Source organism: Meleagris gallopavo, chromosome 4, assembly GCF_905368555.1.
Source record: "Meleagris gallopavo chromosome 4, MGAL_WU_HG_1.1, whole genome shotgun sequence".
NCBI classification, from domain to species: Eukaryota; Metazoa; Chordata; class Aves; order Galliformes; family Phasianidae; genus Meleagris; species Meleagris gallopavo.
In genome coordinates, this window is record NC_139407.1 from 59,266,789 (window position 1) to 59,492,739 (window position 225,951).

General features: G+C 38.9%; 3 protein-coding genes and 1 long non-coding RNA gene across 13 annotated transcripts; 3 read left to right on the forward strand and 1 right to left on the reverse strand.

Moving 5' to 3' along the window:
• Nucleotides 1-1,654: 1,654 nt before the first annotated feature.
• Nucleotides 1,655-177,066, reverse strand: PPP2R2C (protein phosphatase 2 regulatory subunit Bgamma). 8 transcript variants are annotated; one of them, XM_085223508.1, is made up of 11 exons: nt 174,324-177,066; nt 174,056-174,136; nt 106,538-106,629; nt 53,053-53,150; nt 52,304-52,469; nt 47,936-48,048; nt 46,229-46,406; nt 28,951-29,115; nt 15,854-16,023; nt 11,857-11,948; nt 1,655-4,471 (listed from the first exon to the last, which is right to left on the reverse strand). In XM_085223508.1, exons 3-11 carry the CDS (start codon nt 106,602-106,604, stop codon nt 4,180-4,182), a joined length of 1,341 nt encoding a protein of 446 aa, XP_085079634.1. In that variant the 5' UTR covers nt 106,605-106,629; nt 174,056-174,136; nt 174,324-177,066; the 3' UTR covers nt 1,655-4,179. The 8 variants fall into 8 exon arrangements, with proteins under 8 accessions (XP_085079634.1, XP_085079636.1, XP_010708699.2 ...); XM_085223510.1 differs by lacking the exon at nt 106,538-106,629 and adding an exon at nt 82,507-82,660 and having other exon boundaries at nt 174,324-174,517; XM_010710397.4 differs by lacking the exons at nt 106,538-106,629; nt 174,056-174,136; nt 174,324-177,066 and adding exons at nt 82,507-82,660; nt 84,779-84,992; nt 85,849-85,953.
• LOC146544530 (uncharacterized) lies at nt 4,468-9,572 on the forward strand. Its single transcript, XR_014883226.1, has 2 exons — nt 4,468-7,154; nt 8,153-9,572. It is a non-coding gene; the product is annotated as an uncharacterized LOC146544530 (long non-coding RNA).
• A 121-nt stretch (nt 177,067-177,187) lies between the features above and the next one.
• Nucleotides 177,188-203,310, forward strand: MAN2B2 (mannosidase alpha class 2B member 2). Of its 2 annotated transcripts, none has more exons than XM_085223503.1 (19): nt 177,188-177,433; nt 180,585-180,731; nt 184,247-184,352; nt 186,617-186,789; nt 187,679-187,794; nt 188,854-189,031; nt 189,628-189,826; nt 193,280-193,470; nt 194,278-194,461; nt 195,358-195,491; nt 197,627-197,883; nt 199,025-199,216; nt 199,486-199,738; nt 199,844-199,954; nt 200,044-200,236; nt 200,884-201,036; nt 201,406-201,518; nt 202,065-202,182; nt 203,078-203,310. In XM_085223503.1, the coding sequence occupies exons 1-19, from the start codon at nt 177,203-177,205 to the stop codon at nt 203,170-203,172; spliced, it is 3,144 nt and encodes a 1,047-aa protein (XP_085079629.1). In that variant the 5' UTR covers nt 177,188-177,202; the 3' UTR covers nt 203,173-203,310. The 2 variants fall into 2 exon arrangements, with proteins under 2 accessions (XP_085079629.1, XP_085079630.1); XM_085223504.1 differs by lacking the exon at nt 177,188-177,433 and adding an exon at nt 178,088-178,153.
• A 4,155-nt stretch (nt 203,311-207,465) lies between these two features.
• Nucleotides 207,466-222,731, forward strand: LOC104910825 (uncharacterized). Of its 2 annotated transcripts, none has more exons than XR_793454.4 (5): nt 207,466-208,074; nt 209,945-210,277; nt 211,630-211,749; nt 212,311-213,280; nt 214,382-214,423. XR_793454.4 is itself a non-coding variant. In XM_010710394.4 (5 exons), exons 1-5 carry the CDS (start codon nt 208,023-208,025, stop codon nt 214,433-214,435), a joined length of 666 nt encoding a protein of 221 aa, XP_010708696.1. In that variant the 5' UTR covers nt 207,473-208,022; the 3' UTR covers nt 214,436-222,731. The 2 variants fall into 2 exon arrangements, 1 of the variants encoding a protein (XP_010708696.1); XM_010710394.4 differs by having other exon boundaries at nt 207,473-208,074; nt 213,174-213,280; nt 214,382-222,731.
• The last annotated feature ends 3,220 nt before the right edge of the window (nt 222,732-225,951 follow it).

Below are 225,951 nucleotides of genomic sequence, written 5' to 3' on the forward strand. Positions count from 1 at the left end.
GAAAATCACTACTATTAAAAGCTTTCACTCTCAAAGCAACACTTTCCAGGATGCGTGTCACACTGCCATGCACTTTGACCATCCATGCTGTTTCATGGCTTCATAAAACCAAAGAACCATACCCTGTTCCAAGCTTCTTAAAAAATTAGGCCCAATTCTTTATCTCTTTATCCCCTCCAGTAATCCTGTTGCCTTTTGAGGTTCTACCACATGGGAAAGATAAATGAATTCATGCTCTAATTTTAGATTTAATGCAACTTACTGACAAGGCAGCAAATGGAAAAGGATTACTGTTGGGAGTGGGAGCAAATTGATGGCAATAATGTTACTGAAAACAATCCTTATACTTGCTCTCTTGCCAATGATTGCTTATGACAACCTCAGAAGAGTTCAAAGGACACAACTCTACCTGAAAGCAGGGTGACCTGCTGGCTGCAAATGGGGAAACCAAGCAGCTCATATCAGCATTCCTCCCATCCCCATTCCACAAAGGGTTAAATTGCTGCATGCTGCTACTAAATAGGCTTTTGTGAATATTTCACGAGCAGACGAGTTGGCCATCTGGATCCTGCTTGTGCTAGGCATTTGGGGATAAAAAGGGAAACAGGAAAGGTAAATAGTGAATTGCTTGATGTATTGGTTTTCAGCTGAGATTCCTCTCTTCAGTACCAAGTCATGTTTGCCCACCTAAATGAGGGGGATTGACTGGGTCTTCCCAAGATTGGAAGGGGGGAGGGTGGAATTAGCATGTAAGCTCTGGGAGAGCTGTGCAAGCATTACCCTGCATCATCTAGCAGCAGAGGCAAATGCATCCTGGTCTGCATCCAGCAGAGGAGCTGACTCAGCCTCTTGGGGTGTAACACGTGTGCGCTGAGGTCCCAAGGCATCCCAAGCCACTGGCTCTGTATGGAACATGCGGACAGGGTTGGCTGGTTGAGATTCAAAAGAAAAGCCCAAGGTCAGGGGTCAAGCCTTGTGGTGGCATGGGATACTTGGGCAGCAGTTGGGACTGGGAAGTGAAACCATAAGTAAGTCGTTAGTTTGTGTGCCAAACCAGCTTGTTTGGGTTAGGTTGGTTGCTGGGGTTTTATTGCCTCTAGGGCAGAGGCTAGAAGGAAAGGTGGTGAAGAGGAGGAAGGCTGCTCCTCTGCTGACAGTCCTCTCTGGCTGCTGCTTCCTAGGAGGACACCCGGGATACCTGTGTACCACAGCAGCCCGTCCTCATGGTCAGTGGGAAGGGGACATGCCCAACCTGGCCACTGGACATCCACGTGGCTGCCACTTCTCCCGGTGATTACGTGCGTTCCCTCACATTGTGCATCTCTTATTCCACCTGTAGGAGACTGGGATGCACATCTCTTAAGGGCATAACATACCATAACTTGGGCTACAGTCCAAGGTGGGAAGTGAAAGTGCATCTCCAGCTGCACTGTCTGTGCATGCACTGCTCATCATGCTGAGCCAGTAAGTCACTCCCTACGTTTGCTCCCCACTTGCCCCAACACACTTCAGTCACCTGCTTTGATCCTTGTGACTTTCCCTGCTTTGTAAAAGGAGCCTAACAAGTCTCTCACACCTAGCTTAAAAATAAGCTGTGCCTTGAAGTCATCTACTTGTGCCTTTTTTTGGTTGTATTTTATTGAAAAAGCTGGTATTAACATATTTATATTTTTATTCAACAACAGTTAGCTAATTTGTGCAACACAAAGAATGCAGCCATGAACAACAGCTTTCAAAACAATCAGATTTACCAACTTTACCATCATTTACTCTACACCACTGAAAGCTCAAACTAAAAAGAGAAAGAAAGTTGGAAACGTTCACAATGACGATGTTAACTTTCCATACATTCAAGAAGACCAGGAAACAACTGTAGTAGCAAAGTCAAAGATGTGAATGAATACTGGTCTTGGAGAGATTTCTATTTACTTCCTCTGTAATCACTTTTGTGTTATTTTGGTCGGGTGTTTCATTAGTTTTATAAAGCTCCAAAGATATACTTATTTCTTTAATTTTAACATGATCTTTTTGGTACCCAGAGCTATAACAGAGTAAGGTACTTCAAATTAAAAAGGAAAGAAAAAAGAAAGAAAAAGAGTTGTATTAAGAGCTGCTTTATAGTAAGTTATCTATAGTCTCTTACTTGAGCATGGTGAAGCTAAATATATGTTTTACAGAACTTCTACCTGTAAATGCCAATATGAGCTCAGAGCAATTTTTTTTGAGCTGCAAAGGTTAATGAGGAGGCCAGAAGTCAAAGAAATTGAATGACGCCCTTGAAGCAGCAGTTTGGCATTAGCAACTTTTCTATACAACTTACCACATCCTTAAACCTCTTTACAAGGAAAAAAAGCGGTTTTGTTAAATCTCGTTAGAATAAATATGTACACATACTGTCCATGCCTGCTAGAGCATACAGTATTTTATAAACAGACATTTCTCATTCCCTTTAAATTAACCTACGCGTTTCATACCGGATGTGTTCAGTACGGCTGGAAACGGATGCGCGTGCGTTTGTGCTTCTACACACAAAATATACAGCACTGATGTAGAAAACTTCAGACAGGTTTGGCGTGTTGTGTTAAGACGTCTTATAAAAGAGCCACAGACTTGGCTTTTTCAGGTGTTTAAAGCAGCTTTTCACCCATCTTTTCCTCCAAAACAAAATAGGAAAGCATGCAGGTCCCTTTATCAGTCTGTTCTCCACTTACCAAAGACATCAGTGCATAATGGCTTAAAGAAGTGGGTTTTTGTTTGTTTGTTTTTCTGAGGAGTTTTAATATGGGCACATTAATGCCATCGTCTCAGTTGTGCTCTCCTGTTTGTGATTCGCGAAGAAATCCTTTGGGATATCAGTTTTTCTTCCAGAGCTGTTAGGGAGGCAGACAGAACTTTCTTGTGCATGAAGAGGACTTCCTAGCACTACACTGTTCCCACAGACTTCCAAAATGGAGCACGTAATTCCACGTACTTTCACTTGCCACTTACATCCTATTCGTTTGAAAGCAAAGACAGATCTGTAAGAGCTATGGATCTCACAGTGATGTGTTTATGTGGAAGAAGGTTTGGTTTGGACTTTGTGTTTTCCTCTTTCTCCAGGAATACCCACATCACCCAGCAGTGGGCTCACTGTCACCTCACAGTTCACTGAGCAAAGCCACCTCTCACAGTACTATTCTTCTTATAGCTACAGCTATCATGGCATTGTCTGTATTCCCCATATGCCAGGACAAGAATAACCATTCTGCACTGAGCAACAGTGGGATTTCCTGGGGTGTCCAGCAGAGCTGTGACTTTGCTTCCACTGAAGTCAGGATTTGCCTCCAAGGACAGCACTGTTAGCCAAGGCTTCCAGAACTCCCCACCCCCAGGCGACAGTGTAGGCTTATGGATTAACTCTGCTAGGCTGTGTTTGAGCAGCCAGTCCCCGTGCAGTGGTAATGCCAAGTTAGGGGGAAAGCTGCTAAATATTAAACAGAGCAAAGAGATTGAGGGAGAATTAACTTCCTAAAACAAGTTGGCTGAGTAACTCCAGCAGCCTGCTGCTTATTCACTCAGGAAGTCAAAGCACAATGTTAGTAACATGAATAAATAATGCAAGAGTGTAAAGAAGGGAATGGGACGGGTGACACAGGGCAGCTTCTCACCAGTAGGGATTTGGGAGGCCCTTCCAATGTGCCACGTGGTCCAAAGGGATGCGGCTACTCATTCGTTCGCGCACAAACAGGCTCAGCTTAGTTGAAAGACAGAAAAATGTTACTGAAAAAAAAATAATAATCAAAAGATTAAAGCAGAAGCTCTAACAGTGTGGTAACTGTGGGCCGCAGAAGCAGGCAGTGCACCAGAACGACGCGGTCCTGTGAACCACTGAGACCCTCAAAGCACTGACAGGAGCTGAGGAGGTCCCAGACCTCCTCAGAACACTGCCCAGCTGTGTAAGTGCCCCTGTTGGATTAAAGGAACCGACACAGACCACGGGGCTGGATTTGCAGTCGTGCCTTTTACTCGTACAGTTGCAGTGATGAGAATAGTTGGTTTGCCACCAGTAATGATACAGGCTGAGGGATGAAAGGATGCAACCTACAAATCCCACCACAGAAGCCCTAATTTTTGTGAAGATCACATCCTTTTACAACTCTCAACAGGCTGGTTTGTAGATACAGAGGGATATTGATAAACCTAGTGCATTTCTGAGTTCACTTTATCCTGAAATATGTAGAGATTGTTTGTCGCTGCTATAGCAATGATGTTCTCGGTCGGGTGCCACGCTGTGTGCAAGATCTTCTTAGTAAAGTCCAAACTGTCGACACTGATGTCATCTTTCCTCCGTTTGCCACCAACGCAGACTCTCCGGGGCTTGAGAATAGCGCGGGGTTTGCTGCTCTCCCGGGATGCCTCCAAGGTAACATCCCGCTTGGTGTTACGGTCAAACATTCGAAAGAAGTTGTTATATGCACCTGTCATGATGACACTGGGGGAGAAAGAGAGGGTGGAGGGGAAAAAACAAAGATATAATTACAGAGCAGCTTGTGGGAGGTCTGCTAACACGAATTCCTCAGGACAGCTAAGCAGTGGCGTTTGGATGTCTTCTGGTTTTAGCAGGGAAAGAATAGAATCATGGATTTTTCCCCCCAAAGTGAAGTTTTCTCCCTACCGACGTCTCCTCCTTCCCTCTGAAAGTATTCAGTGAAATGTACGGTTTCCCCAGCAGTGGCACCCTGGCCATTCACACAAACTGTCACAAGTCAGGACCCCAACACCATAAGAGTGACTTCACAAGACAACGATGTGACGTGTCAGTGTGCTCTGTGCCACAGCCAGACCTTTTCTGACAGCTGAGATTACCATGGATCCAGAGACAATCTTCTAAAAAGAAACAGAGTTTACAAAGTACATTTCTTTTCAAAACAAAACCTTTTTCTTTCTAAAGCTATAGGCCTGTTGGCAAGTCTAGATGCTTCTAAAATTAATATATATATAATACTTCTTCAAACTGAAGATATAGATAGAGTTCCTTTGTCTCTTGTATAGAAAGTTTGAAGGAAAATTCAAGCCAGGATGTATCTCTGCATCTTGGAGAAAGAGACAAGAACCTTACTTCACTCCGCATAAATTCCCCATTAATCAGCCTGAAATAATGGTTTCTTCGTCCCCCACTCCCCAAGGGGAGGTATTTTGTCAGCAGCTTTAAGGAATTCAGGATTTCATCCTTGGCCCTCAGGTTACTGGATTCTTACACTCACAGACTTTAAAACCTTGCTTGAGAGCTCGTCTCCTGCAAAGCTTTTCACTATTCACATCTGGGGCCACACTCTGCTCACCTTTTCTGTCTCAGCCCCAAACACAGTGACTTTCAGCACTTCCATTCCAGAAGGGGAACCCGCCCCAAACCACCAGGTAGGTCTCCATGGGAGGAGCTGCACACTGAGTTCGAAGACAGATGTGGGCAGTCAGTCGATATCTGCCTGTTCAGTACAGCCAATCCAAGCATATTTCACGCACTCTGCATTTAACAAACTAATCTCCACCACGGGTGACAGCCGCATTGCTTTCACATTTTGCTATCTCCTGCCTGGGGGGATCTGCTCAGCCAGCCAGGAGAGCTGCACACCCAGCGGTGGCACAATGCAAAGTGTGAGCTGTGCTCTCTGCCCTGCACACCGGCTCATCAGATTTGGTGCCCCTGCATTCAGGAGCTGGCTGTCCTACACTGCACGCACAGCCCGCAGCCAGCATCACCTTCATCTCATCTGGAGCCTTTAGGAGCTACTGCAATACAAATGAGTCATGCAGCTCCATCCTGCTCCGTTGTCTGCTGATGGCATGCAGCCTGCATCCTGCTGACAGGCTGCTTCTGCCCTGTGCCGGACACCAGAGGCATTTGTCCATGGGCAGCAGCAGCTGCAGCAGGGCTGTCTGCAGACACACCCCATACCTGCCCCACCTGGCACTGTGCTGCTTATTGAGCTGCACCTGAGCAACCTCACGGGCTAAACAAACAAACAAAAAAAAACAGGCAGCCTGACAGCTTGATAAAACGTATCCCAGAAGCTGCAGAAAGCCCATTGATCAAGATTAGTGCCCACTTCAGAAACTGAATAAACAGCAGTAAATCTAATGTTTCACTCCTTCCAAATCACCGCACCTCGTCACTGGGGCTCCTGCTACAATGGTTATTCACAACATCAAAAAGCGGAGGTGATTTCCTATCCCAGCACTACCGTGCACTGTGATGCTGACAGCCCAGCCCAGCACCGGGGGGCTCTGAGTTGGGGCTGCAGGGCCCTAAGTGCCTGCAGAGATGCGCTGGGGGATTGGTGCTCCTGGGCATGCAGCCCCTGCACCAGATGCAGCCGGAACCCATCAGGGGAGCGGTGCTCACGCAGGCAATGGACCAATGCACCAACAGCACAGACAAGTGCTTGTCAAAAATCTTTTTTTAGGTTTTGCTTGCAGTATAGCTGCTTTTACAGTCCATTTGCGTTTTAATTTCTTCAGCTCATATATTTTTTAAAGTCTGTTTCCTCTGGTTGGATTCATCACAGGAATTTTTTTTAACATATGTAGATGACTGCTTTTCATTCTGGCCCTGTTTTTCTGTATTTTAATGGCTCAGTAAAAAATAGCATTATGGAAATGAGAAAGTGTCCATTCTTGTTCAAGGTCACAAACCCAGATGGATTATAACCTTACCTGCTGCTTAAAATAACAATAAAAGAGAGTAAGAACTCAATGCAACCCTGCAATTTGTTCTTGTTCAGGAAAATGTAATGTACAATGACGGAACGTATGCCATAAGGAGATTTATATATGTATATCTGTATATATGGAAATAGCAGCTGAATATAGGTAGTGCCTGCCCTGAATCTCTCACTGCTTGCTTTGCTTAGCAGTGTTACCACGAGCACCTTTCCCACTGAGGCTGGTCCAAGAAACAACAGCTCCCCACCCAGAAGTTCCCCACCCCAACCCACAGAAGCCTGAGGCAGCACCCAAATGAGCTCTGGCTGAGAACCTCTGAACCTCTGATCTCACTCAGAAGTACAGTCAGAGGGACCACCTCAGCTGTGCAGAGACATTTAGGCCTCACAACACAGCAGTGGATCCTAAGGAGCATGCAGGAGCAAAGCTGCTTTTAAAAAAAGCATGAATTAGTAAGTAAATATATATGTATATGTGTTCTTTTTAAAAGGCTCTAACCCCATGGGGACTGAGCCTTCCTCTCTGCCCACTACTCCAAGTAGGCTCCAAGAATCACAGAATCATTAAAGTTAGAAAAGACCACTGAGATCATCCATTCCAACCATCAACCCATCACCCCATGCCTGCTAACCATGTCCCTCAGTGCCACATCTCCACGGTTCTTGAACACCTCCAGGCATGGTGACCCCATCTCCCTGGGCAGCTGTGCCAGTGCCTCACCACTCTTCCTGAGAAGAAATGTTTCCTAATATCCAACCTGAACCTCCCCTGGTGCAACCTGATGCCATTCCCTCTCACCTTGGTAGAAGAGTTTCTCACAACTCTTCAAGTGCTTTACGCAGCAACACAAGACTTCAGTAATTCCCCCAGCCCACACTGACACTGCAGCACTTTTCCTCATTAATGATACAATCAGAGGTGCCTCACTGCTAAATTTACATCTCTGAGTGCAAAGTGTTTAACCATTATTTACATTTACAAGCAGAACAAATGTATTCTTATAGGGGGAAGGAAAAATCCATTGCAGACCAACATCATCAACATATTCCCTGTTCCGCCAACCCAGGTGTGTCCAACTGGCCCTCAGCATTTATACTGAACTGCAGTGAGGTTTTTTTCCACACTGTTATTCAGGCATTGAGCTTTCCTCAGTCAGTCAGAACTGGCGTACTTTTGTCTTTCTCAAATCTCTGTTACTCCCCTACTTTAATCAGATTTCTTTACTGCAAGCCAAGCCCTTTACTGTCATCCATATAGCAGCCCTTCCCAGCACACAGAGTTTTAATCACAACAACTTGATTCAGCTGCCTTGACCCTGAAGCTCTGGGATTATCAGCTAGAATTAGGGCTTGCTTAAAAACCCAATCATACGCTGTTCTGTTTAGGTTTTAAAACCTGCTTTGGGCCAATTCTGGCTCAGATCATTCTTCAATTTTTTCTTCACGTATAGATCTCGATTGTCCAGAGAAGTCCAGCTCATGTCAGAGCATCCCCCCTTCACTGCCAGTCAAGAGCTCACAGGATGAGGAAAGGCAAGGTCTGGACAGGCTTCAATGGCCAGCACATGGCAGGCTGAGACGTTGGAAAAATGAAACCAACCCTGCCTGCCTGCCCCTTAAGGCTCTGAGGGGGGGACTTACCATTGGACCAGAGCAGCACCCACCACAGCTGCCTCCACATGCTGTCCTGAGTCTCTGCAGAGCTGCCCCTCCAGGCACCCAACATGGAAGGGCCCATTTCCTTCACCTGAAACCATCTCCCCATTTATGCTGAGCCCTCACACCTGCAAGATACCATCTAATCTACCCTGCTATCTTCTGGGACTAACACGCAAGGCCCTACATCTTCTTGTGACAATCCTGGGAATCGCGGAACAGCTTAGGTTGGAAGGGACCTTAAAGACCAGCTGTTCAAACCCTGCTTGCGGGGTTAAGACTGGAAATAAGAAGAGGAACTCCCAGCCCTCCCAAGCTCACACGAGTCATGCTGAGCCCCGATGTCCCCCAGCACTCTGGAACAGAGCGCAGTGCCAATAGGAACAGGCGGTGAGCGGCCCGTGCCCCAGGACCTGCCAATTCCACCTGACAGAGCGAAGGCTGATGGCTGTACCTCAGGATGACTGACACTTCAGTAGGGAGGGGCTGACTGCACAGCTGTGTGTGGCTTCATTCATCTGCTTACAGCACAGCACTAACGGTGATGGCATTCAGAAGCCTCCCTGGAAGGGTTCCCATATGCCGTTCATTGCAGTCTTAAAAACAGAACAGTGACTCAGGTGTTCATTTGCTACCATGTTGAATACACTAAATTATTTTTTCTTTTACTTACTTCTTCAGTGTATCACAAACAAACAAGAAAAGATCTATAAGTACTAATTTTTGAGGTATAACTGAACAAAAGAATGGGTAAGTAGCAAGGTCCTGGGGGTTGTTACTGAAAGCCTTGACTTTGGAGTTGAATGGAAGAATCGAATGCAAGTGGCATACAAAGCAGAGCTCACATAGTCCCCATAGTCACGTAATGATGTATATACAATAAAGATGGCATGATTTTAGTGTAATATACTCAACCACAGATAATATGTGCTCATCTGGCTGAATTACCGTAAGACCTCTGCCTGACTCTCTCCCTGACCACTGTTTCTGCCCAAGTGCCTGCTGATTAATGTGCCCTTCAGCAAATGAGATAGGCTCTGTCTGATCAGATTAGTTCCTGTTCATTGGAGAAACTGAGCATCAATCACGTTCTAATCAGAGCTCGCGAACATTGATTTTTTTTGTAAGCAGCTTCACCATCAGGTTCTATCACTGCCTACGCTAACTCCTTAATAATGACAAAATTAATAAAACGTATTTTATCCCAAGTAACAAGCATGCTTTCATTTTTAAATGAACAAGCTTTTCACTTTAACTTGTCACTGTAAACTCTGCAAAGGATAGAAGTAACATGTTTAGAACTGCAATTATTACTGCTATGAATATGATTTAATGCCATAAACATTATATTACAGCATCTCTTAGGAATACCACTGTTAGTATGCATTGCTTACCTTTAGCAGAAGGGCTTTGTTGAAAAACATACACCAAAAGGATCAAAGTAAGTGACTTAACTATTCAAATGAACTGCTCTCTAATAGCTGCTGGTACTCAAATATAATGTAAATTATGATCCACCAAAGCCAAAATAATCTTGTAGTGTGTACCAAAATGATAAAATGTTTGTTGTGCACAGAAGCAAGAAGCTCAGAAGATTGAATTCATCTTTTGAGGTGAATTTCATCACCTCAAAAGATGAACATCAGCACTGGTATATTTGACTCTTAAAAAGAAACAACTAAACTAGAGTGGACCCTTATCTTTTGTCAAACGTTGCCAGCGACTCTACAGAATGCTTCCTTACACTCGAGAGCAGCATATTGTGCTTAGTGACAGATCTGGTAATTGTGCAAGGCTAACAACCCCCTGATGTTTGGGCAGTACAACAAATTAAGCCCTCACAGTGCAAGGCTCCCACTTAATAATTACTTACTGCGCTGATCTTTCTGATCTGTCAGGTAGGAGCTAAAATATTACACTCATTTTACATCCTGCTATTAAATAAAACTTGTGTTATTAGCAGGCAGCCATTCAGATAGTGGTCTCGCTTCATCAGCGTGGATGGCAGCACTTCATGTGATGAAGGGAGAAGGACTCTGGGCCATGTGGCTGCCCATCCTGCACAACATACTGGGAGCTCCCACTGAGGATAGGCAAAATGGTCTGAAAGGACCTGAAATGGCCTGAATGTTTGTTCAGGTTTCAGAATATCTGAATTATTTGATTTGTCCCTGTTCATTGCAGGGCAGCTGGACTAGATGACATTTAAAGGTCCCTTCTAACTCAACTGATTCTGTGTTTCTATTCTATGATTCTGTGGTTCTTCAGTATCAGATTTAGACAGCAATCGGCACCACTGAAAGGCTTTTACTTTGGTATTCCCAGTAGAACCAAACTACAAAGCAGGACCAAGCAGTACTCAGAATCTCTGGAGTCAACCCATCCACTCATGCATGACGTTGGGAGGTCAGAGAGAAGCTCCAAAACCTGGCTCCTCCCCTCATATTTTTGTGGGTTGTTCCCACTTTCTGACCACACTGAAAACAATTGCTGGTATCCAAGGTGCAATGATAATCTAGGAAGCATGTTGCCCAGGGTGGTCCATCTACATCTTTTTAAATGGTCTGCAGTTTGTATCACGGTGTATACTCAACACTGAGTAAATCCTTGTGAGCAAATACTACTGAGGCATGCATTCTTGCTCCCTGTGACATGAGATGGACTGCCTTCCCCAGAGGTGAGGCTAAGTGAGTTGAAGGCAAGCTCCAAGCTCTCTGAGCATGCTAAACTGACCAGCAGCACTTGCTTTTTGGCTCCCAGCTGTGCTGAGCCAAGGAGTCACTGTGTGCCATGTAAACCTGGCTCATGCCCAGTCTCTCATGCATTCTACAATCTGCTAATCCCTTCCATGGTGTATGAATGTCCCCATGAGTTGTTTCCAATTGATAAAATGGAATTTCGTGCTTTCCTTCAGCTAAAATCCTCACCTTACTTTATACTCCTGGATTCACTCATTTTTATCATCCCAGTCCTCTAGGCTGCTTAGTTCTTATAATGCAATATCCCCACTGCCCAAAGTACCACCACTATCTGCAAGCAATTGGGTACTGCTGAATTTCACCCTCCCTCTCTTTCCTTCTCATTTGTGTCAGTATCTCTTGTGAAAAGATTTAACCAGATGCTGTGATCAAGATGCAAACAGCAAACAGGAACCACTCCTTGCATTCATAAAACCAGGGAGCACATAAGGTGTAGGCTGCAGAAGAATCAGTGTGAAGGTGGCAGCAGTTCGCAGAGAATCAGTGCGTCTGCCTCTGCTTTTTCTCTCTTCCCATCTCCAATAAATGAACTAGATTTTGGAAAGAGCTCATGTAAATGCAGGATCACACATAGCTACACCAATAACCATGTACCTTTTATCAGCCTGAGAGCAAGCATGCAGAGATAGAAATTTATATGGAAAATAACCATACATAATACCTTACTTTTTGAGTGGTCCATCTTACGGAGTGTGCTCTTTTTCTAAATCAAGACAATGGTGGACATAAGGATGGATTACCTGTCTGATCCATTCCATGCACATTCAAACTTGTCAAAGATGCAGTCATTTTCATAGAGGGAACACAACTTGCTCCTAAGGTAATCGTGAACCTGTTTTGTAGAAAACAGCAGCTGTTATGCATGAAACAACACAGCCAACTCCAAAGCCAGTCCCCCACTCCCTGCTTTATCTCCCAAGTCACTTGCAAATTATGCTTCGCAGATTGGTAACTCTGCAGAAGATACTGTGTTTAAAGAAGCTATCCATGCCTTCCCACAACCCAATTAACCAGGTGCTGCAGAATTATTGCTGCAGGAAGGCACGAAGCATACCTTCCTCAGCAGGCTGCAAACCACCCCTCCACAACGCACTTGTTTCTTGCTTGGATGATTTTCTCAATGCCAGCCTAATTCCCAAAGATGTTTCACCACCTGATGCCCTAGATGTGCTAATTAACGTGCACAAAATCTAATTTAAATTGTAACAAATATGTCACATTCCAAGATAAGTGGATTATCGCTTCTTGTGGTAGAAAGAACCTGGCTCCATTAAAAGAACCTGTCGCATGTGGTAATACATATATTTGGGTAAGGTGTTTCAGAAGCAAAATACAGCACAAGGCTGCAGTTCCACAGACTGCAAATTAGAACACTAATTTAGCCCAAGGACATTTACTATTTGGCTGAGACTTAAAAACAACACTGTACATTCTCACATAAATACTTGAAAAGTGGGATTAACCAGGAGAAGACCTCTCCTCTGGGTTGAATAAGAATTCTCATAAAGAGACAGACCTCATGCAAACTGTTTCAGCCCTTTGCTGAATGTGATTAGTTTTCCTTCTGGATGATTGGTTTCCTTTTGCATGGAAATAATGAGCTAGAGAACCCCTGCCTAGGTAAATTTATGGATGCGCTCTCATTCCTGGTGTTTTCTTCTAGCAGTTGCAGAAGAACAGTAAAACAAAGCTGTGTGGAGGGCCTCTAGGGACACACAGCAACCCAACAGCACTGCTGAGCTCTGGCACAGGAGCACTGGCTTCGTGGGTCCATACAAAATGCTCTGTTCATGGCCATCTGAATAAGGCGCTGCTGACTGTGATTCTTCCTGCACACCCCCAGCACCCTCCTCTGCCCTGAAGAGCATTTACCTCATAGGTCAGAATATTTGGAACTGATACAGCTTATTGCACCCTTTGTAATTAAATCGTTTCATTTTCTCTTTACTTAGAGCCTTTTTGTGCTACCACTATCATTTAAAGAACTGGAGTTCTTTCCATTATCACATTTGTGAGCTCCCAGTATGTGGAAGAAACACAAAGGTTAGGGCAGGTAAAGAAAGCAGATCATATTTGCCTGCTGACTGCCATTTCTAGGCCTCCCTAGTTCCCACTTCCAGCAGCCATCTGTCATGACCACTGTAATGCACACACCCTTTGCAATGCGTGTCCGACTCCGCAGCTCAGAGCTGTGCCTTTCATCAGCTCTGCCAAGAAGCATTTTGCATATTCTCCCTCGGTTATCTTGCTGATTTCCTCAAGGTCTCAGCCCCTTTTTCTTGGCTGACTCCCAGCTGGCCTGGGACAGCAGCTTGCTCTTCCTGCTGGCCCTTTGGTCACCACATTTGACCACATTCAGACCCTCAGAGACTAGGAAAATATAACAGAAAACATTTAACTTTCACCTTGCTTTCATGCTCATCTGCCACAACAGACTGGGGGTAAAATCAGATTTGCTTCGTCTGTACAAATTGTTCTTACCACATCCCAATCCCGATCAAATTCATTACTAACCCCAGGCATTCTCCCCTCCTTCACTGTGCTGTTTTAGGTCAGACCTTCATGGAATTATCAAGTCATTTTCTGCTACGGAATTACACAGCGATACGACTACGTGGGGAGCTATTTCACTGGGACCGACTATTCACAATCAAGAATTGTGCTTAAGTGACACATTAGTCCAAATCCCTATACAATAAACCCTGCCAAAAGCGGATCAAGCTATTATCAGCTCCAAACATATTCACCTGCTGGTATGGTTCTGCTGGAATCATTCACCTGGGCAGCAGGGAAAGAGCGGCCTTTCAGGCAGGGATGCCTTGCAATGTTCAAGCACTGGCAACTCTATTGTATTGCTCTCTGTGCTGTCCAGGGCACCATACTCTGCCAATTATTTTTTTTCCTTCTACGTGAAGCATAAACAGAAGAAAATCATGTTTGAATCACTGTCAGCAGATAAAGTGTTTCTGCAACAGCTGCTTGATGCAATAGCAGTTTTTTGGCCACAGCACTGAGAACAACTGCAGCTGAAAAAAGATCAGAGGTTGCTGAGAGCGGTTGGACTGTGTGAATCCTACACAGCCCTGTGCTATGGGTTTCCTAAGGCCTCTGAGCTGTGGATTCTCCTCATTTGGTTACAGCACTTGACAATGCATCTGCATGCTCCTTACAAAGCACTGAAAAAGAAAGGCAATCTCTGGATTAAAGTAATGCAGCCAGAACACAGTTCTGTTTTCAGATGTTTGTTGTTCTCTGTTCTAATTGCAATACCTAGTGCTGAGAAATTTACATTATACCCTATTTCCACATCTCAGCATGGAGAAATGTAACTTTTTAATTGGCCCCACTGTTGGGTGTCAGACTGATTTAAAGGTGGCCTGCTTGCTTCATAACTAGCAACAGCAGGAAATAAAAGCAGATGTCAAAGCAGATGAACAGGTTGGCTTGACCAGCTATTCCTCTCCGGGGAGAAGGTTGCCTACTCCATTAGCATGAATATAAAATAATATATTATCGAAGTTCCTAAAATCTGAGATACAATTCTTTTCTACAAAACAATGTCTCACTCTTACCCTCCCCACTCGATTTTTACAGCATATCAACTTTTCAAACACATTTAGCATTGCAAATACTGCCATTTTCAGAGCAAAACCAATTCTGTCATTTTAAAGATACACAGGCTCAGAATTCCTAATGCTAACAGGAGATACAGCACAGGGTATCCTCTGAAATGCAATGGGTGTACTGGAGAACATTGCCCACTTTGTCTACTGAACACTTTCTAATAAACACCTCCAATGTTACTGATGGTTGTTTTGACAAGACTCACCACCAAATTCTCCTTATATATTATTTTAAATATAATCTTCATAGTGGTTACTGTGAACTGCTGTGCCCCACTTGCCACTGGACATGAAGTTCCACAGTACTGCAGGGCCATCTCTATGCATAAACCAGATGAACGACATTTTCCTTTCTTTTCACACTCTTCTGTAGGTAGCTTAACAGCTTTTTCTCACCGCATGTTTGTTACAGGCATTTTCTGTGCCCCAGACACATTTTCCCTTTTGAAGGCAGAGTCACGAGCTCAGACCTCCACTGCCAACTAGAACAGATGTCAGAGCACAAACGCAGCACTGGCTGCAGCCACTGGCATTTTGTCTGGATAATATCACAACGAATTCAGGCAACCAGATGTGTCTGTCTGGCATTCACAAAGTGCTGTGTCAGTGGTAATGTTAGGATTTAACAACAATCTCTTTTAGAACTAGGCACAAGGGAGAAATGTATAGTGAAGTTTTGAAAAAAAAGTTCTGAAATGATAAAGGTGTAAACTCTCAGCAGTCCCAGAGGGAGCAGAACGCTAATCAATTCACAACATCCTTTCCTCACTTTCTTTCAAATGTTAATAGTAGAATACATCAACTGAAAATGGATGCCAAAGTGAAGAGATGATTTCCCTTGTTGGAAGCATTGTTTCTCTTTCAAGAGCCCATTCCACACTGTTATCCTGATTCCCTAGGAGTTGCACATCTTTCTTTACTACTGCTGAAATTGTCCTTTTGCAACTGCAAGGATTCCAGTATCAGGACTCTGATCACACTGGTTAACAACTCTTAACTTGCAGCTCCTCAAACCAAGCAGGAAAAGCTTAAGAAAACCTCCAGTTTTTTTAATAGAGAGATGTTTTTCTATCATTGCATTTCAGTGAGAAGGAGGTCAGTAGGAGACACCTACCTGGTACGTTTCTACAGGCTTTGTTTCCATGTTCAGATCCCAAACCTTGACAGTGAGGTAATCTCTTGTTAGCATGTATCTACCGCTGTGACTGAATTTGACATCTGACACTGAAGAGATAATTTCTGAAAAAAATGATCTATTACTGGGGTCTTCTGGTTCTTCATAAACTGTTTAAAGAAAAAGAAGCAAGGGAGAGATCAGAATTCTATAGAAGAAACACTCTGTTACACAATCTGTGCTGTGTATTTCTTGCGAAACAAGGTAATCCAATACACAGATGTACACAAATTAGAATTAATTCTATGCCCGGCACCTTTATCCTTTCTCTTTCATCTTTCTATGAAGATTATCTTATCTTCACATAAAAATACAAACAGTAAGCTTCAAATTTACAGTAATTAACCTTATCACTATGGTCCCAAAGCATCTCTTTGAAAAACTACATAAAATACAGCGTGTAGTTGACTACAGCTACAGAACAGCAAGGCTGTTCACCCACAAGCATCCATCCTGGGGTTCCCACATCCTGTTTTCTTAAACATAACAAAAAATGCAGTTGTTCCTGTCGCACAGGAGGTGTACACGGGCCTTGGCACCCCTGTCTGGTTGTCTACAATAATGATATTGATGACTCATGTTGAATTGCCGTAATTGAAACAACTTTTTTCTGTGAACCTCACCTCATTTGTTACAAGCCCATTATACTAACCAAGATCTCTTCATCCTTCTTCAAAAATTCCTGACTAATTCTAGCCCTGCCAGAGCTCGGAACTGAGGAGACCAGGTGTCAGGTCCTATAGCTGGACACAGACGGTTGCAGAGAGCATAAAGGCATAACTGAACTCCTACAGGAGCCCTGAACCATTCTGTGGCTTTTCTACAGAACTCTGTAGTCCTGTGATTCCAATGACCTCACGTGGTGAAGTTCAGTAGGAAGTCAGAATTTCAGTCTTTCAGTTATCAGTAAAATCCTAGAATTATGAAGGTTGGAAAAGATCTCTAAGATCATCCAACCCTCCAACCGTTCATCTATCACCAATATTTCTTGCTAACCATGAAACCATGTCCTTCACTAAAACATCTACACGTGTCTTTAACACGTCCAGAGCCAGAACCATACTGTGAATCAGTACGGTTTTGGCACCTATGTCTAGAATATTCTTTGAAAACTGTCTATTTGGTGAGCCTGACTTCCAAGTTACAAAAGCAGGTGAAGAAAAGCCATTTCATAGAATCATAGCATCCTTAAGATTGGAAAAGATCTCCAAGTTCATCAAATCCAACCATCAACCCAGCACCACCATGCCCTCTCTAAGATGAGATGTGCCGAAAGTAGAACAGCTTTCAGCTGTCAGTCAAGACAGACTTTTTTGTGCAGTCCACTGGAACGTTTTTTTTCTCAGTTCATTTATCTATGGCTATGATTCAGCCTGTTGAAAGCAACAGGGTTACACTTTCCATCAGGTGAAATAATCAGTGGAAAGCTAAGGGTGAGTGTGTGGGCGAAGGATGAGGGGGTAATGCAAAAAAAATGATGGGCAATTTTCTTTGGGGTGTGCAGCAGAATGCAGCCAGGCATGCACATGGGAATAAGGTCTATATTTGTACATGTACAACACTTTTAAATGGCTCTGAACTATTTCAAAAGAGAGGGAAAAACTTTTCAGACAGACTGTAAACGAGCAACTTTAAATAGCTCTTTAAAAATTTGCCTAGACATTCTGCAAAGTAGGTATTTTGTAATTATCCTGTCAGATTTTCAATAGAATTCTGACGAGCACAAAGCAATTATCATTTCTCTTACCTCTTGCCTTTAATCTGTCCAAACTATGTACTTGGCTGGCAAGAATTTCATCCTCCTAATTATGATGTGAAGTTGCTATTAAAACCAGAAAAGAAAAAGAAAACCTAACTGAACTACACCTTCATTTACAGCTTAGATGTGTTTTCTCAGTTCTATGTGTCTCATCCAACTGTCAGTGATTAGAAGAGAAGTAATATTTGTACCTGGATGCTCTGTGTTTTGTTAATTAATGAGATTAAGCCATTTCATCCCTTATCTGCACTGTTTATTGCTTTTCTAGCCTCACCACAGTAAGTATTAGAATGACTTAGATTAATTAAGCTGCACCAACTACTGCAGGCATGAAAGCCCAATATCACTGCAGAAAGAAAAGCAGCAATTCTATGAGCAGAATTGTTAAAGGAAATCAGGAGCAACTCTCAGAGTTACAGAGGAAGTGCAGCAACTATGGCATGCCTAACAACTGAACAGGGCACTGAGCGGCCTCGGGAAATAAAGGTGAGATAGAGCACCTATAGCTCAGCTATCTGTGGTTTAGCATCAATGCAAGGGAACATGCACACTGCAAAAAGGCACACTGTCAGTTCAGAATGGCTAATAAAGCCAGACAATTGGAGACAGAACAGCAGTGAAGGCCATGTACCTGGTACGTTAATTCAGGAAAGCAATACAGATCTTGTTGGACTATAATTTGGAATCTGAACTTTACTGAGATTTGATTGCAAAGTCTACTACACTCCTCAATTGATTTCTTGATTAATTTCTAGGGCAGACACCATTCCTGCAATGTGCAGTCCCTTTCTGCCAGGCTTCCTGCTCCCAAGTTGAAAATCAGGGTAACTTTGCACAGAAGTAATTCCACACTTTGGGCAGAAGGATGGGCTGGGAGAGGAACACTTGCCAGAGTACTGTTTTCCTGAATCCCGAAGAAAGCCCGAGGCATAAAAATATGTTCTTTCTCAAAAGGAAATGCCATCTGCTGAAAAGCTCTCATCTCATTTAAAAAATGATGATTGTTAGTATGCCTTGGGTTTCTATGACCTAATGTAGACTACTGGTGGCTGTGAAAGGCACTGCCAAAGTGTGCACTAGCTGTGCAGAAATATATGCAGATATCTACAGTTTTATCACAGGAGAGTGATCAATCACACAGCATCACTGCACACATCACTGAAGAACAGCAAGTAGACTGTAACTAAGTGATATTTTAGGAGTCAATCAGCTATGAAACCCTAGCAATAGACAAAATATAACTTTAGCCTCAGAAATTATAAAACCTCGTGTGCTCAGAAAAGCTTTTTCTCTTTCTTTTGTTGGTCCCATTTCCAAAGGTTCACATTTTTGATGCAGTCACCAATAGCACTGAAATTATTGTTTTGTTTGCAGGCCTGAGCTTTAATCACCACAGGGTCTAAATTCTGGCACATGTTATATGGTAACTGTTGAGTCACAGCCTGAACCGCTGATTGAGCACCTGGGGAAAGGACCTGGTCAGCCTTGGGAGAACAACTGAAGCTGTGTGACCAGAAGGGCTGCAGCCTGGCTGACCTCTCTTAGACCTCATTTAAGGGCTGACTGCCACTGGGGAAGGATCTCTGGTTGGAGATCCCTCCCTTGTGGGATCTTTCTTATGAGCCTAGATCTTCAGAGACAGGTAAGTACCTTTACATTTCCTTTGAAATACCATCCTATCCGGGCTAGTCCTTTGCTGTTATACTCCTGTATCACCTTTCCACTACATGATTGTAACATATGAATTTTAAAAAACAATAATGCTAAAGATGGCTTATATGGTAGGTGCAGCATCACAGTCCAAAATAGCACACACAATCCTGTATTCCTCCCCAGACCATCACAAGGAATACAGGTGATCCTTTATGTTATATTAATTATATTAAAGCCTAATGCCTCAGCAAAATTTTCAGAACTCCTCTCACATCCCTGTTCTTCTTGCCTTCACTACTACCCAGATGAAACAGAAACATGAGCTATTCACAGCACTGCTGCAAGAGAGATGGTTCCCAAATTCAAATGTAAATAATGTCTTTCAAAGCACAAAGAAGAAAAGATCAATTTAAAGGGAAAGCAATAACAGTATCTGAGATAATATGGGGCAAGGGATTAGAAGAGCTATCTATTTGATATAATGAAAGTTTATCTGGAGGTACTTTTTATTTTCTATAGGAATTTATAAATGTATAAGGGGCTGATGGCATAAAAGAAAAGCCAACTATATTCAGTTAAGCAAACCTTTCATTGCTTTTGAAGGGGAGAAATGTTGAGTAAAAGCTTTGGCAAAATGTTGTTATCATGGCCTGAGCACTTGATGATAACTGCAGGAGTTTACTGTGAAGTATCAGTAAACAAAACAAAGAGAGAAAGAGAGCTGGTGAGGGGAAGACTCTGATAATACTGTGTACTCCTCGAGGCACGAAAACAGGAATCTTGAAGATGTCTGCTATTACCAAAAACCAAAAGCAGAACTGTAGATAAAAATGACTTTTTGCTATTACAGAGCCAGATTTAAAAAGAAAAAAAAAAAAAGAATCGTGTCTAAGTGTATTTCAGAACACATGATTAGCTGAAAAGAAAACAAAAACACCTAAAGATGGTGCCTTAGCAGCTTCACAGAGTTGGTAAGAAATTTCACAGGACAAAAATTGTAACAGCCTTACAAAATAACTCTGTAACATAGAACAAAGGTTCTCCTGCAGCTATGTTCTATTCAAAGGCAAAAACATTTCAGAACTTCTACCTAGAGAATACTGTTAAAAGTTTGTATTCTGCCCTGAGAATATCTATTTGTACAAAAAAGGATGAAAAAGTGAAACTGGACCACTGACTACTCACTGCTTCTCCTGTTCAAAAAAAAAAAGAAAAAAAAAAAAAAACAACCTGCCATAGATACTGAAATAAGTGTCTGTATTTTTCACACGCACAGTCAATGCCAAATCCTTTGAGTGCCATTTCTTAGGCTGAAGTACCTGGAAATCCTGCAACACAAGCTCCCAGCTCCCTGCCTCCTTTCAAAGACAGTTAACAGATGTACAACATTCTCCAGCTCCTGCTCAAGGGCCAGAGCTACAAACTGGTGAAGACAGTTTGGGACTCCAGAAAAAAAGGCAGGCAACTGATGAGGAAGGAGGGGATTGCAGAGACCAGAGCCGGGAAAGATGCTGGAATAACAAAGGGAATCATTTGCTTTGTCCTGCCATGAAAGCAGACTGCAGCTAGGCTGCATTAACTTGCAGACAACCCCCAGGTTACACACAAACACACACAATAGTTGTTTTTCAACTGGATGCACGTGTTCTGGCGGTGAGTCAGGTATTCTCTCAGTGGGCTTCAAGTCACACCAGCACAGAAAACAGATGCAGTCCCAGGCTGAACAATTTCTCATCTAAATTAAGTCTCTCTTTCAGTCAGATCCCAAATGGAAATGGCTGCAACATTTAATAGAAATGTGCTGAAAATGGTAATGAAAATGGAGAAATCTTGCCCTTCTGAACAGTGCGGCCATGGCAGCTTACCAGAGGGTCAAGAGCCAAGATGCTCTCTTGAGAGTTGATAAACAAAAACTTTAAACTTTTTTTTTTTTCTGGAATACACGGTTATATTAATGAGAACTTTCTTATAAAATATGATTCTAAGCTAAAATCTTACTAATGACTGACGCACACTAATAAATTTAGATGGCAAATTAGCACAGATTCCCAGGAAAGCTGTGATGCTCAAAAACTAAGCTAAAGATCAAAGTTACATAAAAATATGAACACTTTTGTAAACTATTTTCAACCACAGAAAACTTGAAACCATTATTATTTTTTTGTGTGTGTGTGCCATTTAGATTCAGTTTGCTCACAGCTTGAGTTACACTTAGTTCTGGTCTTTTCTCTAAACTGGGAAAGGACCAAAGACACAAAGACAGGCGACAGCAATCACCAAAAGCATCAAATGAGCACAGAACAGCTAAATAGAATGGGAATCCTCAGTCTAGACTGCTCTGAGAGGTCTGTAATTTTGAGTGGCACAGGATGGATGGATAGGGAAGGACAGGTACCCTTGTACATGTCTGTTCCAATCAACAAGCAGGGGTCAGCAAGGGGAACTAGGAAAGGGTAAGTACAGAACAGGTGGGAGCAGACAGTTCTCCACACTACGCCTCATTAAGTTCAGAAGATTTCTGACAGATATTGGGAATGGTAAAAAATCATACGCAGGTTCAAAAATAAATGCACAACTTCAAGGAAAAAAAAACGTATGAGCTCTGTGAAATGCTTGTAAATTCACTCTTGCTAGTGTCCCTGAACCTCAAGTTTTCAACAGGAAATTACAAAGGGTAAAAATTATATATTTGTTCAATTCTTACATTTTCTGTTATGTTTCAGAGCTGGCAAGACCTCTGGTTTACCCACAGATAGTCATTAATATACAGTTTTAAATCCACTTTAGGATTTCATACTAAAATGTTTCTGAATTAATTACGAGCAAACTAAAATCAGCTGCAATGCTCCCTGCTTTCATGGTATCTTCATGCCTTTTTAGTTTCACTGCATATGATGATAGTTTGATTTACCATTATTATTTGTCTTTCACCACCTCTGAATGTCTTATTGTCTGCTGTTAAGACAACCCACCTGTAAATCCATCTCCTGCAGAAACTGTCTTTCAAGATCAGGGTATATTGCTAGCATGAAAACCCTGTCTTTGTGTTCCACAAGGATTAATACAGATGTGCATGTGTGGGAATTGTTTAGTCCAACTTCACATACAGGCTACTATACATTTATCAGGTAAGACATGACATATAAATAGCCAATCGTAAGTACTTGACATTTGATATTATTACAGGTTGGTGCCTTAGTTTCAGCTGGAATAAAATTGTTCTCTTCAGAGTGTTCGGTATGATGCTAAGTTTTGGTTCTAGGACAACCACAATGTTAATAACACACTGATTTTATAGTTGCTGCTAAGCAATATTGTACAGAGCCAAAGCCAGTTGCAGTAATGGGCTGAAATTGCTGGGAGGGAATAGAATTAGGACAGCTGACTTAAACTAGCCAAAGGGATATTCCATACCATATGACACCAATGCAGAAGGAGTTTTGAAGGGGGTGGGAATTCAGCTCTTCCTCTTCCCCTGCTCTGGGGGCTAGCTGGGCATCTGGCATCTGTCAGGGTGGTGAGCGATTCCTTGTGTATTGTTATATACATATATATAACAAGAATATACATACAAAGAGAAGGATTATGACATACATGTCATAATTATTATCCTTTTCTTTTTCTCCATCTTAGTAAATAGTTTTATCTCAACCCACGCATTCCACTTTGTGGGTTCTTTTTTCCAGTTCTCTCCCCATTCCACTGGGAAGGGGGTAGTTAGCAAACAACCAGGTGGTGCAGAGCCACCTGCCAGGTTAATCCACAATAGTCAGTCGTTCTGTATTACTCATCCTCTTTCATTCTGGAGAAAAAAAAAAAAAAAAAAAAAAAAAAAAAAAAAAGCTTCTTTTTTAATTCGATTTTCTTTTTATAAAATTCAGAGGGCAGCTCTTCATGCCCTTTTCACTTACACATCATTTTCCTTCTCTGAGCAAGGGTAAGTTTCAGATGCCACCCCCACACCTCAAGACTGAAATTCCACCTACCGCAGAGCATTCCTTTATCCAGTGACCTGTTATTAAAACTGGGCTCCTCATCAATACCTCTAGAGAATCTGACTTTTAGAAGTGGAGCCTCAAATCAATATTTAAGAATCTGTTTTACCATCTGTGGCGAGTTGCTGCAGCTTGTCACAAACCACAAGGGATGGTGCATTAGTGCTGAAAGGCAAAGCCAGATCAATAGCTAAGGATCAGTGGGTGGGAGCTTCACTATGGAGCTGCTTACATTAATGTAACTTTGCCAGTGAGTTTGTTAATAAAGAGAAATGGTGCTAAAAGAGCAAGGAAGTGAAAAAAACACGAGGCTAATCTGGAGGAACAATCATCTTTAAAGCTCAGTCTCACAAAGACTTACTTGCTTTGTTTAATGCTGTGTGTTGTGAGCAATGCCGTGGAAGGTAATGGAACATGAAACTACTCCTGTACAGCCAAATTCCTGCATAAGTCTTTCCAATCTTGATATACAAGGTGAGCAGTAAATGATTTTTTTCCCCAGTGAAACGGATCTTGAAAAAATAATGCTGATTTCAAGAGAGATTGAAAAGCAGTATTTGTTGCTATTAAAAAATTAAGCAAACAAGACAGGAATTTTAATAGCCTGAATAATTAAAAAAATCTTACAGCAATTATTTGCTTTATCTGTGTGTAGTTGGGGGAGAGGGGTTAATGAAACACCTCTTCAATCATAAATCATTCACCATTGCTTCAGGCTTTTCTTTCTTCCTACTGTTTGATAGCTAGAAGTACATAAATCAGTCTTTTTCTTACTCTGATTTAATTTTAACATATCTTGCATAACTGCAGGAAATACTATACAGACATAATTGTATTTTTGTAGAAGCATTTCCTCATCTTCAATGCCATATTTTGAATGTCTTTATTATACCTCCATACAAACTGAGCAGAATGGAAGCTCTGGAGCCCATGCTAAAGGAAATTTCTACCACATTTCAACGAGATTCCTGCACAAGGAAAGATCCAATCCAGCATGTATTTACTATGTGTAAAATTAGAATAACACATCCTCAGTAGCAGCCATAATTACAAAATTATCAAGACATAGGCACAGTTTTTCATTTGGTATATAAAAGTGGCAATGAATATGCCTTTGTAGTGTACACTTAAAAAATAAATCCAGAAGTAGGAGAATGGGAACAAACTTTTATTAAAGCGTGGGATTAAATCATTACGGAAGCTCAGATAAGTTCCCTTCCTGTCATTCAAAACCTTGCAGATTTTGCCCAAATGGACATTACTTTGACAGCGGCTTCTCAATGGACAAAGGGAGAATGCTGGCTGTCTCTCTCTCAGATGGTAATTTGACATGAAACCAGATGCAGAAATAAAAAGCGTATTTCCAATGTAAAGCTCACATAAAAGAAGAACAAGTTGTCTCTTTTCCAGTCATACAATAAGCATCATTCATTTGAAAAGGTCAATATTAATTAGCAAATCCAGCAGGGATACTCTGTCACAGGCTTTTTTGTGCTTCTGGATGTTCTCTGTTGCAAATGAAAGATAATCCATATTCAGTTAGAAGTCTGAAAGCTGTCTTGTCTCTATAATTGCAATTCCCTAAAAGGTTAGTAAATATCACTCATTTAACTTTTTAAATTCAACACATTCAAATATATTCTTCCTGATTTTTGCTTTGGCTGCTTTCACGGTCCAGAATTCTGAAGTTTAAAATCAAGACAATCTCTAAAAAAAACATCAGATAACCAAACTCAGTTAACTGCCAGACTGATATCCTAGTGGAAGGGCTGCCACTTTCATGTCCAAATTTCAACTAAAAATGTGGTCGAGGGCTCTCATGGAAAGCAAAGGACACCATCACATATTCTGGTCCCAAACCAAACCTGGAGTTCACTGTGCATTGCTCTGAAGACCGCCTTATACCTTTAAGACATCAATTAACTATGTTATGGTTTTACAGCTGTAATGCTTTGCATTTTTCAGGAGGAGTCCAGAGAAGATGATTGCTAGGACTGCCTGTCATCTGTAAACGATCCTCTACTTCAAATAAGGGGGAGGATGATCCCAAAGTTTCTATTCTAAACACCACCATGGAAATAGAGGCAATAAGTCTGAAACTGAACCTCCTTTTTCTCTGAAATATTTTTTTCTAAATTTTGCACGTGGGTAATGAATAATTGGAAACAATTTTTTAGTCTACAAAGACATTAAGAAATGAGCACTAAAAAAATGCTTAAAGCAACATATGACATTTAAGCAGATTACATCTTCTGAAGTATGCAATAACTCTAAGATATTAAGGCTATTACACTGAATATCAATAAGAGTTATACTCCAGTGACTTAAATTTCCATGCTGCATAAATATACAGTTTCCATTTTCCTCTTAATTCTGAGCTTAGTAATTTTGACAAACTGTTGAAAAAGCCCTTCATTTCTTTCCAGATTCACATGCTCAAGCTGTTTTTTCTCACTGTCTGCTTCACTGCATGATGTGCTGAAACAGCAATATGTACCTATCTAGTCTACAAGCTGTTTGGAAGAATGTATCTCCCAGCACATTTATAAGGAATTCTGAACACAGTGAGACAAAACAAATTAGCAACTATTCATTAATCAAACAGTTGTGCCTTAAATTGCTGCAAGAACTCTTCATTCAGGAGAATCATAATGCATCAGTAGCCTCTAACTTGTCTTATTTGTTAACTGAATATTTTGTATGGCAATTTCTGGAATCAGGGACAAGTTCCTCTGTTCCTTGGATGCTTCTAGCTGGCTGCTCTAACAATGAGGTTATTTCAGCTCTTAGCTCCCCTAGTTTTCCAGCTCTCACAGATTCCCTGCATACTGCCTTTATACGTTGCACTGCCTGAATTACACCTAAAAAAAAACACCATTATCCCATATTATTTAGATGAATATTTTAATATTGATATAATTATTAATCTTATTCCATAATGTTTAAATCAAATCCCCATTTCTTGCTGCTGGAGTCTGACTTTCATAATCATTTTAAATCTTTACCTTTAACCCCATAGATTGCAAAAAACATGTTTTTCCTCTGATGCTCTAAATAAGAAGGGTCATGAGTCTTTTTTTCTCCTCCTCTCCAGAAAATGTTGATGGAATTATCTCCATCAACTATCTGCCAAGGCTGACAATAAAATGAAGCAGTATTATGTATGTATCTCTCCTACAGTTGCAGATTGGGCTCTCCTGGATATCCATTTGTAATGGCCACATATGTTTTGCCTCTGATTGCTCACCCAGCATTGTATGATCTATTAAAGAGGTGTTATAAGAAGCAGTTTCAGGTAATCTATTAGAAAAACAACATATTTTATCATACCTTATCGGTATCTCAATGACCATTTAAAACTCAGCTACTGACCTGATATTCTTTCAATGCCTTATGGATGGATTTGGTAGTTTGAGACAGTTTTTTGTGGGACAGAGTCCCCAGTACTACTCATCATACAGATTGGCAGCTTGCTAATAAATCTCAGCCCAGGCACCAAAGATAAGCAGATACTGAAGTCTCTTCCATGTCAGAGCCATGAAAGATTAATATGGAAAACCATGTAGCTTTGCTGTCACTAATGCTGAATAGAGAGATTTCACCACTGAATTTAGCAAAACAGAAATCTTCAACAACAATATAATTTATTAACATCCTGTGCCAGGATATTAACTTTGACATTTATTTATACAGTATAACACAGTAATTACTCATAGCATGCTCTAGACTTGTGGAAATGGAGGAGCCCTTCCTCCAAAAGCTGCAAGAGACACTAGCCTAACCACAGAGATTTGTATAACAAAAGGTCTTGGAAAAGAATAAAACCAGAAGTTCACAACATATCCTCAGCATCCTGGTATTTTTTTTAAGTTTTATATTGGATCTTTTATCCCTAAAGATACATATGTTCACCACAATCTCGGAACAGCATCTGAAGTAGAGATTGTCATGAAATAAGACTGACTGAAGAAAGTAAGTTGCATGGGAGAACATGAGAGTTTACAGTAACTCTAGTCATAGCTATTTTGTTTGGAAAGTCATGCCAGTCATGAGTATGAAAGGCATGAAGACAAGTTGAGCTAGGAGAGTAAGATGTCAATCATGCACGTGTACCATGTACAAAACAACAGTAAAGAGGAATCAGATGCAACAAGAATGTACTAGGGAGGTGATCATGCAAGCATTTGATTTCCCACATTGTTTGATTCCAAAGATACGTCCTTTCCGGTTGCTACAGTCTTTATATCATCATTTTTGCATGCTTCTGAGATCTGTATTGAAATCACTCCCATCAATAGGTCTCCTCCTTTTAATGCTTTGAAAGTTCTACTATTACCTTCTCAATTTTGTACTGTACATCCTCTACACACTTGGCTTCTCAATGAGCTTGACTTCAGCTCAGTGCAGCAATGCTACATTAAATGGCTATTTTCTAACTCACAGATCTGGAAAATAGGGTTTAATCAATGACCATTAGACCTTGCACTCCCTTCTGGCATAAAATGCCTTCTTTCAATTGAGGGTTACTGTATTCTTGTTTTAATAAGTTATGATTGGCACATGGCACTGAATTACAGGGGCAAGAAGGACATATTAGTAGGGAGAAATGAAAGTATTATGGGACAGAATAACTCACAACAATGCAACAAGTCAGGCTGTGCTTGCATTTTACTTCATTGTAATGATTCCTCCTACGTCTACGAGGGCATAGAGCTAGCGAAAGTACTTAGGAACTTGTCCTGCAAGTTTCTTTTCTTCAGTTGGAAATCACAACCTAAGAGGTTCTGAGCACATGCAGTACCCCTTGCAACCAAAAGGTCTTCCCCTAGGCTCTTTACTATATTTATTTCAGTTAAAAAAAATAACTGTGCTAAGTCTATGCAGTGCTTAAGTCTCAATTAAATCTTCAAGTATTTTCTTTTCCCTGTCCTACTAATAAGGCCCATCTATCTCAAAAAAAAAAAAGTCAGTTCAGATACAAACTGACTGATACAAAACCACTTACATGACCCCTGCACTAAGAAAATTTCTCCCAGATTTCCTTCCCAATGGTTGAACATTGCCAAAGACAGTGAAGACCTGATTCTGTGAGATATAAGTGTTCTAGAAGTCCAGTCCTGAAGGTGCCTAATACAAAACCACCACAGCTCATTAGGTACTCAGCTCCTCATTGGAAACCACCGCATGACACAATGTCTGCTGTTTTTCAGTCTTAGAAGATAAGGAATAAAAAGATTGATTGCATAAGGAAAAGCACCTGGGCTTGCCAGGGTAGTGGGGGCATAGCCTATATTCTGTCTTACCAGCAAGACATTACAAGCACACATTTTCCTTCATCCCTTTGTTTGAGAACAGACAGCCTCACGCTCTACTTGTTCTTAGGTAGGCTTCAAACACAAATGGTCGTGAATTAGAGGCTCCATCTCAAAGTCTTACAGGCTATATAAAATCACATTAAGACATGACATCTTCTATGAGAACACAATATGGTGTTTTTGGTGGGTTTTGTTTCTAGGGGTTTTTATTTAACTTGCCTGATTTCTGAAGAAGCATCACAGAATCACAAACTTGTTGAGGATGGAAGGGATCGACACAAAGTACATCTGGAGTACACACAAGGAAGGACTTACGCTTGGAATGTTTGTCACAGAGGGCTGATGCTCGCATGTCACAGAGTCTCAGGGAGCCTTTGCTGCTGCTGTAGACAAAGAGATTGCAGTGATGGGGATGAAACTCAGAGGCTGTAATTACTTCCGTCAGGTCCTCCATATTGGCTGGCTTTATATCTACAATGTCTGAATGGAAGTTTCATTAAGGAAAATTGAGTTGTTTGCAGGTTGTCTATGACTCTTACAGCCTTCTTGAAGGAAGTATAGTGACCTAAACAGCATCCATAAATTTAATACTCTTAGATAAAGATGTTCTAGATGGGGCATGCATTTGTTTTCTCATCTAGACAGAACTCAAAAACCACTACTGGATAACAGTTTTACAGCAGATGTCATGAGTAATCAACATTTGCCCATGCTGTGCACATACAGAAATCAAAGAAATAGTATTTCAGATTTGGAATTCCCACCTTCATTAAACTAAGAGAGAGTAGGTAGCTGAATTTCCTTCATTTGACATTGACATACTGCTGTACCCCAGATAACACTAATGGATAGAGAACAATGTACAACTCAGATCTGCTCACTCCAGGAAAGGTTTGCTGGCTTTTATAAACATCATCTGAATCTAAACAGTATGTGTGCCTTAAGTTAAAAGCCTCAAACAACAAACACGTATTTTTGCAAAGGAAAATGTGTACAAAACCAGAACTTAACCAAATAATTTTGTGTACGTACCTAATATTATCACTTACTTTCTAAAAAAGAAAAAAGGTTTTGCAAAACAAAATTGAGCACAGTGTTGACTTGACTGCCCAGACTCTAATACTTGCAAAAGTATTAGAAATTTTATTCTTCTTTTCACGTAGAAGATGCTCACTACTGAAATCAATATTAATTTCTGTAATCAAGAACAATACGTCTGGATCATTTAAGTAGACATAATCTGGAACAAAAAAAAACAACAAAAATGTAAGTTTCCCAAGCACAGATCTGTCAGTTGGAAGACCAGATACTATCCACATCAAATGTAACTCACTCGAGGCCTTCCCAATATGTATCCACCCATACATGCTACCTACTTTGGTGAGTAACCTAGCAAGCATTTATTTCGAGGAGAAGGCCAGCCTGTGAAAGATTGCTGATAAAGAATGAAAGAGTCTCATGAGAAAGCTGTAAGAAAGCAGTATATATAAAATAAAAGAAGAGTGCATATGTAAAGCAGTGTATTTAAATAAGATTGTGCATTTTCACATGGCCGTTAGCAATCCACTGTAGATAAGCCATCCAAATGGTAACAAATCCTTGGAAGATGAAGAAGAGTAACATTACCCTATTTTACTGATGAGGCTCAGAGAGACAGAAAATGATTTGCATAAGATCACATGGGAAATGCATGACAGAACAAACTCAAATCTATTGAGCCCCACTTCAGTGCTCTACCCACAAATCATCTCAGTGCCTCGATTCCCCAAACATAAAATTTGAATCAGCTGACATTCAAAATTTAAACAACTCAGAGGATAAGATAAATGAGAAAATGTGTTTTACCAATGGCAAGAGAAATCACGTCTCAGTGATACTAGACTGGTTTCAGTTCCCTCTGTTCACATTTCCAAATGGAAGATTTTTAATTGATTTCTGCGGGAGTAAGGTTCAGTCCATCACCAACTTTATATTCTATACTTTCATCTTTCCAGAAATGCAGATTTAGAGACACTACAGTAGAATTAAACATAACAATACAAAAGATTCAGAGATAATTATTTTGAGGACTTTGCATAAACAAATACCGCACACTGATTATTTTACACCACATGATTTTAAAAGCAAAGCATCAGCAACATTATGAATACGTCGTGACATTCAGTAACAACTGGGAAATGAATTAATATTTCACTTCAACTGCATTCCCTCTTGCACTTTCACATCCATCTCCAATAATCCACCATGATTAATATTAGTGTAATGAATATTAAGATGTAGCTACATTGATTTACCTAATCTTATAAATTATCACTAAATCGTCTTGAAAATTAATAGGAAAAAAAATAATCTTTATTCAGTTAGTTGTATTTTGTGTATCTGTCTCAAGAAATACATTTAAATGAAAGCAATTGCGTTCAGTGATTGAATTGCTTTCAGGAGTTCAGAGAAATTATAGTAACTCAATACAAGAATTTCACCTCTCAGCACAGAGATGAATAATTGCTGAGTGATGAGAAAGATATAAAAAATAAATAGGGTATGCGAATAGTCATGGTAAGTATCATTTTTCTGGATGCCATAGACAATGTTGACGAATTTCCCTTCACTGTATAAAATGAATAACCCTATGCTGAATAATGAAATTAAGTATTCCATTTGCCTGCCAGAAAAGCATAAAATACTTGAAACAGACTGAATTTCCAGATGTGATCTAAATCTCCACTGAGGAAAAAACTCCTTGCCTACTGAGGATCATGGAGAAAACGCACCATAGGAAACTCATTGTTTCATGAGATTTAGAAAAAAAACAACTAATACTTGTGTTAAAGGGAATAATCAAAGGAATAGAGAGCTGTGGAAGATACTTACACCAAGCAATAGATGGAAAAACAGCTTTTGCTTTGACAGCTATAAAACCCAATGTATCAAATGAAGAGCATGTCACACAAAAGAATATTTTCCTCCTCTTGTGATTTTTGCCGTCTATTTGAACACAATCAAATACAGCTTGACATGTGATGTGTGGGAACTGTATTTAAACTACTATGACACGGGCAAGCATCTCCCACGAGACACTGCATTTCTATTTTTCCATCTTCCCTTTTTTTCCCCTTCTTAAACACAATGTCTCTCAGCAGGAAAATATCTAAAAACTTGGGCCAGACAATGTTCCTCAGAAATCTGTCATTTGGTGAACTAGAAGAGCTCAATGAAAAGGATATTTGGCAGAAATTGATTAAATGAAAATTTCATTGCTGAAGAGAAAAGTATTCTAATGTCACAAAGCTGTAGAGCCACTCCTAAGCTAATGGCTTCCCTTGCAATTTTATCTCATGGAAAGATGTCTGGACCCGGTCATAGTCCTTCTCCCACAGTTCACCCACATGTCAAGTACCAAAGTCACATCTGAGACCTAGTCTACCACATCATGTGGTGCATTTCCAAGGTGTGCAAAAAACCCACAAAGATCAACGCTTTCAAAGAGAATGAATGACTTAACAGCCTACAATTGGCAGTGCACAGGGATATAACTGTCAGCCTTAAAAAAAAAAAAAAAAAAAAAAAACCACCCTAGTGCTACTGGGCCTGAACAGGGTAGGAATTTCCCTCAGAAAATGAGAAAGGTCTTCACACTGCTTTCATTCCCATACATGCTTGCCAAGGAGGAATTTCCAGCCCTGGTAGATTGTACTAAGAGAAGACTTATCTGGTGCCTTGGCAGCTATAGGGAATGCATTGGCAGAACTTTCAGTCCTTAACATTAGAACAAGTCTCTGTTCCTCCTATACCACCTATTTGCCACCTCCTTAGGTGGTGTCTAGGCAACCAGGTGTTGCCACTATTGCTTAGCTGTGCAAAACGGAATGAAGCTATGAGGAGGTCAACAAATTTTTCAGATGCTCTCATAGCAAAGTGGAAATTAAAGGTCACAGAATGCTGAGAGATTGTGTTCTTACGCTTAGGTTAGTAGAGTTACAAGTCCAGGAGTTAATTTTGGTAAAGACAACAAAGATACACTCGGGCAATGTAATCTTGAGCTTTGGCTAAGAGCATCTGGGTTGCCTTTACCAACACTGCTCAGCAGCCGAGGTATTAAACTGCAAAAGAAGCAGGACAGGACCTGAAGTAGGAAAGAGCATAGGGAAAAGCAAAATCAATGTGCAACACCACGCAGCTGGAGAGCTGCAATCTGAGTGCAGAATTCAGTTACACTGTATGATTAGCTGTATTCCATTTGTGCTGCTGTTGTGCAGCTGATAATAAAACGAGGACAACAGGACAGAGATGATTTGTTCCACTGCCTCTGGGCCACTAGTCAAGCAGAAAAATATGAGATGCCTCTGTGAGAAGCCGGTCCATAAAGTTTCTTTTAGTGCAGGTTACAGTGATGACCCCCACCTTGATCCAAAATGTCCATTGATCAGACTTCTCCATTTGATCAGCCTGGGTATACATGAGCATGTGTGCTTAATGTTCATGCCAAAACATGTATTATGAGACACTGGAAAATACATAGGGTTCCTGCTGAGCAAAAAAGGTTCCAGAATGAGTTTCCCTGTATGATAATGGATACATAGCTCTTTCCTCAAAACAGATTAAATTCCCTTTGAAGTGAACAGTATGCATAAAGAAACAGCTGCTTCGTCTTCTAGAAACCAACAAGGAATACTATCAGAAACCAAATCTTGTAGATAACAAACTTATAACTCAGAAGATACAGCACATAAAGGACTTATTCCTAACTGCATTCATTTGGATTCATTTTTGTATCTTCTGCATGTTCGCTGAAGGAAGGTAAGGTATGGTATACCCACATTCAGGCTGCAGAAAAGAATTTAACTACATCTCAACTGCAATGCAGAAGAGAGGCTTTATTTAGAAGTCAGAATTTTCCTTAGTAACTTCATAGGGAAAAAAAAAAAAAATCCTCTTTCTATTTCAATATATGCTCTTTTGTCACTTTATTTTTACCCCTGAGTGGGATTTGTTTTCTTTTTAAATTTGTAAGCACTTTCAAAATAAAATTCAGCATAGCACATCCTTCCAAACCTGGCTATTCCTTGTGTTTTCCACAGAGGTCTGTTCCAGCTCCTAATTTTGTCTGCATCTCACACCTACATTCTAGCCTAGACCTAGAAATATTCACTGACTAGGAGCTGAAATCAATAGCAATTCATGGAAGCTGCCAGGGCTTCAGTTTAGGGTAATTGATTGCTGTGGTCCTGTTGAGGCTCTACACTTTTAATATAAGCATTTCTCCAAGTGATTTCTTCTGTTAGTAATTTAGCGCACACCATTTTCATTATAAGGAGGGAAGTGTGATGCTTACAAATCAAGCTCTACCAGTTTTACACTTCCTACATGGTGGTTATATCATTCCTATACCATGTGTCAACTGAGGGAATTCATTCCAAATACCCACGGTTTTCTTGCAGGCTGCATCAGCAGAGCAGGGAAAGGATCAGGCCTCAGTATGCGTGATGTGAATTTACCATGAAAGACAGAAGAGAGCCCTAACTTTTTAATAGCTATCTTCTCACTCATTCCTTAAAGATATAGTGTATGTTTACACTGTTGAAGGACAATTCTGCAGTAGGCATGTCACAACACTAAGGATGCTACTGGATAGATTCCAGCTTTTTAATCTCTATCTTGCAGACCCTTTGTCCAAGAGTCATGGATTTCTGGAATGGATTATCAATAGGTTAATGATTTTGGCCTGTTTGTCAAATTTCTGTCTCTTACCTTAGGCAGAGAGATGACCCAGTATTTATTCTCTAAGTACTCCTAATAGCCAATGTCAATGCTTTTTATCATGCAACATTCTCCCACTACTCCACTAAAAGCATGTGCTATATGGGTTTTATTAAAAGCCCAGGGAGTTGCAATTATGTTGTCTGTGCCATTTTACTCTTCTGAACCACGAAAAAAGAAACTACTGCATAAGTGTGTGCTCCTTCAAGCTGTCTTGTATCTAATATCTGCTAATGCAAGGTATTGATCCATTCATGAAAATGACTTAATCGTACAAGGTCAGCCCAATTCCATTTTTAAATTCCACAGTCCTTACAACAATGACTCTTCAAGATATCAAACTGGAGCTGGGAAATCTGGCAGCCACCTCACTGATTTGCTGATGTTGATTGGCAACAAAATGTTTCCATTGAAGGCATTTAGCTGGTGCCATTATGATAGAACAAAGGCTTCTGACAGCTTTTTTTTTTTTTTTCCTCCTGTATTTTTCCTCATATTAGGATTATGAGATAGATAGAGAAATAGTAAAATTGCTACAAGTCTTTCAGCTCAACCTGGAAAACCAAGCCATGGGCAGTTATGTTAGGTGCCAGGCAAACAGAAAGTAAAAAGACTGGTCATTATTTAAAGAGCAAGTATAAAGTGCATACAAAGAATAGATGAGGTAATGGTAACAGAGATCTCTGAACTCCTGAGTTCTCTTAACTTATAATGGTGCTCCATGGGCAATGGCATCACACATGCTCAGCATAGAACTCTTGGTGCAAGAATTTCCTCACAGTCTAATAGCTAAGGCTTCGGTCAGATTTTTGTCCAGTTTTGTTCTCTATTTATGTTCCTAACATCATAAAACCTAGGAAGAGAGGAGAGGTGGATATTCAGAGCCTTATTACATTTGTCTTTTGGAGGTGCAACGGTGCAAATCAGATGCAAATTTTCTCATAGATAGGCCTGCTTGTGCATGTTGCAACCACTAATTTTCTTAAAGAATAATGAAGTTAGAAGTAGCTACCGGAAAATGTTGATGTAATCAAAAACTGAATCTTCAGCTTGTTTTTCAGAACAAAATGCCTGCATTTTCATCTGGAGACACAGTCACATGTCTGTTTTATCTGTAACCATATGCATATCCAAATTTTCAAAAGCAACAAAATCATTATCTGCAGATGCATGCAGTTGAGAGCAAAATTAAGTGGATGAGTCAACACAAGACCTGCGCTTAAAAGCACATCTGGAGTTTCCAGTGCATAGTACTCTATCACTGAAAGGTTTCAAAGTAGTATTTAGTTGATATATGTGCACGTTAATTAATTATGATTTGTCTGAAACTACTGTGAGATGCTTAACATTGCATTTGAAACATAGCAGATATCAGCAACACCTCAAGTATGTATAAAATATGAATGGAAAAGACCTATTAAAGTCACCTAGCTCAGCTTCTGTTAGGCAGCAGTCTTTTCTACGGTATGGCAAATGGCCCCATGTGTTACAGACCAGCAAGGGCTCCAAGAACGGGTTCAACTTCAATATAATAAAGCAAGGAAAAATTATAAATTGTGGCAAAATCATCTCATAATTGACAAATGTATTTTCCTGAAATGAATGAGATGTTTAAAAGAGAACTGAGAAGGAGCCTCTTGATTTGCTGAGTCCAGTCTCACGTAGTACGGAGAAGTACAGCATATGTAACTTCCTTAACTGCATCTTAGAATAGCCAGGGATTTATGGGAAAGTAGAAATAACACTTTTTAAGAAGTCTATGCAATAACAGATTATACTATCAGTAAATTTATTTCTTGATACTTATTAAAATCTCATGCATTTTAGGAAGATCTGTCTTTTAAGACGCAGATGCAGAGTTTCTAGCTGGAGGGTACAGACTCTTTAGAGGATTTCAGCGGAGTTTCTTCTTTCCCTATATGCAATTTATTCTTTCACATACCTTACAGAAATATTTTACAGAAATCCCCAGTGCAGCAGTATTTGTGCCGTATAGTAAAAGTATTCCATATTTTTACTGAAGTTATATTTGAATTCAAAGACTCATTGTTTGCACAGTTCAGCTACCTAAAAATAGGTCTTTTAGAGCATAGTGTTCTCTTCTTCCTTCATATGTATTACAGAAGCAGTAAAATAAAACTATCTTTAAAATATCTAAATGTTTCTGAAAAACAATTACTTTAAAAATACTGACAAAGGCTTCAGTTCAGATTTTATGCCAATGTTTATGCCTGCAAGCACTTTGCACTGCAAAGAAATCCTTGAAAATAAGGAACAGATTCTCATGAGAATCTTGAGTAGAAGTTTTTAAGATCATCTCTATTAATTCATATAACACACCTTCTAGCAGGACTATTACCTAGCTGATTAATCTGTTGAAAGATTTACAAAAATGCCCATCAGCTTCCCCTCTAGGCATTGCGGAGAATCACGGATTCCTGAAGTTTTAAACAGCAATATTATTTTTTGAGGGAGTTTGATATTCACAGCCGTATGGTTGTTTGTTTAATCTCTTCAGGAGACTGATTCCAGATAAGTCACATAACTCTATTCAGTATGAAAACTGTCATAACAGTTGTATTTTTAACTCTGGTCTTCTCATCTTGTTTAAGTTAATATGGCTTTTATATACAAGAGCATTTTCACTCCAAAAGTGAACTCCCTAAATGGAAAGTATTGTAATTTCATATATAGTGGCAACAGTATAGAGAAGTCTTTCTCAGTGAGTATTAAGAGAGCAGACGAGAAACTGAAATGTCTACACTAACAAGATGTGCACTGCTACTTCAGAGCAAAAAAAACCTTCCAGGGTTGCAGGACTCAGAAGTGCTTTCAATACCAAGATGACTGCATGGGCATTTTCATTACATCTCAATTCTTCTATGGAAGGCCTTTGAGCTAAAAGATTTTAGCTGATGAACACTGCAGTAACATTTTCTTCTTTTTTATGTTAACAGTCCACAAAAGATTGTGCTTTGCAAGGTTAATTTCAAGTCCAAACTCACAAGGGAGTAAGAATAATTAGGCCCACTTAAAAGAATTCTCCCCTCTGGCAGAGTCAATTGAATTATTTATACATTATCTTTTCATATAATCGTACCTAGGACTGTGTAAATGGTTTTTTTGTCTAACTTTCAATAAATTTGTAATACTTGTGTTTCAAGTTGGATACACCGCCTGCACCTGTGACAATAGAAATGGCTCACTTTTAAAATGCTTCAATGAGAAATTAATCCAGAGGGAAACAGAAACATGCAGTTTAAAAGCTTTCACAATGATATCATACTGATTAAAACTCATCAGCTGAAGAAATAAAATCAGTAGGACAATAAACTTTGGGTTGAATCCTGTTACCTATTTCCGCAGGAATAACTTCATTGACTACAGCTTGCGCTAAAATGTGAGTGCTCCTTACCTGAGAATCAGTTCTATGATGCAACCCTTTAGCTGCAATTCCTCCCTACATTCCTGCAATATTCCTTGCAACAGTTCCCACGTCCCTCTTTGCTAAGGGATCTCAGATTGCAGATAAAGCCTAAAAATTTCTAATGAGATGCTAAAGTGAAAATGGAAACCTGTCTGATGCTGTTCAGATTAATTTCAGCTCTACTGAGCACTCTTTCTCTCTTTGACAGAAATAAACTTGAGAAAGTTTGAGATCATGACACCTGAAATGACATTCCTGGTACAAAATAGTTATTTGTTTGCCACAGTCAGAAGAACAACTGAGCCAAGTAGACTGGAAAGCAACTCACTCTGCAGAGATCTATGAAAAAATATTTTTGTATCTGCTTTTTCTTACCTAGATCACTCTACAAACACATCAATACAGGGAAATCCCACCACTGCTCCTTAATGTTCTATTAAAGGGTTCTGACACGAGTTTTGTGGGTTCTGGATTTCACTATATTCTTCATTGTCCGCTGCAACTCCAGATAATTTTCTTTTTTGTTTTTGCAATTCAATGATTTTAATGCCTCTGGCTGTTTTTCCTTATCTCTGCAGCAACTACATAATGGGCATGCATCTCTATTTAGGGACAACCGCATTAGAGAAGATGGAGAGCTAGATAAAAGAGTAATCCATTGAAAGGTTAACGGAATCACATACTTACTCATTCAAATTGTGTATGGACAGGAGTGATAAGTAAGGAAATTAGGTATACTGATTAACAAACTAATATTTTTATTAAACAATAAATCTGCAGTGCAGTAATTATCCCAAGGCTATAGCTATGCTCAAACAACTTTAAATTAACTTCTTTAAAAACAACTCCAGAAAAAAAAAAAAAAAAGACGACAACTTGTCTTTGCCAAGAATGCAAAGGCCTCAGCTATAATTGGTTTTTCACAGCCAGGCTGAACTCCTTCCATTTATTTATTTTTAGAACACAGTTAGATAGGGAATATTTTCATAGTTATATTCCATGCCCTGAAGACACTGATATCTGATCCTCCAGCCATGGACTGCTTGCTTTTGCTGCAATGCACGTTTGAGCATTCTGGATGGATGGCCTCAGACAGCAATTTGATGCTAAAACACTATTTAAGTAGCTCTGATATCTCTCTTTTTGCTATCAGATATGTTCTTTCATCCAATTCTATTTGACTGGCGGACAATCACATTCTTGAGATATGAATCAACTTAAGGTGATGAGAACAGTTAAAAATTGATGGTTTCTGACAAGGAGTGAAAGGACAAAACAACACAAAAGTTTCAAAGACTGCTTTTGCAAACTTACTTATGGTTTCCATAGCTCTCTGACTCTGGAATTAGTCTTCTAAAAGACACAGTGACTTCTCCCTTTTTCTTGAAAACAAAACTCCTTAAGGTTCTTCGAGTCACTACTCATGCAGTCTCGCTTGTCAGAATTATTGTCTATTACTTGAATCACATCAGTAAGCTATAGATTAAGAACAGAGGATAATATACAAACACAAGACTACCTCAGCTCTTAAAAACCATACTCAGGATATTTGTGGTATATGATGATCACATCAGAAATAACACCATGCCCACATGTTGGGCATAATTTTACCTCAACAGAAGTAGAACCAATTCAGTGTCTATAACTTTCTGAATAATCGTGTTGCAGAAACTGTAGCTATGTCAAAGGCTGTAAGACCCTAGAGGTGACCCTAGAAATGCAGTTTCCTCTTGGCACTTTGCACTAGGGACACAGAAACAGATGAGTCTGGCCAGAGTTCATGAAAGGCTCTGCTGTTACCAGAATTTTATACAGTTCAGAAAAGATGGGAACTTACAACTACATACACTTTTTTATTAATTTTATTCCACAACTGACACTGAAAAACATTCCTTATATGTCTTAAACAAAAGAATCCCTACTGCATTTTTCCTAATCAGCAGTAAAAACATATGTCAAGGACTTCCCCAACTACTACAGTTTTAAGATCCTCATTTTTGTGGTCACATGGGATATTCTGCTTACAACTGAAAATTCTTTATTTTATCCCATATTTAACTATAATGCTTACAAAGAACAAGTGCTGGATGCATTATTTAATTACATACCCATGGAGCCAGTGTGGTCCCCAGTCTAGCAGTCAAAAAATTCTTTCCTCCTTTTATATTCTTCTTAATAATTATTTATCTAGTATTACATATCCAATTAGTGTAGACCTCTACAGAATCTTAAACATATTAAAGAAAAATCAGGCTTTATTTGATGAGTGATATCTAGTAACACTGTTCAACAGCTCCATTAAAATAATGATTGAGTTTTACTCTAAATTAGAGCTGCCTTTGTCCAATTTAATGTATATCAGATATTCTTTTTATGGTATATACATAACTACAATATTGGAATTCCATCTAGCTTTGCTTGTACACATCAGTGTTGTTTGTATGTAGTTCATATTTTAGCTTAAATAAAGTGCCATTTAATCTAAAAGAGAGTTATAGATGGAAGTAATGGAAAGTGGGATCTCACCACACAAGATTCAGATTCTGGGCTGAAATTCCAACAAACCTATTTAACTCTATAATCTTTGTTTAATTGAGTATAAAGTGGGGCTGAGACTGACTAGCTTCACATTTTTAGTATAATTATTTAAAAATAAATTCATTCCAATGTCTTTCATTGTGTTAAAGTACAACAAGCACTTCAGTTATACAGAAAAGATTCACATCATGACCATTTAAAATCTAATTACTAGTAGATGAGAAGTGACAACATAACAAAGAACCTAACAGTTAAGTTGATATTGGTGTGAACTTTGCATATTAAAAAGTTTAATATATTAGAATTTTTTTTCTTTTGTTTTCAGCCTTTTTCTTTTCCATGCTGCCCTTTCTTATGACTTAGCAGGATAGGGCACCTAAGCCTTTATTCAGCTTTTACAAGTCTTTCTCAGTTAGAGCACAATTCAGCATTCACCAAAACATACAGAAAACCTCCAGCTCACAGTATTCAGATGTGAGTTAGGTGCCAAGATCTTTGACTACTGCCAACAGTTTTTGCTAGAAAGCCAGTATTACCCTGCCGGAAAAAAATAATTTAAAAAAAAAAAAAAAAAAAAAAAGGAGACCAGAGAGTACATTACATCTATCCAGAATCTAAGCCTGCTGAAAATAGCTTTCTTCCCCTCAGTTATTCAAGTAGGAGTATTTTAATTAGGAGAGCAGAGCAACTGATCCTCATTAGCTACACTGTAAAGCAACCATTTCTCAATAGTTACACTCTAAAAGAGGTTGCCAAACCATACAAATAGGGTACATCCTGCAATCTCTTCTGCAATCCCCTACTTCTGATTTAAAGACTGATTTCAGCTCTGCAGATGTCTTCATTTGTCTTTAATGGAGAGAGACCAAGACAAAGCCTGTGGGAGAAGGAGAGACTCTGGGAAATATACAACACGAGAACACTATGAGGAAAGCTACTCAAATTTTGCTAGCAACAACTCAACTCAATTAGAAAAGGGCTCCTTGATGCAGTGTATACCTTCTAAACACACAATGCAGATTGGCAGAACTTTTCTTGACAGAACAGGAAGCACTAATAATATACAGAGCTATCAAAAGGAGAGAAATAACGTCTTCCAAGTATCCAAACAGAGAGTGTATGCTTGAGGAAAACAGAGCTGAGGGTGTGGTAGCAGCAGGTTTTAATGCAGTTAAGGCTTTTTTTCCAAGAGCAAGAAAAGCACATCGTGAATAGTTTGTGCACAGTCATCGTGTCAGAGGAATTTTTATAGAAACGACCACATCCCACTGAAGGGCATAAACCTGTCAGCTTCCAGCTCCAAGAATGCCAAGAGAAAACTGCATGTTTGCTCTCAGCTTAACATTCAAATGCATAGCACTGAGACAGGGAACAGGAATTCTGCAAGGCGGCAGGCTGCCCCCAGGGCATGCTGTGATATGCCCTGTGCAATTCAGACGCACATCAGGCTGTACGAACTTGGTCTCCATCTACATAATCTGTTATTTTGGTGATATTATTTCTTTGCTTTTTTGTTGTTGTTTATTTCTTAAATAAAGTAATTTCCCTAAGATTCAGTGCCTAACGATCTGACTATCCATGATATGCTTCAAATACTGGAATACATTAGACTATAAGAAGGCCCTATGGTGATTTGCTAATTAGCTTAACTCTTATGGGACAGAGAAGTAGGAATTTTTTATTAAATCAGGATAACACTGGACTATATTGATCTGACTGAGAAACGAGTATTTTAGTCAAGATGAGTCTCTAGATGAGTACATGCTGGAAACAGTGATGTTGTTTCCATAGCAATGCCATGACTGCCTCTGGAGTGAAATAGTGCGCTACCAGGAAATGAAGGGAGTTCAAGTGCTATGAGCTACATACTTCTGAGGGTGATCCAAATACATTCTCATAAAGAATATTTAGTGCAGCTAGATAGTCCAAAGATTGCTGCTGATGTGAAGTAAGCCTTATCAGTATGCTTCCAGCACTCCAGTTTTCTCATTCAGTACACCAAAGATGACTTATCTAAAGGCTTAAGCTATGGACAACACTGCTAAGCCATTTCAGATGAACATTAACAAATATAGCAACCTTTACCTCCCTTCTTTTCCAGTGAAGAGTATCATCTATAATTAAGAACACTGACTCTCGTTCTCCATAACATAATCACACACATTAAACCTTTCAGCGAAGAAAAGCCTCGTATGTGTAATTATTTACTAGCTGACCCTCTCGCTTCCTTTCCTCTCACCTCCTCCTCCCTTTCCTCATCCTGCTCAAACAATACTGAGCAAACATGCTTGCAAGTGGGAAGTCATGTACAAAAGTTTTGCATATTTCTGAGGAAAATTTACAGTCATAGCATAAAACTCACTTCTCTGCTTTTTACCCCAGTTACTGTTTATGCTAATATCAAAGCAAACCACAGTCACTAACTGTATTTTGCTTGCCTAAGGCTTTACCTAAAATACATATTTTGATCAAATTTTGCAAAGCTGAATTATTTTCCAAGGGAGTCAGAAAGAGAACTAACTTAAGATCTGCACTGCTTTGTCTTTTTGTTTTGAAATACACAGAGATTTCTCAGTGATTTGTAGAAGTGCTAAAATAATGGTTATAACCCAAACAAAGCCATTATAACTGTTCTTGACTAAAATTTTACAAGACAAAGTATTTTACTTGAAAAAATTTTAGCATATCACTGTTAATCTGACAGTTTTTCTCCAGCCTTTCCCCAGTAATTTGTAAAGATGTTCAAACATGAGCTGAATGTCCAGAAGCTCTATCACTGTATTTGCTGTGCCACTGTCACAACAGCCTCTTGGGTAAATAGATTGCAGTTCATTATACACAGCACTGCTGTCTCTGACGGAAAGTAGAAAGACAACTATGTACCACTGCCAGATCCCTTATTAACAAATGCAACTTACAGCTAAATATTTTCTATTTATTGTTTTAAATGTTTCAAGGAATCAAGCCCCCAGTACAAAACAGCAAGATATTTCACTTCCATTTTACATCTAGTAAGAGAGTGTGAAGCAAGCATTTTTAAAACTCAGTCTCCTCTTGTCTGTTCTCTTAACTCTTCTGCAGAACAAGGCACCAAACCAAGCAACATTCGGGTTGGATATTAGAAAAAAATTATTCTCTGAAAGAGTGGTAAAGCATTGCAATGAGCTACCCAGGGAGCTCTGCTGGAGTCACCATACCTGGAAGTGTTCAAGAAAAGCGTAGGAGTGGCACGTGGGGACACGGGTTAGTGGGCATTGGTGGCAACAGGTTCCCAAGTGAACTAGATAATCTTAGAGGTTTCAGTTAGAGATTCATTTTTGTTACTGGACAGATTTCAAAATCTACTGGAAAATATGCTGCTGCAATTTTACAAGAACTTAAAGAGTCCTATATAGAGGGGAAAAAAAAAAAGAAAAAAAAAAGATACCTGCCACTGTGTCCAGTATAACAAAAACAGGCTGCTATCTAAGATTAACCACCTTTTTACTACTGTTTTACCAATGTTCTCTCTTATCACTACCTAAACTCTCTCATGACCATCTGACAGGTATTCATTCATTCATATGTAAAAGAAGTAGCAAGATCTGTATCTGAATCCAGGATAAAATACAGTTATTACAAAGTTATCCACACACTCTAGAAAACAAACTTTTCAGTAAATACTCCACAACAGGAAGGTGTGCGTAGTACACACAGCTGTGACTGAATGCAACAGATGAGTACACACAAGTAGAGACAGTAACATTCTGAATAGTGTTCAGTCTCAAGTACCTTTGATGTCCATATTGTATAATCAAGACATATAGTAGCATTTATGATCTTGAGATTGTTTCTCAGCTCTTCACAGGTACACTGCTAGTTTGAAATATTTTTGTGGACAAGCACTTTAGAAGACTACATATATACGTTTCCATACAAAGGGTAAATGAATTAAAATACTGTTAATCAGGCTATGAAATTTAAAGTTTGCATAAGGAATTTCTTTAAACTGCATCAATTTCCTCATCCACCTCATACACAAAATAGCAGACAAATTTATCTGTCTACCAACTCCTTACTCTTTTGTGAAGATTAGTTGTTCAACGTGAACAAGAGAAAGGAAAATATATGCATACATACTAAAAATTACCTTACATCACCTCATTCACAATACTTCTGTTCTGAATGTATCAGTATTCTCATAGTAATGTTTTATTTTCAAGTATTTACACACATTTGGGATTTGAAAATTCATTTGGATCTGATATTTCAGTCACTAAGCTCTTATCATGAGAAACGAGTCATTAAAATCTCAGGTCATCCTCATGAACTATAACCAATATCTGTTTTGTTTGGTTTTTGAAGTTCTCAGAAAAAATTATCCTCACAATCCATATTTCATAAAACATCTTTTAGCACAACAATAGGGACTGCCAAAAGCAAAGACTTACGTAAATATTCAGGAGTGTGGTTTGGTTATCACATACAGACGTAGTATGTGATACATAGACTGCTGTTCTCATTCTGACTCACTGCTCTGCTTTAGAAGAGGAAGAAAACACACATCAGGCACCTACAAAAGTGCCCAGGAGAGACATAAGAGTGGAGGGTGAAGCTATAGTGAGGAGGAGAATGTGAGAAGTCATACTAAAACTCCATACAGATGTGCTGGCAAAAGAATTTCTCACTCTGTCCTCTCATATGAAACTACAGAAGTACAGTTGCTTGAATATCAAAGGCAAACACTGCTGCATTCTAAAGGATCACCTAAAGATTGATCCTAAAAACAATCTTGTTAAAGAAGGCACCATTGATCTCACTTAACGTAGACAGGTGAAAGGCAGAAAAAGAATATCTCAATTTGTTTCCAAACTCAAATTACCTAAGGATAAATGCACCTGTCATTCGATACTACAAATGCAGTCCCATTTGTTTTTTTGTTTTTAAGGACATCAAGAATTGCTTCACTTAATAAATTTTTTCCTCTGACTTTAATAAAGCACAGGCCAAGCTCAAGAGATTAAGTAGCCTACAGATCAGGAAACATGAAAGACCAGTAGGAAAAGGAAAAAGATGGCAAAAAGGAATTTGTCCACAGCAGAACAACAATTTCTCTTCAATATCTAATAGTCCTTCATACAATTCCATGGAGAAATATTCTTCTAATTCCTCTTGAAATAAAACAAAACAACAACAACAACAAAGGGAATACAATATTCTGAGCTGGCTCCATAATCTATTTCTTGTCTTTCTCTTCCCTTATGTTCTGCAATGCACAGAGAATCATTTTTCTTGACTTCATTTTCTCTGGCTCCTCCTGCACTGTGCAATGCAGTGCAGGGGCAGCCTCCCTGACTACAACAGTCCCACAGCGTGGCTTTAAGGATGATGCTAGCATTTGATACAGAAATGACTGCATTAACTCCAAACACAACTCACATGAAGCAGGCAAGCCTAATCCCCAAACTATGCACATCTCAGACATAAGTATTTTGTGCAGCAGGGTGGCTGAGAACAGGAGACAGAGGAAGAACAGGCCTTTCAGGAAAAAAAAAAAAAAAGGAAAAAAAAGGTGCTCAGCATGAAATGTCTTAAGGAAATTACAGTATAAAACATGCTAGTCAGGTGGATAGTTATCCTTCAGTCATCATCAGTTTTCTGTTTATGTATCATTGTCCAACTCCAGGACTGCTATTTTTCACAAAATTCCCTAAATTTTGCAACCTGTTAGCTGTCCTTTATGATATTTGAGTGTTTTCTGTTACAAATACTGCCAGGATTCTGGTAAGGGTAAGACTTATTTATAAACCTGCAGAAAAAATATTTTAAGATGTCTCTCCTAAACTCCACTAATGCTATCAACACTGACCAAGGAACCACAATAAAGGATACTGAAGCTTCTATCTGTGATTGCTAAGTGCCAGAGATTAATCCTGAGATCATCTGCTGACATGTACGTCTCACAGTCACTGTTGACAGATATTGAGTTGACATGATAGGTGTGACCATTAGCAAAGATTCTCCGGGGAGTGACTTCTACCATCAAATCCATAGGTTTCAATACAGGCACCTGCCAAAAAACAAACCACAGATCAGAAACAGAGGAAGATCTTTACTCAGTTTTTTTGCTAGCATGATGGAGAGCAAGTATTCAAAGAATGTGACATTATAAAACTTCTCAGTAGTGTATGCAAGTTGAATTTCTCTATGGATGAATAGTTGGGCAAGACCATCCCTGACAACAGGGAAGCCATGGAGAGCTAGGAAGAAGAGTGGAAAGCTTGGGCCACTGGAAGAGAGGCACTGACAGCTGCCACACTGCAGGCCAGTCCCATGTCTCACATATGCAGAAGGTTCCTGCTTCAGCAGTCAAACAATGAATTCCTAGTATTTTGTTTTTCCTATATTCTGTTTGCTGTAAATCACTCACATTATTTCTTTTGCTATTTTACCTCAAAAAGAAGTCAAGCAGCGAAAACGTTATAATCTCTGCAGAACATAATAAATACAGTTTTAGAAAACAAACCCAACTGATCATTGCACTCTTGTTATTTCCCTGTGTGTCACTTCGATGTCACGCTCTGAAATCTAGACAATGCCCTTTTGGTAAAGCATTAAACACAGAAATGCTGTGATCCTCAATTGGGAATATACCATGTAGTTGAACATGCATCAGAAACAATCTATCAAACACACAAGATCATTTAAAGAGAAACACAGAAAAGTTAAAGCTTTGAGTTTAAGTTGCTGCTACAGCAACAAAGCAATGATTCTCTCAATCTTTGAATTCTCAGATTATAAGCAAACCTAAATGACTTTGTTTGCTTAATGATACAGAACAGGTACTCCACTCTGCATGAATTCCATTCATGTAGATCTTTAGACTTCGGTGGGTATTTTTGTCCTCGATAGACAATATTGGCTTGGTATGCAGGTAGGAGTTGATTGTTTCTTCTTAAGATTAGTGAAAATAATAGCACTTGTACAACACAGCCTAGGATAGAACTTTTAGTTCTAATCTTTAGTCATCTTCTTTGGAATAACACCTGAAGTGATTCAGCCATTAAAGTGTGAGAGCAAAAATATATTACAATATGAGATTGATGACTGAACCCATCAGCAATGGAAAGCCTCTCACTCACGGACTTCTGCGTATCTCCAGAAAGAAGACAATTCTTTTATACTACTATAATAACGATGAGACTGAAATTTGCTGTACTGTCTAACTCCGTTACTCTGAATGAGGTGCGTGTACTGTTTAACATTAATTATAAGAAGGCTTCTTCCAGCACATTAAATTCCACAACCCTGTGTGAAAGAATGTGAAGTCACGCTGAGATAATTTTATCAGGAAGAATAGAATTGATGATAAACTCCAAACATTTCTGTGATGGTCACTATGTCATAAGGGATTTGTGACTTAAAAATAGATTATAGATTCAAAACTGTAAAGCCAGCCAAAACTTCAAGAATAATTGCACATATACTTAACACTAGGTATATATTTAGTTTATTATTTATTTAGAAATCTTTCACTGACTTGGTGCCCAGGACTATCTTCTTCACACGGAAGCAACAAGGACAAAGACAGCATCTTACCTGTAGTGATGTTACTGTAGAAAGATCTTTAAGCTTTCCTTCTTCATCCTTTAAGTTGTACCCCTCTGGCCTCTTATCTCTTTCAGTAATTTTCCATAACTTGATTGTTTTATCTTTAAAAGAAGAGACAAACAGCTTTCTGTCAGCATAGGAATTCTGAACACAGTTAATCAACTAAAGAAGTTTCTGCACCTTAGCTTAGCCATGTTCCATGCTGAAACAGTCTAGGTCTCTAAATCTGGCACATTCAATCAATGCTGCCAACTGGAAAAAATACTCATAAAGCACATCCCATACCCTGAAGTGAGTCAGAGGGCCCTGACAGCTGACAGATCCTGCAAAACACACGCTGCTCTCATATCCAACTCAGCAGTTTGCAGGCAGAACGTACCAAAACCACATAGTGCTTCCTGCTGAAGGTCAAACTTGCAAAGTCAAATCGTCAAGGAAATAATCTTGATACTAAAGTGTATTAGCTAGGTTACTTCTGAACCACACAAGAAGAGAGACCAGTTATACCTGCTTGTCTTGCTGTGGAAATGGGCAAAGGTGTATTAGTATAACATCATGAGCTCTAGCAAAAAAATGAAAGTGTGAAGTATGAAACATTTTGCTCTGCTAACAATGGATATCAATAAAAAAAAAACATTAGAAAACAGAGAGAAACATGCTTTAAGGATTAGAGAGAGAGAAGTGGCGAGAAAAATATGAGTTAAACCTAAATTCTCCCTTTTCATGATGGATAAGATGATCATCAAGAATATCACGATAGAATTAGGATGTTTCTTGTTTAGCAACGAGTTTTTTAAACATTTTAGATGGAATTTCTCCTTTTTGTAGCTGCACATTAAAGCTGCAGATTTCCCTGATACTATCTACTGCCACTCCAACCTTGCAAATTTAGGCAGAAGAATAAATGTCAGCTCTTCTCCTTTTACATATGCGTATACCTTGTCCTGATCTTCTAATAGTTGTTTTACACATCTATTCATGGAGCAGCCAGACTTTCCAAAACTTCTGCACGTCAGATGCTAACCTCCATTCCTGCATGTTTTCTCATTTAGTCCTTTCCTCTTCCTTCACCTTCTCTTCCCAAAATTCCAAATACTTCTTTCAAATGCTAGTGCATATTATTTTAAAAGTAATATATCTGAATAGAGAAATCATTCCTCATTTCTATAGCAATTTTACCTTTGATCTTTTTTTATTTTAAAAATCAATCAGTTGCTCCACTGCTCAGAGAGTTTTTATTATTATGCATCTGTGTTGGGTTTTTGTGGCAACATTTTGGTACCGGAGGGCTGCAGGGGTGAGCAGGGCACAGTAGCTGCCCCATGTTGGATCAGAGCCAGCTCCAGATGGCTCCAAAAGGGACCTGATGCTGAGCAGAGCTGAGCCACGAGTGACACTGGCTGTGCCTCTGTGAGAGCAGATCTAAGAAAGGGAACAACTGCTGTTCAACAGCAGCTGGAAGAGGAGTGAGGAATGTGAGAGAAACAGCCCTGTGGGCACCAAAGTGCAGGAGGAGGGCAGGAGTTGCTCCAAGTGCAGAGCAGAAGTTTCCTGCACCCAGGAAAGGCCCACAGAGAGGCAGGCTGTCCTCCTGCAGCCCACGGGCACCATGTGGAGATCTCCACATGTAGACACGGAGCAGGCCTGAAGGAGGTGCAGCACATGGAGAGCCCCAGCAGGAGTAGGGCCTGCGACGGAGCTGCAACCCATGGAGAGGAGCCTGCCGTGAGGCAGGAATTCTGGGAGAGCTGCTGCCCATGGGGACCCATTCTGAAGCAGTTACTAACAGCCCTGTGGTACTGAGCTGTATTGAAGCAGTGCTTGAACAGCTGCAGCCTGTGGGAATCCCACGCAGGGTCAGTTCAGTAAGGCTGGTGTCCTGTGTGAGGGACTCCATGTGGAGCAGGGGGAGAGAGTGACCATGGAAGAGGAGCAGAGATGAAGCATTATGAACTGATGGCAGCCCCTATTCCCTGTTACCCTGTACTTCATGGCAGGGGGAGGTGGATGGAAGGAAATTGGTTTTAGTTTCTCACTGCTCTAGTCTGTTAGTAATAGGAAATAAACTACATTAAGCTCCCTATGCTTAGTCTGTTTTGTCCACGCTGGTACTTGGCGAGTGATCTCCCTGTCCCTGCTTCATCCCTTGAGCCTTTTTTCCATCACGTTTCCTCCCTCTCTTCTTCTGAGGAAGGAGAGTGAGAGAGTGGTGTAGTGGAATTCAGCTGCCCAGCAGGGTGAAACCAAAACACTTCCTACAGATATTGATCAATCTACAGAATAAGTGGTTATTTCCATTTGCAGCTGAACAGATGCAAAAGAAGTTCAGTACATTTCATTTTTATCACTCATGTTAATTACTAAAAGTACATATGCGGTATATCACGTACTTGGGACTTTTATGATATCTAAATGTGCTTTTCTGCTCATCTAATATTATTAAACACAGTAATTTTAGGAAGAAGTGTTTTCCACTGCTGAACTTGACTGCTATTGATAAACTTACTACTTCCCTGAGAGAAAACTTTCAGTGGTTAAGGATGTTGTGTGTTGGTTTTCTTCTCCCTCGTCTGCCTTCCGGACTTTAAAACCTCCCTAGAAATTCTAAATATGCTTATGTTTCGCAAAATATTGAAATATCTTTGTGAGGTTCAGTATTCCTTCATTCTCAAGGGTGTTGTGAAATTTAAATTAATTAACGTCTGATAAGAAATCTTAAATTCTCAGATGAAAGGATGTGTATGGGTCAAATTCTGTTTTATACAATGTAAATCAAATAGGAAGTCCCAATATATTTTGGTACAAAAGATACCAATGAATCTTAATAATTTAATACTATACCACAAAATTAGTTCAGTTTACAACGCAAACCAGGAATTTGCTAACTGCAAGCACTGCAAATCCACAGTGGGATTTGAAAGCCTTGGTGACTTCCTTCTGCCTCCATTAATTAAGACAACATAAGCAGAGCTTAGCTGATAACTTACTGGTAATGAGTGAACTGCAAAAGAACTCTCTAATAGCAAGGTGACTCATGAAGGAGTCCTTAGAAGGACGGAAAACAGATTTGGGAAAGTGCAGACCTGTCAAGTCTCATATAATGAATGTGAGCTTTAGATGGACTTCCCCCTCGTGCTTTCCCTAACACACGGATGCTTCTTCCAGCAAATTCAATAGGCATTGCCTACCTGTAACTGGGCAAAGAAGATGCTCTGCAGAAGTTTTTTTAGGATGCTCTTTTATAGTTCCCATTTTTTTTACCAAAACCGTGCTTTAGGTCCTAAACTAGCAGAGGGCTCAGAAACAGGTAAATATAAGCCTGTACTCAGTGTTTCTACAGCAGGACCAGTGTAAGCATGGATACCAGACAATGCCTTCACCGTCTACAAACTGGGAAAAACAGTATTCTCCACTTCTAATAGGCATGGAATTGATATGAACTGTGTATTCTCACAGAAAGTCTGTGTGGCAGCAAGGAGTTCAACACGGGCCTTCTGTATCCTAAACCCATAACTATTTTATGACTATGGCACAAGATGAATTTTCAGACTTCAGCCTTACTGTGCCAGGATACTACGAATTCTCCTTAACACAGAAAACATTCTGCAATCCCAAGCCAATATCCACAGGCTATGCCCATGGCATCACTTCTTCTCTCCTCACATAAAGAGGTCACCCAGGATTCTCCACAATTAGGAAGGATGGAGAATAGAGGGCAAAACATTTTGCTGGATCTTAAGCTGGCAAACGGTGACCAAATATTTACTAAATGATAGATGTATAAATTAGGACCCATTCAGTTTCTTCCAACTATATCATCCTGCATCTCCCCTCTTAGAAATGATTCTGCATTTTTTTCAGCAATAGGCCTTAAGCATGTGGAAAGATGAGTCAGTACCAATTTCTTATTATTATTCCTATTGTAGAACTTAAATAGAGCATTCTGATGATAATGAATGAAGAGAAAAAGAAATTCATTTATCTCACCTACTTTCATTTACACATCTGCAAAGAATAAAAGTTATGACAAATACAGCAGACAAAATTCTAAATTCCCAGTGAAACAACTGCTGGATAAGGTGATGTCTTTTTCACAAAGTTAATTTCAGGATAGCATGGCACACAAAGAACAAAAATGGATAGTGCTCTAAACATCAAAAGGAAAAACCTTGTGATTGAGCACAAAATGCAAAAGTAACAGCTATCAGAATCAGTATGGCAGTCTGAGTAAACTCTGACACATGAAATCACTAAAACAGTAAATCAAAATGAATGCAGAATTTGAATATATAAGTCAGTGCCAAAATGCAAAAGAGCAAAAGGTGGTTATGTCCAATATATTCTCTTCTATCTTACCATTTGTTGATAAAAGTGAGTGAGCTGCATTTTGCTGTGGTAACCACTTGATCTTGTTTATTTTTTCTTCTATTTCCAAGCTCTTCAAATAATCAAATTCAGGTTCATGGCTCTGGAAAGTGCTGTAAACATTGTACTCCCCCTGACTGTAAGGCTCATTTTTACTCTGTGAAGAATAAGAACAACAAAAATGCATGTTGTATTATGGCAGTATGTTTTCTCCTCTAGGGGAAGGTGTACTAGCAGCCTTATAAATATAAAAATGTTGAACATATAATTAAATTTCTCATTTAAAACATGATATCAATGGATCTGTTTCTACAGGAGTGAAATTTCCCATAAGTATTGAAGTAGCATTTTATAAAGGACAGAATTTTCAAAGAAATGTCAATTGTTCAGTAAAGCTTTGCACCGAAGATGCTGTGCATGGACTAAATCTAAAACTGGAGCAGAAAAGATAACATAGCACAAACATTGTTTGAAATTGAATAGCTCCATCAAAGAGGCAAAAGCTATTAAAACAAAAGTAAAACAAAGACCACCACTTCTCTTCTTAGCTTGGAATTTTGGAGCTCTGAAGTATTCTTCGGAGGAACAAGACTAAACTTCTGATGAAAAGAGATTTACCCTCCTTCCACATTCTTTTTTACTCAATCTTGAGATAATAAGCAAGTGTTTTTGTTAGATCTAATTGAAGTACTAACAACCAAAACGGCTTTTAGCAAGCTATTAAGGACTAATTCACATACCTCAGGTTCCCTTTGGAATATAACAACCCGACCCCCCTTGTCACCAGTAGCCAGCAGTTCTCCAGTGTGGTTGAACTCAACTGTAGAAATAATATCAGCTAAAGGGAAAAGAGAGAGAAAAAGGAAAATTTTAGTTTGCTGCTACAACACAAAGCCATTAGGATTATCAAGCACTCCACAAAAAATGAGGGATTTGAAGGGAAATGAATTCAACAGCAAGGCACTAATGCAAACAGGCTGCATGCCATTAGAATCCAATGTTGCTACACAATGAAACAAGTGCAAACGTAAGGAGGCAAACTTGTGTTTCCAGCACATCTGCAGCCTGGAGATCTCTAGAAGGGTTAAGATTCAGGAAGAGCAAGCCCAGACTCCTATAAAGCTTTTTCACTACTGGAGATAGCAGTGTTGGCCCCCTGCTATTTCCTCAGCAGGGACCAACGTGAAAGCTTATTCCTGCTGCATGTATTATTTATTCTTCATCCTTTATTAGGGTTCCAATAAAACCCTAAGCACTAGTTTACTACTACTTTGAGCCAACAGTAAAAAGGCAAAGTACATGTGCCACAGAGAACTGCTCACTGTGCCATGCTGGCAAGAGCCTATTCAAATCAGAGTTTTCAGTAAATCATTTCAGCACCATAAAAATGTGTCGTCAGAAGATAAAAAGATTGCAGACTTTCTCTAATTTTCAACAATTCTCTTTCCCTAAGCAATTGCATCAGCTTATACAAGAAACCTCATCAAAACCTGAGGCCAATCTTGAGCACAAAATACTGAACATCAGAATGAGAAGGGAGAAATTGATAGGAGCAAAAGAACCGGCACTTCTGCTTGTATGACAGCAAATGCGAGAATCATAATCCACAGTTAATCCTACACTATTAGCATAATTTAAATTAAAATGCCTAGTGCAATAGTAAATTAAGAAGCCATCACATATACAACCACAGACAAACGCAGGGTATTACTCAGAGACTACACATATGAATTCTCTATAATGATCAGTCCACACTCAGCAGAAACACGGGCCGCATTTTCTGAAGCATCCATAGTCAGTAGCTCCTCTTCAGGCATTAAAAGCTGTGGTTTTTAAATGTGTTCATCATCCATCAGTTTATATCGAGAACAATGGGGCTACAGGGGGTTAAGCTCTTTTGAAAGCCTAGCCCCAAATGAGTTCACTAAAATTTAAAGGAATTAAAATAACAAGTGGATGCTCCATTTATTGGATACATTTTGTGAACTGAAAACATCTGCTCCTATTATTCCTCTAATAAACTAGTAGTTGAGTGTTAAAAAGCTCCTATTGCCAGTAGCTCTCATCAGCAACACAGTTTCCCAAAACCCAGATTCTTACTGGAAGATTATAAGCACCACCTGAAGAATGAAAACCATACTCATCTAAGAGATGATGAAGCATCTCTTTTGATCTTTTTAAGAAATCTCCATCATTCAATTCTGCTAAAAAAACGTTCATCTTTTTTTTTCACTACACATTGACATGTAAAGAAGGGAGGGAGGATCGTAAAGTATGCATGCAATTATTTCTTTTCTCTGAATAAAATGTATGGATACATAGCCTTTGAGAGAAATGGCATACAATAACTTGCAACATTTTGATCATGAACCCTAAGCTTCTCATATTTGATGGTCTTTGATTCTCTATGAAGATCTCTGCAGACTGTATTTCACAGGCGATTATCCCAGCTGCTCTCATCTTACTAGAGTATGGGAAGAATAGAGAGGCTATGGCTGGTGATGCTCTGAGGCTCAGGAGGGGCCCCAGATACAAGAAATACTTAACATAAAAAAATTAGATCAGCTTTCTTGGCATGTAAAATTCATTCATAGTTCTTACTAAGAAGACATCTTGGTTACTTTGTTCTTATCCTGCAAAACTCATACCAATGGTAGGTGTGAGCTCAGGCTCATAAAACAATATCTGCATGGTTTTAGTCATTTAAAGTTGTATCTAACCCCAACCAAACAGGCAGAACTGCAGATGACTCATACTGACAGTGCTTTTAGACTTATCTCTAGCGTGTATTGGGCAAAAAGGCAAAAGAAGAGGGGAGAAGTGTATTAAGAAAATGTGTGTATTGGTGTGTATACTCAGGCATAACTGATTTTCCCAACAGGTCACCAAAAAATCAGATGCAAAAGTAATGAACGGTTTTACATTAGTATATGTGAATACACTTTCTGTTGCTTGAAATACTTCCACAGTGGCACGAAATTGTCTGTAAACGATCACAAGATACTACAGAAGGTCACAAAGCATCACATACACTTCAGCCAATGCCCAGTGAAGTCAACAGGAGTATGTGCATAGTCATCAACAGCAACCAAAGCAGGGTAATAATAAAACCTCTGTATTTATTAAAATATTGTGTGCTGTTAAGTGATTATCGTTTAAATAAAAGCAGCTAACACATAAGTATCTCTGGGCAGTCGATGTGATATAATTCAGTGCATAATTCCCTCCCTCATAAGCTGTTTCTCCCAGAGGCATCTCTCCTTTCAACAAGAGAAGTGAATTCTGAACTGGAAACTGCCCATCGTTTTTAAATTAACTTGTTCTTAAAAGAACCAATATTCTGACCTTACATGGTATGCAGCTTGTTGGTAAAAAATTAGCCCTGAATTGAAAAATCACTTTTATTGATCCTGTAAATAACAGCTGAAAACAACAGCCAAAATATCTTATCCAACATACCAGTTCAGCAGGCAAGCATTAGTCATGCTGCTTTCATAAAGATTAGCCGAGATGGCTCTTTCTAAGACAGATGAGGCAGGAACAGAATCAATCCACAAAGCTTTTCATATCCCTCTGCAGGACGTTCCCCTACAGCTTTGTCAGTGCTATAGCAACATCAGCCACTACGGTCTCCCTACAGACTCTTACATTGGAGAATGACTCCCTGAGCATGCAGAGAAGCAAAATCCCAGCGAACTACCCTCTCTGGGATATATAAATGCTCCACAATGCAAGAGCTGTTGAATTTGTATGTACAGTAAGCCCTTGGTAAGGGATGATTGAGATGAAAGGCTCTATCCTGCTTTACACCTTCCATGTCCTAGCATTATCATACTTGGCACTAACTTTGATTATATGAAAGAGATAATTTACCTGTTAACAATAATTACAAGTAAGCTCAATAGCCAATGTTGACAATTAAATTGCAAATTTCCACTGTAATGCCATTTTAATCTTCCTGATCTGCGTGTAAATTCCCCACTTTGTCTACACAGATATGCACATAGATTTGTATTTAAAGACATGATGCACAACATTTTCACAAAACTAAAAAACACAAGTTTACTATTCAATATACAGATGCTGGCTGAGAAAAACACACAGAAAAACTTCAAAGGATAAGAGAACACTCCAGGGAGGTACACACCTGCTTCTCTTCTACATCCTGCCACAGCAAATTGTTCCAGAAGACACTACACATTATAGACCTCATTCCTCAGGCTGATTTTACAGATTGACAGAAACACAAACCTAGACCCTAAACCAACAGGAAGTTTTTCCTGATCCAGTCTGAAAAATTTCATCCCCTGACTCCTAGTCATCTCTCATTATACCTCATTATCTAATTCCTCTGCAGCTTCAGTTTACCCTCTTTAAAGGCCTTTAATTGTGATGTCATACTGAGCAGCTGCTGCTTAGTTATCTATATTCATCTTTTCTAATAGATCTAAGTATATCAGTGTACAACTATGCATATCAAGACATCTCTAGCTGTTTATAACTTCTCTTCCCTCAGTTTTGTTAGCACCATTCCCAAACAGATGCAGACAAATGAACTCTCACTAGTGCCCACTCAGACTCAGCGTGGGGTGGGACGAAACAAAGGTAGGCACATGCAGCCCCAGTTACTTTGCTCTGTGCTTCACACCATCACATACTTTCCTCTGTTTAGCTCCTCGACTCCCTCAGCTTTTTTTTTACAGGTTTTTAATAGTTTCTTCCTTGGATTTCAGTAAAAGGTAACCAGACCAGGTAAAATACCTTTACAGTAATTACAAAACTTATATCTGTGTAATAAATTTTCCTATCACTTAGGGAGACTCTACCAAAATTGTTCACTATGCAAAGCGAGAGAAATCCTGACACACTTTACTCATTTTTATACAGTCTTTTGGTCAGAAACCTCAAGCAACTCTAAGAAAAGTTCAACTACACTTTTCTGTATGTTACTTTTACTAATAATTTCTACTTTTCTGAGGCCCTTCATTTGAAGGCACTGGTATATTTTATAAACATCACTTTGGCTTCAGAAGATCAGGCAAGCAATGAAATTTTCAGAAGTATTTCATCCAACAGAGAAATGCATATTTTTGGAGCAAGTTTTGAGGGAAAACATCATGATGCAGCTGTACAGGGAAATGATCAGAGAATGTAATATACAGCTGAACAGCACTATAATCCTGATAGAGACTTAAAAGATTTGCAATGAGCCAGAACACTGTTATTAACGTCAGTATTTTTCTCATAAAAGGTTGTGAAATCCCACTGAAGAGAACAGGTCAGAACGCTTCCTCAATACTTCATCCACCACAACCAGCATCACAACACTGGTCTGAGCTGACTAAAGCAGCATCTAGGTTTTTGTTGTGTTTTCCCAGTGGCTAGAAGGCAATCGTGTAGTCTACACTGTTTCAACCAAGTTCTGACCTGGCCTAACCTTGGCTTGTGAAATCCAATAAGATCACAGCACAATCTGGCATGGCTGCAAGCAATGTTCGGTCAAACTGATACTAAAGTCCCCAAGGAACGCAATCTGGAAGAAACAACAAAGAAGCTTGCAACAAAGAGATATAAAACAAGAGGACAAATGGTAGATAAAAGATGAGCAATATTACAGTAACTCGTATGAAGGGAGGCCATTAGATTGAGCTATGTTGTTGGAATTTAATTTACACTTGGTAAAAAAAAAAAAAGAAAAAGAAAAAAGGTAAATAAAAAATTGAGTGAAAGAGCCCATTCCCCTTTTATCAAGCTGAACTTCCACAGATTTCCTCCAGCAGCTAGAGAACAACGTATGCAAACCCCAAAGGTACAAGGGTCGGATGGATCCTTCTTTTCTGAAGCAGCTGGCAGAAATATCTCTAGCAGAAGTTGTATACATCGCACAACAGGCTCTGTAGCATGCATTCACTCTCGTTCACAGCAGTGCTGTGCAATTACACAGCATCAGAAACCACCCCTCAAAATGCAAGGAAGCCGAAAGAAAAATCTCACACATCGCACTGCCCACACCGTGACTAACTAAAAGCTGATACACCAGAAAACCAACTCCACTCTACTGGAAGACATTTTGTTCACAATCTTATCACCTTTCCATGCCATCAAAGCAGCGTAAGACAAACAGTATTCAGCTGAGTGGCCACTTGGGAAGAACAGTTGAGAGAAAAAGAGAGCATGAACATGCACAAAACAGAAAGTATGTGTGGACTGTGAAATAGTAGCAAAAAAAAGTTGATGTGGGAGAGCATGTGCAAAAGCCTGAGCCTGAAAGAACACAATGAAATGCCACAACAGAAGGTAAGAAAGCAGTCTGAAACAAAGGATTTATCTGCCACTTTGCCCCTGACATTGTCACCCTGCTAAATCACACTCTAGCTTTTCTTGTTCATTTTGGCTTTAAACCCAGATGATGATTATGCTACAAAATGGTGTTTGTTCCATGCTATGCAAAACACAACAGGCATTCTGGACAAGGCAAACTCAGAACATAAGTACTAATAGTGTAAGTGCCTCAGGGATCAGTGAAACAAGGTGATCAATCAATAGCAGAACAAAGTCCAGAGAAGTGTGTGTGTCCCTGCACTTTGTGTCATTGCTTTCCTAACTGTTGCCTTTCTTGGCTTCACTGTCAGCAAGAACAAATATATTGAGGGTAGTATCCATCAGCCCATTTAATCCTGTCAAAAAAGATCAAGGAAGTTTTTTGAGCCAAGTATCACCTTCCTTCCTGAGTATAACAATATCCTCCTGATGTGAAACCCTAAACTACAGGGTTGAATGCTGACTACCCCATGAAAGGCAGCTTTAAAAACAAATCTTTCACTCTGGGTGAGTGGCAAAAAATAATGAGTAAAAAATCTCCTAGCTTCAAATCCTCAGCAGCACTGGGTAAATCTTTCCCTTTTTCCTACCTTCTGAACTTTAGAAATGCTACAAATAGACACATTAGTGTGCTCACCTGCTTTGGCTGACCATGATACCACCAGGATGCAGCTGAGTTTCATTAAGTTTCACAAGTCTATGCATCGCTAAATACTCAGGGATCACGAAAAGTACTTTCCCATTCAGAATATTTGAATGCAGTGCTCACTCAAAGAACAAATTTATTTGAGAAATTCCAGAACCCAAATCCAAAATCTGCATTTCAAGGTTACCCAAAGAGCTGGCTGAAGCCATTGCGAGACCTCTCTCAATTATTTTTCAACCATCTTGGGAATCTCGAAAGGTCTCAGCCAACTGTAATCTGGTAAACATGGAACGAATTTTCCAGTAAGAAAGAATACCTTCATGGTTATAGGTCTGCTAGTCTCACTTCAGTGCCTGGTAAAATTATGGATTAATTATTAATTAAATCATAACTATTAATAATTAAGATTATTGTATGAGTTAATGAAAAACACTCTAAAGACAACGCAGTCATTGGTCATAGACATCATGAGTTCATAAGCAGCAAGTCTTGTTTAGCTAAATAAGTTTTCTTTTATGACAAGGTTACCCACCAAGTTGAACAAGGGAAGTCAGCTGATGTGATCTACTTTGATTTCAGTACAGCTTTTGGTACTATTTCTCAGAGTATCCTTTTGGACAAAATGTCCAGCAGACAGCTAGACAAATACATAATGTGATGGGAGGTCAAAGAGTTACAGCAAATGGGGTTACATCAGGCTGCCAGCCAGTCACTAATGGGGCTCCCTATGGTACCATTTTGGGGCCAGTTCTTTTCAATGCTTTTAGAAAAGATCTGGATGTAGGATTTAAATGCATACTAAGCAAGTTCATGAACGATACAAAATTGGGAGGAGCTGTTCACTCCTTCAAGGGTGGAGAGGCTTTGCAGAGAGATCTTGACAAATTAGCTCCTCACATGGAGCAGACGGGCAGCTTGAGCTCTGCTCTGTCTGTCAGAGGAGGGGCAGCTGGGGGTTAGGGAAAGGGTCTGCACCACAGGGCGGTGAGCATGGAATGGGCTGCCCAGGGCTGTGGGCACAGCCCTGAGCTTCCAGAGCTCAAGGAGCATTTGGACACCGCTCTCAAATGTAAGGTTTTGGGTGGTGCTGTATTGAGCTGGGAGTTGGACTCGATCCCTTCTATGATTCTGTGAGTACCTACCGCCGCTGTGATTTACAGTTTGTAGCCTTGAATTTTGATATAGTTGGGCTTTCCTCCAATATTTGTATAGACGTTTATTTTGAGAGCTTAAACAATTCTCATCAGTTTTTTAATCTCACACTAGTTTCTAGTGTTATTTCTCCAATCAGAAAACCAGGAAATGACACCCAACTACATGAGCACAGTCAGAGAGAAAAAAATATTGTTTTGCCTACAGCACAAATATGCAACACAGATTATAAAGGTTCTTTGCTCTGTGGTAAAAAAGACTTCACACTGAATACATGTCACAGATTCAGATTTTAATAAAGCGACCCTCACTTTTATTACTGATTTAAAGTCTCAGAGATCTTATTTCAGAGGTTCTGGCACTCATCTCTCTCCTGCAGAGTACAAGGCATCTGGGATGGGAGACTTGACCTTATGCCCACTGAAGTAAATGGAAGTTTTTCACTACTTCAGTGATAAATAAGGTCAAGGAACATTTGTCAGATGCAGTGTAGCTGAAAATTAGGACACAGTTCTTAAAATTCTGGCTACAGTTTACACGCACTTTAGTTTCTTTCTGCACAAGGTGACCTGCTTAGATCAGCAAGACTGCAAAGCTTCAGGCGTTAGTTCCACAGAACCCCTAATCAATGTTACTGTTTTTCCTAATGAAGTCAGTAAGTGCACTACTTGTGCCTTCATAACCTGAAACACTCAATGGACTGATAAAATGTTTGCCATAAATCCTTTTAATACCTATTTAGGGGCACCTGTATGGTGGCACAGCATCAGCTGCAGCACACAAGCCGCCCTGCAGTGCTGGGAGAGCACAGCTTTATGTGTGTGCATGCAGGTAACAAAGGGCCTGACACCTGAATAAACCACTGAAAATCAACCTGGCTGTTTGCTGAAAGATATCCACAGAAAGCTTCCAAAATGCTCATCCCCAATGAGCTTCTCCACAGCCTATGGAGTGTAACACATACTAGAAATTTATTCTCCTGAGATTTCTGAAAAATAAATCTCTAGATGTTTCTTTCTTGCTGTGTTTGCTGTTAAGTGAGGCAGGCCTGACTGTGGCAGTTAAGGATTCAGCAACAGGCTTAAAACCCTCAATTTCATAAACATTAGCGCAATTAGAAAATGTGCCAGTCTGCTCCTCTTAGCAACCAATAGTGAAGGGCAGAAAAGAAAAAACTGCCATGGGCATCACATTATGTGTAGGCAATTTCCAGGTTTGAACTGGTCATCACGAAATGAGGGCTGCCTGAGCTGGGAGCTCCTGCTCGGATCCATGTTATTGCACAGCGAGGAGCTGCACAGCCTGGCTGCCAGCAAAAGACAGATTAGAAACGGTGCTGCCAAGTGCTAAAAATGCTAGGCAACCGGGTTTTACTGAGAGCACCAAAAGACTTTGAACTTAACTCCTTATTTGAGAGCAAGCAAATGCCAAGAATGGAAATTGTACAAATTATTAAAATACATTAATTTTAGTTGCACTGTCAGAAATGATTATACTTGTGCATAATAAAGGCAATGGTCGACAACGAGCAAACATCAAGTTTTGTTAAAAGAATATTATAAAACAAAGACAAAATAACATATTTACATTTTAAAGGAAAATCATTAATTTAAAATGTATCCAAGGGTAATGAAAAGTCATCCAAAATTTAAAATATAATGCTGAATAATCTGATTCAATATGAATGCTATTTCCAACATAATACTTATGAACTTCAATAGAATTTCCCTGCCAGCTGGTTCTGAACTTTTTTTTTCTTTTTTAAGTGAGCAATTAAATTCCAGAAGCAAAGCTCTCAGTAATTCCATCACAGCAGTTCTTATGTTCAAAGTGCTTTACAGGCATTAAACCCCCCAGCAGCCTAGGGAAGTCAGTAAGGAAATGTTAGCATTCCCATTTTACACAAAGGAAAAAAAAAAGAAAATGATCCTCGAGAGTTATTATCCAAGATCAGAGAAGTAGTTTTGATTCTACACATACTAAGGGACAGATAAGCCAGGCTAACCCTCAGCAAAACATTTCTATTTAGCAAAGCACTTAATCATTTGTCTAGATACTTAAATGTTCCCAAAATCAGTTCTAATGAGTATGCATGTGGTTAAATGGAGGAGACCTAACAATGCATCACAATAACATGCACCAAGGAAGAAAAAGCCGTGGTGAGCAAGCTTTCAAGTGAAGCTGAGGGTAAATAATCTTAAAGATCACCGAGGGTTGGAGCTAGGAGCTGGACTAGAGCCAGAGTCTTTAAGTGCAGAGCAATGACAGAGAAAGTAGGGGACACAAAGCCATATCTGCACTACAATATGCAGGACAGCTCTAGTACCTTCTCAGGCTTTGTAATGCTCTTATTAATACAGTTAAATTGTTAAGAGTGGACCTTGACAGGTTTGTAGTACACTGCTCTCCCCCAGACAAACTTCAGCATGGTTCAGGAGTTACCATGAGCCAGGGACACTTCTCAGCAGGTCCTGACATTTCAGAAACTGGAATCATAGGCATGGGCCACTTTAAGCCAGCAGGCTGCAGTGCTCAGTAATGCCTAGTTTATTTGAGCAGATGTGATTAGTGAATGTCACTCATAGGAATCAGTATTGCACATAGTGTGCAATAAACTACAGCGTGAGCAACGTGCAGCTCAAACTTAAAAATCACTGGACATCTTCTCTGTGATTCCCTGCAGTGGACCAGCAAGTGAAGGTCACAGTAGGGCTCGTTGGCTGTCAGGGGAACTTGATGCCAAGCTGTGTAGATATTCATCTAACATTAACATCTGTTTGCTTGGCAGCCTCCAAAGGCAGTTCAGCTGACAACTCTGAATTTGCCTCTGGGTCTGTCACAAGATCATATAACTGTGGGACTTCTGGGAGTGCCTAATGCTCCTTTGATGAAGATCATGCACATCATAATATATTAGAGCCTTTCTAAGCATCCTTTAAAATCAGCATTTGTGACCTCTCAGAATTATCCAGGTACTGTGGTTGGCTTAAGTGGCGTTTAAACCAAAGCCAAACTTGAAGATCAAACTATCAGTTCCTTCAACAAGTTTATGTAATGATCCTAATAACAGAAAAATCACTTTTTTTTTACGTTAACATGGGTTGTTGCCACTGATAACATCAAAGACTGCTCCCTGACCGGCTTCAAAATGAATAGAACAACCATTAAACCATATATATCAGACCATAGTGGAAAGAATTAATGTTAACTATTTGGTAGTGGCTTTCACTATGGTCTAAAAGCTCATCCCATAATACTGTCCATGAAAGACTAACATCCTTGTGTATATAGGAGACCAACACAATAAATGTGATGAAAGATGGGATTATTCATGTTTAAAATGAAGGCATGCTAAACCACTCTAGCATATCAGGAACTAGAGGCACTCCTAGTCCTAAAAGACTGAGTTCTAGAGAGTCAGAGTGTGCAAACAAGAATAAATTTGCTAACAAGTTTAAGTGCATCTTATTTCTAGTAATTATTGTAATTACTCTTTAAAAAATATCACTTAAAGAACAGAAGATATTAAGAGTCAATGTACATCTCCTCAATCTGTGTCTGATAAAGAAACTTCAAACACTGTTAACAGCCTCAGGAAACAAACATCCCCATTTTGCAGTATTCCCAAAGGATACCAATTACATAACAGGACTGGATCAGCATATATTACAAATGCTATGGACAGCACCTAAAAAAGCAAATGTACTGTTTGCTTGTCAAGCAATTCCAGATTCTTTTTCTATTTTGAGGAATTGTGACAACACTCAAGTAACTTCGTACATTTCCTAAAACAGTCCTTAAAACTTCTTCCAGTCTAATGACACAATACTGCAAGTGGGAACTCAGCCTGCTTCCACTGCCTTCACAGATGGGAACCTCTGAGCTCCAAACCAACTGTGTTTTAAGATTAAGCACTACCATTCTTTCTGCATCAAATAGTTAAATGCAAAATACACCTTCTGCTAGCATACCGCTAAAACTCAAAAGTTAAGTAAAAAAACAGCCTGAAAAGCCAACTTTAGCAGGTCAGACGTGTCTCCCAAACAGAGACAAAGCAGTTTTCCTAGAAGCCTCCCCAGGTCAGGGGGCTTCAAAGCATACCGTGACAGCTCGCCAATCTGCAGGCACCTTCCCCAGGGCCACACAACCTGGGGCTGTATCATTGGAGAGCTGCTAATGTGCAGCCCACCCAGATAACATTTAGACTTCTAAGCCCTCAATAGATGTGCAGGGCTCCCCCCACCCCCATACCCTTGAAGATGTGCCTTGCAATCATCACTGGTTGTTAAAATAGGCTGCAGTAATTACTGCTGTGCTCTCAAAGCCAAGCGAGTTCTGCGGCACGAGGCCAACCGAAGGCTCAGCTCTATTTTAATCCCACTATAATTATAAACGATAGATGTGCAGTTGAGATGCTGCTTTTGAATTTTTGTTTGCATGAGGGTGTATTTATGCCCTGCAGAAGAGCACTGCAGAGAAATATTTGAGCTTGCACTACCTGAACTGGCATCAGTGCCGATATAACGTCAGCTCAGTTCTGAGCCTGCGACAGCACTGTTGGCAAGACACACTGCTGCATTCCAAGCTAAATACAGAACATACCTTTTCACCATCCTCCATTAAGCAATGTTGACATATCTATTAAATGCAGAATGAAGAGAAAAGGTGTTGACAGGTTTCTCTGAGGCAAAACACGCTTATTAGGTGTTCAAAGGACTGTGATAAGGAGAAAGTTGTCACCCAAGCTGGAACCAGAGAACACAGGTTGGAAAATTAGCCAAAGGTGGCTGGGTAGAGAGGGCCACCACGTCCCACAGGCTGGTGTGGACTTGCCACTGCCATCATGCCCCGTGCTGCAGTGAAGAGGGTAGACAGAGACCCAGACATGTTACTTGACCTTGGGCTCATTACAATGCTATTTTTAGTTCACTTTTTTATCCCTAAATGATGCAATATTTATCAGAAAAAAAAAATCTTTTACCTTAGAAAGCAACTTTGGTTGGAATAACACAAGCAGCTTCTGATTCTACTTCAGTAGCCTCCTATGCACTTGCATATTTAGTAGCCAATTCATTTGAGATAGAGTTCTGTTTCTATGTGTTTTCCACTAACTGGAGGGTCTAGTGCAAAGCAATATCACACTAATGATATTCACAATGAAACCAGTAAGAAGTTTGGTAATTATTTACATTACATTCTCCAGATCATAGCTAATGCATGTTATTTTCTTTCCAAGTATGAAGGACTATAAGGAGTACAAGACATGAAGAAATGGAAGTAAATCATTATTACATTTCAAAGAGAGAGAACAATTCCTCTGGATTCTATTAGTTGGAGAGAACAAAATCATTCTCCTAAATCTTGAAGCAGAGCCTCATATTCCATGTCAACTCAACAAATTTGTCTATTAACTGTTCACACATGGTCTTGATTGTTTTTATCTACAAGTAAGATGTGAACCTTTCACAACAGAGAAGTATCTTTCAAACTTACAACCAATGCATAATGACAAGACTTGAATGCTCTGAATTAATATTCAGACAAGGTGTTAACCATACGCTGGGGAGGAATGCAAATTTCATCAATAAAACACAATGCAAACCACAGAGTACATGAAATATCCCGAGTTGGAAAGGATCCATAGGGATCACTGAGTCCAACTCCAGGCTGTAAACAGGACCCAAAGATTAGACCAATACAATGCAATAAAAATAAAATTTAAATAATATTAAATAAGAAGAGGAACCTTCCACAAGGAAGCATATTCTCATATCAGAAAGGGGACTTTATTTAAGACTTTATTACGTAAAATGGATGCCAAAAGAAAGTAGTTAGGACCTTCAAATTCTTTGCAGCAGGACAACGGGAAATACAGGGACACTACTTTGTACTAATTAAACCTACCAAAGATGTAAAAGTTTGGAGAGAAAATCTGGTCCTCAACAAGAGACCTCGGGATGACCCATCAGCTGCACTCACACAGGGAAGCAAAAGCAAGCAGAAAATCGTCCTTTCCTAATGATTTCACACAGACCTAAGAGCTTTCAACCTAAAAAAATTCTGGAAAATCACCTGCCACAAAAATCCATCCATCAAGAAGTCACTAACTCTTTTCTTCAGAAAAAACAGACAAATGAAAATGATTATCATAAAGACCCTATTGTGAATGAATGCATTTATTTGTTGCACCTGAAGTTTTTCCTGCTAGTGCAAGTTGAAGAGCCCTTCAAAAGATATCAGACTACCTGTCCATTTGTAGCTAAGAGCACACCAATAGCTTCAAAAATTCAGCATCAACCATACAGGCCTACTGTCATCAGTATTTTATGATTTACTAGCCAGAAATAATAAAGTAATAAAGGAAAGAGACCAGAAAACTATACATAGCTAAGAGAAACCGCCTTGTACTAATTAGAAACAACGTGCAGTCTGATGACACTTTACAGACTTCAATTACCATACTCTGCAGGAAGGAGCTTTCAAACATCTGTATGATGATTATTTTCCATTGGGATGTCATTTACAGTGCAAAGTATTGAAAATAGGGCCAAAAAATCAATTATAATCTGTCTAAATGAGCATATTCTTGATCTAAGGGATTTGAACTTCTGTGTGGAAATTGGCTTAAAAAGAGACAGAAACTGATTTGATTCTATGTGTGACAATAGCAACAAAAAAAAGGCAGAAAAACTTCTCATATCTGATTTGCACAAAATTTAACCTAGGTAGCATTAAAATCATGTTGTTGTTTTTTTTTATATAAGAACAGAAGAGTTATATTAGAAGCCAGGCCTAATGAGCAGTGACTAACCACAAGCCTTCCTTATTGAAGTTTTAATGTTAGTATCCAGAATTACTTTTCATTGACCAGTATTAATTGAATGAGTAAAGATATGCACATACTAGGCAGGATACAAAATCAGATATCTTATTGTTTCTAAATTGTTCTAGACAAGTATTTTCACATTTACACAGAAAAAAAAATACTAATATGCAAAAGTAACAGGGGAGGAAAAAAAATCATGCAATAGGCAATGAGAATTCATTTCAATTGGTCAGTATTTAACATATTAGCACAGAGGACTAGGGATTTTGCCCTGTAAACAAGGGAAACCGATATAATGTGGAAAATCAAATTACTAGAGAAAATACAAATGTTAAAAAAAAAAAAAATTACCATTTTTTAATTTAAAAAAAAAAGAAGGCATTTATGAATGTCTAGAAGGTTTTCTTTTCTTATCTACTGATTTTCAGACTACAGGCTTGTTATACAGGGTATGCTTGGGAGGTACGCAAGAGCAATGCCGAGTTTTTTAAGAGCAAATGGGAAGAACAGTAATGGTCAACCATGGAAATCAGCTAGAAAACATGCCAGGCATTGGATCAGGATCCTTAATCACGGTAGCAAATATGACAGCATCAGCCAGACTGCACACAGCCAGTATGACCATGTGTATTTTGCAAAGCCAGTAAGATACAAGTTTTCCTCTTGGAAGCAAAACTTACTTGCCTTTCTAAGGACAGAATAAAGAACTACCAACATGCTATCGTGCTTTTAACTTTATTTTAAAATGCAAGCGAATCTGGACTGCAGAATCTTGCTTGCTGAGTCAAGTGAAAAGCACACTATTTCTATGTACTAGAGACTGCCTCCCGGTAATTAAGGAGGCACCAACCTAAATGTTGGCTTTGACCTTTACCGCCATAAGCAAGCTGAAAATCCAGCTGAGAGATCATGCTTTCTGTGCACTTTCCCCCTCTTCCTTCTCCCCTCTCGCCTTTCTAGTGATGATTAGAGAGAAACTGACACTTCCCCTCTGACATTCTGCCATGTGGTCAGACAGGACCAGGACCTATTAAATTCCCATTCAAACTTCACAGCCCATTTCTCCTGTAGGGTACCAACAGAGAAGACTGAGAGGACATCCCAGAAAAATTATTTTATGAAGCTACTACTCAGTTTCGAAGCAGGCTACTATCCAGATGGCCAATTTTGAAATGACAGTGTGGTTTTTATGGTTAGGAAATGGAAAGTAGTCCAGAACAAAGGACTCCACCATCTTTGCTTAATCAGAGGTGGAGAATTCTTTCATAATCCCTGGCCTCTTCATTGCTATGAATCATCACAGCTGTCACTGCTGTTCTGGAAAAGGGAACTGAACAATGTATGTACTACCATGTACTCTATAAAAGTCTGAATTTCACATAAAATTCAACATAACGGGGCTAATGCAGGCTGTCTGCAGCTGAATTTCAGCAGCACAGCAGCTCGCATGCTATTTTGAGCAGTAGCAACCTCTGAAATAAGTAGAACCAGCAAGTGGCCACATTCCCTATTGTTGGAAATAACAAAGCTGGAACACCTCTAACAGGCTACCTAGGGATTACCTCAGCTAAATATAGCTTTGTTATCAGGAAAGAAAAGGATTTTTTTCAGCCTGACAGCACCATAAAAAACTTTCGTTCGTGCTGAATGACACATGAGCAGATCGGTGTTTATAATTTTCTGCTGGTTAAAGACTCATTCTTGTTCCCATTGAAGTAAATGAGGCAAACTGCCATTGATTTCAGTCAGATTACCAGCAGACCTTACAGATGCTAACCATCAGCACTTACTAATATGGAATTATCAGCATAAAACATATTGACTACTTGATCTAAATACTTCATTCTCATTCATCAAAACATTCAGTACAAACGAACAAAGACAGAAAACTAAGCCCAGACCAAAGGTCATGCTGAACTTACAAATTGCAGCGACTGCCGATACCCATTACTGCCAGAGCATAAAGTGTATTGCACCCAATCCAACCAGGAGACATAAACTAGGCAGAAAGCACACAACAAGTGTTGCCCAGCACTTCCAATTCTGCATCAGCCAGCAACATCCTCCATCCTTCCGCAAATAAAACATGAAAAATTCATAAAAATCAACTCACACAACTGGCTGTGTAATTGCAGAATGCCTTTTAAAAATAATAACCAGTGTGAACTTGTGACTATAAACAACACAACACTAGCAAAAAGCTCTTAAACTCCATTAGCATTCTTTTTAACTCAAAAGAAATAATTAATGTACTATAAAGAAGGAAAAGAGTGGCAAAAATTCTGAATTTAATTATATGAATGGTATTCTATATACATTTAATTGCAAAGCAGTAACACAACCACTTTCATTACTCTTTATAGCTTCAGATAGCCATTAGCACAATCCCCAAGGTTCCTTGTGAATAATTAGATTAGGAAAGGGGGACTCTGATGAAACACAATAGGATGTGGTACTTATGAAACAGCACAACCTGAATCCAGATGCTGACATGACAACATCATGAAGAGCTAATTTGCACATCCAAATTAATACCGTCATGATGATAATATAAAAGAAAGATATGCATATAAAGTGAGCTACAGGAAATAATGTCAAAAGGAATTGAGGTACTTGGATTACAAAAATACATCTTTTTGACATTTTCACCCAGTTGCAAAGGCGTGAATAGTCTAAGTGTCACACTCATGAATACAGCTTTATTTAAGCTGACTTATTAAGATTTACTCCACTACTTGGCATCACATGGGCAAGCTGTTTATTAAATAGTTAAATCCATCAAACATGTGCAGCATTCACATAAACAGGTGAATAAATTTCATTACAGTTCATTACACATCTGTTTCCCTTTGATGCACTTAATGTTGTCATATTGTTTGGTGCTTATTATACACGTAACATCAAAAAAATCAGCTGTGATATATATATATATTTGAAGAATATCTACTTGGGACATAAAAGATACAAATTAATAAGATTTTAGAAGTATTTTGAACTGAGACAGATATTCCTGCAGCTTTCATGACTGGCCTATCTGCGTATCTACATATCTGAATAGTTAAGAAATCTCCTCAAATCCATTCAACAGAAACCAATGGTATCTTGATAGAAAGGGAAATTGTCTTCGTCCGCTTCTGTGGTTCTCTTTCATGTGAAGTTTAAAACACAAACAAATGCATACAAGGCAGTATCTACCATTTGCTACTCAAAAATATCAACATTGTCTCTTTGCTCTCCACGTTTTGCAGCATGAAACATAAATTTATCCTGTTTTCAGGATCCTATGCATTTGAGAATACACCCTGTCAAAGAATAGCACATTCATCTAAAGGATTCTCAACTTTAAAATGATTTGAATTCATGTCAAGCTGATGGGATCCCTTTAGAATAATGAAACATTACACACAAACTCTGAAGAAATGGTAATACTGCTACAAGGGGTACAGCAAAATCAGAAGGATAAGAGTGAACCAGCAAGAGCCTTAATACTGGAGGCAAAACATTAAAGAGGACAAAACCACAACTTGTGCAAATGAATTCATCTGCAATTTTCTTATGGCACAAGAGTCTTCATTACATGAAAAAAAAATCATATTTAAAGCTAATGATAACAACGTTCTACACAGTAAGTACTTAACCCAGGAAGAATCAGCAGCACATCACCGACAGAAGGAGGTCAGGAGATGCACGTGAGATGCATGCTTTTATGCACTTATCCACCACTGCACTAATTATCACCAGAGTTTTATGAACTGAGACAGTTTCAGAATAGCAAACTTCTTAACTGTGTGTTTCGGAAGTCAAGATGAAATATGCTATTTTTGTACACAGCATTACACATACTACTTCAGCAACATGATTTACATGGGTGATTATTCATTCTAAAAAACATTTCCTTTTAAAAGAAGATTATAACTTCTTCCCTGCTGCATTCTAGCATTCTTGGTTTAGTGAGATGGCTCCAACACTGTTTAAATCGCTAGGAGTTCCTTCCGGGGACTTCAAGGGAAACAAATCATGACCACAGTTTATGAGTAGAATGCGTTAGCAAAACCAAAAATCAAATAACCAGCAAGACACATAGGCAGCATGCAGTGAGGAAACATACGTGAGGAATAAACAGAAGCATTTATGGCAATATGAAAGCATTTTCATGAGCTTTCGCTACTGCAATCCTCTTGCTTCCTGTACTTATCTGCCTTTTTTGTCACCTCTTGCTGTGCTCTGTCTAAGTAGTGAAATTCTGGTGGCATGTTCATTTTAATCACCTATAAGGCATCATGCGCTCTTGTGGCACTGATATGAATAAGTAACACAAGGCCTTTTATTTTGATAAGACACAGCTAACTCTCTTAGTAGTATGGTATGCTGTACTGATCCAAGCAGAAGACAGCTTCAATCAGCGTAGTCCATTATACCAAAAGCCAAAAATTTAAATATATATATTGTATACGTATTTTTTTTAACATAAAGCTCCTATGTATCACTGTGCAGCTAATAGTCTTCCCAGCATGAGCACACAAATCTACAGAACGCTACGCCTAAGCCCCAAGCTGTCGTGCTAGATGTTTTTCTCTGCATAGTGTGCCTGCTCCGCAATCTGTTCTCTGTAGCAGCATCAAGACCTGCTTCTGGACTTGGTGCAAATGGATGATATTCTTCCCTCCTTCGTTCCCTCATCTGCTTTCCTGTAATTCTTCATTATGTGCTCAAAGACTGGCAGTTCTACTCCAAAACATGCTACTCCTGAAACGATGATTTGATGGTTTTCTCGATACTGTTCTGATGTTCCATCAGCCTATGTCTGTGTAACATTCCGCATGCCAAAGAGCTGACTTAAATACACATATAATTTCAGATGTTTTATTGCCAACTTTCCTCTGGAATGGCTCTTATATGAAATGTAAAACTAAAACTCATCAGAAGTCAGAAAATCATAGAACCCTTCAGTGACAGAGGCTGCCCACAGAGGTGGTGGATGCCTCATCCCTAGATAAACAAAATGTCAGGTTGGACAGGCTCTGAGCAACTTGATGGAGCCATAGGTGTCCCTGATCATTGCAGGGGAGTTGGAGTAGATAACCTGATGATCCCTTCCAACTCAAGTGATTCTATGATTACTAAGGTTGGAAAAGGCCACAATGACCATCTAGTCCAATCCTATCTGCAGTCTTTCAAAAATCCAGAAAGCACAGATAGCAACTTAGGGTATCATCTGAAAACACTAATTCTTGACATGAGAAAATATAGGCAGGAGGATTCTGTGAAATGTTTTACTATTACTTGATCAGATACCAAAAAGAAATAATAGATAAAATGCATAAACCCTAAACTCCCCTGTACTTTCAGACTACTGCTTGAATCTGCTGGCCATCTGGCAGAAGATAACTCTTGGCAGAGGTGGGACACCCCATGGCATGGATCTAAATTTTAAACAAACCTCTTAAAGATATTGAAAGGTAATTAATAGAACAGTAGGAGGTTGATTTTATTGTTACTTCTGTTACATTCCAGCTGTATTTGCTGGCATCAGTCTAGAAACTTCACAAAGGATTTATGCTGGTTTTGTTTTTTTTTTTAACATAAAGAAATAATTTACAGATGAGATCTGCAATAAAGGTGATTGTTCATTCCCCCTCATGGCTTTTTATTATCCTCATTAATACTGCTTTCTGTCTGCAGACTTGAATCTTCAAGTGCTTTCTCACCTTTAACTTCTCTCACCTGAATACGCCCATGGGACTTAAGCAATACTACGTATGTGCACACAACTTTACAGGATTTTTATGTATGCATCTGGTCTGATTTTCAGTGCTCACAATTGAATCTTTTACTGTCCTTCTCTGGAAATCAACTAAACATACATCAAGATAGATGCAATTTGCCTGAATTGGTGACAATGCTTCTGTCTAAGAGCATTCACGCTTCTTTGGCATTGTAAGCTTGTTATTAAAAGAAACCCATGAGAACCTATATGGTTAAATTCTTACTGACGCCTTCATGTCTCTGCACCTAGATACTATAGTTGCCCAAATTTCATAGTTATTAAAGAGAGATATGTCTAAAATACTACAACTTTAGGTTATTGTGACATCTTGCCTTGATAAAAATGCATGAATGCTACATTTAAAAAAACAAAAAACAAACAAACAAAACAAAAAAAAACCTGGTAGAGGGATAAGGATAATTGTCTTGTCCACACCTGTTTAAAGTAAAGAAGTGTACAAGAGCAGCTATTTCACAAGACTGCAGCTAGGTCTGGAATTTGAGAAAAAAAGAAATGCGTCAGCTGATGAATTACAAGCTTAATTACATCAGGGATAAGACATTTTAGAACCCAAAGGAAAAATGATTTGCTGGATGTCAGTATGCTCAGATGCCCACCAGTGAGCAGTCCCTCCTCTAACCCAAGGTTTCAGTGAAGACAACATACATGTCAACCACAGCAGAAGAAACACAAACTAATGAAAATGTGTGTAAGCTGTAATTACACTGTCTCAGTGAATGGCACTTGGGGTATTGTGAACAGATTGTACAAGTTAATTCACACAGGGCTTAATGAAGCATTCCCTGTTCTACAAACTTCACCACTTGATTTAATTAACCTTCATACCTATACACGCACTACCTACCAATCATAAGTGTTGGAAAATCCTTAAATAAACTACAGTGCTTTGGAGCTACACTTAGTAAAAAAACAAATGCTCGGTTTTATTCACTGTTGTCGCAAAAGCAAATTATAAGATTCTTAGATGGCAAATTTGGCCTTATGTCAGCTATTCCAAATATAACATCCAATTTCTTAAAAATAAAAATAAAAAAAATTGCAACAAATCAGAATCAATTTATTCACAAAAATCAAAGTTTCCCAGATTTACTAGAAGAGCGTTAACCATGAAAATAATTTGGGAGACTCTACTAGGATATCAAAATATGAGAGGATGCAGAACAAAATAGACAGCAGTCACATCTTAGTTTTGCAGGCAAAGCTCTGTACAGCACAAATGGTGCTCTCCTGCTGACTTCAAAGAGTGAAACAAGTACCAGGCACAGCCACTCATACATCATTTCTTCCTATATGAGTATAAATTCCTGCTCAGTCTCTCCAGAACTCAAGGGCAGGTATCTAGTGAAAAAGTGAAAAAGCTGCCCTGTCTGTTCTCCTTTGGGTGGGAACAAAGTGAGGCAGGGAAACAGCAAAGCCTCATTTCACCATTTTCTGCTAATGAAGGGCAGCAGAAACTGCAGCCCCTGCACCATAAGAGAACAATGGCATAGGAGCAGTCAGAGCTGCTCTCGGCAGGCAGAGCTCTGCTCAATTTACATTGCAGAGCTTTAATAATTGTATACAACAAAACAGATATAACATACTTTTTCACCTTCCTCTTCGATTAGAATTTACGTAATATATTTAACATTTTACTTCATTGAAAAAAAAAACACCAAGTTGAAATTACCTAATGCACAAATTAGAAAAACATTCAATACTGGCTTAGAGAATTTATGCAGCATTGGAGAAACATTACCAAATCTTTCACAACAGCAAAGAGTGAGGGAAAAGCTATAGAGATAATTTATGTGAATCTCCAAAGTCATTTCAGTAGCATCTCTCATAAAAAATTAATCTGCAAAAGTTAGCAAGCATGACACAGAGAAGGGGAACCAGTGGACTGGAGAGAAGTTGGCTGGGGGAAAAAAGGGAAAGTTTGCCAGCCATGGGAGATGAGGAGTCTATTTGCATTTTAAAATTGAATCGGCATTTTTTCGGTCCAGTCCCGAGGACTTGCATTACAAGCAAAAGAGAAGCAGAAAGATCTGCTTACACACCTACACAGCAACGTGGATTATTACTTTAAACAGAACAAAATCAAAACCACATACAATAAAACAGAAAAAAGAATCCATATAAAGCAACTGCATTTGTGGTTACATTCTGTCACCCCAGACAAGAGACTTGGAGGAGGAGGCAGGAAACTGTAATAGAGGCTATAAAACAGGATTTTGAATTAAACGAGAATTCAGTCAACCCTGACAACTTAAACAGAAGGTACCAAATCTGTCTTTTTACTTCAGTGGTGCTACGCTATTCAGTTTGCAACAGAATCCCAACCGATGTCAATGTCATTTTGGCAAAAAGGATAAGAATAATTCTATTTATAATATCCCCCTTCAAGGCACCATGCGAGATCACTCAAGCAAATTAAAACACACCATGAAAATATTTAAAGCATTATAAACCTGTATTTACTATTTCTCACTCCCGTAAAAAATTTGCAGTCAATGCAAAGCATTTTGTTTCACACAATTTAGTGACAGAACCAAACGAGCACATGCTTTGTGCCACAATATAAAGAGAGGAGTAGCTAATCACATTGGTTTGCCTCCCTGAACTGATGCTAAATGCTCAAGCTTTCACCTTAGATATTCACTCAGCTCTTGGGCCCTCGCAGCCTGGTGGTCACTTAAATCTCAACGTAATAGATACTGGAAGAAATACTGTGATGCCAGAAAGTGACATACTGCCAAGAGATCAGGGACACAGAGAACAACAGATGACAGTGTAGTTGCTGTGGACTATTATTGGGAGCGTTTGGTAGGAATATGGTTCAAGTGTAGTGCTGTGGAATCACTTACTGATAGCGTTATAGATCTTATTAAATTATTAAACCTAGACTTCAACCCCTACTTGTTTTGTACAACAATCACAGGTATTTTGTTTTCCTGGCACTCTAAAAATCAGGGTCACTGAGTTCTCCATTTGCTTGTGCACCACAAAAACAGACCTCAATCTGAAACAGACAAATCTGTATCGTATTCTGTATATGGCTTCAGCGTTCTGGAGACATTCTTATTCTGGTGTACAATTTAACAAGACAGTACAGAGCAAAATAAAGTAATAGACTTAGAAAACCTATTTATAGTGCGTATGTCCCAAGGAGATACAGCTAATAACTAATTCATTTCACATCACACATTTGAATACAATATGAAAACTTCCCAGTTTCTTATGTGCACAGGAGAAAAGACCCCACTGTGGCTTTCTTTAAAATAATAAAGGATTCTTCATCAAAATATTGTAATCAAACCAAGCCTCTACAGAAGTCTTTTCTTTCCATGCCTCCTATCTGCATACTTAAGAGGTCTATGACTATTAAAATTTTGATAAAATTGTTTCATAACAGCAGTTTGCCAAGCTATTAAATATGGTGCTCATTTTCCTAGATAGTGCATTTGTTTATGGTACAGTTTTCTCCAAGCTGGATTAAAATCCAATATATTATTGGTTATATCAACAGGAAACAAATGCTAAATAATCCAGTGAGAACACAACTGCGCTATCTGCAGCTGAAGAGGTTTTGATTTAGCTTTCTGTTGTAGAGAAACAGATCAGCTAAGTATTATCCAGTGGACTAGACAGCTGAATACTTTATTACAAATGACTAAGAATTAAACAATTTATAAGAAAGAAAGATAAGGATATATAGTACCTAACAACATCATTTGAGCTTCCCTTGCACTGTAACTGTAGCAACAGCAAAGCAGGAAACAGATAGAATGCTCAGGGCAATGATAGTCTTCTAACTACTCCAAATTTTTATTTTCTTTTTCTGTTCTTCCATATTCCGAGTGCTGTAACAGCTTGACTTCAGTGTGACCGCCCCAAGAACTGTGTGGTTTCAGCAAACATTGGTGCCAAAGCTGTAGCACAAATTAGTCTGCAGAAGATGCTGCAAGGAGACCCACCTTGTGCCCTGTGGAAGCGACCACTGTCAGGGGAATGCACCCCAATGTGCTAGGAAAATAAGGGGCCTTGTGGACAGCAACTACAAATACAACCACTGGAGAGTGCACTATGGCTCAAAGACATAGCAAACAATGACCCACTATTTAACCTGAGACTTGGGTTACTTTACAATTAAAAGGTAAGTTTGCGTTAAAGGGCTTTGTGTTGAAATTGTAACTAATTGCTACAGAAAACAATGTGAATTAACTTCACCACTTCGTAATCCAGTGCCCTTAGGGTCCATAGTTCTACTGAGTAGCATGGCAACATCCTAATTTACTTTAACCACAGCAGAAGCAGCATAAAACATTATTTAAAATGCATGTTTAACATAAAAGCATAACTGGATGTAGTGAGCTTACACAGTTATTAATTTACATTAAATGTTCCATTAAAGTGCTAGGAAACAACAGGGAAGAATACATGCACACATCCTGATGACAAAAACCTAACTGCCTTTCTACTGACAATCTGTACCCAAAATACACTATAGATGAACGCTCATTTTCAAATTTATTGGCCATAAGGTTTAATGAGTAAAAGCTCAATAAGTATGTCCTAAATCCCTAATTAAAATTAAGAGAAAGAATACAGATCTCCTTCAATAACCCTTAAGGGGCTGTAGGGTTTGGTATTTTACCTCCTCGGTAGAATATTAGCATAGCATTAGGAAGCAATGACAACGAGACAGCTAATACACAGTTCCAGAATCAGACCTATCCTAGATTGTAAGAGAAGAAAAAATCGTTTACAGTGAGGGTGTTGAGGCACAGGAACAGGCTGCCAAGTGATGTGGTTGATGCCCCATCCCTGGAGATTTCAGTGTGAGGTTGGATAAGGCCCTGAGCAACATGACCTAGATGTGATGTCCTTGCACATTGCAGGGGAGTTGGACTAGATGGCCCTCAGAGGACCCTTCCAACCCTAAAGGATTCTATGATTCTGTGAGCTTTGTATTTGTATACGTTGATTTTTCTGGGAAATGGAGAGGAAGCAACGTGCGGTTTGCTCATTTTTACACTGGGGGAAGATTCCCGAGGTTTTCATGTGTTCTATTTTCACTTTTGCCGTTTGCTCCTTTCATTCCCTTTCCTACCCCTGTTCTTTAGTCTCAATCATTGTATTAATCAGAAAAGATGTACGTACAGAAACAAAAAAACAGTACATTATCTACTAAGATTATTAATGCTATATATGTAAATTATCCAGCAACCTAGCAAGTAACAAGCTGTAAAGTGTAGTTATAAGGAGGCTTAAAAATAACTGCTAAATAAAACAGTTGCAGTTCTTTTTCAGAATCTGTCTGAGCTAGAATATGGCCAGACATCGTGTTACACATTTACACGCAAAGATTCTACACAACTTCTGAAGACAAAAGTCAGCTTAGCTGTTCAGATTCCTAAATATATTAAGATAAGGGTACAACACCAGCTGTTCAAAGTGATTGCCATTTCTTAGTATTTAAAACTTTGAAGACATTGTATGCTACCAAGTTACCATATTGACTGTCTAATTATGACTTCTGCCATTCAACTCAGTGGAAGATTAATTTTTTTTGAAGCTAATATTTAAACTAATCTTCATTAATTGCTGCTGTAAACTAGTTAATGGCTTCATTACACAAAATAGGTAAGGAGATAAAAACCCAAAACAAAAAAGAATATTCTAAAAAGATAACTAATAATGTTGGTTAAAAGCTTTTCTCTGTTTTCTTCAAAACTCAGAATTCTTTGTTTTCCCAGGGAAATTCCTGGCTGTGCGTTTTTTAACATTTTGTTTAAAAAGAAAAAAAGAAAAAAGAAAAAAAAAAAAACATACAACACGTAGGTGTGTAAGCCTGTTAGCGATTAAACGTGCACATTTTAATGATGAAAAAACACAGCACTGCATAATCGATCTGGAGGCATGTGACAGCACATCGGGTCTTTGGTACCTTTAATTATGCACTATCAGACAGGTCACATTAGCACCACCTCCGTAACACACAAAAGTGCAAATATCTCTTGAAGACTAAGAAGTGATCTCCTCATGAAGTGTATTTATAACCACTGCGCTGCAAGGGCACACAGTTACCGATCATCCTGTCTCCCCATGATGTACCAATAGAGGCTCCTGATGTGCCAGTACATCAACTTGTCAGAAGCAGCTACAGCAGCATTAAATAGCAGCGCTGTGAGCAAGCGGTCAATGGAGTTGCAGTGCTGAGTGTACATAAAAGTTCAGATCAGTATGCTGCTGCTGAGGAAGCACCACTTCAGCTGCTGACCACGTTTGCTGTATTATCAGATGGCAATGCAGTGAGATAAAAAGAACCACTACAAAAGCAAATGCCACACAATACCATATTATATACAGTTCTTGGATAGAGCAAAAAAGAATAACAACAGCCCTCTTTCCTGCCCATTGTTGTGAAGAACTGAAACCTCATTTTGAAACACTTTGCTGTGCCAAATTCATGCTCCAGCTGTTAATTTCAACAGAATGTAAAGCTTTGCCTATTCCTGGTTTGTTGCCTCATTGTCCACTTAGCATCATCTCATCAATTCAACAAACCCATTTGGTCCTTTTGTTAGAGACCTATGGTTATATGGACTGCTCTTCCACAGATCAGACCTACCTTCTTTATTGCATGCTTGATTGTGTTAGCAATTTTTTTATCTCCATAAAATGTCTTTAATAGTTGAAAATGGAAAATAATTTTCTGTTATTCACTGCATCACTCTGGCCTAAACTTTCTTTGCTATTTACCTCTTTATGGCAAGGTCTCTCTTTACTGTCTATTCAATAGATTAGCACAACCAGTTCTCTGCAAAACCACCTTTTTGATTTCTTTCACTGAACTATTCAAATCTGCATCCTCTGTTACTTTCTTCCAATGATGCTTATCATCAGCCCTTTATGCTGAGGAACTGGAGCTAAGGTGAGCTTATTATTGTCATGCTCTCACTCTAGTATCTAGCTGCAGCATCGTGTGTGTTATTACAAATCTTTTGTCATATAGGAAGACTTCTAAAATAAAGGAAAAGTAGTTGGATCAAGCTCTCAAAAACAGTGACAGAAGAGACTGAGTTGCCATGACAGTTTGAAGATTACCTTCTACCTACCTCTTATTCCTTCACTGAATTACTACTCAGTTGTAATTATACACAGAAACACAAAGGCAGCTAACAAAACACATGAGCAAACATCCAACTTTCCCTAATATTTGTGTACCTCCCTACAGTATATGTTTTACATTTTGCATTTTCAATGTCCATGGTATTTTTAAATTCTGTAATTACTAAATCCCTTTCATTTATTAGCAGGATTAAAAAATCGTATCTTGAGCCTCTTGTCACTGTTACAGAATTATAGTACCAGAAATCTCTCATCTCACAACAGCCCTTTTCTTACTGCAGCATGTTGTTAGAGGGAGCCTGGCCCATTCCCTCTTCTCACGGCAGGCATTAAGCAGCAGTACCTTAAGCCAAAGCCTATCATTAGCTCTAATTTCCTTCACCAGCTCCCAGATATTCCCCTATGGTGTTCACACTGGGAATGAGAAACCTCTCACAAAGTCTTTCCTGTTCAGAAGTTCTTTTGGCAGATTTTTCCCACGGACTGCAAATAGAGGAGTGTAATACTTTTCATAACCTAAAACCAGCATTAAGTAATACCAGAATTTCCTTAAACAAAGAAAATGAATTTACTATACCCAAGTGATTTGACCTGCCAGTTGCTAAATAGACATTGAGACTTATCACGGAACACTAGGGATGGAGGACAGGAAGGATTTGACACTGACCACCACAGGCCAGCTGAATGTCATCAGAGATTGTATCATAACTCAGCAACCTTATCTTCTGGCTCCACTAATAACAGAGAAAAAATTACCTATTATCTGTATGCCAAAGGTTCAATCTATTGCTATTGATCGAAATAGCAGACATATACTTCAATTATTTGCTGTACTGTATTAATTAAACAGGAGAATGATGGGAGCTTTTCACTAGCCTCTCAGCAGAAACGTGTATTTGAACAGCATTCTATTCAGGAGGATAACCATCTGTAGACCAGCTTTGCAAGCCTGAACCCAGCAGCATTCATACTTTAGTATCTTTTTTCCCAGACAACAGAAAACAGATTTCATGTAGCAGCTTGAAAGCTGCATGCAACTAGCAAATCTTCTGTGCGTGACCTGCAGTCTTCTTTATTGCGGTCAGCCTCCATAGGATCAGACTGGGATTGCTGTAGCATTTCCCTTAGCAAGATCTGAGTGTTCACAAGAGGTCACACATGCCAGCCAACCCAGCTTATGACCATCCATTCCATATCCAGCTGCTATCCAAAGTGCATTCTGCATTAGGGAGCAACCATACTGGAAGATTTTCTATCCAGGCACCATACCAACGTAAGGGTAAGGCTCAATATTTGAAGGTAGAGGCAGGGAACAGCCGCAGCTCAACATGTAGCATGAAGAACAGAGAAGAAACAACCAGGAAGCTTCCTCCCCTTCACCCGTAGCCAAAAGCTGACAGCTTTGAAGTTTTCCAATTCAATATCCAATATGATCAAAATTTTAACAGCCTCTGTGCAACTGAATTAATATTCAATCTATGTCATGCTCAGATAAAACAATTTTAAAAGAATTAGTCTTAAGTTTTAGATCCCATGGACTATCCAAGCAGAACAAAATATTCTAGTACATACCCATAGAAATATCAGAGGAAACAAGTCCTTTAACACATGAAATAACACTTCAAAAAACATCATGAAACCAGTATTATCTGTGGTAACAAAATCACCTCCTCTATAGTTTAAAAGAGACACAGATAAGAGACAGAAGATCCCTATAAAAAATAAAAGCAAAGAGAATTTCTAGACTCAGAATGCTGGCCAGCTGGCCTGAGATTGCTTGCTCATTCCTACAGCTATCCGAGATACCAAAGCCTAAGTACCTAATGATTAACTATCACTTAACATAACAGTGATCCATTTTTTCTTTTGATAAGAATTGTTACTTTACAGTCAAAAGCTATGCTCTGTTAGAACACAGTCTGTTTTCCTTTTACAACTGCTGAGTAAACAAAGTAAATGCAAATATATGTCAACAAAAGGAGATGACATTTGGTTTTGTTTTTTCACTTTTTTCTTTTCCACATATAGTAAAACCATAAAAAGTTGTCCTGCCAGCAGTCCCCCACTGTCTACCTGCCTCTGCAGACAAGCTGATAAACCACAGGAGTGGGTAAGTTTACCACCAAGATGCAAACTCGTTAGTAGCTGGCAGTACCAAATGCCACAGCCAAGCCAGAAATCTCTTTTAATTTTTTTTCTATTTTTTTTTAAGAATGCTTTTAGTAGGATGCAGATGACGAAAAGACAGTCCACAACAATAGGGACAAACCATACTGTTACAACTATCCAAAAAGCAACAGAATTAAGAGTGAAATAAGATCAAAAATGGTGAGTATACATGACTGTACCTTGGTCTATCATTTGGAAGATAAAATTTATCAGTGCAAGCAGTGCAGCTTGTCTACTATATTTAGGGCTAAAACCAGATGGATTCAGTCAAGGAAATCTGAGGATTCTAGATGCCACCAGTCGCCTTGCGCACAAGCTTCCTTATAGCTTTCCCTAAAAAACAAAGAAATTCAAGACAAAAAAAAGGTGAAATTTTTCCTCATCTAAGGTTAATTTTTCAAGCAGGAACAAAACTGTTGACCCCATTAAGCAAGAAAGCACCTTGTTCTCTCAATCTCTTTCAATAACAGAAAAATACCTTCTCAATGGATTCTCCCAAACTTCTAAGAGTGTAAATCAAAAGCTTCAGCCCAAAACTCTCCAACTCTTCTGCTCACTTCAACCTGTGTTATTTCAGACTCTCAAGGTGATTTTCCTGTCTCAAACTCTTAATCCTAAAGAGGTAAGAATTATTTCTTGAATTACCAGACAGGTACCATAGTTCATTCCTGATCTAGATAATTGGAAGCTGTACAAAGTACAGCCACTGAAGGGATTCAGTTCAGATTCATCAATTCACCCACCATCAAAAACCATTCAACACAATGCTTGTTGAAGCAGAGTTTTAAGAAGAAATGAGCTGATTCACTCAAAATTTTAAATGGACCCCAGAGCATCAGTCTATAGGATCTAGAGAACAGGTGTCCCTTCTCTTTCAATGAAAGGTAGGATCTTCTTCATGAAAACTGAAAAAGTGGGAAAAGTAAGGAAAAGCAAATCACAAGCATTAAAAATAAAATGCTCTATTTCATAGAAGCAAACTGTATGTCATCAGAACATAAGGAGACAAAGTTAAGGAACCCATTTTATTAATACTCAAACCAGAGAAGACCAAGCTATCAATCCCTCATCCTGAGTCTGTATAGCATCAAAAAGAATAACTTTGTGGAACCTTGTGGAAATATATTTTTCATTTTAATTTGTTTCTTTCAATTTTCTTCCAAAGCCTTTCTTTTCTAGAAGATATACTGAAAGGCAAATAGATGCAAGTTCTGAATAGAAAAAAAAAAATATTACACATGGCAGGATGATTTCAATGCTTATTTACACATGCTTACATTTACATTTGTAGATCTTTGAAATTTAGAAAGATGACTTGCTGATAATATCTTTTTATGAAGGTATTTGTCATCATGTGAATTTAGTCCAGACAACAGCAATCCATTCAACTTAATCACTCAGGGGTGTGTCTGCACACATCCTACTCATGGCAGAGCTTACCTTCTACTTACATTTCTGCTATTAAAAGCAGCACTTTTAATAACTAGTGAATGCAAATCAAGCTCATAGAATTATAGTGGTAAAAATGAAGCAAGTCCTACTGGAATGCAGACTATCATAACTCCATCATAATTTCCAAAAGCAGTGGGGCTATGATAATTAACACTGGCAGAGGACTGGTATACGTGACAACCTGAAAAGAATCATTGTATGCAGTGAATAGCCTGTGAAAGGTAAATAAAGCATCAAATGAAGCAAGCCAAGTCTTCAAGCACCAGATTAGCACAGAGAATTGTTTTTGTAACTGAATTTAAATCCACTTCCCGACTCTTCCATTGCCCATTCCTTAAGAAGACAAGGCTTTTCTAAACAAAATCCCATCCCATACAACTCGCCTTGCAAAAGCTGAGTGGCAAGTAGACAAAGGCAATTATTATTAAAGGGCAATTTGTAAGTGAAAGTATATAGGAATATATCTGCAATTAAGATGAGAAACCAAAAACTACTGAAATTAATACCTTGCATAGAATTCCTTGCAATAGTATATAAATGCAGTGGTCAATGCAGAAAGTACTTTCAAGACTTTGAGCACTCTTGTACACTTTCTGGCTTAAGAATTTCAGATGTTCATTCTTTTTTAATGCAATCAGTGACTGCAGCGATTTGAGTAACAAATAAATTCATTCATCTCTACACCATTTTGCCACCACTGGGAGACCTCACCTAAGCACCTATTGGCAGCATCATTTAAAGCCTCTCCAAGATTCAACTTCATCATTCAGCTCCTATTCTTAACCAACCCCCTGATAATTCTCTTCCTACTCAGAGAGAGCAGAGGTATCAGAGTTCACTGTTAGTGGGTTTAGAAAACAAAAGCCCTCATGACTAAGGAGAATCTGCAAGGATATTGTGCCAATATATTGTACAGAGTACATAAAAAGAATTCCTAGAATAAATCATTTCTTTTTTCTTTAAGGTTATTTCCAAATTCAAATATGTGTTTTCACATACCTGTCGTGATTGGTTGTCTAGGTTTTTGATGGCCTTTGGTATGTATCATTCTCCTCTGCAAGCATGATTTCTAGTGATTTCTAACTTGAAATGAAGTTGTATTTGTGGTATAGTCACGACTTCAGAGTGATGAAGTTTTCTTTACAAGTAGCAGTATTTTCTGTTTGTCCTACAGATACAATTGTGGACAGAGTAGGGAAGAGAACAAACCTACCTACAAGAAAACAAGAGTTTCTTAAAAGCCTGTAAAAGGACTTAGGTCCACAGGTATCTGTCCTCCCTTTTTGGACAGTACCTATCAGAATGTTACTTCTATCCAAGTAACTTGCCTTTCTTATGACCTTGGACGACTGCACTAACACTCAGCTCCATTATGACATTCAAATCCATTCTATATTACATTGCAGCATTCCAGAATTTTCTGATTAGCCAAACAGCAGAAGACAAGCAGCAGAATCTAGTAATCTACCACCAGCAAGTAATAGACTGCCAGAAACATACTACCATTTTGTAATAAAATGAGAAATGTGAGTACTATGTGCTGTAGTGGAATCAAAAAAGGCCACAGCATAAAAATACTTGGTAAGTTTTAGCTGTGAATTACCAAAGCCTTTAGAGTGATAAAAGAAGATGCAGCAATTAGTCCACTGATTCAATTTTTGTCATAATCCTGAAAACACAGTTACGACAGCTATTATTAGCATTTAGTTATGTGGTAGAAAATACACCATAAACAATGACTGCTATAAGTATTTTCTGAAAACTCATATTCTGCTTTTCTCCCAACCTCTGTAGATTTTCACACCAACAATAGCTGTTCTTTTGATTACGGCTCTGGTCTGTGTGACCGATTTCTTATTCTGGGCTGAAAAGCAAGCCGATTGGCTACATAAAATGCTGAATACCATAGCAACTGACTTGCAACCTTGCTAGCATGCAGGAAGGATTTTGTACTTGAACGAGAGCTACAAGTGAAAACACCAGGCTAAGAGCAGACCTGATGTAACATCAGCAATGCAACAGAACAACACAAGCCATTTAACCTCTCCCTAATCGTTCCCCATTCATACCTTTCAACTGCAAAGGGCAGCAGCAAATCTTCAGATTCTCATTAAATACAGCGAACAAGGAAAAATGTGTGCTATAGTATTGATTCAACATATAGATCTACTCAGTGCAGACTCTCTGCCAAAACAAATAGGATTAAATATTGAAAAATCAAATCATGGAAACAGAGCAATAATGGATGTTGACCTTTAGTTTTAATTAATAATCTTATCACTCAATATTGAAAAAGATTAGAAGTTTCTAAAGAAATATCTCAAAATATATTTAACTGTACATTGTCCGTGTTAATGGCTACTTTTATGAACACATCAAAGTAGACAAATGGCTACTAGTAAAAACAATCATTTAATGACAACACCCTGTAAAATCTGCATCAGGTTTACAAGAAAAATATAGAAAGCAGAATATTGCTCTAGAAAAACAAGAGGCCTATTGCTTCTGGAAAGCAACGCTCTTTTTAGGCAGATGAAGCTCACTGTGTTTGGGCTTCATAGGCCAAGAGAAAACCCAGCTCCATCATTCTTTGTGCACTGACTGGAAAGGAATTCAAAACCTACCATGAAGTAATATATCATATGAAGAGGACCAAGTCCTAGACCAACAGCACAGCTACCTACACTGCTTTTAAACCAGAGACATGTGAGTGAAGTACATAACTCTATAGCATCAGACTAAGTTACTTGACCTCTACAGGCATCATTCCCAGTGAGCTCCCACTGATATTAAAGAGTGCCATCAGCCACCCACACCCACAAAAGTCCAAATTCTTGTTTGTATTAAAACAAGGGGAGGGGCCTTTACCTTCCTGAATCTGAAAATACCAACTACCAACAAAATAAAGAGCGTTAGGGGAATTTTAACCTACTGATTTATCTCTGACAGAAAAAGACAAAAAAATTCTTAAGAACTTTGACCCTTAAATTCAGGCAGCCTGTCAGGGAGTTTATAGTCACAGGAAACACTTTCATCAGGGAACAGACATACGAATTAACAAAGCATAACTGGGTTTTGGAATTAATTTCACTGTACTGGTAAACTGCTTGACAAGTTCTACTCATGATCCTAAAATCAGGCACAGTTGTTTTAAGTCTGTGATGTATCAGAACTCAGACATAAAATTAGCCTAGTTGTAAATAAACATTTGTACTCAGTAGGTACATAACTCCAGGTATGGCTGCATTTATAGTATGGAGGATCTATGTGCACTTTGTTATATGCCACTGATACATATGTACCCAAATCAGAAAGTATGCAGACACCTTAAACAAAGGCCCTTCTTTATCTTCTCAAAATGTGGAGCAGTTGTTTCATTTTGAAGTCACACTTTCATTTAGTTCACATTCTATTAAACAGTATCCTCCAGGTTGGCAGATCTTTGCCATTTTTCCATCTCAAACAGAAAGAGGAAAAGCAACACAAAGAGACTTCTGTTTCTCTAGATTTTATAAACACAGAAAATGTCCAACGTTTCTCTTACCCATCAGCTAACAGCACTTGAAGGGTAGATCATAATAGAAGGGAAAACAGAGGGGATAACCCCCATAACTCCAACTTTCAGAAAGAGATAGTTGAGTTTGTTTGGGTATACCTTTGTTTTGTTTACAAGTATGAAGCAAGGAATTTTTTTTTATTTGAGCTTTTAGCTAGTAATTCACGGACAGACAACAGCACTTGTTTTCTGGAACATGCAAAATGGTCCTCTGGGTTTAATACTACTTGTGCAGACACATTGTCTAAAAAGGCAACATATATATATATACTGGAGATACTGACATGCAGCTATATATCCCTTTCACATACAGGATCAAATTTTGTTCTCATACCAATAATTTTATTAAACTTGAGTTTAAGTGATGATTTATTATTACAATTTCCCAAAAACATAGTAAATTTCCTCTGAAGAGCTTATCTCTAAACTCAGAAACGAAGAGGAAAGACAGGAAAACAGGCCAGAAGTATGTTTATTCATTCTGTGTACACACACACACACACACACACACACACACACACACACTCGGTCTTGCCTATACAAATTAGAATACGTAGATCAAGGACAATAAATTATTCTAACAGCAAAGGTCAGTCTAAAAAGGGCTGGGATACAATTTTTTTTCTTTGACCTCAGCTCTGAAAGAATTTTTCCATGCACAAAATGGCATGAAAGAAATGACAAAGATACAGTACTGTAGCAGAGATTCAGTGAAGGACATAATGATAAGGCCAGGAAATTAGTTCCCAAGACAGGATACGAAATGAAAAAGTACCCTAATCACTAATGGTCAGACAATGGCTCCAGTTGCAGTGTTTCAAAAACTCTGGCAGAGGGTATGACAAATACTCAGAAAGCAGGAGAGGCTGCTGCTGTTATCCTTCACCCACATAGCAGAAGAGCATTACTTAAACATAAGTACTGAGACTGTTCTTGTAGTAATAATTATTATGATAAAACAGCTATTTCACAGAACTACCGAGGTTTCTGTTAAAAAAAATAAATTTCATGTGTACATATTTGCATGTTAGGCTGCTTGAAGAACAGCTGGAGGCAACTCATTAATATGAAGAAAACACAGAGCTAAGGCAGTATAACTTGCTCCTTCAATAAACAGTATTGATGATACAGCTAGGGCCCAAGAAAAGTATTAAAGAAATATTAAACACGAAAGGGAGTGTCTCAGCAGAAGCACAGCACAATCTACTAAAAAAAACACCCATCTCGTTACAGTGATCACTGCAAGAAAATACCCAAGCCATCATACAGATGTACAGCACACCAACTCTTGTATTTGTTCATTATTCTAACCTTTCTTTCATTTGTAATGAACCCCATTCCTTCCAACAATATTTAGACTTCTGAGTTCAAAAGGTGAGTTCACCTAGGCAGTTGAAGGTGCTTCACAGACCACGTAAAGGTGTTTGCCCAGTTAGTCTCACAAGAAGCTTTATAAAATGAGGAATTTAAAAAATTGGTGGGAAAAAGCATCATCAGTCTGAAAACTGACAGAATTCCCTAGTGTGATACACAAACATCAGCATGACTGTAGAAGTATGTAATATCAACTCTGCTTTCCCCATTATTAAAGTGATAAATCACAACAGTGAATTTAGCATGTTTGACCAAAGACAGTTGTAGTTTTAGTGGGTATGTACAGAAGAAAGTCAGAGCCATTTCATGCAATTTTCAACAGTCCAGTTAAAAAAAATTAACAAAACAGATGGCATGTATAACAGAGTTGCTCAGCAGGTGAGAGACAGAAAAAGAAACAAAAATAGAGAAAGGGCTACATGGCTTTAATTTTATTGTAAATTCTTAGGGTTTGCATCATGTTTGGAAAATCTCAAGCTCCAAATAGCAATGTTTGTACATGCAGCACCCAGATGTGCCACTTCCTCTAGGAGACAGTTGTTTTCAAAATCATTTTTATTCACTGCTTGCAAAGTGACACAGTACAATGAAAGAACTATACACATCTTTATTAGATTTGCTTTTTGTGGCTTCCGTGGTCCATTGTCATAAGGGTTCCCCTGTAACCAGCCATCTGGGATGAAAACGGGAGTGATAGGCACCCTTACCTCCAAGTCCACCTTCAGAATCAACCTCATAGATGCTCTCCCCTTCCATGCTGTCTGTAGACCCAGTAGAAAACGAGATCTCTCACAGGTGACTTGCTCAGGATCCAGAAGGAAGCTGAATCCACCCACTCTGAAGCCAGCGAGTGATATCTTTCAAATAAAAACATAAAAAACAAAGCCGTTGATCCACTTCAGGTATACAAAGGAACAGTCATTTCATTTTTCCCTTAAGCCCCCAATGTTTCAAAACAGAATGTCAGTTCATTCCAAGTCCAATATCTGAGGACTTTATACCAAAATAGTATAAAAGCTCTAACCCACATTGAGCACTTGCATCAGCCCAAATTCCAGGACTACAGTGAGGTGAAAGCTTCAGCACAGATTCATGCTACTTTTCATATGGCTTGACATGACTAGAAGAGAGCAAAATGAAGCAATATACTACCTATCTCCAGGACTAGCTCTTCTCTGGGAGATCAAATAATATACAGGTTACAAACAGCAGCACAGCCTGGAAGTGCAGTCATATGAGCTGGCTTTCTTAAGACTGCACTTAGGGTCTACTTCAAAATTAGATAAAGAAAGCATCTCAGTTTAGCAATGGATTTCATTTGGAGATGAAGGTAAAGAAGAGTGTAAAGATGGGTGTGGATGGAAGAATAACATCCTTTGTTGTGTTTAAGAGAAAGACAATTAAGGGAGCAGTACTCTTTCCTCTGAACTGAGTCTGAGTACCTACTTGTTTTTTTTTAATCTGCTCCAGTGCCGCAAGTTTTTACCATCTCCTCCTTTCACACACAAAAAAAATTTCAATTAATTTATTATAAAAATAAAAAGCGCGAATGAGTCAGGAAATACCCACATATCAGTGCCTCTGAGTGGAAGAGACAAAAAGCAACTAAAACAGCATGGAGCTGCTAGAGTAGTTGTGAAGCAAGCAGAGAACTGTTGCACAATGGATGCTCGTGATCCACACAGCTAAGACAGATGAGAAAAAAAAAAAAAAGAACAGAAAAAGCAATCAAAAAAGAGTACAGAAGCCTCTTTCTGTCACAGATGAATTTGGACAGGTCAATAACATAAAATATGATGTGAGATTGATGATCAAATACATGAATGGTGTGATATAAAAACATAGTTCAAGTACCATCCATATCCTGGAGCTACTTACAAAGCAATGCACTTACTGCCTGCTTTCCAGTTTCAAATGAGTAAATAATTTTTATTTGCAAGCCTCTGGCCTTGTCTTTCACTTTTCCATGCCATTAGGACTACACTGAGTGTCCGTGCTGCTGCACTTCATATAAAGGGTGGAAAAGGGAAAAAAGATCTGTGTACACATGAACAACCCTGTATGTTTTGTTCATCTCCCTTCTTCAACTTCTATCAACAAGAAAGCAGTAAATATGATAAACAGATCTGTATTCAGACATCCAGTAAAAGAAAATCAATTGTTCAAGAATTATGTCATTTGGTTGATAAAAAGAAGGGCATACCTAGAAAGCTTCACATCAGATGACCTCTATTTCTTCAACTTCTTCAAGCACTTCTCTTAGCATCTGCATGTTTTGGTCGATTTTCCGCTGATTGAGCCAGTGCAGGTGTATGCCATGTATCAGAACATGCATGGCACTGCAAAACACTGAGCACACTTTTCATGGAGTACTGCAATCATCTTATGTTGCTGGTGCCTCCCCTCAAAGTCGCATCGGTGATTCAAGGCTGTTTTGAATCGAGTTATGTTTTTCAGATGTTGTGCTACTGCAATTTGATGAGGCTGAGAACGGATCCACGATAATGCTGTTTTTTAATGATGAAGTATCCTCTGCAAATATTTCAGCTGGTAAAAAGAATCCACACATTTCTAGCAATACAAAAATACTTACCAAATAAGTAACTGGAATGATGTGTCAAACTCTGGCTGAATATTCACACCTGGAATATGTACATTCCAAATACTGATCCAGGATATTCAGAGGAACATTAACAAATGCAGTTCTTGCTCTTAAAAGCAAAAATATCAGATAATGAATATTGGATCACAAAACATGACAGAATTTGATCCCATTTTTACAAGACAAATGGGTCAGGATAAGGACACAGCTTTAATTTCAGAAAGTCAACCAGAGCCTTTAAAAAAAAAAAAAAATTTATATTTCCTTTTGTAAGGGTTTTCTTTTTCCTATTCAGACCTTCTCATTGCCAACCTTGGCCTTTATTATGGATGCTACACTGCTATACAGTAAAGCAAAAAAATTTTGCATAAAGTAACCTGTTGACCAAAGGACGCTATGCAGTGTCTAAAAACTAAGCACTCTATTTTTATCCAGGCTTTAAGTCTACATAAATGGAGAAAAACAAAATCCCGTGCCTGTCATAAAAACATGTACTTAGACACAGGTGTTACACAACTGTATGTCTTTATCCATCTATAAACAAGAACCTGTCCTTGGGAAACGTCGATGAGGTGTCTCATTTTGCATTATAGTAATGAACAGAATGAAGACCACATGTCTTTATCACAACCCATAAAGGTAGAGTAAATGTCAACACACCCCATATTTACTTCACTTTTGTAATTTGAAGTCTTTGTCAGTTCTTTGGGAAGTTGTGGATGGAACAACATAAACAAGTAGGATTGAGAAGAGCCTCAGCAAGACATTATTTATGTAATTTTTGCATGTTTTTTTTCATTGCCTTTTGCAGAGCAGCACTGCACAGGGAAATGCACAGAAATCATATGTGTTATTAGTGTAATTGCCACAAAATTCCACACACTGAAAGAATCCTCAGCCACACAAACAGTGGTGATCTCTGCTCATTTTGACCTGCCTGAGTCTGAAAATGCCCAACCAAACGTAAATGACTATAGCCACTTGGTTTTCTGCAGTGAGCTTGTCATTTCTCCAACTACAGGTGTGAGGGAATTAATCCCCAGGAACAGATACATACACTGCAGGATATGTATATTTTGATACCATTTGAAAAAGCAAAAATTGTGTCTCAAAAAAAAATCTAAGTACAATGAGAATATTTACATCTATACACTTTGAACCTTCAGCAAACTTTACAAGCTTAGTTCTCTGATTAAGCTAAGAAAGGTCCTCCAGTTTCCCTGATTATGCATCAAGAGCTGAGATACCAAACAGACTTAAAGTAAAAAGTCAGTACAATAACACACTTCCCTGATACTGACACAGTCCCAATCAATTACTATGGGCAGACTTCTTCAAACTGCACTACTTATAACACATTTCTTCATAAATGCAACTTCTAGGATTTGGCTAGATAAGACTTGGCCCAGATGTGCACTGCCAACTTCCACCTAGAAATCACTGTCTTTTCAGGTAGTCTGTACAGGAAAGTGTTCATCTCCCCTCATTCACCTCCATTCTTTTCTCTCTTCCTAGTGCAGAGTGCACAGATGGAGAGACTGCTCCCCCTCCCTGCTCACCAAACTTTTCTGTTTGTGTGCAAAGACCCTTTTTCAGTATTTTGCATCAGGCATCACTGATGAATGGTTCTATGTGGAGAATACAGAGAACATGAGAATTAGGTGACTGCAGAGAGTGACTTTGCAAGGCATCAGGAATATAGATGATAGAAGAAAAATTCAAAAGGAGAAGTAAAACAGATTTATAGCACTATTATGTTCTTATACCAACCCCAACAAAAGATAAAAGTAAAACTGATCAGCAAATTTGTCCACCTAGTTATCAGAGAGAAAAAAGAGAAGGCGGAAAACAAAAACTTGAAAATGTAAACTATTGCGTCAGTAGAGAGGAGGCCAATGCAAGATCTCCTTCTGATACGGTTCTGGTTCTTCAAAGCCTCAGGTGGATCTACAATGACATATTAGAGATGCATCTGTCCTAGTCCTGTGCCTCTGCAGGGAGCCAGCCACATACAAGGAGTCTTGCTCAATAAGCTATTTGTGCTTTCTCTTCATTTCCCTCATTCATCATAGGAATTTATTCAAAGTTAATGAATCAGTTCAAGCTTCTTTATACATATTTAAGGACTTTTCAAAACAGCAACCTACATTTCAGAAATGGTTGGAATCTTTTATTCAGTCAGGAATAACCATACTTTAGTTAGTCCTGCAGCCATACCCTAACAAGAAATCTTCCTGACTACCAGACTTGATAATCATAATTCCATCTAACAGGGCTTCCAGTAAGACTGTTTTATTATTCAGAGAAAGTCTAGATTGAATTGATTTATCTCATTTCACCACAAAGTTGCATTTCTGGAGATATCTCCATATGGAAATCCTAAGAAATCAAAGTGAATTTCTCTATAGACATGCATTTTTAAACGCTGACAAAATGTTCAATTTAGGACACCTTCAATTAAGCTCCAGCTAAAGATTCTGTAAAATGAGATCAAGTGCTAACAAAACACATATAGCCGTGAAAGGAGATCCACGTATTCTAATCCTACAAAACACAGTTCAGGGAAGGAACAGGAATCAGCGCCAATAGATAAATTTCACAACTTCAGTCCTCCAAAACATCCAACTGAATTGAAAAAAGTGAACCCTAAGCCTGAAGTAATTTATTTCTGCAAATTTCCTTTTTCCTATCTCTGCTGATGGCAGGTACAATAACTTTGACACTCATAGGAACAGTGGAGGCCAAGGTAATGTTCATAAAACCACCTGAGGAAGGTGATTACAACCTGAAAACACATATTACCTATCGTGATTTCTGCTCACTCAACTGAACTAACTCAAACATGGAGGGAAGGGGTATGGAATTATGTAACAGAAATAATTTCTTTAAAGACATGTCTAAGGAGCTGATTTTCTGTACTTAACTTTTAATTTTATAGTTACTACGAAACTGTATTGCATCAGCGATTCACAGAGTAATTAAACATCTTTGATAGTCACATCAATCGTGGTACACAGCATTGCTCTATTATCACAAAGCATACCTTAAAATGGGGGGGAAAGAGGAAGACGGAGCAAAAGATAACAAAATGGTAGGATTTTTCTATTTGTAGCAGGATCATCTAATTTGAAAGAACAGAAATGATATTCCACTCTTGTCATAAGCAGAAACATCTCTGTGAACATATAGCAAAACCAAAGAACTAATCAACTTATTGATCATAACGATTTGCCAAAAGCTGTACAGAAAACCTATCAACAAAAACAGATGAAAAAAAAACAAGTAAAATAACGAAGCTTCAGATCAGTAATAACATGGTTTCATTTAGAAACTTGCAGTGTAAAAACAATTTGCTTTTCTTAAGCTTTAGCTGAAGCCCTACATTAAGCATGCAATACATACTTAGAATATTTTTTTCATGTTAATGCTTTAACATTAATTTCAAGATAATGCTGAAAATATGAATTTATGCCCAGCTGTGGTTTTTATAACCAACCGAGAGAAATTTAGTTTGTATGCTAGAGCAACTGTGGAAATCAATTCTTAATCTATGACCTTGTTTACCACAGCTTGAAGCCTTGCAATAAATAAATGCCTTGAGCCAGAAATAAGAAACATTTGGCGAATCAAAGAGACAAATAACACGAATCTATATGTGTATATACAGCATTAGAAAGGTCATATAAAATACAATGTTGGCTCTTTTCTTGCTGTAACATAATAACGTCTGAAAGGCAGGGCACAGTAATTGGCTGCATTAATACCCAGGTGGTGAATGGATGTGAGTACCTATTTTCTTTTCAAGTGACAATGTTCATCTTTGTAGAGGATTTTGTGTTGCCTGATGCTTTGGTGTGTTTTTTTGTTGCTGTTGTTGTTTTGTAACAATATTCTCCAAAAAATAACTCCTTTCCTTTGTCTTAGAAGATGTAAAGACTTTCTCTAATGCACATTTAAGCTTCCTTGTGAAATTGCTCAGTGCTTCATCACTCACAATAGAAAAAAAAAAACAGTAATAATAATGCCAGCGCTCACATTTACCTGCCCTTAGTCACAACCTCTTTTCTCCCTTCTAAGAGGAACTTCTCAAATTCTCACACTATGTTATTACTTGTTTCTCCATAAGCATTACTAAAACAAGCTTGACTTTAATAGCACTACTCACAAGAATAGAAACTAAAAGTATGTTTCAATATTAACATGACTCGCTTTCTAAAAAGTACATCTTCAAAGCCACAATTTGATTTATTTGTTAGACTGCAGACTTTATCCAGGCACTTGCTTTTGAAAAGCATTAGTACAAACTAGCACTAGTTCAGCTAACTTCTCTCCCTTAATTGTCTCCTTGCTTCTACACTGGAATTCAAATGACAGTGACTGTGACCGACCCTGCTTTTTAAGATTAAGCATGGTATTATTAGCCTGCACAGCAGGTGACCAAAGTAACTGATGGGAAGGTTCCCTTATTTTAACTCTAAATAAAGCATGTAAACTAATACAGAATGAAAGAATTTGACTTTCATAATTATCCTTGGAGTTTGACATAGAAAATTAAAGAAATAATATAAATCTGTCTTCAAATATAATGAAAACTTCAATCAGCAAATTAGGTGACCAGTACTGATTGAGTCATAATGCCACCAAAAGGTAAGTTCACCTTAAACTGAAGTTATTTGGCTCATCAGCCAATCAGCATAGGCTTCCCAATCTCAAATCCATAAAAACGACTCTGGAGACTTTTAAACTTCTCCCCAGAAGTATGATCTTTTGTCTGCAACATGTGGATTTATTCCATAGAATTGTGAAAGACCACTGAGATTGTCCAGTCCAACCATCAACCCATCCTCACCATGCCCTCTAAACCATGTTCCTTGGTGCCACGTTTTTTCAACACCTCCAGGGATCTTCACCACCTCCCTGAGCATCCTGCTCCAATACCCCACTACTCCTGAGAAGAAATTTTTCCTAATATCCAACAAGAACCATCCCTGGCAGAACTTAAAGCCATTACCTCAAGTTCTATCACTGTTACCTGTAAGAAGAGGCCAACCCCCACTTCACCACAACTTCAAGGAGTTGTGGAAAGTTATAAGGTCACCCCTGAGCCTCCTTTTCTTCAGAATGAACAATCCCAGTTCCCTCAGCTGCTCCCCAAATGACTTGAGCTCTAGATCCTTCACCACTTCACCAGCTTTGCTATCCTTCTCTAGACACATTCCAGGGCCTCAATGTCTTCCTTATAGTGAGAGGCCCAAAACCAAACACTGTAGTCCAAGTGTGACCTTACCCAAGTGGGAGTAATGCAAAGTACGTATTGGTAAGAACTACATCCCAAAGAGAATCTCTCAGCCAGCAGTAGTGTTTTACAGGTACACAGCATGTGCAGTTCCCAAGTTACCAAAGACTTTGCAAATGGCATTAACCAGACCTCTCCCCAGCTGCTATGGGAAGGGACAGGAGCTAACGCTGCAGTCTCACAAGTGGGGATGCTGGCACACGGTGCCCTACCCAAGTGCCCCTGCTATGTCATACCTGGCATTTCACATTAGTTTTTATCTCAAAGTCCAAAAATTAACTTTTTCCATGTTCAGTTTCTAAAAACCTCTTAGCTGCTGACACTACCTTACTTAAAAGACAGTTTATTCTAATTCCAGTAGGAGAATTGCTCAGCATATTAATCTAGGTCAGAAGAAACTACTTTTGCACCAACAAAACAACAAATTTACATTACAATGTGTAGCTAATTATAACCAGTGACTCTTTCAAACTTCTTTAAGATTCAATACTTGTGATATAAAGCAAAGCATTCACTGATGGCTTTGTATCAACATAAATGACTAATTACTTTAATAAGGAAGCTCAAAAGATAAAGAATTTGATTTATTATAAATACAGGGGCTTGCTCTCATAAAAATGATTTGCACTGCAGTTCAGGACATGCATTGATTTATGGCACTACTTGTAATTCTCTCATTATTTTTACATTTAATAATAGGTGAAAAATGGATTAAAAGTTAACTAAAGCAAGTCACATTCCCAGTCTAATTTTATTCAGTTCCACAGCAGTATTCATACATTGTCTACATCCTAACATTTCACTAAACATAAAAAACTGTCTTGATAAAACATGAAGATCATTTTGGCCAAAATTACAGAAAGAATACATATTCTTGCCTGACTTTTTTTTATTTTATTACTTTAATGATACCTGGCATCTGTTGCTGAGACAAACAGAACACAATTCAAATCCAGTTCAGCTGGGAACAACTGGGAGAGTGCAAAAAATGTTTCTGAAGATAGATTATGAACCGATTATGGCATAAGAACTCATCAGATAGGAAGGGAGAGAATAAGAAATGTATCTGGAGTTGTTTAGTAGAAAGGAAGGATCCTCATGCCTTTTCTGTCAGCCCCTGCAGAAAGCACTCTGCTTCCACCAAACCTGCCTAGGCACTACTTTGCCTGTCCTGACGGCTGTTTCTGGACAGAAAGAGCAGTCATTGAGCCACGTCAGGTACCCATGACAAGGTTAAGAGACTTACTGCACTATGTTCAAACTCCACAACACGGTAAGAAAATTATAGCACACATCATCTATAAATGAAATGAAGAAAGAAATCCCATGCATTATGTGCTTACAATAAGATTAAATTGCTGAGAAGTCACACAACTGAAGTCCTCCTGCTGACACTAAGGATTACCACATATTTACACTGAGAATTTTTGAGGACCCCTCGCATGTGTTTTTACATATTTCACTGCACAGGTGAAGAAAGAATCACTACTACAGAGATCAGTAAAAACTGTTTCTTATTCACTTGAAATCAGCGTGTTTCTCCAGGTTATCTTAGGTTGCTGAGGTCATCACTGGAGCCCCGGGGTCTCCGGGAAAACCACCACACAGCTGCTGTACAGGAGTACAATGGCACAGTCAGTGATTACAGTGTCTGGATTATGTTTCATTGGTATTTGCCAGAAAATAGTGATTAAGTGCAGTGTGAGAATGCTTTCAACACGAAGAACATTTCCATAGACTGGAATATCTGCTAGGTCTAACTTCAATTCCAGGGTTAGCTAAGACAAACGGTGTTCCTCAGGGTGCAGCAATAAATGAATTATCATTGAGTAAAGACCCTTGGCAGCTGGGCTCCTCTTCTAGCTGCTGCTGCTTGTGCTGACCAGCCGTCACCACGACCCCATGTTCCCCCTCCTTTACTACAGCTACACATTACCTGTTGTCTGCTCCTTAACAGAAACATTGCTCCAGCCACAAACCAGCTCCTTCTCATGTGTTTACAGAACCAGCTGTGCCAAGTGACCCTCAGTGCTACCGCACCACCAGTAGCACAAATGATGTACATCCGATCGTGACTTACGGCAGAGCTCAACAACACAGTCGGTTAAATAGCTGCAGAATTTGAATTGATGGGAATTTTTATTCATGAAGCAAAGGTTTTGTAGAACTAAAACTCAATTTCAGATAGCTTAAAAAAAAAATGACATGCCACTATAGCAATTAGATAAGAGATCAGAAAGTATGGCTACCTACCACTATAACATTGGCTTCTGAGAGCTATCAAAGCTCATTAAATGTCTCTTTGATAGTCTGTGAAAAAGGTGGAAAATCTTTAAAGGCTCTTGTGCTACCACTCATGGATGTCTGAAACTGCATGTGTAATTTTTGAGGACTGTTGATGAAGGCTGTTTATTTTCTTTGCTGGATTTTTAACTCATCACTGGCTTCATACTTAAATCCCTGTCCAAAAACAATGCCCTCGTTACAAGAAGTGAACCATCTGGAGTTCTGCAATTTTTTTAATCCACAGTGTTAGAGGTCAGACTGAGTTGAGTGTTCAGGGGAGATTTGGAAAAAACTACAAAAGAATGAGAAAAATCAGTTCGAACACAATCTGACAAAGCAATTATTATCAAAATGAAATTCCAATATTATTTAAAAATTTGTGAGGGTTAAATCTGGGTTATATATAGAAACACCACAGTAGTATTAAGAAAGTAGTGCTACAGAGCACTAGAAGGCATCATGGGCATTACTTCAACCTGTGAAACTGTTAATCGTATTTCAGAAGTAATATTTGTTTTGAACAGAAGTTTGATGTTAGAGCTTACATTTTAAAAAGTACCTCTATGGTTTCAGAGGAGCATTAAGACAAAGCGTTCATCCTGTAACAATCACTTAGTTTCATATTTCGTTACATTCCACAACTCTGGTGGGGAGCTAAACCTCATCTCTGCAGCTACTACAAGTACCAAGAGAAAAATATAGAGCAGGTTCAGCAGTGGCCCGGCTCTGCTGAGCACCAAGGAGAGGCTGCCCAACATCCTCCCTGGAGCAATCACACCCAGAGGCTAAAGCTTGCCAGCAAAAGTCCTTAAAGGATCATCTGCTAGCGAAGGAAAGAAGAATTTGGGAAAAAATCATTCCTGTGCAAACTCAGGAGTTACCCAGTCCTCCTCAACTTCAGAAAACTTCAAACAGTAGAAACTATCACAAGCGAAGTTAATGACTTTGCTATTCTACCTCTGCCTTCTGTGGAGCTCTCAAGACAGGAGCACAGCACTCAAAGGCACTGAGAGAGCCCCCACAAAAAGAGAGGAGAACACTGAACAGATAATGAATTTATCTTTTGCATTCCAAATAATACTGTGACTGTCACAGAATGATGGTCAATGTTACCAAGCACTGCAGGTTAACTGTAGCAAAAGGCTTTGTCTAGGAGAGTCCTATTGGGACAAAAAAAAAAAAAAAAAAAAAAAAAAAAAAAAAAAAAAAAAGTCAAGAATACACAAAAGATGTGTGCACACTAAGCTCTTACCTTCAAAATTTATTTACTTTTTTTTTTAACAGAAAACCCTTTAGCAATCCTACATTTCAATAATAGCACATGCAGATTCTCTCAAAAGTATGTTCTATTTGAAAAAGGCAGATCAAAGAAAAGATATTTAAAATTAAATGTGAGACCTGATTCTAATTAGAAAAAGTCAAGAGTAAACGTATACCAACTTTTAATACAAATAAATATGTAAAATATATATATACAAAATATTGCAAAGCCAAAGCTTCATTGGCTTAACCTGTCATGTTACATGTAACCATTCCCACCCTCACAATATTTTTTTCTGTAAAATGAACCCTTAAATGCATTGGGCTGTTCTTGTCTGGTCCAACTAGATGCAGTACATCATCAGAGCTCTCTGTACATTCTGCTTTCTCAAGAATATTCACAAGGACTGCTTAGAATCACAGAATCACCAAGGTTGAAAAAGACCTACAAGATCATCCAGTTCAACTGACCACCTGTCGCCAACAGTTCTCTGTAAACCATGTCCCTCAACACAACACCTAAACGTTCCTTGAACACCTCCAGGGTCGGTGCTTCTTTCTTCCTCCTTTGCTGTTTGTACTGAATGCATGGCTGTGCACGCTCTTGGCATGATTAGGCACTCCTACCTTTACGGGATTGGTTACGGGGTAAGGGGGTAAGGTGATCCTTAGTGAATATATCCTCCCATTTTACTGCTATGATCTCACCTTCCTTCCCTATCCCACCATTCATTACACATTTTCAAATGACATCTAACATTTAGAGTATACTCAGTTTCAGAGATAGCCCACGGAAGTCTCCTCTTAGTTGAAAATCCCAGCATTGATTTCAGTGAGATGTTTCACTTCGTACCACAGCTGCCTGTGCCTTCAAGCACAGCACTGGATCCTGTAAAGACGAGAACGAAATTCTCAACACTTTATTTCCTGTTTCCAAATATTCATTTGGCTCATGGAAAGAAAATAAAAAAACACATACTTTACTGTCCAGATGAAATACAGCATAACTGCTCGCATGTTTTATGTAAAATGGAGACCTTCTATTGCATGGTTTGCAACAAAAATTCCGATCTAAGCTTTGAAGCTCCAGTAGGTGGGAAGTGCATGGGGTAAGTGGACTGTTTACAAAACTTTCCAGTATGGGAGAGGGTTTTCTTGTTGCTTTTTGTTTTGGTTTATAGTCATTTATTTGGGTTTTGCTGATGCTAACGGTCTAGTGGTTGGTGACTGTCCACGGCAGAGGGAATGAAACTAGATGATCGTTATGGTCCTTTCAACCCAGGCCATTCCATGATTCTATGATTCTACAATAGCCACTCCTTCACACCAATGCCCCAACATCAAGCAGTCCTGTATCTAGCTGCTGGAAACAGCAAGCTTCAATATTTGCTTATAGTTTCCAAATTAAGCTGAATAAAACTCAGTCCATCGATATTACAAAGTAACATTCTATCAATTCATTTCCTGTTCTTGTGAAAAGATGCCAAGGACTACGGTTAATGAAAGAAACAGACCTCAGCACAGCCAACTATAAACACACAGACCCTACATTGTCTAGCTAACAGCCCAAGCAAAATATTAAATAATCATATTACCATTAAGGCTAGAAAAGATCACGAAGATCATCAAGTCCAACCACAGCCCATTCCAACCATGCCCACTAGCCATGTTCCTCAGTGCCACCTCTCCAGGTTTCTTGAATACCTCTACTAAGGAAGCAAAATACCACAACAAGGAAAATACCAGAATATAATGATCCCCACCAGTGTGAACCCAGCAGCACTGTAGATTGAAAAATATTACATGCAGGCAAGGCACAACTCCATTTGTCTTCCATATTCTTTGCCTTGAGTTTCTCAGAATCATGGCAGATTCCTCCATGAGCTATAAAAAAGCACAGTCATGCACTGCTCATACCAAACAAGAAGTCACTGTTACAGAGGTAGAGTTACCTAATTCACAGTGAGCTTTGCCAGTGCCTCTGCACTATCAGCTGTATAACTGCAACAGGGGAAGTACAGAGCCAATATCACCACCTCCCTGCTGCACAGGTGCTCAGCAGAGAGAGCATGAAAAAAAATAATAATAATACACTGATTGGCACAAATCTGGCTGCAGCCACCCCAAAATGTTCTCTGTACCTTTAGCAGCCACTGGGCTGAGGGAGATTTTGTTTAAACTTATTGATTCAGCACTGAGACTCTTCCATCATGAAGTTACAATAGCATTGTAAATACAAACAATGAAATCACATCAATCACATCTTCCAAAAAGAAACTGGTATCCAGATCAACGTTTTTGTTCAGAATTTCTCTCTACTGTTCCTATCCTAGAAAACAAACAGGAGCTTGTCTTCCTAACCCTGGTCAGGAATTGCCAGAATACAGTGTATCATTGTCTTCTAGTTAATTAGAAATATAAGCCTTTTTTTCTCCTCCATTGGCAAATCAGAGGGCAATATAAATGCCACTATGTCAGTCAGCACTGCACAAAAATATCACAGATGAGCACTGGTAAATAATGCTACAGTGAATTCCATAAATACCAGTAATCTCTGCCCTAAAATTCCAGCTAAATCTCAAATTCAGTCATCTTTCTTCTGGAAGTTCAGACTTCCTTGAATATTTTATTCATTACAGATAGGTTTCAAAAGAGCCTAAGCTTCATGACATAAAAAAGAATACCTACAAAGATCCATAGCATCCTGGTGTCATGTCCACTAAAGTGCAGAAAAAATTCTCTTTTGCTTCCAAACATAGAGCAGAGAAGCCTAAGTCAGAAAGTGCAAACAAACAAAACTTCCCTGCGCTCTGGAAAATCTCGCACTTCTGGGGTCTCAGTATTGATTTCTGCTAACTCTGAATTTGCTACACCTGCATACTAAAGCAGAAAAAAATTAAAAACTCAACATCAACATTCTTGAGTTGTTAGCTCTCTTTCAAGGAACATGAGAATGATTTTCAAAAAAGCAACAACTTGGCACTGAGTTCTGCAGCTGATCTGTTAGTTTGCATATTATGAAAATTCAATTCTGATCTGTAAGTTAGGTTTTTATGGAACACAGAGGATGATGGCAATCCATATCACAGTCTTAATGTCGAAAAAAGAAAGCACTGGAAAAAGATTCACCCTCTGTATCAGCTCTTTATTTTTGTCCTCATACCTCATACTGCATTGGCAATATTTTGTCTCCTAAAAGGCTTTCAGTGTCTGAGTTCAAGTACTCTTCTACAAAATAAAGGTGACAAAACCCCAGAACAATTTTACTGGGTCTTAATTTCCAAGTGCTCAAAAGAAAATACTAAAATGAGTTAAAATGTTGTTAAGGGTTTTGGAGGATTATTTTCTTGTTTGCTACTGGCACAGAAAGTGTTAAAAGAGTGTTACAATTATAGTACTCACATCATGGAGTATTCTGAAGTCTCAGGCAGGATTGGTGTGTGCAAGATGAAAAATGTATCACTTCTGATCCTGCAATGAATGCAAACACTTGAACCACTACAAACAACACAGTATGGCTGCAGAATAATAGGAACTGAATATACATATAAACTAACTTCTTCTGTATGCGCCCTTATATAGGTGCTAATTAGCAATAACATCCTGGTCACCAATGAACTTGGCTAGACTAAACCTGCCCACCTACAAGTAGACAGAAGGTACAAATCCAATCTTTTATAAAGCCTTGGAAGGCAGGTGACAAATTAATTCCTATAGCCACCATAATACTAAACAACATCATGCTAGGAGCCCACAATAACTACATGGCAAAACAGTGACAGCAGTCATACAGCCTGATATTCGAGAAATGAGTTCTCATTTCCAACAGATTTGGTTCCTTAGTCTCCCTTTCACTTACAGATGCCAATGACAAAGTTGTGATTATATGAAATTCCCTCTGCTCCATCTCAATCATTTGTTTTTAGAAGTCCGACACGTGAAATAGGTCTAAGCGCATTAAACAAGCACTTGCTTTTGAACAACCTAACAGGACTTCTGCCCGATGGAATCCACACCAGGTTCAATCTGTCAGGGGAATGTTTTGCTAGAGATACCTCCAAGATCAGGAAGGAGCAAAGCTTCTTCTGGATCACTAGCACATAGAGACCTATGTCATCTACACAAACAGAAACAAAGTTGTGGCAGAAGGAGTTCCCAACTGTGCCCATGCAGTGCAGAGTGTTATTATTCAACACCAACCTGAGAAAGGTTTATGAGAAAAATGACTTTGTGAATTGAACTTACAGCCTCAAATCAAATCACTGAGGTATTTATATATGCGCTCTCCAAGGACTGATTTGACTTTCCTATGCTCCCAGTCCTTGGACACAGCCAGCAAGGCTGTAAAATCACTAGGATATAATGGGAGGTAAAGAAGGGATAATAACATTGAAGCTCACAGGATAACAATCTGTAACTACGAACGCTGAAGTCTTTTCTCATGTGACCAGTCATACTGGAATTACTTATACAAGTTAGGGCTCCAGGATCAAGGTTCTGAGGATTATCGTGCCGTATTTATTCATGCTCGGGGTAATACCTTGTTTTACAAGTAGACTCCTTTAGATCACCATTATTCAAGGTAAATACACACAAAAATCAGGCTCTGTATTAATTACAATTTAAAGATAACACATTCAGAAATAGAAAGACGAATGCATATGAATAAAATGCAACGTGAGAAAATTCCCTTTCCATATTTTTTTGTGTTCATACCGATGATGGTTTAACTGTATTTTTATGCTTCAATTTAAAATACAGTTCATTACAAAAAGAGTTTAATGGTGCTAAATTGTGCAGCTGTCTTCAAAGGTTTATGTGACCTAGAGGAAGGTTTGAGCTGAGTGCTTGGCTCAGTCTACACAGGTGTGTGGGAGGCCAGCTCAGGACCTCATGAGGGTTTGCCCATGTCAGTGAGAAACTTACAATCTGCACTGCATTTGGAAGGGCTGAAAAAAAGAAAAATCAATTCCACAGTGATTTGTTAGCACCATAAAAATACTAAATAAGGTGATTTATTAGCAAATATGTCCAATGTTATATTGCCTAATGCAGTGAACTGTCATCATCTTCAAACTTTTAAACTAAATTTATGATTTAGTCACAATTTACTTCCCAAGAGGACTCTACTGCTGATTTTATTTATGATCCAAACCTTGTATTCCTTATCACTCTGACAAAAGAAGAAGTCAGAATGGAATGAATAATATTCTGAACCATATAATTCAAACAAAAGACAAGAAAAATCTTCTGGTTAGGAAAACTCTTTCAGATGCTGCAGAAACTAATAATGCTAAATTTGAATTGTAGTATGCTCTTTTGTTATCATACCTGCTTACAAACAGCCATATAAGCAGAGTTGTACAGACCTGCAGGCTTCAAATACAAATGATAATCAAGTTGTTAGAAATCCTTCACAAAGCATTTGAAGCTGCAGAAGTGATTCACTATAGCCTACCAGCCTTGCTAAGCCTTTGTTTCCATTTTCTATATTACATCTGTATATTTGAGAGATTTAAATTTGGCTGAAAACAGAATAGTACTCGGTGCATCGGAAGTATAAAGCACTTAAAAAAAAACAGGAACGTACATGAAAATTTCATTTGCCACGGGTGTAAGCATCCGTTATTTTCATTCTGAAGACTGCTATCAATTACATTATTTCTTCCAAATCATCTATCACATATCTCCTGCTTTAGGTGACAACTACCTGCTGCAACTGCAACAACACATACACAATACTTTCATATAGAGCAGGATGTTGTGTGTCTAACTTTAGATAGACTGATTTCATTAATTGTAAAATAATCTAAAAAAGAGCATTAGTTTACCAGCTTAATGAGTGTTAATATCTAAATTACATAGTAATTATGGGAAGAGAAAATGTTAAGATACGGCTTTACAACAGGAACCTAATCATTCATTTAGATAATGAAAACCAACATTCACTTTCTTATCAATTTTTGGTGCATTTCAAAGCATGCCTCCTGGTCTAGTGCTCTAACGCTCCTCTTGCATACATGGCTGCCATCAGTTACTGCTCTTTTGCATCACATTCACAACCAGATTGCATTCAGTTATCCGCATGCTACTTAATAGATGTGTACATAAAGCATTGGCAAAGTCTCTGAAAACAAAACAGTGCAAAAAAAAAAAAAAAAAAAACATACAAAGGTGGCATCCAACCAAAAAGCAATACCAAAACGTGACAGCAGTCAAGCAGAATAATGCAACCTCAATGAATCCAGCCCACGCCGCTTTACGGTACACAAAGTGATTATCTATCAAAGACTGGTGGTTCATTCACGACACAGGGCCAGTCTCCGTCCAACAGTCTGTCCTGGCAGCAATAACTGCATGGACAGAGACTCATCACCCACTCACCTCCAGAAGTGACCTCTTCCGAACTGGGTTGAGGAACATTGGCAGGACAATGTGGGGAAGCTTGCATTGCTGCTGCCCTTGCTATACCTCTCCTGTGGAGAAATAGAGGACTCAATTTCCAGGGCTGTCAGCCAGCACCTCCTACATTACAAGTGAAGGAAAATGAAGCTAATACATTTTGGGGTGTAGTGCAGAACCCCCCATTTGCTACTGCAGTATTTCACATCTTCTGTGAAGCTCCATTTGTCTGCTTGGACAGCAAGCTGGATTCTTAGGTTCATGAGTTGATGATACTCTTGCCAGTTACCTACACAGCAAGCTGGGATGTGACAGTTAAGAATCAATGTTACTAGATACACAGCCTAAATAAAATAAAATAAAATACAGTAGGAAGTAATGCTTAAATTAGTCTCTCAACCCAGACACGAACTAGCAAGTGCCACTGGGTAACTCTCTCCCTTCCTTTCACAATCACGTTTCTTAGTCAGCTCTTCACACATTTCATTTTGCAGATGATTACCATATGGATTACCCTAATTGAGAAGCAGTTCTTCTGCTTTTCATGTTCCACTCATTCCTTATACTTACTTTAATTTCATATTAATCCAAATAGAGATACCACAAGAATCAATCCCAAGAAAGACAGTTTTTAAAGGGAAAATGAAAGCTTTCCTCTATCCTCATGCTTTCCAGGCTAGGCCAACAGTTCTCAGCCACCAGTTTTTAATGTGACAAAAATACAAATGACTTGTATATAACAAAACGCAATCCATTAGAGAGAAAAAGAGACAAGAAAAGAATTATCTGAAGTATATGAATAAATCATTGTTTTGAATGTGTTTATGTTTTACAATTTCAAAAACAATTCTGTGAAGCCTTACTGAAGTAAGCAGTTTGCTTCCAAGAGTGATCTCTGATCTCTCAGGAGTACTACAATGTTTTTTGTTGGAGGGAATGCTGTCAAGTTTAGACACACGGGACTGGAAGCTTATGACCAACCATTTTTGTCCAGTAGGAGCATGTAGTACATACTGATGCTCACAGGAAGGAACAATTTCCCACAATTAATTAGAACCTTATCAGCCTTTGTTGTATTTGCTTAACTTTGGTCAACAGCAATGTTGATTTTACAAGTTAATTGAGTGTTAGGAAAAAGCCTATAAATGTGAGTTTTAGATATACTTCAGAGCTGCTGAAAAGCATGGGAAGCAAGCCAAAAAATTATAAAAATAAGGCAGAGGAGCTTTGCTAAGAAAAAAAATGTATCAGCTTTCATTATGTCAATTGCTTAAGCTCAGTCTTTTCACTAGGTATATGCTGAAACGTGAATGTAGAGGTAAATGGAATTTTTCATTCCTTATTTGGACAAAACTGGCTTCACAAACAAAGATGCCACACAAGGCATTTTCTTCATTTTTATTTTGATGTCTTTACGTGCCAAAACTATATGCTCTTTTTCTCTTTGCAAAGTTCCCAACGTCCAACATAATAAGCAACAAAACAGTTTATTTCTGATTAGATAGTAACCTTGGATTATGATCATGGCCTATTAAGGACTGTGATTTTAAGCAGAATTCGGCCTGGATATTTGGATGAGGTATCTCCAACAAAAACAGTAGCAACGGTTTACATATATAATATATACTACACATATACCTATATTTAATAAGCACCATATTTAATATATTTAGTAAGCCCAATATTTAAATAAAAAGTAAGATACATCAAGCTGGCTTAGAAGCACAGGACAAGATTGTGCTTTGAGCACTACACAAGTGTTACGTTCGCTTTCCAGCTGCTGTTTCATTGGCAGTGTTGGCTGAGGCTGTCATTGACATCTAAGTATACCAAAATAGATATCACTGAGCTATAATCTCAATATTTCAGGGGTTGTAAGATGATAAAATGCTGTAACTAGATAGATTACCATGACCACTAAGAAATGCCCACAAAGACTTACTTTAACTAAGTGCAGCTCCACCTCGTTAAATATACAGTCAGAAGACCAGAAATGGGGAAAAAATCACTGAGCAGAAATTACAGTTTTGCTCCCTAGTCAAAAGAAGCAATTCTTCTAAGTGAAAACAGGAATTTTTGTAAACCTATTCCTTTTCTTCATGTGAAAAGTACTAGGAGTATCATGAAGAATCATCATCAAGAAACTTCGATGACTTTAGTTCTTACATATGGCCTAAGCCCATCTCAGAGTCACAAAAAAAACACCCAAAAGTGACCACAATTCACTGACAATCTAGATGTTCCGGTAACAAATTTCTTTCTAGACAGAGAGAAGAACTCAAACACTTTGAAATCTTGAGGATAGTTTCTAACAATCCCTGTAAGGGCTGGCAGGGGTGGAACCAAAGTCCATCCAAAACCACTACTGTTACCTCCTTTACCCTCACACAAATGCAAAGCAGTACAAGCTGCAACTGAACACATGAGCTCCACACAGCAATTTGAAACAGCCTCAGTGCAGACTGTTGTTTATTTTACTAATCTTCAAAAATGCCGAGTCTTTGACCCTTTGAAGGTAACCTGCATTTGTTTCAAAAGCAAGCCTTAAACATTCAAAATGCATTATATGCTTCAGAAGGCCTTTCCTCTGCTTATATCCTCTGGATTTTCTCCCCATAAGTTAATTATTGTTCCTAAACCCCCCTGCAGTCTACATATCCCAAGCTCTTCAAGAGTCACTTTAATCATATGGGATAATTTGTAAATGTAGACACATTTTCACTGTCCGGGAGAGCAGTTCGTAGAATGAAAAAGAAAACCATTTCCTCACGTATGACTGATGTATTTTCCAGAGGCCAATTCAATCTGAAAGTTCTTCCATGACAGAAAGCACATGCTGTTTGGAGGATGAATTCACCTAGCTGCCATATCCAAGATGAAATTTCCCCTGTTTCAAAGTCACTAAACTTTCTGGTGCTCTGTGGAAAACAGGTGAGTTTTACAAAATTCCTTTGGTAAGCCTCTGCACCTTACCTGTCCAGCAAGACATTTGGCCAGGACATTCATACCAAGAAATAAGCTTCAGAGACCCAGAGCTAAAGCAGGCGACATCTTTTCCCTGCAGCTTACTCACAAGAGGCTGCTATGCTTCCAGCAGTGACTGGATCAGGTAACCATCACTTTAAAACTGATTAATTGAAGTGACTAATTCTGGATTTGCCATGTTATATTTTTCCCCTCCAACAATAAACCTATGCTAGCTCTTAAGGCACAGCCTGTTTCTTGATAGTGGGTTCATTTCTGTGGTAACATCTCAACCAATGCTCCTGCAGGGATCACCAGCTATAGTGAGACCAACTGCTCAGCATCTGAAAGTAAACAATTTACCTAAATATTCTGTACATAGCACACACACACACAAAATAATAATAATTAAAAAACCCACTTACTTTACTACTACTGTAATATGAATATTTTTGAAATTCTAAAAGCATAATTTAGGGGAACAAAATAAACCTGACAAATCTGCAAAAACCCAGAAGTAAAAGAATGGGCAGTGAATCTTGAGGAATAATTACTATTTTGGGGATAAAAGTACTTTTTTTAAAATTCTGATACTGACAACCCTGGAAAACGTCTGTAAAATAAATGTGGTAAAGGGTTACAAGTATGTTACCGACATTCATGAAATATCTTGTAATTTATTTCAGAGATTTAATTACACCCTTCATGCTTACTCTCCTATTAGAAGATCTTCTCGTTAGTATTAATTTGAATTCTATTGCAACATAAATTAATACAACTGAGAAAAATTTATTAGTCCTTTAAATAACAAACTGATAATGTGTCCAGGCAGTATATACTTAAAAAGAAGAAAAAGACATACAATTAAAATCTGAACTACAATTACTTTGCATTTCAGAAAGTTAAAAGTAGCCTGAAGCAAGATTATTACAAAGGAAAAATCTGGACAGTAGCTTTCCTCCAAGCAAATGTATGAGAGTATTTAACAGAAAAGAAAAAAAAAAGAAAAAAAAAAAAAAGAAAAAGCAGAAATCATAAATCATACACAAGGACAGGACAAAAAGGTCAAAGAAAAGGAAATGAGTTTATGCCTAGGTTATTATAAATTTGCATACACTAAGCTCCTAAGGAAACTTGCAAAGATAGTATTAAGAACATAGTATTGAACTGGATAATTTTAATAGTATTCTATCAGTATCCTATTTTTTTTTTAATGTTATATTGTGCATGTGAATTTCCAAGTAGATTTCCCACCCCACTGAGCAAAGAAACAAAATTTAAATTCCAAATAATTGCACTAAATATGGAGAACCTGTTTTCGTTCACAGAATAATTTTTAATAGATTAAATATATAGTTTGCAGATAAATAGGAATGCAATAAACCATAAGATTAATCAACCCTTTAAGAAATCCACATCGCTTCAACTCCCAGGATTCTTTTACGGTGAAACCGCAGAATGCAGCTGTTTTTCCTGACGTGTACAGAAGCTTTATAGAATCTAAGATTTCTAAGAATAATGAAGTTAGGCCGAATTTCTAACTTTATCTGGTTTTATTCTAAAGAACAAAGCCAGTATTGGTATTGAATCTCTGAAGATTCAGTAGGTTGAAATTCCCAGAAAGCTTTTCCATTGGCAACTACTTCACCACCCATTCTTGCACTGGCTCCTGAGTCAGATAAACTCTTCAAAACAAACAAAAAACAAAACAAAACAGCAGCAGCAAACATAACATACTACATACCCACAACAGATGTAATACAGTACTGCAGACAAAAGCAACTAAAGTTACCAACAACACAATTAGAAAAAAATAAATGTACAGATCAGTACTCTTAAGTGAAAAACAAAAATATGTTTGTGTATGTGGGCATATTTTAATGGACTTACAGTACGTACATGCAGTACAGCTAAGCACCATGATCCAATGTCACTGAAGCCAATGGCAGATTCTTAATAGGTTTTGTTCATTACTAAATCACAGTTATATAAAGGCTGTAGCAACTTGTCAGGATTTTAAAGAATAAAATCTTTTTATTGCTTGGAAACATGAATCTCAGTGTCCTAAAAAAAAAAATATATATATATATATATATATATATATATATATATATATATATATATATATATATATATAACATTTCATCTTGATAATAAGTGGTATACTTAGAAAATGAAGCCCCACAAGCTTTTCCCTCACAAGAACAGGGTAAAAGCCTGACCCCACGGCTCAGACAAATACTGACCTATTTTTCTGGGTCTTTACCCACAACACCTGCCAGACCTCCTTCCATTTCAGAGACCCTGCCTTGCCCCTGAGGTTCACACACAGACTGACCAATGGCTTCAAAGCCAAGATGATTTTGAGTCACATCTGTGACCTTAACGAAGACAAAAGAACAGGAGAATGGAACAGCATGGCAATCCAGGATCTTGCTTTCATGTGTTCCAATGAATATAAATACAGAGCAAAAAGAATGGCAAACACTGAGTGACAAATGAGCCGGCATTTTGATTTTGCTGTTGGGGGTGTGTTGTTGTGTTGTTTGTTTGTTTAATAAAGATTTCTGGAGCTCAAAGCCTAGCAAGTACTGCAAATAGAAGCCAAGCATTGCTACAAGTCATGTCAAGCAGCAAGTGGAAAGAGAAAACTTGCAGTCAAGGAACGAATGACAGTATTCTGTCTGTTTATTGCTTCCCCCGGCACTGCTGAGATGTACATATTCCTGACTTCTCCCAAGCCTGAGCAGCGAGTATTATTTCCAGGAAGAGACACGTTGTGAATTTAAAGCTCTGGGGCCCTGCTTGAACAGAGATGGAACAGTTGCCTTCTGGCAGGAATTAAAGCTGGTATGGAAATTTCAGAAAAGGAATTAAAGGATGGTCTGGAAACTGGCCAAAAGTAGATCAAAGTAACTTTAGCAGCATGAAGAGACATACCAGAAGCACATGAAAGGGGACTTCAAGGCAGACCACTAGGTTTAAGAAAGTATCTGTTGTTTGGACAGAAGTCAGCGTGAACCAAAGGAAAATGTAAATTATTCTTCTGAAATATTTAGTCCCAAAATATCCATACTGTTTTGTATAATTTCCACAGTCTTGGCCACATGTCAGACAGAACAGATGCATTTTAGATTCTGCCCAAATTTTGAACTATCATAATTGATCAGCATATCCTACTTCTTCATCTTTAAGTGTTGCATGTTCCTGGAACTGAAGTTCAGGTTCAGGAAAACTTCAGCTACCTATGAGTTAAAACATATTAAAAAGAGAGAAACGGAAGTATCCACCCACTCAAAGCATTTCGGTTTTCTTATTAGCTCTGTATTTAGTTTGCCTGCAATGCATGAAGGCTCTCCTCTCTGAAACATAAGCTCATAAAACTTTCAAAATCATTTTCCACTCATATAGCAGGGGAAGCCAGAGCTTCTGGGACTGAGAACAACATGTTACATGATGCACATGTAACCACTGAGCTGGGCCCTAAACAAGCCAGCGTTTTACTGAATCAAAACATAGCAAGTGAGTAGCTCTTAAAGCAGCCAGCATCAAAAGCAGAAAAGGAGCATCCCTTGTTATGATCTGGGTAACCTCAGAGCTGAAAAGAGGTGCTGTGGGAATTCTGAATTGGATAAAAGCTTCAAGGAATTGTTAGATTATTGCTTTTAAAAGCTATCAGGGTGAAAGGGAGCTTTGCCTCCTCTCTTTTTCAGACCCATGTGCTGCAACAGCACCATCAATAAACTCTGTTCATCCTTCCATCAGTAAAAACAGCTTTTGAAAAATAAAATGAAGACAGGTTGAGAAAATATTCCTGTGCTCCTGCAGAAGGTTTTTAGTGGGCCACAAAACAAAGAAGAGAAAAACCACAATTCTTGATATAATTTCATGAGAATCACAGCCTACAGGCTATAGCACAGGGCTTCCCCAAATGCCTTGAACAGGAAGAACCAGGCAGCTGGAGGAGCACAACACTGCTTGGGATCCTGGAAACGTGCTCATCCTCTGCTAGGGGCAGGTTGACCCTCCACACTCTCTATCAAGTGTTCGGATATCTCTTTGTCTCTGTCTGTCACACGTAGTAAACCCTATCCATCAACCTTCTGTACAAATGAGATGCAGGTGTTAGCAATACGCCGTTACATCTTGCCTGGCGAGCTCATATGGGGATTCACTTAGATAATAAGAACTCAAATTCTGGAGTCAGAATCTCCAGACTGCATTGCTCAGTTTTGAGAAGAAAGTTCCTTCCTCCTCAGTCATTTGGACTCTGTCACTGTGATAGAGCATATATTTTAGATATTTAAAAGACAAGCATATTTGTTAGTGATAGCGCTCAAGTTAGAGCACTTCTAACACAGAAATTTACACTTAGAACATTAGCAAAATTCAGACACAGTTTTTAGTCTTCAAATTTCATGAGATTTTGAAGTTAGAAGAGGCATCGCTATACTGAATGTCTAAGATTCATGAATGTATACACTTGTATGAACAAATTTATAAATGGAGATGTCTGGAGCTGATATGACTTAGCAAGAGAAATATGAATAGCTTGGAAATATTTGCAGCATTTCAGGAAAGGAAATGGCCAAAGTAGGTATTTTTTAAATAAAACTGTAAATTCAACTGCTAACAATAATATGCCAGCCATAAAGATTGAATTCAATCACTAAAACATGAAACAAAGGAACAGCTTCCTGTGCTAACCTCAATATAACTACATCTATTAAGTCCCATCTGTAATAACCAGGCTGGTGTTTGCTTTGTGGAGTCTGAATTGCTAATTCCTCCCATTTACACCAACTTCTTGGCTTTCAGGAACAAAAATCGTTTTCTGTCTAAATATACTTACACTTAACAATCAGAAATGAATCCCTATGTAAACAAGGTCCACGTTGGCAATCATCTTTGTTAGTATTTATTAATAGGGCAGAAGCACTGCAGCTTTCCACGTTCAGATTTAACACTGCTGTTACTGCCATTACTCAGGTACATCCAGGATAACTGTCAAACATTTTTCCAATACATTTGTAGCCCATGTTTCCCCCTTTCCTTCTATTGTGCTCATATAACATTAAAGCCTTATAAAAAAAACTGGGTTTTATGGTAAGTACTTCTTTGCAACACTGAGACATTGGCATTTCTGGTGCACATGTAACAGCTGACACAAACTATGGGGTTCTGGTGACAGATGGCAGCTTTATCCCTCCACGAGTCAGCACTGCTCACTGAAACCTTTGCTCCCAGAAGGCAGGTGTGATGCTTTCTTCTCTGCTAACAAGGGACAAATCAAAAAACTGGCCACCATTCTGGCACAATGAGAGAGGTTGCAGAACCTCCCTCCTTGCAGTCTTCAGAAGCCATCTGGACCTGGACAACTTGCTCTGGGTGTCCCTGCTGGATCAGGGTTGGAGCAGATGGGCCCAAAGGTCCCTGCCAACCTCAGCCATTCTGTGGTCTGTGATTTTCTGAAGAAGCTGGATTCAGGCTGCCAGGCTGACCAGTGCCTTTCCCAGTCCTGTCCTCCTCTCTGCTGACACTCCCTTGCCATAGGACAGGCTGCAATAGGTTTCCAAGGCAGAGAAAGAAAAGCAGGCAGCACATGCTGAACTCTGCCTCCAATAACTGCACGCACAAGTAGTTTCAAACTAAGCCCCAAACTCAGAATAACTTTGTTAGTTTGATGGTACAAAAAAGTACAAGAAATTCTCTCAATATTTCTACCTAACCAAAATAAATAAATAAATAAAATCAAGATCAATACAACAACCAAGTGTTTTTACTCTGGACAAATCATATTCTGCATTCATTCTGCAGGACACTTGAAAGTTTAAGTCACAAAAAAACTTACTTTTTGTAAATCCTTGCAGATGGTCAAAGTTTTAATAGAGTTGGTCAGTTTGCCAGATCACTACTGCTTAGAGGTGCAACTACTATCTATTTTTAATCTGGTGTTTTCATAAACTTCACATAGTGTCACAAAAGATCTCTATATGAACTGCTTCCTGAAATGTAAGAAGCTCAGAACCGTCAAATCCAACAATTCAGTAAGCACACACCTAATCCTGAGAAGTAAAATCCTTATCCAAATAATTAATCCATTTTTTCAGAGGAGCTTCAGCTCATCACCAGCACGGGACAATCAGAAATGCAAGGACACTGCTTCTCACAGCCATTGTATAGAGAAAGCTTTGTTCCAGACAGACTTCCCAATTCAGCAAACACTGTGGACACAGAACAAAACAGAATGCAAGTCAGATGGACACAAAGCGCTCTACATTCAGGCTTTCACTGTCCCATCTCCCAATGCTGAAACTTAAATAGTCAAACTAATAGTTTCAGATTTCCATTTCAAGTGTAAAAACTGGTAGGAATAGACACACATGACAACAGTCATCCACAAAACTTTCTTGAGTGCAACATATACACAAACACACATCACACAAATAAAATCACACTTCATATTGCTGGGTCTTCTTGGATATTGGCTATACATAATAGAATTATGGAACAGATTTATAATTTATAAGAGTCCCACCACAATCACACTTTTCTGAAGACCAATTAAATAGGGCAAATAAAAACAAATAGGCAAATAAACCTCTGGCACACATTTAAAACCCAGTCTTTCCCAACCAACCATGCAACACTCTAGAAGAAAGAAGCGTGTGTGACCAAGATCTGCATGTCAAGCTCTACACACCATCCTTATCCCTGGAAATCACACATTTGTCATTTGATGAGCAGAAATTATAAATGCCTAATGCTGAATTACTGGCCAAATTCCAGGTTTTCTTTATTTGAAAGAAAGACCCCCTGGCAGAGCTAAAAAGTTGGCACCCGATGTTTGGGGACAGGGTGTTCATTTTGACCTAAAATATCTGCCTCTAAGCAATACAAAGCACCACCCATCCAAACGGCCTTTTTTTGATTCTTAGCATCAGGTGTTCCAGGAATTTCTTTAAGATGAGCAATAATTCACAGCTACCTATTTCAAAGACACCACATATGTGAAATTCTACTTTGAGATTAAAAAGAGTATGCTTTGATTAAAGAGAATGTGCTTGACCTAATACTGCCATTCCAAACATGACTCCAGAACCCACAGCTGACTTCATCTCCTACTGGTTATTCCAGTATTGCTGATCTGCTTGCACAACAGAAAGCTATCAAATCAAGGTACCTACAAGGTTTAAACAAGGCATGATGAGATCTTTGTGTGCTACGCTGTCAGCCTGCTTTCCTCTGCACTGCTCAGTTCACTGTGCCTATTTGTTGCATTTCATTTACTAATTACAGTTACTGAATTTATTATTGAATTTTCCTCTTTAGCATATAACAGTAGTGAAATAAATATATCAGAAATTATTTAATAAGGATATAAAAAGTCTGATTTACAGTTCTATAACATTCTGGAAAGGTTTAAGAACTTGTGTCAACTTCTACCATAAACGGAAACCACCAGAAGTTAATGTAACATAAGGTTTCATTGACTGGTAAAAGTTTAGAAATACATTACTGAAATTTGCAGACCAGCTCAGTGTTTGAGACCTATCCTAATTCTATTTGAAAAGATCTTTTCTGCTTCTTTTTTTCTTTTTTTCCCAGACCAGAGGATGATAGGGCTGACATTACAGCAACCAGTGCATCAGTAGGCAGCATTAATCTCAGACTTGGTGTAAATGGTCCCATTTTGCACTATCATCAACTAGTTGCAATGCCTGCAAATACAACAAAAGCACTATGCACCAGGAGAACGAAGGTGACAATTAATTAATTTCTATTCAGATTTGAGCTGAACTAGAACCAGAGAATAAAAATAATTCTCAGTCCTTTACTTTCTTCTGTACTTTGTTCTTAATTAAACCACACATGAATGTCACTGTATCACACACAGATGTTTTTTTTTTTTTTTATAGTAAATATGAAAGGCAGTGCTACATTTGCTGATACAGATTGCAAACCTCATCATATTAAAAATTCACAAAAGTTACTGAACTGTGTGACACGTTGTGCTGAAAGATTTTATTAGGAATTGAGTCTTTTGATGTATATTTTTATAACTTGTATTGGCACTATCCAAATACAGTTTTGTTGCATTTAAGCAACAAAAATAAGAGGTAAAACAGTTCAACAGGGAAAATTCCTGAGAAAAGGAACTCTACCAATACATAAGGTGGCTTTGGTAGGCTTTCTTTTGTTATTTTTGGTAAAAAATTGGGGGGCTTTTACCAGAAATCAGTAATAAAGACCACGTTGATTACTAAAGGCCATTCGGTGTTAACCTGGGAACTACAGAAACAGTTGATCAGGAAAGCATCTCTGTATCACTGGAAGTGCGCTTAAAACCCTTGCTTGTTTAACAACAAAAATCCCAACAGTACTTTCCTCTGATTCTCTGAGATAATTACTTCCTCTGCTATCCTTTTCCAGCCAATAAGTAAATATCTTGCCTTCTCTTAGCATATGCTCCTCTATACAAAGCCACTAAGGTGGAAGAAATAAACTGCGACAGAGAAGTCTCAAAGACCAGAAACTAGTAACAAAGTAATTACATAATGCAAGCAGTACTGATTGATTACCTCTATATGGATGTTATAAAACATACTCAGTTCTTTTTCTATTATAAAATATTCACTGTTAGTGTATTCTGTTTCACATTTGAAACTGATGTAAGAACCACATCTATTATTCTTTAAATACGTGATACATTGTTGAAATGTCTGTGGTCTGCGTAGAAAACAAAATATACTGCAAGGTTCAGTTTTCTTTTCATAATGATGCATATGCTAAATCAGCTGCTCCCGCAGTGAATGATGACACTTACTCTACCTGCACTGTATTGTTTAGTTTTACATTATTCAATGCTTTTGAATTGTCAGTTTCAATTAGAAAGAAAACTGGCATAGACAGAGGAGAGCCTGCATAAATCCACATTTTACGCTGGATTTTATCTCATATATACAACACACCGTTGGCCTCCTGAACTTCAAGGTTTAGGTGTAATTGGATATGTTACATATCGGAGTTAAATGGTTAAATATACTATAAATAACGCTATTAATGTTTCTAGTCTGTACTTGTTTGTATCAGAAGTACTTATGAATAAAGCACATACAGCCTAAATTGCTGAAATCAGGCAGTTCTTTGTGCCACTCAGACATCTGCCAGACCCAGGAGCTGTTGGGCTCCTGACAAAAGCCCTGAGCAGGTACCTACTGCATCTTTTGCACTTGTTGAAGCAGCTTGGTTTGTTCATCCTTTAGCCAGTATTCTAGATGCTTCTTTCCTTCTGTTGATGACACTACACAGCAACTATCTATTAGTTTTTATTTGGTTACTGAGTGAGAGATCATCTATTAATTATGTATGTGTGTAGAGAGCTAAAGTCGCTGTCAGTCTCTGAGGGCAGCCCACCAGAACCATCCTTCTGGCATTAGACTTCTACCTTTGCAGGGGGAAAGAGCTGCCACCCAGTTTAGTCGCACTTGGAATCACTGTACAGGGTACACACGACACTGGTGAATAATTGTCCTTTGGAGGCCTAACATTAAGTGCAGCTCCTGAGCGAGTTAGCTCCATGCCTTTTAAGCACAACCAGCAGTGCAGAACAGCATCAAGTGCTCTCCTAGGAAGAACCAACAGCCAGACATTCATCACACCCACCCCTTCCTTGAGCTCCAAGGTCTTGTGCAGAGGCAGTAACTACACTGACGCCTCCCTGCACTATGGGGAGATGCTGAGAGAAGCAAAACAAGAAACTCCAAAATCCCACTCTAGACATACCCCTGCATATTTGGCAGATTAAGCAGCTGAACACTGGCTGAGGTGCCTCATCTGAACAAACTGCTGCCCCACCGTTGCTCATGCTGGAATGCAGCCTAACTAAGTCCATGCTACACTGATCCAAGCTCCAGGTAGTACCAATGTTTGCTTTTCCTACATGCTGAATCATGCATCCAGCTGCAAGATGGAAAGATGGAGCAGGAAAGCAAACAGTTTGGTGTGACAGCTGTGTTCTTGCCCTGCCTCCTTTGCTTCTCTAAGTGAGCTGCATGAATAAAGCTTATAAGGGCAGCGATGTCACTTGTATGGAAGTTACTAATCCAGGAGAAGAAATAAAATAATACAGTTGATTAGAGTAAGAACAAACAATAATTTCTAGGGTTGTTCTAAAACATTCTAAATGAGTTTTGTAAAAAGATAAAAGCCATCAGTATTCACAAGATAAATCCTGAATTGCTGGAGATTAAGGTAGAAGAGCTCCCCATGCACTTTTCTGAATAAGCTTCTTAATAGCTGGTCTGAGGAAAAGGTGAACCACCAACAGTGATGGGGAGCTTGAGCCAGCAGAGCCATACCTCTTCTCTGTATTCTTCTGGTATTCTCAGGTAGTCAGCTCTTATTCAAATTATATTTGAGATATTTATGAAAGGCAGTTCATAAATAAATGTCTTCTTAGTGTATAAGAATGGATAATTTCCCTTATCACTGATTAATGAAAAACAGAGATACTAACTTGACTATTTAAGTGGAGAAAAAAGGCTCCTAAATCTGTTTTCATTATCTACAGGGCATTTTACTTTAAAATCATTACCAAATAAAAAAAGTATCTTTTTTTGTCCCCTATAATAAATGCCTTACATAGTTATGATTCAATATGTTTTACACTGCACTGGTAATTCTCATTATTTTTCAAATATCACATTTGAGAAGGTTAATACACCATTAACATGATTAACTTTATAATAGAAGTTAAGCCATATGGAACCAATCTGCACCATTTGGCCATATAAATGACTAAATAGTGAAGGTCAGCTTCTGCCTCACTGCACCTGTGCATCTTCCCCAGCTTCACTTGAAAGTAAAGGCATAGATCAAGGGAGGAACTGAGAGGACAAATAACCTTTTAGTTCTTCCCAAAACAGGGAAACTCCATGAAAAGATGGGGATGAACTGATAAGTAAGAGACACCTGCGTAAAACCTGCAGAATGCCTTTGTCTCCAGAGAAGAACTCTCCAGATAAATTCAGGTTCATGGAGATTAATCACACTTATCAACACTGTGTTGTAAGGATATTGAATTTTGTTCCTCATGTAACTATTTATCTGTCAATTCTACCGTTAAGGCAGTGTCAAGGCAGCCATCAGACTGAAGGGGAGCCTCTGGCCCCATAAGCACACTACCACTTACCCGTATGCTGTCCCCACCTCACTGGCCACCATTTTCCCGCCATCTTCCCTGACAGACTTTGTGAGCAAAGCCCTGTTCCTCCCACCCAGCCATGTCCCACTATGTTGCTGAAATTCTGCATTTCACTGATACTGCACCTCCTGGGCAGCTGGGCTGCAAGAGGCTGTAAAGACCCCAGCACCCAGCAAGTCATGAACCTGAATGGATGCGGGGCATCACTGAGCTCATATTTTGCCTCGGGAAGGATCAGCTATCACTATCTCACTTTCTACCAACATACACAGAAATTGCATTTAACAGTGTCCAGTGACAGAAACCTCACAAGCTATGGATCTTTTCTTGCAGGTCATGTTCTCCAGGCCTCAGGTGTTTCTTCTCTCTCTTTAAATCTCATCTTTTTGGTTTTCAGCAAGCAGACAACATAAATTGAAGCCATTCCCTCAAAAACCACTCTTGAAAGTCATCAGTGAATAAGTTCCTGCACGGTGCTGCTGAAATTAAATTGCCTTATTTCCACAGTGCAACTGTAACGTACTTTTAAGACTTATAATGACAAAATTATTCAAGTCCTGCTTGGTTTAACTCCATTAACTTTACTGCAAATGTGCATATGAAACAGGAGAAACAAGTCTAGGTTGTCACTGCTGCCATCTAAATGCCTGTAGTTCTTTATGTACGTCTATAATGCCTCCTATCAGAAACAGCAAAACATTGACAGCAATGCATCATCAATCAGATCAAGAAACATTTGAGATTTATAAAACAATTGAAGTTCCAGTAGTCAAGGTCAGTTATGCGTGGTACATAATCCAAACGTTAGAAAATAATGTCTTATACACCAGAGATAATTTTTGCTCAAGCAAGCTGTCCATTAGGGATGTGCTGGGGCCATTAGTGAGAGCAAAGCCAAGTCAGACTTGGCTCACAGTCTCCCTGCACCCTGTGCATTCATATTGTACCTATCTAACACTTTTTTGGTGGTTTGTTGGTGGGTTTTTTTGTTTGTTTGTTTTTTTTCAATGAAATAATAGATCAGAAATAAAGCAATACTCCAGTTAACCCACATCATCTTGACTGTTGTTGGCTTTACTTTCCTCAGGGAACAGATGGGAAATAAGTGCATATAAAGGTTAGAAACACCTCCTTCTGCAAGTGAATTTAGTCTGCTGAATTTAGAGCAGCGATAACAGAAGAACCCCTTACCAAGATTTTAAACTCTGAAAACAAAAGAGAACATCATAATTATTCACAGACAACAAAGGATCAGTAAGTTTTCCAATATGCTGAATAAAATGTAAAATATTTATTTGTTTTGTGGGTTACAAAAGCAAAAAAAAAAAAAAAAAGTCCATCTTCAGTTTGACCCTCCCCAAAACACATTTCAATATAACAAAATAATGCAAAACTATTTGCAAAACAGCATGGCTGCATTTGCAGATGTACGCTGCTATCATACCCACAGTACCAACATGACAGAGCCAAATGCAAAGGGCTGCAAAAAGGACTTCTGGCCTTCCTAGATGAGAAGTGTTAAAGGTTGTTTCATGGAGCCAGCTCTTTAAATAAATAAAATCATAAAATTTAAAAAAGAAAAAGAAAACACAAGACAATGAACAAAGTACATTTTAAGCAAGTTTAACTTACACAGTCATTAGGCATTTTAAACAAAATCAATTATCAATTAGATCAATTATCAGTTAGTATCAATTAGAAATGAAAATTTGTGAGCTGGATTCCTGAAGGCGTCCCTGGAAAAATTTCACAAATAAATCTGTTCCCTCATGATTTTCATGATGCTTTAAAAAGGTGTGACAACTTCTGGTATAATAGATGAAAGAATTTCATATTACAGCTGTCCAGCTGAGCATTACAGAACTCAGAGCTGAAGAATTAACACCATTTCAAATAGCCTTTGCTATGACAGTCTTCTATACATCATCTACTCAAAATCAACAAATTTCACAACAACTCTCAATCCCAGGGGAAATATAGGTTGACACCGATATTTAAGGCCTACTTTGACCCACTTAAGACAAGCCACTCCAGGCGCAATCATGAAAGAACATCCAGTCCTTCCAATCCAAAGATCAAGCGAAGATAGAGAGTGAGAAAATCTCACACTTCAGTCAGTTGTGTGCCTCAAATTACTAAAAAAACGCATCTAAAACACCTGTAACATATAAAGGACTGATTTGCAAAATCCACAAGTGATTCTTTCCCTCAGATTACAAAACTGACAGATTAAAAGTCCAAATTTTCATGCAGCCACACATGCACGTTAAATATACATCTGAATCTCAACATGTAGATAGTACACTGCAGTAACTGCACAGTACATCTTGCAAAAGTGAAGACATCAATTTATAAACCTAATAAATGTAAGACAAAGTTGCTTCAAATGTTCTCACAGAAGAATACATCTCAAAATGTAAAGCATCATTCAGACAAAAGGCATTGAAAATTGAAAACAAATTTTGAGAGTGCACAGAAACATGAACAAGGATGCCAGGGATGTCCTGGAGGCAAGATGATCAAACAGCTATACCAGCCAGTGGTAACAGTTAGAGTGCACAGCTTTCTAAATTTCCCTTCTGAAAAAATCTGCTTTGTGTTTACAGTCTGGCCAAATCATCTCACTGCTCTCCACATTCTAAAAAAATGGGAATCATCAATAATCGAGAGAGCATCAGCTGATCGCATTTCAGGATGCAGCATGGGAGTATTAAGTGACTGAACATTGATCAAATGATGACACAATCTGTAGACTGAGTCTTAAGTAGTGCTGGGTGACCCTGATAAGTATGTTCATATTATATAAGCCTACACTGAAGTACTGTTTCTGCTGCTGGAAAGTGCTGTTAAAACTCAGCACACACAAATATGTTTGCAAAGTCAAGCACCTACAGTTACATTTCTCCTGTTCAATAAATCAACCTTAAAATGGCCTGCTCTTAAAGCAACTTTTTGGTGATGCAAACTGGATCAGTATCCGACCCAACCATTTCACTCATCTCAAGCTAAAATATCTGGGCACTCAATGTCACCTGCAGGAAAACCCTTTTTATATAATAAACCAGCAGCCATTGAAGGACTTAAAATGAAGGTGCCTTTTCTTTCCTCTTGTACCTTGCACATACAGAGAGAGGGTGGCAAGGAGGCAGCAGTATTTCTAAAGATAATGCATACACGTCCTTTCTAAATTTATACAATTCTCAAGGGAACAATCAGCTCAGCAATGTCTGTGATGCTCAGGCTACAATTACCCAAATGAGATGCATAACCTTTATTACACCAGCAAACAGTTAACTTTACAGATTGTTTCTTTTACTGCAGAGATCTGAAATCTTTCATCTTTTTAAAGGGATCGGCTGCTTCCAGGCTTTCACACTGCAGCTCCTGTGCATTCAATGCCAGGTGCTGCACACCTCACTAGCACAAACTCAGCACAATGCAAGACCTTCTTCAGCACATATAGTTTCATATACCATCACATCAAGACAGAATGCCTTTGAGATTTAGCAAATTCAAACAGATTCTGTCGCTACATCACACAGAAAAACGCCCTGAAAGACTGCTGGAAAAAAAAAAAAAAAGAAAGAAAGAACAGCCTACATCTCCAAACGTGACAGTGCATTCCTGGCACAGAATATGCAATGCAAGAAGAGAATAACGACAGTATTTCTGTTACCTTCAGTCACATAGTTGTGGTCTCGAAGAAAGCTGTGGTTAATTTTTCGTGTGTCCGTGTCCTCGCCCATTTACAGCAGGATTACTCAGCATGCCTATCCGCAGTGGACTGATAGCATCAGCAGAGGTCGTCACAAGAGCACCATCCATGCTGCCACTGCCTAGCAGAGGCGGGGAGCACACCGGGCTACCGAGCACAGCATAATGAAAGCTGGTGATGCAGCACAGATTTGGGAGGTGAAAACGCTCAAAATAAATAACTAGAATAAAAGGAAGGAAAAGAAAAGAAGTCACGGGAGGGAAGCGGAGGGAAGAACAGCTCCGATAAATTAAGAATGCAGAAAGCCAGTAGGGAGCTTGCGTGAAGGGAATACAGGCACTTCTCCTGCAGTTAAAGAATAACCCAATTGTTTAGTCAGGTACTCCTTAAACAAGTGCCCACGCAGCGTCTCCTCCGAGTGCCTGCTGCCGGGGATCCTGGCGGATGCTCTCAAGTGGCAATCAGCGTACTGCAGCAAAAGCCGCCTGGCGAAGCTCTCTGCTGGCTGTTGCTGCTGTCATATGCCTGTGCTGCATCAGAGCAGGCCCCTCCCAGCCAGCCTCTCGCTGCCCAACCACGCAAGATCTGCATGTAGGAAAGTGAAAAATGAGACTGCAGGTAATTATTTTAGCCCTTCTGCTGCGAAGATGGGCAATGAAAAATTTAAGGGAGGGATGGGGGAGAAAGAACTTCCAGCTGCTTAAATGGGTTTGCATCGACACGTATTGCACACTGACGGGAGGCCACAGCTCTGCGCTAGTCAATACTGTCATATGCAGCAAAAGCAACAGTCGTTCAATGTCAGCCTGGATAAATATTACTGAAATTGCCAAATGCCTGCCTCTGAAAACGGAATGGTGAGAGACTAGGCATCCACCAGGAAAAAGTAAGATAAAACAGCTGTCATTTGTCTTTCAATTTTGCCAGTTTCATTAAAAAAAAAAAAAAAAGGCAAAATTCAAAGTATGGAAAAGAAAATGAGGGCAAGAAAACAAGTCTCAGTGGCTCCACTATATCAGAAACCTGGACAAAGGCAGTGATGCAGGTTAAGACAATTTCTTTGATCTTTTTTCACTCCTTTTTCTAGCCATCATTTGGAAAAAGTAGTGCTGAAATTTGTATACTTAGAAATACAAAAAAAATAGAAGTGAAAAAATGATGCACTTGCAGTATAAAATATACCTTATTCTTTAGTATAAGTATTTAAATTAAGGGCAGTTACAATGGTATACATTAAAACAAAATTCTTTCAACTGAAAGGACAGGCTTTTAGTTCCTGTTCAGGAAGTACAAACTGTTTGCAGAGGGAATGTATTCTGAGAAGCACCACTGAAGTACATCTGAATAGAGGACAAGTGGCTGGGTACCAAAGCCATTACAGCAATTACAGGGAGTACACAATCACAAAATCATTCAGAGGAGAGGGATAGGCCTGTGACTTAGGCCCTGGAACTGAACACAAAAAATATAGTTAAGTTGTCAGCATTACTACAGGTTGTTTTTGTGTGTAATATTACATGGATCCTGGAGTTGTTGATTTTTGTTCTTGCATCTTTTTAATGAAGACAGCTTTACCTTCAAGAACCATGCGTACTAAGTGTGCTGCCATTACTATAAAAGGGATACATGACTTTGGGAAAAAGCAGAGAACTATATAAAATGCTCTCTGTAATGACTTTCCTGGGATAAACATCTAATTTCAGAATGAATTACGGTTGGAGATAGAAGAAAAATAGCAGCAGAATGACCTCCCTTTCTCATTGATGAAGCAAAATAAAACTGAAACATCTTCAAGCTACCAAGTAAACGTTATCATATATTTGCATCTGAGAAGGTAGGGAAGTAAAAGAAGATATTCTATACTTGCATTTATTGTGAACACACTTACATACACGCAGCAGTTCAAGGTGACAACACGAGAACCCTTACTTCTCCACTCAGAGTATCAGTCAGTGCTGTGGTGCTATCTGCAGCTACTCAGTGCTAACCCTCTTCTACCAGGTGCTGCCTTTCTCACTCCTGTCCATGCACAAAATCCTTCCAACCTCAGGATATCCCATCCACTCACACACCGGTACCATCCATTTTTCAAGGCTGTGCACAAAACCAGTTCTCTTTTTCAGTTTAGAGGGAAAGCACATCAGCAGCAACACCAAACAACCTAGGGCCTGCTGCTTTATGATCAGGAACATCTTTATAGACATACACGGACTGGTAGACAGCTGAAGTATCAGTTACAAGGTAGGATCCTAAAACAAGGATCCAGTCATTCCAGTAGCTTTGGGTAGACTATCCTGCTGTCCATTATTCTGATTTTTTTACCTGGCTATCAGAAGCAAGTACAGCATAGATACTAGATGATAATGTTAGCTAGTACATGAAGTAATTGTGAGAATTTGTAATACGTTAAGTGGGAAAGTATTCCTAGAAGCTGACTGAAATAAGAAAGAAGACCTTACAAATACTGATATTTATTTTATATAATATAACTCAAATCTATCTGATAGAGCTGGCTTATTTTGTCACTCTCTGTCATGCTATTTTAGGATCCGGTCCTGCAAAGACAAGAGGTGTCATGAGCAACATGACATCCTGACACCCTGAAGTCAGCAGCAAAGAGTACAAAGAGCAAGTTTACACCCAAATTTAGAAAACTAACCTGGCTGCTTTTGTTAGGAACCTCGGGAGCAATTCAGAGCAGATGAGTCAGAAATCTCTCCATTTTGTATAATGGATGCATAAGGCACCCATGTTCTTTTAGCAGTTTCCTCTGATCTGTGACTGCTGAAACTGGAAGAAATGTCACATTGCAGGGTATTTGATCCCAAAAGTTACCTAACACAGTTGACTAAAAATACAGTGAATAATTAATATCCACAAACATAGAGGAAATGAACTTGTATCTTTCCCATAAAAAAAAAAACAACTACACATTAAAAAAAGAAATTGAAAATAAGTCTATAATAAATTTCTCAAATGAGGTACAAAGTCCCAAAAAAGCTATGCTTGGCAGTTCATGGAGAAGAAAACAAAAACCACACTGCAAATCATTTTTGTAAACACATTTCTGTGACCAAAGCTTTTGCAATTTCTACAGCACCTGAGAGAAAATTTTCCTGCCTTTCAACATAAGCTCAGCAGTCGCCATCCCTTATTTGTCCTTCATCCTCAATCTGTTGAAATTTTATGATTTTAAGCCATTCTGAGTTTGCACCCTGCCCATAACTGTTAAGTGTAATTTAAGCAGTTATAGAGTGTTTTCACTTCTTTTTGTGAAGTTGATGTAACAACTCCCATCTAGAGATTATTTTCTCCTCTCGCCATTTGAATTAGACAGCCTTACAGACAACCTCCTTACGCACCGTGGGTCAGATGGAGTTTGCTTCGTTCCTCCCACTTTCAAGTTGAAAATCACATACGGAGAAATGGAGTGAGGAGAAAGCTTTTAACAAAGCCACCAGACAGTATTCCCTGTGTGTATGCAAATGCTTTCCCTGGGATTATGAGCCAAATCCTTACTGTGTGGCAAATCTTAGTTGTCCACTGACGTAAGTGTGTCAGTTCACATGAGAAAGATTAGCAGAATTCTGCTCTAAGTTTGCAGTGCAATGCAAATTTGTGAGGCAACATTTGTGGATAACTAGCCATGTCGTTTGAAAATGCTGCTTATTAGCAATCCCACTGATAATCTACATAATTTGATCCAGTCAAAATATCCAGGGAAAGGGTGAGGGAAAAGGAACCTTTGATCAAGAATATATTAGTCATTTGCACTTTCACAGCAGTTCACAGTCCTGTGCTTAGAACAGCCCACTAACAGGGCAGAATAGCATACAAACAGAAATAAAGAAACACCCTATCCTAAAGAATTTACAAGCAAACTACAAAGTGGGAGAGCCAAGTACAGATCAGTCGGACATATGAGTAAACACTGACTCAGTAATGAGGATGGAGAACTGGTTTTGAGCTTCCTTTAAAAGAAGGTCATTAGAGACTGTAGAGAGCAGCAGTAAACAAAACGTGGATTCAAGAGGTTGAAATATATGTGCCTAATAAGAACAGAGGAGAAAGGAAGAAGATAGGCTAGCAAGCCAAGAGCTTTTTCTGTTTTATTCCTTCCCCAAAAGTGGAAAAGACTAAGTGTATTAAGATGTGTTATAATGTGTGCAAGCTGTTCAGAGATAGTGTCAATTGAGAGGGAAAGATAAGGAGCAAAGTAAGAGTGGGCACAGGACAGATACCAAGAGACTGATGGTGTCGGTAAGAAAACAGAATAGTGAAAGGAGCACAGCAAACAAAAACTGTTTCTGTGCCACGATGAGAAGAACTCAGAGACAGGGAGAAAAATGAGGAAGAAACCTGTATTTCACTCTGTCAGGAGTTTCAGGATGCAATGGGGAAAGGGGAAGATGGAGGTCAAACAAAGGAAGGATCCACAGAACGCAGCAGGAAGCAGCCAGGACCTTGAGGAAGAAATCAAAACTAGCAAAAATGTAAGCAGGGTTGAGAATGTGTGATTATGTTACAATATAGTTTAGCTGGATGGTGAAGGAACTGAAGCAGAAGAGAACACATGTTCACTGAACAACAGTTGTAATGTTTGCTCGTTGTATTTCCACCAATAAGCCCTACTGCATGAGAGGGGGAAGAATGAGGTGTCTGAAGACAACTGGCCCTGAGAATTCCATGTAATCCTATTCATAAGTAGTTGGTGATTGTTTGATCTTCCCATTTTGCTCATGCAGAACGTTTCTGTTCTTCTCTTAAACACGTTCACACAAAGAGCTTCCATTTAGCTTTGTTAGAAACTGATATTAGAGCACAACCTTTAATAATTTAAACCCTCAAGACCTGAAATAGAGCATTGTTAGTACTTGTTTCCATTTTACTACCCTCAAATTCATCACTCTGAATTATAACAATTAAGCTTGAAGAGCAGTTGACAGAAAAAAGTGGTTGAATACTTAAGTATCTTCTTTGTCTAACAAAACTTTTCATATACAGATGCTTCTGAGTTCTTTCAGTAAAACACAATGACTTTAAGTCAAATTGAACTGAATTTTGAACTGGTACTGAACTTCAAACTAACGATTTCTGAAGAAAGAAAGATTCACAGTACTGTGAGTTTTAAAATCCTTAAAAGTTACACAAATTGTAATGAAGGTAGACTATCTTATTACCTTAATGTAATGTTTGTGTAGCCACCTGAGTCCTTCTAGTGCCTTGACAGAATTTGCTCACCACACCCCAAGGTCAGCAAATTGTGAGAATCAGAACCAACTTTGTCCTCTCATCTTGAAACGGGCAGATTAACACATTCAATCAGTCAGCTACAGAAAAATATAATAAAATATTTAGGTAACCGATTATGTTGATATTTCATAGCAATTGAATTTGTTCACCAACAGAAAATATTTATGAGCCAGATGCTTCCTTCCCTTTATGCATATCCCGTTTACATACAGTTAAAGAAAAGGCTTAAAGACTTCTCCAATTAGGCCACTGGCAAATTAGCTTGGCTTTTTATTTATTTATCTTTAATGCCCAGGAAAATAAGACAATGCAATACAGCCATACTCCTCTTCAGAAGTATGGGAACTCCTTGTCTGCCAGTCATTTGAAGGACAAAGCAACAAGGAATCACCATGTGTTCCACATCCAGTCTTCCTCCAGCCCAGCTCAGCACAACAGAGAAGGAGCTCAGAGCCCTCAGCCCAGGAGAAACATTTTGTGTGATAGAAAATATATTCCTTCTGGTTTTGAGGGGTTTTACTTTTCAGTATTTGAGAATACTACCTTTAGAGTAATATTTTTCTCTGCTATCTAGTCCTCACTTAGCATTTCCGTCCAGAATGAGCATACATCACTCTGGACCCTTCTCTCTCCTGTGTGATGCTAGCCTCTCACAGCAGGGCAGAAGAAATATCCAAGCTAATTGTGAACAAAAGAGATCGTAGAAACCACCTTGCCTTGACAGCACAGACCTCAGTACCAGCCACTTGCCTTGGGGAGAATCGCCCCACAGGTGATAAAAGATGTAATGGTATCCCTCCACTTTCCCTTATTTTGAAGGCTTTCAAGCACATCTCATTACATGATGTGTATTTGGTAAAGGACTTAATCTAACTGCTGTTCTAGTGATAATGCATTATAAATGATTCTGATAAGAGATTTAAAAATAAAAATCCATATTCCCATACATTTTTGAATAGCCCTTTATATTTCTTGTTTAACAGTCAAATACAATACACAGCACTACCTTATAATTTCATTTTTAGTTCTTTGACAGCTTAAACAAAAACAAATAGATACTGCTAAAAGCTAACACACAAAAAGTAATAAGAGAAAAACTGCATCAATCATTACCCTCAAGTAAAAAGTAAATCATTTTGTCCTACTGTAACACCTCTCCAGTAATTGCTCAGAATCTTTAAATTTATAGCATTTAATTTACATTTCAATACACAATCTTCAGTTACTACGTACTGAATTGAATACTTAATATTTAAAATGACGCAGTAGCCCAACTGTTTCGAAAAACCTAATGGCTACTATCACAATGGGAAACCATCCTGTTATTCACAGAGTAAGCTTCTTTAACACACACTGTGTTAAACCTAAAAGTAACACCAATCCAGAAGAAATAATTTATTTCTAGCCTATATACTCTGGACACTGAATAAAGCTAATGCCTCCCAGCACCTGCGATATTAGAAAGCAAGCAATTAAAAATTATCATCAAGTAATTGAAATTACAGAAGCAGACTTCCTTCAGCATCCTCCACTCTGCCTGTTCCTGAGGGTCAGTGCCATGGAGGTGTGCAGAAAACCAGAGCACAGGATGAACTGAGTCCTCACCATGCTCAGCATTCCACATAGCCAGGCGCAGTTCTGCCCTTCTTTTCTGCAGTGTGGTGGTGAGGATGGCAGAGCTAACTACAGAGAGAGCTCTGTGCCTAACTTAGTATCTTTTCTACAACTAAGAGAATGCAGGGTATTTGGCCATGGTGGCTCCTGCAAGAAGGCCCACTGAATCCAAGGCAGGACAGATGCCCTTAGCTGGACATTACTATGACAAATGCTCCTCTGTAGGGCCACCGTCTCACCCTGAAAGGGAAGCAGCAGGCCTGGCATCCCATCACAGCAGTAGCATACACCACAGCCCTTTCCAAGCCCCACAACGTCACATTAACCCAGGCTGGTAACCCTGGGCGCTGCTTGCAGCTGTTTCCCTCCAAGAAAGGAATAAATAGAAAAAAACTGTTCCTTATCTACTGGCTTAAGTCCAGTGGAAGAGCAGGAACTATAGAGCAGAAGTCCTCGTAGAGACTGGCAAGGAGGAAAAGTGCCCAGGGCAAATCCTTGGCTTACAGCCTTGCGTGGCACAGGAACACTGTATTAAAGACAGCACCTGTATAGTGCAGCTACAACACAGTCAAAACATTGGGAAAGGAAAGTATCCCCAAAACAGCTTCCAAAATGGGCACTCTGAAAGCCTTAAGCTGGTAAGATAAAGAAACCACAGAGAGATGAAGCTGGAACAATTTCAATAGCAAAACTGAAGAGACAAGAAAACAGGTATAAAAAGACAAACATTCTATACAAAGAAGGAAACAGAGGATAAACTTTTAAACATTATGACCTGTCATAAAATATCAGGAGCTGCCTGAGAATTTGTAACACATCAAAAAAAATTTTGAGAGTCAAGCAAATAATTAAGAATCTAATCAAATTAAGAGTGTGTTAGCTTTCACATTATAAAGCATAGCGCAGCCACTCTTCCTAACACCTTGCTAATTCAGAACTGGAAATATCTCAACAAATAATAATTCAGGAAGCCTTTGAGCACTTGGCAAGTCTATTAAACAAAATCAATGTACAGGATCATTTATTGCCATCTTTACATTCTACACACAGCCATACAGAAATGACAGCTGCAAAGGGAACTTGGCCCAAAAGGCGATGCTCTTCACAAGCCTGCACAGAAATGACATAAGATGGCACACGACAGTCATGCTGTCTCCTTCCTTTCGCTAATGTATTTAATTAATTCAGATAGATAAAGTGCCAAGAGCTTCTTCTCCAGTATTACCTTACTTCACAAGGAGTGGATACATATTTCCCTGTTCCATGATAACTAAGGAGGCACAGAAATCTGGTTATTTGGGAATGCCTGCAGACAACAACCAGAGAGCTGCTGCAGAACAAAAAAGCTTTTCTAGAGAGCCCTGTGTTTTTCTTGTAGATAAAATTAACTGTAACATTGTTGGGATAGCTTAAGAGAGGTGCGATCTCTCAAATTTAAAAGAAACAACAACAACAACAACAAAAAATGCATCAATATAAGCAATGATTTTGTTATTAGTCTTTCCTCTCAATCATCTAAATATTTAAACTACAGCAGCATTCGAAGCACCTGATGTAAGAGTTGTAATCTCTGAAATAATGCTCACCTGGCAAACGTAAGACAAAAATGAATTCAAGCTACTTTTAATAAACAAAACTACAACAGAACAAGTGCATAAGTATTCACCAGAATGAAAAGAAAAAGAAAAAAAAACCACCACAAAAACATCTGTATACAGAACGAAAGCTATTACTGAATGGAAATTGAAGTTTGCAAGACATGCTTAAACCCAACATTTGAGGCATTTCAAATAAGGAAACCTACACAGAATAAACAGCAAATACACCTACTCAGAAATTTCATTTTGGCCACCCTCACACCAACAGCAGGAATCAAAAATCAGAAAAAGAACAAATTAGAGGTGATCTGGCACTGGAAACAGATAACTAGAAGGAAACAGTGACTGGAGAAGGCTCCTTATAGCAGTCAGTTGGAAGGAAGGTAAGCACAAACTTCAAAACAAATTATTTTTATTGTGGCTGAAGATACAATAATTGTAAATTAAATAAAGGAAATCACACATTGCTTATTTTGAACTATACTTGCAGGTTAAGGTATAGCTAGAATTAATTGAATTTGCAACCTAATAAAGAAGTAAGCAGCTGAAAATGAAGCATCATAATGAAGAGAGAAGAGATGCCTGGCACCAAGGAGAACACAGAAATGCTGGGTGAAGTGCTCTGCCCATCCAGCACAGGAGCTGCTAGCTCAGCGCTCACAGAATCAGATAACTGGAAGGTACGATCCTTCCCAGAGCTTAGAGGTCACAACTAAGGTCACAAGGGATGCTTGCTTGCTCATGAAAGACTTTGCTGTCACTAAATATTCCCAGAAACATTGGGAGACAGTCTCACCTTAATGTATAATAGTATGCTGAAAACTGAAATGGGAAATCCAATATCATCTAATTCTGTTTGAGATAATTATATTCTGGGTATGGATATTTATTATACTTCCTGCTGAAGATGCATCAGGTGGCAACAAAGAATGTTTTCTTTGTGCATCCAGAAATAATTCCAACTAAAAAGAACATAAAACTGTGTTTCAGTGATTGAGATGCTCACCTTAGGCAAGGGAAATTATCCCACTGGGAAAAGTAGTTGAAGGATTTGCACTTGGAGTTACCTCACACACATAAGAGAAATAGTCATGCGATAGGATGCAGGAGCACAGCGACATGCAACTCTGTGTAAGAGGGATTCAGCTTGGGAAAGCCTGCCTCAGTTTCATAACACAAGGATGGAAGAAGGGCCCTCACCCAGCACGGGCCAAAAGGCTCAGAAGGGTCTGCCCAGCAGAAATACACCCCCAGCACATCACCAGCCCTTCAGCAAGGAGGAGGGGAGCGTTGGCTGATCACAGTGCAATTTTTGCTGAACTCAGCAAAACTATATTTAACTTTACTTACAGCTAGATAGGGACTAACTCAGTCACTGAGCAAGCATAAATGCTCAACCTTAAAATATCTGCAGATTGTAACAGAGTGAACTAATTTCAACTAACGAATTGCTGAGCCAGCACAATGAAATAACAGAATAGGCACTCAGTATTGCAATTACTGTTAAGACAATTATAACACAAATGAAAGAGAACGATGTCTGCAAGTTTTGGGGGACAGCTACCTATGGTGGGTTGAAGAAGACCATCTGCAGGACAGGGACACTGTGCCTAAGGGCGAAGTGACCGGTGATCTTATCCCATGGTGCCCTTCCTCATCCCTGCCTGCTGAGCCTGCCTGCAGCCCTTCATTGTTCTGATCATCCCTTACACTGCCAATTTTTTAAGCACTTCTAAAAATTTTAAACAGATGGAATTAGATTATAAAAGACCATTTAAAATAAGACATGGCAGATTCCTCTGGTAGTATGTACATTGCACAGTTCTATTTAAAGAAGTTTAATCTAAAAATTTACTTGGTAACACACTTAGTACTGTAACTTTTATGACTCCTTCAGGCAGTAATTAAGAGTGGCTTCTTAATTATTCAATGTATCTATAATAAGTCCGAAGATTTATCTTTTATTTGAGCGAATGTAACTGATGGAAGTAGGCAGTTCATGTTCAACAGAAAACATTGGAATATGACTCCTGACCAGCAGGGTACTCACTGTAACACTTTATTCCAAGTGACCTCCTCAAGCCACAGCTCCTAAATGTCAAGTTTATGAAAGACTACCTTTTTTTTTTTTTTTTTGGACAGAAAAGGTCTTTTTGCATGAAACAAAGTTCCCTTCAATGATGATCTTCTGAGCAAAAACAAAAGAAGTTTAAAAAATTGCATTTCACCAATTTGAAATTCAGCGTTTTCACAGAACGCAAATTAGTTTTCCAATTTAAATACACAAGCAATAATGCTATATTTCCATATTTTGCCACACAATGCAAATTTCCCAAAGTGGAAACAATTCAGAACTGAATGGAGCGTGGAAATTTTTTTTATAGGATGATAACTGAGCATCAGTCCTCCATCTTTGAGAAAGAGGAAGAAACAAGTAACAAACCCATATATTTGCTATAAGCAAATAAAACTGTGAATCAGTCAATTCAGAGCTTCCAGTACCAGCAGCAATTGAGTACAAGAAAGCCATTGAAGAGGCAAAAATCACCCCAGCCCTTGGAAATAACTGCAGCCATCATCATTATATCACAAAAACAATCCAGACAAAGGACTTTTAATGGAAGGTTTGTTATCAGAAGCTACGAAAATCTTGAATAACATTTAACACGAGTTTTATAGTAACAATGCAGACTTCCAGCCAACTAACAGAAAAAAATGTGACCAGAACCAGTACACCTTACAAATCTCATTAAGATTTGATATGTACACTTGAAAGTCTTATTTTTGAGATCTGACCATACCAGCAATTGCTACTGCTTGAAATACCGTGTCTGTGAGATCTTTAAGATTTTACGATATCACTCAAGTACTGCGATCTGAACTCATGAAGTAGTGATGGCATTCAATCAAAACAAAAACCAAATGAAAGCAAGAATTTATAATACCCAAAAGGAAGAGAGTTCTGAGAAACATCTGTGTTTGTTCTTGAAAGACAATGGAAAGCACATATGGGGGGGGAAAAAAGAAAAAAGATATTTCTAAGTCACGGGATGATCGTGATGGCAATATCTGAAAAGTAACAGAATGGTAAAAAGGGAACAGATGAAATGCAATTCTACTTCACATTTAACAATCACACTGTCCCTAATCACTGCAACACCACAGTTGTGAATTTCTGAAGATGGTAAATTTGTCCCAACCACAATTCAGCAGTTGGGTTGTCTGGAGGCTTGTCCATGCAAGTAAGCCCCAGCTGTGTCCTGCAATAGAGCTCTGGCCATGGCAGGGCTCATCCAGGGCTATCAGACCACCTGGCCATACCTGGCTTTCAGATCACCTGGGGATGCCCCTTGAGCTGCTGGAGGATGTTCAGTCCCTACCCTCCCTTCTCTTCTCTGGCTTTGGGTGTTCTCCCCTCCTTTCCATCTTTTCTTACCTGCCTCTGAACAAGCACATTCCTTTGACTCTGAGATTAGTTGGCTTGTTTTCTCTCACCCACAGACACATACACACAGTGAAAACCTGAAAACCTCCTCGGTCACATACCATGAAAAACACCAGTTGTAGCAGCAATTCTTCTAAATTCTGTCGCTGCCAACACAGCAGGGTGTCTGCCATTAATGAGAGCCTAACTCACTTCTGCTTCTCCTTATGGTAAAGAGTGATACTATTGTATTGCCTAGATCTGATTTGGGGGGAAAAAAAACAGTTCAATTAGAGATGGATTCACAACAAGCTAGACTATGACCTTAGTTTTGACTTTGACTGCTTTTTGTTTGTTTGTGAGACACTGTAATTGTTTACATTCAATATAAATTGAATCGGTGGCATGCCAAATCCGGACTCTGCAGACTCCGTAGGTAACCTAGGGTTAGAGGTTAAAAAACAGTGACACCATGACAAATTGCTGTAATTTGAAGAATAATCCGAAATCCTACCGGGACACAATTGAGTTTGTGAGCCTAGTTGTTAATGATAATAAAAGCTGACACAGTAAAAATGATAAAATTAAAGAGAACACCCAGTAACACAAGTACCTCCAGTGTATGACACTGACGATCCAGTTAAGAGGACTGGTAAAAATCTCACTGGCAAGTAACTTAATGCTCCTTTTGCAACTTTAAAACGCTCCACTTACTTGCAGAAATACAACTACTAAATTCTTTTGTCTTGTCCTGCTTACGTGCTGTTTGCCATCATTTTGAAAGTACGCAGTTTACATAATGACTTCAGTAATGCAAGGTCATAATTTCCATTTCTGATTAGTTTGTATCTGTGTAGCAATAGATAAAAACCATATTTTTAATGTATTACACCCATGATACCTTTCTCTGCGCCTTTGACATACCATAAACCAGCTGGCAACATAAAATATAAATTGGCTAGCTGTAAGAACAGATGAATCATTAATTACTCTGTACCAAAATGAGAAATAGACCAGTTTTACAGTATTAAATGGCATGTGTAACTGCTACTTAAAAATTATATTTAAATTTTAAAAGATTGAAAACGTCGTAAGATTTATATTCATGCTTCATACTGAACTGCATCTTTCACAAGCCTTGTGCTTCATATCACTATTCCCATCTTTGCAAGAAGAGAGAGTAACGTCTTCTCACAAATACAATTTAGAAGACAAGTAAACCATATGCTGCTAACATGCACTAAAAAAAAAAAAAAAAAAAAGCTCCTACACTATAAATCACCAAACTAAAGCCAACAAATTTCTGACATCTTTCTGATGGTGCAGTCAAACAGGGTGGGGGTGGTTAGCAGTAAGGTTTGTACCATCAGGAATTGGCTGTGCAATTAAAATATTAAGACAAGAGGTAAAGTGACAAAATCTAAGAAACCACTTGGATTTGCGTTAGAAATGCAGGAAGATTCAGATCTGTCACATGGACTGGTAGCTGTGATAATGTCTAAAACAGTAACACCACTAATGCTGGCTTTCTTCCAAGCATTTTCCAGCTTAATCCCCAAAATAAGCACTTGACATTGAAGACTGCAAGGTTAAAAAATGCTATGTCTTTATTCATAATTAGCAGCCAACTGCTACAGCAACCCTATTTTATCATATAGAAAATGAATGCAATTGATCTGCCTTTGAATGGCAAATTGCATTTGCAATTCTTTCCAGGTTTTTCACAACGATGAAAGCTGTGAACGGGAATCTAAAGTGGTTCACTCAGCCTGTTATCTTCATCCAGTGGACTCGAAAGGCAAAAACTGCTACACATAAATCCAGCATCCTTTGACACACTTCTATGCTGCACAATATGTGTCTAAAACTTTTTATACCGCTTATCAGAGACGTTCTAAAATTTCAACCAGCTTCTACCACCTAATTTCTTCTCAGATGTTGTCTTCTCTCTACTTTTTCCCACACCCAGCAGCTTCCTACTGACTCCTGCCAAAGCAAACATCCGGGCTGAGATGATCAATTTTCCTCTTGGGAAAGCAGGGGTTTTTCTGTTGAGACTGGGGCCTAAAAGGAAACTGTTTCCAACTGTCCATCTACAGAGCAGAAAGGGGAAATACTATCCAAATAAAAATGTGTAAAATCAGATTTTCCTTCAGGGCACATGACAGCAGCAAAGGAAAAAATAGCAAGAAGGCCTTCATTGGTATGAAGCACGTTGAAGCAGCGGTCCCTAGAATAAGTTTTTTAGTTATTTCTTCAATCAAAGCATTGCCACTGATCCCTGAGCTGCCCAGCTGGCATCTCTGAAGTGCTGCAGGCTCTTCATAGAGACACTAAAGGTCTTCCCATCAAACGGGCTAAAAGTTTCAGATTCAAATTTTAAAGTAATATTCCAAGAAGAATATTTCCAATCTGGCAAGACTGTCAGGAGAATTTCTACAGTCACGTGTTGTGAATTGCATTCAAACAAATAACAAATTACAATGGAAATGTATACTGCTCTAAACATTATGGGATATGCGGAGTAGACAGATATTTGGTTTGTTAAGAAAAGGTGATTAAAGGTGATTAAAATTAATCAATTTTAATTTTCACTAAGAATAAAGTATTCTAAATATAAACATATTTCAAAACAGAACAATCAATTATACAACGCTGATAAGTATTTTGTTCTTCTTTTCAATCTTTGCAACACTTTACATGCAGGTTTTTATTGACTTTCTATCAGTAAAAAGCAGCATGATACGAACAAACCAAGGCTCAACACTGATCCCAATCCCCACTTCCCAGGGACCCTCACAGACTTCACAAAGAAGACCCTCTTGAAGCAGGATTTTGTGGGAACTTCTGCACAGATCGGATTATGCAAGGTTGGGGCCCTGCTTGCTTTGTTCTTGTACAAATGAGCATCTGCTTTGGCACACGTGGCACAGAGCCCGCATTGCTAAAATTCAAGTGTTCTTCTGGGCACATCCCCAGACACTTGAAGAGAAACAGAGATCTACAGAAGAATGCCATAGCCTCTTTATTTCACAATATCATGGTTTCTTGAAAATTATCATAGGTTCTCATATAAGACACAAAATTAATAAATTTATTCCCCCCAAAATCAAAAAAGCACAACTAACCTGGAAACAAAACTACGCATAGCTCAACTACACAACACGTTAAAGGAGAACATCCAGCACATAAACCAAAGAAACTGTCAGAATTTTAAGCACCAAATCATAATGCATGATGAAAGACAGAAATCCTAACAAATTTCATTATATTTCCACAGGATCATTTTTGGAAATGATCCAAAAAGGAAGCTAAAAGTAGACAACACAAATACACAAGGTCTCACGAGTATTTTTGTATACTTAGCATTATGACATCAAGGCATCAAAGGAAGCAATTAATTTCTGCTCCTCAAGCAGATTCTCTCTAATCCAGCCTTTCTGACTTGCAACTCTTGTTCAGGTATTAGTGATGAGAGAAAGTTATGTATTGAAAATATATTAATGAAAGTAGAAAATATAAAAGTTATAGAACAACAAAAAAAAAAACCTTAATTTGTAAAGTTTTTCCAAAAAGTTGCACAAGAAACAGTTGAATACATCTGATATTTACCAAAGAAGATACAGAATAAATGAGCAATAAAAGCATGCTATTTCTTATTAATTAGGTATTTCAGTGTCCACTGAAATACCTGTAAAGTATAAAAGTCCACTGAAAAGTGTAAAACACAAAAAATTTTAGATTCTCTAACCAACTCAGTGGCACATTTGACTTGGATTCTCACTGGGAATGTAAAGAACAATAATAATAATAATAATAATAGCAAAGCAAACTATGGCATTGCTTTTTCTGTGACATGCCAAGACACCTGTAAAACGTTAAACAGCAAAACAGAAAAGCTCTAAAGTTAGTTAAGGCACGTTTTAGAAAGTGGCTGTCTCTAGGTCTCACAGAATTGTAAAGGTTGGGAGGAACCTCTGGAGATCAAGTCCAAGCTCCTGCTAAAGCAGATTCCCTACAGTAGGTTGCACAGGAAACTGTCCAGATGTGCCTTGAATATTCTCCAGAGAAGGAGACTTCACAACCTATTTGGGCAGCCAGTTCCTGTGCTCTGTCACTCTCACAGCAAAAAAGTTCTTCCTGTTTGTACGGAACTTCCACGTCCCAGTTTTGCCCCTTGCTTCTTGTTCAGTCACTGGGTACCACTGAAAAGAGCCTGGCCGCATCCAACTGACTTCCATCCTTCTGGTATTTATAAATAGTGATGAAATATTTATAAACAGTGGTGAAGGTACATTTCAGAGCCACTTGAAGCGTAGGAGCCAGTCTCTGCTTTTATTAATGCAAGGAATGTCTCCTACTCAAAATCAGCTGTACTTTTGGAAAGTTGTGGAGAAAACATTTGAATGGGACCATCAATATTAAAAATTATCTGGAACATTATCTCCATATTAAAGCTAGGTATACAAAGTTGCACTTCGTAGGTAAATGCACATTACCTAATACTGTAGAAAAATATTCACTATATGCATGGATTTGGTACTAGACTTTTTTATGGCTCATTAAACAACAGTGAGTAAAATGACTGGAAGATGCAATTGGAAGACGTAATGCTCTCAACTATCACAACTTTAAAAAGAGATTTATACAGTTAGTGAACAGAAAATGTGGCTGTAGGTGAATTTCTCAATTTCATATCAAATTAGTGAAGGCTTTCATCTCTCACTTTTAAAAACATGCTGAACTTCAAGTAAACTTTAGTAAGGATTTCAGGACATGACCCATTTTGATGATACATATGACTTTTTACTGAAGATGTATTTTATCTAATACAATACAAATAGGTCAGTGCCTCTGCTCTAGTTCTTTTTGTTATAACTAAAATCAGTACAGACTAAAATTAATACACACGGCAGATAAAGAAAATAGAAGTTATTACCATAACAATACCCAAGAGATACAATCAGGTCACACAAAATGGGGGAAAAAAAAAAAAATCACAAGTGTCACTTCAAAAAATCAACAGTACTACCATACCATAGAATCATAAGATATCCCAAATTGGAAACCCATTAGGAGCACTGAGCCCAACTCCCAGCTCCACACGTGACCACCCAAAATCCAAACCCTACGTCTGAGAGCAGTATCCCAAACACTCCTTGAACTCCAGTAGCTCAAGGCCATGCCCACTGCCTTGGGCAGCCCATTCCATGCCCAGAGCTCAGTGTTGCCTTTTCTTTCCCTGTGGGGAGCTGTAAGTTGCTATGAGACCTCCCTCAGCCTCTTCTGTTCTCACCCGCTCCTTATATATTTTCCTCTCCAGAGCCTTCACCATCTCCTTTAGATGCTCTCTATTAGTTTTATGTCCTTCTTGTTCTGTGGTATGTTATCACCACAGTGCAATAGAATCAGTCTTGCTTCTGCAAACAACTGTGCATTAAGCAAGTATCCACCGTGTAAGGAAAGGAAAAGATGTTCAGCAAATGTTAAAAAGAAAATGTAAAATCCTTTGTATACATGCCAGTGTATTCCTAAAGCATAAGGCCATACACCAGCCTCTTACTGTCCCTATCTACAATCATTGTTTTAAGCAGAAAATTGATGTTATATTCATACAACTTTATTAACAGAAAAGTAAGGAGCTGACAGGATTGATTTAAGTCTAGAAATCAAGGCTGTTAAAAGCACAAAAACACAACTCACATGCCATTTTCTTGTAGAATTACAATAGTCAAAGTAAGGCATGAAGAACTTGAGCATTTTTTGTCATATAAGTGATGCAACATAAATTAAAGAACTAAGTGCTGCCATAGTTCTCAATTTCCCTGTAATAATAACTGATGATGAAATAAAAAGACAAAAAATACTATGAAACATATTATTGGTTGCAACTACCAATATTAATCCAAAATTAACCTCTCTGTTATTGGTATCATGTGGAAAAGTAGCACGTGGATGGGATGCTGACAGTATGCCCTTGCTGTTCTTGATAGAAGCAGTTTACAGAATTCCTGCAGCTCCCTGTGCTGGCCCCTACCAATCCCACTTCCTTCCTCCCTTACTTATTTCTGTTTTCATTGCCCACATACCAAATGCATAAATTAAAATTATAAAAATTCATTACCTCCAGTGTCATTAAAGAAAAAAAAAAGAAAAAAAAAAAAAAAGACCTACACAACTATTCGCAGATAAGCAAACCGTGCCAGCTCTTTAATATGTTTCTTGTCCTGTATTCTACACTCTCATTCCCCAGTCATCTTCTATTTGTCTCTTTCAGAAGATCAACCCTAAGGGACAAGGATAAAGCATTTGTATGCTTTGCAGCAACATTTCTGCACCATCATTCTCTTATATAATACTGCTGTGTTGTGACAAAGTTTCCAACTCTGTCAAGTGCAATGTCAACAAGATTCACATGCAGGAATTACTCTTCCTTTGCAGCAGTTTCTTCTTTAAACAGCTTGCATTCTCTTTGCCAAAATGAGACTGAATATGGTCGAGTGTAAAGAAGTCCACCACTTGAAAATGCAGTTATTATAATTAAGAAAGAACACAAAATCGGCTGGACGTGGTCAAAAGCCCACACAGCTAAGTATCAGAAACAGCCTCGAGGGACAGTTAGAGTAGATGCAGCATAGAGAATATTTAATTGTTTTTAAGCAATTAACATCCTTCCTTGTGGCAGGAAAATTCACAAAATGTCCATTATTTTTTCTTCTTTTTTATAAGTGTAGAGGGGTATTTTCACATGAAACTTTGTGCAGGCACAAGTCTTTCTGTGTTCCTTAGCTTTAGAACCAAAGCAGAAACCTTGGTCCTTTTTCTTTACTACTTCTGTTTCTTACAGCTCCATCTGAATTCTTCGCTCTGAGCCAGATGCTCAAGGCAAGATTATACTCCTTCTTATACATTCCTTCCTTTCACAGAAAGCAGGTCAAAGCATACCCATACACTGTTCATACTCTAATTAAAAATAAACAAAAAAGCACAGTTATCTATTCCAAATTAATACAATTACGTGAGAAAAATAAAAAAATTAAAAAAAAAAAAAAAATCGATGTGCTCCAACAGGAAGAGTAACATAAAATCCTGTTTTCCCTAACTCTGATCTCCTGATGCATTTCTAAAGCTCAGAACATGTTTTATTACACATAAAATAATGACTAAAAGCAGGAAGCAAGTCAGTATCTGTAGCTGACAAATACTGAAAAGGCAATCAGACTGAGTAGGCATGTAAACTGTACATCCACGCATTTATTCACATCAGCAGAAGGATTCTGTGGTTCACTGGCTCTAACTGGTAAGATTTACAGGGATGAAGTTGAAGACACATTCACGCAGCTCTGTCTTCCCGTTTATATTTCTGTTCATTTCTCACATCCATGTTATTCCGTATTTTTTCAGATTATAACAGTTTGCATTCCAGTGTGGTGTTCTAGCGTTAACTGCTACGCTCACAATTTTTTTTTGCACCATCAGGTGGTGACTAGAACTGATTATCAAACACCACGCCAGTTAAAGTTTGTCATGGATCCCAACAATTAAATTCTTGAATTACTATCAGACAACATGAGATCCACTACTGCAAATCATGATCAGTAGAGCTACTAAGGCAAATAAGATGACATAGAACTGTACAATTAAAGAGCATCCTGAGTTGAAAGAAACCCAAGATGTCCAACTCTTGACTCCAGAGGACCACCCAAAAATCAGACCATATGAGTGAGAAGGTTGTTCCCACACTTCTTGAACACCAGCAGCTCAAATGCCTTGCTTGATGAATGTCAGGATACGGTTATTTTCCTGGCTACCTGAGCACACTGTTACCTCTTGTTCATCTTGCTGTCAACCAAGACCCTCACATTCCTTTCAACAGGGCTGCTCTCCAGCATCTCATCCTTCAGTTTGTATGTATAGCCAGGGTTGTTCCTTTCCAAGTGCAGAATACAGTTCTTCAAAGAAACTTTGGAGCTCGCTCTGTCATCCCATAGCAGAAATCCACTGCAATTTACAACAGAGGATTGTCCACAAAGGTTTTAGACTGCCATTCTTACACCTTCTGATTCGCAGGTTACACTAGGGATAAGACATTTTCCAGAAGTGACTGTTCCCACTCTGGCCTATAGGTTGAGGTAGTAGAATGGCAACAGATAGTTTTGATGATCTGCACGAAGCCTTAGTTGAAAAATGTTATTGGGGTGATCTACTCAATATTGAAAGATCTTGGTCAAAATGCCAGCGAACAAACCAGAAAGATATATGCCACTGTTATTTAACAAGATGAAAAACCCCTCTGCTAATAGAGAACAAAATCAATAGCTATATAGGAAGTCCCCAGAGCTTTCTCTTGCTTTGCAGCTTATGTGAGATGAGAGACTACCTTTGCTTTAAGTTCTCTTTCATGACTACTGTAAAGCTTACAGCATTATACCGCAGTTGTTTTATATGTACATATAGATGCAAATTTAAAAATGCTTTGATTTCAACCATGCATCAAAAGCAGAGTTCACTCATAAATACTTCCCTGAACCATTTCCTTTTTCTACACTAGAAACTACGGAGACATTATCAACAGTGCCATTTTTTAAACCATTATAGTATTGGCCTCGTAAACAAGAAGAGCTGTGGGGAGTTGCAGGAGAAAGGAGAAGGGGAAGAGAAAAACAGACTCAGTGATAAGAAAGTAGATGAGGATGTATAGGACTTGAATTACAAACTGTAAAAATTATCATAAAAGCTCACATAAACAAAAATTAATATGCATTTGACTCAACGCAAAAACTGCATCTTGGTTCCACAAGTATACAGATAGGAATGTGGAATCACTTCAGCTTCCTGGAGTCAAATTAAAAAAAAAAAAAAAAAAAAAGGAAATGGAGGGGAAAGGAGGGAGGGAAGAGAACCACTTCATATAAGAAAGTATTTCTGTGGAAAACATTCTCTCCTGATGTTCCCCATCCATGTACCCTGTAAGGCACAAGAACATACCAGATACGCATGATGACTGTCTCACTTTGTTGGCATGTGCTGGTAAAAAGGATATACAGTAAGAAACGGTTTTGGTTCTCTTCAGCTCTGACTCACCATTAAACAGCAATGTTTCAGTGCACAGACTGCATAAGGAACATTTATTTCCAATCAGGATTCTCTGCTTTTCTGGTTCAAGCTTGTCTTTCCCAATCTCACTCTTCACCTCCTCTCCCACTAGCACTACTCATTATGGCCAATAGCATAATTTGCTATGCTAATGCCTACTGTAAAAGCAGTAAACATGGCTTTTTTCCAATATAGCAAGAAGGAAGATTATAAAGTCATAATTCCTGATCTCCTCATAAAATAGCTGTCCAGGCGTTCCGTTCTCCATCTGCTCTGCTGTTATCAATCTGTGATACACCACCACGCAGCAAGGACTCAAGCTGTGAGGGAGGTACAATTCCTACCTGTGCAGTTTTATAAGGCTGGAACAATGCTGCTCATGGTTTTTTAAATCTGTCCAAACACGGTCACATACATTTACGAAAGGAAATAAATTAGTAAGCAATTTCAGCTACCTAAAATGATCTCATAATATTTAAATTGGACTGTATTTCTTGTATGCCTTACCTTCAGTAGACTGCTTCATTTTTCTGATCAATTCTCAACACTATAAGTGAAGCTAGATGCTATCACATTAGCTTTCCCTATTCTACAGAGTTCCCAGCTTTCAAATACAGTGAATACCAACTTTTTTATTTTAAAAAGATTTTTTCATGACTCAAAACATTTCACGTTGCCTTGGTTAAATTCTTTACGCTTCTGTTTCAACTGGCACAGTAAATACATAGCTGCTGTTTGTTCCATTAAACAGGCTGAAGCCTCGCAGTCTGGGCTTTTGTTTTGTAATCACTCAGACAGGAGAATGGGAGGACAGATTCCATTATAAATATTAGAAAAATACTTTGATTTATGCTTTTAAAGCTAAATAGGCCATAAAAAAATAAAGACCCCTTTTAGTCCCCATTTCCTCTCCAGAAACTTCTAATTAATTTTCCATAATAAAAGGAAGGTTAAAGATAGGGTAATTGGCAAACTTTGCTGATGACAGACAGAGTGGTCTATTATGCCCCCAGAAAACACACCTTGCATGACCCTCTTTTCAAGAAAGAAAGATGTATTAACAACTCCCAATTTCATTTTAATTGATGCTCTCTATGCAGTACTGCCATGTCCATCTTACTTTTGTGTCTATAACCTTCTGAAGACACCAGGCTCTCTCATACACAACAGTCTTCATTCCTCTGACCAATGAAGTCAGTGCTTGCAGTCACTGAAGTTCTTCACTGCAACATTCACAGCAATGTGAATTCCTTCTTTCTTCACAGAGATCGAAAAATAAACTCTCTAAGTCTACATAACAACTTTAAATATATATATATATATTAGAAATCCTGAAAAAATGCTTTCAGAAACAAGCTAGACTTGACATTTCTAAGATCTGTTATCTGCATAGAGGTGCAGAAGGCATTCACCTGCAGAGTTTCCCAAAAAGCTGTGAGTGGGAATTATGGCAATTTCATATCCTTTCAGTGCTGCTTTTTACTTAGCACAGTTATTCTTTTGATTCTATGCAGATGAATGGAAGAGGGATACAGCCCAATGAATTTCATTAATTCCAGGATCCATAAGCAAGGCTCAAGGTGACTTGTCCTGACCTTCTGAACACACAACACAATTTCTAACAAAGTAAACAAGATAGAGCAGGGCAGAAGGCGGCCACGCTCAATCAGCTTCCACCACCTTTCCACTGCTCTGGGTAGATACAACCCTCTCATTCATTCTTGCTAGCAGGCGAGTTTTCATCAGTCACTAAATTGAAGGGACCATCCATCATCCATCAGCAATTATGAAATATCTTTTTGTTTTTTCATGGAATATGTTACAGATTAGCTACGTTTCTGTACTGCACTTACATGTCCAGGTTTTGGTATTGGAGTGCAGCAGCTGTCTCATGTCAGATCACAGCTGTGTCCAAAGGGACCTGCTGCTGCCAGAGCTGAGCCATGAGCGAGTCCGGGTGTGCTTCTTTGAGAGCAGACTGGAGAAAGAGGAAAAAGCTGGGCAGCAGCAGGTGGGAGAGAGCAGCAAGAAACATAGGAGAAGCAGCCCTGTAGGCAGCGTGGTCAGCGCAGAAGGAGGCCAGGAGGTGCTCCAGGTGTGAAGGAGCAGTTTCATACAGCTTGTGGTGGTTTTGGATGTCTTCAAGAGGCCTCTAGGGCACTTCTGAGAAGGAGAGTGAAAGAAGGGAATGTTCAAACACCTATAATCCGTACAGTTCCATCATGACTTGAAGTTCTTAGTGCCTAGAGATTGCTGTAATAGACCAGAACCCTTCACACTAACACCATACAAAAGTACTGTAAATCTGTCATTAATTTCTCTTAAACTCATTAGAACAAAATTTCAGTCCAGTCACTTATGCCAAGTAAAGCTTAAAACATAAATATGGCTTTCAGCTCTGACAAATAAATATGCAGTCCGCACGCAGCAGAGCCTGTCAGCTCCAACCTGTCAGCAGCCCTACAAGAAAAGTAGTAATTTCACAGGAAACGCAGCCAGATGATAATCATAACTGGAAAACTGACAGCAAGAGGTTGAGATCAGTTCCACAGCACAAATTGAGAAAAGGAAATCAGATAGAAGATGTATACAGATAACAAATTGGTCTCCATTATGCAGGAGATCAGATTAAGGCACATTCTACTCACAGTGCAACGCTCTGCAGAGACAAACAAACTAGTTTAGATAGCACAGGCATTACAGCTCAGCCTGCTGTAAACAGCACAGCTGAGGAAAATTTTTAAATGATGAATTTTTAAAAGATGAAAACATGGAGAGGCAACAAACAAAAGAGTATAAAAGCGCTGCTCAGGGAAATGGGGGAGGCCAGTGCTCACCTGATGTCAGAGCTAGGGAGGGACATTTTGGGCAACACAAAGGGAGCTATAGGCATGCCAGCTGCAAAGGGAAGTCCAAAGAATCTCTGGGTGATGGACAGACCCAGTGAGAGACAAGAGAAGGCCCAGTTGTCTTTTCTGTCTTGATCTGTACAGGGAAAGCTTCTGCATATACACAGCATGCTTAGAATGGGAGGCTGGAGTAGGTAACGTTGACATCCCTTCACAGCAATACTTCTGTGATTAAACCAGTAAGATAAATAACCAAAGTAGTGCACAACTGAAGTATGGCACAGGATTTCTCTTGTAAGCACTGTTTTCCTTTTACTGACTCTCACACCCAAAACTAGATATATCCTTCACAGAAATATTCTTGAGGGATGTGACACATAATTTACTTGTTCCAATTACATCTCTATCTGTATGAGCAAGCCATTTTGAAACAGAGTTCTGAGTTTGTTACTCTCTGCAAATTACAATCAGAGATGCACCAACTGTCTCATCAATCAAGGCAAATCTGAAGAAATATGTTGACAGTAGGCTTTAACTGCTCATCAGCACTGATAATTTCATCCTGTTGAATTGCTTCTCACCCTGTAGCACCGCTGTAAAGGACAAGCAAGCAAAGCAAGCTAGAGCTCCAGACAGAAAGAATGGGGGAAGCAGGAGGAATGCATTACTCCTCTCATCTATAGAGATGGTTCTACCCTCATCAACAGGGCATGTGCAGATCCTCCCTACAGCCCCTTCCTGGAGCCTCTGCTGTGCCAGGCCGTGTTTGTTCTCTTACACTCTCCCCTGGGAGTACAATGTTGCAGGAGAAAGGGAGTTTGATTCTAACACTTACACAGTTGTCTGTAACTGGAGAACATAAAAAGCATTCTTTATGCAAGGAAAGACAAGCAAAAGCATTTTAGGGAGGAAAGCTGTTTTTACTGTGTTTAAAGGGAATGGTTTTGCTTTGTTGGTTGTTTTTTTTTTTTTTCCCCACTGAGAACTTATAAAGCACACTTAAAGAAAACACAGAACCCAAGAAGATTGCCTAAAATGATCATTTTAACTTCTTACAGATGCCATGATCTAATTGTTTTATTGAACTCAATAATTTAGTTTTAAAAATATCACACTTATAAGAACTTACCTACAAAATCACTTGTCAGTTCTCACCGAACGTGAGCCACAAGGCAGGCCCATCCCTGCCCCAGAACAGTCTCAGCAGTTATTTCACACCAACGGAGCAGCAAGCAGCACAGCTGATAGCACTGTTCCTTTTGCTTGACAGTTTCTTGCTAAAATTAACGTTTCCAATTTAGTTACTTACTCTTCCCCCAGTCCAATTATGAAGGAATTTCTTCTTGAGCACAGTATTAACTTATAAATATTAATGAAATCATAACTTGTCTATTGAGCATGGTATTGACCTGGTATTCTCCCAATTATTGTTCAAATCTATCTAAAGAAAATTAAATTTTTCAACTACTTTATAAATTACAGAACATAAGATTATGAAATCAGAAACACTGAGTAAAATATATATTTATTTTTTTTATCTTCAAGGAAAGACATTATATGCAATGGCTTAGAAGAACCATTCTTACTACAAAATCTATTTTAGGTTTAGAAACTTAAGTTATTTTGTATTTTTCTAAATCACTAAGCTGGGTGTGTTTTTTGACACTGTAATAGATATTGTTACATTTTTAGTTTCTTAAGTAAATATTCATATTTTAAAAGTCGCATTGGATTCAATGAATAAAAACAAATAAATATATAGTTTTTGTGAGGTAATCTGAACAAACATGGACAGTAGTAGTGAAAAAACATCTTTTTCCAAATATTTAAACTAACTTAGTGACTCAAAGGTGAAATTTCTGCTTCTAACAACAGTATGTAAGCTCCAAGGCAGCTGTCAATAACAGCCCTGTGGAAACCTACATAAAAATCTGGTTAAAAACAGACCGTTTCCCCTTAAGAGCAAAACAAAAGGGAATCAACCCTCCAGCCACGCTTGTCTACAGAGCGTGCACTGCAGAGGCTCACACCAGGGGACCCCTGTGAGCCCCAGCTTCCACCAGGCAGATGGGTCCCTGAGGCACCGAGGGCTCCTCTGCACTTTACAGCACTGTAAACTGCCGAAGCACTCTGTGGAACAACGAGAACCATATATCTTAAAGATCACACCAAAACAACAGACTAATAGGAACTTTTCATATCTCTTGTTAGTTCTAAGGGATATCATTTTTAAAGGTTTTTACTTTTAAAATAAATAAATCACTAAAAAATCTTTCGTGCCGAAAAGACTGGGGTTTCTTTTGAAGCACTTGTAGATCCTATTTGTGGCCCATTCTCAACAAGCTTCATTTTTCTCATCTACTACCCTCTACCCTGCAGGTAATCCAACCCGCAGCCCGGCATGTCTCGCGACGCGGCCACCACCAGATACTCAACTACCAACCTGCTGATGGCTCTCGACCAGATTCTCATAAGCGCTCTCTTACCAGAGAGAAATATCCCTCGTTTCACAGTCACACCTTATTCATGCCATTGACAAAATGGTCTCTGACACAGAAGTGCAGATGAAGCAAAGATGTCTCACTGAATTCCTCCATGCAGAAAAAACGGCACCCATTGACATTCACTGATGTTTGCTGAATGTTTATGGAGACAAAGCAGTGGACGTGAGCACTGTGAGGCTGCGCGTGGTGCACTTCAGCAGTGGCAGCAGACTGGTGATGCTGGTGCAAATGTTTAAGAGCATGGTATGCAGGCTCTTGTTCACTGCTGGCAAAAATGCACAGCCAGTGGTGATGACTATGTGGAAAGTGTTTTGTAGCTGAGAATTTGCTCTACCAACTGTTTGCTCTACCAATTGTGCTCTTTTTATCTGTTGTTTCCACTGAAATAAATAGGAGGCATTACTTTCGGACCAACATACATGTATGCAGCCAGAAAGAATTCCTCTTCACTCAATGCAGCCCGGGCAAGCCAAAAGGTTGGAAACTCATGCTCTACAGGTATTGATGCTTAAAAACTATAAGGCTCTTAGTGCCTATGATAGCATTTTTTCAGACCTAATTAGGAAACACTTAGCACTTCCAGCAGTGCACGTATGTGCCATTAAAGGAGACCCACAAGGGCCAGGACACAAAGAGTCTTTGTGGCAAGCACGAACTAGAACAGGAAGGCAGAAGGAAGATCAATGAGATGGCTGCCCTCATGAAGAACCCTCAACACATACGTCACAGTGTTACGCCACAAGAATCCCAGACAAAAAATTCAGCAAAGTCCTTGGGACTCTACCCCGCAGCCCAGCATAAAAATGTCTTCAAAGATATCCAGAGCACAATGCCAACCCTCTGATCTCAATCACATGCCTCCCTTCACCAACAGTGTTACACAGTTCTTACTTAATTGGGCATAAATATGCTTATTTAGTGCATCACTCATCAAGAAATTGCTTGTGCTACCTGTTACTAAAAGCCACTGCAAATGTTATGGCCTTCTCTCTTCTCAGCTCTGAATCCTCATTCTTTCAAAAGCAATAAGGATAATATTTCATTTTGATTAGATAAAGAGTTCTTACAGACTGAAGAATTACTGATTATATTTAAATGATGTATACGGTTGAACAGAGAAGCACCAAATAACCTAATTAAAAAGAATACTTGAATTTATTTCAGTAACATGTTAACAAGTAAATCTAATTTTATTTATAGCTCCCAGCCTTTGAGAAATAACTGAATCATAGTCCTAGTGCCACCAGCTGCCAAATTAAAGCCTCTCCAGTGTCACAACCTGCCATGCCACGGTTCTGCACCTTTGGGGTATTGAATTGTCTCTTTCCTTTGACTTAAGCATATATATGGAGAGATAAATAGAGATACATAGATATATATAAAAGAAATAGTGGGTTTTTAAAAGTTTCCTGTAATTGTTTCAAAACCTGTTATGTTTTGTTCAAACACACAAGCATTGCATCTCTACCATGAAGAGTTACTATTAGTTCCTCTGAATGTTTAAATGTACTACCAAAAAATGCAGTACCTCTGAGGAAGATAGAGCCAGAAGGTGAGATTATTTCACTTTAGAAATTAATGATAAAATTAATAACAATATTTTATACATGAATCATCTGAATAAATCAGTAATTAGTTACCATATGTGACTCATAGATTGTCTCATTTTCATTCATAACTGCCTCTTGAGAGGAATCAATTTGCAGGGTCACCATCTAAGTCATGAAACAAAAAAGTATGGGCAAAATGCCAACATTTTTGTTCCATATGAGAAATAAGTGACCATCGCAACCATTTTCTAATGCAAAAGAAGCACACTACCTCTCTAAATGTATCCTTCACTTTTACTGGAGAATAACTTAGACTTTCTCTAGTTCCTATGAAGCCAACAATTTATCATTTACAGATTCAACTCTGCACAAAGATCTCCAGAATTCAATGGTTCTGGACTGGAGACCTGCACGTGAGCTAGAGTTTAGTAGTTATTTTGAAGGAGAATTAACAGCTTCAACTTGACGATGGAGTTAGGCACTGCAGAAACATCTTTGAAGAGATGAGCCTTCTCCAAAGGGATCATGGTACAAGCTAATTTTAAACTAATTTAAAAGCTAATTTTGGATATAAAATTAGAGTTCCAGAAAAAAGCAGAGACTTGATGTATTGTATCAATACGCTTACCACAAGTCTAAATCTTGCAACTATATTTAAATAGACATCATTTGAATACTTAGCTAAATGGAAAGCACTCAAATTATGAGCTACAGTTGTAAAAATAACAGCTGCTCTACTTATTCTTCCTTGAGGATCTAGTTAGATTAACACCCATGTAACACTTATGATTTATTCATTAGTTTCTGAGTAGAAACATAAAGTAGCTAGACTGAATTACAAAAAACAGGTTAGTATAGTTTCTCCTTTCAACACACTTGAGAAACAGCAATGTGAACTCTCCGAACTTGCATAGGGCTTTTTTCTCCATTTTAGAAAAGTAACTTATGCACACGATCCTGTTTTCATCGCACCAGTGATACAGTCAGCATCATTTTAAGAACATCTTGCTTCCTAGCTCCAAAATTAAAATAGAGAACTGTAAGATCTAAATGCAAACTAAAGAAGCAATCCCATCATCTGACAAAAAGCGATAAGCTTCTCTAAGCACACTTTATTTTAAAAAATTAATTTAATAAAAAAAAGAAAAAAGCATTTAGGGTGTCTCATGATGAACACCTCATGCACTGCAGTTACTACATGGAACTTCAAGAGCAGTTCCTCCTTAATGCCCTATTGGTCCATATGGGCAAGTCTGAAAGCATGCGACCTTACTACCAGCTAGACTTGCAAGACTAAATGCTGACAGATGTTGCATTTCTGTGGCACTTCTCAAATTTTTCCACTAATGTTTACCATTGGAACCAGAGGTACCAGCTACCAGAAGAGGTGAGAATGGAGGTGGTGTTTGTGATTAAGAGAAAAAAAAAAAAAAAAAAAAAGAACCCTTCCACACCTCACTAAGTTGCTCTAAGCCAGACACAAATGGCTTTAGTGTACAGCAATTAAATCTCTCTTCCATCTCATTTCTAAGTTCATTTAGCAAGAAAAAAGTAAAATCAGCATTAATTTCTGGGAGAACTCTGATCCATTCAGTTCTCTGCCTGTAAGCAAAAGTTTTATGATCTCGGCAGAGGCATAAGCAAAGGCACCAGGGTTGTTTGGGTTTTTCTTGGAAAGATGGAACAGCAGCTCCATGTCCTATTGCTTGTCTCTCCAAAACCATGTACTTTTTACCGACAAGATTATTTTACAGAATCCTCACACATTCTAAAATTAGATGCAATTACTGTACATTTGCTCCTAATTTCCAACTAATCCCTCCCTATGAAAGTAAACATCATTTTTATTAAGTTTTACTGGAAAAACATTTTAAAATCATATCAAGATCACATTACAGTTGTCAACACATACCTTTCTAAACACATAAAAAGGCTTTTCTTTCTTTTTTTTATATTTGAAAACAAAGAATAAGTAATTGTAATGCAAGAGAGGCTCTGTCCATGAAGATGCAATACACGGATAGAAAAAGTGTGGCCACCACTGGTTACACTCTCTACCAGCTGGGATATCAGCAGAAGAAAGGCTTTAAGAATGGATTTTAAAACAGTGTGGTATCCATAACTGGCAAGGAAGGACAGAACTGGGTTTCTCCTTTGTATGGATGCAAATTATTCATTCGAATAGAAGCCACTCAATGTGAGCAATGCTTTTTGAATCAGCCTCAGGTAAGCATCCAGGATACGCAATTATGGTGAACAGATGCAGGTGTAATAAAAAAGGATAAAATCAAAGAGACATACCATAAAGCATCTTAATACACTAAAAATGATGTGTATACACCTAGGTATTTAAAAGTAAATGAGATGCACTAAAAATGATGTGCATGCAGCCAGGTATTTAAAAGTAAATGAGCCAAATCTTTCCAGTTTTCACTTAAGTAAATTCCCAATAAATCCAACAACAGTTTACTCATTAAGGTGCTCTATAACTTACAATTTGGAGAAAGACTGCTATTCCCCACATAGGCCTCTCCATAAAACTCACAAATTATTCATTTAACGTTCCATCACTGGGTAGAAGTTTATGGTTTGTGTTATGAAACAGGTCAGACTACACTGTCAAAATCACCACTCTTTTCTTATCTTCAGTCTCTGTCTGGAAGCTTTGGTGGTGTCACATCAAAGCAACAGGATAGAACTTTCCCCAACAGAAGCTCCAGTAATGGAAACATTACATAAAAAGCCTAATATTTCAAATATCAATTTAATTTTTAATCGATCTAATCATCTTAATATTGGAGCTCAGATGGACCAAATGCACACCAGCTGCTATTAGGATAGATGTGCAATTGCCTCTACACAGGTCACTCACTGCGCGTACCCTCATTCCGTCAGCTAAACTTTACAAAGATCAGGGTAGCTATTTCCTAACCATCTAATTTCTATAGCAATGTAAAGAAACAACCAACTGTGTACTGGTTTGTTTTGGTTTGTGTTTTTTTTCCTTCATCTGTCCAACTGCCGATGGCTCCGTCAGACATTTCTGTACCAAGGCAAGGCACAGTGAACGTACCAAATAAGCAGGCCTAGAGGTCTCTTCAGGTTAGACATGGCTAGAGTCTTCCCTAAATAAGATATTTTCCTATCAGTATAAATGGTAAACGCTTTATTCAGAGCAAAAACAAAAAAACTAACTTAAGAGTGTACACCTCTTGTTTAAACAAAGCAAAAGTACCAGTACAGAGGTGTCCGGTAAGTACAGGAAAAAGATGTGAGATAAAGGTTGTGTTATTTCTTTTAAACATAATGAATTTTAAAATCTTTTAAAAAGATTTTTTAAAAAGCTTTTTTAAAAGCTTTTCACTTATATTTAAAAACACATAATAGCAAATGAGCAGACAATTGCCCTTGAAATCCAGTGAACTCAGAAATGTTTGGAGACTTAAGCCCTGAGTCTTTGCATATAATCTACTGTGTATATTTACACAGTATCATGCTGAGAGGGAAGTTTTAAATAACGTCCCAGCAGTGCTCACTGACGTTATAGCTAGATTGGATTTCTGCATGAGATGTCCTCAGCAGTGCAAGCCACAGGGGGCAGCTGGCAGTGAATTGCTGCAGCTGCTTTTAGCTCAGGGGTTCCACACAGAGCTTGTGCCTGGGCACAGCACAGCAACCAGGGACTGATGAGAACAATCTGTACCTTCAACTGCATGCAGAGGCTGACAGAACATCACAGCTGAATGGAGTTGTGTATGGGTGCTACCTACATTTGGACTTATAATAACGAAAGGAAAACACAAAGGCTGCTAAATAGAAGCATTGCTATGTAGGACTCCAGAAAAGGTAACAGCCTCTGCATGCCTCCAGGGAAAAAAGAATTATAGAATCATCGAGGTGGAAAAGACCTCTCAATTCACTAAGTCCAACCATCGACTCATCACTACCATGACACTCAGTACCACATCTTCCTTTCATTGAATACGCCAGGGACAGTGACTCCACCACCTTGCTGGACAGCCTATTCAAATGCCTTGCCACTCTTTCTGAGAACAAATTCTTCCTAATATCCGAACTGAATTTCCCTTGGCACAAATTAAGGCTCATTTCTCATTGCTGGTTGTCTGGAAAAAGAGGCTGACCCCTACCTCACCACAACCTCCCTTCAGGTAGTCGTAGAGATCAAGAAGGTCACCCCAAGTTCCTCTTCTCCACGCTGAACAATCCCAGTTCCCTCAGCCACTCCTCATAAGATCTGTGCTCCAGACCCTTTACCAGCTTTGTTGCCATTCTTTGGACATGCTCCAGCACCTCAGTGTCTTTCTTGTAGCGAGAGAAATTTGGAATGACCTGGGATAACAGAGACAGTTCTAACCATGGTAAATAAAGAATGAAAAAAGAGTGAAGAATAAGGAAGAATAAGGCTTATTGTGTACAAACATATATGTAATTCAGAAAAAATGAGTCAAGGAATACAAATATCTAACAACACGTAAGAACAAAGAATCAATGCAGTATTAAAAGACACTTGTAGAACAAGTTTAGCTTATTACGCTTCTTTGCTACTCGAGACACTGTAAAAATAGTTTACTAATCTATATGTATCTACAGAACTAGAATGATAACCAGCTTAAACCCTGCACATCTCTTGCTTTATTTTCCTAGTATCTAAAGGATACAAGCTTAAACTTTGCCACACACTCACCACCTCCTGCCAGTTAGATTTTCCTTCCATACATTATGTATAGCCATTTTGTCAATAGCCAGAGCACTGCATCTGGTCTAGGAAAACAGAACAGATAAAATCTCCCATCAGCTGCAGCTGAAAGGATTCACAAAGGGATGCAGTGTGCCCATACGTCCCACACTGCAGGTTGTTCTATCCCACAATTCTGTCATCCCAGCTCCTTCTATCAGCACGCCTAATAATTAAATACATAACATGCTTGTCACGTTATAACTCATGCAAGATGCAGCAATCAAATTTCCTGTTTGAAAAACCTAAACCATCATAATGCAACCTAAGGCCCTTCTCTACAATCACAGCACAAGCCGTCATTCCACAGTGCTCAGATCCTGACCTCTGAGACTTCAGGCAGAGCTGACTGGCCACTGACAAGTCTGAAAATATGATATGACAGTTTCAACCATAAACATACAACAAATAACCCCCCCTGCTTTTATTACTTGTCATCTACTACACGTATTAAAAAATATATATCCTAAGCAAGTCTCTGGGAGGATCTGAAGAGCTGTGATCTAACAGACATTTCTCTACTTTCAGAAAAGAGAGGTATCTATGTTCTGCATCCCTGAATCCCATGCCAAAGGGGAGAACAAAGACAGCAGCTACTGTTTCATGGTTTCAAGCAATACTTTATAACTGTTCCCCATAGAAAAACAGCTATCACTTCATCAGCAAAAATTGATGTGAAAAGCCAGGTTTCTACTCCTAATGAAGTCCATGAAAGTTTTAGTATATCATTGGGTAGGTTCTAAATTGACTCCCATTGGGATACAAATCATTTTTGAAAGATTTAAAAAAAAAAAAAAAAAAAAAAGGAAAATAACTATGTATGCATTTTTGAAATATTAATTATTTTCAGCCACTGTCAATTACAACAGAACCTTGCTACTTTATAAAAATGACAGAGATGTCTATGGAGAATTACTGAATTCTGCAAATTAACAATTGACTGCAAACCACAATAAAAAAACAACTCTAATTTAATTGTTTATGCCACCTCAGAACATACTAGTCCATGTGCTATATTGTATCTTAGTCATAGGGCTTCTTAGAACCACAGAATCACCATCGTACAATCACAGAATCCTTTGAGTTGGAAGGGACCTTTAAGGGTCATCTAGCCCAACTCCCCTGTAATGAACACAGGCACCTACTGCTCTACTAGGTTGCTCATAGCCTGGTCCAGCCTTACCTTGAATGTCTCCAAGGATGGGGCATCCACTACTTCTCTGGGCATGTGGGATGGCAGAAAAAGCTGTAAAGGATGGTATGTCAACCTCCTGAACTCTGTAATAAGTTGTTTTTTTTTTTTTAATCTCTTGTCTAAATCCAAATATTCATATTTCACTTCAGTCCCATTTTGTATTCAAGAAGAAATGAGCCTGAAGCACTCAAGGCTGGAACATAAGCTGAACTTTCACAAATGGAAACTGAGTTCAAGTTTTCTAAATTTCAAGTATTATGACACTGCTCTGCAATGATTACTTTTACTGTATTTTTCACAATAATTTCTCTAGTTTTGATACCACATAAAAAATATTATATGAAAGTACTACATCTGAAATGGATCCGCGAGCATTATATACTTTGCATTTACTTTTGGCTTTTATAGCAATTTGTATTCAGTCAAAGCCTCCAGTACTTTCCATTTTTATTTCCTGTATTCACACACTTGTTTATATGCATTTGGATTGAGCTTCTAAGTTGCTAAAGGTGATTGAGAAAAAAAAAAATTATGATGACAAAACTCATAATATTTTTTTACATTAGCAAGAAACTACGTGGGAAGATATTATACCTATGACCATTTCAAGTTACTTTTTTTTTTTTAATATGTTCTTTTTCAAGCTGAATGTTTCTTTAAAGCCAAGCCATTTGAATAAAAAACACACTGATATTTTCTTTCTTTAATGTATAGACTGTTTTTCCCTCATTCTCACAATTAAGAAGTTATTTACCAGCTTTGCAAATGCAAACAGACAGAAACTAAGTGTCAAAACATGAGTACCTCTGTCACTAGTACATGTTGAGATGGTCTGAAACTTTTTTCAACATTACTTTATTCAACACACAAGATAGATGCAGCTCACTTAATGTCATACCTGGTACTACATGCCTCCTCCACATCCTCAGAGTTTTGATTTTCTTTTCACCTAAGCTCCACAGTGCCAGTCCATTCCTCCTCCCCCAGTATCTTTTTCTCTTGATAGCCAGTCTTGCTCTGCATCAAAACAGACAGAGGTTCCTTCTTCGCAGCAGGGAGAAAGCTCCAACACCATACAGTAATCTGCAGGACATCAGTACCAGAAACACCTCTCATACAAATCAGACCAGAACTTAGAGAAACATCGGTTCAAGTTCTGCCCTGAGAAAACACATACCAAGCTGTAGTAAAATGAGAAAATCTGAACTGCAGTTTTTCAAAGGTTTGGTCAACTGAACAAAGTTATAGTGAAAAACACTCCTTAATATAATAACTATACCTTGTTAATTAAGCACCTGATTCAAAACATGCAAAAATGAAAACTTTTCAAAGGAAAGGTTGACAAATTTATTTCTTTTTTAATGGGCAAAAAGATAGTAGTATTTTTTCTTCTACGGCTTATTCTCAAAACCACCTAGGCAGGTTCAACTAGAATTTTCTGTGAAAAATCAGTCTGAAACAAACCTAAAAGAAATATTATTATTATTAGCTTCAATGGTCAAAGCAGGAAATATGACCCTCAAAAGGCAGTGCTTGCTTCAGTAACAGAGCACTATCAACTTCTCTGTAAAACTTCTATCAGTTTAACAAGCGTAACTCAAACATCTTTTCAGTAATTTTGACAGCATGACATCAGAATGACTAGATAAACGTAAAATACTCTGAATTCTCCACAACTGAACTGAAAATTTGCAAAAACATTCCATTAATTCTTTCCAGCTAATTGTAGTTGACACAAATACGTATTTTCAAATAATGAGAAATGACAAAAGTCCCTAACAGGTGGAACATGGCGTACACCAAACCAACAGCGACCAAAAATCATTTCCTAATGGCAGCTAACAAATAGGAGCCGAATTGTATCTCACACCTAACAGCCCATGACGCAAGCAGATGGCTTTAATCCCACTGCGGAAGATTTTCTTCTCCACTGAGAACAGAGAGGTGACACGGCCATCCACTCTCATCAAAGTCCTCCGTTCCATTAGGAAATCCACATCTCGGGGGCTATGTGCACACAGAGGAAGACACGCTCGAGGAAAAACACGCGTTAGTAGACTTGTATCGAGAGGATCCCCATCCTGCCTAAACAAAACAAGATGCTTGAGATCACTGGCAATCTCTGGCAGTACCTATAGTGCACTGCACTTCCTTAGACCTAAAAGCAGAGCAATTTGTTGCATAAAATAACAATTTATCACCGCACCAAATCATCCAGCATACCATTATTAATCTGCTTGTAACAAAACTAATGCAAACATAGTGCTTCCTAGATCCCATGCCTACTTACTGACAACAGCTCAAGTGGGATGCTTTGCTGTTTGCCAATGCCTCTAATCAACAGTTCTTAGTTTCCACTGACATTTTGCTCTTATGTATTCAGTTATCAGCTCCATAGTTATGAGGTGTAAACAGATAAACATAAGAAAAGAAAGCTAACCTTGTAACTATTTACACTTTGAAAAAGCCTCAAAACATTGCACTGAAGGGAGAAATAACAGTCAGAATTTTGATGCCAGCTTATGCTCACACAGACTGTGTACCACAAGTATTCACTTTGTTGATGGAGTTTTTGCTTTACCAGCACATTCAGCCTCATATATCAAAACTCTTCCTAGAATTCAATTCAAATTCCAGTATTCTGCCTTCCCCTTGAAGAACTCCTACGATTCACAATTCCCAGTCCCCTTCCTCATTTCAGAAACAGTAAAGACCCCATGGAGAGATACACCGGCTCTTGATCACACAGCAGCCAGAATTTAACTAATCTTTCTGCATTTAGCTGTAAAGAAAGTATCGAGCCATTGTGAATGTTCTGCTTTTTAATTTTCAGGTTGAGTCCCAACTTCAGTACATAAACTCTCACACAAGAAAACTTGCATTTCAAATAAACTAAAAATTTTATACTTTTGTACATGTGCTTGTATAAAATCCCCGCAGTTCCTAAATAGCTTTTAAGCAAAATGAAACACAACAATAAAAGCTTTGGGAAGGCGGCGGGCTGCAGAGTGAATCCCCCTCACCCTGGCTTTGAGGTACACCGTGACAGTCCCTGTAGGTCTCTGCCTAGCAGAGATAACAGGCACTGTCAGAACAGGTTTCCTATAGCAGATTGCCTAACTATCTGGGAAGGGCAGAATCCAAGGATTTCCCAAGGAGAACATTTTCACATCCAATCAGTCTTTCAGCTCTGCCCAGACAGCCCATAAAGAGCTCATATTGGAGGATAAGACTTGATGGAGAGCTGAAAAAATTCAGTCTAGTAGAAACTAAATTAAGTCCAAATTAATCTTTTGGTAGTTTACTGAAGAAGAAATCTTATCATTAACCTCCCTTATCTTGTGTAACTTCCTATGTTTTTTTAATGATTGATGGGATAGAATTCTATTAGGATGGATTCATAAATAAATTAGGAGGCATTAGCATACGCCTCAATCAAAGGGGATGTGTTTGATTTAAAAAAATAATAAAATTCATGAATGTTCGATCCAACCTACAGATATAATATTCAACCCCAGTGACAATAAAACTTGATACAATAATCAAGTGTCAAAGTCTGTCTCAGTGACCAGATTCAAAAGATTCAAGTCATACACATATCACGTATCCCAAAGTTGTATTTCAGCCAGACAACTTCTGGAAATCATGTGAATATTTTTTAACAAATCATTTCTGTGTTCAGTACATACCATATTTCAAATATTTACATATTTCTAATTTCAAAACAAGAATGCTTCCACCTCTTCACTAACTGCTAATACTCAAATGTTTAATGGGACCAAATCAAGAAATTGGCAGATTCAGCTGACGAAGTCCTAATAAATACTGAAAAGAAATACATTCCATATGCTTTGAGATATTTTATAGTGGAATCTTATACTGTGGATGTGCTTGAATGACAAGATGCATGGCTGTCTCTGAATAAATATTGGGCTTTTTTTTTTTTTTTAATCCCTAGTAGGCAAAGGAATAAGCTTCATTTGCAACAGTTCAGGAACAGGACTAGATGAAGAGAATAGAATTAATAAGGAAGCAAGTGAGATTATATTTCATATTTAGTATTATTCACTTTGAAATAAAGGAAAACTCTACACACACACACACAAAAAAAAAGCAGATATAGGAGTATAATATATACATTGTAAGAAAGCAAAAAGATACACTATTCAAACTGGCCTCTTTTCTTCAGTTTGTCACTACTGCATTGTTTCCATAAGATACAAAGAATTATAGCTACAAAATATGAATAAAAACAAATAATAATACCACCTCTGGATAGTAAAATTTATGGCTCTCCTAGCAACTGTATTTCACACACTTGCATACAGGCAGCGTTCTGCATGGTGTTTGGTGTGGGCTTTTGTGCTTTCCCAGCAATGAGGTTGAATTATGGTTGCTGTGGGAACTGTATCTCTGAATTTCTTGACTTGTGCCATCATCTCAACTAAAATGTTACATTAACATAGGTAAGTATGTGCTGGGTTTCTTTCCAGAAAAAGGAACCTACATGGATGGTTACACATTTAACTCTTCTTACCAAAGAAAGAACACACGGCTGTGTCTGTCTAAGTAGAGCACTCTAATTGTTCTCACACTCCATATACAAGAAGTAAAACAGAGCTACATAAAACCTGTGAGTCAAATGCAGGAGGGTACCTACAGAAATAGCAGAAACACAATGATGTCACTGAAAGCTCGTTTTTACCATCTTTTATTTGTTCCACCTTTGAATTTCAAAGTTTCAGTATATGCTTTCTTTCAAGGTTTTAGGAGAGGATATATACAATTGTCATCTTTGCTACCTGCGTGTGACAGAGCTGTCAAAACCCGTATTGCCTAGCCCCAGTCAGCAAGGGCATTGCTATGGTATACTGTGAGCACAGAGTAAAAGGAAGTGATTTCTGCCATAAGAGTACTGAGGAGGACATTTGACAGGCAATATAGGTCACAAGCTGCTACAGAGACATGCATCAGCGTAGGAGAAAGGCACAGCCTCTTGCTGCTGCTGGAGATGTTCTTTGGCAGAGGTTGATTTGTCTCATGGCTAAAACAAGAAATCAAACTTTGAGGTCAGTTTCTTTGTCCACATTTTCCTCTTTCCCTACTACTACATCTTGACTTCTAGCATAATTAGGAAAAGGGAGGAAGTTTTCAACAAACTTCAGTATTTTGGAATTGTCACTGAACAATTATGCCTCTGAAATCATCAGATTAGAAATCTTAAACACCAAGTTAATATTACAGAATTTTTAAATGAAAATAAAATCCATTGCACAGTTGCTATGTCCAAAAAACATCAACAACGTATTACTTCTTCAGTGAGATTGTTAATTACTGTTGAGGAGCTTAAGAAGAAGGGGAAATCAAAAAGCAAAACAACATCACAAAGTTGCTAAGACAATGTCATATTTGTGAAGAACACACAGCAATGCACAGCTAGTCTGTCCATGAACAAACAGCTTCCATTTATAATAGAAAAGCTAGGTGTTCCACAAGGACAAGTAGGATCAAAACCTCTATTAAATACAGAAAAAACAGCCAAAGTAAAATACAGCTGTACTTTCCTGGCTCAGAACAAAGGATACAGCATATATGAAAATAATATCCTACCAAGCCTAAGAAATAAACTGTCTATCTGGAAAACCTCAAGGTTTTTTTTCAAATAAATAAATAAATAAATCATGTTTTAAACTTTTCAACCCATAAATCTATGAAAAATAAGACTAAAGCTTAAAATGTGAGCTCATAAGTATTTAGAATCATAGAATCATTTAGAACTGATAATACCTACTTTGCATGTTATTATGAAGGTCTCCAAGCTAGAATCATAGAATTATGTAGAGTGCAAAAGATCCTTAAGATCGTCCAAGTCCAACCATCACCTCACACTAAAGGCCACCACTAAATCATGTCCTTAAGCATCAAGTCAACATATCCCTTAAATACCTCCAGGACAACGACTCCAGCTCTTCTCTGGGCAGCCCATTCCAATGCCTAACCACATTTAATGCAAAGAAATTCTTCCTAATGTCCACAGCATAACCTGAAGCTGTTGCCTCACATCCTACTACATTCATCACCTTGTATTCTGGCCCTTCACCAAACTCCTGCTCTCCTCTGAATGCACTTGAGCAACTCAGTGAGTGCTAGGCTTCTTTTGAACAAAATCCAAACCACAGAGTATTTCCAGAGCAAGCACTCAGTTTCAAAGCAGAGTTTATAATGTTAATACGAGAGCTTATCAGAGAATCTTCTAAACTAAGAGTCACTTGATCACAGAAATAGCTTTGATGTTAGAGCTTCCAAAGATCTAGAAGGTTACTCAGTAAGACAGACCTACTAAGAAACCACTAAGCCTTGTAAGAGTAACACTTCTACTATTAGACATTCATCTTTAAAGATGAAGCTATTTGAGTCTAGTGAAAAGAGAAGAAATTATTCTAGATACAAAGAGAATGAAGACTACTATACTTTGTACCTGACAAAGAAATTGTGGATAATTTCAGCTTCAGGGTTCTGAGAAGATTCTACTAAATACAGTAATTACTTAAGATAGATCTTTGAAATGGAGAGGCACATCACTGACAGTGAAAATCTGCTAAATAACGGTACAAGTCTCTTCTGAAACACGCATGCCTTCTCTGTAAGTAAAACCTCAAGTCACTGGACCCTGTTAGTTTCTAGACTTAATTGTCTCTAAATTGAATACATGATCTTTAACTGTAATATCAAAATGTTTCCAGCTAAAATAATGGAACTGCCTTTTGCATCATACTTCTGAATATTAACTTAAAATTGCTTAACACAATAGGTGGAGAAAGATTTACGAGATTAACACTTTACGTATTCCTGTAATCATCACAACTGTCAATGCTATTCACTGTGACATGAGCCTAAAAAGTGCTTGTAAATGAACATAGCCAACACATCTGGGGAATATGTGTGTTCTGAAACAAAACTGTGCTTTATGAACAACCTAAAAACACACAAATGTCAGTTTTAAGAAAATAACATATCTTTCCATATAGTTAAATATTTCATATTTGAACTATTATAGACATGTGTCACATATAAAATATTATCTATTTTAAATAAATACTATTTATTCTAAAAACTTCTGGAGAAAAAAGTAGACAAACCCATGTTCACTGATCTAACCTAACATTCTTTGATTTTTGTATAAATCTTGCATGAACATAAGAGAAAAGTGTGCACTGTGTGCATTTGCTGATGTGTGTACACGCAAAAAAAAAGTATTTTACAACACAGCTAAAAATAAGCAAAGGAATTTTTCATTTTGGTACACTTAGATTTTAGAATGCTGTACACTAATACTTAATAAGACGTCTAAGCACTGTGGCAGAGCAGTCTGCATACATAACCTGAAGGGCACATGACAACAGGACACACAGGTTTGAATGGAATCTAGTGGGACTCACCATAAAGGCAGCCATATTTGAAGATTTTCTAAAAGCAAACCTCAAGTTAGTCAACAGCGGAATGCTACCGAATGCAATAACAAAAGAAATACTTCATTCTCACCCCTCAGTGGCATTATGAGGACTTTTACTATCTTGTATTCATCTCCACCAAAAGAAGACCGCAGTGACATCTCAAAACTCCCATGAAATTAATCAAGGTGATTATGCACAAAGCAACATGCAGTGCAATGCTGTATCCCCTCTTCTTGATGAAAAACAATGACAAGTTTCAAAACACTAAGAGCATCCTCCTTTGCTCTTTAACATGGCATTCAGCTGGAAGAAGACTCATCTCCTTCTCCGTAGTACCTTAAGAATTGAAGTCACTGCACTGTGTCAGTTCCTAACAGAAAATGACCACCGATGAACCTGAAGGTACAATAGCTTTGACAAGACTTGTCACTGCAGCATGCATCAACCTAGAGCTCCTCCAGCCAACAAATACTGGGACCTAGGCAAGTCACGCACTTCAGAATGACTGGAAAAATCTGGTCTCTTTCATAACCAGCACTGTAAATGCACGCTAACATGCTTTTTCCTGGACTTCTCAGAATCACAGAATGGCCAAGGTAGGAAGGGACCTCAAGGATCATGAATCTCCAGCCCCCCTGCCACATGCAGGGCCACCAACCTCCACATTCAACACTAGACCAGGCTGCCCAGGGCCCCATCCAGTCTGGCCTTCAACACCTCCAGGGATGGAGCATCCACAACCTCTCTGGGCAGCCTGTTCCAGCACCTCACCACTCTCTCTGTAAAGAACTTCCCCCTGACATCCAACCTATATCTTCCCTCCCTCAACTTAAAGCCATTTCCCCTTGTCCTGCAGTTATCAACCCTTTCAAAGAGTTGATTCCCCTCCTGTTTGTAGGCTTCCTTTAGGTATTGAAAGGCTGCAATGAGGTCACCCCACAGCCTTCTTTTCTCCAGGCTGAACAAGCCCAGCTCCCTCAGCCTGTCCTCATAGGGGAGGTGCTCCAGTCCTCTGATCATCTTTGTGGCTCTCCTCTAGACCCTCTCCAACAGCCCCCTGTCTTTCTTGTACTGGGGGCTCCAGACCCGGACACAGTACTCCAGATGGAGCCTCACAAGAGCAGAATAGAGGGGGAAAATCACCTCCCTGTCCCTGATGGCCACCCCTCTTCTGATGGAGCCCAGGATACCATTTGCTTTCCAAGCTGCAAGGGCACACTGCTGGCTCATGTTAAGCTTTTCATCCATCAGGACCCCCAGGCCTTTCTCTGCAGGACTCCTCTCAAGGACTGCTCCTTCCAGTCTGTATGGATAGCTGGGATTCCTATGGCCCAAGTGCAAAACTCTGCACTTTGCCATGTTGAACCTCATCAGGTTCACCAGGGCCCACCTTTCAAGCCCGTTGAGGTCCCTCTGAATGGCATCCCTTCCTTCTACCATGTCAACTGCACCACTCAGCCTGGTGTCATCAGCAAACTTCAATAGTCCTTTATAGTCCTTTATAGCTCAGAAATGCCGTATTTACTCACTAGAACTAAATTGCACTGCAGTTTAAAATAAAATTTGGGGGAAAAAAATAAAAAAGAGAAAGTACATGCTAACATGCATTTGTTCTGCTATTTTAGTTAGAACTGCTGTTTTCAAAATATTATCTATATCTTCTTACTGGGACAAACAGAAGAAATGCCCTCAACACAGAAATAAATAAAAGACCCTAGTACAATGCCCTGTATGCCTGATCCATCTCACTGGACCACCAAGTTAATTCTGCACACTGCAGAAAACCCTGCAAACATTCACAGCATCCTAGCATCAGGAAACCTATGTTTAGAAAGAACTCAGCACATTAAACACAAGAAATTGCAATCATGATATCAAGTGATTATCAAATATCAGTGCTATCATGATATAAAACCAAAGGTTTTATGGAGTTCTACAAACACAACATTTGAAGATGAACACTGAAGTGATAGTTAGAAATTGAAAAAATTAAAGTCTACAAAAAATATATATATATCTGAAAGTCTATAAGGAAAATCCTTAGAAATCAACAAACTATGAACTGAGTGACAAAAAAAAAAAAAAAAGCCATCACAAGAAGTTTCTGGATTCGGTCTTCCACCCTCCACCCAACCAAAGAGAAAAGATCCACGAGGGTTAAGAGACTTCGTTATACTTAAAACTGCTGGAAATTAGTGAAGTAGCTCCCTCTTCTGGTTCAGCACACAATGACAATTCAACCTAAATGGCAAGACGCAGAATTCAGCCAGCACACAACACCTTCCGTTCTTTTGGGTTCCGTCCCATACCATCAAGTGATCACACAGAGACTTAGAGAAAAGTGAGCTACATACCACGGTTTTGAATAAAGACTTCGTAGTTGAGGACAGAAAGGTTCTTTTTAAACATATACTGGGACAGAAAGATGATTGAATCCCCTGAACAGCTCAGTAACGACCTTTGGCTTCGTACTCACAGAACATAAGCTTCTGGGTTGAAACTACTGAAACAAAGCAACCTTACATTTTTAGAATTTGTCTCATGTTTAACAGGTTCATACAGATCAGCAGTAACTGCACAGTGCTTTCTGACTTGACTGATAACATTAGAGGCGGCTTTGTGAAGACCTGGTGATTTTTCTGCGTCCCAGCTGGACCAACAGGCAATTCCATACCAATTTATATTCAAGCTGAATGATAATATTTAATTTAAATACAAAAATTAGTTTAAATGGCAAAGTTGTGGCACCACTGAAATCAGTTTACTTCATCAGCGTTGTTATTTATAACAAAATCATGGCATAAATTAAATTATTGTGTATTTAATGAGAAAGAGGGAGCATAAAAGACGTTCCTGTTAAATTCTGAACCGGATAACTTGAAAGCATGATGTTTGACTTGCTAATACCTGCATAATCAGGCACACAACAGCGTGATTTCATCTTTCATGATGTGTATACCAAGTGCATCTTAGAGGATGCAGCCAACTGAAACGCCCAAGGAAATTTTGATCATTCAACCACAAACAAACCCCAAATTGCCAGGAATTATTTGGATGGAACTGAAAAGATCCTATAAAACGGTAAGCCTTGGAGACCTGGAAATAGTGAGAGACAGAGGGAAAAGAGCTAAGATTTGCTGTGCAAGCACCTGCTGCAAATGGCAGACTTCCAGCGGCACAGAGGGGAGATCCCTTCACCAGACTCTGCCACAGTCAATGGACTGAGACCCCCCATAACCAGCCTGGCAGAGAGAAGAGTTAGAGGGACAAAGGGAAAGTAAAACAAAACCAACTGAGACTAGAAAATATGACTGAGTATGTAAGTAAAGCTATTACAATGGGGCAGACTGGAAGGAAAGAAAAAGGATCAATAGGAGATTAGAGAGGAAAATGTGGCTGAAGACCACATTCTAGACACTGCGATTGTGAAGGCTACAACTTTAGACATCAAAGAGCCAGAGGATCACAAAAACAAATACGGTATGTTAGAGGGAGCGAGTCCTTGAAAAGAACAGGAAAAAAAAATATCTGGAAACCTAGCAAAAAATTTTACAAAGCTTAGTATGTTTTTCAAGCTTCTCTCAAACAATGCTTCAGATTACTCAGAAGGAGCTAAAATTTTCAGTTGGATATTGAAAGAAGGAAAGAATTAACACAGTGTTAACAAAATATTTTTTCTTGGTCAAATGACAATTAATGATTCTTTGGAGAAAACATACTCCAGCACCCATATTAAGTTCCAGTAGAACACTGTGCAGACAAAGACTTCACACAACAGTCTGCTTCCATCTCCTCCATGTATTTCATTAAATTGATTTATTCCATAAAAATTAAGCCAACTCTTGCTCAAAGCACAAAATCAGAAAACAACAACAAGTAAATAAGCCATTCACCTTTATTTTTTTATAAAAACTATATACATGAGTATATTTGAGTATTTTATTGTCAGGCAAGAAGCATTTTGAATAGTAATCCACAGTAATACTTGAATGAAAGACCCTTACAAAACCCAAGTCATGCATATACAAAGACAAAACTCAGAGATAAACATACCTACATTCTATTTTGTGGTAAGTATAATTAGAAGTAAGGCCATCAGATGAACTAACATAGCCTCAGCACACCTTGGTCTATAGTAATGCAGAACTTTTCATATTGGAAATACACATCAGAGTCTGCAACACCAAATTGAAAACCCGTATTTTCTTGTACAGAATTACCTGTTGTCTTACACAGCCATTTAAACCATCATAATGAAAACAATAGTGATAGCATTTTTCAGAAAGGAGACCTTTCCCTGCCCTGCAGCAGCTCCCAGATATCACTGATAGTTAACCAACCAAACACCAACATAAGAGACTGTACAATGAAGAGATGAAAAACAGGGAGTTGCTGAATGTATAATCATGGATGTACGAAATAGGATTGGAATAATGATATCATTCACATAAATGGTATCAGGAGGTACATCAGGGCACAGTCGAGTCCTGTGATTACCTTGCAGTGCTGTATGCAAAGCTTTCAGTGTACACGGCGCTGAGGCAATGGGTATAGCAGTCTCTTCCGAAACTGCGAGGTTCAGAAGAGGCATGGTTCATTTCAGTCTAACTCCACTTTGGACAACTGGAAAACCAGAACTGTGAAGCATGTCCATCCAACTAAGGCCTCACAGAAATACATCCATTCATGGTGATCACACCTCAAAAGAAATGCTTACAAACTGTTGAGAGTTGCTTTTTCTGTCTTTTTAGGAGAACCAGAGGACAGTTGTTTGGTTCGGCCAAGAGAGGACTGAAATGTCAGTGAAGCTACAGATGGAGACTTCCCGTTTAATTACACACGAGTAATAAAGAAGAGGCCCACCAGAACATCACTTCAGCTGCAAGCTTGTGCAATCAAATTGCTTCCCATGGAACTCACATAATACTGGAAAAGACAGTACTAAACCAAAAGCAGACTTAGTGTCTCTGAAAACTACAGTAAGCAATAAACTGTTGCATCTAAACCTTACAGTGACTGAACTCGGAATCATCAGTTCCCAAGTCTTCTGGCTTCTTCAAATAATACATTGCTCAAATGAATATTTACAATAAAAGCAGTGTTTAATCCACCTTACATACTCAATGACTCATCTTTCAAACTATAGGAAGAAAAGAGAATGGTAGAGCAGTATAAGGCAAATATCAGGAAAGTTTACATCACATGACTCACAAGGCACTACTGTCGTGGTTTTCAGTCACTCAGCAGCATAAATTTACCAACTGGGTGAAAATTAAAACTGTAAACCAATTTCAATTCATCAGTTTCTGAGGAATTATCAAGATTGAAAACTAGAAATATGAATTTTGATTCAACCTTTTCTTAAGCATACTGTCATTAGTGACTGCAATGCTATTTGTGTCCTGTGCAAGATCTAACAGATTTGATTTTACCTATCAGAACATCTAAAACATATTTTAACTTACACAACATTTACGAAAAGTTAATATGATTTGTAACTCAAAGCAAAGGGTCTTGTACAAGCAGTCCTGCTCGCAGTTCACAAGATATTTTGGGCAAACAGCATGAGATTTGACTTTTCAGAAGTTCAAAGTACTCACTGCTCAATAGCAGACATCGAGTTCCTACCAACAGAAAAAAAATCACATCTTTCTATATTTCATTTTGCTAGATCATAGATGGGTACTCTAATATTGTTCTTCGTGTAGCTTTTGTGAGGCTGCACTTAATGTGAGCAAAGTGCTTTGAAATCTTTAGCATGAATAAAATATATTTTGCACTTAGATGTTAATTATAGAAGTAGCAATATTTTAAATGGGGTTTTGTTTCAAGGAAGCAAGACAAAATCAAACATGATTATCTGGGCTTTGATTGTTATGTTTTACTTACTATGCTCTATTTTTCCTTGCATTTGAAATATGCAATTTTGCTTTTGTGTTATGTAAATGAATGTTTTTCATCTAACATCTATTTTTGGAAAAAGAATAATTTTCTTTCCTAGCCTAAGACAGAAATGTTGCTGTACACAACTCTGGAGTCTTACTGACAGAGTACCACAAGACCACTGCACGCATTCAGTAACAAAAGCAGCAAGAGGTGCCCAGAAGAATCATTGAATTAGAATTATTAATATATAAATGGTTATCTGCACAGATATCTATCTACATGAACACACAGTTATATTTAATGTACATTAGTTAGTCCTTTTGTTCACTGATTGGGTAGCCCTAACCAATGCATCTGTAATCACAGTCGTTATGGCCTTTCTTGAAAGTAAAAGGATTTATTTTGGATAAGAATGGAAGAAAAATCTGCACTGAAAGTCCTAGGAACAATCAATTTTCAGCTAATCGTTAGAGTTGGCTTTGTGTAACTAAAGCTATTTCTGAGGAAAACTTCAGAAAATAAAAAGTGTTTACTTTGTCCAAACCACTACTATCATGCAAGAGGTCAAGCCACCTGTTACTGTAGTACTTCCTTTAAAATGTTGTTCTTTACTTCTGCAAAGTGTGCTGGTTATATTGCTGTACATGTCCCTACATATCAGTAATATTTAGTAGACAACATTTATTCCGGAAAATGGAAAAAAAGAACAAAATGCATGTCAGATATATAAGCCTATTAACCAAAATGGGGTGTAATGCCTGCAGAAGATTATAATTCTGCAGTTTGTGTGACCAAATCACGGTGCTTCAGCCTGTCTTCTGAAGTTCACGTATTCCCATGCTGAGCAAGAAGGAGAAAGCATACAAGATTTCCACTTATGTTATGGTATAAAATTGGGCATCCATAAATTGTCTGTGTTAAAGAAAACTGAAGGTCAGGGTTAGTAAACTAATCATGGTTGATTCTGCCATATGACAAAGATGTCCCAATAAATCAAAGGAATGCAAGGCTTGCATTGAATAAAACATAATACTATCAAATCAGTGCTGAAACACTGGTATTTACCAAGACAAGTAAGGTTAAGAAGCATATCCCACACATTCAAATCTTTAAATAAAATTAAATGCCAACCTAAAGCTTGTTTTCAACTTTCTATGGTGCTTGAGAAATGCTGTCACTCACTCATTACACTCCCTCACACGGATGTAATTTCCACCCCCACTTATCGTCATCACATCTGGTTTGTTATGCAGTTACACACAAAAAAAATCAAAGAAAAAAAAAAAGAACAAAATATTACCTAGGCACCAAACCACAACACATTTTAAGAAATACTTCGGTATGCATGCAAGCATAATTATGCACACTATTAAGTAAACCTTCAAATAGAAACCACCATGGAATAGTTTGAGGAAAAAATAAACTTAGCCCAAAGCCTTGATTGAGCTGCAGTTTATTATCAGTACACTGGGGTTTAAATCACTGCTCCAAATAGAAAAAACACAAGACATAGACATAACAGAAAAGTTAGCATCCCACAGAATCACAGATAACAACGCTGAAAGAGACCTCAAATCACTAATCTATCCACCTGCTCTATGGCAGGATCTGCAGCTTTCTCACTTCAACCAACATTCACAAAACAAACTTTCAGTATCTCAAGTGAGTGAGATTTCACTGTTTATCCATCTCATCCATTCTGGAGCTTCATCACTGGAAAGCTTTTCCTGCTGTCTAAACTGAATCCAGCCTAGCACAGCGTTTCACCTTTCTCACTACCAGGAAGTTTTTCAGCCAGGCCTGAACTTGTCATGCGTTCACCTTGCAAACAGCAATGCAATCCCCTCAGAAATGCATGCTAACAACTGACATCACGGAGATGAGGTTCTTGCTCCACTTAACCTACTGGAAACAAAATCAGTGGACACATGGAAATACGCTCACTGACACTCGCAACTCTACGTACAGGATGTACTGGAAAATAAAGGTTGACGCTTAGGTTGAAATACAGCATACATTCAAAAGAATACATGGTTCAGAGGCAGAAGGCAGACTTTCTTGCTCCTTTTATAGAATATTCAAAAAGAGACTCTCCAAGTTACAAGTCTCATCAAAGTTAAGAAAACACAACAACTCTCCACGCGCCCTGCACGGCCTTACGAGCAACAGCAGAGCCAAGCAGGCCGACGCCACAAAACAGGACAAAACCCAACATCTCCCCACAAAAGCCAACCAGCCAAGGCGCTCGCACCAGCAGCCTCACCACGAACCCCTCTCCCCCTCTTGCCCTGAGCACCACCCACAGCCATCCTCAATTAGGCCAAGCGCAGCCGCCACGTTTCGAGGCCACCGGCCTCGAGCCCGCGAGCCGCCCGCGGGCAGCAGGACGTGGGAACGGCCACCGGGCTGCATCCCACCTCAGCGCCCCGTACTCACCTTCGGAAACCTCGAACTCGGCCGCTCCATTGAGCTGGTAGAGGCACCAGTCAACTGCGCTCTCGCCTGGGGGGGCGCCAACTGGAGGAGAGGAAAGGCAGCGTCAGTCGGGGGGCAGCCGGGAGAGGAGACGGGGAGCGGCGGAGGAGAGAGGACGAAGCGCAGCAGTGGGGAGGGGTGCGAGGAGAAACGAAGGGGACGGGGAAGGGAGCGGGCGGACGCGAGGGGACTACAAAGAGCCGGGAGAAAAGAAAGCGTTTCCAAATACCCTGCTTTTGGGACATGTGTGCAGCCCTGCGAAAGGTGCCCAGTGCTCTGAACTGTGATTTGCTCCCAGCGCCGCCAGCTCGGGCCGCCTCCTCCTTCTCCCAGCGGAGCGGGCGGCGCAGCAGCCGAGCTGCCTCGGGGCGCTGAGGGAGCCGGGGGAGGGCGGATGGGAAGGAGGGGCGGCTCCACCCGGAGCTCTCGGCGGAGGCGGCGCCGCCTCGGCTGGACGCGCCCGGCCGCAACAGGTGCGAGCGGGAGCGGAGCGGCACTGCACGATGCTATCGCCTGCCCTTCCTCCTTGCGGGGCCCTGAGAGAGCTCGGCGGCCTTTCGTGCTCTTGCTCCACCTGCGAGGCTGCAGAGAGTTTCTTGTCCAGCCTGCGGGTCTGCGAGCTGTCCTCCTAGCTCTATGATAGGCAACTGCGAAAGCAAACATCATGCAAAGTGAGCTTAAGTGCTGTGTAACGAGGCCTTTGTCTTCACTTGGAATTTTTAGATTTTAGAATACGGAAACAGTCAGCTTGAGCAAACTTAGTTAGAAGTGCCTTTATTCTTAGAGACGTCCACCCCAAAAACACCACAGGAAGAAATGTGAAGGTATGTTAGTTGCTGTGTACGCCGTGTGCTTCCTTGGCTCAGCACAAAGATGTGGCTTTGTAGCTCACAGCCAGCAGGTCCTGCTCACGTCACCTGTCTTTCTGAGGTGACAGAGACCCACGCGTGCCGTAGCTCATATGAAGGAAGCAAACACCCTTTGCATGGGAAATGAGAAAAGTGTAAGAATTAGTACAGGAGGACTATAATCAAGTCATGCTAAGAGATCAGGAGCACAAGAATAACGTATCAATGTAGGCAGCTGTCATGGCATGCTGGCAGCAGATCTGCCATCCAGCTTCTTGCTATTTTTGAATGTAAGCAGTGGGGAAACATTATCTTTGGCATAAATTCCATTTGATGTGCTGACATTCGTTCCTTTTCATAGCAAGTGATACCTTCAGATTTGTATGCACTTTCATAAACTGCAGGTGATTTGAATCCATTTTACTAATGAAAGTATTCTGCTCAAATGTTTATTTTTTATCCACTCCGCACAAAACAGTGTAACACTGTGACCCCTGTGAAACAGCAAGGAGGACAATTACATGTTCTGATGAAAATAGGTTCAAAATGGGATAACATTCTGCAGACATTCTCAGCTACTTTAGGAAGAAAGTAAATGCCAACACTTAAGCTTTCCTGGAAACTTCACCTGAATTACAAAGACCATAATGCTTTCTGAGGTAAAAAAACATCACTTCATTTAGACTGTGTGTATACATATATATCTCTCTAAGCCATATGTTTGCTGGATGTGCAATAGCTTTCTTGGAACTGAAAAGGTTTAAGCTGGTGATTTGGGGGGAAAACAGTTTCATAAGGCTCTATTAGTAAAGCTTCGTTCAGCTGTTTACAGAGATAATAACTCCCTCTACAAAGTACCCACAGGCCTTGATTGCTCTTCACAAAGCATTATTTTAAATAAAATTAACCTTAGGAGTCCAGTTTTGCTTCTTGATTTTAGGGAAAATTATATTTTCCCATATCGATAAGTCAACAAGGGCCCTAGTGTGGGAGAATCTATTCATATTAAGCTTATTTTTTTATGAAATACAGGAATCACATCTTCAAATCAGTATTAGTGAGTTATGTATTAATCTGGACTTCAAAGATTATTCTGGACTTATTCTGGACTTCAAAGATTCACAAACTTTGTATGTTAAAAAAAAATTATCTAGTTTGGCATGTAATGCAGGAACGTTTTTTTTTTCTTGTCTAAGTGCAGATCTTACTTGAAGTTTGGTCTGTTTCTACAGGTGCCTTGAATATTTAAATGGATTAATTTGCAAGTTCTGTTTGAATTTATCTTCTTATTGGCATAAATCTGTAGAGGGACACTTAAACTATTTGTGATTGTTTCCTTTGGAGATAATTTCTTCAACTAAAACTAGTTAAACTAGTAATGCTAAATCAAGAGACAAGCTTGATGGTGGGAACAAATACCAGTTTCAGCTGATCACCTTTTGCACTGCTGGAAATAAAGAGTTAAGTATGATACTTTTAATGCAGGACTGTGAGACTGTTAGAAGCATGTAACTTACTGAAACTAGAACGTCAATAAAATAGCCAAATTATACTGCTGTCAGTATAAAAAGTTACTAGAGGAAGAACTATTTTAGCTGTTGATACTGATATATTGGGCAAAACCAGGTGAAACTGCAGACAAAATTCCTGCAGAGGCTGGTTGAGCTACAATGCCTATGTAACATTTTTGTAATAATGGATTTTCATTTTTCCCTTTTCACAAGGGCTTTCTGCAGTCACAGGGGCCAGCTTCTGCTAACAGTGATAAAACAAGGGAGAAAACCAATTTAAATGGGATCAGAAGGTCAACCGCATAAAATAAAATCTTAATCTTACTACTTCAAAGCCCTCAAAGACAATAATCCATATTGTAGCATCGTGCCCTGAAATAAAGAACTCCTGTCTCATTCAAAATGGAATTTCCACCAAAAAGCAAGCAAGCAAGCAAGCAAGCAAGCAGGGAGGAAGGAAGAAAAGGAGAAAAAAAAAAAGGAAGGAAGGAAGGAAAAGCAAGGAAGGATTTATATTTGTCACATGCCCAATTCAACATCTTTCTGAGGAATCTTATTTAACAAAACAGTTCGAGAGGCACTAGTACGAGGCACCTAGCAGGGCTGGAATTCCCCTGGGGCTCGCACCCTGCAGAGTACATCGGAGCTACCAGCACCCCACGGGGACAGCTGCCGTCCCACGTCCCCTCACTGTAACCTGAACCACTCGCCGCGCTTTGGCGATCAGGCCCAGCAATCGCTCGCCCAAGATGGAGCCGCCCGAGCCAGGAGGCGGGACCCGACCGCAGCGGGGCGGGACGCGGAAGCTCGGCCGGCCCCGGGTTGCTGCTGCCGGCCGGGCCGGTCTGGGCCGCGGAGCCACGATGGGTCTTCTGCTGCTGCTCATCTGCCTCGCCATGCCGGCCACCAGTAGCGGAGAGCTGCGGGCCTTCGTGGTCGCCCACAGCCACATGGACGTCGGCTGGGTGTACACCGTGCAGGTGGGGCGCCGCGCCGCTGCCGGGTACGGGGATGGCCGGGCCGGGCGTCCCCGCTGCCTTTCTCTGCTCGGCCTGCGGCGAAACGCGAGCAGCTCCGAGGGCTTCCCTTGTCCTTTGCCGTCCTGGAGGCCGGTTCGGCACCCTCTCGCTGTCTGGGGCTCCAGGTGCTGGCCTAGGAAGGCGAGGCCGGCTCAAGGGCTGCCGCACTCTGGGCTTTGCTTGTTCCGGTGTTCGGGTGCTCACAAAGTGCTGTGTTTTATGTTCTGTTGGGTTTTCTTAAAGGAAAAAGTCTTCAGTCTAACAAACGGCGTGCTTTAGTTATTTTGCATGCTTTCATGGTCTTTTAGTTTATCCTGTGCCTAAGCCAAAACCCAAGCAATACTGTAGGTGTCCCTCTTGTTTGTAGAGGAGTTGGACTAGACAATCTTTAAGGGGTCCCTTCCAAATGAAAGGTTCTGTGATGAAACTTCAGTCCTCCTCTTCCCATTGTCCAATGTGGAAGTGGTGCCTGTGGCAGCAGAAGTATAGTAGCAAAATATTTTTAGCTAAATGAGTGAGATAGATGCATAGGAAAAAAATAAATCAAGTGGAACAGAAGTGACTTTTATATCTGTTGAGCTAAATCCTGCATCCTTTTTCATTGCTCTGTTTTTTTAGGTTATACAGAAGATGCTGTGGATACTTGACTTGCTAGAGTGCTTTGGCATCACATCTTTGAGAGTAACTAATGAAAAGATTTTGGCTCACCAAGGAATCTGTTGTGCATGTATTATATCTTTTAAGAACCTCGATGAATTTCTCCTTTAGTATTTCAAACTCCATAAGAGGACGCAACATTAATTTTTACTATATATTAATTGTATTTATTCAGCTAGTGGCTGAAGAGCTCCTCTAAAAGAAATGATTTTATTACTTTTTTTTTTTAGAAGATTCAATTGCTAGAAACTTCAGTTCCTCTGTTATTAAATTATGAATGTGAAAGATTACTTTGGCCAAAAAGCATGAAGGTTCCCTCTCCATCCCCTCACATGCTACTGTAGTAAGATGAAGCCTGAAGGTAATTCCCTGGGGATGTAGTGCCAACCTGCTGTACAGGTTTGCTTAGTTATTAAGTTTCACTCATACTACTTTTTCAGTGTTTCGTTTCTGTGTTTATAATGTGGAAAACATTTAAGGTATCAGAACATCAGTCTTCATTGTGTGCTGGAAATTACGGTGTTGACGGATAATTCCAGTATTAGATGTTTAGTAAAACTTTGTTTTTCCCCTTCAATGGCATCTTCAATGGCAATCTCTTGCAATCTGCTAGTACCAATGGTATTCTAACTTAAGTGCAATGCGGCACTTCACTTACATATCTTACTGAAGATGTGAAGAACACCTCACCATTGTCTATAATGCCGTATGAAAAGCAAAGTATAATTCTTAAATCACTTTACAAGTTTAAAACCTACATATACATAAGTGCAGTTTTGTCCTATCACTGCTTATTGTTTCATTTCCTTTGCTGATAGAGGATATGTATTAGAAAGGAAATTATTATTATTATTGCTTGCTGGTGGTCTGGCTTGTGAGAACAATTATTTTTAATTCGTTCCCAGACCACTGGGCTTTATAAGCTCAGTAGGAGTTCTTGATTAACTTGATTTTGAGTCATATCTTACTCTGCAAAATACATCAAGAAAGTATTTTTAGGAAGTTTTCACTCTAAATGTTAATACTGTGTTGCATTTGAAGAGTCCTTGATCAACTCTTGAAATACAATGTATTTTGCTTAACTATTAAGAATTTAAATTAAGCTTAATGTCATAATCCTTGTAAATAAAGATTTTAGAATATATAGTTTGCAGATGATTGCTAGTGACAAATGAAAATTTAGCAATCATTTGAGTAATAGTAAAACTTCAAGGCTATTCCCTTTCTGAAAATTGATAATAATGACTTTCTAATCATAATCTTGATTTATTTATTTATTTATTTTATGAAGTCATTAAGAAGTGATGAGTAAGTCATAGAACAAGCAGTTATTTACATATGCTCTGAATTATTCTAGGCCCTTCCTCCTACATTCAGATGTTTTCACTTTTCTGATGACAACCTTTAACCAAGACAGCTAGATTCCAGTTGTGGAAAGGAAGGAAATAGGAAAAGTTAATTTCTTATTTGAATCACATCATCCTGCTCTTATTTCAGAGCAGACTTTTCTTTTGTAGAGGAAAATTGCACAAATGAAAACTATGGATTAAAATTTTGCGTGTCAGGCCCATTAGTCTCAATTGCACGAGGGTTGTCTGTTAATCACTTTCAGGTGGATGTATTATGTGTATTCTTAAGCAAAAACCAGTGGCATCAAGTAGAAAAGCCATATGGTCAATGTTAAAACAACTCTGCTGTTATAGCCAGGTGCTGAAACTGGTGCAACAGACATTACAGGTATTTCCAGGAGCTCTTCTGTTGCCTTTAGGTGTTGAATATCACTTTGAAGTTAAGGGTAGAAGACCGAATCTGAACGAACAGAATTTTTTTTCTGACAAGGGAAAGCATACTCAAGAAACCTTAATGTGCATAATTTTAAATTAATACGATGTTGCTAATTTGATAGCGTTGTAATCATGTGATATGTTATTTGATGAGTACAGTTGCTGTGCTTACATGCCAGTAAAATCCATAGGCCTCCTTCTAGAATCAAAGTTGCTTTAGGAACAGGAGGGGTAGATGCGCAGATTCTCATGTCAGATTATTCTACATCAACAGTCAAATTTGTTCTAAGAGTCTTTTACCAGTTTTGTTTTATTCTATTCTATATCATGGAACAGAACTCCATTTTGTTTGACAGCTGCCTAATGCTTCTCACAAGAAGGAACTTTCTTTTCACTTAAATATGGCTCAAGAAATTACTGTTTCAGTCTTAAGAGTTCATGACTGAAACCTCTAGGGCCATAATTGTAAAATTTTTTATTTGTACAAAACTGTTATACCAGAAACATGCGCAGACAGCAGAGCGTGCTTGCTCTGCAAAAGCAATTCTACTGATGTTCTAAATAATCAGAAGAGCAGAAAGGGTAAAGCCCAATGAGTGTTCAAAACAGCCTTTTAATATCAACAAAGCAATATTCTTTTTTCTTTTTTTTTTTCTTTTTTTTTTTTCCAGGAGAGTATGCATGCTTATGCAGCAAATGTCTACACATCTGTTATAGAAGAACTAATGAAAGGTAAGCAGCGCAAATTTATTGCTGTGGAACAGGAATTCTTTCGGCTTTGGTGGGATGCAGTAGCCACGGATACGCACAAGCAGCAGGTAAGTTGTACTGAAGCCAAATGTGCTTCTAATGAAGCATCCATGCTTTTTTTTCAAAGGGTGAGAAGAGGCAAAGTACTTCAGCATTTGATTTTTATCCAGATCTTGTGTAAGTTAAAGAACTTTAAAGGCAGTTGCAAGAGGTTAAAAGCTAAGCTGTAAATCAGAGCAGTAGGTGGTGGTGAGCTTTGCACTGAAGACTCTTCACACTTTGCAATTCTTGTTTCATCAATGAGTTTCTTATTTGGTGGCACAGTGGTATAAGATGGGTGATTCTGAAAGAGGCTGTGCCCAATACCTCTCAAACATCTGAGACTTGCAGCTGCCTAATGCTGTTCACAAGAAGGAACTTCTTTCTTTCTTTCCAGTTAAATGTTGCTCAAAAAATTGCTGTTTCTAAGCAGTGTTAGTGTAGCTAAGGGAAAGACATACGATTCAGCAACAAGAGTTGTTCAGTGGGTTTCTTTATTGAAGAGCCATGATTCATTTGAATCTTGGGAATTTTAACTCAAGAATTTTTTTTTTCCTAGTAAAAACTTTTTGAAGTTTGGTTTGTTACGAATCAATCATGGTGAAATCGAAGACTAGGGTGGCAGCCTAGTGGATGGTTATGTGTCTGATTGCAGTGTATATGTTTAACCCTCTCTAAATCAGTGGGTACAAGTACATCTCCATACAGATCCTCATGTAGAACTTCAGGCAACAGCAGCATATTACATGCAGTACACTAAATTTCAGTTTGTGTTAGGACATCTGGTTTGATTTTTTGGCTGATCCTGTGTGGAGCCAGTGAGTGGATCTGATTATCATTGTGGGCCCTTTCCAACTTGCGATGATCCATGATTCTGTGAAGCTCCATAGGGGTAGTGTTGTGTAAGAAACACTCCTCCTATCTGTGTTTTTTTGTTTGTTTAAGCACAGTTCTTCACTAAATTCTAAAATTCTGTAGTGTTTCTTGTTTAAATAATAGCTTGCAACCTGTGTGCAGCTTTGCTGTGCATAGGCTGCTCTTTGTCCATGCTTTGCAAGAAAGCTTTCTTGTTTTTAATTCAAAAACAGTGTTGTAAATCTGGGGTGGGGCCATTAAAGAGAATAGAATAGACTGCTTTGTGTATTGCAGTAAAGTTCTCTTTCTAATGGAGATTGTTCTTGTTTAAAGTACATTGTGTTGCAGTGACGAACAGTGAGTAAAAGACCTATAATTCCCTTTAGTTCTTAATATCTATTCTTATTATCTGGTGTCTGAAGAGTAAATATTTATCACATTTGACCTCAGCAGGACCAAATTAGTATGTATGATTCAGCCCTTACTTTCCTTGTCCTGATACTTGAGACTTTTCTGCATTTTAATCTATTCTCTAGTTACTTTATTGTTGATGCTTTTCTGAAAATTAAAATGATTAAGAACAAGTTTCTCTTGAACCTGTGTGTCCAAACACTGAATCTATAGGAGCTATGATGGTTGTTGATAACTGACATATTTTTAACACTAGGAAGTTGCAAATATTGGGCCTTTGAATTAGGTCACTCTGGTTATTGCCCTGCTTTTTCCACTTGAACTCCAACTTTAACTATTTTCTGTGGTACAGCCCTTGAGCTTTTATTTTGCTGGTTTCTCCTAAGTTTGTATTTTACTTGAAATGCAGGATTTAATTCTTTTTTCTTTGGGCCTTTCTGCTTTAGATTGGTGGTAGTATTCAAATCATTAAAAATTATGTCCTGAATACTGAAGCTGGTTTTACAGTTCGGGCAAGAGAATGCGTAAGACTGAAAGGCATTGCAGCAGCATGTAGCTGGTTGTGAACCTCTTAATTCTCAGTATATGTTCATAGAATCATAGAATGGTTTAGGTTGGAAGTGACCTTAAAGATCATCAAGCTCTAGCTCCCTACCGTGGGCAGGGCTGCCGGTCGCTAGATCAGGCTGCACAGGGCTCCATCCAACTTGGCCTTGAATGCTTCAAGGGATGGGGCATCCATAATTTCTCCAGCCTGTTCTCTCGGTATTTTATTTTGTGAAACATTCATGTCTCCTTAGCCTGGCTTGATGTTTCAAGGCAATAATTAGTGGGGAGAAAAGATATTTAGCTACTTATCTGGTATGTAGAGGTGGGTTTATATGAGGAAGTACTGGTTGTTGCAAGATCTGCAGATATGTTCCACTGTTGTAGCAGCCTGCTGCTCGTATAACTGTTACGTTTCTTTCCTAAGTTCCCCTGTCCTTTGCCTTATAGTGTATGTAGATATCCATTTTTACTGTTTTTTCCCCCTTCCTCAAGTTGGATATAATTCAAATTTCTTGAATTATTCTTTTAGTATTTTCAACCTCCATGTGGTTCCGTGAAACTTAAATGAAGTTTCTATAGTGCAAAGTCTAGTTCAAAGATATCTTTTTTGGACATCCATCCAAACAGGGAATAATAACAACAGATGCTTTTCATGTAGGTCAGGACCAGTTCTGTGCTGACACCAGATATCAGTTATCTGGTCTCCCAGCATGCTAATCAGTCACCACAGTCAGCTGGAACTAATTTATGAATGCTGAGCCCTGAAGCATTTTCACAACATTGAGAATGAGAGAAATGATTATAATCGGAATTGACAATCTGGCTTCGTATCTGAGCAGACACAGGGGCAGTCGCTAAAGGTTCCTGGGGAAATAAACATAATAGGCCTGGAACAGCCATCCTACATGACAGATATTTAACAATAAACAAATAGTGGTGGGAGAACAAAATGTGTGTTTATACCTCAAACTTTCAACAAGTCTGTATCTTCAAAGTTCCAGGTAGTGAAGTAGCTGTAATGAAGACAGAAGCCTCACAAAGACTTTTGGAAAGGGACACAGATTGTTATTGCCCTCCCTTCACACACACTCGTACTTTATCCAGCATGTTTGCTGACTATTGCACTTGACCATACGCTTGGGCTTCTAGAGGCTGGAGTTAACAAAAAAGTTCGTTATCTTACTGAGATCATGAACTAAAGGAAACCTCAGGAGCCTGAACATTGCTGCTTGCATGTGGTTTCATATTGCTCTCTCATCTAGCTGCTCAATGGTTTTCCTAAGCCAAGATGGCTGCAGCAGGAGGAAGTCTTCAGGAGTAGCAATACTATCTTTTTTTAATCTTACAACTCTAGTTTAGTCTTCAGACAGGATCGTAGGCTGTGTGTGGGGACAAGAGTCTGATGTTTAGATTAGTAGGGCTATCATCATGATTTTATTCTGAGCAGCAATATCTACATGGTGGTGCATCTTTGTTCCTCTACCTGGTTTCCTTGTAAGCTGAAATCAATGCACTGTGCAACCCATTAATGTGCTTTCCCTCCCAACTCCTTGCTTTTCTGCTTTTCATGGCACTCAGTACAGACAGCCTTTTATCCCACTTATGACCTAGATGCCTTCTTGACAACTGTTTTGTCTAGGTGATAGGTTGTGATTGAAATGAATTTGCAGCCTATTTGGAGAAGACTGAAATGACATTTATGTTCTGTGCCTTAATTTCAATATCATAGGTCCATCAGTTACTTCAGGAAGGACGATTGGAATTTGTCATTGGAGGGCAAGTGATGCATGATGAAGCTGTGACACTAATTGATGATCAGATTTTACAGTTGACGGGTATGCATGTTTGCAATTAATTTTTATTTTTTGTTGTTATGACCTTGGGGGTTTGGTTTTGTTTTCATTTCTCAACCCCAAATTTGCTTTAAAAATATATATATTGTTCTTTAAGAACTGACTTAAGTATCTCTTTTTTTTTTTTTTATTCACTGGTGAGTCATCTGTATAAAAAAAGCCTTTGCTTTAAAAAAAAAAAAAAAAACTGCAGTAAACAGGGGGGTTACAAACTCCTTTGGGACAGAGACCTTTTTGGTTTGTGTCTATTTGAGGGCTAAAGCTCCTGTGAAGACAGTTATGATTAAACTGAGGATTTGAAATACTCTGGAAGAAAACACCTCGTAATAATTGAGGATTTTGGGGCAGAGGATTTGTATTGTTTAGGTAAAGTCTTTTGCTATATATGGACCACAGAAGATCACTGAGGATGTCTTAGCCTGGTTGAAAGACTTGCTTAATGAAGAAGCCCCTATTTGTAATAATTAATGGCAGTTTCTGTTAGAAATTGTCTCTTATTTCCAAGAGATGCACTATTTCTGATTTTAATTTTCTAGCTTCTGCTTCCAGCCATTTGTATCTTACACCTCTCCATCGGATGGTGTAAAGGCTGTTTGAGTGGTTAAGGTTATCTCCATCTGGTTGAAGTGGGGGAAGGGGAAGACAGTTCATGCCACTGTTACACTACATATGCCTAGAGTATGTTTTGAGAGAGTGGCATACGTGGGGGCAGAGGGGGGGATAAGAGGGTGTAAATTAACACTAGTTGCCTATCAAGGCTGATATGCCTTGCCCGTTTTAGGGCTACACTCTGGACAGCTTCTTACATCAGAGAATAATGGGTCAGATAACAGGGTTTTCATTAGCTAAACCTGACTGCACAATAATAGTCTGTGTTCCTTGCTTGTCGGTGTTTATCTGGAGTACAAGGAGAGCTGCTGCTTTTCCATTTCAGTGAGTCACCACATCACATTCAGGCAAAGAAGGATAGGGAGGGGATGGAAATTTTTTTTTTCACTTGACTCCTATGTTTATAACTGGCTGAGAGCTTAGTACACCCAAAAATACATGGTATTTACAAACTATTTCATCAGTTGGAGTTAGTTGTGCAAACTTTGTTTGTATTTTAATATTTCATTTAGTAAATGTGTAAATGTAAATGTTGTTTAAAGGATTTTTCAAATTTACTGGCTAATTTGGCAGAAAAACAAATATTAACATCATAAATATCCCCATTATTTTTTCCTGAAAGAGCTCTGCTCAGTTTGCACTAAAGGAGTATGTGGAAGAAAAAGAGGAAAAAGATGTATCATTGCACTATGTACTGTGTACACTTTGAAAAGACAAAATCAACGTGGATGACTGGGATCTACATTACTTGTCTTTTCCTTCTGCCCAGTTAGCTGAGCTTAGGTGAATGGTCTAGCAAATGTGCTTCACTCACTATCTGCGAATCTTTTCACTAGAATAGGTATTAACCATGGGAAAGATGATGTGAAAAGAGGGTGCCTTGCAACCTCAGTTATTTAAACGTGACCTTTGGAGTGTTAGTCCAAAATGGAAAGATGTTTGTATATTCAAGCAGTTATGTGCACAACTCTAGAACTATAAAATAAAGATCTGTTTTATTTTGGTTTTTTGATAGTGATAATCCATGTGCCATGTTCTAGACTTCTATGTGAGACCATCTGCTTAGCTGGTTGAGTTGTTTTCTCTTAATTGGTTTGCCTGAATTTATCCTGTTGTCTGGTGTCTCCGATTTGCGTATTCTGTTTATTATTGAAAATCATTTCAATACTAAAAAACAATGGTTATAACCAACGTCTTTTAACAGTATTGCTGTTAATCTTTGTCTTTTTTCTATTTTCATGATCCTCTGTCATATTCATGTTAGTTTTGTGTACTGGCTGCCTCCTTTGTTCTTTTGTCATTGATATGAGACTAACATTTCCTGACATAAGGTTGAATGATTTCAGTAAACCCAAGCTGAGACTCCAGCATCAACCTTCTAGCCTTAACTTAATCTCTCTTTAGGTTCTGTTTCTGAGGCCTGTCTAGTTTCTTTTTATTATTCATCCTTTATGGTGTTAATAAGGTATACTTGGCATAGCAAAAGATAAATATTGTCATTGTGAGACTTTAAATGCTTTGGAAAACAGCAACAAAGAGCTATCGTCTAAGTGCTTATCTGTCATACTACATGCATATTACATTTGGAGAATGAATTTGTAGGAGTGCACCTAATATAAACAAATTTTGTTTTGCAGAGGGCCATGGGTTTTTATATGAAACTTTTGGGATCAGACCTCAGTTTTCTTGGCACGTTGATCCTTTTGGAGCCTCAGCTACAACACCAACTCTTTTTGCTCTTGCTGGCTTTAATGCTCATCTTATCTCTCGAATTGACTATGACCTGAAGGCTGACATGCAGAAAAACAAGGTAAAAATACTGGAGGACTGGAACCCATGACAGCATGACCATATAATAAACCATGACGTTATGAAAGGCCTATCTAATTTATGCAAGAAAACATAGGTATTTCTTTTCTAAAAGTAATTGAAATTCTTCTCTAATATTGTATGTGATAGTGGTAAAATTCACTGTGTCTGTACAATACTGTCAGTAATGTCTTCATGACTTTTGGTCATGGACAAAATGTAGTCTAGCTTGAGAAGGATGCAAAATATGGGCAGTTTGTCAAGGAATAAGTGGTCATGCAGTTAGGACTGTTAGAATTGTAATCTTTTTGAATGGATTTCACCTTCCCACAAGAAAGTCTTTGGTGTCTTGTTTTTTATATACAGAGCCTTAATGTGTAGAGTTTGTGTTTGGGGTGGAGGCTGTCATGGCTTGGAACACTTATTTGTGACTGTAGAAGTGATAACATTTTGTCAGTCACGGTTGCAGCTAAACACTGTTTGAATTCAGTTTGTTTCAAGTGCTACTTTCTCTTGCACAAAGTGTTCCAGATGCAGTAAATATTTTTCTTTTCATGACGTGATCTTTTATCGTGGTCTGTCAATGCCTTTATGCACTAAATTGTGTGCAAATAAAGGGCTTTGGCTGGAACGAGCTGGCAAAGCTGGTGTGAATGTTGCATAGAATTCAAGCATCTCTGGAGAACAGGACTCTTGTTGAATTTGATGAAACCAGGACTTAATGCCTCAAGCTTGTAGTGAATCCTGATTCTTCCTTTCTGCTTTTATGAGCTTTTGATTATCTTTTCCCATGAAAACCTTTTCAGGAGCCTGGCAGTCTGGAGGTTTCCAAAATGGTAGTTCTGTACTTGTCCTCAAGGATAATGTTTTGTTGTTGTTTTGTTTTCCAGAAGCTTCAGTTTGTATGGCGGGGTTCTCCTTCCTTATCTGAAAGTCAGGAGATCTTCACCCATACTATGGATCAGTACAGCTACTGTACCCCATCACAACTGCCTTTTTCAAACAGGTCTGAAGATTTCAAAAAATACGCATAAATATGTTTTGGAGAGTTTATATTGAGAGTTTAAGGATTTCCTTTGATGGTGCTGATAGAATCATACAATTGCTTGTGTTTGGAATGACTTTAAAGATAAGTTTATCTAATTCCATCCCTCATACTGTGGGCAAGGATGCCACCCACAGCAGCGTTCTTTCAACAATATTCTCCTGCTTTCCTTCATAGACCTGTGGTAGGTCAGTGAGAGGTCTAGACTGTGGATCTGAGTCAGGGTTATTAAGCACCCCCAGCTACCCACCATGATGCATGAAATCTGCTCAGTACCTGACAATTGAATTCTCAAAAGTGACATTTTCTACTGACAGGCATTAAAAATACTTCAAAATATTGACAGACTTTAAAAATAATCTTTTCTACCAGCAGGAGTCTTAGAACTCAGGTACAACTTTCATCTACACACAAATTGTGTCAGTTCCTATCAAAATAATTAATATAGAATGAAATTGGGGAACAAATCAATTACTGTAAGCAAGATATGCCCAAAACGGGACTGGATTTTTGTTTCTCTGCCTGAAAATTTAAGAACTCCAGGAAGCTTAGTGTGGACTTGACTATTGCTAGTTGATTTTCTGTGGGAGATTTTCAGCATTATATTGGACTGAGATTGTGTACATTATGTGTATACAGAATAGACAAATTTTCCATTTACTCTGTGGAAAAAAAAATTGAGAGCTGTGAACTGAAAACTTTATTATCCAGTAACACGCACTATGTAAGCACAGTTTACCTGGGGGAACATCCTCATTGTTTCAGACTTAGCTGGTTTGTTCTGTGATTTCTTTGTTCTATGGAAGCAAGCAGTAGGGACTTGAAAAATTGCACTGAGAGAAAGAAAAACAAACAACCTTTTTCTTAACCTACCTGCTAAACATTGACAGCAGATGTTAGCTGAATTTCTTGCTTCTGTATTCCCTCTGTCAATGTTTTATCCTAGCACCTTTTGATGAGTTTCTCTCAGTTCATTCAATAAATCTTGTTTATAGTCTATTATTTTCTTCTTCTACCTAGATCAGGATTTTATTGGAATGGATTTGCGGTTTTTCCAGATCCACCAAAAGATGGTGTTTATCCAAACATGAGCCTCCCTGTTACAGATACCAACATCCACATGTATGCACAGGCCATGGTGGCAAACATTAAGGAGAGAGCAGCCTGGTTCCGAACAGATGATGTTTTGTGGCCATGGGTAAGTGCATTATCATCAGTTTGCCTGAGAAGTGGCCAGTACACCTACAGTATGGGCAGTAGGTAGGTGCTACTCTGCTACAGTATGTACTGCCCAAGTATGGAGTACAAACCATGTGACTGAGAAGTGTTTTTCTAATGTGTGGGGACCAAGTGTCTGATTAGTAATTATTTTTGAAAACTAGCGCTTCCTCATACTGTCTGTGGACTGTCTACCAAATCTTCTAGCCTACTCAATATAGAAAGAGATGTAACAGAGTTGTGAAGATAACCTCTTGCCTAATTATGTATATAGTCTTATATTCATATGTTATTCTTATGTTCTAGTCTTATATTCATACATTTTCCAATTGCTGCCACATTTCACGTTCCTGCACAATACAGTACATCAACACACTTCTCTCTGTCTGTCATGCCAATTAGTTATCAGCTGATCTGTGCAAGTAACCATATCCCTACCTGACGTTACTGTAACAAATAATTTTGTGGTCAGTCAAGTTCAAAAGAAATACCACTTTAATGTAGGTTGTTGTTAAAAAGATCCTACTAAATTGTATGACTTAAAGTTATTTTACTTTTCTGTTTTTGGAATTTCAGGGTTGTGACAAACAGTTCTTTAATGCATCTGTTCAGTACTCCAACATGGACCTATTGTTGGACTATATTAACAAGCATTCTGATGAGTTTGGAGTGACTGTCCAGTATGCAACTGTTGGAGATTACTTCCAAGCAGTTTATAGCAGAAATCTTACATGGGAAATAAGGAATTCTCAAGACTTTCTTCCATATTCAACAGGTAATTAAGTTAACAACTGCATGATGTCTGTCCCAATTGTAAATATTTATAATTTTAATAAAGAAAACTAAAAAAACAAGAAATAAAAGAGCCAGCAGTGTGCCCTTGTGGCCAAGAAGGCCAACGCATTAAAAAGAGCATGGCTAGCAGGGGAAGTTCTCCTTCTCTTCCTCACTTCTTAGATGAGGCTACATCTGCCTCATCAGTACTATGTCCAGATCTGGGCTCCTCAGTTCAGGGAAGACAGAGAACTTCTTATCAATGCTTATCAATATCTAAAGGGCAAGAGTCAATAGGTTGAGGCCAGATTCTTTTCAGTGGTGCCCAGTGACGGAAGAAGGGGCAATGGCCTCAAAGTGGGTCACAGGAAGTTCCATATGAATATGAAGAAAAACTTATTTATTTTGAGCGTTATGGAGCTCTGGAATGGGCAGCCCAGAGAGTTTATGGAATCTCCTTCCTTAGAGATGTTCAAAACCCATCTGGATGTATCCTTTGCAACCTGCTGTAGGGAGCCTGCTTTAGTGGGGCAAAGTGGCCTAGATGATCTTCAGAAGTCCCTTCCAACCACTACAATTCTGCGATTCTGTGAAAAATAGAATCACAGAATCATAGAATAGTTTGCATTGGAAGGGACCTTAAAGGCCATCTAGTTCTAACTCCCCTGCCATGGGCAGGGACACTTCCCTCTAGATGAGGCTGCCCAGGGCCCCATCCAACCTGGCCTTGAACGCTTCCAGGGATGGGGCATTTATTTACATTATCACATTCTATAAAATAAAGACAAATTGATCCAAACTTAGTAATATAAAAAGATAGTGCAGAGGTTGTAACATTGGGACAGCTAGCTAGCAGAAGTGAATGGAGAAAGAAACGATGGGAAAAAAAAAAAATGAAAATAGGGAAACTCCTAGGTCTCTGTTTTCCTTGATGTGTATATTTTTTTAGTAATCTGTTTTGTAGACATAAAACTTGATATTCATTATTTTCTCTGCATCAGGACAAACGCACAAATACCTGTAGTCTCCTACAGTATTAAATGTGTGTGTTACATTTTTCTTTCTCTAAAATGATCTGTAGTAGGTACACAGTGCTTCAGGATCCAGGAAACTGAAAGGAAACCAGTAAACCAAAAAATACCTTGGAACAAATGTCTGTGTGGCCATATAGTGTGATGTCCCACTGTTGCTATTTAAAAAAAAAAATTGGATTATGCGTAAATTAGAGCAGAGATGGGGAGGAGTGGTACTGAGTAATCTGAAGGAAGAGTCAGGTACCCAAGGGAACAAAGAAGGGCACAAAGTGATCTTAGAGATTACTTCTGTGTTAGTGCAGTAGAACAGGAGTGGATCAAAGTGAAACAACTGGTGCTGAGAACTCAATGCTCACATGGTATGTGTTCTAGGTATATAGGTATAATCTGATTGCATGGACTGAAGGTCCGTTAATACTTGGAACATACCTTCAGGGTTATTACTACATGAAAGAAATTCAGTTTGTGGTCTGTAAAGCTTTTTATTTTTTTTATGTCAAGTGAAACGTAATAGGTAAGGATGACCTGTGGCTTCACTTGACAACATCGTACTGGTCCAAGCTAAACACTGGTAGGTGTACCCCCTCCACCCCCCCACTTCCATCTCCTGTAGCTCTAGGAGAAAATCTTGTCCTTTTCATTAAATGAAACAGTTATAAAACTGGGAAAAAGGATTGTGTTATAAGTGAGGCCTCAGAAAGGAAAAACATCCCCTGTAATTCTGAATTTTTTGTAGTATGATGTGGCACAAATTTATTGAAGTTGTTGCTTGCTTGTCACTTGCTGTGCTTTTCAGGTAAAATTGGGAAGTTATTAAGGAAGATGTGCTGTACTCACCATCCTTTAAATCCCTTTCCCTACTAAATTTAATCTTTAATTTTTTTTTTGTATTAGGGCCAAAAAAAAAAAAAAAGCGAAGACAGTTGATAACTTCTCAGTTTCAAAACTCATTAGTTTCTTTCATTGTCTGGATAAAATTATTTATATATAATTGTGGCTACAACTGCTTTATCACATTCTTGACACTGTGGATTATATCTTGGACTATTATGACCCAAATATATCTTATACATCTAATAATCTGTAGCATGTCTTTTAACTTTTAAACAATACAAATAACTGTTTCCTCCTGTGAGTCATTGCATGGACCAATCCCTGACTCACTCACTTCCCCTGAGGGATCATGTCATATCTAATAACTTGCTAATAAATACATTGTGGGTTCTAACTGCTAACAACCTTTTACATCTGAGCTCTTACCTGTATCTTTTGGTGTAATTTACAGGCAGCAGTCACTTGTCACTGGCTTGCATAATAGCAGCGCCCTTAATGCTCCGTGTGGGTTCCCACACGTAGATGCAATCTCTTCCCTAAACATCTCACTGTGCCTTGCAATTACAGTATAGATTTGAGTGCACTTTCTCCCACGTACTGTTTTGCTTCATGATGATTAATCCTCTCTCATTCTTTCTATGTCACTTTATTATGAGTCACTTACTGGGCTCAGTGTCACTTCTGACATATGCCTTGGAAACTCAAGTTTTAAGTCCCTGAAAATTATTTCCTTTTTCCATCCTACATTTGTTGCACCGTGTTTCTGTGCGTGTGCAAAACTTGCTTGTAACCTTGAAATTTGGAAAGGAATTAATTCTGGTTGAATTCATAGCATTTCTTCAGTTGAAAAAGAGTTTGTCCTACAACTTTTGACCTAGAGATCCCATTCTCTAATTGTTGCTTTTAGTTGTAGAATGCTAGCAGATTGTTACAGTTGCATATGCAGACTTTAGAAAGCACTGTCTGCAGCTTCTTTATGGAAAACTAATTCATCAGTGGTTTATCTACTTAAAAAACAAACAACAACTAAGGAAAGATTTGGAAATTTTAAAACAATTTGTTTTCCTAGTTTGTGATACTAAAACACATTAGCACAAAGGAACCACTGAAATATTTTGCACTAACCACTTGAGGGCACATTTCACATTTTGGTATTGGAGTAGTATGGGGTCATGTTGTCTCATCACTGTTTCTACTCCATTTTGAGGATTTAAAATTTAAAATAGATCCTTTTATCTGACTAATAGTGGAGAATATGGAGGGTAATGACCAAAGATTAAAATCTGACTTATTAATATAATGTCCTTTATTGAAATTTCTACAGTGTTTTGTACAGGTCCACAAGAAAAGTTTCTACAAATGCAGGTTAATGCCGTAGGCAAGAGCCTTGTATCAGTAATTGCATTCCTAGAGTTATACTAAAGAACTGTACTTATCTAAAGAGCATATTTATAGCTCTTTCTTTGTAAGATTTATAACAGCAGTTTTCATGTGAGAAGGTGTACAGTAGTAGTTTAATAAATAGCAAATAAGCAGTAACCGAAGTGGTATATTGGCCTTTGTTGGACCTCTTCAACTCTTAACAGAGCCATTTCAAGCCTGGACTGGATTTTATACTTCTCGGAGCGTGTTAAAAGGAGTTGCAAGGAGGGCAAGTTCACTGCTTTATGCTGGAGAGTCCTTTTTCACACAGTATGTCCGGAAACACCCAGCAGGTTCCATCTGCAAACATGGAGCCCTAAAGCAGCTTCAGAGCCTTAGATGGGCAGTTTCAGAGGTAAAGACTGAGGTTATTTATTTATTTTAATTTTTAATAAAAATATTTATTGCACAAAGGAAACACTTCTTTTATAGTGTTTCCATGTCACATGTATAGTTTTAGCAATGATTTTCCTTTGTAGCAAGTCTTAGGTATAAAATAAATAAATAATAATAATAATAATAAAATTTGACAAATAACTGTCCCAAAACAGGACTTCAGTCCCTTAGCCATACGTTCATTGAGAGCTTACTTCCAAATTTTAAAAATGTGTAAGTCCTTTTCTCAGTTATTATTTAGTTAAAATGGTTACAGTAAAAGCCTGAATGAACTTAGAATTCTGTGATAATCTCTACTTGTGCAAGTTGGGAGAGGAAAGATTTGTTCCATCAAAATTAAGCAAGTAAGCAAGCAAGAATTTATAGACCTTAGTACTTTTGCTGGTCATAAATATTTTGTCAGCTAAGTTACTGAACAGAATGTTGTAGCAAATGAAAAACCTACCTTGCTATGGTATTCTTGATTTTTAAGTGTTTTTTTTTTTCTTCTAATACATACCTTCAGAAATGTCTAAATACTGAAAAAATGATAAAGTGTAGAGGGACATCTGTGTGTATCTTCTCTTTGACCATTTTCCTCTACGTATAGTAATATGGAGAGGCAAAATGCAAATCTGTGAATATAGTTGTAATACCTTATTATTTTAAATGAAATGTCTGAGGGTTACTGGATTTTTTTGTTTGTTTGTTTTTTAAAAAAAAATGTTCTGAATATGTCATTTGTTTGCATTGCATTCTGACCTTTCAAACTGCTCTTAAATGTAAGGTCCAACACCATGATGGCATAACAGGCACAGAGTCTCCCAAAGTGACAAACATGTACATGGACAACTTGATGTATGGAATGTTCAACGTTAAGAAGCTAATGGCTTCCATAATCTTTGATATGAACAATGCTAAGAAGAGTGAAGAGGTCTATTATATTTACAATAAAGACTCAGGAAAACCAGGTACTTTTTAAAACAGCTTTTCCAATTTCTTGCCTGTCTTACAAAAGTTACCGTTTCTTTCAGAGAGATTCAAGATATTTACCACCTACATTTTGTCAACCACCACTGTAAAATTGTGTTTACTGTATAAGACGTGCTAAGCCTGAGCTAATTAATGAGCTCTCAGATCTCGAGCACCTGAAAACAGGACTTCTTAGCTGTTAGGCAGAGCTCTGACCCAGTGTAAATGTCAAAGCTGGCTCCTAAGTTCAGACTTCAGCTGTATAAGAGGGAGGAGGAAGAGGTGGTATAATTACTAAACTAAACCTACTACACAACATAATCCTGTGCAGTAAGAATCAGTCACAGCTAAGAAAAGTTCTTGCTATGATGTACTGCCAGCGAGTATAAAAGTGTAGAATAGTTTTAAGGATGCTGTTCTAAAGGCTGCATTGCTTTTTGTCTTGACTTTGGAAACTTTTTAAGCTGTCAAATATAAGCAGTGCCGTGGGCTGCACAACAGACTGATTTGGTTTTTTACAGGGCTGTTTTTAGATTAGGCTTCTCATTTGATCTTCTGTATAACTCTCTGTATAAAGTTAATTCTGCATGACAGCGAGTTTTGGTAAGCTGCTTATTTTCACTAAATGCATTTACATTCAACTCAGGTGCCACTGGCTGAATACAGGATCTCTTTTTATTGGGTAAATAATAGGAAAAATACAGCAGAAGGGGTTTTCATGAAGTACTGTGAAATGTTCTACTACTTTCAATCCTGAAGTTTTACTGCAGGTCTTCATGTTAAAATTCTGTAATGTAGTTGTACCTAGACAGACCTCTCAACTATTTTTCAACATCACATTTTAAAAATCATAATTGTAGTGACTGATTGTTCTTGTTTGTTTATCTATGCAAAGGTACTAGAGATGTTGACCATTATGTCATTGTCTATAATCCCCTGGCCTGGAACATCACTACAATTGTCACAGTCCCTGTCAACATCTCATCAATGAGTGTTTATGATGAACTGGGACATTCTGTACCAGCACAGGTACTTCAAAGTTGTTTCTTTCTGTTAATTTTCTTTCATTTGCCAGTTCTCACTGACTTGATCCTACATGGTGATATAGTGTACATAGGGAGACCAAGGATTGCTTCAAGTTGGGATTTGCCTAGTTCTTTTTTAAGCGATTTTTTTCTTGTTTGTTTGTTTGTTTTCCTTGCCTGTTCTCTCAGTTAGAAATTTTTTTGGCTTTAATGTGCAAAAGCCTTTCGACTCTTCTTATGTGTTTGGTTTGTCCTTTGCATGTCTGTTGTGTGCCACCTGGCAGCTTTTTATCTAGCTTTTATGTTGTGTTTTAAAAATAAAAAAATAAAAATAATGAAACACCACTGTTTGCAATAAAGCCTTATGGGCACAAACCCTGCCCTCCCAGCTGATAGTCCTGTTTTACAGTTGACATATTGCCTTGGATAGGGTGAGAGATTTTAGAAAAGTAGGATCTTAGCTACAAGCCTGAAGGGAATGAGGGACAAACAGCTTCCAAGGAAATCCAGCTCATTTGATGTTGTAGTCAAGCTCCATGACAAGAACATCTGTTTCCCAGGAGGAAAGATGATGACCTTGCATGAAAGCTAGCACCAGCCTTTCACATGATAGTCTGCTTTGTAGAGTGCATCACCAGTGGCTTGAAAGACGTGTAGGAATGCCTCCTGCACAGAAAGGCCTGAAGAGGCTTGACATGCTTCCTGATGCTCCCTTCTGTCTCCAAGATGCCATATAACTCAGCAGCTTTTTCCTGGTGGACAGTTTCTCTTCTTAATGTATCTGTGACTCATTACTGCTACTATGCATCAAGGCATGCTGTAGTCTGCTAGCGATACACAGCAGCTATCTGGGGTTTTGGCATATGTACATGACAATGGCACAAGGTTTTATTGCCTTTATCAGGATGCCATTAGTCTCTTGGTTTAGTGCATGGTTGTGCTTACCTGTCAGCCACTTACCTCCCAGAAGTCGTCTTTTCTGAATTATTTTAGATTTGTAAGATAATAGTGGGAGACTGAAATGCTTTTAAAGCTTTTACTTCAGGATATAGAATGCCTTCAGGTCAAGCTATTGTTTTTTACTTAAAAGTTTTCTCTTCCAGAGTTGTTCTATAGTCTTTTTTTTGCTAGAAGTTACCCCCATGTGCACATGGATAGTTGCTTAAAACAAAATGAAATCCATTTATAAGTAATGTGCAATTAGTTCAGGATCATTTCAGTGTACATTTATATCACACATTACTTCTCCTCAAGAGAGGAATCTTTAGCTCAGAGCCTTGATCTAAGTATGTGGTTGAGAGGAAGTGGGGCTTGGCAAAAACTCTGCTGCCTTTGGTACCATGTGCAAGAGTTGCATAGTAAAGGAAGAAAATAGGATTAGGCCCTTTTGGTACCAATGATAGGAGGTCTGCAATATGAGCAAGTGAATGTGTGCCAGTCCGTAGTGTGAAGGTTTAGACAGCTTGCTTTTAATTTCTGTGTAATGGTAATTAAGTTCTCTGACTATGTAATCTGTATAGTATTTATGTAATTCATTTTCTTTCCCCAGATAGGAAGTAATAATAAATTACATAACATTAATGGGAAGAATATATGTAATTGAATAATGATTTTAAAAAATTTAAGATGTTTTGGTACTTAATAACACTGGTGTTCTCTTTACACAAAAATATGCCACAAGATTTCACTTCTTCTCCCTGTCCCTTGCTTAAGGTGAGGGTATAGCTGGTTGCTTCTTCCTCTTGCCACCTGTTTTCTCATATTCACACTAATTGCTTCCTTTATGTTTCAGCCTTGTCTGTCATTTAACTGATTAGTTTTAGTTATGATTATTTCTGCCATTACCTTTTGCTATGTGATATTAAGTCAAGATCTTTAATGCTATATTCGCAACAAAATATGATACAACTTTGCAAAGTGCTTAGCAACCTTCTTCCCTTTGATAGCATGGCTAGGCTTACTCTGAGGTCACTAAACTCCTAATTAAAAGCAGTATGGATATACATTGTAATTAATAAACATAAGACTAGCATGTGTAGAAATATGTTTTTATAGTATTAGTTAACTTTTGTAGTTTAGAGCTTGTAACACATGAGTACAGTTCCCTTGCTAATTCATTTTCTGTAATGGAACTTACAGATTCAAAGTTCAGCTGAGTCCCATTCTATCTATGATCTGTATATTCTAGTTGAAGTAAGTGGTCTGACTTACAAAAAATACAATGTTAAGCCCTCAAATGGCAAGCAGTCTGCATTTATTGGAAGATCAATTAAATACAAACGAAAAGACGTGATGCATTCCGTTCAGCAAAGTCAAAAGCTGCTTCCTGTGGCCAGCAACTGCTACGAGATCGTGTTTGACCAAAACACTAACCTAATGCACAGCATTACGAACAGGTGAGATTGCTTGCTTTTTGTGTTTCAGATTCTGTAAAACAATTTTGTAAAAGTAACTCCAAGTACTACATTGTGTGCCTTTATACTGAGACCTAACTGAATTTTCTTCATAATTATTTTCTTCTGCCACTCGCGTGTTGATATTTTCTGTGGAATGGAGGATTCTATGTTGGGTGTAATTCTGTACTATTTCTATAATGTTGTTTAACCATAAACCAGTAATAAGAAAACATGACAGATCACAATATTAATACATCAGAAGAATCTTGTTTCACTTTTGAGATAAAGAGAGGTATGAATGTGCAAAGACATAAGCATGTATGCTATGGCTACACTAAGAGCTTTAAAAGATGAAGTAAGGGCGTACTAGTTACTAGTATTTGGAAGTCCTTCTTTCTAGGCAACTACAAAATATTTTGAAAGTAAACATTTAGGCAAATGAATTAGGCAAATTTGGTTAAGCAAATGAAATGAAAGAACAATCAAGATCAATGTGAGGTTTGCAGGTTGGCTTTCTTGGCTGATGTGAATTGGCCCAATTTCTCGAGGTTTCAGTGGAGTTGTGCTTTTTGCCTGATCAGCATTAAGATAGCATCTTAAATTATCTTCACTTGAAATTGCAGGGAGTGTGAAATGGGTTCCTAAGTATCTTAGCCATAAGGAGGAGACAAAGTATGTTGAGCAATTGTGAATTTTGTTACCCTGTTAGCACTATATCTTGTTATCATTGTTAAATATGGAAACCTTTGCCATAGTGGTTTTCTTAGCTACAACTTCGGATAAATTAATTCGATTATTCATTATTAAGTTGAGGTGTTCCTCATTTTTGTGCAGCAGCTAGTTTTAGATCCTGTAGCAGCTCTCACTTGCACTTCAAAACATGACCTAAGTAAGTACTGTTCCTGTTTTAAGATACTCCTATTTAACAGAAGTATAAAATGCGTGAAAATCCTTTTATTTATACACTGACAGATGTCTTAGCAGGGTGTGCTTTAATTCTCTGTTGTCCTCATTTCATAAGTCCTATCAAATGAGTTCCTCAGTTTGAGAAAACAGATTTTTCTTATTTTCACAACCTTATTCCAGCTTTGTTTGTATTTGTAGGTAATACAGGTTTTTTTTTTCCCTCTCTGGTTCACAGGGAGACTAACCAGACTGTCCAGGTGACCCAGGAGTTCCTTGAGTACCATGTGAATGGAGATGTTACAAAAGGACCCATTTCAGACAACTACTTATTTGCCCCTAATGCTTCTGCTGTTCCAGTATCACAAGCGGTTGGATTGGAAGTGGTCTCTGGAAACTTAGTGACAGAGATACGGCAATACTTCTTCAGGTGCAGCTCCATTACAGCTTCAGTTCACTTGAATATGTAGTCATCTGTTGATGGATGTGAGCTGTTCTATGCAGCTCCTCCTCCACACAGTGGAGTTCTTGTACTCCGGAGGTTTCAGACGAGAGCTGACATGAATCTGCTAAGCATAATGCTACCTTTTAGATAAGTCATATCACCTGGGGAGGGAGGCAAAGATTGTTCGGAGTTACCTTAGTAGTCTGCTTTATAATGTAAATGTATATAATTAATAATCCTTCTTATTTTTATAGCAATGTTACTGCTCAGTATTACACACATGCAGTATTTACAAGGATGTATTCAGTACCCGAAGGCTATGATGGGAAGTTGCTTTGTCATAGAATAGAACAAGAATACAGTATTGGACCTTTGGAAGTAAATCATGAGGCAGTTCTAAGAACAAGCACAAATTTGAACACTGAGCAGCTGCTCTACACTGATGACAATGGATTTCAGATTCAGAAGAGACCATTCAAGACATATGTGAATAATACAGTAGCGCGGGTAGGTGCCAAGGCATAATCCAAACTAAATGATGTTTTATCTTCATTCTCCGTCACTTTTATCTAGATTACTATTAATACAACATGAATTACTGTGTGTTTTCAGAACTATTATCCAATGGTCCAGACTGCCTATATTGAAGATGATACCACAAGGCTAGTGCTGCTTGCAGAAAGAGCTCATGGTGTCTCAAGTCAAGGGAATGGGCAAGTGGAGGTAACAAATGCAGTTGTGTGGGTTTTTTTATTAGAGAGAATAGCTTTGTGACTCTCAGATAACTCTTGTGACTCTTCTTCTCAATACAGGTGATGCTTCACAGGAGACTGTGGAACAATCTTCAGTGGGACCTAAACAACAATCTTACTTTGAATGACTCTTCAGTGGTTCGTCCTGTGTTTTGGCTTATTTTAGGGACTAAGTCTGCCAGCAGTGTTTTGTATCAGACAAGTAGCTTAGCATTACAACACAGGCCAGTTGTAATGTTTGGAACTTTTTCAGGTAACTTGTTCTATCTCCTGTTCTATCTTTAGTATCTGAATAGTTTATCTATTTTGCTTTGACTTGCACTGTTAAGTTTGTAAATGCAGACTTTAAGCCTCCTGTGTAGTGAAGTTAGTATACAGTGAGTTTGAAGGCAGATTTAGAGACTGTTAATTACTTTGCATTAATTTCAGATATGGATGCTTTTCAAGTGTTTCCAAGAATGTTTCTCTTGTTACATAATTATCTCTGCTTTTAGAGGAGAAAAAATTGTAGAGCATGTAATGAGAACAAAATGTCCACACAGGGAATTATTGCAAAGTAGCTAGTATACCATGCATCAGCTTCCTGGATGCTGAGTCTTTAGTGACCTTTTTTGAGTCATTCTTTTAAAAATATTTGACTTATTAACTAAAACTGAAGTCTGGTAGTAGAATAGTAGTATCAGACTGCAGTGAAATCTGCGTTATTGGAAGCTTTAATACACTTCTCCAGCACATAAATTCCTTCGGCGTTGTATCTCAAAAGACCTCAGAGGAGAAAGCATAGCATCTGCTTTAGATCTGCCTTGGCAGAAAATGAAAAAATCTCTTTATGGTACTCTAGCCAGGCTTATGTATGCGTGATGGATGTTTGATGTCCACTTTGTTTCCTTTTGCATGGAGGAGATAAACCAGAGCTGCCTGGGCAACTTCAGCAGAGATCATCCCACAGTTTTTCTGTAAGTGTTCCACCTAATCTTCATCTCCAGACTCTGAGCATTCCAGGGTGGAGATACAGCTCTAATCATGCAGAGCAGGTCCGCACCGTTCACATGGGTAAGTGCTTTCAAAAGGGTGTCTGAGAGTTATGCTCCAAAAATATGTCTGTCTATTTTTCTGTGTTCTGTAAATAGTGCATTTATTTAAGTGTTAAATCCCTCTATCAAGACAGTGAATTGTCTTGGCAGTTAACGATCGCTCTACTCAAATAGTAAAATGTCTCCTGTATGAGTGCATTGTCCTGTTAACAGTGGGAACTGGGTACTTCTTGCTCTTAACACTCTGGCTGATCTTCAAGAATGGAACATAAGTTCAAATAATGTAATTGTAAAGCACAAAAAATTAAAACCAAAACAAAAACTGAACCAAAAAAAAAATTGGTTTTATTTTATGTCATAAACCATTTCATATTGTTTTTTCTTAAAGGTAAACAGAAGCAAGGTGATGCAGACTTCAGTCGTGTCCTGCTAAGAATTAGACACCTGTATGAAGTTGGAGAGGATCCTGTGCTGTCTCAGCCTGTGGTGGTGAATTTGAAGGTAAATCTAATCCTTATGAATAGAACACCATTTAAGGTATTTTTGTTCCAAGGAGAAGTGGTTCTGGAATGAAATGTCCCATGTGATAGACTCCATAAAAGGTGGATATGAAATTGCTACTGTAACTTTAGCCTCAGAGGAATGCAGGTCTTATTTATATTCAGACTTGTACCACAAAAGCTACTACTTCAGATAAAGTTGTCATAGGGACAGTATGCAGACATTATGACAATAACAAGGTGGAACAAGGTGTAGGGTTTTCTGTTTTCTTCTTAAAAGTTAGTAAGAGTTTCAGTTCTTGAATGGCAAGATTAGTAGGCTTAGAACTCTGCTACAATATAGAGGAAGCTCTTGGCACCTCCATTTCTTAGTTCAGGTGAGTCTGTAGTTGTCCTTGTGTTGCAACTCGGAGAATCCTGTGACAGATTTAAGTCTCTACTGCTCTGCTTAGCAGGTCAGTGCTTTAGATGAAGTTCTACTCCGGTCTGTGTATTAGATCAGTAGTTATTAAGCTAGTCTCAGTAAATTGTGACTTTTTGCTCACAGTGTTTGCTGAAAGAACTGGGGGCAGTGAAGTTAGTGGAAGAGCGATCGCTCACAGGCACCTGGGATGTAAACACTTTGAAGCGGTGGAAGTGGAAGACTGCGCAAAACCAAAGCAAAGGTAGGTGGAACAAGGCAATTGGTGTCTATTCCTGTTGACTGTTGAAGCTCTATGAGTTCTCTGATTAAAAATATTGCTGTATTTGCAAGATGAAAAATGTTTTGTTCATCTATATCATGTACCTATTATCTAGCATAGTCTGCAAGCAGTTAGCAATTAGCAGGAATTAGCAAAGATTCTCAGCAAGAACTAGACCGCAGTATTTCTCTTGTGGCTTATTTCACCCAGAAGTGCTAAACTCAAAAGAGGTTTCAGGTTCCTGTCTTTGTCCAGATTCATGTAGCTACGCTATGAAGTCACACTTCATGAATTTTGTTATATGGTGATGAGTTGTGTTAATCTGAGCTTAACATTGTGCTTTAGAAAAACAGACAGCTGGTGTTAAAAATCTCCCACTGTAATCAGCTTAAAGGTCTGTGTGGATAGGATTCCAGTTAGGACTTCACTCAAGTGCTGTAGGTGACCTCATTTCATTTCCCATTCCAGTTAGTTGCTTGGACATTGTCCTTGCTCTCACAAGCATATTATGTGCCTTGTAAAATGCTTGCATATATCTTGGCCTGGGCAAGCTGTGAGTTTCAAGCTCTGCTTGACCTGCAGCTGGGAACTGGCTTGTTTTTTACTCATGATGATCTAAAATGCATGACTGGAAAGTCACCCACATTTTCTGGTATGAGTCAGTGTATGAAAAGTAGATAGGTTGCTGTGTATCTTAATATTAAGAATGAGAGTGCACTGTAAGTCCCATGTAACCTATAGCTTTAAAAGAAGAGAACCTGCTCAAACACTAGCTTTTAAGGAATAGACAATCACATCTGCTGTTATAGAATAATTTAAATTTAAATAAAGCTCCTTCTTGAATAAGTTACCAATGTTTCTGTGTCATGTCTTACAGGATTCTCCAATAGTACAAAGATCTCAGACGACTTTACTGTAACTGTTCACCCAAAGGAAATAAGGACTTTCTTTGTGTATTTTCAAGATCAATAAAGTCTGACTTTGTTTCAGGGCTGAATATGTAATTGCTTTCCATTTTTGTTTGAGAACATAAATGATGGTCTTGAAAGGTGTTCTACTGCTGTCAATGAAAAGAATGTCATTTTGGAATAAACTCTAAGTTTAATTAAACGGTTGACCTGTGTATATTTTTATTACTTAATTACTTACGATTCTTTTTTTTTTTTCTGAAATTTGTTCAATTTGAAAATACAAAAATGGCCTTAGTGTGGCAGTGCAAGTGGTTTGAACAATTTCATGCTTGCTGTGGGTGGCTTTAAAGTGATTGCTTTTATGATATTTCAATTGGGAATGCTGACAAAGGCGCATTAGTCCTCTAGTCTTGAATTGTCTTTCTTACTGTGGTAGTTTCAAGAGTCCTTTCTCAGGGTTTTTATTGTTAGTGATGGCTTCTCAGTCACAGAATAATAATTTGCCCAAATCCATTCTGTTTCTGTATGCCAGTCATGTCTTTAAGCTACTTTGACTTTCAGGCAACAACCACAAATTTTCTGCTTTACTGTGAACTCAAGTTGAATGCGGTGTTGGTATTCATGTGCAGCAAGTTCATTAAAACTCTCTCTCTTAACATTTGGAGTTGACTAGATTTGCTTCACACTATCCCATTAGTCTTCTGTTCTGTTCTAGTTAGTTATGAAGGACAGTGTTTAGAAAGAAACTGACAGTAAGTGCAAGTTCTAAGCAGATCTGATTGAGCAGCAGCTAAAGGAAACAGACAGCGACCAGCTTTCCTAATAGCTGGTATATTTTTGTGTTCAAAAGAAATGTAGCATTTTTTCAGTTTTTCTTAGCTGAAACTCTAGAATCTCATTCTGTTCACATGCCCTTGATTTATGTATTCACTGTGAAAATGTTTGTGGCTGAGATGAGAATCAAGTTGATCGCTTACAGCAGTGGTAATGGTGAATTGTGCTGTGTACAACAATGTACAGAACTGTATTTTTGGCCAGCAGAACTTGAAACATGGGATTTAAAGGGAAATAGAGGTGGGTTTTAAATCAATAATTTCAGATCCAGATTCATCTAAAAAAATACATTTTGCTGTGATAGTTGTTCTGATGTAGTTAGGCTTTTCAGCAATAATTTCTCCCCCATACAGAGATGCTGTTCCAGAACAAAGGAAACAGTGGAAAGGACTGTTGCAAAATAGCTGTGCTGAAAGAGCTGCACTGGTGGTCGGCTTCTCTGTGAAGACAGCCTGTACAGACTGACTGACTGCGTCACCTTAAAATCACCAGAAAGTGCTGCTTTTCAGTAGGTGGACAGCTGTTGTTATGTATTTGTTATTTTTCACACTTGGCCATAAACACTTGGCACACACCAATCTGACCTGCCCTGCTGCAGTGGAAGCTGTTTTCCTGCAGCTTTAACCCCTTAGGGAAAGCACATAGCACTGTAACCAGGCTGCAGTAAAGGATGATGGCAGCTATTTTCATTTTATTTTGTGTGTATTCAGAAAACAAAATGTGTTCAACTGAGTCGCTTCAGTAATCTTTTTTCAATCCCCGCTTGGAGGTACCATGTATCATCGTGGGCATGCTGTATAGGTTGCACAGTGGTGTGATTTCACCCTGTGTTTTTGTGGCTGAACTGGTTGTGTTGTCTGATACACTTGTTTAAAAACAACAAAGCATGCTGGTAGATTATAAAATTGAACTGTATTCTTAGTGAGCAAAGCAAATATTGCCCAAGAAGTAGGTACACAATATTGGGTCTTACAGCTGTTAATTCTGGATGCTGCTCTCCCATGTGCCAGGTTGATCTGATTCTTGCAGAATAAGTGAGAACAAATCCTATGAAAACCTCTCTGCAGGAGACTATAAAGAGGAAGACCTCATTACAATCTGATGTATCTTTTGTTTGGGGTTTTTGGTGGTGGTGATAGGGTTTGGGTTTCTCGTTTGTTTTGAACTTCAATTTCTACTGACTTTCTGGTTAAAAGGGGGCAAAGGGGATCAGGCATGGGATGACACAGAATACCTGGATTTATTTCAGAATGGTTGGCCATTCAGAATAATTTATCAGAGAAGAACCTTGTACTCCACCAGAGACATCCAAGAAGGTGGTCTGTAATGGTGTGACGTTCCTGCTAGAAGATGTCACTGCATTTTTTGTTATTTTCCTAATAAACGCCAACCCAAGCAAATGAATGCCTGCAGGCATTCCGATCTCTGTAGAGGGGCCATCACTTAGTTATCATCATTTTTTTTCACATGAATCAAGATGGTGAGGGGAGATACTGCACTGCTACAATTATATGGCCCTATTCTTCCCATTGCCCCCTTCTCCTTTAAATACTTGTGGTTACATCTGCAGTGCTGAAAAGTACATATTGGTTATTTCTCATCACAATAGAAACACTCTTGTTTGTTTGTTTTTTGAGGAAACGTTCATTCACTACCCTTGTTTCACGTTATGTCAAGATGCAAACCTAAACTAAAGCTAAAGAAAGTAGTTCCTCTTTCATGCCAGCATCCACCTAGTTTGAGAAGGTACTTTTGGTGAATGCACTGATACCACTACCATGGTTGATTTATTTTTGTTGTGCAATAATTACGTGTTGTTTCGTTGTTTTTTTTTTTTTTTTTTTCTAAGGGGAAATATTGCAGATCACTACTTTAATCACTAGAGCAGGTAAAAGTATGAGTAAAAGTATGACTTGCACTCATATTTATTTGAAAATGAATTGTGGTAGGCACAGCTGGCCTATTTGTTGTGCTACGGAGCTGTTTTTCTGCTCAGATGTAAGTTATCATTCATTACTGGAAAAAAAAATTAGGTGGGGTTTATTTCCATGCTAATAAAGGTTTTGAGAAAAGTCCTGGAGATAATATCAAACCAAGTTTTCAGCTTTTTGCTTGGGTCAAAGCTGTACAAAATTAGTGGTGTGGATGTATCACAGAAAGCAAGTAAAGCTCCACAGGCGGTAGTGAGACGTTACCAGGTCTGTTTCACGGGGTAGGTGAGAGCCCAAGTGGCAGCATGCTTTTCACCTGGTGTTTGCTAGAGGCAAGGAAGACTCTTGAGTCTTGCAGAGTCCAAATGTGGTGGTGTTCATTGTAGACGAAGTGAGAGAACTGAAAAGAGTCTCTCTGTTGTGGATGCATTCTGACCCACAGAGTTTTGTGTGATGCAAACTGCCTTGAGAAACGCTCATATTATTTCCACCCACTCAGTAATACCACTGAATATGAATACCATGCGTTTGTGGGGTCATGCTGTGAACTGCTACAATGAAGTAACGCAGGCTAAAAATAAACCTTTTTTCTATTCCTCTTTCTGTGCCAATTCATTTCATCTCTGATAGTGGATGCTTTGGATTAGAACCAGAGCATCTTTCAGAGTGAACGTAAGCTGCTGTCAGCACGATTGGAAAAGTTTTGCCCAGCTTCTACATATGGAGCTGCCAGCTGCACACCTGAACACGAAGTGCATGAATACACATATTTAAATGCAAAAGAAGCTAATTTCTCCACTGGGTCTGTGCATACATATTTCATTTATTCTGCACCAAAGATAACACGAATTTCAGTACTAGTATAGCTAATAGAATATTTGTAAGTATATATCTCTTCCTTCACTTCAGTTCAAAGATATTTGTTATGCTCTCAGTAGCTCTAGCCAGCTGGGTACCATCAGAGATAAGGACAGACTACAGCAGTCCTAGAATTTGTGGTCTTAGGAACTTATTTATCTTTGCTGTTGTGTTAGGGTATATTTTGTGTTTAACCTGGCAGTGCAAGTGACACCAGAATCAACCCTGATAAGGCAGCTGCTGAGATACAGACACACTGATGCATTGTGGTTTTGTTGCTGACAGACGAGAACAGTGCTCTAGGCTCTAAGCGTGGCTGTGTCTTCATTACAAATTGCAGCTCAGCTGTTCTGGACACATGCCTGGTGCTGCTGCCAACCAGATGTTGGCACTAGAATGTTTTCTGGATAAGACAGGCTCATATCAAGACTTCTAAATTAACTACTCATATTCTATTAGATTTTTAATTTCTTTTTTATTTTTAACTTCTGTCACTGCAATTTTTGATTAATACAACTAAGCGTATTTGTGGAACGATTTTGTGTGGCCTGCTACTTTTGCATGTGAAAGATCTTCAGTTAAGGGAATAAGGCTGATGATGTGTTTTGCCTTCTCTGTCTCTGCCAGGCAATCTAAGTGATTCTGGGCTGGAGTCAAAAATCAGTGCAGTTGTCTGTGTTTCAGATTATTTTTTTAACAGCTGAAGGGAGATGAGTTTCATCAAGACAGCCATTAACTTGATGACATACCATAGCTCACTTCATACAACCCATGCTCATAATCTTCCTCAAGCAAACGTGTGATAAAGAAATGTAGGAGTAGTGCTTGGTATCTGTGTAACTATGTCCGAGCACAGCCTCTTAGGCTTGGGCAAAATTACTCAGTTTGGATGGAAAAGACTATTGACAGCCTTAGGAAGTGAGAAATCTCAACTTACAAAACGCTCCCAAATGTAAGATTGTGAAAGTGAGTGCTGCAACTGTTGGAAAGCAGCCCTGTGTGACTTACCAGAAGGGAGGCCCGTCTGCTCGTGAGGAAAGGCAACTGGTGGAAGCTCCGAGAAGAAACACTGTGATTTCAAAAGGCATAACTGGGCTCTAAAGCAGAGACAACTACAACTGCAGCGTCAAAAAGAGCATAGAGAAACACTGGGCTATACTTGCATTTCATGTTATCACTGCCGCATGAGGGAAGAGGAAGTTGGGCTGCAGCTCTGATGTGCTTTCATTTGTTGTTTAGTTCATCTTCAGCAAAGACACCCTGATGTGAGTGCTATAATAACTGTGTGATGGTTGCCACTTCACTGGAACTCTTTTTAGCAATGTGCGTTGGCTGCTTAGGTAAGTACTGCTTATGGCTTTTCTTCTTTTATCATTAGTAACCTGTAATTCTTGAGATTTTTATTTACTTTAAATTCGGCCCAAAGCATGTCAACCTCAGACTTGTGCGTACGTGACACAAAAGTGAAGTGTGTTATTGTAATCCAGAAATCAAAATTAAAGTGTGTGGGGGATTGAAAGGCATTTTTACCAAGAGATTGTTGTGAGAAAACACGTAGAGGAAGAAATTTTAGACGTTTAAAATATATTTCAAACGTATTTTAAATGACAAAACAAGTGAGCAGAAGTGACATGAGCAATCAGCTCTTCGAACAGCTTCCAAGTTGTTGTTTGCTCACTACATCAGTCCTTTCCCTCATTGTTCAGCTGTTTATTACCCTTACAACGTTCTCTGCTTTTAATGTAGGAAGATACTTTGTTTTAGTCTACGTCTTAATGCAAACTTAGAGCTGTTTGCACAAATTGACTGTGATAAATATGCTGTGTTCTTACTTAGAACTATCCTCAATAGGGAGTGCAAAGCATTTGGCTTCTAGCATAATGTTGTAATAATAAGGCTCCTGGTAGAATTTCAGGCTGGTTTCGTGAGCCCCTGCTGTTACTGTTCCTCCCATACATATCAGCAAAGGTCTGGATAATTCACAGAGCAGCTGCAAATGCTGGGCTCACTGAAATGGAGGTGCTGTTGAGCGCTGCATTGTGGGGAAAGAGTAGAGGTGCTGTTAGGTATGATGGCTAAGAAGCTAAGGAAGGTAAAACATAATTTATGCAATTCTAATAAAACTTAATCAGATGCCACGTTAGGACCAGTTGAAGGCCAAGTCATCACGTTCCTTATGTATTGGTGTCAAAAGAGTCTGAGTTGCAGGGTAAGAATTGGAAGAAAATTACACAGTTAAAACTCGTTTTGATTAGTTCCTCACTTTAACAGTTTACACGCTAGAAGAACAGTGATGATAATTCTTCACACAGCAAATGAAATCCATATTGTCAGCAATCTAGGGATAGATCTGTATAAGACTGGCATTTCTGTGATGAGCAACCAAATCACTGACACTGAATAAAAACAAAACATGACCTGATGTCCACACAGTGATCTTACTTTGGAAGAAAATAATTTGTACACTGCTGTACTGCACTTCATGGAGACAATTTAGCAGGTGGACAACAAGTGGTGAAGTGATTGAAAGCAGGAAAGAGTAAAAAATGTGATGTTCTCCGATATCTGAGTTAGCCTTAGCTTAAAGCCAAATGAAAACCTGATGAAAAAACTGTGGTGTGAGTGGAATACATAATAAAATAAGGAGGTGAATGTCATGCTATAGATCTAACTTTTTCAGCAATAACTTAAAAGGAAATTTCAAACAAAATTACAGAACCCAAGACAAAAATGCTGTACTTTTTGTCACTAAGTAGAAGCAGGGCAGAAAAAGAACTCCTACATGGGGACAAAAATTTCCAGTGAGTTTTTCTTCCTTTTTGACAAGTCTTTTTCATTGTGGATGAATCATTCTGAATAACTCCTTTTGGTCATTCCTTATCTGGCAGATGAAAACTAAGCGTTTAATGCGCTTCAAACTCAACATGTCTTATAAAAAAAGCCATTTACTTAAAATAAAAGTATATTGACAAGTACAAAGAAAAACTTCACGTTAAGCACCAGTGATGAAGTGATACAACACATGGCTAAAAGTTTACTTCAGCCACAATGTGTCTATTTTCAAGAAGTGGGTAGTAATTAGTCATAAAAATTTATGTCATCATGATTTTACAGTATTAACATTATTTAAAATAGCATCATTGTAGATATTAGGGGTGTTAAATGATCCAATTGCCTCTTTCTCTTTAAATCTCTATGTATTTCTCCCAGTAGCTACAGATCCCAGTAATGTAATAGTCACCCAAACACCAACGGAGATGCACCTATCTATTGGAGACTCCGCTGAAATAGCCTGTATTTGGGAAAAGTCAATTAAGAGATATAGAATCAGCTGGTATCTTGTTAATAAAGAGAACATCACCAGAACTGTATCATCAAAACTTGTCTATATACACAACGTCACCCATCAAATCAAGGATGTCCTAGTGATTGAAGCTGCCACTACAAATCTCACTGGGTTTTACTACTGTGAGATAATTATTGAAATACCTTTCTATAAAAAAGCATATGGAAACGGAACAACACTGGTCGTTGAAGAGCAAGGTAAGAATGCAAGATTATGTTTATGTCACTTAGCTTATCACTTCCTCCCTTTCCCACATCCCTCCCTCAACGCTGCAGATCTCAGATTGAGCAAAATGAACACAGGAGGACCTGAACAACTCCTTATGACAATTACCTTAAGCTCCTTGCCTTAACAATCCCAGTGTAAAGTGTTTGCTTTCTTCTCTAAGGATTTTACTAAGAAGAATTAGTACTGTTAGGATCCAGAAAACCTGTGTAACAGCAGTGTGTTTCATGAAAGACCTAAAACCAATTCCTTCTTTAGAGGAATCCATTAGGGTGGATGTGAGATAATGAATGTATCTTGTGTTGTGGGGATATGGATGAAATAATGACTGAGTGGTCACTGTTGAGTAACATACATTTACTTTTATTGAAAACATGTTAAAAAAAAGTGGGAGATAAATATGAAAGATATAGAAGTATAGTGTCTACGTTTATAAGAGTTTTTGTCCACTAACTTATGACAAGTTGACTTCTAGAGGCTATATTATCTTATTTTATTGTTGTCACATGCTGACCTTTAGCAAGAACAAATTAAGGTCCCAGTTCTGAATTCAAGTTTGATAAGCATTAATACAATGTGTGTTCAAACACAATTAAATTATTAGGCAGCAGGGATAAGATATGCTTTACCTAACTCCAGAGAAAAAGTGTGTTATATCTAGAAAGCAGTTTACCTCACTTCTGTTTCACAGCTGTCTCAAGATACCAGGCATCACTTCCTGAAAATGCCAAACTCTTTCTCTCTTTTTCTGCCTCTGAACTGTAAAGAAAAGACAGGGTGACCAGTTCTGACTAGACCTTAAAATGATCATACACCTGTTTTATCAACTGCTTATGGCATGGAAACATCTGCTCATCCAGTCCAGTTTGGGGCACTGCTTTACACTTCTGACCATCTGGCAGTCCAAGTGGAGGCACAAAGATGACAAAAGATTTAGAAAAAAAAACAAAGGAAGTTTGAAATAAAGAGTGAATGAAATAGTGTTGCTCTAAGCAGGAGGGGGAAATATTCTCCTGAATTGAATTTAGTGATCTGCTCCATCTCTTGGTCAAGTAGCAGTAGCTTAGAAGTACAGTAGAAAAGGTTCAGATTCACTTGGGGGAAAAGCTTTCATTACTGTAGGAACAATGAGCTATAAGTGGGATTGATGTTAATATTCATCAGAGAGCATCCATCAGGAATGATGCAGCGTAGATGACCTTGCATATGAGTAGGAGAATAGGTTGATTCACTCCTGAAGTTGCATTCCGGTTTGGTTTGTAATAATGTTCTTCAATTGTTTCTTTGAGCTGTGCATAACTTTACTTTAAAAATGTAATTGCAGAAGCTCAGTCATTGGAGAAGAACACATCGGTAGTTTGGGTCATCGTTCCCATCATTCCTTTCTTAGCTACAATGGGAAGCTTATATTTTTGCTACAAAAAGAAACAGTTGACATTTTCTGGTGAGTGACAGTATTTCCATTAATGCATACTTTCTAAACTAAATATTTATTTTGAGCTGTATGAACAGATGAACTTGAGGCATCACCAAGAGGACTTCCAATGCACAGCTTCTGCTCACTTGCTCTTTACCTGCAGTGGGCACCTCAAGCTGAGAAATTTGAGAGAAGGATTCAGAAGGAATTGGCTGTAGCTCAAACGAGCATCTTACAGCCAAAAGAAGTTGAGCATCTAGAATTTAACTCTGCATTACTCCTGCTACTTGGCTTGGGTGGAAAAAATCATGAGAGAAAATAGTGCATGGGAAGGGTGCAGGACAACTGTAAAACAAGTCATCTGTATGTGATGGGTGCAGGCCAGTGACACAGAACCTAAGGCAGCCTGTTAAGTAACTATGTAACATGAGTATTATGGTGGCAGTAGGAGGCTTACTCAACTCATGGGCAATCAGGGATATAGGTGGAACGTCTATGACCTGAGATTCAATTCAACTCCCAGTTTAAAAAAAAAAATTCTGGGGCAGTTAGGACAGGTGAGTCACTAAGCTCAGTGTGTTCTCTCAGCCCAGAAAGCCAGCTGTATCCTGTGTTGCAACTGTATTAGTGGGGTCAGCAGATCAAGAACCTGCTCCTCTGCACTGGTGAGACCCCAGCTGGGGTATTGCATCCAGATGTGGAGTCCTCAGTCCAGAAGAGACATGGACCTGTTGGAGCACGTCCAGAAGACACTGCAAAGATGATCCAAGGGATGGAACACCTCTCCTACAAGGACAGGCTGAGAGAGCTGGGGCTGTTCAGTCTGCAGAAGAGAAGTCTCTGTGGAGACCAGAAGGTGGCCTTTCAATGTCTAAAGGGGGGCTGTAAGAAAGAAGCACACAGACTATTCAGCAGCATCTGTTGTGACAGAACAAGGGGAAATGGTTTCAGACTAAAAGGGAGGAGATGTTCCCACATGTTGCCCAGAGGGGTGGTGGATGCCCCATCCTTGGAGACATTCAAGGTCAGGCTGGAAGGAGCTCTGAGCAGCCTGATCAAATTGTAGGTGTCTCTGTTCATTGCAGGGAAGTTGGATTAGATGATCTTTAAACAACTCAAACGAATCTATGAATGTATGATTCTGTTTTAATAACTGGAGGTGATACAGGAATGGAACTTGAGGTCTATGTGAGAACTGGTAAGTAGTAGGTGTCTACTTAGAGGTAAGCTGATTGGTTATCTAGACTACTTTTTGTGGCACGTGCTGTTGACAAGATCTCTATCACATAAGAAAAATTGAGAAATCAGAAGGTAGCTGATATCACCTGCCTGCGGAATGCCATACTCAATGACTGGCCATACATGAGCTCTGCACACTTTGTTTCAGCAGTTTTCTCAGAATAAAAGTGTGGGCAACAAGAAAGCAGTGACCATAACTTTTTTCTGCTAAGGTTCTGCCCAGCTTCCTGCACCACAAGAAGGGCATCAGGAGGAGCAGACACTTGAGGTGGCAGACATTTATAGCAGAACTGAATCCACCAGAGAAGAAGCTGGATGGGTAAGTGGTTTATGAAGGAGCTTTCTCTTGCTGTGAGGAATAGAATTTCAAAACAAGGCAGTGAGGACTATGTACTGAACAGAGAGCATGCAATGATAAACTGTAGTTCTAAGACCAGCATCTTACTGTATGCAAAGAAGTTCCGAAACACAAAAATGAAAAATAAGTACTTTAAAAGCCAGCACTCTGAATTAAGGAAAAAGACACAGAATGCTAGCAAAGTATGGATTTCACTTGTTAAGGTGGTTATGTTCAATGACTCTGGAAAGAAAGGCAGCAAAAAGTGGAGAATCTCAATATAAATACACTGAAAGAAGTGTAAAGGAAGTAAAAAAAACAGCAATAATTTTGTTCACATATATTCTTGGCCCAGCTTCAGTGCAAAAGGCCATTACAGCATGCAGTGTTTACTGAGAGCAGGTAGATCTGAGCATCCTTTATTAAATCTTTTTGTAGAAAGTCTCCAGAGGGAAGTGCTAGCTTTTTGTCTTCATACTCTACAGCATCCACCTTCTTACTATTTTACAGTCAGAATTTTATTTGCTGTGCATCTGGGAGCTCAGACCTTTGTGCACGTTTCAGGGAGAACATTAATTCTCAGGTTTTGCTGAAGAACTGACTTGAAGTTCCCAAACCCTACCTGTGCTTAGGAAATGAATATACATTGGTCTCTGCATAGCCCAGAATAATATCTGAATGCCACTTCAGTTTGGTGGTTTACTGCATCAGAAAGCACCCACCCAGAAGGAACAAGTGGCAGATTTTTTTTTTTTTTTTTTAGAAATATCAGAGCTAAATGATTAAGGGAAAATGCTTTTGCATTTCAGAATTCATAAAACCTTATTTACACCTGAAGCCAATATATCTTTGGTATCCTAAATGGGTACCTTGATAGTGGTGCTTTGTTAGCTGAGAAGTGAATCTCAACATAGAGAGATTTTGCCATTCAATGTCAGTAATTTCCCTCTAGAATTATAACTCCACATTTCTGTGATGTGTCTGGTGCTTCTCCCTCTTTTCATTTGGCTATGCTATATATTGTATCTTGGATATAAGGTTCGTGTTAAGTAGCCTTTAATGAAATTTTCTTTGTTTTTTAAGGCTGTGTCTACGCTTTATAACTCACTCGATTCTTTTTACAATGCATCAAACTAAAAGATGACAAATCCACTGTCACTACTGGACCCAGTGCAGCAGATGAGCAAATCCCACGAACTGGGGCAGCTGCAAAGTCTAGAACAAGGGTGCGGTGAGGAGCTTCCATCCACTTTGACATTCAGAACTAAAGGACCATGTAATAACTATAATGTGGTTAACAAGTTATGGAACTGAAAACAGTATGTAATGTGCTGCTGAAATATAGATTGCATGCATGTTCTGCGAGAAGCGTGTCAGAACAAAGGTTGGTTCAACACCATTTCATGTTTTGCCACTGACTTTATTGTAAGGAGTCTCTGAATTTTGAGAGCAATTTTAGAAAACTGTCTTCAACTCAATTGTTTTGTGTTGGACCAGATGATCTTTGTGGTCCTTTCCAACTCAGGATATTCTATGATTCTAACTCTTCCTCCATATCCTGAGTGTGGAAATAATATAGGATTATAGCATTATATTTTGAAAAATCTTCTGGACTGAACAACTTTCTCTGAACAGCAAATGCATTTCTTCAGGTAGCCCCTCTGTAAATCAGTCTTTCATGCTGAGAGAGCTGGGGCTGTTCAGCTGGATAAGGGAAGGCTTCGGGGAGACCCAAGGGTGGCCTTTCATTATCTAAAGGGGGCTGTAAGAAAGAAGGGCCATATTCTTTTGTCTGTCGTGACAGAACAAGGGGAAATGGTTTGAGACTAAAAGAGAGGAGATTGCCATTGAATATAAGGAAAAAGGGTTTTTTTTGTTTTTTTTTTTTTTACCATGAGGGTGATGAGACACTGGCTCATGTTGCCCAGAGAGGTGGTGGATGCCCCATCCTTGGAGACATTTAAGATCAGACTTAGATAGAGGTATCCCTGTTGAATGCAGGTGAGCTGGGCTAGCTGGCCTTTAAGGCTGTCTTCCAACTCAAATGATTCTGTGAAATTGCAGAAGTTAAAGGAAAATGCACGTCATGGTAATCACTTGGCCAAGCAGACAGTAGTACGTACAGGATGACGTCTGCTCTCTGAAAAGGTCATCTGTGCTGACGATGTCATAGCATGAGTGGTGTGCCAGGAGGCGTTGTATTCCTGCGGAAAGGGACAAGAAGTTAATTCACAGAGCTACAGAAAGTCTTTCAGAGAATGCAGTCTCCTATGTGAAAAGAAATACTTGGTTTAAATGAAGTTGTATGTAATATAATTAGGTGTATTTATTGCCTAGTGTCTGCTATGCTAGACACAGAGCAGCTTTCCAAAGCCCTTCCAGCAATTGGCGCCATCTCAGCATGTGACTGCTGGCTGCTCAGCATCCTGTAGTGAACTCCTTGTTTTACAGCATGCCTCGTGCTCTGGCTCTGCTCATGCTGTGGTGCCTGCAGCTCATGGAGTGCTGCAGTACATTGTGGATGTGTGTCGTGCAAGAGAGAAATTATTTCTTACTCTACAGTTTATGTAGAGGATTTTCTTTTCCTCCTTTTGAACTTCAGTCACTTTAAAATCTTGGTCTTTTTTGTCCTGAAACTCATTATTACAGATGCTTCCTCTGTTGTGTGGTGAGCACTGCGCTGTGCCATATTCCTTTGAGGCTCACAGACATGACTGTCCTTGATTTCTGCAAATCCTGTAGCTTTTTTCCCTACACCACAGAGTCAGAGGCAGTAACAGGAGTGGTGACCTTCAGAACAGGTCAAGGAAGCTCTCAGTTATGCATCACAGATGTAACTGGGTGTTGGCCATTTTATGTGTTACTGGTTACTTCTATATGTAAGCTCTGTGAGGAGATGTGTACAATATTCAGATGATAAGTAAAACCACTAAATAAAGATTGCCACCTGGCCACAGTTTAATAGCCTGTAAATCATATTTTCATTACAGCACCAGTAACAAATCATTGATTAAATGTGGTTTCTAGTAGCAGAGCTCCACATTACTGACAGCTGCTCATATTTTGAATGCTGACATCATTGTGTCCAACATCTGGCACATGGGGAGATCGACCCCCACTTCATCGTGTCTTGTTCTTGTCTGACAGAGCCGTGAGCTGCAGCTGAGCTCCCCTTCCAGTTTCTATCCCACTGATGGCACTGGCTTGGAGTTGGTGCACTTCAGCCTATTTCCTTTCACCTCGGACTGCAGACCTCACTTTGCTCTCTTCCTTGCTCCATTGCACAAAGGTCCTATGGGGCTCAGCTCCATTCAGCTACCTGGCATTTGGGCAGTTACTCTTGGCAGTTAGGCTGCTGAGTGCTTCAGTCTGGCTGAAACCTTACTGACTTGCCATGGAATCTGTGGAAGAGGAGACTGGATCTGCACCCCTGGCTGTGTAGCATCAGGCATCCCTGGCAGCAGGCAGGAGGAGAAGGAGAAGGAGCCCCCAACCCACTGGCCAAATAGTCGTGTTTCTGTGTGTGATGCTGTGACTCATATTTTTGTGCCTGATAATGGCGCTTTCTGAACAGCAGTGACATTAGCTTAGTTAAACTAAAACTCATCTGCGATCTGATTTTATCTAAAGTGGTTTCTCTTTACCGCTGACATCAAGAACTGCTGGCGTTCACAAAAACAACACCTACAGCCCAGGCTTTAACTGATTTCAGGCTGCCTGCATGCATTAGTTGAGAACACTGTCAGTGTAGAAGCACAGCTCCATGAGGCAGGCAGCTGTGTGGCTGGATCCAGTCCATACAGAGGGCAGATCTATGCAGGCAGGAAGGACCGTGCTCGGATGGCAATACTTGACTAACTGGAGCCCTGGCTGCAAGACAGAAGCTGAAATCAATGCTTGACCTGAGATAAGGTGTTTTTGCCTGCTCCTCTATTGAAGACTACCATCTTCAAGTAGATCTTCTATTTAAGGAAAATACTGCTCTCTGAAGAACCACCTGAGGAGGAACTGACTCATATGATGTGGGGCCCATGCTTCCACTCACCTAAGGGAGATGTTTCGTTGCTTTTATTCTGCCTCACGAACTGGGCCTTCCTACCTCAGTGCAGTTTTGTGTGCTGCATCAATTTCAGTCAGACTCCAAACCGATGCGTATTGCCACATCCTTTATAAACAACTGCAGAAACAAACCAGAATAAATATGTGATGGTCAGAATTTATTTTTGCTATCGTACTTGTCTTCGGTAGGTGCAGCGGAGGCTGGTTTGGTGGTGGTTTTATTTTTTTTAATATCTCATCCTGTATCACTCTTGTAGGAACAGGAAACTGCAAATCCAACTGGAAAATGGATGTAGAGATCGAAAGAACATTCACCCATTTCTCTGAATACGAGAAAGGGTGGATGATAGTGTATGGGCTGCAATGCTGTATGAGGGCAGAGCTGCTCTCAGATAAGTCATCTGAGATCTTTGTGTCAGTGAAATGCCCTGTGCTCTGTTACCTGCTCGTGTTTGCCGTGTCCCAAACCTGAATACCTGCACTTCTGCATAGCAGGATGGCAGCCTCTGGTTAGGGCTGTGAAAGCAAATCCTGAATGTAAGCAATAGGTATTGCTCCCTTGTTACTGACAGCTTTTAGTTCTGGAAAGAGAGTGAAAGATAAACATCGCCAGTGAATGCAGTAGTAGAGGTCAGTTGGTAAAGTGACAGCCACCACAAAGACACCTCTGGTTTGATGGAGCTGGCTCAGAGTAACCCTCCTTTCTCATGTTAGCAGTTCTACAATGTCAAATTTAGTTTTTCCTTGTAAGTTTCTTTTTAAAATACAAACTTTACATAAACAGTCTAGCCCTAAACTGGGCTGCTATTGAGCAAGAAAGGAAATGGAAAAAGCAGCTGACATGTTGTTTGAGCTCTGAGGGAGGAGGCTGATAGCCTCTAGGCAGAAAGACCAAGAGCTGTTTTCTCATCCTTCCTGTCCGCAATGCTGTGACAGAGCTATGAGGCTGGTAAGCATCCTGTATTATTTCTGCTCTGAAACCACATACATAATATTTTACAAGGGAACAAGTATGTTGAGCATGTTGGCATTCCACTTAGGTCATTTGCTGGGGGTCATCCTCTTGACCACTGCTTGAAATGACCCCTTTGGGAGTTTTTTTGTTGTTCTTTCTGACCATAGCATGGGACTTTTCTCCTATGCTGACCGCAGCTCAGCAGGATGTGCCTGCAGAATTACATGAGCATGAAGATAGTGCAAATGACAACAGGACTGCCTGTGTGAAAGTGACCGAGATATTCTGGTTGTTGGAAATACAACAGTGAAAAACTTCTTCGTATCATTACAATAAAAAACAAAAGAGCCTTGGAACCCTTAATGTCATGAAACTTCAGCACAGAAGTATATAAATCCCATGCAGAGTAGCATGAAGGAAATGATTCAGTCAGAGGCTGAAAACTAGACAGAAGTACTTACACTGTAAATATCAATATGCTTGACTGTACCTGTTTTTAAACTTTGTTTACATAATATGTGAGCTTATTAATTGGGTGTGTGAAGTCAATTTTAAGGGTATTTTGAGAAATAAATGATAAAATGATGACCTATGCAGATTTGAACCCTGAAAAATTGCCAAAAAACTCTCAGTGGCTGCAGCATTTAATCCCCAGATGTACGTATGTGTGCTGTGGAAGTGAGATAACCTTTAAAACCATTACCCAGATGTACAGCAAGTTTTCAGAATTGGTGCAAAGGAAAACCTTGCTCTTTAGTGGCTGAAGTGTGTTGTTGCTCTAAATTCAACAAGGAAATGGCATGCTGGAAAAGATGAGGTTTTTGATAATTATGTCTCAGTGTGGAACATGCACTGCTTGTTTTCCTATAAAAGGCAAATTGAAAAGGGAATATTAGAAATACTAATTGAAAAGGGAAGGGCTGTTTAGTACTGCTGCAAGAAAAACATTGAATTCACTTCAAATTGTGTTTTCTGCTGTGCTTCCTACATTCTGGTATTTAAATTGTGAGAACTGTCAGAAAGCTGTTCTGCAAACCTTTTGGGGTAAATGTTAGGGGATGAGAAGCTCTAAGAGAAGTTTAACCTTTCAGCTCTCCCGGCAGTGATGGTGACACAAATGGCTCATTAGAGCTGATGAATGTATTTAGTCAGACTTTTCCAAAGCAGAAGCTGCTGCAACGAGCACAGGGTAAAATTTATTTTCTGAGAGAAAATCGGCTTAAGGTCGTACAGATCGCATTTAAGCCTGAGTGCCTGGCCAAGTGCCACTGAACTGAAGTATCTGAATGGTTTCTGGAAACAGCATGACTCTGCACATCAGCATCATATTAATAAATTACACTTCTGGCCCAAGTCAGGGCAGCAGAACCTAATTCTGTATCCATTCTCTGTAATGCCTCATCCAAGCTGTTGTCTACAACGTTCCTCCAAGAAAGAAACTTGAAGGGAGGAACTGGTGACTATTGTTTGCATGGAGACTGATATAAAATGTAACCCAGTGCCAACTCCCAGCTCATCTCTCTAAGCGCTGGATAGGTGGGTTGGTATCAAAGCATTTCTTGCTCTTCTGTATGGCCTCCTATTTGTTCTCTGCTCTGTTTTGCAAACAGTTGGGGATGGTCTGTTCTGTGCCTTGTGCACCAAGCTGCTATTTTTAATGAAAAGCATATCAGAAGAAAACATTTAAGCAATACAAAGCATGTATTGAAAGTCTGAGCAGTTCTGCTGTGTGTGCATGCATGTGAATGGAAATATGTAGCATTTAAAGAAAATAAATAAATAGAAAGCAGACATTGCCACCATGGTGACCTTTCCATTTCTAGAAATTCAAGTCCTGTGGTCTATTTTGTTTTAGCATTTTTGAGACACCTTCTGAAAACCTCAGGTCACCTTTTTTGCACAGAAAAGTGGGTTAGGGATGAGGCTGCCTTTTCTGCTGAGTTCCATAGTAAAGATGTGGCTGCAGTGATTTATCCTGCTGACTGAAGCTAATGATGTCCTCCCTCTGTCTTTTGGGGGCACTTTTTTTTCTTCCTCTATGGTCACTAATATAGATGAACATGATCCAAAGTCCGCAGAGTGTGAAGTAGATACTTCATTTTGTTCACATTTCCTCTAGTGGGAGGAATATTTCTCTTTAATAGCCATGTTTTATGTTCATGCTATGGTTATGTGTCAGAAAAGGACAAGAACACTGTTGGAACTTTTTAAAGTGCATCTCTTGAATAAAGCTGATATAAACGTAGAACTGATTCTCATATTGAGGGCCATTCCTCATTTATTGAATTAATTACTCAAGTCATCAAGAAAAAACCTTTGAAATGGATTGGTTTCTGTCTTGAGAATTCATCAACTTATTCTTGGGTTTACAATCTTGTAAAAACGTCACAGCTTCTGGGAATGCAGCTATGTTGCCAACAAATGAAGATCTTGACTGAAGATGGGGAATCTATATATTTCTACATTTATTTTCCTTTATTTACATACTGTGTGTACATCAAAATGATGCATAAACATGAATAATGGATGAACTAAGAGTTTTTAGCAATTATCTTTAACAGTAAAAGAAAGACATGAAAAAGTATATTACATCATAGATTTGTATGTAAGCATCATGTGTTACTATTCAACAAGACCTAGACAGACTGGAGAGTTGGACAGGGAGGAATCTGATGAGAATGAACAAGAGCAAGTGTAGAGTCTTGCACCTGGGGAGGAATAACCGCATGCATCAGTACAGATTAAGGGATGACCTGTGAGAGAGAAGCTCTGTAGGCAAGGATCTGAGTGTCCTGGTGGACAACAGGTTGGCAGTGAGCCAGCATTGTGCCCTTGTGGCCAAGACAGCCAATGGGCTCCTGGGGTGCATTAAAAGAGCACGGCCAGCAGGTCAAGGAAGGTGATCCTCCCCTTCTACTCTGCCCTGGTGAGGCCACATTTAGACTACTGTGTCCAGTTCTGGGCTCATCAGTTCACAAAAGACTGGGGTGTCCTAGAAGGATTCTAGCAGAGGGCCACAAAGATGATCAAGGACCTGCAGCTTCTCCTGTATGAGGAAAGGCTAAGTAACCTGGACCTGTTCAGCCTGGGGAAAAGACAATTGAGGGAGGACATGATTAATGTTTATAAATATCTAAAAGGAGTTGAGAGACAAATACATGAGGCCAGGCTCTTCTCAGTGGTGTGTAACGACAGGACAAGAAGCAATGGCCTAAAACTTGAGCATAGGAAGTTCCATAGAAACCTGCGGAAGTACTTCTTTAAGTAATGGTGATGGAGCACTGGAACAGGCTGCCCAGAGAGGTTGTGGAGTCTCCTTCTATGGAGATATTCAAGACCCTTCTGAACACCAACCTATGCAACCTATTGTAGGGTGCCTGCTTCAGCAGGGAGTTGGACTTGATGATCTCTTGAGGTCCCTTCCGACCTCTGCAATTCTGTGATTCTGTGAATATTCAAATAGTTATGTAATTTATCTAGGTATCCAAAATTCTTAACATATTATAGCAAAAGCTTTAATTACCTGGGAGATAAAACACTTTCCCTTTTCAATTGTTTTTATTTGCTTCTCTTTGCAAAAAATCAGAAGATGTTTTTAAAGTCTTGTTCTTTACATACAGAAGTTCTGTTTATCTGCCAATTATTATAATATAATATATTATTATATAATATAATATAATATAATAATAACAATATAATACAATTATTCTCCTTAAATACAAAAGTCTAGAATCAAATGTTCCAAATGTGGCTGCCACTTTTTTATCCTGTATAATTAAATTTTTTAACAACTGAAAAAATCAGGGCACTGCAGACAGGGTACTTAATATGATTTAGTCTCTTTCCATGTATGCTGTATGAAATCACTGTATGAAACCCACGCCTGCTGGATTTACGACTCACAAATTAAATGCAGATGCAATATTCAGAGTAAGAATCTGGATGACTATGGATGAGTAGAAGAAGATGTGCCTGAAAATATTTTAGATCAGTGGTTGTGACCCATAAGAGTTATAGTAAGTATCCTATTCCTTGTCATGGTCCTGTATGTGAGCTATGATACATCCACATTAAGAAAAACAAAAAAAACCCTAACCCATCATTATGATGAGTATGGAAATCTCAACAAAAACTGTCATTTTACTTTTGGTCTGCAAAAATCTGTGGAGCCGTTCCCCCAGAGGACTACAAAATGCAGTGATCCCCAAAGGCCATTCTTGAGTATGTTCCCTGGCCAGGCACCACCACTTCTATTTGCTCGTAGCTGCTCTTCCTGGTTCTGGTTATTTCCTGAAATCACTGGAAACAGAACATAATTTTCCAAGAAGCTTATTAGCTAATTACGCTGCTATGTTCTAGTCTCCATCTCCATTTCCATTTTTACATATTCTAGGAAAAAAAAATATATAAATATATAAATATATAAATATATACACACACACACACATATATATATGAAAAAATTTTATGCCAGTACTCAAAATAAATGCTTTTAAATAAATTTAAATCAACAGCATCTTGTCTTGAAAGCTAATAACTGCAAGAAAGCAACAGAGAATGTAAGTCTTAGTTCAGAAAAATAGTCACTATTCTACCTGCTGTTATTTTAGTGGCACTTATATATGCATAATTTTTATTATTATTATTATTTTCAAGAATGTTCTATGAAACGGAGTCCTTTAAATACTCCTATATTTCTGGTCCTAGAATGAGTAACGGCAGAGCACACAACCGCCTGGAAATGCCTTCAGTCAATCAGTAGCAGAAATAAATCCATGCCATAGAACTGAAGAATTGGACAAACCAATAAAGTATATATTTGCACATGCACACAAAAATCCCTCATGAGCATTTCAGAAGTAATTCTGAGGCTAAAACTAGTTCATGCATTCCACTAAATAACTTAAAATATGCACTTACAAAATAAATATTGATGATCGAAAAGGAACAAAACTTCCCAGACACACTCATCAATAAAATCTGGGCACTTCTGTCCATTTATAGTGATTTAAAGATGCATTCATTTAGTTATTTATTAAGACAAACATGAAGTTACAGAATGCAAAATGGAGTTACTCGAAGCATGATCACAGAGTGCCGTGGGGGTTCGGGTCAGGCAATCATTACTGTTATAGTCCTGGAAAAATTCCAGAAATTCAAATAATTTTTATTTCTGTTTGCTCATTTAGCCTCACCAAAAGGCCCACCACTGTTGCTTCCTGTGTTATGCAGGTCTCTACTGCCATCCTCTGCTTATTTTTAAAACTGCTTTTACTCCTAAAATCATTGGAGTTGATCAGTGCCAAGACTCGAGTCAAAAAAAAGAAAAGGCCTTCCGTCGTGAGCTTCTCTAGAGAAATGCTTTTTATTTTGTCAAAATTAAGAAAATACACACATCTTTTGGCTTTGTTGTCCTCTTGCTTAGTATCAGTGTAGTGATCTATTCGGGCAGAAATAGGATCACTTAGAAGGAGTCATACCATGTCTTGAGTCGGAAGCGACCCACAAGGATCATCAAGTCCAACTCCTGGCTCCATACAGCACCACCCAAAACCCAAACCCCGTGTCTGAGAGCAGTGTCCAAACACTCCTTGAGCTCCAACAGCTCAGGGCTGTGCCCACTGCCCTGGGCAGCCCATTCCATGCCCACCACCCTGTGGTGCAGACCCTTTCCCTAACCCCCAGCTGTCCCTGCCCTGACACAGCTCCATGCCATTCCCTCGGGCCCACCTCCCAGGCACTGTCCTCATGCCTCACATGCTTGATGTTGGGATGCAGGTAATAGTGCCCTGGGGTTCTGGCCTGCTCCTTTTCTTTTGCAGACAAGAAAGGACAACGATGCTATTAATAAGGTCTTCAAGAATCTGGATGAAAACGGTGATTCCCAAGTAGACTTCAAAGAACTTGTCATCTTTGTGGCAGCTCTGACTTGTTGCTGTCATAAATATTTTGAGCAGAAAGCAGCCAAATTGTTGTTGAAATGCTTGCAAGATGCCATCTTTGCCTGTGCTCCATATGCTACTGCTATGGATCCCGTCATCCCTTTCATCTACTGTGATGTAGTTTACAAGTGTGCTGGGCTGTAAAAATAAATCTTCCTCAGCTTAGATCCTTGTCTTCCCAGCTGATGTCCACTCCTCTGTGGAAGAGCCTGGGCTTGATGGGTCACACTGACTCTCATGGAGAATTTCTCTTTCTCAGCTTTTTAAAATGCTGCTCTTATCCAGAAGGCTCAATATCCATCCCAGGGCAGAGCCCAGGCAAGAATAAATGCTGTTGGAGCTGTGAAAGCAGCTGGAGGCAAGTTTTATGCAGCAGCCTCCCTGGGATGCAGCCATCAGAACATGTGTGTGTGCACAGCCTGATCACTACCCTCAGCCATGATGCTGTTTAAGTTCAGATTACCATTTCTGGCTGAAAAAAAAAATAATAATAATAATAAAAAATATATATATGTATTTACATGTATATATATGTATATTTCAGCATGGAGGATTTTGTGCATTTTTTTGTGCTGGTAAACTGTTTCACCCAGCTACCCAGCTCAGAATGATTTTAATTCCTCTAACATTTTAATGATATTATGCAGTGATATTGCCATGCAGTTGGCAAGGTAGATAGAGTTGCACACTATAGCTATTTTATTTTAAATAAAATTCAATACCCCCTCTGCCCCAAAATAGCATGCCAAAGTGACGCATAACTACAGAGAACAATTTTTGTGCCTATACCTGTGTGGGTCAGTGGAATTGCTTTATTTGCTTTCTTTCAGGGAGATCAAGAATGGCTTGAGTTGAAAAGTACCACAATGATCATCTAGTTTCAACCTCCCTGCTATGTGCAGGGTCACCAACCACCAGACCAGGCTGCCCAGAGCCACATCCAGCCCGGCCTTGAATGCCTCCAGGGATGGGGCATCCACAACCTCCTGGGCAACCTGTTCCAGTGCATCACCACCCTCTGTGTGAAGAACTTCCTCCTAATATCTAACCTAAACCTCCCCTGTCACAGTTTAAAATAATTTCCCCTTGTCCTATCACTATCCACACTTGTAAACAGCCATTCCCCCTCCTGTTTATAAGCTCCCTTCAAGTAGTGGAAGGCCACAATGAGGTTTCCCCGGAGATGAGCAACAGCCGCCAGCTGCACAGAGACCAAAGCAATGCAGGCATTGGAGTGCATTACAGGTACAAATCCACAAAGGATTTCATTTCCTTCATCTTCACGACCATCCCATTTGGTGTCATGCCCACGTTGCCCTCAGAGCAGTTCCTGTCCCCACCCTTCTGAACCATGCAGCCACTCCAGGGCAGCTGCCATTGCCACATATATCCAGAGCCAGACCAAGGGCTGGGTTCTGCTGTGCTGAGTGAGGCTGAAGCTGAGCCACAGGGCTAGCTGAGTCTCCAGCTGAGTCTCCAGCTGAGTCTCCAGATCGTTGTGGTACAACAGTGTGATACACAGCCATGCTGAGTGACACTCGGGCTGCTGAGTTCACAGGTTTCCTCTGGTTCACAGGTTTGCACAGTAACATCCACTCTCACAGACATTATTACTGTTTTTACCACTGTGTGGCACTACATGCAACCTTTTTCCTACTCGTTGGGTCTAAAACTCTACACATCCCTATCGAGCCGAA

Bases quoted from the DNA above. Each gene is read 5' to 3' on its own strand.
- LOC104910825 (XM_010710394.4), top strand. From the start codon at position 208,023: ATGGTTGCCACTTCACTGGAACTCTTTTTAGCAATGTGCGTTGGCTGC. The intron at 210,278-211,629 runs GTAAGAATGCAA...ATGTAATTGCAG, and splicing joins ACTGGTCGTTGAAGAGCAAG to AAGCTCAGTCATTGGAGAAG. The intron at 213,281-214,381 runs GTAAGTGGTTTA...TTGTTTTTTAAG, and splicing joins CCAGAGAAGAAGCTGGATGG to GCTGTGTCTACGCTTTATAA.
- PPP2R2C (XM_085223512.1), bottom strand. The intron at 46,407-47,935 runs GTAAGATGCTGT...GTTTTTTGGCAG, and splicing joins CTACAGTAACATCACTACAG to GTGCCTGTATTGAAACCTAT. The intron at 11,949-15,853 runs GTAGGTGTCTCC...TCTACAAAACAG, and splicing joins AGCCTGTAGAAACGTACCAG to GTTCACGATTACCTTAGGAG.
- MAN2B2 (XM_085223503.1), top strand. From the start codon at position 177,203: ATGGAGCCGCCCGAGCCAGGAGGCGGGACCCGACCGCAGCGGGGCGGG. The intron at 193,471-194,277 runs GTAAAGACTGAG...CTTAAATGTAAG, and splicing joins TTAGATGGGCAGTTTCAGAG to GTCCAACACCATGATGGCAT. The intron at 199,955-200,043 runs GTAACAAATGCA...TTCTCAATACAG, and splicing joins AAGGGAATGGGCAAGTGGAG to GTGATGCTTCACAGGAGACT.